The sequence below is a fragment of the Topomyia yanbarensis genome, chromosome 2, assembly GCF_030247195.1.
Source record: "Topomyia yanbarensis strain Yona2022 chromosome 2, ASM3024719v1, whole genome shotgun sequence".
Taxonomy (NCBI): Eukaryota; Metazoa; Arthropoda; class Insecta; order Diptera; family Culicidae; genus Topomyia; species Topomyia yanbarensis.
Genome location: NC_080671.1, coordinates 376,421,672 through 376,710,029, shown reverse-complemented (window position 1 = coordinate 376,710,029; position 288,358 = coordinate 376,421,672). Strand labels below are relative to the sequence as shown.

General features: G+C 38.0%; 13 protein-coding genes across 16 annotated transcripts; 6 read left to right on the top strand and 7 right to left on the bottom strand.

Annotated features, from left to right (window-relative positions):
- Positions 1-26,391: 26,391 nt before the first annotated feature.
- Positions 26,392-29,343, top strand: LOC131684639 (phosphoenolpyruvate carboxykinase [GTP]-like). Its single transcript, XM_058967664.1, has 3 exons — positions 26,392-26,607; positions 27,191-27,791; positions 27,853-29,343. The coding sequence occupies exons 1-3, from the start codon at positions 26,579-26,581 to the stop codon at positions 29,170-29,172; spliced, it is 1,950 nt and encodes a 649-aa protein (XP_058823647.1). The 5' UTR covers positions 26,392-26,578; the 3' UTR covers positions 29,173-29,343.
- Positions 29,344-45,682: 16,339 nt separating this feature from the next.
- LOC131684636 (bystin) lies at positions 45,683-47,505 on the top strand. Its single transcript, XM_058967662.1, has 3 exons — positions 45,683-46,248; positions 46,309-47,109; positions 47,169-47,505. Exons 1-3 carry the CDS (start codon positions 45,845-45,847, stop codon positions 47,428-47,430), a joined length of 1,467 nt encoding a protein of 488 aa, XP_058823645.1. The 5' UTR covers positions 45,683-45,844; the 3' UTR covers positions 47,431-47,505.
- Positions 47,506-49,194: 1,689 nt separating this feature from the next.
- LOC131684637 (secretory carrier-associated membrane protein 1) lies at positions 49,195-88,348 on the bottom strand. The gene is made up of 6 exons (XM_058967663.1): positions 87,929-88,348; positions 87,474-87,725; positions 65,894-66,231; positions 65,581-65,836; positions 65,363-65,520; positions 49,195-49,698 (listed from the first exon to the last, which is right to left on the bottom strand). Exons 1-6 carry the CDS (start codon positions 87,983-87,985, stop codon positions 49,689-49,691), a joined length of 1,071 nt encoding a protein of 356 aa, XP_058823646.1. The 5' UTR covers positions 87,986-88,348; the 3' UTR covers positions 49,195-49,688.
- Positions 88,349-97,410: 9,062 nt separating this feature from the next.
- On the bottom strand, positions 97,411-99,149 carry LOC131684635 (small ribosomal subunit protein eS6). The gene is made up of 3 exons (XM_058967661.1): positions 99,018-99,149; positions 98,445-98,649; positions 97,411-98,384 (listed from the first exon to the last, which is right to left on the bottom strand). Exons 1-3 carry the CDS (start codon positions 99,021-99,023, stop codon positions 97,489-97,491), a joined length of 1,107 nt encoding a protein of 368 aa, XP_058823644.1. The 5' UTR covers positions 99,024-99,149; the 3' UTR covers positions 97,411-97,488.
- A 3,879-nt stretch (positions 99,150-103,028) lies between these two features.
- LOC131681604 (large ribosomal subunit protein eL36) lies at positions 103,029-103,988 on the top strand. The gene is made up of 3 exons (XM_058962495.1): positions 103,029-103,082; positions 103,271-103,399; positions 103,663-103,988. Exons 2-3 carry the CDS (start codon positions 103,277-103,279, stop codon positions 103,879-103,881), a joined length of 342 nt encoding a protein of 113 aa, XP_058818478.1. The 5' UTR covers positions 103,029-103,082; positions 103,271-103,276; the 3' UTR covers positions 103,882-103,988.
- A 4,460-nt stretch (positions 103,989-108,448) lies between these two features.
- Positions 108,449-134,321, bottom strand: LOC131684634 (histone H4 transcription factor). Of its 2 annotated transcripts, none has more exons than XM_058967660.1 (6): positions 133,783-134,321; positions 133,549-133,720; positions 132,947-133,429; positions 132,696-132,894; positions 109,431-109,548; positions 108,449-109,363 (listed from the first exon to the last, which is right to left on the bottom strand). In XM_058967660.1, exons 1-6 carry the CDS (start codon positions 134,176-134,178, stop codon positions 108,722-108,724), a joined length of 2,010 nt encoding a protein of 669 aa, XP_058823643.1. In that variant the 5' UTR covers positions 134,179-134,321; the 3' UTR covers positions 108,449-108,721. The 2 variants fall into 2 exon arrangements, with proteins under 2 accessions (XP_058823643.1, XP_058823642.1); XM_058967659.1 differs by lacking the exons at positions 108,449-109,363; positions 109,431-109,548 and adding exons at positions 130,599-132,323; positions 132,386-132,503.
- An 8,395-nt stretch (positions 134,322-142,716) lies between these two features.
- Positions 142,717-144,373, top strand: LOC131684633 (zinc finger protein 184-like). Its single transcript, XM_058967658.1, has 3 exons — positions 142,717-142,965; positions 143,190-143,905; positions 143,968-144,373. The coding sequence occupies exons 1-3, from the start codon at positions 142,816-142,818 to the stop codon at positions 144,257-144,259; spliced, it is 1,158 nt and encodes a 385-aa protein (XP_058823641.1). The 5' UTR covers positions 142,717-142,815; the 3' UTR covers positions 144,260-144,373.
- Positions 144,374-145,754: 1,381 nt separating this feature from the next.
- LOC131684632 (glycosylated lysosomal membrane protein-like) lies at positions 145,755-147,804 on the top strand. Its single transcript, XM_058967657.1, has 5 exons — positions 145,755-146,138; positions 146,268-146,534; positions 146,594-146,755; positions 146,818-147,091; positions 147,195-147,804. The coding sequence occupies exons 1-5, from the start codon at positions 145,992-145,994 to the stop codon at positions 147,593-147,595; spliced, it is 1,251 nt and encodes a 416-aa protein (XP_058823640.1). The 5' UTR covers positions 145,755-145,991; the 3' UTR covers positions 147,596-147,804.
- A 400-nt stretch (positions 147,805-148,204) lies between these two features.
- LOC131680778 (uncharacterized) lies at positions 148,205-181,337 on the top strand. The gene is made up of 8 exons (XM_058961489.1): positions 148,205-148,319; positions 148,396-148,563; positions 163,164-163,275; positions 163,341-163,420; positions 180,560-180,761; positions 180,832-180,884; positions 180,952-180,987; positions 181,057-181,337. The coding sequence occupies exons 1-8, from the start codon at positions 148,248-148,250 to the stop codon at positions 181,249-181,251; spliced, it is 918 nt and encodes a 305-aa protein (XP_058817472.1). The 5' UTR covers positions 148,205-148,247; the 3' UTR covers positions 181,252-181,337.
- On the bottom strand, positions 163,545-173,935 carry LOC131684631 (general odorant-binding protein 72-like). Its single transcript, XM_058967655.1, has 5 exons — positions 173,637-173,935; positions 173,423-173,501; positions 173,265-173,353; positions 164,458-164,569; positions 163,545-163,800 (listed from the first exon to the last, which is right to left on the bottom strand). The coding sequence occupies exons 1-5, from the start codon at positions 173,709-173,711 to the stop codon at positions 163,715-163,717; spliced, it is 441 nt and encodes a 146-aa protein (XP_058823638.1). The 5' UTR covers positions 173,712-173,935; the 3' UTR covers positions 163,545-163,714.
- A 17,327-nt stretch (positions 181,338-198,664) lies between the features above and the next one.
- On the bottom strand, positions 198,665-272,760 carry LOC131680777 (uncharacterized). The gene is made up of 14 exons (XM_058961487.1): positions 272,176-272,760; positions 258,813-258,948; positions 240,960-241,068; positions 240,396-240,897; positions 240,044-240,337; positions 239,760-239,982; positions 212,967-213,190; positions 212,842-212,898; positions 200,533-201,111; positions 200,341-200,479; positions 200,171-200,279; positions 199,612-200,113; positions 199,255-199,548; positions 198,665-199,201 (listed from the first exon to the last, which is right to left on the bottom strand). Exons 1-14 carry the CDS (start codon positions 272,308-272,310, stop codon positions 198,992-198,994), a joined length of 3,513 nt encoding a protein of 1,170 aa, XP_058817470.1. The 5' UTR covers positions 272,311-272,760; the 3' UTR covers positions 198,665-198,991.
- LOC131684630 (uncharacterized) lies at positions 210,942-214,245 on the bottom strand. Of its 2 annotated transcripts, XM_058967653.1 has the most exons (7): positions 213,896-214,245; positions 212,967-213,190; positions 212,763-212,898; positions 212,562-212,670; positions 212,000-212,501; positions 211,650-211,941; positions 211,510-211,584 (listed from the first exon to the last, which is right to left on the bottom strand). In XM_058967653.1, the coding sequence occupies exons 1-7, from the start codon at positions 214,071-214,073 to the stop codon at positions 211,574-211,576; spliced, it is 1,452 nt and encodes a 483-aa protein (XP_058823636.1). In that variant the 5' UTR covers positions 214,074-214,245; the 3' UTR covers positions 211,510-211,573. The 2 variants fall into 2 exon arrangements, with proteins under 2 accessions (XP_058823637.1, XP_058823636.1); XM_058967654.1 differs by lacking the exon at positions 213,896-214,245 and having other exon boundaries at positions 210,942-211,584; positions 211,648-211,941; positions 212,763-212,987.
- A 3,494-nt stretch (positions 272,761-276,254) lies between the features above and the next one.
- Positions 276,255-279,504, bottom strand: LOC131684627 (uncharacterized). 2 transcript variants are annotated; one of them, XM_058967651.1, is made up of 7 exons: positions 279,391-279,504; positions 278,657-279,198; positions 278,445-278,583; positions 278,280-278,388; positions 277,716-278,217; positions 276,814-277,107; positions 276,255-276,758 (listed from the first exon to the last, which is right to left on the bottom strand). In XM_058967651.1, exons 2-7 carry the CDS (start codon positions 278,864-278,866, stop codon positions 276,504-276,506), a joined length of 1,509 nt encoding a protein of 502 aa, XP_058823634.1. In that variant the 5' UTR covers positions 278,867-279,198; positions 279,391-279,504; the 3' UTR covers positions 276,255-276,503. The 2 variants fall into 2 exon arrangements, with proteins under 2 accessions (XP_058823634.1, XP_058823633.1); XM_058967650.1 differs by lacking the exon at positions 279,391-279,504 and having other exon boundaries at positions 278,657-279,370.
- Positions 279,505-288,358: the final 8,854 nt, after the last annotated feature.

Sequence of the window (288,358 nt, the reverse complement as noted above, 5' to 3'; positions counted from 1 at the left end):
ATTCTGTCAGCATTGTTGCATTAGCTGAAGGTATTTCCTAAGCACTGACAAAAGAAGAAAAATCAATAACTCTGCGTCGCAAAGGGACCGCCGCGGGATGAAGCACACTGCTATCCGGAGTTGATTGATTAAGTTTCAATTGGGCAGCTAAGAAAGGGGAAAACTTTTCCCGCACCCGCTTCGTACGGGGTTATGTCGCTGTAAGAGTTAGAGCACCCGGTTACCATTGCGAATATGATGGCGGTTGAAACTGATGCGCGGACGAGCGACGAACAATGTAAAGTCCTACATACGTGATTCGGTATATTTACAAACAGATGCGTTGCCCAGAATGGAGTAAGTTTCTTGATCCATGGGATTAAGAGTTTTTTTCGCCGTCTACAAATGGCAGTAAGATGGACGATGCAGCGTAAACATAGCCGGGTTCAAAGTTTGTTTCCAAGTGGAAAATCGTTGATGACCCAGGATTTAGTTCTCAAGTGAGCAGCAGCACTATGTAGACATCATCCCGATTCCCATCATAGGAAAAACTTTTTACAAAAGCTGCTTATCGGTCCTTTCTTCACTTGAATTTAGCGCAATTTTATTTGTATAAGAAAAGTGGTAGCGAAAAACAAACACGAAACTTCCTAATTTCGGATTAATTGTTTTCCGTCGTTTGTTGATTCTGCAACGACAAAATATTATGATCAAGCTGGAAGGTCATTCTTTGGAAGATATTCCTTAAGTGCTTTAAATGGGACAATCCGATAATTTAGTAAATTACAATAGACTAACATCATTGGTCTGAACCAAAGTACACAATTTCAAGGCAAATTCATGGGCATTGCAAGAAAATTATTCAATGTCGATTGTCCGAGAAATTTAAATAAATCAATCGATTTATTCCACCTAACAGGGTGACGATATACTACTAAGAATATTTAAATATATACGATATATGCGTTCATAAATTTGTGAATTTTAACCTTCCAGCAGTCGCGCTAGTGCACTGAGTGCACGCTGCTGTGAAAATCTAGCGAAATCGTCTTAGGGCACCAGCGGCTGCTCGTTTGGTGGGCCATAAGCGCGACTTGCGGAGGGTTAATGATAGTTTCTGTATACCATTTCAATATCAACAATATCAATTCAGATTTTCAAGATCTCTCAATAAGATTGAAAATTAAATTTGAGCGCTCTATTTCAAATATTACATAGATACAGCGCTTGGTACAAAACAGACAGGATCCGAATCACGCGCTGAACAATATAGTTCAATAAGATAAGTATTTGTATTAAATTGTATTGTATATTGGGGCTTTAACCTCGATGGGTCATTCGTCTTAAGACAAGTATATGCCACTTCTTGTAAAAGTGGTTTTAATTCATTATCGTGTCTCTGTTCGCGTAAGAAGATATTTTAATACGTTGGGCTTGACGTTAAAAGTTCAATTGAGTTCATGTCGACCAGTCTCACGAACTCTAATGCAGTTTCCTGGTTGGAAATTATCCCAAATAATTAAAACAAGACAGCAATGTTTATTTATTTCCCGCCAAGTTTGGATGTAGTGTTTGTGTTATGTGACATGAAACGTAGAAAAGACTACACGGAGAACTAGCAGTAGGTAATCTGAAATCTGTACATCCTACTTCCTCCAACGAAAAACGAAAGAGAGAAAAGCCGATTAAACTTCATCCCATTAACTTTGAGTGAAAAAATCTTTCCCTCTCTCTTGTTTTACGCCAGCGAAATAAGGACAGCAGATCAAAATTACCTACTGGTAGGTAATGGAATTGTGTATAGATAATTCACAGACAAACAGACGTAACAGCTTGAAAAAAATTCTAAAAAAAATCATCGCCCACGGTATATTAGCGACATCTGTTGAACACATTGCACAAAATGGGTTTCTGGCAACCATGGCAAATAAATTTTTTTTAACCGAAATCCTGGCAACAATGTCCACACCACTTGTCAAATGCAAGATGATAAATGAAAGGTAAACATTGTTGCAGTTGTTAAATTTAAAGAATTGATTGGCAGATTTAAAGCAATGATTTTGAACAATACATGCCTTGGGCACTTTGACAGGAATACATTTTACGTTTCCGGATCATTTTGTTAGTTTTGGTTTGCATTAAAGATGCTAAACGCCTTTAGAGAAAGACTCGCCATCTCTATCGTTTGTTTATCTGTCAGTGTCATTCCAATCGAGCACGAGACCTGCCAGAAGCACTAAATCCTAAAAAAATCGCTTCCAATCCTTCTCGAACGAGGGCCATTGACAGGTCTCGTGCTCGATTGGAATCGATAGAGATGGCGAGTTGTTATCCAGAAGGATTCAGTGTCGATAGTTTGCAAAAGATGAAAATGGCGGTACCCAATGTTTCTATGTATAAGTACAGTTGTCATTTTTCTTCGAAAAAACCTAAGAGAAGAGAAAACAGGCTTCTTGCTCTTCTTAATTTTCTCGACGAGGCCATGCCGTAAATCCAAAGACAACAAGCGTTCATCGTTGCCAGATATATTTTGCATATTTTTCACAATTGCTGAAAATAATTTTACCTCAAAGATCGCACCTTAACAAAGAATTTACAATGCTAGCTGCATTTAAAAAATTATTTTTTTTACGTCTCTCTTAACAATACACGTACACTGAAAACCATTCGATGAAGAAAATAACAAAACAAATTCTTGTTTTCCTAATTAGTTGATTTTAACAGAAAAATGAAAAACGTAACTAAATTTTCTCTTAATTTTGCGAGATTCTCAAATAATAGTTATTGAAAATTATTATTGATTTTGATTCAAGACGCACATCATACGAAATGACAGCAAAGTAGCCAAGATGCACACCTTACTGGAATACAAGGTAGCGACAGTATATTCATACACGCTGGGCATAACGGTTATGCAGGTAGGTACTTGTCTCAGCTTGGAAAGCTTGTTTTAGCCCGGACGCAACTACCTGAACCAGTACACAAAAATCAGAAATTCAACTGACCTCATTTTGGTTTTGCCTAGTTTTTCTTTAAAAATATTTCAATACAGGAATGATTTTGATTGACATTTTTTTCAATACATGTATACTGAAAGTTGAAAGTATTGTCGAAGATTGTCAAAATCATTCTATTTCGGATTTAGTCGATTATATAGTAAAATTTCAATTATTAACAAATGTAATATGTAATATGCAATACGATAATTATTTTTCATCTTTTGAGATTCCAAACTAGATCTGGAATAAGTATGAAGTTTTTTTGTAGTGCTGGCTGACTAAATAGAAAAGAAATAAAAATTATTCCTTTCATCTAAAATTGAAATCATCAATCAATTACCAACAATCCTTAAATAGCTTTGGTTATTTCGTCGCATTTAAGAGTGCAGTTTATAAAAAGATAGCATTATGAGAAACATAACTCTATATTATATTTACGTGTGGATTACTGGCATACGGAGTATTTCAACAATTTAATTCCATACCTTCATCCGTCGGTCGGTGAAACAAAACGTTTGAAATATCGTATGTTGTATTTTACGATGAAGCAGTTTAATTCAACAGTGAGATTAGTTGAATTCCAATCGTTTGTGTCTTGGCTGAAAAGATAGTGTAACGGCATATGCAATTGTATTTGAACTAAAACAAGCGTTACAAGCTGAGACAAGCTTTTCAAGCTTTAGCTCAGGTAGGCTTTTTAAGTTTTGTGCTAGGCTGAAACGTTCATGTCCAGACTGAAACTGACAGCTTCAAACCAACAACGTTGGATTATTGTTTTCAACAAAAATTTAGTTCGCCCAAATATTAACTAGATGAAACCAAAAACTCAACTAATTTTTTAGTTGAAATTGTGATGAATCGGTTTTCCGTGTCTCTTAGGAAAAAACCGATAAAACAAAAATATTTGAAGAAAAACAAACAAATCATGTTTTAATTATTTTTATCGGTAGATTCGAGATAAAAAGTTTCCCTTAGTATTCGAATCGAAATATCCGAGGTGAAACTCGACCTTTTCTCATTCGGCTCTTTATTTTTATTTCCAGGGTCGCGGACGTCATGTTCAATTTTACATTATAAAAGTATTACACTTGAAAGTGACGAATGTTCTTACCTTTCTTTTCCTTCATCTTGATTTTCGAGTGGTGCGAAAGTGACGCATATTATGGCTATGCATCAAAATCGCTTAGCTAGCGCCGCGCTCGGTGAAATGGCGCATTTTTCATAATTTAACTCGACCGTTTTTTTTTTTCTATGGGCGATGAAAATTCATCTCGTGTTACGTCTGTTTGTCTGTGGGTAATTTTTTGCAATGTCCAGCCGCAGTTCACTATGCACATTAGTTCGAATAGACGTTAAACCGAATATGCATCAGGCAGAAATCCAATAAGCAGAATGGACATTAGACACAATGTTTAATAGAGATGGGAACAGAGAACGTTGAGCTTATCTAGCTCGATGAGTCGAATACTAGTAAACTATTTTCAGTAATAAATTTAGTTTTTTTCCGATTACAGGCTGCTAGGGCCGAGGGTGGAGTCTTCTGGTTTCCATACATTCTTAACCGAAAGGACAGAACAATGGTGTCTTATATGAGCATTGGCAACGCAGAACCAAAGCGATCATCATCATAACAAGTTCTACGTTTGAAATGTGATTCGTACCATTTGTAGCACTCTACGTCTTTGCATGAACGTTGTTTTGCTTGTGTGTGGTCGCATGTTTACATGCGTGGACGTTTCTTAACTGCATAAGTATGTTTTCTAATGTTTGTGTATGAACTTTGAACACGTACATATTAGACCACGATTGCATATTCGCGGTCATGACCAAGTTTGCTTGCGAAAGGCTCGAGTGTTTATGTGATTGTTAGTGTTTACTTAACACGCACAAACCGTTTGGAATTTGGAAATTTTGTGTAGACTTTCAAATGTGATACTAATGTTTAATTTTGAACTTGCGGTTCCGATGCTGGAAGACAGTGTATTTCTCCATTTCGCTAGAGTCTCCGACTATGGTGCCTTGAGGCTTGTTGTCTAGTTTCTGGGTTTTTGTGAGAATGATACAACTAAAGGATAGGGCCTAGGCGCTAAGATTGAAGGGGAATGAGCGCGATTTGATGTTCGTGTTTGTAACTAAGTTTGTATTATCGTGAAGATTGCGAGCGTTTGTATGATAATGTGTTTGATCGCCTCAGCGCTTGTATATCACGTCTGGAAGAGTAGATGCAGCTTCGTGGGCATAATTTTTGTTTGAATAGCTGTATTTTCAATGGTATATTCGCATTGGCTTTTGTATGTTCGCATGGCCATAATTCTAATATACATTTTTTTTCGTTATTATTTTTAGGGTGATCCAATTGAAGGTATGTACCGAGGCTGCGAAGACCGAGAACTGGGGCTTCCGGGCCCGCGCGACTCCCGATTCACCAATAAAAACAGTCATCCTGAATTATAAAAACGGACGCACCGAAAAAACCGACTACTCCGAGCACCCATGCAAAACCCGATCCCAATTGGGCACGAATAAGGAGCACCGCAAAGCGATCCAAGCCAGGAAATTGCACACACGCGAAAAATCACCAAAAACCTATTACGCACCCCCATGCCAAAAAGCTCTAAAATGGTGCCATCCGAAGAAAATCTTTCCCCTGAAAATCGGTCCTTCGGGACCTAGGTAATCTACGAGTCAAGATCGGAAATAATACCGTGTAATACCGTGAAACATTTTTGTCGATATTATGGAACATATCGACGTGTTTTATTGTACATTGTTAAATATTCTATGGATCAATGTCAGTTAATTTATGGCGCAAAATGTATCATTTTATGGAACATTTCCTATATTTTTATGGGGCATTGGTTGATTTTAATTGCTCTTTTATTACTATTTTAGTGCTCTTTTGCGACCATTTTATGGTTCAATTTTACATAATCCATGGATCAAATCACCCCTTTTTATGGATCATTCACATTGTTTTATGGATTTTCAGTTTTGTTTTATGGAACATGACCAACTTTTTTATGGATCGTTTTATAATTTTTTATGGATTATTTTAAATATTTTATATGCAAAAGTACATTTTCCCGTATTTAAACAAATGCGATCAACAAAAATGACAGATGCTGCTCTAACCGACGTCTTCAATTTATAGGGTGATACCAAAATAAGGCGAAAATAGACTCAATACACTAGGTGATACTTTTACTCTGAGGTAATCTGTAAACAGCCGTTAGTTTTATGGCATTCATCTACACGAGTCATCCACAAAAATATGGAATTACGTGGAAGCGTCAGTATATCTGAAAGAATTTTTCGCAAAACAACAAGGACATCAACCGCTGACGTCGGTCTAATTTGAATTGATATTGTCGTTATGCAATCTATTGAAAATATGTACACAGCTTTAAGTTTACGGTAAGTGTGTCACGCACTTCGAAAATCCCAGCACCAACCGACGAAACACGCAATCCTCTGCTGCGCTACGAAAAAGAAAAGAAAGCGACGGTAGACATAGAACACTAGATTAGGATTGTTGCTAGCAGGTATAGATATTATTCTATCCGTTTCGCTCACTCAAAACCACCGTTTGTCTGACTGAAATATAAACATAAATGAAAATAATTTTGAAATAAATTTAAGTACTACGCACTTATTATTTGTGGTCAAAACGAAACCTAGAGATTTGACTTGGTTGAGCCAACGACACGACCAGGCACTGCATGGAAAAGTCTGTTGAAAATGTGACCGAGCAATTGATCGCAAGTTACCCGTATATTGGCTCACCCCTCGGTAATACCAAAAAAATAATGTTTTGAGCAACACTGCTTGGATTTTCAGAATTTGATATTGGTTGAGCTTTTCCATTTAAAATAATATTTTGAGTTGTTTCAAGTCTACCCAAAATAAGATTAACTTAAATATGAGCATACTTAACTCGCGGTTATGTCACAGACTAACAGACATAACACTATGAGGAAATTCCCTCAAAAACATCGATCCGACAATTTTCCCAGAACACTAGCTCCACCTTTTATTCACGGTCACAAACACTCATTTGCTGGTAGGTCACCCCTTAGGTTTGGGAACAATTTTTCACTAGTGGTCTATCCCCCCTATGCTTTTTCATATGCCAGTGGCGCCATAATTGCAAATGAAGCCACAGTCCCAACAACAAATATATTTAAAATGATCGTTGAAGCGGGCGAAACATTGTTTTAGAGTGTTATGTCTGTTAGTCTGTGGTTATGTATAACAAATTGATTGCAGGTTGATGAAAGTAGCAATAATACCGTTTTCGTCGCTAACATGTCAATTTACTTCACCCATCCTAAGAAATTTAAACACTTTCGTTTCACGCTCACGGGACAGTCCGAACAAAACGTCATGATTTTTTTCTGTGTCACTGTCAGTTTACAAAACTGTACGCTGTGAAATTGAGGCTCCATTATATGGTCATTATACCACTATCGCCTCGCGGTGCCAGTTGGGATACGAGCAACCTTAGTGAAGGTTGAATGCTGAGAATACAATGGAAAATCGAAGAGCCGTAAGTTCTCGAACTTGCGAGCGGCACTAAACAGCGTCTACCCCGGAAGAGGAAGCTGAAGAAGAAATGCGATGCCTCAACAGCTATATCCAAGTGGACAATCCCATCACGTAGCAATTCGTAGCGGTCCTGGTAAAACGGAAACCGAGCAATAAGCCAAACAACTCCGAAAAACTGAAAATTGTCTTCATCGCGGTTACCTAGTCTTACTTTATTGGACGGTACCTCCATATTGAGATGAAAGAACTCGATTTTAGCAAGCTTTTTTATGTGTACAGAGTGTTTCGAAACTAGAGATGCCAAAGGCAATCTTGCTCTAGTGTTAGGTATCTACTGCAGTGACTGATGGAAATTTCCTCGCTTGTTGACGTCTTTTTGCAACTAGGGTAGAAAAGCCCATATTTATCTCAACCGCCCCATTCATTCTATCCATTTGAATTTTTTTAATTGAGCAGCACATACTATCATCGTTCAACGCATTGTATCAAACGCTAGGCGAGGTTTGATTTCGCTCAAACACTTAGCACCTGTTTTAAGCGAATATTTCCGTGGAACGAAATAAAGATATTGATTCTGAATTAAGCACAAAATGTAAATTTTTCAATGAATAGTCTGCTCCCCTTACTAAAAACAGAAATTATGGGCCATCTACCCTACGTTATGAGTAAGGGGCACAAAGTAGGCGACCCGGAACTAACAAGCGGTGCAATGAAGCTGGATTTTTGCGGGTTTTAATGAACCTCTACAGCTGATTGTTCTATAGCGAAAAATTGAATAATAAAATTATTAGGGTACACCGGGGCAAGTTGAAATGCGGAGTAAGTTGTAACAAAAGCCTAAACCTTCACAAGAAAAAAAACAATCGCATAGCAAAAAGTACACTTAAAGCTACTTTTTGAATGCCATGAGCGTACACACTAAAAATGTTAATATTACAGATGACGCACAGAGGAGTAATTGGGGTCGAATACTGGCCAAAATTATTTGCTGTTGAAATTGTTGTTATTATGCCTTAATATGAACTAAAAATAGCCAATTACTAGTTTTTGGAACAATTTGGCATCTACCCACCAACCAGTGCAGAGGCCAATTTTCTATACCCTTTCGAATACTAGTAATTTCTAGGTGATCTTTGTGAATACATTTGTTTTTCCAGCTGCATAAACATTTGATCAGTGAGAAAGGGAGAAGAAAAGGGACGCCTGTGCATATTTTCATAGAGATACATTTTGGCAAACATAATATTTGGCCCTACCGCATTTCGGTGTACCTCAAATTAGTAAAAATTTCAATATTTTCAAATCGCTTGGGATTGGTGGATCGGACAAGATCGGAAGAGATCGAATATTTTTTGTACAGCTGAAATCTGGTTTTGTAATACTGCTTCAGCAACTTTGCCGGATCTAGCCGTATAATGTAACTTTTTTATCATTCAAATTTGGAATAAAATGTTTAAAAAAGGTATTTGTTAAAGTTGGTGCAATGCACAGCAAGTCTACTTTTTTTTAGTTAGTTTTAAGCTGAAGTTAAACAAACGGTTGTGTTGAACTAGGTATGTAATAATATTGTCTTATTTAATACAGTCATCACCACTTGAAAGCGATTTTACTGAATATATAACGAAAACGATTAAAATATCCCTTAAAATATCACCATTGGGCATACATGCAAAAACTCTTTAACAATTTTCGATATATTCCCAATTCTGCCACGTTATACAGCAGGTTCTTAGTTATGTAAAAAAAATATAACGAAACAAAAAAATCGAAAAACACTGTACACACGTTTTCGAAGAACTCTCAAATATGTGACAGTCAGCACGAGCGGCAATTACGTTTGATTCATGTGAGTTATCTGCCTTCGCTATAAGCTCGTGTGTCACTCGCACTCTTGTCGGCTCGCTAGATATCAGCTCTAACGAAGAGTGGGTTCCCATGATGGGACTCCTCAGCTACGAGTTTTTGCTGCATGCCACCCACTCCCGTGTGCTAAGCACTCTTTACAGCTCTGAAGATGTTTATTAGAACAGCACGTATACACTCTTTTAGCAACTGGGAGCGCTCGTAAAGGAGCGAAGGGATCAGGTACGGCATTCTGATGAAATCCTAAAACAGCGCAAGCAAAAGCTAACTAAACTAACAGTACGCGCGTTCGCATAAAAACTGTTGTTTGCGTCAAGAAGAATCAGTATTACCGAAAATAATGTTGTACAGGCATGTTCAAATCTCCATTAGTACAAATTTATAAAACTTTTTCTATATATTTGTTGAAATGATCTAAATCCAAGATTATGTGTATGAATAAGAGAAGCAAGTGAATCACGATAGTAGGAATTAGTTCAGAGATATTTCGATTCTTTAGTCATTTTGATTTTCATTTAAATTCAGCATCTTCAAAATTTTAATTTTCAAAATTCCACCAAGACGCTCAAAGAGAAACGATTTTCATTTAAAGTTTGATTTTATTAATTACCTTAACTATTCTTTACAATTTGACTATTGATTCGATAATTTATCATCTCACATCCATGCTTTTCGTCAAATTTAAATATTGAATCATCCTTTATACTATTCAATTACCATTGAAAATAACTTTTTTTATACTTAATTCGGCAAATCAACCCATTCGGAAAAATACCAGTCGGCAAAACAAACCCGGACCCTAGTTAATTCGTTTTCTGGGAAAAACCAGCGTGAGAAGTTGACGAGCAAGTAAAAATTACTATTTCAATACTAGTATTGCTTGCGGCACAAAAACTCGATTCGAACCGTATTACGCACTTAACATTCTACTAATAAATTTATCTCATAGACTGGTTAGTTCGGCTGGCCTGTCTATCAGAGTATCATCTCTATAACTTCAAATACATGTGTTTTGGCAGCTCGCAGTTTTCAGTAGCAGCTTTATTACTCACACTTTTAAAGTGCAGCGTTCAGCTTAGTGGAAAGGCCGCAAAATCATTCACTGGAGATTTCTTCTAACATAGTCTATTGGCTGTATCAATTTAGGACTGTGAACGAATGCTTTAGAGTATATAACGCACGCTGTACTTTTCTTACAGCTGATAGATTTGCTCTGAGTCCGTCGTAATTTGGAGGACAGATAGCGTATGTTGGAATTGGTCACGAAATTTTCAACAACTTAAGTGCTTATGTTTAGAAATTCACTTCATGACGGTAGTCGATCTCCTACATACATATTCTAGAAGCCAATGTTTGTTAATGGATTTGAATTTTTGTAGTGAACCGCATTAAATGCGTTTATCTCGAAACAATGTATTTAATCCGAATATCAAGCACAGGTCTTGATCCGATTCATTTAATGCAAAATGTACAAGGAATGGTCATAGATGTATACTACCCATGATTGCATATTTGTTCCGTTTTCTATGGGATTTCCTATCTTTATGGGACTGACTTGCGATCATAGGCAATATAAGTCATAAAGAATTTTATAAATCTTGTGAAATGAAACAGGCCGCGGATTTGAAGTTCAAAGATGATGTCGTGCAGGGGTCGACGCGAGCCGCCATTTTGAATTTTGGAATGATAAAAAAATCAACCAATTCAGAAATTATACACTGAAAATATAAATTCGTAAATGGAAAAATGATCGTGCAATGCACGATTTCATTCGTCATTTTCTGCATCGAAGTATTTTTGTGCATTGTAAATAGTAGATTTCGGTCATTTCATTCACAAATTTTCATTTTTTTTTGCATTTTGCATATTAAGTGTACATTGTACGATATCGAAATTATTTTTCGTGAATGAAACGAAATGGTGTTATTTAAAAAAAGGTTTGTGTGTATTACTAACAATTTCGTTGTTTGCACGAATTTATTTTCGTTCATCTTAGAAAAGTTATCGTGTTCAATTATAAATAATTTCTTTTTATTCGATCTTTTTAGATCGATATTTGTATACCAATTTTTTTAATTAAAGGGATCGATCTGGCAAAATGAATTTTATTTCAAACAGCTCGCCACTAAAATTTTCAAATTTTTTTTATGAAAATTAGTTTCACTCTTGGAGCAGCTATTCAATTCGATATTTTACGAAAATTATCTGCACAAAACAAATTCTTAGCGATTTATGCATATATTCATTCAGTGACATAACGTGAAGGCACATAATTCCGCGCACCTAAGGCATGAGTAAAGCTAAATTCGTTATGAAAAATCAATCCAAATTGTTAGAGTTATGCAATAAGTCCCACTGGCTAGCAATTTTATTATGTTACTTTGGAAAATTATAACAACAGGAGAATTTAAGATTATTACAATTACAAAATTACAAAACTGAAAGATGTGTTGTTGCACCAAATTCCGCGCATCATATATTGCACTGATTGAAATTCCGCGCACAGGTGCTTCAAATTCCGCGCAGAACATTATTTAGTAGGATTCCAACAAAAGTGGAACCTCATCTAAATCTATAGGATTTTTATTAACGTAATGTAGAATACGAAAAACTACCTGAATAGAATTTTTACTCAATTTTAGGGTATCATTTGAATAAGGTTTACTTAGGTAACTGCGGTGAATATAATTTCCATTGAACCACGGTAAAGAATCTATCCTTTGAATTGTTTCTTTTTGCTATGTGTTCGAATTGTGGATTAATTCATTACATTTACATCATTAGTTTTAGATTGGATTGGTTTTTACACTGCAGTTCCCTTTCTTTCTGTTCTTCGTCAAAAGTTTTTTTACTTGCTCGTTTTTATCTGGTCTGTAGCTCTTTATTCAATCTCACTTCTCTTTTTCCTTTGTAAATTTATTTCAACATTTTTTTCTTCCTTGTAACCTCATCGAAATATTGCTGATAGACTAGTCGCAACAAACGATAATTATCCTTTCATATTGTATTGAAATTTACGTTTGCTGGTTTGTGACAAGTTTTATCAAATGATTTTGCGATGTTACCGGTTCAGCAGGTTCTGTAATCAAATTTCTTCCAGTAACCGTTGGAAGCAGAAGTTTTGGAAGATTCGTACTAAACTAAAAACATAAAAGAGTATGGGTCAGGTACATGTACTCTTTTATCTCCCTGGTTTAGTTCGAATCCTTCATAACTCCGGCTCAATGTTTGAAGACAGGTTTGGTACTCTTCCAGATATGTTTGAATGTCGCTGAAAGAAACCTTTTATCCATTACCTTCCCGGAGTTTTCGCAGCTCTTTAGATGAAATGGTCGGTGTTAAGCCAGACTGGACTATGTGACAAAATATTGATTTCGAGAAAAACGAGTTTAAATTTTGAATACGTTATACTTTATTTTTTGCCATGATTCTTGTTTATGGTTACATATTTCAAATCTGGCAAAAGTTGAATGTAGCTGAAGAAATTCTTTATCCAGTATTTTCATTAACTCATTTTTTGAAGTTTTGCGACCTAGTCCGGTCTGACTTAACACCGACCAAATGTCCTTGTCGGACCATAAGCAATGGTTTTTGACGTTTTCTAGAGTGTATTATATGTTTTTCTTGTTGGCTGAAACTACAATTTTTATGAGCGGAATTGGGTTCGCCTAAATTTAGTGCACCTTTTTCCGCGCACTGTAATTTCACTGATAATACCCTAGAAAATATCTATTTATAAATGTGCTGGCCATTTTGGTCTTATGAATTGTAATTCAACACACTCTTTTTATTTTGTTGTTTACAAGTTTGAAAATTAAAATCAACCGTTTCGCTTCAAATTAGTTATACTGTCTACATTATGGTCTTAACGAAATCGCTTAGGAAATATGCAAGCATGGCGGCCACAAGGACGAGCGATCTATTTTATTATTTTGCAGGTATATGAGCCACCAGAAAAAAATATTTTTTTCTCAGTCGGTATGGATAAACATAAGCAGCATATGTGTATGCCATGTTCAATTATTTTAACAAGCCTGCTTCTGCAATTTGGCAAATAGCTCAGTGATCGCGCCAGCGATTAGTTCCTACGTTGTGTTGTACGATAGTCGCGAGAGGGAACACCAGATATATATTCCACATTTTAAGCGCACAGATCGACGAAGAATACGTATGTACGCGGCGAATTTACTGGTCACTTCCAGATATGGATGAAAGACTGATTTCGGGGGAGAAATAAAAAAAATTATGGGATTGCCGGACCAACCGCCCGTGGCGGTGGTCTTTCTTGGACTGAATAGTTATTTTATTCTGAGAATCATTTACATTATATCCAATAACTTTCTTACTTCTACACTTACATTAGCTTCTGCTGGCTGTACCTAACAAGCTGAGATAGGTTAAAGAAGAATTGTAGTCGCAGGGTAAGGGAGCGTACAGTAACAACGTTGCGCCGCAACACTCAGAGTGCGCGGAATTCTAAACTGAGCGGAATTATGAGCCTTCATGGCATTTGACAATAAAATTTCATTATTCCACAAAAAATCTCAAACTTCAATATAGGTATTTTTGCATTTTAATACGACCGCATTTCATTCGGATGCGTTTATGATTTCATTGTACAACAAGTGAACCGATGAATCGAGAATTTCCCGCGCCATTTCCTTTTCCGATATACCAGTGTCATATCAACCTCAATCCATACGATATATCAGCTTCCATCAACGTTAATGTCCGTCAACGCCACGTCATCGTTCCATCAAGTTAAGTTGAATGCGTCTCTCGTTCACTCTTTCCGTACGTCAAAGCATTCCGTGCTGTTGATATTGTATGTGAATACCTCCATTTAACTGCATATAACTAATTTTGACGTTCCCTGACGTGCTGTACCGGTGACGAAAGCCAGACGTATTGTGCAATTCGATCTTCAAACAGCCGGACTTTGTACATAAAATATCCGAATAAATTCATTTGCAGCATTCTTGGTCTACCAACGAAGAACGAAATGCGAGACGGGACGAGAGCGCTGGCGACTGCAAGAGTGCGAGTGCAGGCGAACGCATGAGTGCGTGTGGATACGAGTGGGTTAAAGAACGCGAGTGGCTACGAGTGGGAGTACGGACGAGTGGGAGCATGGGCGAGTGGGAGCTTAGGCGAGTGAGAGCATGGACGAGTGGTAGCAGCAGTAGGAGTGAGCGCCAGTGGGTGGGTACGAACGAAAGAGTGGGTTTCAATATGTGCAATTTGAGTGGCTTTTGGCCGACTGGAACTCGCAGAAATTCTACCCGGCTGGGGAGCGAACGAAAGAAAAGCATGTATGGAGAACACTCGGATACGAGTGTTGGGCGCAATGAGAACACGCGAATGAGAAATATAAGAGTTATTTTTACGAGTTCAGCAACACTGAGTCCATGTAAACAGTACAAGCGAACTGTCAAAAATGAGCACTCAGTTCATTTGTACCGTCACCGTAAAGTATTCAATTGCTGTTTGAATTTACCGATACCAGCATATAGTTTCAACCCTCATTCATTCATTTTCAAACTGACAGTGCAGAGAAAATATAAATTCATTCACCAACAAAAGCATTCATTTGTTGCATGTGGACAAATTGAAGGCAGAATGTGACATTTTTTACATTTTCTAGCCCAAGTGAACTGTGTAATCCTTTTCTCTTTTGCTCGATAATCTATTGAAATTATTGAATCACATACATTTGTGGGACGTCTCGGAAGCGTACATTCGTAAAGTTTTACGTAGTTTTGAATAGCTGTGTCAAACAAATTAACAATAAACAATAAATAAAACATTTATTAACATATTTGTTAGGATTTTAGATCCCTTACGATTCATGCTCGACTCCATGTGTATTTTGCAGTAATTGGTACAAAAACCAAACTTTCAATTCATGAAATCATAATAGTTCAACTTACCCCACTGCGAGGAGCAAACCGAAACAAAGCGTTTGAAAATTGGAATGCAATAATCGCTATATTTCTTAATTTGAGGTAAGAATTTTCATATTATATCAATAATAGTTACAATGAGAAAATAATTGTAGCTAGCAGATTTGAAATTGTTTTTTAACAGTTTCATTAGAGAAGTTAAAATTTAAACTTTGAAAAATCCGACTCAACTTGCCCCGGTTTACCTTGTACGAGCTTTTATAATTGATTTGAATGCATGACACTGCTTCTGGTCGGTAAAATATTTATTTTCATTCTGGTTTCTTTCCAAAATATAATTTCATTTCATTATTTGTGATAAAACAACTACGATACAAATCAACGTGTTTAGGGTGGGGATAAATAATTTGTCTAATCTATTTAGCAAAGAGATTGTAGATCTTCCGATTCATATTGCTCAGGGAATTGCCAATAAAACTTAAAGAACTGTGCCTAGTAAGAAAAGTGTGGAAATAATACGATTTTTTTCTGAGTAGCTTGAAAAAATAAGACTAGGTATTGGCGAATATCGAGTTGCTAGAACATAAAACTATCATGAGCAAGACAACGAAATTTTCAAAGAACCACCTAAAATAATCGACAAGAAGTTAAACCAGTTATAGTATCCTTTTTTATGATTCTTATTCTTATTTGAAATTCTGATGAAATCGAAAGCACGCTAAAGATTCTCATCATACACGTTTTGTATAAGGCATCTTTCCCGTGGTTCATCAATGCTAAAATATTTGCGAACGCATTATCGTATCCTTTTCATTCCACCGATCCGATTCAATCCGGTTTGTAGCTCAGGATCTTAACCTTCGCCAGCTTTAGACAGTGAGAGAACGTAAGCAGCCGCATTTCATGCCATTTTACCGCACAGATGCTGATTTTAAATTCGTCTGAAGTTAATCAGTTTTTTTAGCGTGTGTTAGAAATATTTTCTTGTTCCCTACCTCCTCAGATGAACTTTCATTTTTTGTGGGTTGATGTAAATATTTCATTTTGAAAACTTTAGCGAAAGTAAACTTGAGAATTTTTTAAGCCAATTCCAATCTAGCAATACCGTTATTAATCCGTAAATATTAAACACTACCGGTACCATCTCGAAGCAATAAATAATCACTTTCATTGTTTTTGAGAATTCAAATAACTGATCTTCCGGCGAGACACTTCGCTATCAGTTACCCGCTTACCGGCAACGTTCACATTGTTTGCTATAGGTATATGACGCTTTCGAGTCAATCTACTAACTGTAAGCGTCACGGTCTACACCCGTAATTGCGCAAATGCGAATCTCGTTAGGTTGAATTTTTCTCTCGATTGATAATGTGCCCTTGTTTTTTGTGCTATCTTGATATAAAGAGCATGCCAGTAGGGGCAAATGCCGTCAAAAACCAACATTGCATATATGTTCTGATGTTTACGAGTAATTAAAAATTAATCGACTACGACAATGCGCTATCAGTTGACGTAGTTGTTGAACATATTAAAAAAAATTGGGAATGCGCGAGAGATTTACATCGCTAATTCAGCATATAGGTATTAATATATAGGGTAAAGATCCCATTTTGGCTCTATTAAAGAGGCACTATTTTATTAATAACACGGCCTACAATCGATGAATTGCGGAAAATTTGCATCACCATCTTTGCTTCGTTTCTAAGAACCAATATAATAACAAAAATTCCCTGAGAATGGCGAAATTTTCCTGTTTGTGTGCAAATCAACTCGAATCAATGGTCCCAATTAACGAATTACCATTTCAACTAATGCGTTGAACAAAGATAACAGACGCTGCTCTAAATAACGGCTTCAAATTGAAGGTAATTTCAAACGTGCACAACTAAAAAGTGTTTAAGAAAATTCATTTTTTTAACTATTTTTGGTAAAAAAAACGACAAAAAAATATTTTTTCTCGTTTTTTAGCCAAAACTAGTAAGAAAAAGATGGGTGGATAATATCAGAGACATAACCGGAGTGAAGTGAAATACATTTTAGGCTGTTAATACGAATGCTACAATTTCGACTATCTTCTGGTAGGTTAGATTAAAATTAGTTATTTCGTTATTTCTGATGGAAACACCGAAATATCAGTACACGTACATCGAAATCTAAAATATTCGAACATATGTATCCTCATATGTTAATTCTGAAAAGAACATTTAATGAGAGTGTTTGTCCAACAAGCTTTCTGTCCCGTTGTTGTAGTGCGTTTTGCTCTGCCAATTTTTCGAAGTGTAATTTTTATGATTTTAAAACATTGCATATTTTTCATGTTTTTTGAACATTTTACAAAGCGTTATGATTGCGATTACAAGGGAAAATGTTGTTTAAAAGATATAATTAATTAAATTCTCCTGATTAATGTTCTATAGCCAAGTTATGATTATATATTCTTAGGGGACGCGTTTTACCCCATCTTTTCCTAAATAATAATATGCTCAAACCTTAACCAAGCGGATTTCTTGGAGTGAAATTTTCGCAATAACCCTGCAATTGTCACGTATGACAATCGACAACGAATGCAGTACCAGGACATTACTTTTAATGGAGCTTTTCACTTGTTGAACCGCGATATTCGCCAACAAAATAAGTAAAATGCACATTGCGTCATTTAGCCGCATATAAAATAAGCCGTCCCTAATGTCGATGTAAAAATCCCGTCATGCATCAACCTGTTATATAATTAATCTGGTTTTACGGATAATTATTTAACAGTTTTTATAGCTGATATGTACAACTTTTTCCCAGTTTGCGCCGAGAGCCGAGTATTTTAAGTTTCCCTGGGTAGTGCAAAAATGCTCTATAAACTTTACGAAGTAACTCATTTCAAATCATCAACAGAAAATCATAATATCAGCATCCAATAAGTCAACACCGTCTCCTTTACACAACGAAACAACCAGTGCTTATCAAATCGTCAATCGCACTTGCACTACCGCTTGCCAGAGGGAAATGAACTAAACAGCACACGCCAGTTCATACTTTAAGGTTGGACAGAGAATGCGCAAAAATCGAAAACGAAAAAAGCAGTCTTTTCCACACCGTATGTTAGATCTTCATAAATGCTGATACAGTACTGCTGATTGATTTTTATGAAGATCTAACACACAGTGTGGATAATAACTGCTTTTTTCGTTTGCGATTTTTGCGCATTCTCTGTCCAACCTTAATTAAGATATTTGACGTACCCACACTGAGATCTCGCATTTTTATACTGCCACCCTCCCCTTAAGCCTAGAAACAGTTTGTTTTCCTCCAAAATCGCCGTGTAACCGATTTGTTTTTCTCCCAATTCAAAAGTCAAAACGGCATAATACAGCTGAATAAGTCTATGTATACAGCGCAGTGCATTCTGGAACGCGCGCCTTGGTGAATTTATCTGAACACGCACCTGACGCCACTTATATTTTAAAGAGCAAGAGAGCGCGGTTCTTTCGCACCAAACCACCCCATCGCCAATCCATTTATTTAGATCCGAAAGAAAAAACTTTCTCCTTTTTCCGTGGTGTGTCATCGTTGCATCTTCTGTCTATGCATGAAACTGGCACGCCACAACGCCAGTACATCATTGCAATGAAATGCTATTAGCGCCTGTCGGCAGTCATGGGATTTATTACTTAAGGCTCAAGTTACCTCAAGGCTTGGTAGTATGCGTAAGAAAAATTGTGTTCAGCTTTGCCACCAGATTATCCATTTATACCTTTTCAAAACTCTAAAAGAAGAATATCAGTCGATTTATTAGATCATCAGGATTCAATTCATGCAAAATACCTGCTGGAAAAACCATCGGCTTAGCTGGATGGTGCTTTTGAAAAAGTGGCTGTGATTTTTTGTCACACTACCACACCGAGCGGGGATACGCAACACAACTGCGCAATGAAAAAACCACAGCCACTTTTTCAAAAGCACCATCCAGCTAAGCCGATGGTTTTTCCAACAGGTATTTTGCATGAATTGAATCGTGATGATCTAATAAATCGACTGATATTCTTCTTTTAGAGTTTTAAAAAGGTTTATATGGATAATCCGGTGGCAAAGCTGAACACAAATTTTCCTACGCACACTACCAAGCGTTCAATTCTAACACATGCTTAAAAACGGTAACTTGAACCTTAAAACCGAAGATTGCGAGCTGACATGAAATGCAGCAGCTGCTGCGCTTACAACGTCAGAACACAAACTAACGAATTTTAATTATGCTCCTTTTTATACGTGTTGATGATGACAAAGGTGCAATCCTAGCAACGCGCGCTGCTTGGTCAAATTGTAGCGACCAATCATGAATCAGATAATTACTTCTTTCATAAAATCCATTATTTCCGTTATTTTGAGTAATTGTACATTCTACGGGATTGGATACAAAATTGTTGTACATATGTCCGATCAGATAGCGCAATGATCTTATTTTTTCTTTCAATACAACGGCAGATATTCACGTTCAAGAAATCGGGTAAAATTCCGGCAGAAAATTTTGAAACGGGACCCCTATATTGAAACGTTAGAAGTATTCTACTTCAAAACAATTTTTTCAAGTTTTGCACTCTGCCTCGCGATCCGTTTAAATTTAGTGATTATAACTCTTGCCACCCATCACGCTGCGGCAAACTAAAGGCGCTCGAATTTCCCATATAGTCTCTTATATCCAAACGAGTTGCCTTTTAGCTTTCCCATAGTCCTTGAAGTGATCAATTTAACGAATATGTACAAATTTTAAATAAAAATATTATAGTACTCATGTTGTAACATCGTTACAGATTGTGATATTGCCCACACGATTCAGATGTGCGGGCGTAAGGACTTCACGATCGCGTAGGAATGAGCGTTTATCTGGTCGCGCTTTGAGACCGCGTTGATCAGATTATAAGTGATATAGCGTTTGTGAGCTACATTTCACGCCAGATTTATTATTCTGTTTCTCTATGCTACTTCAACGCTCTAGAATTAATATTTTTGGAACATCCAGCTCAGAGCCGACACACGTATCGGCGCTACGAAGCACACGACACACAAAAAAGCCGAAACACGAACAGGTACGTGTGCTTCGTATTCGTGTTCTCGGCGGGCACCCGTTCATCTAACATTAACGAGAACACGTTCTTCGAGCACGCGGCACACTAGTCTTGGAAGAACAGGCACACGCAAGGTGCTTGTACAAAGAACAGCACACGTGTTTACTAGGAACCCAGAGAAGGTACTGTGCGGCTCACGTGGTGTTCTTGGACATCACTGCTCTAAGCTACACATATCCTAGTATCACATAAAAAGATATAGCAAGAATAAACCAACGTCAATCGAACAGTCTGGGACATAGTCGAGGAGTCTAAATTCAAGTGCTTGAATATTTACCTACAATGACACACCATGTATCGCTTCAAGCGAATAAAGTTTTCAAGTGAGCCTATTATAATATTGGTGAATATAACTTGTAAAAGAGGAAACTTTATTAATGAAAATATCTTAGCGGAGGTATTTTTTTATTTTACCCCGAACACGGCTACTTGTAGGTTCACGCTTGCGACCGCGCTTATAAATTTGAGTGCCAAAATTTTCACTTAATCGCCGGCATGTTATCATGTTTGTGAAATTGCTGGAAGATCGTAGGTGTGCGTGGATGATCGCAAAGGGCTCGAGCGTTTGTATGTTGGCGTGTTTGTTCGCGTGAGCGTTTGCATGTCACGTGTGCTAGCTTTACTTTGTATGTATATTTGTATAGTCGTGTTTTCGTTCACATATTTTTATGTTCGCACGACTTAGATTGTAATATACAATTTTTAGTTGTTTTTAGGATTACACCGAAGGTATGTACCGAATAGGGTTCGCAGTACCGACCCTTTTTGGCGAGAACCGGTACTACGGTACTGAAGCCCTCAGTACCGGTAAAGAACCGGTACTAGAAATTTTTTTAAAGAATTCGAAAAAAGCTTCAAACTGAAATTGAATGCTCAAACTGATTCGGAATGGCAAGACTAATTTCACAAAAGATATTTTTCGTATAGGGCACCTTTTTTTTCGAAATCTAGGCCACTTTGAAATCAACAACTGCTAAGTGTTGCGACTTTCGTCGACTTGAACAGATGGTAAATGTATGAAACCCTATTAACAACAGTAAATCAAAGCGAGAATGGCAGTAAATTAGAGCAGGTTAATCGCATTTACTCTCTTGCTTTTCTGAAAATTGGTTTCGATTTTTATGTCGTTTGCCTACTATTCTCTAATGCATATCAAGGCTCCTTGCGTTCCTGTAAACTATGGAGTTTTGCTGAATTTTCCGATCACCAATAATTACAAATCGCCCAATTTGAAGCAGTTCACCAAGTCTAAAACTGTTAGCTACTAAATCGCTGTTTGTTATTTTATAGATAAAGGTTTAAGAGCAAACCAAATACAGACATGACTTAGACCATAGTCTTATTACGAGCCACCCAGTGAATTATGGAAGCCAATCAGAATGTTGCCAATAAAACTTTAACTTCTAGAATTATTATGATGATGGCCCCACCTCATTCTCACACAAAGGAGTTATCTTAACGATTTATCTAGAAGGCAAATTAATATAATTAAACGTTATCTTGCAGACCAATCTTTTGAAACAGATCCCCCTGCAGAGTTAACATATTTGTCATAAAAATTGTATAGTACCGAAAATACCGGTACTGGCTTTTGTTCAGTACCGGTATTACGGTACCAAAAATGGGTCGGTATTCCCGGGATTTTCGGTACCGGTATTACCGGTACCACAACCCTAGTACCGAAGGTTGGGGGATTCGAACGCAGTCGATCCACAATCGTATGGGAAATGATGTTTGTATAATCGCAGGCGTGGGAACGTTTATAAATTCGTAGGTTCTAACAGGTTAACTTAATCATCGGAGCGTTTTTATATTGGCCAGATTGCGGGATGTACAGTAAGGCAATTAAAATAATTCTTCTGAAATTTCTAAACGTACTCATTGCACCCCGAGTCCCGTCGTGAAACCTGAGGTTGGGGTCACGATCAAGAGACAAAACAAACCTAAAGGCGATCAAAATCACCCACGAGAAATCTCCAGAAATCGAATACGCCAAATCGATCAGAAATTCATGAAACGTCAAAACCTGCGCCATATCTAAGAGAGTGCTTTCCCTTAAAGTTGCTCCTCCAGAGCCTAGGAAATCTCCGAAGAATGTTCAGGTATGCGGTTTCCAACCCCCCGAGGCAAAAGAAAAAAATGAACAACTGAACCTCCAACCCAAGTTCTATCCTGGCGCCCAAACCCCAAAAAGTCGACCAAAGAAAAAGAAATCAGCTTCGAAACGACACCGAATCCCAACGCACTACGCACACCAAAAATATTCAACATCAAAAATTAGAATTCGACTCCCCCTCCACGGATGAAACCCCTCGACCCCCGTTCGCCTTACGACCATTTCCGGCTGATCCCAAACTCCGTCCAGCCTCTTCCCCACCCACCGCATGGCATTGATCCGCAGCTTGGACCACCTCCCCTGTTCAACTAACCAGTTTCACTCGCTAGTTCAAGCGACTGACAAATGTTAGTAGTGTAAAGGACTTGTTCACCTGTTGTTAGTTTTAGGGCATTTTGTCATTCATATAAAATTTTATCACTTCCTCGTGCATATATCTCTATTATTCTTCAATCAATTTTTATTAAATGTACCTTGAAAGAAAATTTCAGAAATTTAAGAAAATTTCAGGAATAAAATGGAAATGGATTCGTTACCGGTAAAATTTAGATCAGATTTCTTCGACATTTAGCCTAGAAACCACATCTTTTCATCGAATGGCCTTATACCCAAACTTTCCAAATTTTTACTGAACATCTGAGCGTTTTCCACACTAGAAATAGTAATTTAAATAATCATTTATTGTTAAATGAAGTTGATAATTACTAGTCAATGAAAAAATGTGGGATCGAGACTAAATGTCAAAAATTCCAAAGACACCCTGTGATTATATTCGATGGTATCGTCTCTGGAAAATTAAGTTCACAGTTTTGGCATTTCCGACTACTGTGTTATATTATCTTACCGCCTGACGACCTGCATGCAGCAAGACGGATACAGGTGTGCACATTTTTTTCTGTGTGTGAGTGCGGTTGTCATTTTTCTTTGATGAAGCCGAAAAAACAAGAGGATATGAAGAAGAAAAGCACAAACAGTTGACGTAGCGGGCCCTTCTGTTACCATAAGTTTTGTTTCGGTTCGGTCATAGTTAATTTAATCGGTTTTTTAGGTAAAAAGTGTCCATAGGTGTTCTAATCGATAGATCCGAAGTGAAGCTCGGCCTTTTCTCACTTTTTATCGTGCGCCAAAGAATCAGGATGCTCGTTCGGATGTTGATGTTTACTTCAAGGGCCCCGGCCGCCATGCTTAATTTTGCTAGTATAATACTAATACACTCAAAAGTGTCAAATGTTCCCACCTTTCTCTCCATCTTGTGCATGCACCGCTTCGACCTCAATATTGTTCATAAACTGTCATTTGCATGGCAAAACTATCCGAGAATAATGGAGGGAAATGAAATATTCGGTGGGAAAATGCTGTGATATATTTCAATTAAAAATTTATGTAGAAAAATACAATTAGAAGACAAAATAGCATTTTGATTCTCTTGTCAACAAAGCCATAAAGAGGAAGGTGATGTTTTAAATATAAGCATTACGGAAAACTGTCAACAAAAATATGTTTTTGAAATTCTCACTATTTGTCAGATTTGTAAATAATTAAGTCGATCGCATGTCCCAAGATCATAGAAAACGTTATAATTTTTCATATTTCGTTGGGGGCCGTACACTAATTACGTAAGGCTTTTTAGAACTTTTCAACCTCCCCCTCACCTCCAGGTAAGAGTTCGTAAGATTTTGGTTAACTCCCCCACCCCCCTACATAAGATCTTATCATGATTTGTGTAATTAAAAAAATCATATTTCATAATTCATTAAATTATAACGAAAACAATACTTATATAACTATTAAAAGAAAATTCAGGACAACATTTAACTATAATCATCTGCAGTACTTTTATTTGCATCCTAATCTCGCCCAGTAGAAATTTTAGAATAACTTTTGGGAGATATTCAGAAGCTCCGATTTGGTCAACATAATTTTCTTCGCTTTATTCCTCTTCCTTTGAATCTATTTCCTTGTGACGTAGAACTCAAAAGAATTTATAACCTATTCTGGTGTGAATTTATTCTGAGTTCCAACTATAAGAGTATCAACACTTCTTTACTTGTAAGGCAGATTGTGACTCCAGATCCCGATCAGAACAATGTACCACCAAGAATCAAGAAATTGCTGTAACTGTTCCAAAACCATCGACAATTAAGCTGCTCCTCATGTTGGCAACAATCAACAAAATTCCATAACTAACTTAACAATCATATTCTGTCGCTGCAATATACTTTGCAATTTGAGGTCCGCCTTTCCATGATGTACAATATGTGCTCATATTGTTTCATATACAAAATGCTCATTGCACAAATTAGAAATAATTTCTTTTCTTATGAATAGAATATTTTTCTTATTGATTTCATTTTTCATGCAAGTTTTATGATATTACTTAAGAAAGGACGAACCCTCCCTCCCCCTCAGATAAGAATTTGTAAGATAATTTGATACTCCCCCTCCCACCCTATGCCCTTACGTAATTAGTGCATGACCCCTTGCTGTTGTGCTATCTTATGACAAGCGCCATTTAGCACATTTCGAGAAAAACGATTTTTAAGTTTGAGATTGAATATCTTTAAACGTATAAATGGTAAAAACAATTCAAAGAAGACTATTAATGCTTCTATCTTTTCTGTATTAAACTCTCAAATATAACGAAGATCGGTTGACTATATTGCGAGTTTTCACTATAAATGTAAACAAAAGTCGCACTCACACGTGTCGTAGGCGTGTATTGATGACAAAATTTGTATGGCGTGTCATAATTGTGCATGGAAAATTTTCCATAGAAAAAAAGCATCAATTATTAACTTTTATTGATATCTTCGGCTTTATTCGGCCTAGAAACAATCGGTGAGATGCATTTTGAAGGAAATTGAGCAAGCAATCTAGAAAAAATAGTAATTTTTAATTTCAGTGTTGCCAAACATGAAATATTGCCAATATAAAAGTAAAACTACATATTTCTCACTCTACATGTATTTTTATTTTGAAAATTATTATGCCATTGTATACCTCAGACATTACTTAAGCGAATCCCAAGATACAGTGATTTAAAGCAAAAAACTGACAATTTCTCATCACTTTTTTCGCTATATCTCAGTAACCCAGCAAAATTTCAAAATTCTGAAAACGCCATTTTGTAGAGAATTTTCAGATTAGTAATGTGGCATATCTAACTCAGTTTACCCAAAATGGCGTTTGTCATAAAATACACAGAAATAAAGATTTTGTGATTTTAAATTTATTTTCATGCACATATTTGGAGCATGAATATAAATGTAAAATTAAGCTCCATCACAAACACACACAACTTGTCGTGCTTTCTTCATTTAATTTAGCTATAATTTTACATATTGATTGAAAATTACAGCTTCATTAAAGGGGATATCAATGCACTTTATTGTATTTTAAATCAGATATTGCTGTAAAATAAATGACATGTAATATCACACGAACAAAAGTGTAAAATAACATGCTTTTTGATGCTCCCATTGAGTGCATCGAATTCATCTTAAATTTCAATTGAATGTTCGATTCAAGCTTTGTATGTTTACATTCGTATTGATTTACATGTCGTTTAAATTTCATTATTTTTTGGTGTGTAGCACAACAGGACAATTTTGCTTGATATTACTTCAATATTTAAATTTAATAACATCCTACAGTGTTGCGCAAGATGATGAAAATCCGCCTTCAAGAGGAAAACATTTGTGGCTAAAACCAAGGCGTATATGTTTTTCACAAGGTTTCCGCCAATCAGCGAGCGAGGTGATAAGGAAGATTCAAACACTAGCCTGTTGCTCTATGTGATTATTCTGACCTGTAGTTTAAGCTTTAATATAAAAGACACGTCTATCGGTCTCAGTCAAATCAAATACGAATCAACAGGTCACTCAAAAAGTCTCTCCAGTAACGTGCAATTGATAATTGTGGAAGTTGTTGATTTGTCTAGAGCTCTACAATATAGTGGAATCGGAAACCAAAATTTACAAATAATAACGAATCGTCTGAATGTTATCAAACAAGACGTGCGAATTTTAATCAACACGAATAAAATTAGATTTTCTACCAATGCCGACCCTCGTGGATCAATACAAACCGTAAGTATTTTTGATTATGCAAAAGAACGTCTCAAACTGCATGCGTCAAAACAACGCGCTGAAATAGCAACGAAAATTCGATAGAAGAAAAACAGATGCAAGGAGGCTTGTCTTGAAGCTTTTTATTTCACACTGACCTCTCAGAGCCAAGCAATAATAAAATGGGTGATAAGGTTGCCTTATCAATACACATTTCAGCAAACTCATCCATTCCTCCTTGCTTACGCAAACCAGATGCTTTCGCTCAGTCGTTCACTTCGGTATTGATATAAAAATACACAAAGCGACTATGCCCCCGGAGTTGACGGATTTGTATTCCAAAAAAAATATGAACTTTGTTATTCTCTACACAATCTTGCTCGGCACCAAGACTGATAACTGCCTCCGTCAGTTCCAGTGCATATATAGCCGATGCTGCGAGGCAGTGCTCTTATAACTGATACCGACAGGTTCGGAACAACATCCAAAGCAAACGAGCAAATTAAATCAAGTTTTCTGTCTGGTCCCTCACATTCTGTTAAAATTAAAACTAGTAAAGTGACCCACTAACGAAAAAAATGGTTCATTTATCCGCGCTGCTCAGGTTATCGGCTGCGATTGGCAGCCCTAAGCTGAAGACGGTCCCAAAAGCAATCTACGATCACCTGCGAGGATTCCCTGTCATCAATGGCGAGGTCACGCAACTATCAGCCAAAGTTCGTGAATTCGTCGAACAGTCAGCCAAGCTGTGCCAGCCCGAGAAAATTCACATCGTTGATGGAAGCGAACAGGAAAGCAACTCACTGCTGACGATGCTTCAAAGCCAAGGAACCATCCAAGCATTGCCAAAATACGACAACTGCTGGCTTGCTCGAACCAACCCGGCGGATGTGGCCCGAGTCGAGTCCAAAACGTTCATCTGCACCGAAAAGCGTGAACAAACCATTCCCACCCCAAAGGAAGGCGTCAGTGGCGCACTGGGTAATTGGATTGCACCCGACGCCTACGAGCAGGCCATTCAGGCTCGTTTCCCTGGATGTATGAACGGTCGTACCATGTACGTGGTTCCGTTCTCAATGGGACCGATTGGTTCTCCATTATCCAAGATCGGAATCGAAATTACCGACTCGGCCTACGTAGTCAACTCGATGCGTATCATGACCCGTATGGGGGACGAAGTGCTGGAAAAACTTTCTGATAATTCGGTAAGTAAACATTGCAATGAAAATGTCTTCATAATAAATTAACCCAACATCCCGTTCATAGGACTTTGTGAAATGTCTTCATTCGGTCGGTACACCTGCTAACGGCAAAATCTCCATGCCATCGTGGCCCTGCGATCCAGAGCGCACCATCATCTTGCACAAGCCGGCTACCAATGAAATCGTGTCGTACGGATCCGGTTATGGCGGTAACTCACTGCTAGGCAAAAAATGTCTCGCACTTCGCATCGGCAGCACTATCGCCCAGCACGAAGGTTGGCTCGCAGAACATATGCTCATTCTTGGAATCACCAACCCGAATGGTGATAAGAAGTACATTGCAGCCGCTTTTCCATCCGCTTGCGGTAAGACAAATCTGGCTATGATGAACCCGACGCTGCCCGGTTATAAAGTGGAATGTGTCGGTGACGACATTGCCTGGATGAAGTTCGATTCCAAAGGTCAGCTGAGAGCTATCAATCCGGAGAATGGATTTTTTGGCGTCGCCCCGGGTACTTCATCTGCCACGAATCCGAACGCTATGAACACAATCTACAAGAACACACTGTTTACGAATGTGGCATCCACTTCGGATGGTGGAGTTTTTTGGGAAGGTATGGAAAATGAGCTTGCTCCCGGAGTTCACATTACCGACTGGTTGGGTCAACCGTGGAGGCTGGGACAGTCGAAAACTCCAGCTGCTCATCCGAACTCTCGGTTCTGTGCACCCGCCAACCAATGTCCGATCATAGATCCAGCATGGGAAGATAACGAAGGTGTCCCAATTTCTGCCATTCTCTTTGGAGGTCGCCGCCCCGAAGGTGTCCCTCTAGTGTATGAAGCAAACTCCTGGTCTCACGGAGTTTTCATCGGATCGGCGATGCGTAGTGAATCAACGGCTGCCGCTGAACACAAGGGCAAAACGATCATGAACGATCCGTTCGCTATGCGACCATTCTTCGGTTATAATTTCGGGGATTACATGAAACACTGGCTAAGTATGGAACAGCGTGCGGCCACAGCGGGTGGTTCCGTACCGAAGATATTCCATGTCAACTGGTTCCGTAAGAACGAACAGGGAAAGTTCCTTTGGCCGGGTTTCGGAGAAAACAGCCGAGTGCTGGATTGGATCCTTCGACGTGTGGACGGTGAGGAATGTTATCAACAAACACCGATCGGACGGGTTCCAACTCCAGGAGCGATTAACATGGATGGTTTAGCTCAACGAGTTGACGAGAAGCAGTTGTTCTCGGTTTCGAAGAAATTCTGGTTAAAGGAAGTCGAGGAAATTAAACAGTACTACGATGCACAGCTACCGCTCGACCTACCCCAGCAGATCGGAAAAGAACTGCAGGAACTGAGGAGTCGAGTAGAAGAAATGTAATGACTGACTTATAGACTTCTATAAAAAAAAACTACTGTAAATAAACCTATGTAGATAGTTAGATTTACCAATTCTAGGATTAAAAAACTACTCAATGTAATGTATTATAAGTTTAAACAAGAATCCCGTGAAAAATACAGTTAATAATACAGTTTAATGATTTTAACGAAACTTGTCGGAAACTTTCATTCAGCTTTTCAAACCAAGGATCTGACGAATGATAACAATCTTTCGCCGAAAGAGACATTGCAATTACGGGGCAATTAGGGAAGACCGCATTCCAATGTCCCTCAAAAGAAAATTATAGCGGCAAGTGCTATGCCCCAACTTCGCCTCTAGAAAAACCAGGATAAATAATTCCATAAGTTCTGAGCAGCATCCACCGCTCACACACTCGGGCATTGGAATGTAGAAAAGAAGAATAAAATAAAAACTTTTACGTTTGGCTCATCTCCAGAACGAAAACGAAGTGTTAATTTTCGATATCTCCGGAAGCAGAGCCGGACGTCTTCCGTTGGAGTATTTACCCCCGATAAGTCCGATTTATAATTGAGACGTACTAAGTTAGAAAGAAAAACTTTTAATTTGATTTGATTTTATCCGCAGAGTCCTTTACACGTTCACACAGAACATCAAACGTGAACATTTTGAGAAAAACTTTGTTATATATTTGTTAAAATAAGTTTTGAATGGTTATATTATTTTTGAACCCCCTAAATAAAAACAGCACTCTCACGTCGTTTTTCATGCGGTTTTCTTTCATCAAAATTTTGGATTTGGGTAAATTTCGAAACAAAAAAAAACACTGCAAAACCGGCTCGAAAAAGTAAAATTAGTGGTGGAGTATGGAATTAAAATTTTCCATTTAAACAATGAATCATATTATGTGTAGCCAAATATGCAACTTTTACAGTTCAAAATTGAAAGTGCATTTTTCTCGCCATACATACGGTAGACGCTCCCTAATTCATTTCTGCCCCTCTATTCATCTCATTTCCTGATTACTCAACTTCAACCTTCCGGAAATCACGCTAGTGCACCAAGTGCACGCTGCTCTGACAATCTAGCGAAATCGTCTTAGCGCACCAGCGGCTGCTCGTTCAGTGGGCCATTTGCGCGACTTCTGGAGGGTTAAAAAAATGCAACAATACGACGTTACAAAATCAACTATTTCAATAACCAAAAAAAATCTCTGGAACTTACTTAATACTTTAGCATTTATCACTTTCTTAAAAAAGGTGTGGTAAACTTATAATAATATTTTTTCCGATTTCTTACCTAAAAAGTAGCGGTGTTTTGAAAACTTGCCTCATCTGCGGGCACGGTACAGGTCGCAATTCGTCGTTTACAAGCAGCAAACCAAAACGATCTTGATGATTACATTCCGTGGAGACGCCCCCAACCTAAAAAACCTGAAAAAACGATATACAGTTAACTCTCTCTATGTCGATATTGAAGGGACCATCGACATAGGGAGAGATTGACATATAGAACACAATGATTTTCTTTGAGACAACTTTTCCTTCAGGACATCATAATACATACCGGGAAATGAACATAGATGCTCGTATTGGGGGGAGTAGGGTAGTAGACGACGAGGTAAAGTGCACTCGCACTGTAAAATATCAAGTTTGCTGTTTGAGAAGGAATCCCTTATTTGCTGTTTATCATTCTGCCGCGCATGTAGGGGAACATGGGGAGACTTGACCAGGTTTTCAGATAAACCTGCATAAATCTCTAAAAAAGTTTTCAATCCTTCCAAAGTCATTGAGATATAATGTATAAAGGTATTATTCGTGTTCATAATTTTTTGCGGAATTTTTAACTTACTTTTTCAAAAGTTATAAAAGTTTGTCTGAGATCGTTTTTTTTTTGTAAAATCTCCCACTGTGGGGAGACTTGACCAAGGCCTGGGGAGACTTGACCAAGAGAATTTTGAAAAATCAGAACAAAAAATAATGACACAAATAATACTGTAATCCTTTTTTCCATATTGTCGAGGTCATTAGGTAGCAGTAAAAAATATAAAAGGGTTGCATTTCATAAATTTCGACTGTGTTGAATGCATTTCCTTTTAAGGATTAACTGTACTGCTTACATTGCATATTAACACGTCACGAAATCAGCCATATTACTACCTACTTTGTTTACTAGTACAAAAACATATAGACTGGATGTTTGATGTGGGATTTTTTGTGACGTGATTAACTATCAGTAGGTACGACAGCATAGTAAATATCAGATTTTTTTTATCTTTCTTCGGCTTATTGCCACTTGGTCATGTCTCCCCATAAAATCTTGGTCAAGTCTCCCCAACATTACAACAATTTCGTTCAATCTCGTGCAAATTTTAGTAATAACTATTTCAATGTTCCGATTTATGTAAAATCATTGCACTAGTTCATAAAGTATAAAATAATGTATGAGTACTTTAGAAGTAATTATTAGACGAGTAGTCCATGTCCATACAAAGTTTGATACAAAATTACATCATTTAACGCAAATTTATTAAATACGGAATCTTTTCTATAAGGAAAGCATTTTTCATTCCAAACTTTTAAAATTACTTTGACGGACCGAAACTAGTATAAAAATATTTTTGAAAATTTTTTAAGAACCTAATAGAACACGTCATAGCCAATAATAGAATTCTGCGCTTGGTCAAGTCTCTCCGTGTTACCCTAATTTAAAAATTGTTTTGACCACGAAAGAATGATTTCCGTGATACAGATGGCTGCATTTTGAATATTTTTATAGCACGTTAAAGTTAAAATTTTGAAACTAAAAATGCATAATTTCTAGAAAACCTCGATGGTTGCAGATTAAGATGACTTCGTTTTACAAAGTCTCGTAGGAAAACATTGAATATCCACTTCATCCCAAATCATGTCTTTACTGTCCCTACGTGCAGAATATTGATATAGGACTTAGCGCCCTGATCGCCAATTTTCATTTCATTATGTATATGTTTTGTGATGTCCTGAGAGAAAAAAAAACACATCGACATAGAGAGAGAATAATGCAGGCAAATATAAAGCTAGGTACATCGAGATAGGGAGATATCGAGATAGAGAAAATATCGACATAAAGGAGTTTTTATACGTGCGATCTGAAGGGACCTACGAAATAATCGAGATAGAGAAAGATATCGACATAGAGAATATCGACATAGAGAGAGTTAACTACAGTTAGTACAAACAAAATGGCGGCCACTTGAAAATTAAGTATCGTTTTATCGCATGCTTTTTCCACTTTGAGCGGCTGGAAAAAATTGTTAATATTCAAAATAATGCGATTTTGTAGGTTACAGCGCCCGAGAATGTTGTCTTCTTTTAGGCGGGCAAAACCCGAAGTTGATTGGTTGAATGGTTCAAAAACGAAAATGTCCGCAGATTCGAAACATCTTGTTCCGAGAAAGCCGCCATTTTGACACCTTATACTCGAAAATTTTTATTTTATAGATGAAACCTTAATTAACAGAATAGCGCACATGTCTAAGTCATTTTACTGCTTCAAAAAAAATATTAAACATTAGGTACTTTACTCACTGTAAGCCGAGCTACAATCGAAATAGTGTGACATCCTGATTCCTGACTAATGAGTTGAATAAAGACTCGTCTACCTTATTTGCTATTTCAAAAAGCATGTCGATAACTGATATAGTAATATGCATTCCAATTTTAATTTCATAGAAAATTTTGATTGATCCCGGATAGAAATGTAGGGGACGGTGGGAAGTTTGAAAATAGTGTTGTCTTCGGGGTATAACTATTTGTACAGGACACCTTAATACATCCACAAACTGTTTCAGTTTAAAATTATTGTAATCGTATTTGAGATATGGCAGATTGCATGAAATGTGTGAGATCGGAATTTTTATTTTGTGAACCTTCGCAAAAACGGGAGAAAATGGAATAGTCATCTAATTTTTTTTGTGCAAGAAAAGCCAATTGCCCAACGAATGTTTTACACTGATTTACTTTAAAATCGGCTGGGACGCTACAAACGACAAATACATATGAGTAAAAAAAACTTTTTACATTTTAAATTATGTTTAGTATTGAGGTATTCCATGAGAAACCGACCGACCGCAAAATATGAACATCGCCGATTTGAACGAAACTTTGCAGTTATGTTCGGTTAATGAATCTCCATGATTTTCTCTGACAATTGCAATATGTTGGTACAAAAGCAATGTTTCAAAAGGGCGTGGATGTGCATTAATTTCCAAATATGCTTTGGTTGATTAGCCTATTTTATACAGTAAAACCGATTTAATCCACCTAGCAGTGAGATGATACATTTCTTACACATATCACTGTTGGATAATTCATTAGTTTTCCGAACTCATGCGAAGAAGGCACCCAACTAGAGGTAGGAAGAAAACAGTTTCTAGTCCTGCACGAATAAAATCTCGAATAAACTGAATAAATTATAGAAAATCATTAAAATGAACTAAATAAAAAAATAATGCAAAAAATAAAATAAAAAGGTGTTCAAATTCATAAAATGAGTAGAATGATTAATATAAATCAAAATTATAAAATACACGAATCAAATTACATTAGCTCATTAAATGAAAATTCGAATAAAATGAATCAAATGAATCAAATTATTCAAACGAATCAAATAAATCAAATGATTAAAATGAATCAAATGAATCAAATGAATCAATTTAATTTAATGAATGCGGTGAATACAAAGAATGAAATGGATTAAATGAACAAAATGCATAAAATGAATATAATAAATAATAAAATAAATGAATAAATAAATCAAACGAATCAAATAAACAAAATAAACTGAATTGATAAAAAGAAGAAAATGAGCAGGATAAAATGCATTAATTGAAACGAAACACGAAAAATTAAACGATGTTAAAAGGTTAAATTAATCGAAAATTAATAGCGAAAATAAATTTCGTCAAATAAATTATTTGGATGAAATGAATAAAACTGATAAAATAGATTAATAAAATGATGAACTGTGAGTGTATCTAAAGAATGAAACGAATGAAATAGATAAAATGAACACAGATCAACTAAATGAATAAAAAAATGCTAAATGAAATAATTTATTAAAATTCAATGATCATATATTTAAAGTTTGGGAATATTTTTGAATAAAGAAAAAGAATAAACCGGATTGTACGAATTTGAGAACAATTGCATCAGAAAGTTATTAAATGTTTTTGAAAATCCATTCTTCTGAGAAAACGTTAATTAACCTTCCGGCAGTCGCGCTAGTGCACTGAGTGCACGCTGTTCTGAAAATCTAGCGAAATCGTCTTAAGGCATCAGCGGCTGCTCGTTCAGTGGGCTATAAGCGCGACTTCCGGAGGGTTAATATACCATTGTCTTTCTAGGGCTTCCATTTTTTTGTTTTAGTCTTTTCGTTTTCATTACTTGACGGCGTCGTTTTAAGATTATCAGGTTTTCCTACTTTATTGATGGACCCTAATTAGTTATCAGGAACCTGGAACGTTCAATTTGCTGTGGAATTCAAAGTTTACTTTTTGGTCACATATTCCCGAATTTTTTTTTGCACAGAATAGAATTTGCTGGTCCAGTATTTTAAGGCGCAATTGAATATAGTAAAGTGCGACAAGGTCACATGTGCTTTCAAGCCCCTTGGACAGAGAGCAACAGAGGGAGAATGCGATTCGTGAATGAGACAAGTAGAAATTTCAAAGTTTTCATAAATAGTGTGAAGTGTCTAGACTATGTCGATAGCATAAAAGGCGTTCAGTTGATTATAATCCAGTCTCTTTCCAGTCATCCTTATAGCTTACATATCGTTTGGTTCGGAATTCTCGTTGAGGAAATATGGATAAATAAGTCCTATACAAACCAATACTGTGAAAATAAAATGGTTCAAACTATCAGGATGGCAAAAATGTCGTCAGATCAACTATCTGTCAAACGCATAATCCTCGCTAATTTACTTGTACGATATGGAAAACTCGAACGAAACGTGTGCTGAATTATCCAATGACTCTCTACTAATTATGACTGCCATTAAAACATCAATTGAAGTGTCCTCAGTATAGAGACAATATGGGCGACGATAAGTTAGAAGACACATTGTACTTGCATCCCCCAATCGAGATTGGGGACTTTAGGAGACTTCTTTTCGCGGATCTAATTCGTGGATATTTTTGGTCTTTGATCCGTTATTTTTCACGAAAGTTCGTACCAATATAACGAATGTGCATTTTCAATAATATCATCACAAAAAGGTGTTCTTAGTTTCCACATGACATATTTGACGATATGTTTCACTCAAAATTCAATAGAGATACGAAGAGTTTATATATCGCACATGGAATGAAAATTTTGAAAATTTTTATCGTCAAACATCCATAATACCCAGTTAAACCAAACATTTTTCTAAGATAGCCATGAATTTCCTTAATTATAGTGTATATACAAGCTTTGAATAGAACTGAATTAAATTTGTGCTGATATAATTTTCGATGGTCACCTGTCTACCCATAGTGCAACGTTTCGAAGGGATACCTCTTTCATCTTGAAGGTGTGAATATTTGAAAATAGGTATAGTTTTCCCATAATGCAAATATTTTGCAAATTTTCTCAGAACTACAAATATTTTGTTTGCCATGTAGGATGTATTATTAAACTTGTTTCCGCGAGTAACTCTCTCCTACACTAAAATGCAAAAAACTATTTATAGGATAACAGCAGACAAAAAATAGTTTTGTTTTCTCAACCCTTCACAATTACATCGCACACATGAAATTACTAATTACTAGTAATTTTTGCGCCATAACCAGAATCTTGCAAAAGAGCTGAATTTTCGCTAGAGTTTTGAGATTCAAAAATACAGTTGCTTTCGGTGATGCCGCGGGTATAATTACATGAGAAATCTTTTATCTCACTACTAGGTGAATTACTTGATGATCTGTGTATTAATATACCATCAACCTTACGATTGAATGCAATTCCTAGCCCTAGGGATAAATACACGAAGTCTAGAAAAAATTTCACTTCGAACACATTATTTTGTCTTTGAAATTAACTTACATATTAATTGTTGAGAAATAGTTCATTATATTATGTATTAATTATAGAGGTAATTCACAAAATATTTTCAATATCGAACTCCTTGAATCATGAAAATGTGTTTTCATATTGCAATATTCAAAATCAGTTTAGTTTTCCGCTAACACACCAGTAAAGCAATACTCTGTATGAAACGGTCTCCTTTTTAGTTAGTGAAAATTGGTAAGCGAGGAATAAAGGAACGGATTTTGACAACCTATGGCTTGTTAGAAAGGTATTTTACACCCTTTGTGTTTTGACAAAATCATCCAGATCTCAGAAAGTAAACAACATACCGAAAAACAAAAATAATAGTGTCAAATTGCCGTTATGCCTTTCATTTGAAACTAATTTCGTTAAGATCGGTTCAGCGGTTGCTGAGATAATTACATGACATTAGTGCACATACATACATACCCACACACACACACATACATACAGACATTGTCCCCATTTGTCGAGCTGAGTCGATTGGTATATGGGACTCGGCCCTCCGGGCCTCGGAAAAAGTATTCAAAGTTTGAGCGAATCCTATACTTTTTTTTTGTAAGAAATGTAATAATCAGCACAATGATCAAAAAGTCTCAAAAATAATCATTTTAAAATTTTTTGTATCTTTATAAAACAACAAACAACTTAAAACACCAATTGTTTTACATAAAACATGAATTTCACACCATTATCAACTGATATGTATCATAAATGTTCAAATTAGTAGAGGTCAAACTTCCTAAATGATGGATTCTTAATACACCCAAAAAATAGTAATTTTCAGTCAAATTTTTTTGAGCGGTATATTTTCACTGTTGGTAATTTATAAACGTAATTTAGTGAAAAAACATGAAATTACTCGATTCAAAGCCGAATAAAAGGACAGTGGGTATTTTTTCCGCCATTTTATGCGTAAAAAACCTCTTAATTGAAAAATTATCTTAAAAACTCAACCCCTACGTTATTTTATACATAGAATCGATAACTGGAATAGCGACCACTTTGTTTTCAACAGATGGAGATGGCTTTTGGTCACGGTTTTAGCAAATATTATTTTATTTTGTCTATCGCCTATGTCCACCTCAAAAAAACCCTTTGAAGCACGGGAAATTACTTCCTAAATATGTCCTTTATAATGAATTCTATTTCATCCAAATGTGACATGAAGCTTTTAATGGCCACTGGGCAAATAATCAGATCAGATCAGATTTTGCAGCCGAGCTTTGTTTTCCTCACCGTCCATATATGAGGATCTTAATTATAGCAGCTTCATACAACCACGTGTTCCAAGTTGTTTTGCAAAATGACTAATTTTCCTTTGGTCAATTTGTTGAACACTATCAGCACTGAAAGCCTGACATGATAGAACTCGATAAAGGCGTCCATTTTCACCTTTAGTAAATGCCTTTTGCATCTTATACGAAAATGCCGGACAGAAGTAAAGTTGTTGGCTGGAGCACCACCTCTTACTTCTGCGACTCTCATCTCGACAGATCACCACAGCAAGAGTTGAAGTAACAGTTTCTTTTGTTCTTCCGGCGAGTTACACAATATGAAAGGGACTATTTTTGTCACACTCAACATTCAGAGTAAGTATCGTGACCGGTGTCTTTGGTATTTCATTGCTTTCGTTTCTCTTAGTTTTAATTTTGCCGAAAATAGCCAACAAAATCGATACAAAAAATACAAATTTGGTAAGTCACCGAAAAACACGTTTTTTCTTGAATTTAAATTAGAAAAATTTCGACTTTAGCACTCTAGACCCCCCCCCCCCTCGCCCTTTGGCTACGTGCCAACCCTTCAGTAAACTTTACTGTACACTTACCGCAGGGGATATCCGCATGTTGCTCCCCACATTTACTAAATCGTGTTTTATTGCTACAGTGGTCGGTCGTATGACCCAATAGTTGAGGCAGTTCATGACTTGCGTCCCAAACAAGCGGACAGGTAGACTAAACCTTCCTATCGTGGCGTCGATAGCCAGAATTAATCCAACGATGATTAAGCGAAAAGAGTACGACCTAATGTACTCCTTTTTGCCGGTCTTTATAGTTGCAGGTAGTTAGGTTTATAGTTTATAGTTTAGGTAGTTGCAGGGTAGTATTTTAATTGGCTGAAGTAAGACTCCCATCTTCTAGAAAGTGAGACCCGTCCCTGCAACGACGCCATTTACCTCCACGTCACGTGCTAGAACATATGCCCATTAATCCGACGTTAAGCGACCAGAGAAACTCTTCACGAACTCAACACGCCCTGCAAACAATAAAAACGAAAAAATAGTGAAAGTAGATGGGTATATGATATAGGAAGTTTTTTCACGGCTACTTTGCACAAAGGTTGACTTTCATTTTTAAACTGATCTGAACTTCGGCGAAATACCACATGTTATACTCTTATAAAATGTGTATCTAGTTTGAAACTATCACTGTAAATCAATTATGAAAAAATAGTGATTTGTATTTGTTTCCTCTAAGAACCCACCAAATTTTAAATTTGAAAAAAATTAAACACAATTAATTCATTTATCCATTATTTTTATGCCCACGCCGAAGAAAAGTCATGGGACCGTACCTGACATGTTGCCGAATTTTTCAAAGCATTCCAATTTTTGAAAGGATTGAAATTTTTACCAAAGCCGGTCCTGTCTGATAATGTCTATTAAATGCATAGCACTGAGTTCGCGGTTTTCGAAACAATTGGAATATGGTGTAAACGAGTGACTGCGTGGTTTGAAAATTTCGTTCAATTGTGTCGGTATTGTAAACCATTTTCCAGCCATAAGCTACAGCGGTACCGCTTTTCCAGCCTATTACGTATAGAACAGCTCTTTTCTCGGGTAGCACAGCCGGTCAGTCTGAGTGTAGTTGAAGGATTTCAGAAGTTTTAGACTTAAGACTTGAGTGTCGACATTCAACTTGCAGTAAACTTTGAGAAACAAGACACCGCACCGGTTGTTGGTAAGTCTCGTCCCAGAGGCAGCTGTGAGTAAGATGAATGGCGGGAGGATTGTCTCGTGTTCTTACCAACAGCTGCAGTTGTATACTTTCTATCTATCTACCTACAATAGGATAGTAACAAAATCAGCAAAAGTTTCGGCTGTATAACTGTGGATGCGGGCGAGTGAAAGATTTTCCGCGCTCCGTTAGTGGGAGGCTTGTCTGGTGGAATGGTCTCTGTTGGAGATTTATAGCTTAAGTTATAAATAGAAAGCACTTGAAGAGGTAATTATGTATTTGGCACTATCTACATAGGATTATTCGTAAAGCGGTACACAAATTCAAGTGGCACTTTGAAGAGACAAAGTCATATATTAGTCATAAACAATTCCTCACAACAAGATGCTTTCGTCGGTGGAATTGGCAGCTCGTTTACCCACCGATCTAATAAAATTTAAAGCTTATTTAACTTTTAAGATTCCATGAACTTAACGCGAAACGTTTACTTTAAAGTTTGGTAAGAATCAGTTGGTATTGTTTATATGGTGCTGATTTTGTGATAAATATGTATATTTATCGTAAAACAAAAAGAATGTCAAAACGCATGGTAGTTACCATGAAAACCCCTTCATAACACTAAATAGTGGGTGGGCAATGTGCCATCGGTACATTGTTTAGAGTCTCATAAAACATTCGAAACGACCGACGGGTTGTGTTTCACCAGCTGGCGTTTTGAAAGTGCAGCTGCTTAGCTGCTTTTTGAAAATGCAACAACTTCCAGAATACACTTCACTTTCCACTACTGTATCAGCATGACATAAGCAAGGACTTTGTGTTGATAATTGGAACTGCATATACTGTTACCGCAAATTTATTACATTCTCGCATGGAATGGGATGTTGAGAGAGGTCGGAAATTTGTAAATTCAGAATCTTTATTGCTTTTAGTTTTATAATAAAATTTTACAATTCATTTCCCACTGATTCTAATAAACAAACCCATGAACGTGATCGTCATATCAAGCTGAAAAACACAATCTGTAATCGCGCACATTGCTGATCTAGTGATAAGCAGGCACTCGGAGGTGCTTTTCTGCCGCGGTTAATCATAATCAATCATTTATTTACTTCGCTGGGGGTTGCAGTAGCGCTAAACCATCGGTGCCCGTACTTTCTAGATGGTGAGTTGAAAACAAATTTGTTTGTGGCGACTGTTTACACACACGTGCTCAGGCAACCAAACAACTAACCGGCCGCGCCGGGATACGTTCGCTCCATGGCGGGAGAACAAATGGCTAAATCGTGTTCAGCGAGGGAGTAAAACATCCTTATTGTTACTGGCGCTTGCCATTGGCGGTAAAGTCGATAGAGAAAAATAGCACCAAGCCCGGAACTTTTTATTTGAGATTGACGCTAGTCGATCATTCGAAAAGTTAGCTGGAACCTGAAACCTGAAACGGCGATGTTTGGTTTCTTCATTTATATTCCGCATAGAACTTGGTAGTTAGCCAACAACATGTGCTCTTGCAAATATCTGCAATCGAAAATCAAATTTCTACTGAAACCTTTTCATTGTTTCTCTGTTGCTCATGAACTATCAACAAAGCAACAAACTTCGAAGTTAACATCGCTGTTTCTGTTAGATGATAACTCTAACTTCTTTTAGATGAACTTTTCACATATCTACCAGAGCTTGAAGCAATACTTTCAACAAATTTCATATTACTTTTTTATTTAAATTCATTCGTCACGCATCAAACAAATTGTATCAAAATAACGAAGCTGCACCACTGTTTGGACGGTTACAACTCTGGTCTTCAATTCAATAATGGGTTTTCATCGTTTTACTACCAATTGTTTCAGAAACTCCAAACTAATAGATTAATTATAACATTGCTCTTGTGTTTCAATAGTACCGGTAAATTTAAAAGTGTCGGACAATGTTTGAAAACATGTGGCAATGGTACATGTAAAATACAAGCAATTTGATACCATTCTTTTGTTAAGGATTTCGAAAATTTCGATGCTCATGCCCATGTGTGAGATATACACAGAGTTGTTACGTCGAGAAATCGGCATAATCAATCAACATTTTTTTCTTTATCATTCAATTCGTTTATTTGATAAGGCATGTTTGCTTTAGCTTAAAAGTGCCAATTTTGTTTTGTTTGCACTTAAATTACTTAAAACTAGGGGATTACATATTGATTAATATTGAGATTAATTAGAGTTATTTTTTATATGGTAGAAAAGTTAGGCATTTTAGACGAGATTAAGTAATATAATAGTTAAAACTAGAAGAGACAGGAAGAGCTACAGCTATCCATTAGCCGAGACCTGGCCGAACTGTGCTCGGTGCACGCCCAGACAATGTGCTCGATGTCGTGATAACCATCGCCACAAGCGCAGATACCACTATCCACAAGCCCAATTTGCCTGAGATGTGCATCCAGCGTGTAATGGATTGCCATGAGTCTGGACATCACACGAATGAAGTCACGACCCACATCCATTCCCTTGAACCAAGATTTCGTCGATACCTTAGGAACTTTCGAATGTAGCATCCTTCCTAGTTCACCATTGCTCCACGAAGTTTGTCAACTTTCGAGGGTTCTCTGATGAGTAACACTGAAAAACTTGTAGAAGCAAATTGGTCTTTCATAAACGTCACCTTCTAGGGCACCCAACATAGCTAAGAAGTCTGCCTTCTCATTGCCCGGATTGGAGCAATGAGGCTGGACATAGGGTCACTGAGTTTGTAGGAGGCGGTGAACTTTCGATTGAAAATACCGAAGCCAGTGGACCCTTCGAAGTTTTATCCAACAGTATAAAACATCTTAGAGCAGTCGACTTCTCGGAATTTATTATAAAAAATGTTTGGAACCACTTGTATGTGGTCCAAAATTCCACAAATCTCGTCTTTCATGGATGTGTCGTAGAAAACAGTAGATTCAGAAGTGCACACGGTTGGGATTGCAAGAAGAAGGATTAATATTCTACGCCATGTAGTCAAAGTACAGGCTCATGAAATCGGTCTGAGAATTAAGCTCAACAAGCCTTTCAAAATTTTCAATAACCACCGGGTTTAAGATATCGCATCGAATGAGCAATCGATATGAGAGTTCCCAAAATCGATTTTTCAACGGGAGAACGCCCGACAGCACTTCGAGACTCATCGTATGGGTCGACTGCATGCACCCTAAGGCGATACGCAAACAACGATACTGAATTCTTTCGAGTTTGATGAAATGTATGTTCGCAGCGGAGCGAAAGCAGAAGCATCCGTATTCCATTACCGACAGTATCGTTGTTTGATACAACCTAATTAGGTCTCCTGGGTGGGTACCCCACCATGATCCGGTTATTGTACGAAGAAAGTTGAGCCTTTGTTGGCATTTCTGTTTCAGATACCTAATGTGGCATCCCCAAGTACCTTTCGAGTCGAACCAGACACCTAGAAATTTTACTGAGCGATAGTTTGATCCATTAATAGAAGCTATAGTTGTGCTGGTTCACGCTACTTAGAAAATACAACTAGCTCAGTTTTGTCCGTACCCAGCTTAATAGAACAAACAGACAAATTGTCCAAGGTATTCCGTAGTGTTTCTTGTAGATCGACAGCTTTGGGTCCTTTTCTTACGGTCAACATCACATAATTTCGAAACCGTCAACTTCGAAAGTTAATCGTCAAATGGTGAATACTTCCCAGTGTTCACAAGCTCCTATCACATGCTTCCTTGTACGATGATGAATAAACTGACCAAAATGACGAAAAAATCCGTACACGCTTAATTTTTTCTGCCGAGTCTCAGCTTTTTTTGCATCTTTCGCCGAAAACTCAACAGCTGAGATTTCAGTAAACAATTTTTTGGCTGAGATCTCAGTAAAAATGACATTTCGTAGCTGATCCGAAGTTTCTAAACTTACTGACTACACGGCTGTTGGGAAATTGCCGAGCCGAATTGAGTGTGTACGCTATGCGAACCGTGTGCCTAAACGTGGTGGACGAGTACGCCTCGTTGCTGAATAGTGTATAGATTTTTTCATAAAAGTTGATTAGCTTAATGAGGATAGGCTGGCATCGACTGGGTACTACCACCTTCTGTAGTAGTATCGAAATGACATTTTGCTTTCCTGGTGTGGAGTGAATCTTACACGATGAGTAGAAAACTCGTAACTTCGACCCCGCAGCATTGTAGGAACTTTGCTTGGCGGGGTGTGGAAAAACGGGCACCGAGCGATTACATTCTACTAGAGCGATGTGTGTGGATCAAAGGCCATTTCTTCAACTACAACATCATCAACGTGAACTGCCCTCACAAAGCGGGGCACGATAACGAGAAAGATGCATTTTGAGCACATTTGAAGCGTGTCTATAACAACTGCCCGCGGCAAAATGTAAAGCTCCTAATCGGCGACGTGAACACCATCCTTGAGATCACCTAATTAACAAACTGAGAACCAAATCGACCACGTTCTAATGAACAGAAATATTTTATCGCCTACAGAAAGACCGGGATAACGTGGCGATGGAGCATCTGTACCGTGTTACGAGTAATTCGCTCGAGTAAAGGCTTTGTGCCACAAGCCGACATATGACGAGACACTAACGGAGACCTTCTCACGACTGAGTATGAGGTGAACGAAAACTGTATTATGACGAAAATCTAAATAGCAGTAGATAACGAGAGTATCGAAAGAATCAGCCCAGGGTCCTCTACGGTTAAGAAACCTGGAGTATGCTGACGGGAAACCAACGCGATCTTAGTATTTTCGAATAGAACGTGTTGAAAACAATCTACGATGGGATGCATATGAAAGACGGAAGGTGGAGACGGTCTATGAACCATGAATTGAAATAGTTCACAAAGGTTTTTATAGCTAAAAACGCGCGAAAAATTATTCACGCAAAAACGGTAAAGCGTACAGCAATGATGGCTTCTAGAATGTTTTATGATAATCCAAGACCTTCGTTTTGCTGATATAGTTATAGTGATTAATCCTCCTTAAAGTCAGATATTTGCTACATTTTTTTCATAGTATGGACAACAAGATGCAGTCTTCAGAAATGTTATTGAACTGAAGACCAAAAACCTTCATGTATAGTACAAAGTACACAACAATATAAAATCGCACATATAATAATTAATGTATAAATCCATCAAAAAACCTGCGTTAACCCTCTTAGTGGTGCAATTGTACCTTTCTCATTCATCAAAGCCGTGATTTAATAGCTGGTTGCCTTCAATATGACATTGTGGGGAAATATCCATTACATTCTTATTACACTTGGTAAGTATATATGAGTGCACGACTGCCACGAACTTGATAAACAACATGTCCACGCTGACACACTTGAAACAAACAAAAATATTTTATTAGCTTAATCAGCGTGAGTTCGATCTTGTCTTCATGTTCACATATTTTGGAATGAGGGGAGGATTGGGGGATAATTAGTGGGAGGGGAGGTTGCGTTAGGAACAAGCTAACATATTTTGGTATACAGGTTGGTCAAGAGAATGCGAATGTGAGATTGGTCTGAGAGGAAGGAGACGGAGGGGTGGATGAGGGGTTCAACAGCCAACTTCATATTATACCATCCATTTGAGACTAGGCTAATGAAAATTGGTACAGTCATCACCGAAATGACTTTAGTTCTGGTATGTCCGGAAGCCGAGACTTCCGGAATTATCGATAGTGGACAACTTGGTCCAAGAATCTTCGATTCAATATTAGTAATCTAGGCCAGCGAATCGAAGTAATTTTGTGTTCATTTCAATAGATTTAAGATTGTACCTGTTTATATGAGAAATTCCTATGAGGCCGCAATAACCAACCTGTAACACCAAAACCAAAAGCACTGAATAAAATTTAATAGCAGTCAATGGAAATATTATATTTTTCATTTGAAATCAAATTTGTAAAAAACGGTTGAGTTCGCGGGAGAAGGGATGATATTAGCTTAGGAACTTGGCGAGTTCCCCTTGGGTATCAAGAACCGTCATAGATGGCTAATGTGGTCAAATCTAGTTTGACTGGTCATTAGTGATACGGACCAGAAAATCCAAGTAAAGTTGGAACTATTTGAATATGTATTACATCATTCGGACACCATGGTGTTACCAGTTTATAAGGGAATTTGATGAATGACCGTATTCTTCAACCCGTAACTCCGGAACTGGAAGTTGGATCAACTAAAAATTCAAAATCAGCATATATAAGAGACTCAGCCCTGCGGGCCTTGGTTAAAAAGTCGAAAAAGTGAGAAAGGCAAAAAGGATTGAGATATTAACTCACAGTAATAATCTGCACCAGAAAATGCCGTAACCCACATACCGCTAAAGATCTCTATATTAGCACAAACGAGTAGAGTAAAACGTCAAAATATTCAATTCGCCTAACAATGTTTGTTCACCTTTTGTTGACTGGGTTTCCTCCGTTTCCTACCACGATACCCCACCTAAATTTCATTGAAGCCGACGCCTATGACTGTTTCGTTAAAATTTTAGCTGTCAAAATTGATTCGGTCTGGTAAACACGGTAAGCACGCGGTGCTGTTTTGGTTGCATTTGAATACTCCGAAGGAATTTGATTCCAGTTTTATTCAACTCTGGACTAGATTTTCAACTATAACCTGATTTACAGTATATTAACCAGAGGAAGGTACCAAATAGATATAGCTAGAATGGGTAAGTCTAAAGCGCATCGAATAAAAAGTCTGATGGGTGCGAAAGCGCCCCTAGGCGATCAGATCAATGAAGGTCGAGTTGCAAAAAAACCAAAGCCCAGTAAAGTTCGTCTACGGGCGGAAGAGGAAGACTATGTCGATGCTAAGACGACCAAGAAAATTCTTAACCAGGCGCGAAAACAACAGGCCGAGCTCAATCTGCTGGGCGACTCATTTGGACCATCGCTAGTTGAGGCCGCTGCTGTCGCTAGCAAAAAGAAGCACCGACTTGGCGATCAAGGTTCCTCAGATGAATCAGACGAGGAGTACCGTGATGAAGCGGAGGTGGATGGGCAGGATTTTTTCGATAACATTAAAATTAATGAGGAGGATGAGCGGGCGTTGGAGATGTTCCAGAATAAGTATAGTTTAGATAATTCGCGTAAAGTTAAGCATTATTAATTTTATTTAAACTATTTCAGAGATGGCGTAAAAACAAGGACTTTGGCGGAAATCATCATGGACAAAATTACAGAGAAACAAACTGAAATCCAGACACAGTTTTCGGACACCGGTTCGTTGAAAATGGAAGAAGTTGATGCTCGCGTACGAGAGATGTACGAAGGAGTTCGTGACGTTCTAAAGCGGTACCGCAGTGGACGCGTGCCAAAAGCATTCAAAATAGTTCCGAAATTGAGAAACTGGGAACAGATCCTGTACATTACTGAACCACACAATTGGAGTGCGTCGGCAATGTTTCAAGCTACGAGATTGTTTTCATCGGGATTAACTCAGTACATGGCTCAGCGGTTCTACAATCTGGTCCTGTTGCCTCGAATCCGCGATGATTTGGCTGAGTATCACAAGCTAAATTTTTACTTGTATCGAGCACTGAAAAAGGCTCTGTTCAAACCGGCCGCCTTCATGAAGGGAATAATTCTGCCTCTGTTGGAATCGGGAGATTGTACATTGCGGGAAGCGATTATTTTCGGTAGTATCATCAGCAATACGACTATACCGGTACTACACACATCGGCATGTTTGCTTAAAATTTGTGAGATGGAATACTCGGGTGCCAATTCTGTTCTGATCCGAATTATTTTGGATAAGGGGTACGCTCTCCCGTACCGGGTGGTAGATGCTGCCGTGTTTCATTTTCTGCGCTTCGAGCAAGACAAACGTGAGCTGCCAACACTGTGGCATAGTGCTCTGCTTTCGTTTGCTCAACGGTATAAGAACGATATTTCTACCGAGCAACGCGAAGCGCTACTGCGTTTGTTGAAGTAAGTATTTCGTTTCTTATTAGGCGGCCTGCTAATTTGCGGTTCAAAATGTTTTACAGAAAAAAATCGCATCCTAAAATCACACCGGAGATTCGCCGGGAACTAATGGCTGCCAAGTGTCGCGATGCCGAAATGGGTGACAGCTTAGCTCACGAGGTTGATATGGAGTATAAGGAGGACAACGATTACGCGCCAATGGATGCCGATGAAACAGAGCACCCCAGCAGCGCTCCGGGAAGTAATGGTGCGAATAGACCCGAAGCAGGTGCTGAAGCAATGGACAGCGATGAAGATGAGGATGATAGTGAAGAAGAGCTGTGAATTAAGCAAATTAAATAGTTTTTGTTTTGTACAATTCATTGCTTTTTCATAATATATGCTAATACATAAAAGTTATTTAGGAAACTGTACTTCAATCGCAATAGGAGGCAGCTTGGAACTGTTAGGTTGGTGTAATGCCTTGATACGCGACTTGATGCTAGCGGAAGTGGAAGATAAATGCCTGCTCCCAGACGAGGAATGGTGAGGAATTTACTAGCGGTATCGATGGCAGTAAGCCATTTGGCATAACGGTCGTTTGACGTAATAGTTATTTGGTATAACGGTCATTTCCGTGACATAAGCACGGAAGGGAAGAGGTGCACTCACATAAAGCGGCGGCATTATTTGTTTAAAGCGTTGGATGTGGCGACACATCGGCGTTGTAATTCATTCGTTTGCCCGATTTACTCAAGCATTGGGGCTCTTAGTAGTTTAAGGTTGAACAGAGAAAGCGCTAAAATCGAAAACTAATAAAGCAGTTTTTTCCACACCGTGTGTTAGATCTTCATAAAAATCAATCAGCAGTACTGTAACAACATTCTACATGATCTGGTTAATTTTTAATGAAGATCTAACACACGGTGTGGAAAAAACTGCTTTTTTCGATTTTTGCGCATTTTCTGTCCAACCTTAAGACAGCACGGAAAAGAAAGCGATGCAGCGTGGCCACATTAGTAGTACTTTTTTGGACTAGGATGAGCTGAGAGTTTACGCAAGATTTTGAAAAGCCTTTAGTGAAATTATTGAAATGTTTGTGGGAAGGTCAGAATCAGAAGATTTCCTTGTTTTATATGATGAAGAAAATGAATTTTGGCTCTGCTCTGTGCGAAAGGTAGAGGGTAGACTAAGAATTTTTGGAATAGGATCTTGCTTCTATTTCAACAAATATTTTCATGAAGCCATTTCGGTTCGTGGCATGTATATTTTTGTTTTAGATCAATAGTCGAGACTTAATAGGCTGAGTTGTTCAAAAAATCTCCCTACATTTCAGTTAAGAAAAAATAAAGAAATAATTGTGCACCACATAGTGCCATAGAGATGTAATGATTCAGATTCTATCGAAAAAATAACATCATCCGCAAATGTAATACCCTGGAAAAGATGGATAGATTAAAAGAATTGTAAGTCAGTGGCTCACTACTGCCATCTACTCAACTGCTTGATATGCGTAGTTTGACAGTTGCATCACTGAGAACTGACATACAAGTAAAGATTTCAACTTGTGTAAGAAATTAAACTGTCGCTTTGAAATGACAACAGCAAGCAAGAAATCCGAACCAGTTCCAGAATGAGTTTAACTGGGTTGCCACTGGTCGGCGCTTCGGGACTTGTATGCAAACTTGGATACAATGGTGACTCACGCATGCAAACCTGTATGCGATTGTGATTTTCAACGTATTTTCATTTAAATGCTTACACAGGTTTTTCGGGAAAGTTTGTTCTAGCTTATATGTCTGTTCTCTGTGGTTGCACTCCAGTTGCATAGTATTAGTTGCATACTCATTACAGCGAAGAAATTAAACGAGCATGATTGTTTGGTGAGGTTATTTATATAGGAAAACCCGTACAAAGCTTATGCGATCTTCTGTGATGCCAGTTTGTATGTAGCCATTTTCACGGTTGCTAGTTTTACTGTTTTTGTCTCCGCCAGTCTGTGCATCGATTATCATGGCACTTAGATCGTTGGCTTTGAGATTGCTATTGCAGATATTTAAAGACATTTTAATACGGCCGTGATATTAACCACGATTCGAACAAACTAAATTTTTGAGAGCAGAAAAACGACTTTATTACAGGACAGAACAGAAACTCAACCCCTTTACAACGTTTAACACTTCTGTCCTATTACAGTTATATAGAAATACATTCTGCACACTTGCATGTAAAAAAGTTTGTTATCTAGTGTGACAAAACATGATTTAGACTTGAAATAAATAAACTGATCATCGATTATAATGGACTAATATAAATATACCTAGAATTAATGAAGTGTGAGATAGAAAAAAAAGTTGCGGCAAAGTAGCAACTCAATAATAAAGGAACAGATACATTGTGTAGATCTACCTATTTTAGTGATCGAATTTAACACTTAACATGAAGATATCATTCAAACATCAGATTCTGCTTAACATTTGCAAAGCTCTAGAGATATAATTTAATACGGCATATTTTTAGTGTATTACGCACAGTGTAGCGTACTTTTCCTGGGACATATCACGTGATTCAGATGTAGTATATACTGGTGCAGTTTGTTCTCTTTAGTAAATGCTAAAAATAATAGACAGATATGGAAAATGTTTGTATTATTCTAACAATTAAACTAGCGTGAAATAAATTATTTTACTAATTGAATAGAACGGTGTATATTAAAAAAGCGAATTCAGGAAAATAAAAGAAATTTAAATGTCAAAAACTTTCATGTAATAATTTGGAGTAACTTAGTGTAATGTCCAAATTACTCAAGTTAGAAGAGGTTTCACATTTTTATTCGCTATTTTACTAGCCTTTTTGGCATTCTTATTTCACTATGAAAATAATGAAATCGAGACGAACGCTTTTTATCTTAAGTTTAGCAAGTAAATTGCATTGTCACCTGCTGCGACTGTGAACCCGACTCTTACCAAAATATTTCAAGAGCGTAGACCGAAATGTGACCTATTTCAAGGTCTCTTCACAATAAGCCAATATAGACTATTCGGTGTTCTTCTTCTCCTTAAAATGAAAAAAAAACAAGCGCCTGTCAAACAAGCTATACACGTATATTTTTGTTCACAACTGCTCGAACGGGTTACCACAAGCAAGAGTTCTCATGTGATCGATTCGTGGTGCTGAAATCCGTTTGTTTCAACGAAGAACTGAACAGAAATTAATGGGACCATCCCGAGTTCGAACAAATAACATTCACGGCTATACTTTTTGTAATTAGTGTCCTAATGTATTTGCGCAGTTGCAGATACAATACCAAATATTGCGCCTTTCATTAGAAACATTTTGAGGCGACGAATTGATAATAAATGCTGAAAAACGTCGAAAAGTATGTATTACCCAAGTTTAATGCGTGCCAATCATTTACTTTAACCAAAGAGAATAGGGAAAGAGACGAAGAGTGAAAATCAGTCAAAACGGCAACACTCCCTTTATGATGATTTTAACACTAGAATTTTCGCAACCGCTTCCACAGGCAGCACTTTAAATGACTCCTATTATATTTTGAAAACAAACCGTATGTCGATCGTTGGATTTGTTTATCAAAATTGTGCATTTCGAAACAAACCTTACAATCACGATTGAACTAAATTCTGACGAAAACTCAAATTTCTTTTTTGATAGATGTACAATACTTATCTCCTCTAACTCAGGCATGAGCAATGTTTATTTACATTGCACGATTGGTCTGCTCAATAAGGTATTTTTGGCTTCACACTATTCGTCTCTTTCCCTATTCTCTTTGACTTTAATTACATTTGTCAATAAAACTGTGCTTCTAAAGTTACAGGTTTTTGTATGTTTTATTTACAATAAGGTTTTTACACAACATTGCACCACCTTTCATTAAAGTGTCATTCATCCCATAAGAAATACATTGCGCCGAATAGCGCTAGGAATCGCAGTGCAGAAAACTAGGCATGTTCCTCTTCTGCTCGAAAGTGCAAAACCAACGCACTCCACTACATCGGTGCACTGCCATCGAAAACGGTAAATGTGTTAGCATAACTGAATCATTATTATGCTTTTCGATATATGCGCATCGGTGGAGTAGAGTGCACCGTACGAGGCAAACGTCTCACTCCACTTCGTACCATAACGATGTTCTCCAACACATTATTTTTGACAGCCTGTGGCTATTAATACGATATCCGTAGTTCCAATTCAAAAAATAAATTTGAAGTCATGAGGTGTTGCACCTGTTTCGTACGAAAACACGTGCACGTGCCGGCACATCCGAACCCCATGTACATACACGGTGTGCGTATACATAGGTTTGACTCTTTTTGGATTGTGCGAATCGTTCTCGTGTACGTACCCGGTATACGTACACGAATGTTTGAACTAGAGTTTGCACATTGTTCACATGGGTTCGATTGTTCACTTGGGTTCGATGTTGCACATTGTTCACTTGGGTTCGATGCGGTATGCAAAATAGTTGGATATTCTGCCACTATGTGGCGCTAGTGAGTATGTCATATTTGGCATATTGTATCTCGAATTCCTGATTTGATAGCAGGACGGCGTCTTCAATATAACTGCAAAAGAGATAAAAACCTACGAAGCGATACACTGAATAGTTTAGAATTCTGCCACTAGATAACGCTGGCGAAAATTTACATTCTTGATTTCTGAATTTTGAAATCGTGACTATTTAGCAGTGACTTTGCCAGAGTTGATGATTAAAAAAAAATTAAATTCTGGCATCAGGCGCAACCTGGCACAGGACGTGTGATGCGAAAAAAGTAAATATCGCCGCGAACCGGATCTTTCTTGACAATTTTCATTAACTACGCAGTTCTAATATCCTAACTACATCCAAAGCGTCTTATGAAAATATTTTGAACATTTTATTCAGATGTATTTAACGACCATATAAGTAAAAGGAATAGATACAAGTAAAATAGTTTTTATTCTATTCAATAGTTATAATCAATATTGTCCTAGACAGTGGGGGTTATTCCGGACAGTCACTTTAGGTGAGGTGACACTTTATCTCACTCGCGCGATCACCGAAGTCACCTAAGGTGAGACGAGTCACTCACGTGACTCTCTGTCACGCTATTCTGGTGTGTCACCGCATTCTGTTAGTCGTTTCAGGTGACAGCAAAGTGAAGAAAAAAAAAATGAGAGATGACGACGGTGCAAAAAAAACATTAAATCCAATTGTTGTCTGTTTATATTACGATTGTCTGGTATTCGTCGTATTTGTTGCTTTTTCAAGCAATTGCATAACATATAACAACTATTTGTAGTAGTTTTGTTAATTTAAAAAACTAATACGGAAACGCTCACTAATAAGTTTGTATTTGTAAAAAGCACTGGCAGCATTATCAAAAGACGGCACGAATTGTTAAAAAGTATAAAGTTATACAAGCTTATTGTGTATTAAGACGGTTTGATTTTTCAAACGAATGCGGTTCGATCGAATCCGACTCGTGTCGTTATATTGAGAATGCAAATCACATTTGTTCGAAAAGTGATCCGTCGTAATTCAGAATAAGCTTAATAATAATGTTATGACTAATCTACTCTACTATGAAGTTCTTTTTCAGATGCCAGGTTTCGTAGTTACTGTTTCATTGGATACAGAAACTCGAAAACAGATTTTTCTGCATTCTTAAGTATATATAAATCTTATTTCATTCGCAGTTCCATGTACTAAAAGGTATCAATTCAACCCCTAATCAGTACTTTTTTGCTTTGTTGTTACTAATGTGGTCGTTAGCCTGACCTCCCGGATGATTTCTTCGACGATAGCTTGATCTCATCCAGCCCAAATTCTATTTGGTAGATTGATTGAACACGGGGTGCCATTGGATGGGTGCACACCCTAAAAACATCGTGTGATTTAAGAACCTAACGACCTGTTCAGGGTATCATCCAAACAATATGAGAAATGTATTGATTGGGGATCTATAATTCCGTCGGGAAAACACCGTCTGGTCTGTTAATGCGAACGACAGACCGATTTTTTTTTGGTGAGACCAAAAAAAAGTTTAGCTAGAACCGTATAATAATGTCATATTTTTATCAATTCTATATAAAGAACCACTCTAATCTAGGTCGTGATCTATGATTGTGAGCGATTGCTAATTTAAAGCAATTGGTTTTGAATTTGATCATACATTTAAATTTAGACCAACATTCTGGGGTCATTATTTTAGCCATATATTATACGTTGGCGCATCGTTTAACTTTTCCCTATTGAAAACAAATTTTAAATTTAGTGGAAACAGCAATGATTTTTATTAGATAAGGCGTTCCCAAATCATATTTTATGCTGATAATGTTGCGATGAAAGGAGAAAAATGAGACTAGTTATGTAAGCTATGCAAGCTAGGCTCAATGGAGATATCCAAGTCAGTTTTGGATCACATACATTTGGAGGAACACCAGATGTTGCTTCAAGCTGTCCTCAACTCCTATTTGACAGTTTTCACTTCGTTGTCTGACGTATTCTTGATGGTCACATCATTAGCGTTTCTGCATTAGAACATTAGACAGCCTTTGTTGATTATAAGATTTGGGAATGTGGAGAATAAAGTAATATATCATATCTTTTTTGCGTCAGTAAAGCTTCTTGAGAGTCTCATGTACGAGTTCCGAAGGAAATTGAGGTTTCGATGAAATGCCGGAAGAGATGAGGAGCAGTAAGCGAGTTTTACAAGAGGGACTGAGACACTTACTACTACTGAAATGAAATCTGTAAGTAGCACTAATACATATATAATTTCAGGAACGGTACGGGATAGCGCTGGACCTGTGGCGTTCGATTGGCATAGTCTATTCTCATTGGTTCGAAAGTCTTCTTGGCTAGTTTTGGTAGATGTGTGCAAGTGGATAGATCAATTCACTTGGGTGGGGGACATGTGGATCCTGCTAGTTGTCGACTCTTTTGACGTATGAAGCTAAATCAGGAAAGGTTATTTAGCTCGACCAAGTACAGCGGCTTCTAGAAATGCTGAGTAGCCTTTTCGGGTCGGTGTCGGTGTGATCTGTTCGAGCCGAACCAGATGGACATTCGGTTCGAGAAAATTTTATGGGGAATCGCGAGTAAATATTACCCAAATTCTTTATGGGCAGAGATTCTTTTTGTGAAACTTTGAAAAGTCTTCATCCGTTCAGTTAGTCAGAATAATGATAATAGGAAAAAATGAGTATTTTCCTGATCTATATCCTGACAATCACCACTATTGACTAGAACAGGGACATTCGAATTCTGGTTTAAGATGAAGGTGAAACAGCACAGTTGTGGGACAAAGTATAGACACTCATAGTAATAGACCAGCGAAGGTACTTTTATCGAGCCAAACGAACTGTCAAAATCCGGAGCCAAACGAGCATGACGTCATTCAATGCAAACAGGCAGAACAAGTATTGCGATTTTATTTAAAAATATATATTTTGTTATTCACAGTAGGCTTCATTTTTCGTGTTCGTATTAGTATTTCACAATGTTATTTAGAAAGATATTTATTTTGTTCCATATAACTACACAAGAAGTATTTTACTTATGCTCTTTTTCATCAACTTTGTGTTTCTGAAGAAATTGGATTTTTTTCTTTCTTTTCTCAATTTCTTGTTGCTCAGTATCAAACATATAACTTCTCTTTTGATTCATATATTGAGCCACTTGAAAAATTATTTTTCATAAAAACAGATGATCGAATACAGTCGAGCACGTTCGAGCTTGCACATTTTTGGGTGATGCCAGTTTAACATGCTTGTTTTTCTAGTTGCCAGTTTTGCGGTTTTTACATCCGCGAGTCTATTACTATGAGTGTTTATAGGACAAAGTATTCGCGAATAAGGACTAACACTGCTAGTATTTTTACCGCATCCATAAATCGTCGATTGATCCGTTTCGAACCAAGGAAACAAAAAGAAAATTAAGATGAGACGTAAGTGGATTCAATGCGATTTTCTCACTATTGTTTGTTTTGTTGTATTGGCTACACCGAAATGTGCAGTTAAGGACATCCTGAACAGAGTCACAAGGTGGCAGCTTAAATGGCTGCCGTCGTTTCTGCTTCTTTTTATTTCATCGTCAAAATCAAAACATTGCATTGGCTCGCAAGACAAAACCGTTTGAAACTTGAATTTCTTAGCTCAGATTGCTTAGAGATTTTATCACTGTATGTACACATGTTAGCATAAGCAGATGAATAGATTCTCTTCACGGAATTTTGATTCGTTCAGGAAATTTGTACCTTTTTGTTTTTCAAAACAAATGAAACACGCGGTAAAAAATCAGCCAGCGGATTACTGAACGATACACTTGTATGCATTCCATCTCCTACCGGTATAGCACGCTCTAGCTGCACACAGATGTTGTAACGTAAGCCGAACATAACCGAACCCTTGTTGTGATTTTGGCATCGCTTCGCCTTAAGTAAAATATGCAAACCGAAAAAGTTGTTGCCACTGATATATGTCAACAGTTATATACATACAGTACAGAGATTTGCGTTCCCACTAAGCAATTACATGTACTTTCTATCTCTATGGCAAGCACAGAACATAGCAATGAACCTAAGTAACCATAAGCATTGCACAATATTTTCTATACATTTGCACTAATGTTAATTAGTGCAATGTTATTTATCAGTGTGCAATCGGGCTGTCTCAATAACCTATTTTTGCAACCTATGTACACTAAATGTACACCTATCGGCTCACCGTTGCACATGTCAGTGTGTGCAATGCTCTGTGCATCTAGAACTGTGCACCAGCCTTCCCATGAGCGTTATGGCGGCTCAGAGTTTGTCCTTTCGTGTTGCTCAGGGATACATTGTTCCTATGCACATCCACACATAGGCACACATGCATACAGAATTTGATCATCCCTGTTGCAGTCAATATTTATATTTGTTACGATCCTCAATTTTTTCTATCGTCATTATGCTGAGTAGCCAGACGGGAAAAGTTCTTTTAGGGTTTCACAAAAAGAATCTCTGCCCATAAAGGACATGAGAAATATTTATCCACCATTCCACATAATTTTTTCTCGAAACGAATGTCGCTCTGGTTCGACTTAAACAGGCCGCATCGACCCGAAAGGGTTGCTTATCATTTCTAAGAGCCGTTGTGCTTGGTCGAGCTAAATGATCATAAAAAAAGTCCTGAATAATCGGCAATTTTTTAGGTACCACTCCTGTACTCCTTTCCTGAACTAACCCGTACTCAAGGACAAAGTCGATAACCAACAGGATTCACATATCCCTCCATCCAAGGGAAAAGATATATCCATTTGTAAGTAGAACCAATGAGAATGGACCATGCCAGTCGAAGGTCACAGGCCATCCTGTACAGTCCTTGAACTGTTTGAGCTGAAATAATAATGTATGTTAATGGTACTTACAGATTACATTTCAGGAGTAGTGTCTCACTTCCTCTTTTAACACTTACTAAGTTGCAGCTTACCACTGCTAATCCTCCATTTTCTTTGGAACTCTGGTGGCGTAAATATCAACTGTCTGAAGCAAAAAAGACATTATATGTCAATTCATACATATTCCCTAATTTTAAAATCAACAAAGGCCGTATGCCTATTTTAACGCAGAAACGGAAATGATCTGACCATCAAGAATACAGACTAGCTAGCATAGACTTAAGAGCAACTTAGAATTTACCTGGCTCGACCTAATCAGTCCTAGTTATGAACCTTGAAAGGGACAACAGGCCGTCGTCGCTAGAGCACTCTAGTTAGAGTGTGGCCAAGAGGCCATGACGTATCCAAACGAACATGAAATTTGACGTATTTCTATTGTGTATACGTCAAATTCCATGTTCGTTTGGATACGTCATGGCCTCTTGGCCACACTCTAACTAGAGTGCTCTAGTCGTCGCGGGCTACTTAGGTCGTGTGTAGAAAAACTCTAGAAAGAGAACTGCGGAGACTCCATTTTGGATCGATTGGATTCGCGTTTAGCTGTCAAAAAACGAATCCAATCGAACATTGAGTTCTACAAGATGACGACACGAATGAACTCATAATGAATGAAGTTCATGTTTGACAATTCTCGGTGGTTTGTTTACTTTGTCAGATGCGTGAGTGCGAGCGCAACGGTTGCTTATCTGTTACATTCGAACTCACGTAACTTCCATGTAAACAAACCACCGAGAATTGTCAAAAGAAGTTCATCCGGCTCGTTTTGTGGGGTTATGTCGGTTGGTGTAAAACCTAATTGCCTATCCTTATAACATTGGACGTGTTGCCATACAATGCCGGGGCATACGTTGCCAAAAATGCTGTTTTTCTCTCCGCAGTTCTCTTACTAGAGTTTTTCTAGTCGTGTGTCGGGCAATCTTAGCTTAACACACTAAACATAAAAGACAATCGCGCGCCTCGATGGCCCGCCGCAGCAGAATACGTAACGTCAATCTACTTCTATCACTACATAACACCACGTGAAAACAACCACTCATTAACAGAAGTAAGCGGATAAATCCAGAACTTTAGGTACGAACCTGAACCTTAAACCAGATCCGTAAGCCTTCTTCCAACAAATTACGTGGCCGATACCCGAAGACAAAAAAGAGGCTTTCCATTCCCACCCCATAATGTCAATACCAAGCGATGGGAATTAAGCAGGCCCCTTCTGGAATCGCAACGAGTATCCCCTGGGGATGAGAGTAGCCGCGAACCCACAAACAGTAACAACTTACATGTAACGATGAGTTTATTTTCCCCTGGAGCTACATACTCTTAAAAGTTGATCTATGCCGTAATAGAACATGCTTTTAGATCCCATCAAAACATCTCTTCAATTGACTTTCAATACCAAGTAGAGGCGCTTTTTCAATCATCTATATTGATTGATGGCCTAAATAAAATATATGTTGCAAAATGAAAAAGCTTCTATGTTTATTTGGTCTTATCCAACCACATTGTGTAAATTGAAATCATAAGTTTCATTTTTAACTGGAAAATATTATCCACAGACAAACAGGAGTGCAAACAAAGCTTATTATCTCCAACAACCATTTAATTGTAACGAACTATTTCTAGCGTATTCTGAAACTGCCACTTTCCTTATTTCCCCTTGTTTGTACCATCCTCCACATCCCAAAATGTTATCTAAAAACAAATTTGTCACACAAGTCATGCCTAATAAAAATGACTTTTTGTTTGATAATTATTGCTTCTAAAAAACCAACAGCTATGTTGTTGTCATCTTTTATTTCATCAGTGCTTTTATGGTCGTTATCGTAGCTCAGAATAATATGCGGAGGAGGATAACTCCAAACCTTTAACACATTCCCTCTGATGCAAATATTAATCAAAAAATCGCTGTGCAGCATATAGTTCCATTAGTCGCTCCAATCTCAAAAATATTTCATACACCACAGTCACAAAAAACTTATTAAATTAAATTAATTAAACTCACCTCAGTTGCATCGTTTTTTCTTATTCCAAAAGTCACCCCCATTAGTCACTTTCCATATTCCCTTAGTCGCCTAATGTGACAAAATTTGTCACCTTGGTGACATCTCTCACTTTAAGTGAGATGACTTGAAAATTTCCGATCACCTTAGTCACGTGAGATTTGTGTCACCTCACCGAAAGTGACCGTCAGAATAACCCCCAGTGATAGTATAATTAATGTCATAAGTGAGCTATACGATTCTCGAATTAAATCAATACCTGGAACAAATTGAGGAACAATTGTTTTTGTTTAGTATTACTCTGTGTTTAGGAATGGTTTGCCATTATTTCTGTGCGTGTTGTAAGCAGCCCCTTTTACCGATCACTTTGCGTGCATATTCCAAAATCATGAAAAAATATTATTTAATGAACATTCTATCAGTGTTAAAAAATTTATTTAGTAGTGTAAGAAAGAGAAACGTTATCTGACAATTTAGTGAGCTTATTTTCGGAATATTCTTTCACTTATTAACATTCACCATTTTCGGATTTATTCTTTCACTTAGTAACATTCACCATTTTCGGTTTTAGTTCGAAGGAAAATTAAAACAAAGACCTTCCAAAGGGTCAAGAATTTGAAATGCCCTGGTTCACTAGTACCTCCCAGTGGAAGAATCCCATTCTATTCGATATTCCACCTCGAAGGTTTTGATCTCGTGAGCAACTTTACCGAAAGCACTGACCCGCTAAAAATATCAGAAAATTCAGATACATTACATCAAACAACTGACATGCTCACTGGCACCGCCTAATTATAGTTTTCTGAAACCATCATTATACCCCCTAATAGATTTTGATTTTTTGATCTTCCATATGCTATTTCTTAATTCTCTGAACAAGTTTGCAGAAGAATGTAACCCTGTACATGATCCAGATCACGAGATATGCTGAACAGAATAACGTTTGGTCGAACTTTCCATATCGCGCGTTCTATTGGCCTGGTTTTAACAAACAATTTCAGATTTTTTGTTGCACTTAAGGTATATCAGTGCACAAAAATGATCATATCTTGCCTAGAACATGATTTCTGAGGAATACGTAGTGGTTTGGCATTGGTAAATATCTTTGCAACAAAATAATAACAAAAAATCCCATTTTTTGCCTAAAATATGCTTTAGGGTCTTAAAAATGGTATGTCGAAGTAGGGAAGGGGACAATAATATGGAATACCAGGATGCACCGCCACTTGTATTATGGAAGCCCTCGATCCCCCCGCCACAGTCCAGCCACTGCAGCCAATGTCAGTCGTCCTGCTCCTGTGTGTATGAGTGGAGAAAGGGTATTAAAAACTTCCTATTAAAGCAAGTATTTATTTGTTTTGAATAATTCAAGTGCTGAAATTTTCCTCGTTTCTAGTTCATCGTTAATTACCAGCACACTACCAATATCAGCACCAGATGCCGTATTTCCTGTCAGCAACCCGCGGTTGTTTACGAGAGGCACATAGTCCAGCTGCATTACACGAAATGTCGTCTCTTCGGTCACCGGGACGCACACTTGCCACCGGTCGTGAGGAAGTCCTTAGTCCCCCAACACAGTCGAGCCCTTCCTGCCAGCGATCAGCAGCCGTCCCGGTCCTGTGGTGGAGTTGGGACAAGGGATCTTCCATAAACCTACCTCAGGTAAGTATAATGCATCTGTGAGTTGTTCCTTGCCTCAAAGCTCTTCCATTTCCAGACTAGGTCAATGACGGGATAAGCTGCTGTTATACTACCAAAATGTCGGTGGAATCAACTCATCCGTTGAACAATATCGCCTTGCAGTTTGTGATAAGAGTTTTGACATCATTGTTCTCGTTGAAACGTGGTTGAACGATGACGCATTGTGCAGTAAGGTGTTCGGCACCGGCTACGAGTCGTTTCGTTGTGACCGGAGACCGCAGCCAGGTTTTTACGATCCTCGAAGATGCGAATGCAGTTGATGAGATCATGGTGGTAGGTAATTTTAACCTTTCTAGCATCTGGAAATCTTCTCGCAATGGATTTTTTATCCGGATTCCGACCATACCGTTTTCCACCAAGGTGCAGTTGACAGCTATAGCTCAGTCACGTTACTACAAATCAATCCTATCACCAATGAGAATAGCCGCCACCTCGAGTTTTGTTTTGTCAGCGATCAGGTTTCCGCTACATCAATAGTGATTGTTCCCTCTCCTCTAGTAAAACCAGTAGCGCATCATCCTCCATTGATTGATAGCATTGTGGTGCATGATTTCGATGTTTCGCCGCTCTCCGTCTCCTAGGATTTTCGTAAAGCTGATCATCACAGTATCACAGATCTTCTTTCCACCTTCGATTGGGACAGCATCCTGGACTCCGAAGATGTCGAAACCGCAGTTCAATTTTTTTCCAACGTCCTGGTGTACGTTATTGACAGGCACGTTTTGAAGACAGTTCGCCATCGACAAACCGATCCCCATGGGTAACGAGTACCCTGAAACGGCTCAAATCTCTCGAGAGAGCTGCCCTGCGGAGATTTACCAAGTTTCACACAATACCACTCAGAAACTATTACGGCAGTCTCATCCACGAATATAAACGAGACACTCTTTCGATATCAGCAAAATATTCAGCGCAATCTTAAGTTGCATTCTAAACGTGTCTGGAAATACGTGAACGAGCAGCGCAAGGAATCTGGACTGCCGTCGTGTATACGTTTCAATAGGAACACAGTTACCACATCTCAAGACATATGTGCACTTTTTTTTGAAAAAAAAAACGCGAATGTATTCACAGATGGGGCACTAACTGCTGAGCAAATCGAACTCGCTGATTAACAGAGCTTCCTCTCGGATTAAGTCATCTTTCAATCCGGGACTAGACGGGTTCCACTCCGTTATCCTGAAAAGGCATATCGAAGCTTTGATTACTCCACTTCTTCATATTTTTCGAGCATCTATTGCTAGAGGAGTTTTTACATCTTGCTGGAAATGTTCCCAGTCCATAAATAGGGTAAAGCGAGACGTCAATAATTACCGTGGAATAACCTCGTTGAGTGCTGTTCCGAAGTTCAGTATGAAACATCGTGCTCAAACCAACATTGTTTACACCGACTTATCTGCAGCTTTTGATAAGATAATTCATGATATCGCTATCGCAAAAATGGAGAGATTTGGAATAAATGGTTGTGTTTTGCAGTGGTCTCGATCCTACCGCACACACAGAGAGATAGCGGTTGTCATCGGAGATTGTCAGCCCCTCCGTCAGGCGTCAGGAATACCTCAAGGAAGCCACTTGGGACCGTTGATGTTTCTGCTATACTTCAATGATGTACATCTAGTTCTGAAGACTCCACGATTGTCCTTCGCGGATGATCTCAAGATTTTTTATCTAATTTGTTCCATTGAAGATTACAGATTTCTCCAACAGCAGCTTCATGTCTGTGCTGATTGGAATGAACGTGAACCCGAAGAAGTGTTAGGTAATATCATTTTCACGGATTCGATTCACCTACCGTCTACTAGAAACAGACATTGAACGTGTCAATCACGTTAAAGATCTTGGAGTGATTCTGGAGTCTCAACTTACGTATAAACAACTCGTCTCCTATGCAGTTGGTAAAGCGCCTCAAGCTTTTGGATGCATCTTCAGAATAGCCAAAAATCTTACGGATATTGTCTCAAATCGCTCTACTGCTCTTTATCGCGATCAATCCTAGAATATTGCTCTGAAGTGTGGAGTCCAAACTGCAATGACGTCGTTAAAGAAGAGTCCGTTCAGTGTCGCTTTTTGCGTTTCGTAGATTGCCGTGGAAAGATCCTGCCCGACTATCTCGCTATGAAAACCGGTGTCAGCTGATTCAACTAGAACCCCTACATGTTCGAACGAATTCCGCAAGAGCTTTGTTCATCGGTGACACTCTGCCAGGTTGTATAGATGCCCTAGCTATTTTGGAACAAATCAACATTAACGTCGCACCTCCAGCACCCAGCACGCAACAACATTATGTTCCGATTACCATTCTGACGCACTAATTATAGTATGTATGGAACCATCACTGGTCTGCCACGAATTTTTAGCCAGGTCGCCTCAGCATTCGATTTCAACGTTTTCCAAACTTTTTAATCAATTCGTTAACAACTCTAGACCTTTTTATTCTTTCTTTTTAATTATTGTATGATTATTGTTTTTGTGTACGACTTGAACTGCCCATATAAGCATAAGAGTCCCATATGGATTTTTGTCGAAAATTAAATATCTGTTGGATTGTATTCTGCATCACCGCTGAATCATAATGCACACATAAGATTACCAGGTTTGTTCAGAAAATATCGGAAAAATACCAAAACATGGTTGTCCCATCCATAAGGCTTAATGAAAAATGTAAATCTTGAACAGCGTTTTTCTCGGCTTGCTGTTTTTCATTATGGGACTCTTATGCATATATAGAAATAAGATTGTATAGTATTGAGGCGAACATCATTGGGGCTTTGATATGCTTGTTAATGTATTAAACAACTAAACAAATATATAAATGCTCAATTTTTTTATTCTGTGTCAACGAATTTTATGCATACCCTGAGCGTACTGAAAACTTTAACCGTGTTTTTCTCCAAACCACATTTTTGCACTGGTCGGAAACGTAACTGATTTTTGATTGTTCTGAAATTTTTCACATCGTGTTTAAAATTATTTTTTAATGAGCGATTTTGAGTCGATTTTTAACACATTTGCCACATGTGCTTGCTATTTCGCGAAATATTTAAATGTCGAAATGGTTTTTAGCCCTGGGTCAAAAATTACGGGAGATAGATTTTTGGCCGTGGACCTTTTCCAATAAAAAACTAGCAAGCGAAAAAATGCTGCACAGTCGCCAACTTGCGATGAAATTACTTGAAAACATATTTTGTACAACACAATTAGTATTTTGAATCCCCAAGATTCATCGTGCGCCAAGAAAAATTCCGAAAAATACTTTTTTTTTCGTGTTTTACAGTGGGTTAGCAAGGCCGACAAAGATTCTGTATCAACGGCTGGAAGAAATGGATGGAATTATGCTTCACCGAAATAGACGGATATACACCAGAAATCGATCCCACTGACTTCCGCTAGTACATTTCCGTACCTAGTTCAAACAGCCCTAGACCGAGAACTCATGTGAATAATTTATTTGTTCGGGTTCTTATCAATTGAAAGAAATTTAAATAACTCAAGTTTAATTTTTATTTGAGTATTTCACATTGTCAACAAATCAAACAAAATTTGAAACCAGTATAATAGTAAAATTTGAGATCTTCTCTGTAAAATTGAGAACAGATGAGTTGATTTCCCCTAGAGGCTCGTATCGCCGAGAAATTAGACAATATAGTGATGAAAATTCCTTCATAAGAGATTCAAGAGAAAGAAAAAAACAGATGCACAGTTCTTCGGGTGCTCTTGAAACGAATTGTGTCATGCTACAGAATAATTCCTGATTATAACTAAGCTGAAAATAACTCAAAATGATTGTGATAATCAGAAAGGAAACAAACTAAATTAATCATATTAAATATGTTTTGTTTATTGTAATCTGTTACATCTATCATTGTGTTCACAGAAAATTTCCGCCCGGTAAAAGAGCTGAATGCGTTTACCAAAACAAGAAGTTACATTGCATACCGGACATGAGAGGTGAATCGTCAAAAAAAAAATAACTAAATCTGTAGAAATAATAATTAGCTGCAAACAAAAGATTTAAAAAACCAATAGGTCAGTTAAGTGGTTATCGCTTCGTGCGAATGTACTTTCGCTACCATCAATCCTCTCTTTTTCATGCTATTTTCCCGGAAAACATTCGAAAGAGTCAGCCAAAGAAAATATAATTCAACGTTATCACGTCAGAACTATTCGGACAGTTCTGCTAAACTAACTTTATCTAATGGAATTTTGAAGTAAATACTTCGCTTTTCCGGAGAAGAAAAGGCCAGTGGGAGTTGTATACCGATTATCTTAGTAAATTGAGAATCTAATGCTATTAGGATGAAGGAAAAGTGAAAAAACAATAGTCGAAATCAGAAAACAAAATTCTGTGTGAAACAATGTTACCGATTTGTGTAATATATTTAATTAAACAGAACTTGTTAAGTTTGATTCGCGTGCATGTTCATGTCAATAATACGAAAATATTTGTTGGCTAATAACTAAAAAAGGACGATCAGCAAAGTTTGTTCTGTTACACTTAGTTAATAACAACAGTTTCTTATGTCTTCAACATTAATCTATCATTATTTGTAAGATTTCAATCTTCATTCCAACATAGCGGTTAACATTATATTTCTTTCTCTCTCATTTGTTTCTAACCTCTCCACAAATGTGCCAAGTTAGAGTTAAGTTTAATCATTTTCAATGATTTTAGTTTAGTTTTTCGTCACTTCTTTAGTTACTATGCTTACTTAATATAGTGCTTAAATTTTCCATTAGTTTGCAAGTTTTTGTCGTCACTAACACTAACAACTCATACACAAAATCATTGTTATAATATTAGTTTCACTGATCATCACTAGTCTGGACTGGTCAACTAAACTCAAAGTGAATGTGTAGTCGATTCTCAAAACAAAGCGTTTTCCGAAAGTAATAACAAAAATGTTTTCGAGCAAATTAAAAAGTGGAGTTTTCTAACAAAATGGAACAGAATATCAACAAGAAGAATAAACAGGGACAGAAGAGAACCTGCCTACGTTTTGTAGTAGACTACGCGATAGTAAGTAATTGGAATCGCATAAATAAACGGTAGCTTTCAAGAATGGTAGGATAATCATTTTGTAAATAGTATGTATGTTTTGCTGTTTGTTATATTTTTGGGATTGAATTTCAGTACCTGTTCTGGTTGAACTGCGACTGCACAGAGGCCCGAGCAGCGCCGGCGGCCGCATCTCGTACGATCTGATTGCCGAAGAAGCCGGACTGGAACTCCTGACGGGCTTTGTCCATTGTGATGCGGTTGGTTTCCGTTCCGCTGCGGTAGATTGCATGAATCTGCGTGGTAAACAAAACTTGGTCAAAGTCCAAAAAATGCGAATACTATATCACTGTTACCTTGCTTAGCATGAAAATGTTTCCTGCAGCACAAGCGCCATATCCGAAGGCAATAGCCAGAACGAAGAGACCGACTAGAATACCGATGCCACCGCCCCCGAACTGCGTAATTGCCATGATAACCCCGCACGTACCCGATCCTGGGAAACCGATAGTTTGAATAATGGTTACGAGCGTTTGAAAGAAGAATATGAAGAAGAACATCATAAAGTTGAAGCTGGAATCATTCTTAAACGCTTTGTATGCCGGACGATACCTGGAAATGATTTAAATTAGCTGTTTTTTTTTCGTTTGTTACCAACAATCAACCTACCAGCACAAAAACGATGCCGGTGTGAAAAGTATCGCGTAGAACATACCCAACCCGAAGGTTCGGAAATCACCGGAATGAATCAGTATCACCAGCCCGCCGAGAATATTGACGGTCATGACCAATGCGTAGAACATCCACAGATAGTAAAGATTCTGTACAATCTTCTGGAACTCAGTCGGGATGTCGATGTTGATATCATGATAGAAGCAGGGCTGCACCGGACAGAACGATGGCAATGGCGGCCAATTGTTGGGTCGGCTCGCATTGGCACTATTCATTAGCTCCGCCTCGCGTCGCTCCAGCTCCTGGGCTTTCTTCTCTAGCTCATCTTGGCGCCGCTGGGATTGATTGGAATGGGTGCAAATAAGAGAGCAGTTTAGTGATAGGGACTCATAATGCGTACGGATGGGGCGAATAAAATTTAATTTATCTGATCTTTCCTTTTTTAGAATAATCAACTAAAACTTCTTCAAAGAATAGAAACTAAACAAAAAACATTGCTGAGATGTTCTTAGAAATTAAAAGGCATTAAATATGCACGTTTAAAATATTGACATACTTTACGTGACTGTACCTGTCAAGCGGAATAAACTTTAAGGGAGTGATGGTAAGGGTTTTAGCGTGAAAAAATACTTTCATTGTGATTTTTTGAGAAACTTCGGTGAAGCGAATTGATCAAAACTTTTGTATATTATAATGTATCATTTCAACATTCTGTAATTTATTTTTACCATTTTTTTGTTAACCATTTTTGTTAACGACCTATTGAGTCAATTTGTCAACAGTTGTTACGGCATTTAATTAGCCAGGGGCTGGAAGGTGAAGTATATTTTTCAATATTTAGAGCCACAGTACTCAAGGGAGAGCAAGGAGTTGAAGGGAGAAAGTTTAGAAAGTCAGTCGGTTCCGACAGCATGAAGTAACAAGTTACTTTACGCTTGTCCGGACATGCCGTAGACTCAGGTGATTCGCATTTCTAATGCCAAAAGACCCTGACTCCTACGGTAGCAGACAAAAAGTTAAGTCGCCGGTGAGCTCTAAACTTGCATATATGATCCTTCCACGCTTTTCTAAACTTTCTCCCTTCAACTCCTTGCTCTCCCTTGAGTACTATGGCTCTAAATATTGAAAACTATACTTCACCTTCCAGTCCCTTGCTAATTAAATGTCGTAACAACTGTTGACATTCTGTAATTTTTCTATGGAAATATATCGACATGCAATTCGGTGACGAAGCTTTTTGTAGAACGTCTCTGGAAACAACACAATTTGCGGTTTGAACTGCCATTAAAAAACTACTTAACCGATTCATTTCAAACTATGCATGCACATTCTTTTTTTTTAGAGTTGTCCTACTGGAGCTCTAGAGCTAGGTTCTCGGAAGGGCTCCCCGTCAGAGTCACAAACTACAATTGCAGACGAGACAAGCTCTGTCGCCCAGTAAAGCTCTGCTTAAGGCCAATTGCAGCGGGCCGTGATTCTGAATGTGATATTCATTTTACGGTTCAGATATATGCCGGCGCAGATACTTCGCGATTGCGTGTATCATCGCAAAGGGCTCGAGCATTTGTACGTTAACGTGTTCGATCGCGCGTGTGTTTGTAAGTCGCATGTGTTAACGTGTATGTGACTTCGCGTGTTTAAATTCTATGTTATAACTGTGTGCCTTGCGCATATTCGCGTGCGTTCTGGAATGATCGTGCGCGGACCGTGAACCTTATACATAATTTTCGGTGTGCGGCTCAGATGATAGAAGAGTTTGAGCTCTTCCATATCACGGTCATGTTGGCATGGGACCGATTGTCTGGTGGACGGGTATAATTTTTTATTGGTCGAGCTGAATGCATGGACCTAGACTACAAGCGCCGAGCAGGGACTTCCGGACATAACCGACTAATGATTGCGCGAAAGCATCGTTTGTAGATTCACTCTTGAGACCACGGAGTGTTCTCATGTTTGCGAGATCGCGGACGGAGGTGTGCGGGGATGAGGAGCACGAGCGTTTGTATGTTAACGTGTTTGTCACGTGTGCTAAAGTGTATGTAACTTCGCGTGCATGAATTCGATGTTTAAACCATTCGCACATTCGAGTGAATTCTTGAATGATCGTGCTTAATGATGCTTAATTTTGGTGGATGCGAGAAGAGAGTAAGTTTCCCCATATCACTAGAGTTCCCGGTCATGTCGCCATGAAACGTGTAGTCTAGTGAATATAAGCGAGTTTTATTGGTCCAACTGTATGTATGGACTGCTAAGACCGAAGGAAGATATTTCTGGAGAGATTTTTTAATCATTGTGGTGTGTTCATGTTTGCGAGATGGCGGGTTTTGGTGTGCGTGGATAATCGCGAAGGTCTTAAGCGTGTATATGCTAAGCGCTAATTACTAGAAGAATGAGATCCCCCATTTCACTAAAGTTCCCGGTCATCTCGCCATAGAACGTTTTGTTAAGAGCACCTTTTTTGTAACACGGACCCCTTAGAAATTACCCTGGGTTGCTGCAGATCCCCTAGCATAAGCATCGATTTTGTATGTTATCAATACGTCTTTTTCAGTTTGTTAGGAAACAAGACTTGAGACAGACCCCCAGCAACGACTCCACGGCCGCCTAGGGATCCGCGGACCCCAGCTGTAGAATCACTGGTTTAGCGGATAAGAGCGTCATTTATTCAACTGGTCCAACTGAAGGCATGGATCTATGCTAATATGGCCGAGGGTAAGGAACTTTCGGACGTGACCGATTTATGATCGCGCGAACACATGTGGTTGCGGGTGCGCACATGAGACCACGTTTGGGTTTATAAGTGCTAAAACGTTCACTCAATCACCGGGGTATTTTCAAGTTTATGAGTGTACGGTTCAGATACTAGAAAAGAGTTCCCCCATATCACTAGAATTCCCAATCATGTCGTCATCATGGGCGCTTACCCAATTTTTTTCCTTAGGGGGAAATATAGGTAGGTTCTCAACATTGGGTTCAATGATTCAGCATGCGCGCTCATGCGTGTCCTATAAGGAGCTAAAATTTTGTCAAATATTCAAATTTCTTCAATCGGTTTTCAATATGTATTCCTAAAATCTCAATATTTTAAAATTTTCAAGCAGGAAGAACTTATTTTTTCAAGAATTTGCCCTCACCCTATTCAATAACCCACACCATAAACAAATGACAAATGATCAAACAATAACAAGATCCAACAAGGATCGCACTTAGTACCTCCAAAATAACAACCAGCATCGCCAACTTTTTCGACTGGTCCAACTGAAGGCATAGACCTAGGCTACTAAAGACGAGCGTAAGGAACTTTCGGACGTGACCGATTTATGATTGCGCGAACACATGTTGTTGCGGATCCGCGCTTGAGACCGCGGTTGAGATTATAAGTGCTAAAACGTTCACTCAATCACCGGGGTGTTTTCGTGTTTGCTAGCGTGTATGTAACTTCACGTGGATAAATTCGATTTCTCAAGCATGCGGCCGTTCGCATATTCGCGTGTATTCTTGAATGATCGCGCAGACCGTGTATCTAATGCTTAATTTTCGGTGTACTATTCAGATACTAGAAAAGAGTCCCCCATATCTCAAGGGTTCCCAATCATGTCACCATGGAACGTGTTGTCTAGTGGATCTTGCACAGAAGCTGCTAAGGAACTCCATCTCTTACAACCAAGACTGGTACACATTCGTAGTATGTTAAAACACAACCGGCTGCCAAACCAACGGCTACAGATCGGTCAGTCACAAACACTAACTCTAATACTACCGCACCCTGTACCACTAAACCAACTGCCATAACCAACAGCGAAGTAACAACGATTACGTCAAACGCCTCCAACTAATAACCAACACCACCAATGAAGAAGAAAATTCCGGTGAAGACGGATTTTCAACAGCGACCCGTAAGAACAAGATACAAATTAAACCTTGCGATCATGAACAGCATGGAAGCAGTATCGATGGCGTCATGGAAGCGAGCGACAACGCGAGATAAGGCAGACGGACTGACCCCCAAGTCGTGGAGGACAACGCAGCTAATGCATATCGTCGAGAAAAAGGAGCTCAACACGCAGCAGCAAGCTGCGTCAACAAGACCCGACGGACAGGAAGTAGCTTCATTTTTTTATTTTTACATCTTGTTAAAACATGAAAGATCCACGGCTCAGTAACGCTTTCTTATTAAACCGTGTCAAATAAATTAGAAGAAAAAAATTATATCAGTCCAACTTGTCTCGGCCAAGATTCAACGTATCCTTAGGAGGCATAAGAGTTTTATCATATTTTCTGGCACATTAAAAAAAATCTGGAAAACGGAATACAACATTTATTGCGGTTTTTTGCTTATTGCGAAACACACTTTTTCCCAACCATCTCCGACTCCTTACGGTCCATCCATAAATGACGTAGCATTGTATGGAAAAGGGGGGAATTTTGAATTTTGTGACGATGTGTGACGACAAGCAGGTAAGGGGTCATGTCATGCTACGTAACTTTTTTAAAGGGGAATAGGAATTGACCTGATGTCACGACAATCTTACCCGTGTCATCTAACTAACATCGTTTTTTATTTCATTAATTTTTTACGAGGACAAGGTGGAGGAGGGCTACCGGTTAGCTACGTAATTACCAGAGGGTATTTAGAGGCTTGTAACAAAATGCCTCGATGGGGGAGGGGGCGTTAAAAATCACTCAAAAAATGCTTCGTCATTTATGGATGTAGCCTTAACGTTACCAATGCAAAAAATAAAAGAAATGCGGTGAAAGGATTATCGCTCGTATATGCATCTGAAATAAGCAATTCGAATAGGGTCTTCAAGCATAAAAAAGTTGTAGTTATATGAAAAAAAAACCAATTTTTGCTTTAAAAAAATCGTCTTTAATTCCACCAAGGTATTCAAATTTTACAAAAAGAATAAGTGACTCGGCAATTCAAGATTTTGAAAATAAGTAAAAGAGGGGACGATTAGTCGGTTCTTTAGATATTCATGGTACCATCTTCAAAGACATGTTTTCAAGAAATGCGCATTTAAATTGTTGTGCTTGCAGATAAATAGTTCCGTTCAAAGTTATTTATCTCTATAAATAATCCGATTTGTCTGAAATTTTCAGAACACACTTCCGAAGTATTAAACTTTTAAATATTAGCTAGGTTCTCAACATTGGGTTCAATGATTCAGCATGCGCGCTCAGTCTAATGTCCTATAGGGAGCTTAACACCAACAGCTAAAATTTAGTCAATTGTTCCAATTTCCTTAATCGGTTTTGAATATGTATTCCTAATATCTTAATATTTCAGAATTTTCAAACAGGGAAAAACTGGTTTTTTTGAGAGTTGCTGGACAAATGACAAATGATCAAGCAATAACAAGATCCAACAAGGATCGCACTTAGTGCCTCCAAAATAACACCCAGCACCACCAATAAACACCGAAGAATACTGATTCGAGATAGCGACTCGTAAGAACAAAAAAACGAGTAAGAAGTTCCGTCCGTGGCTATTAAAAAGGCGATAACGTGAGGGAAGACGGAGTGATTTTGTCCCATGTTTATCTCAACACGCACATGCAAACCGCTTGAGCTTGAGCTTGTGCGACCACTCTCGACTGCTGCTCCGTTATCGATCTGAGCTACCTGAAGTTGCATAGGGAATCAGTGGATAATTATGTTTGGGAGTAACGAATCATCTTTCAATGTGCAACTCCTGGTAATCCTAAAGTGTTTATTGATCAATACCGGTGCCGGCAAAGCCCGAACGTAGATCGCGGAAGGAAAGAAAAGGAATGTTAGTCCGATATTTGCTTTTGCTGGAGGCCGTATATACTACTGCGCACTCCACAAGTATCACGGGAGGAGGATATTTGTTAGTAAGTATAGGATGGGGGGCGAAAGACAGACACCAGAGAGATAACTCTACTATCTGGACTAGATATTGACCCACCAACTTATGGACCGGGGACCAACGCCTTTACCCGAAGAGAGATGTGTCCACAAATTTTTTCATCTCAGAAAAATCTCAACGAAATCGGCTGGGATTGAACCCAGACCATCAGAGATTTAATAAATCGTGGCGGTCACGCTTACCACTCAAGCACCGGGACCGTCCAATTGAATGCATAAGTGCTTAGAATTTCTCAAAATAGCCATTCGACAGATATGTATAACAGTTATGTGTCCAACAAAAAAAAAAACCTTTAACAGGCCAACGAGGGTACCCGGGTACCCACAAATTGAAATGCTTATAACTATGGCTTCCTTTAACCGATTTGGACACTTTTAGATATTTTGGATTCAGGAAGTCGTCCACTTTTTGATTCTGTACAATAGAACTGGAATAATGGATCTGGTTTTTGGTAATCCGGATTTTCCGGAGTAATGTTCCAGTACTAGGATATGATTTGTTTATTTTTATAATGTACTAGCAATATGAGTATCAAAACTCTTCAAATTGTCTCGGAAGTCTGTTCTTTATTGTTACGGGACCCTATGGCAATTTGAAAAATGGAATTGGAATGGAATGGCCACTCACGGCCCCACGGGAACCTGCTCCGGAATGTCCGTTCCGGGGTCAAATCACCAAATGGTTCCAAAACCACAAGATACAGCCTACTGATGCAATTCCAAGAATAGTTTGATACCCATATTGCTAGTATTCCATTGATGTTCGCAAATAGTACCCCAGCACTGGAACCTGCTTCCGGAAACCCGGATTCCCGGAAACCGAATGAAGTAACCCGATTCATTTTTATCAAGTCCAAAAGTGGATGAGTTCCTGAATCCAAAACGGCCAAAAGTATCGAAATCGGTTGGATATTACCTGAGTTACGGGCATTTTAGTTTTGTGGGTACCCGGGTACCCACGTCGGCCTGTTACGTAGTAAAAAAATTCAGGAGCCCCTCCTCACTCCCACCCTTACTATATCAACAATATTATTAACCCAAAAGCTTGACTTAGTCAAGTTCTAAGATGTCACTAAGTTTCAATTTCCAGCTATGGATAAAACATAGGAATTTAATTAATTGAAACTTAAAAAGGTACCCGGGTACCGCGTCGGACACACAACGGATAATATGCGTTAAGTCGTATTATTTTCCGGGAGGAGAGGAGGAATGTGTTTAAATTCGAAATTCATTTTTGATGATTAATCATGGATAAAATAAGACGGTAGTCAACTATTGAGTTCTCAAACATAATTAGATGTCATCGTTTTCAAGGTAACATTTGACGCGATGGTATTTTTGTGTATGATCTTAAAATAGCGCTTGATTCTCTTTGGTTTAACACGCCACATTAATCGGAGATTTGTCCTTATTTTAAACATGAGCTGTGCTTTACATATATAGAATGCAATGGGACACTTAGAAGAAGCGATGCACTGAAAGTTTAAATTCTATTAGTTCTAATCAGGTTGTAACAGGAAAAGTTCTAAAGCATTCTAAAGGACGCTATCGATAGCAAAATATAAGAAAGGCATAAAACGTAATCGTTGCACCAAGCAAAATAGAAGGCATGCCTAAGAACGGCTTGTTTCATTTTCATTTTCATTTTGCAGCGTTTGGTGGGGCAATGAGAGCGCAAGTCAGTCCAAGGCCGATGATAGGAGGGATAATGGCAGAATAGTCTATGCGGACAACCAAAACGCCATGGGAGTGGAACAGGGTGTGGGTTGGGGTAGGGTTAATGGATTAATGTATACTTGACGAATAATTGCGCTGCAAAATGTGATGAAAAGATGCATTGAACAGCACTACTGTTGACTGTTCAGAAATGAATACAATATGTTTCTCCATAAGGTTTGATCGCTAATGTATGTATTTTGTGATTATGTGATGCCAATTAATAAGTGTTAAAAAGTTCATTTTATCCCGTGGTTTTATCAAGTTTGTGAGACCGCAACCGTAGATGTGCGTGGAAGATCGCGAAAAGCTCAAGCGCTTGCATGTTCACGTGTTTGTCGCGTATGCCAGAACGTATGTGATTTTGCGTGTATAAATTCGATTTTGTAACTGTGAGGCCATATGCATATTCGCGTGTGTTCTTGAATGATCGCGCGGAAGGTGAGTTTGTTGCTTGGTTTTTAGTGCACGGTTCAGATATTAGAAGATAATTCCCCCATAACACTAGAGTTCCCGGTCACGTTTCCATGGAATGTGTTGTCTAATGAATATGAGCCTCATTTTTTATTGGTCCAACTGAAGACATGCATCTAGGCTGTTAAGAACGAGGGTAGGGACTTCTTAACGTGACCGACTCATGATCGCGCGAGCGGTGGGTTGTTGGCGAGATCGCGAGTATGTGTGGATGATTACAATTGCATGTTCGCGCTTAAGACCCGGTTTGTGTTATCGCGAAGGCTAGCAGCGTTTGTACGTTTTGAATGAGATATTATGAGTGTATATGGGGGGCATATGTAATTGATTGTGTTAGTGAGTGTTATAATGAATCTAAATTAAGATATAGTGATAAACCGAAAAAGAACATGCCGAATTAAAAGAAAAAATGGAGACATTAAGTAAAAGCGTATAATTGACTGATTTTTTGGTTTACATGAGTAGTGGAAAAGAAAACTAATAGAAGTAAAACAAAAACAGACAAATGAAGTAGAATAAAAGATGGGTGGGTAATGTCGGAGACATAACCGGAGTGAAGTAGAATACACTTTAGGATGTTAATGCGAATGCTACAATTTTGACTATATTCTGATGTACACGTACATCGAAACCTAAAATATTCCAACATATTTATCCTCATATGGTAACCCTGCAAAGAGCATATAATGAGAGTGAATCAAATCATTTGGCAACAGTAGAGAGTCGTATATACTTGTACCGTTATTTCTCTATTTCCATTAGAAATACCGAAATAACTTATTTTAATAAAGCCTTTCAGAAATTAGTAATTGCAGCATTCGTATTAACAATTTAAAACGTATGCTACTTCATTTCGGTTTGTCGTTGACATTACCTACCCATCTTTCTAATCTAAAACAGAACAATTGTTTTGAAAACCTAATAATTGCATAACCTAAGACGATTTAAAGCTACACTTTTGTGAAATCTCAACAGAAAACAAAATTACGTGTTAGTCCAACGAGCTTTCTGTCCCGTTGTTGTTGTGAATCATTAAAATTTTGAACATTTTTCAAAGCGTTGTGATTGCGATTACAGGGGGAAATGTTGGTTGAATTATATGTATTAAATTCTCCCAATTAATGTTCTATAGCTAAACTATGATCATATTTCCTTAGGAGGCGCGTTTTACCCGTTTTTTTTTTTGGATACAATTAATCTGTTTTCCGGACCGTTATTTAGCTGAGTTTAAAACATGATGATACGTAAAACTTTTTCTCAGTTTGCTCCGAGGACCAAGTATTTTAAATATCCCCTGGTAGTGCAAAAATGCTCTATAAACTCGTAAATAAACTTTCCGAAGTAACTCGTATCAAATCATGAACAGAAAATCATATTATCAGTATCCAATAAGCCAACACCATCTCCTTTACACAACGAAACAACCAGTACGCATTACGGCTTGCCGGAGGAAACAAATACACAGATAAATTCACCACGGTGCACACTGGAATGCGCGTCGGGGTGAATTTATCTGTACAAGCACCTGACGCTACATATAATTTAAAGAACAAGAGAGCGCGGTTCTCGCACCAAACCACCCCATCGCCAATCCATTTATTCAGCTCTGAAAAAAAATAAGTGTTGTGTGCAAGACACGACCACGATGACATTGAAAATGCAGTCAGTTTTATGAGCAAGCAATATTATCCGTGGCCAAATTAAAAACCGTTAATGCCATTGACTGTTTCAGAACTACACACAGGCATGCTATTCTTCACTAGAGATAATTGTTGAATTTTTAAATTAAAATCGATAACCTGTAGTGTGATAAATTCAAGTTCTAAAAATGTTTTATTCAAATCCGTGAAATGGGAACATAAATTAATGATGCTCACAAACAAAACCTTACATCTACCTTTAAATACCTGCTATCAAATCAAATGTTTGCAAGCACGATAGAAAAATAACTGGTCATAAATCAAATGATTCGTAAACGAAGAAAGTATAACATATGTATCTTTATATATTCGGTGGTTTAATTAACATTAACTCTGAAATGTTTTATATTTGGATTACTAAAAAGAACTATTTTAAGGGAATCATTCAAATTAACTGCTTTGTATGTGGGGTCCTGAAAGGACCATTGGTGGAATCCTGAAAAGGACTATTTGTGGGATACACAAACACGCGTGCTATGGAATGAAAAATACTAAACTAACTAAGGGCTTTTGGTTTAACATAAATAACATGCAGAATGGAACAATTAGTCAGCTTCGAAAAAAGGTTTGCCATCTCTTCCACCCGCACGTTACTTACATCAGATAAATATTTCGAAATGAAAAGAAACAACCTTTCTCTTCAGTATCTAATATGAAATACTGATAACTTGAAACGTGACATTGGCTTTTATCACTTTCGCACTGATGATGGAAGGACTGCCTTCATGCAGAATAACGAAAAAATATTTGCGGATTCTTTTTGGTACGGCTTTCGCTAGCTGGCAGTGTTGCCACATCCTCCAATTTTCTGAAACATTGCAGAATTTTGGATTGTTTCCGAAAAACTATTTTTAATAAATCACAGGATCAACCTGGAAATGTATTTTAAGTAGCTGCACATTTTTGTATTGTTTCGGAAGGATAAATTTAAACAAATAACAGATTGTTGCAAATTTCAGATTGTCAATATACGCGCAAGCAACAAATAACGAATTTAAACTGCACAATTGGATTATCGCTATCATTGATTGGACATATTCCAATTTGTTCTTTATTGTTTGTTATTGTTGCCCTTAAAACATGCAGTCAGCTTCAACTGAGGTTTGCCAACTCTTCCAGTCGCGCGCTAGTTACACGGATCACCCCTAGCGGTAGCAGTGATCAAATGTAGCACTTATCGCAGCGCATTGTCAACATGCATGATTGCTACTGGTGTTCTTTACGGCCCGATGTTTGAGGGGAGAATGAAGTCGCTCGAGGAATGATATTCTTTAAATAGTCGATGATGACGTCATTCATAGAAGAATAATGTGCTGGGTGCTCAAATCTGTCGTACGAGACGCTATAGGCACGATGTTACTTGTCTGGCAAAAGAGCAACAACTGATTCAAACAGGCACGCGGCACATTTATTTATAACTTTCGTGTTCGTTTGAATTACCAAGCTGCTCCCTGTGGACGGCTCTGCCGGGGATAGATTGACTGATGTATGGGAGTTTTCACGTTTTCGAGATCTGTTCATTTTTGCTTGTCAATAGTGTGATATTGAAATACAAAAATTGTCACGTCAATTCATGATTAGAATCATCAGCGCCTGGCGGCAATCATGGTATCTATTAGCTACCACAGAAGAATGTGCTGATATGAAACGCAGCAGCTGCTACGCTTACAACGTCAGAACACAAACTAACGAATTTTTCTTGTGTGCTCTCTTTTTATACCCGTCACAGTTCTTTCGATGGAAAAGAGGCAGTCCCAGCAACGCTTGCTTTTTGTGCGAATTGTACCAACCAATCATGGATCAGATAATTACTACTTTCATACAATCCATTATTTCCGCTATTTTTAGTAATTGTACATACTACCGAATTGGATACAAAATTGTTGTACATATTTCCAATCAGAAAGCGTAATAATATTATTTTTTCATTCAGTACAAATGCAGATATTCACGTTTAAAAAATCGGGTAAAATTCTGGCAGAAAATTTTGAAATGGGGCCCCTATATTGAAACGTTAGAAGTATTCTACTTCAAAAGAAAGGGAGGGACGTATTCTAAGTTGCTTATATTTGGGAACATAGCCACTTTATTTGACGGTTTGGTTCGCGTGAATGATGGTTCTTCAACATTACTAGGCACATTTTGAACATTTGACTTGATATGGTCCCAATACTTTAGAGAGTTCACTTAAATTTTAAATTCAATACATTGCGCAATTGAATGATATTTACTTTAGATTTGGGTTTGAATTGGTATGATCCGAGTACTTTGGCTAATTGCTTTAAGTTTTAATGTATTGTGCAAATTGAATGATATTTAATTTAGATTATATGTAATGAACTACTAACCATAGGATACTGCATCGGTCTGGATCTAGGTGAATTGATAGCAAAAATAATTCAATCTGCTAGTCGTCAGGGTATCCCTTCACTTCTAGGGACCAATAGAATCCAAGGTCTCCAAGCTACAAATCCTTAAGCATAAAAATTTGCCGTCTGGAGTCCACCGCCAAGCCCACGGAAAGGCATGCCTAAGAACTGCTTGTTGAATGAAAAATTACACAATGTTCCATTTTGTATTTTATGAGCTGTTCATTACTACAAACTTTACTCATTGCTAATAAAAACGACCAGTTTGATGAAATACAATCAATCATTTATATACGCATTTAAAACTGTAGAACTGATACAATGCAAATTACATATCAGCGGCACATTTTATGATTTCTAGCTAAGAACCAAGTCAAATTTTTAAACAGCTTCTAGCGAAATTCTGCACAACCAAAAAAACGTGCAAACTTCGACGTTATTATCAGCGGACGCAATGTCTACAAGAGTAGACCTGCGCACTGCTTCAAAAGTCGCCAACGAAAACTGGGAAGAACAGCTCATGTTTCAAAGAAGATAAAAACTATTCACTCCAAAAAGTATTCGATATCAGGTGATAAGAACTGCCGTATTCCGATTCGCATCATTGTTGAAGATTATAAGCATTAGTGGTTATACGTATCTGTAGTTCAGTGAAGATCCATTTTTATCAACCCCGTGGTGTATTTTAGGCTGACAAAATCTTTCATTTTTCTAAACCGAAGCTTTTGCAATATTCCTAGCCATAGCATTATAACCCATTCTGATCATTTAGTAATAATTTCCCTTACGGATATTTTTGTATTTGCATATTTTGCATTTTTAAGGGGAAAAGTTAGGGCCAAGAAATAATTTATTCGAACTTGACTTGATTCGTCTGCTAGAGGTCATCAAACAGATTTGTATGTGGAGCTAACAAAATCGGGTCTTCACTGTAGTAGAACAGTGGTTCGCAGATTTGAAATTATGCATTTCATAAGGTCGCTCAAAATAGTTTTAAAGAAGCCAGTAACAATAAACAACCCATTATATACATCTTCTTCAATTTAAAAAAAGAAAAAACTTTATATTCCCTTAATGAATAATGTTTGGTTTAAATGGGTATGCTTAGACCAAGTTAAATAGCAAATGGCACTATGCCAAATGGGATAGAGCCTTGAAATAATTGCTACATAATTTTTGACAGCCTGCGATCTCTGGATCTCCAGTAATCCTAGCAGAACACATGAATACCGCGTCAACAGAACACATGAATACAGCAGAACACATGAATACGGCGACAACAACAATATTCGTCAACTTCTTCAGCGAGCGCCTCCCAAAATTCATAAATAAAAATATTGGTACTTTCGTCGAAACTTACCAAATAAATTGATTTATAATTTGAATAGCTGTTCGATTTAGAACGTTTCCACCTCGTTCAATCTTGTAGTAAATATAATCAGCATAACGTGAATTACTAGGTGCAAATTATAATGCAAAAAACTTATTTTTACCCAAGCCAAAGCGAAGCAAACGAGTGGAACAGTTATTTTAGTTCTGTGTGCATTATCTAATTTCATACCGTGGTGACCTGTCGAGATGAGTGAAACCCATAAGCCAAATGGTGAGGTTGACTTTAGGTCTCTTCGTATTAGACCGAATATTCGAGACGTGTAAAGGCAAATAGAGCACAAGCTCGAGGAAGTCGCCTTTATTCAGTTCCATCAAATTCACCAGAGAGCACTTTCAACAACTTGCCCCAAATAAAAAGAAGTATTACGCAAAACAACTTGAAACAAGTGGTTGAATCAAGATCCCGGCGTTGTAATCGCGCCGGAGAAACGAAAAAATACTGCCAAAGCGATAATCGTGCGTTTTTCCTGGGACTTCATAGCCCAAGGGTGATATTGGGAATTTGCAATTGAATATATTTTCGGACAGATGAACTGAAAACGGTAAAATTGAGGAGGTTGATATCGCGAATATCTGCTAGTTAAATGTGGATGGTTCCTAATCAAAAACGTCTCGTGGGTGCACTAGCTAAAAAGGATTGTTCGGCTTTTTAATAATGATAAAAAGAAATTAATTATAATTTTCAGTAAAAATTCTTTCAAACGATGTAATACTACTACTGTATTATCGGTGCCACGGAGTACACTCGTAATGTATTTCTGATTAGTAACAAGAACACGAATGAATTTGAGACAACGATAATAATTCATTTAGAACGATCGGGCTCTTTTCTTTTCAGCTCTGTATCTTTAAAAATACTTAGAACTGACTTTTCGAATTCAAGTGGTATATTTTTCTTCTTTAAGTATCATTCTCATTGCAAGAAATCTCCCACCACTTGCAAAATCTGAATGTGAACGGATTTTAGATTAGGCTTTATGCTCCGACAGAATTACACATGAAATGGCGACCTCGAGCCGGCGCTATCTGAACACAAATAATACTTCTCTGATCATTTTAATATGTAGTTTGGTATTGTCACATTCCGTGATCAGGGTTGCTGCATGGTTCTATATTTTTTGTATTACAGTTATGATTATGGTTTTGTCAGTTCTATGGAGTATGTTAGGTTGCCAATTTCGGGAAACTGACAAAATTTAAACATTTTCCCTCGCATTAAAAACAGAACTGTTAAAGGGTTCTTCCCAATTTTCTAGGTTGAACCTCAAACATTTCTTGGAAAGGTGAAAATTCCCAAATTATCATAGAATTTGCAACTAATTAATTTGTTAGCGGATTCTTTGTAATCAAATATCTAACCATACGGAGTGAGAAAACTTTGCTCTATTTTTGGTATATTAGTCTAAATACTAGCTGTTTAACTCAGCAATACTAATATCTAATAGAAGCTTGTTTTCTAAAAATATCTGCGAGTTTGAGAACACGCACTTGCAAACTGCGTCAACAAACAGGAATTAAATATGTTTTAGTTTTATGCATTGTAAAAACATGAAGAATCCCCAGTTCAGTCGAAAAACAGTTTAGTGGCGTTGCGAGCATAATCTTTTATTTTTCAGGATTTTTGAATTAAAGACAAATGATATTGATCAGTATCGAATGCCACCGCGCTACGAACAATTCGTTGATGCACATATGGAATAACATAGAACATGAAACAGTTTTGTGTATAGCGATAGTATGAAGGTGATTAGCCATTTCATGTCCAACTTTTTTCTAGCGCCTATGGGGTTCCAAAAATATTTTTCTTTAAAACTGTTGTGGTCAAGAAACACGAAAAACCTGCGTTGATCAAGAAAGGTTGCATTGTTAGAAGCTGCTCAATTTAAACTTCTGATATGCAATACAGGCGGTTGTACGACTTTCCCCCGAAAACCATTCCCCAGAAACTAAAACACCGAAGATTTTTCCCCAGAAAGAACCATTCTCCAGAAAACCATTCCGTCGAAAGTACCAATTACCAGAAAACCTTTTCCCAGAAAGTATTTTTGCCCAGAAAACCGTTACCCAGAATGAACAAATACCCAGAAGTTCATACCCTAGAAAAAACCATTTCCCAGAAATTGAGGTATTTTAACTGAAGATGACTTATTTATTAGTATTAATATTCAGGTTTGGTTTTTATAATATAAGAGCTATTGATAAAATGGTATATTTTAATGTTGTACCATCTTCCTGGTCGACAATTAAAACGTCTTTTAATTTTTTATCTCTTCTGCCTGTTTTTACAGCGACGCCGGTTTATCATGTCTTCTTGCAGATATCGCATATATTCCGCCGACGTGGACTGCTCTTTCTCTTTGAATGCTTTCACAACCGCATAAAGTTTAAGGTCACTGGTACCTTTTAATTGTGCATTTAATTGGTTGTGATACCCTTCTATTGCGTTTGAGGTTCTGGGTATGTCATTGAGGGTATTGTATCGCATGGTCCATAATTCAGGGAAAAATCTGGTCTGTGCCTGTGCGCAGTGTTTTCCAACCCTTCGCTTTCCCAAAACGTATTTTTTATGTAATCGAAGTACGGGGACATTTGTTCCGGAGCTGAAGCACGGACAATACCCAAGCCTTCAGGCACATCTTGAGGCTTCAAAAAGTCCAAGGCCTGGGTTTGTCTGAAAGAGATCTGCATTTGCACGCTTTTCAAATAAATTCCAGATAATCCCAATTTTTAAATCCGTTTCCACCAATTTTTCGTTAGGTGGAAAAAGCAACCATATCGCACAGAATTGGGAACAATCCTTGCTATAGTGTTTATCTAAGCGGTTTCAAAATCTGTCAATACAATCGACGGATTAATTATAATATTGTTGTTGGCTGCTATGGTTTTTATCAGTTCTAGAGCTTTTTTTGTAGTTGGATTCTGATTTATCTGGAAGGAGAATGTGTAATAAGGGCAGGAACGTTCGTTCAACGCTCAATGTTCTGATTGACCCGTGGATGGCAATTTATGTAGCAGATGAATCAATAAGGACATGACCTGTGATTAGCTCGTATGCTCGGTTTATTCGAACATAGGAATTGACTCCTTCTTTTAAACATGAGCAACTCTTTGAATATGTATGTCAAATAGCCCTCGGCTGACCGGTTTTCTCAAACATAGGGGTTGATTCATTCTTTCCAGCACACTATGGAATAGCTGGAGCAAAAAGTTGGCTAAAATAGGAAAAACATATTCGAACTATCATATTAAAGATTTTTTATAACATTCTTCGATGTTTGTTGCATCATGTACCATCGAAATTTCCCTCTACTCTCGAGGCCTAAAATTGAGGTGTTTTTGGGAATAATTTGCGAAAGATCTACTGAATGGATCTTGATTTTTTTTATTTTGAGGATACATGTTTCGGCTTTTCAATTTAACTTTTAACGACGAAAACAAATATCTCTGCGGCCTTGAAACGTCATTTGTGACATCGATGTTTAAATTACATGGGCCCCGCTTAAGTAAAGTTTCGACTAATAGGGTTTTCGTCTTCAAAAGTGAAATTCGAAAGCCATTACCAAAAAAATGTTTCATTTCTTCTAAAAACTGTCCGTATGCAACAGATTTTATTCAATTGAAACTATGCAATCAATGAAGTAATATTAAGTTAGAAAACGTTGTTATTGACCTATGCTAAGTACTCTGTTGTTGAAAATATCGAGTTATTACTAGAATTTTCAAAAAATCGAAAAAAAATTCAATGGCTGAAAATGTGCTTAAATAGTTTTGAAAATATGTTGCCGAAGCGCCTCTTATGTATACCCCGAGCGTAACTTTAAAACTTTAAGCGCGATTTTTTTCGAAACCGCTTTTTAGCTGGTCGGAAATGTAAGTCAAACAACTCTTTTTGGATCGTTTTGAAATTGGCACAGTGTATTCAGGGGGGAAGACCATTTGGCATAAAGTCATTTGACATAACATCGTTTGGCATAGTCATTTGGCATAAAGCCACTTGGCATAACCATAGCGCGATTCAAGTGGTCTTTTGGCATAAAGCCATTTGACATAAACGTCATTTAGCATAATCGATTAAAACAAAATTTCGCATAATGCCCATTTGGCATAATAGACATTAAACATAATTTCCCAGGTCTATTTGATTTACATGTAATCGAAATAATAGGATACAAAATCGGTAACTTTCTGGTATGCAGTTTACCATTGCACGATATGGACTACAGTCGTGATTCACTGGTTGGTCAATTTTTAACTGGACCGCTTTTTATTTGGACCTCCGCTAGTTGGATCTGAATGTCAAAATCTCATGTCAAATTCACTTTGCCAATCAAACTGACATTAATTAGAGATTTGACAAGATGCATTTTCGGTCCAACTAGCGAATCAAATTCGTTAGTTGGACGACTGTACACAAATTGCCTGAATTTTCCGGAAATACAAGAAAACTACAGTAAACACTGAACTTGTCCTAGAAGACCTGCTAGGCAGCCAACTGCGCTTTAGCTTTCCACATTCTATTGAAAATTTGTTTGAATTTTATTCATTTTAAATGCAACTATGAATTTCTAAGAGTTTACATTATTCTGTATATTGTCAATTCTTCGAAAGTTTTTGATTTCGATAATAACTTAAAGCGTCTGAGATTTTGCCTTCTTTTACATATATGTAGTAAATTTCTTTTAACTTTTAATTTTATTGCTTTGAGCTTTTTTCTTCTTGTGACTATGAACTAGTCGAGATTTTTCCCTCTTTTCAATTTAGACTGCAAACAAAAGTAAACGTCAGAAGAACAAACATTCGCAAAGCAAGATACTATATATCTCGAATTAGATTTCATATTGTATAAAAAGTAGTTGGGTTAAAAAAATGTAGCAATCCAAATATTCGTAAATAGAATGGTTAATACAATGGTTCTTCTTCGCTCGTTCCCTCTAATTGATTTGACATGAGATCTGTAGTTTTAAAATAGCCTATCATTAGCAGATTACAATTACCGATTTTTTGTTGCATGACATTTCACAAATTTTTTAACTTTCATGCAAGATGACCAACATAGTTCTAAATGCAAATAATCTCAATGCACAAATTCCATACTTACTTTAGTTTGCTATGTAATCAATCTGACACAGAAATATTCTTCGTCTCACTGAAGTTGATTCCTTCTTTCAAACATGAGCTGTTCTTGGAATCGTACTTTCAGTGAATCAAAATGCCATAAACATTTGAACGGGTATTTTCATACTTTATGCCACATGGCTCTTATTCCAAACGACTTTTATGCCAAAAGACCATTATGCCAAACGACCGCAATAGCATTCAATATCCTGTATATTTTATGCCAAACGACCATTGTGCCAAATGGCTATTATGCCAAATGGCCTACTATCATTTTTTTCTTATGCCAAACGGGCATTATGCCAAACGACGTTATGCCGAATGATTTATGCCAAACAGGTTAGCCCCGTATTCAAAATTGCTATCTCCAGCGACGTACGTAGGATTTTATATTTTTATCACATAGTTGTTTTAAATTTGCGTCGATTTTAATGACTTTCAGCGCTTTTTCATTAACAAGTGCACCATTTCACAAAATCCTACGTCGCTTGCCATTGTACCAAGAAATCGAAAAAAAAAACAATTTTAGTTTTTAGCTCTAGGCAGCCAAAGCTTTGTGCTCAATCATTAACCGTCAATGGCACGCAAAGCGATAGAGATTTGAGATGTCCTATTAGGTATTTAACCTATTGGAGCTCTTTTTATGTTTCTAGATCTTCAGGTAATATTACATGTCTTTGCAACTCAAATGTATTATAGAGTTTTGGGATATTTCCGCGGCGTGATGCCGCAAATATCGAAAATCGACGGTTGTTGAATATTTAACAAACAATAGGGTTGGTGCTGCAATAGCCGCGGTGTACTACTAGTTGCAGTAGTAGGCTAAACGCTTGATTAAAATGCCAACCGTCGCTAATTATTTTTTGCTTTGTAGTTCGCACTAAACTCGCAAGGCAACACAAGTTTTACCATAGAAATTTGCTCAAAAAACAACTGAAATAGTGAGTTTTCCTTGATTTTTGAGCTCCTTTGCAGCTATAGTGGACCAAATGTACCTAGAGTTGCAAGCGGTTATAAATGCAAAAAATGGTTTAAAACCAATTATAATATTTTTTCTATCAAATAGGAATCGAAAGCTTTCATTTAACATATAATCATCGCCCGTAGATCTTTCCATATTTTTTAATGCGTTTAAATTTAATCACAATGCGTAAATATTAAAAAAAATATTGTGGATAGCAAACTTATAACAAGTATTTAAGTACACATTATCTAAATGTAACGAATTGTTTATTGAAAAAATAGAAGAAAAAAATTCGGTAAAATAATTTTCTGAGTTTTGGTACTTTTTGCGGAACAGTTTTCTGGGTTATGGTTCTTTCTGGGTGAAAGTTTTCTGGGCTTTGGTACTTTCTGGGAATCAGTTTTCTGGGAATTAGTACTTTCTGGTATATGTGTTTCTGGGGAAAAAGCTTCGGTATTTTTTCTTCTGGGGAATGGTTACAATCTCCACATCTGATAACATGAAAAAGGTAGTCGACTGCAGTGCCAACACTAGAAGTTATAGCTATCTAAAAAGTTGTTGTTTATAAACATTATGGACATGAAGTGGTTAAAGTAGGATTTATTCAACATTAGTCTACGCGCAGTAATAATAAGGGACCATTCATAAATTACGTAACGCTTTTAGGGGGGGGAGGGGGTACGGCAAGTTGTGACAAGTTGTTACATTGGGGGGAGGGGGTGTTAACTAGATCGTTACGTAACATGTTTTCGCCGAAGAAAAAAAATTTTTTCTTGGAATTTGTTACGTAACAGGGGAGGGGGGGATGGAAAAATTTGTGACGATTTGTTACATAGGGGGAGGGGGGGGTCAATTTTGGGCAATTTTTGCGTTACGTAATTTATGAATGGTCCCTAAACTGTTCTGTTTAAAAAGGTAACCCAAAATTCAGCGGTTAAAAATTAACAGTATTAACTTTCTTGCAAAAATATGTAATTTGTAAATAAATAGTTCTTATTGGGATAAACCTGTACATATGGCAACACTGTATATTGGTGAAATGATTAAAAGCGTTGAATGACCTCCAGTTAAGTGTTATCAACATGTAGCATATAGTGGCTTAACGACAGACTGTTGACACTATGTAGCACGAGAACGAAAACGACTGCCACAAGGGTCACATAGGTGACATGATAATTACAGATTATATTTAATGAACAAATCCAAGGAACATCGTTAGTTCAACTAATGAGACATTTTAGTCTCAAGTTGTTGAAAAACGAGTAACATATTATTTCAATCAACTGATGCTCATACTAGAAACCAAAAGTTCAAAATTGTACAGCTGTTCATAATAAAGACGAGTCCGACGCTGTATCACAAGACGTTGAATTGATTTATTAAGTGCATCAACAATTGACGCTCACACTTTGTTAATCAGCGCATGTGTTGCTAAACAGGCATTCGAACGAAACAATAAATGTATCGTATTTGCTACCGATTGCTTCGCAATGATTGCTACGCAAAAAATGCTACTTAATTGCTTCAACAGCAATCGCACCGACAACTGATAAGGCAAAAACGTTTCTATCGGTAACAATGGTGGGAGCAGATATTTGCCGTTATAAGCAAAATTTGACCGATAAATGAAAACAACTGAACTATTTCCAAAAGAACAAACTAAACAGTAAAATGGAAAATTGATAAGCAATACACTCAGGCACACACAGGATACAGTATAATATTTAAATATGTGTAAATGTAGCAAAGAAAGCTACTAAAGCCTACCCGTAGTTCCTATATCCAGATGGAAGTAAGCGTATCAGTGATAGAATTGTTATGACAACAAGAACAATGATGCATCCGAAACATACAATCGACCCATGGTCCGTGGCAATGTTTTGACATTTTGCGTGAAAAGCAACAAAGAGACACGTGAATAAAATGGTGTCACAATTTCCCGAGGGACTACTAACCTGTAGTTCTGCGGTGGAGATCTGTGTCATAGCGGCAGCACTACTCGCTCCAGGAACTGCTGCATTGTTGTTGTATTGAGCCCCACTCGAACTGTAGGCTGGTACCGTTTGTGGTGAGGACAGCAGCGTCGCAGGCTGGCCAAAATTGTTCTGTGTTCGCTGTGGAACGGGTTCGTCGGAAAAGGGGTCATATTCAACCAGGGTCTGCTGCGTATTACGACTGTTTCTGGTTGCTTCTCGAATCGACGGATCCTAATAAAAAGAGAATTAACCTTATCAGCTACAATGACTACTCATTTATAATCAAATAATCTGGACATTGTATGGCTCAGCCACTCAATTTCAGGCAACTCTAGCGTTCTGTCAACACTGGTACGTCGTTCTTCCCCAGCGATGAATCACTAATGGAATTTCGAGCACACCATACACTAAAAATCTGATCAATCAGTACTTACCGCGAACGGATTGTCCACTATCGGTTCACCGAAAGGATTGTCATCGAATCCGGACATTGTTATATTTCTTAGCACTTCTCACACCGTTATCAAATTCGGTTTGTCACAACCTGCCAGCGACGAGCGAGCTAAACGAAAACTGATGACACTACCAGCAATAATTTTCAAGCCCCTAAAAATTAACCAGTTTCCTCGGTTCACTTCTGATGGTCCTTTTCGGCAATACACTCAAGGGCGGCACACTTTCCCTATGCGAGTACAATATTTCCAACGCTCACAGCACTTAATTCATGGCCGAAATTTGATACCAGCTTTTCTTCAAAAAAATTTCACGTCTTCGCGACTCGCACGGTAAAAGCACTTTTTTTCTTTTCTCCTACCTGTCCTTATTTTCTCCTTTGCACTGACTGACAAAACTATCGCGTAATGACACGTAAATTCACCAAATAATGACAGCCGTCAAATGACTAAAAAACTTAACGAAATCAATTTGTGGTGAATACAAATACGGCATGCATAGGCGTTTGTTTGAAGAGATTTACTACTAGAGGGGGCAAAACGCTAGTATCTAAGGGCATGTTCAGGAGCGTTTTATTTTGTATAGGAGTTTCAAAGTAGAACTGGAACTGAAACATTCAGGGCATGCCCAGGAGCGTTTTATTTTGTATAGGAGTTTCAAAGTAGAACTGGAACTGAAACATTCACATCCCCAGCAGAGCGTTTTGTTTTATTATTTCGAACAGTTTTGTTTCAAACTTTAAAACTGTTATACGACGCCGTTCTATTTGTTGCTGATTTTAAAACCCGTTTAGAACTATGTTTTAAATACATGCAAAGTTTTCAGCACAGACACTTAGACCCGATAGACTGGGGAAAAATAAATTTGAATGCAGTGACGCTGAAAGCACGGCGTGACATGAATTTTAAACTGAATAGAACATCCGCTAAAACTGCTGCTGGGGACAGCAAGTTCTAGTTTTAAAATTTTCAGTTTTATATAATAGAACTGTCAAAATTTTGAATCTAAAACTGAAACACTCCTGAACATGCTCTAATGTAGTTTTCGCTTGAGGCAGAAACTAACTCAGTTTCGGACCCAACTATTGTCAAACCGTTTGTTTGAAGCCAGTTTCGAACCTAGGTTATGCGCCACTGAACTGAAAACCGGCCGGGTTGGGTTTTAACCTAAAAAATATTTCGGGTTAGCTCCTAGGGGCAGATCACTCTAGAAATGTATAACAAATTTGCATCAAATTAGAAAAATGCATTTAATTTCCATTTTTGCATCAACTTTGCACTCCCTCGCTGAAAAGTTTGTTTAACAAACGCCCTACGTTGATTTACTTTGTTCGACGTTTTTTTGAATGTAGGGCTAGTTTTTTGTAAGGTTTTGACGTCTTACACGCAACGCAAAATACATTGCACGCAACGCAAAATACATTATGAATTTCTATTTTGATGGAAAGAAATGAATTTAATTTATCACAAGTGATCTGCACCTAGGTTCGCTCACACCACCACTGTTTGGCGAGAACCCAACTCAGTTTCATTTAAAACGTTCGTTTGAAGCAACTAACCTGGGTTAGTTTCCAGGTTCTCAATCGAAAACGATATAACCTACACGCAGTTTTATTTATGCATCGATCGATTTGTTTCTCAGTGTAGTATTAATCGGTCGATTATTATGGGAGTTTAATGGACGTCTACCGACACGAAAGCGATTAAATATGGCCGATGAGCACTATTCGAAGATATAAATGCCGAGGGGCAGTTCACTCCCCATTCAAAGTGAATTAAAAATACCCAATTGAAAAAATACACGAGAAATGTTTCAATACACCTTAATACATTTAATACGCCGAAAATACACTAATGCACTAAAATACGTTACTTCCGAAAGAATTTTTCAATACGTCGATAATACGTCGAAAATACGCTAATACACAAAAATACGTTAGTACTGGAAATATTTTTCAATGCGTCGATTACAATCCAATTCGTCAAGTAATACACTGTTGATACAAGCCATACAAATATTACATTAATTTCATGCCAAATGAAACTAATTCAGTATATGTCTTATTATGACATAGCGTATGTTTTTTTCAAGCTAGATTGTTTCCTTTTCTCGGAATTGGGACTCCCAGCAAACGGATTCAGAATCGGTGAATCATTAGAATGACAAGTAGACAGAAATCAATCAGAATTCTTGTTAGTTTGATTCAAAGGAACAATCCCATAATCTTTAAAGAAAACAAACATCCCGTACATTTGAAAATACTCCCAGGGGACGTGAACATAGGTAAATCCGAAACTTCCTGCCAGCATCAGTAGGAAATTTTTGATCAAGAATTTGCTCGTTTTATCGACATAAACAATGGTTTAATGTTTACCCTAAATAGTGAAGCTCTAAAATCTTGCAAGTTCGAAGTTTCCATTGCGATTAATCATTTTGTTTAGATATATAGGTTGCATTATAAATCAACACTCGTTGGGGGAATAGAATCGAAACCAACGCTCGATGGATTGAGAATGCAAAACAAAAGATTGTAGGCAGCTCACCTGGGTTTGATTCCCAACCCCGCATAGGGTTAGAGATTTTTCCACAAGAGATTACTCCCCAGTCAAAAAGGGCAAGTTGCTGGCAATCGGGGGGCTATTTGCCAACTCGGATGCGCTAATTGCCCTTCATTTTGCCAACAAATTGCTGGCAATTAGGGGGCTATTTCCAATACAACATTTGGGCGACTTGCCGCCGTCATTTTTAGCCGCTCTACCCGCCCTTAAATCGCCCCCAAATCGCCCAGGGAACGCGCCATTTAATCGCCCTTAATTGCCTAATATGAAAATTACAAATATTACTTATTTTCGGATTCATTATCTACTCACATAAACTTATCACTACACTAGGTAATCACCACCAAACTATAGGAATGGTGAAATTGGCATTGCACACCAAAACTTACCACAATATGACTTTTATTTAGAGTTTAGGTCAGATATCTTGTTCCACTATATTCACGCACGATTCCACAATTTCCCACATTCGTTGGCTAAATGAACACACCAAAAAATAATGAAATTTAAACGACATGTAAATGTAAACGAATGTAAACATACAACGATTGAATCAAAAATTTGATTGAAAATTACGTTGAAAACAATTGGAGCATCAAAACAGCATACAATTTTACAGCAGTGTTCGAGTAAAAATACATTGAAGTGCATTGGTTTTCCGTTTAAAGAAACTGTAATTTTCAATCCACGTGTAAAATTATAATAAAATTAGATGAAGAAAGCACGACAAGTCGTGTGTATTTGTGGTGGAACTTAATTTTACATTTATATTCATGCTCCAAATATGTGCATGAAAATAAACTTAAAATTACAAAATATTTTTTTCTGTGAAGTGCACTAGACAAACAACATACAAGCGAGAACACCCCAATCGTTAAAAAAAAACTATTTTAAGCTTAAGCCAAACATGAAACGCCATGTTTGAAAAACGCAAAAACAACCAAGTCCTTTTCAGCCGCCAGAGAATTTGTCTAAGTAATGAAATTGCCTTTAAATCGCATTCGCAAATTGCATTTGTTCCTAGGGACAATTAGCACAGGCGAGTTGAGTTAAACGTCACACTGTTTAAATCGCCTGACCATGTTCGTCCGCATTTTTTTTTGACCGGGAACCAGAAAAGAGGCGAATGACCCTAAGCTTAAAACCTCTATAATCAAAATAATAAAAAATTATATAAAACACAAGAATCCGAATTACGAGCAGTGTTACGAAATTTCAAAATCAGTTACCTATTTCTGCTTGCATTTACCGAAACCGACATTCAGATTCAACGCCTCTCTCATTCATTCACTTTCCAACTGATTGAAATTTCATGCAGAATCGAATGCTACTCAGAGGAAATATAAATTCATTCACCAACCAAAGCATTCATTTGTTATTATGTCGACAGTTTGAAGGCAGAAGTTAGCATCTTTTACATTTTCGAGCATAAGTGAACAGCGTAATCTATATCTGGTGCACTTTTAATCGATAACCCCTCTCAGAACCAGCATAGAAATAAAATTCACTTTGCTTCTGAAACCGAACATGTCCGTACTTTCAATTTTACTGATAAGCATCTCAATTTTTTTAATTAATTTAGATAATACAGCAGTGATTAAATATAATACCGCGTTGCTCAAAAATTACCATCGGGTAAGCCTAATTAAAATTCAACAAGCCTAATTAGTTTTCACCAAACTAAAGATAAAGGTTACTTCAATTACATGTTCATCAGCCTTGGTTAAACAATAGCAGAATATCTGGTAAATCTCCCCGCTTCCTGCTTCTCACCAGTAGAAGCAAACTGAAGAAGTCACTAATTCTCTAAATAATAAAATTTGGCATAATGCTGAATTGTTCGTTAATCTTGAAAAATCACTGGTAATTCCATTTGTACTAATTTTATTATTTGCGTTTATGAAATTATTCTACTTGCATTCTACAATAACATTTAAACGTCAAAATTCAGTAACATTCGGTTTCAATTGATTATTCAACAAAAATACAGTGCGTGCATACATTTGTACGTTTTAGCACAGAGAACAGACATATAAGCCAGAACAAACTTTCCCGAAAAACCTGTGTAAACATTTAAATCAAAATACGGTGAAAATCACCATCACATACAGGTTTGCACGCGTGAGTCACCATTGTATCCAAGTTTGCACACAAGTCCCGTATAGCGTTTGCTGGACGATCGAAGCGCCGACTAGTGGCAAGTTGCTACTTGCTGTTATCATTTCAAAGCGACAGTTTTATTTCTTACACAAGTTGAAAACTTTACTTGTATGTCAGTTCTCAGTGGTTTTAGTACACTAATCCATAAGAATTATGAAATAATTCACCAATACGCATAATACATTGCATTTCGTGAACAATACACAAATACGTTTTTAATGCGTTAATACGTAAGAATTATTAAAGAAATAATCAATACTTATCAATACACAAAATACATGCCATTTCGTGAAAAATACACAAATACCCCAAGCAACCAAAAGTTCGTATAAGGGAGCTGCATAAGCTTCTCGTTTTAAGTAATTTTTCAGTGCGTTTTATGTTCTAATAGCGGCTTAAGCAGCTTTATAGTTCCATTAAAGCTTAAGCAGCTTGGAAGTTCGCTAAGAACTTTATGTGAACTTTAAAGTGTGCTTTTTAAGTATTATTCGAACTTCTGGTTGCTTGGGACGTCTCTCAATACGTTTGCCTGAATCGAAAATACTAGAGTGAGTTGCCCCTCGATAAATGCACAACAAATTGCACGTGCATTTTAATGCAATTTTTTGTTGAAAGTGACGAAGGTGAACTTTGACCACAGACTAACAGACATAATACTATGAAGGAATTCCCTCAAAAAATATCGATCCAGCAATTTTCGCAGAACACTATCTGATCCTTTTATTGGCCCTATCCCCCATATGCTTGTTGATATGTCAGTGGCGCCATAATTACAAATGTGGCCACAGTCCCAACTACAAATATATTTAAAATAACCGTTAAAGCGGGCGAACCTATGTGCTATGACCATCATTTGAATTGGGTCATTAAAAGAGAAAAAATGTCGTTTTTTATTACTTACATCGATAAAGCTGATTTTCGTGATTGCAACAATGTTTTTTTCCAACTCACACAGAAAAAAAAATACTAGTAAAAGTAAGAGTGTTCCGCTCTTAGCAAAAAACAACCAACGCCAACTATTAGGTTGAAAGTAAAACTTTTAAATTAATCAAGAATAATAATCAAAGTAAAAGTTTTCCTTTTAAGCAAATGAAGAATAGTATTCAAAACAAAAATTTTATTTTTAAACTAAGAGTATGCGTTGGTTGTTTTTTGCTAAGAGTGAAAAACTCTTATGTTTACCAACATTTTTTTTCTGTGTGCAGGAAACGTGAAAATAATATTCAAATTTAAAAAAAAAGAAATATGTTGACAGTCTGGATTTGACAGTATAGGAAAGATTTGACATATCGAATTTCACGACAAATGATGCCCTGGGACGGGACCTGCGGAAAGAAAAAAAACGCGTGTCAAATTGATCCAGCACGCAAATGTCAGATTGAACCGGCTGTCCTCAGAGTGATTAATATGGGGAGTATTCTATTTGAAATTAAGTAAATGCTAACTTTTTTTCAAATATTTCAATAAATTAATCATTAGATCAATAATGATAGTGGAGATGATAGTGCTTTCATTAATTTCGAGATCGTTAATTCTTGTGAACTTCTCCCACTGTTCTCACAAATCGGGATTCACCGGAAAATGGTGAAAAGTCATCTCCGGATTTTTCGCTTTACTACGACCGCAATTTTTGACCTTGCCCTTCATGATAATGGATTCACAAAAAAATTGAAAGTTCAATTCTTGTTTGTTCTTTAAAAAAGTCATGTCATTTCTTGAACTACACCAAGTATTAGTGTGTGTGAATCGAAAAAGTAAGATATAACAAACAAAAAGAAAGAATAAGAAAACACGAATCCGTCCCAGATGATGCCCTGTCAGAAAAAATTAGGGCATGTTTTCTCGGATTTCCCGGAGGGTTATTTTTATTTCACATAAACACCATCCATTGCATATAGTTTTTTTTTCATTTTGGATGTTGTCCTGATAGGCCAGATGTAAACAACCGCAGTTTTCCTATGTATGGTTGCCAAGTTTACATAAGATTTATTTTAAAAAACAAAAAATCGTTTTTACGTATTACAACGAATTTTTTTTGAAATAATATTATATTATGTATATTGGACCTAAAATTTATTAAATGGAACGGAAAACTATATATATAGCTTAATGACCCAATTCTACAATTTGCGAACTAACAAAGTTGAAGTATGCTGCCAAAAATCAATTCTTGGCTGCATACCACAACTCACCGGGGGTCACACGGCCTCCAGATTGATTTAGTCGAGAAAAAAATTAACTTATATATAGTCGACCACAACCATCAACATAACAGCTTACTATCCTGTACATTTTTGAAGCAGAACTCTTCTAAATACTGGGATCTCGTTTCAAAAATTTCTGCTAAGCTATTTTCTCAGTCTTGCGGAAATGTGAATCATTTCCGTTGTGCTGAAGGAAATCACGATATTTTTGCGCTATCTGATCGGAAATATTTGCACGCGTTTTGTATTCAGTTTCGCACTACTATAAATAGTACAAAAACGAATTTTAAGAAAAGCTTTCGAGAACAACGAGGAAAATGCGAAATTTGCAAGTCTTCTTCAGGCAGACCCGTCAAAAGGAAACATCTACGCTACTAATCACACACGGGAAGGTTGTTTATACAGGTCCTGCATGTTCGTTTTACAACAGCCGATACTCACATGCCAAACGAGCAACATGTTTACGGTACTGTCCGGGCGGTACAATAAGCGGTAGGTTGGCATTTGCACACTCGCACCTAAGTGATTTAATCAAATAGGAGTAGTTTAATAACAGAGGTGCCGCGTGTTCGTCACGGTTGCCACATTCACAGGATTTTTATGAACGTGTCCACTGGAAAACAGACACAGAAAGAATGACCGGAACGGTGAGAATGAAGAAACGGTGAAAATTCACCTTTTTATTAGAAACACCGAGAAAAGATATGCCCTCAAACAGGAATCGAACCTGCGATCTCCCAGTCTCTAGTTGGGTGTGTTAACCACTCCGCCATCGAGGAACTGTGATGATGTCATCACATATTCCCAATAGTATTGTGATCACCGCTGCAGCCTCCAACTAGAGACTGGGGGATCGCAGGTTCAATTCCTGCTTGAGGACATATTTTCTCGGTGTTTCTAATAAAAAGGTGAATTTTTACCGTTTCTTAATTCTCACCGTTCCGGTTATTCTTTTTCTGTTTTCCAGTGGACACGTTCATAAAAATCCTTAAGAAAGGAAAAAAAGACTCACGTCAAAACAAGGAATGTACACATTCCCAGCTTTTTCTGTAATGTCACATTTATTTAACAATTTGGGTCACAAATTCTTTTTCGCGGATGGTATTTTTATGAATAGTTCAAAGATTTTTGGTTATATTCCGATTTTTCCCAAAGGTTTTGGGAAATTGGATTCCAACAGATGTTTTTTTCTGCTTTAAGCATCACAAATGGTAAAGATTGAAACACAGAATTCAATGTAGTATCCCTTATGTCCGTTTCAATCATTCACCGCTCGCATTTCAAACGAGCATCATCATGAATGCATACACCCGTGTTCTTGTATACGACGAATACGAGATTCGTTCGAAAGCAGTTCGAACAAAAAAATCCTGACTAACTGTGAAGGCATTTCAAAGTTTTACAAAGAGAATTTCTGCCCATAAAGAATTTGAGTAATATTTATTCGCGATTCCCCATAAAGTTTTCTCGAGCCGAACATCAATCTGATTCGACTCGAACAGATCACACCGATCCAAAAAAGCTACCAAGCATATTTAGAAGCTCGTGTGCTTTTCTGATTTAAATAATCAGAAACTTAGTGATGATCTATCATTTCGGTGTCAGTCCATTTCTTTCTTGAACTAGCTTCATACCCAAGGTCAAGAGTAGACAACTAGCAGAATCCACATGTCCCCCACCCCAGCGAATTGATCTCTCCAATTGCAAGTAGGAGCACACATCTATCAACAAGCCAAGAACACCAAAGAGAATGGACCATGCCAATCGAAGACTACAGGCTCAGCGCCATCCCATACAGTTCCTGAAATTAGATGTGTGTTAATGCTACTTACAGATTTCATTTCAGTGGCAGTAAAGAAGTGTCTCATTCCCTCGTGTAAAACTCGCTTACCACTGCTCATCTCTTCCGGCATTTCGATGCCGGAGCTCTACTGGCGCTACTCAACTATCTCAAGCGAAAGACATTATATATCACTTTTTACATATTCCCTGATCTTACAATCAACAAAGACTGTCTGTCTATTCTAAAGCAGAAACACTAATGATGTGAATACGTCAGACAACCTAAATTGACCGCCTTCGACAACAGTTTGGCCTTACCAAGCTGTAACGTGAGTGAAAACTGCCGAAACTGAAAACTCCAAATGTATGATCCATGACTGACTTGGGTAGTCCCATCGAGCCTAGCTTACATACCTTACGTAACTACTCACTGTTCTCCATGCACCCACTTTTAAAACTATGTTTTGAATATATAAAAAATATTCAGTACAACACTCAGGTTCGATAGATTGGTGACAATAATTTAGTCAAGTAAGAACACTTTCTAAAGTGGTTCAATTTTAGACTCATAGTATTGACAATTCTATAACAAAAAACTGAAAATTTTAAAACTAGAACTTACTCTCGCAGCAGTAGCATGACCGTTGCTGTTAAATTTTCCATAACTTTTACAGTACAACCAAAGAACCATGATCCGTTCAACCTTTCAGGTCGAACATTATCAAAATTCCAAAATTGAAACCCAATGAAATACCGATGCATTTTTCTTAACTGTATTCTCTTGTTTATCATACCATTAAGATTAAATTATAAAACGCATCCTAGAATAACAGCAGCTCACTTCTTCTTCTGCTTCTTTTCCTTTTTGGCCGCACTTGCGTCACCCTTGCTAGCTTCGGGTTTCCTCTTGGGTGCCTCCTTCTTGGCGACCGCCGGTGCGTCCTTCTTCACCACTTTCTTTTCCTTCTTGTCTCCGGCGGGTTTCTTTCCGGCATCGGATTTCTTAGAATCAACCTTCTTGGTATCGGCCTTCTTGGCCTCTACCTTCTTTGCATCGGGTTTCTTTCCTTCGGCCTTCTTCTCAGGTTTCTTGGCATCAGGCTTGGCCTTCGAATCCGGAGTCTTTTTAGCGGCCTCAGTGACCTTCTTCACTTCTTTCTTGGCCTCCTTTTTGGCCACCTTCTTGGCAACCTTAGCGGCGGCCTTCTCCTTCTCCTTATCGGAACCAATCGAGCTGCGTGAGTCACGCATCGAAGACAGACGCGAACGGCGACGGATGCGCTCGGCACGACGACGAACAGCCAGAATCTTGACGTACTCAGCCTCGGCTTCCTTGCGCGATTCGACACGGCGTTTCTTGATTGCCAGGCGATGCCTCTTGCGCTGTAAAACTACCGGAGTAATTAAGCGCTGAATCTTCGGAGCCTTTGTGCGAGGCTTTTTGCCATCCTTCTCCGGCAGGGGACGCTTAACAACAAACTGACGAACGTCATCGTCCTTGGTCAGATTATACAGCTTGCGAATATTGCTGGCTCGCTTCGGACCCAGACGGCGAGGAACAGTGGTGTCGGTCAGTCCGGGAATGTCCTTTTCTCCCTTCTTCAAGATAATCAGCGCCAGCGCCGACAGGTTCTGGTCCACAATGCAACCTCGAACCGATTTACGCTTGCGCTCGCCGGTACGACGTGGACGATAACAAGAGTGGCCCTTCTTCAACAGCAGACGGACACGGGCTGCAAAATAAAGATTATTTAATAAAACATTTGTATCGACTACCCATATTCAATACTCACTGTTGGTTAGAACGCCCTGCTTCATTGGAAAACCCTGCTTGTCGTTTCCTCCGGCGATCTTGAACACATACCCTTTCCATTCGTCGCCCAGATGATCAGCAGTGATTTCAGCTCCCATACGCTTATCGTAGAAGTGACGCAGCTTATGGTCGTCCATGACCTCGAAGGTCTTTTGGGCCCCGGTAGCGGGAAAAGAAACGTTCAACTGCAGAAAAATATACAGATTGCATTAGTTAAACAAAAACAGATGACTAATATTCAAAACTACTGAAATCCTGCACGGAAAAAACTCGATTTGTTTACATTCCCAGTTTTAAATCCAAATCCAAAAACATCTCCATTTCACCCCAACCATCACACCGGCCACATATCGCCAGACCACAACTGTCAACTCTTCCTGCAGAGCTGGAAGCATGCGTTAACATTTTCAAAATACTTTTTCACTACTATTTTCAACGTTCCGAGCAATGTCATTTGAAAAAATCTACTGTACAACACAAGATTTCAATTTTATAACATCTTCGGTTGAATTTTTTAGCAGAAAACACGATAAATTAGTCAAAATCACACTACCTTCATTTCACACGTCTATTTCCATACACTCGCCTAGAGTAAAAAGGCTGTCAAAATGAAGCTCTGTACCGATGGTAGTACTAGAATACGACTGGTCAACTTCCGCTTTCCGTCTGTCAAAGCAGCGCTGTGTGTTCGAAATGGTTTGAAATCGCTGCGGCAAACATTTATGACCACGGATTATTGTACAGGCCACCGAAAAACTACCTAAAATTCAGTACTTTTGACTCAATCTCGTGGTATCGTGCAGGAAGGTAAAATTAGGTAAACCGCGTTGAAGGTAGTTTCCATTTAACTACGGCAAAAATAATAACTCAACCTTGAGTTTAATTTACTTAAATTTAAGTTGAATTTACCTAATTATGAGTATACCCCAAACAACTTAAAAGTACATTCCTGCACGGAAGACCTCGACTGAGTCGAATCTCTTGTTTAGTTTTTGACAACACTAATAAGTGCGAAAGCCACGCACAGCTCAAAAGTACCTAAATTTAAGTTAAAAGAACTTATTCTGTAGGTTATTTTATGGTTGCGTGTAGGAATCAAGCACCGTGTCTGGCAGCAGATGGCGCAATGGTAAGTCATTTGACATACCGTTCTGAATTTGCGACGAATTTCAATTTTTTTTCACGAAAATGATATTGTTCTAAAAGGGAAAAACTTAGATATATGGGATGGGATATATGGGAAAGAAAACATCGAAAACTCGTAGTGTCATTAAATTTATACTCGAAAACTTATCATATCAATCACCACAATTTTCAAATACCTTTAAAAAAATTCAAAAAGAAATTAGCATTCGGAAAAGCAAAAAAACCTGTTTTATCATTGTTTTATTTAAATTTTAATGAGAAGTCATCATTTAAGGTGTGATTTTTAATTATCCGGAAACTGCACTCAATCCAAGACTCGAAACTTAATTTCTTCAGCAAAGTTTTCGAGCGTGGTATCACAAACAATTTTGTTGAAGACATGAATACTTCGTGTATTCAGTGTGCCGAAATATATTAGCTATTTGTGAAAGAAAACATTTTAAATAAGTTATTCTAATATTACTGTATAATCTCTTCTATTCACAAACTATAAACCTAGCTATAAACTAAGAAATACATTTTGTCCAAGGCACAAGTTTTTGAAGTTTACAAATAAAAAGTTATTTTGAAGAAAACTGGATTTAGGAAAATTGCGTGAAACTCGTTTTATAGTCTGATATGCTCCGGACATGTAGCATTCATACCTTTAAATTGCTTTGCTTTAAAAGACATACTCAAGAGCTTCGCTAAAGACACAGACTAAAAGACAAAACACTCGAAAACAAAGGTTCGCCCGCTTTAACGGTCATTTTAAATATATTTGTAGTTGGGACTACGGCCACATTTGCAATTATGGCGCCACTGACATATGAACAAGCATATGGAGGATAGACCACTATTGAAAAATTGTTACCGAACCTGAGGGGTAACCCACCAGAAAATGAATGTTTGGGACCGTGAGTAAAAGGTGGAGCTAGTGTTCTGGGTACATTGTCGGATCTATATTTTTTGAGGGAATTCCCTCATAGTGTTATGCACACAGAAAAAAAATGTTGGTAAAAATAAGAGTTTTTCGCTCTTAGCAAAAAACAATCAACGCATACTCTTAGTTTGAAAACAAAGCTTTTATTTTGATTACTTTTGTTCATTAGCTTAAAAGGAAAACTTTTATTTTGATTATGATTCATGATTAATTTAAAAGTTTTATTTTCAACCTAATAGTAGGCGTTGGTTATTTTTTGCTAAAAGCGGAGCACTCTTACATTTTCCAATATTTTTTTCTGTGTGTGTCTGTTAGTCTGTGCTAAAGACGTGTATATATTTTACTTCATTAACATATTATAAAAGAAACTTTTCTGTGGAGTTTTGAAAGCTGTTCTTGTTTGTAGACTCAATATTTTATCAAATTTACATCAAATTCTAACATTTTTGAAAAATTACCGATTTTTATCAAAACCCCCACCAAACCAAATTTTTAGCTGCGCCGCTGTAACATTTAAAGATTGATTTTTTCCACACTAAAATTTAATGTGAATTGACTGTATCATTACTACTCAGCGAGTAGTAAAATCAATAGGGATATTTAGGGGTATGCGAGTTAAGTCATTTTGTGATGCAGATTGGTGCCGTGAGTTAATATCTCAATATGAAAATCCCATTTGATTTCTATATCATCAATATTTTCAAGAGGCCCTTACACCATCAATATATTGATCAATAATTGATTTATTGACAATATTTCTGCTCGTGAAGGGTCCACTTTATAGGTTCAATATTTTCGTCAAAACACTTTATAGGTTCAATATTTTCGTCAATACACAGTGACGATATTGTTTCAACACGCCAATCCCATTTGAAATGCACAATACTTTTGTCGATACTCTCAAGTTTTGAAGAAAATATTGAAAATGTAAGGCCGCTTTCTTTAACTTCATGTGATGTTTTATTGTTAATCTACTGTGAGAACACTGTATCAAACAATGTTCAAACCGCAATGACCATAATATCTATTTATTTTATTTTATGGTTGTTTGTAGGGTTAATACTATTGGAAATTTCTATCCGGGTTAGTAACCATGCAGCCAAATCGATTATCTCTCCGTGTTGCCGCGCAAACGAGTTAATTATTCATTGCCAGCGGTGTGTAAGAAATGCATCGCTGCATCACGTAGCGAAGGTTGATGTTGATCTTGAAATCCCGCGAATGGAATGAAAAGAACACAGAAAAACGGATCAGGATAGTAATAAAATCTTAGAAAGCGGTACAAATGTAACCCCAACTTTGTGAGTCCTTACGGGACTGGACTAGGATTGTATAGCAAGAATCCGTATTGTGGTTAAATACGTCAGTCTTGAAGAGAGAGGGCTAAATATATAAGTAAATAAATAAGAAATTGCGCCCTTCCAAGGCCATAGAAAATCTACGCTGTATAACAGGAGAACAGGAAAAAGCTTAAAGACTAAAAGGGACAAATTTTCCCGTAGCGATATATGGTTCGCGCGGGCAACATGTAGCTTTAAGATAACCTTTGTAAATATTTTTCGAAAAAATTAAGTTTCAAAGTGATATTCTGGTTGCAGTTGAAAATCGAAATAGTGAACTTGCGCCTTTCGATTTTTTTCCTATTTTCAGCGTGTGGAACTAAAGGGCAACTAGTGTAGATGAAGCGCAAGTTGGTTGTCTAACATGTACACAAGATGCGCTTTAGTTTTGCACTCTGCAAATAGTGAGAAAAAACAAAAGGCGCAAGTCAATTCTTCGATTTTCAACTGCAACCAGAATAGCAACTCCAGAGTGCTTAATCAACAAAAGAAAACCACGCCAAGGACAGTCAACGGTCGACTAAGCTACAAAGGCTAGTTTACAGTCCGGAAAACGTGTCATTGGATTTGGGTCTCTGTGTATTTTAAATGGAGCTCGGGATTTCATATCCCGTGACGGGAAATGAGTCTACACAAAAATGACAGTTTTCATGAAGTGTAAACTCAACCGCGGGACACATTACGGGATTTTTAAATTCTCCACGCAGAAATTCGGCCATGAACAATTCAACACAAATTGTTTCCGACGGGGAAAATTGTGTTTTATTTGGTTTAAAATTCAATGCTATTTTGATACTGTTGGTGTTTTTAGAAGCAGCAGAACTTTTGTTTTGACAGCTTGGAGAGATCTCGGCGGAAAATTTTCTCTGATCAAATCCCGACACAAATCCCTTACAAAATCCTGTGACCTATTCCCCGAACTGTAAACTAGCTTTAACTCCCATTAATAAGTCCACAGCACAGCAGATCTGCTTCGAGATCGTTTCGCATCATCGTCGTGGAAGTGTTGTCCCGTGCCGTGCTAAAATCGTCTCGTCGTCGTCGTGATTTCTCGTCGTCGTTTCACTCCGCGTGTCTTTCTATTCAAAACATCGTCTTTGGTTTTCGAAAACTGTTTTGACATGTGACACTTCCATTTCCGTCATGACTACTCTAGTACTGCAATGTTTCGTATTTACAGCTTTCCTTTCCGGCTGTCATTTACAATCAGGTAAGACGTGATTCTGTGCAGTCCCGTTTTTAAATTGCCATTTTTTCGCTTAATTTCTTGAATTCTAAGACTAAATAAAGTAGAACTATTCTTGAAATGGGTACGCTACAGAAATTGTTTATGTGATAGACAAATTCTGTTGAAAATACGACGAAATGTATTCATTGCTTGTTTCTTTTGTCTTGCAGGGGAACATGGCTCCGCGATACGAAATCTGCGTCGGTCTGAACAAGGGCCACAAGACGACCAAGATAAAGCAGCTGCAGTACCGTGGCGATCGCAAGGTTAAGGGAATCCGCCCATCTAGAACCAAGGGAGTAAGTATTTTGAATCAATTCTCATCAACATTTTAGAGTGTAGCTTTTAACAATGATGAAACCTCCTAATCCATTCACAGACAGTACGCATTTTCCTGGCATCTGCCAGGCGCCCAACATTCTGTTGGTTTGCTTCGGTAGATTGCCTTGTAAAATCGTACAAAATGGTTAAATTTTGGTTCTGATAGTTTTGTTGCGATCAGAGGTTTGAATTTGTGTAGACCTGTGCGTCTAATTGATGTAATTTTTTTTCTTATTTGCAGATTCAGACCAAACACACCAAGTTCGTTCGAGATCTGGTTCGTGAGGTCGTTGGTCATGCACCATACGAGAAGCGAGGCATGGAATTGCTGAAGGTGTCCAAGGACAAGCGGGCGTTGAAATTCCTGAAGCGTCGTCTCGGCACGCACATTCGTGCCAAGAGGAAGCGTGAAGAGCTGTCCAACATTCTGGCCCATATGCGTAAGGCTGCCCACAAGTAAGCGGTCTAATAGGACGCAACGGGTCTTTAGTTTACTTTGAAACTATATTAAAGAATAAAACATTTGCATAAAGATCGTAAATATAATGTACGTTTAAAAACTGAAAATTTATGTTGCCGCTGTAGAAATCCGAATTGCTCTCCAGTAACAGTAACATACAACGACGTACTTTTGGTTTTATGAGCTCAAAGCATCCGATCCGTTTCAGTACCGGTGCAGTCTCGTGCACAAACGCTAATATTCTTTCATACAAGTCAAATGCGAGCATTCACACTAATCCGACATGGCACCGTCCCGGACAAGTGTGAATGCTCTCATTTGAATTGTGTGAAAGAATATTGGCGTCCGTGCACGCTACTGAATTAGACCGGAAAGGTGTAAATTTGGCTTTAAGCTGATAAAAAATATTTACGAATCGCACAATACATAGTACCCTTCGCATGAAAAGCGACTTGATTGCATCGAAGTGCTGGGAACGAATTAATGTGAGGTAAAAGTACCTACTTCTAAGCTTGTGCACTTTTCTGTACTCCTAAGTAAATAGCACCTAAAACTCAGCAGTAGGTCAACAGAAGCAACGCGCAAATCGAATCCTGTACACTTGTACAGGCATCTATAAGTGAAAAGAACATGTTGAGTTATTATTGAACACACAAGTAGAAAAAGCACAGAGTAAGGATTGAAGATGGTGCACTAATTGTGGATCCACCCACGCAAGTTGCAGTTTGAGAAGCCATTGGAAAGGGCGGAGTCCTGACCAAAATTTTAAAAGTCGGGAGTGATCGCAAGTACGAAACAATCCACTGCGTGATCTGGGTGAAAGAAAAGAAGCCCCCCGTCACAAATGGCGGTCTCTGTGCAGCCTGCATCACTGCCATGAAAATCATAACAATAAGTTTGGATCTAACCATTAAAAGCAGTTTTTGGTTACTAAGTGTCGATTTTCTGACTGATATATTACAATTATTGCTTGTCTCCAACCTCTCAGGTGCCCGATACTCGCCAGGTTCTGCTCCACTTGATCCAGCCACCGGGAACGCTGCACTCCTCTCCGTCTTGTACCTGCCGGGTTGGAGGTGAAAACCAACTTGGTGGGGTTGTCGTCCGGCATCCTCACAACATGCACCGCCCACCGTACCCTGCCAGCTTGAGCTACTTTCCGGATTCTTGGCTCACCATAGAGTCGCGCAAGTTCGTGGTTCATCCTTCTCCTCCACACGCCATCCTCCTGCACACCACCGAAGATCGTTCTCAGCACCTTTCTTTCGAAAACTTCGAGTGCTTGCAGATCCTCCTCGAGTATTGTTCACGTTTCGTGCCCGTAGAGAACCACCGGTCCAATCAGTGTGTTGTACATGGCGCATTTCGTGCGGTGGTGAAGCTTCCTGGATCTCAAAGTTTTGTGGAGCCCATAGTTAGCACGACTTCCAGAGATAATACGCCGTCTGATCTCCCGGCTGGTGTTATTGTCCGCAGTCACCAATGAGCCTAGATAGATGAACTCGTCAACCACCTCGAACTCATCGCCGTCGATCGTAATACTATTGCTCAAGCGTTCCCTATTGCGATCGGTTCCGCCAGCCAGCATGTACTTCGTCTTAGACACTTTTATCTTCAGTCCTACTCGTGCCGATTCGCGCTTCAGTTGGGTATACAGATCTGCTACCGTCTCCTAGTTTCTACCGATTATGTCCACGTCGTCAGCGAAGCATACGAACTGTCCGGACCTCGTGAAAATCGTGCCCCGCATGTTGAACCCCGCTCTTCGCATTACACCTTCCAGCGCTATATTAAACAGCAGGCAGGACAACCCATCGCCTTATCTTAGTCCCCTGCGTGTTTCAAACGGACCCGAGAGGCCGCCCGAAATTTTGACTTAATCAGTCTTGTCAGCTTCCCAGGGAAGCCGTTCGCGTCCATCACTTTCCATAGCTCCACACGGTCCACCGTGTCATATGCGGCTTTAAAGTCGATGAACAGGTGATGTGTCGGGACCTGGTATTCACGGCATTTTTGGAGGATTTGCCGTATAGTAAAAATTTGGTCGTTTGTTGATCTGCCGTTGATGAAACTGGCCTGATAACTCCCGACAAATCCATTTACCAGCGGTGATAGGCGCCGGAACAGAATCTGGGATAGCACTTTGTAAGCGGCATTTGTCACTGTGATCGCTCTGTAGTTTTCACTGTCCAATTTGTCGCTTTTCTTGTTTATCGGGGTGATGACCCCTTCCTTCCATTCCTGCGGTAGCTGTTCCCTGTCCCTGATTCTTTCGATTATTCGATGCATGCATTATCCGTCAGTTTCTCCGGACCTACCTTGAAGAGTTCCGCTCCCAGACCATCCTTACCAGGTGCCTTGTTCTTGAGCTGTTGAATAGCCTCATTAACCGCATTCATAGTGGGCGCCGGTACATCCCCGTCGGCTGCGACACTGACATAATCGTCCTCCTCGAACGCTCGATTGTCCGCCTGCGCACCATTCAGATGTTCATTGTAGTACTCCACCTTTCGACCACCTCACGTTCGTCCGTCAAGATGCCACCTTCCTTGTTTCTACACATTTCGGCCCGCGGCACAAAACCGTTGCGAGAGTCATTCAGCTTCTTGAAGAACGCCCGCGTTTCCTGAGAGCGATACAGCAGCTCCATCTCCTCTCTCTCAGACTCTTCCAGGCGGCGCTTTTTGTCCCTAAAAAGACGAGTCTGCTGTTTTCGCTTCCGTCGATATGACTCCACGTTCTGACCAGTGGATTGAAACAATATCGCTGCGCGTGCTTCACTCTTCTCGTCCAATATCTCTTGGCACTCGCCAATCGTTCCGTCTATAAACTCATTCGCTCATTCTCCGGCGGTTTTATTTATCCGGAGAAATAACACGTTGTATTTATCCGGAGAAGTTGTGTGAGTGCCAATAACTTTTCGTGTGAAAATGTGAGTTTTTATTGTCGCAGTAGCAAATTATCCGGACGCATTTACTCATATGAGCGATAAATGCAATGCCTGCATCGACTCCTCTGTGCTGCTTATGGCTGCTTTAGTCCTGGTCCAGCAGTCCTCAAAGGGAGCATCGATGAGCTCCTCCTCCGGTGGCAGCACTGCTTCAAGATGCTGCGCGTACGTTGTCGCGACGTTGGTTTCCCTCAGCCGGTCCAGGTTATACCGCGGCAGGCGCCGGTATCTTACACTGTTCACTACGGATAGTTTTGGACGCAGTTTAACCATCACCAGATAGTGGTCCGATTCGATGTTAGCGCCCCGATAGATCCTTACGTCGATAATGTCCGAGAAGTGCCGACCATCAATCAGAAAATGATCAATTTGCGTCTCTGTTTGTTGCGGTGATCTCCAGGTGTATCGGTGCAGGAGACGGTGCTGGAAGAAGGTGTTCCTTATGGCCATGTTCTTGGAGGTGGCGAAATCGATTAGTCTTAGGCCGGTCTCGTTCGTCTGCAGGTGGGGCGCTAAACCTTCCAATTACCGATCTGTATTCCACCTCCTGGCCAACCTGGGCAGCGATCGTATTCACGCTCTAGCTGCGCGTAGAATTCGTCCTTGTCGTCATCGCTACTTCCGAGGTGGGGACTATGCACGTTAATTATGCTGATTTTGAGGAACCGGCCCTTGATCCTCAACCTGCACATTCTGTCACTGACCGGCCACCATCCGATCACACCTCTTGCAGCGCCACAATGTCGAACTTGCGGTCTTTCATTATATCGGCAAGTATGTGAGTGCTCCCGATAAAGTTAAGCGATCTGCAGTTCCATGTCCCAAGTTTCCAGTCTCTTGTCCGTTTTCGTTGCGTACGTCTGTGCCAATTTTGTGCATCCGAAATTTCTTGTTGAACTTCCTGAGCATGCTATTTTTATGGGCGGCTAGCTAGGCCTGTGCCAACCTTGCAGTAACGCTGAAGAATCACAGGAAGAGAGAGATTTGGGCTAAGCGCTTATTTAAAGGCGGCGCTGGCTCGCCTTGTCTAGGGCTACTTTAGGGCATGAGGTATTTAGGCCTAGAACGTGTAGAGCCCACTACCACGTCCTACCACACCCGCAGTCAACCCCCGCTACAGGTTCAAGTCGCGCATCACAACTAGTTGCCTTCGCGACTAAGCATTATCCACCACCTATGACCCTCCCGGTTGCTTGCAGCTCAGCTTCCCACATAGCGTTCCTCCACCACCACGGGGCCCGGGATATGGTATTTAATCATCCCGCATGATGCAAACGGAATACTTGAATATTGTACATAGCGCCGAACACAATTCTTTGTTTGGGGCTTTATAGCACTGAGAACTGACATACAAACAGTGATACAAGTAAAATTTTAAACGCAACGCAAATTCCATACCTAATTTGATATCCGCGACCTAATTCACGCCTATGGAGAATTCACCCTCGGTTGAAAACCATAGATCGCAGATGATTAATGGAGTCTTCATGTTCTGGGTTGCTGATAACGTTATAGACCTAGTAGACTGAAGTGTACTTGCTACAGCAAAGAACATGACGGATAGGACTGAATAGAACGGTTGGTACTTCTTCAATTTCAAACAAAGACGGTGATGAGTTTGGATGTTTTATCTTTATATTAAAAAAACGAATACATTGAAAAGAATCCTCCGATTTCTAAAACATAATTTAACATATGACATAATACATGGCGAAGAGGCGCTTCCATCGCATTAAAAGCTAGTTGTGTCGTCAGTTTTGCTTCGCCCAAATCTGAACTCAGCGCATGAGTAGGTCATAATTTCACCGCGTCAAATAAATAAAATCCATATTGTCTGCATGCAGAAAGATGAACAATCAACAGTATCCCTCGACATAGCTTTCTTAGCGCCTACAGACCGCTGGACAGTAGCTTATCCGGTGTGAGTTCAGTAGTCTGCACCGTTTCGCTTCGTATAACACTTCCAGCCGAGTCGGTTTCCTCAAATGAAATGACCACCGTTTTCTCTTCCTTGATGTATCGTTTCATCACGGTGTAGTCATCGACACTTTTCGAGCCTTTCGTCGACGTAGAAGCTTCACTTTTTGTCACTGGCAGTATTGGTTGCGTGCTGGAATGCTTCCTGGATGGGGGATGAGCCGGGGGAGATGCCTTCGGTAAAACTTCATTGGCTTTCAGCTCAATGGAGATCGTGTTACGAGTCATTGCCTCAAGTTTTTCGATAGAGAAGCTCGTCCATGTAGGGGTTTCTTCTTTCTTATCCTCCTTGGTCGGCATTGAGTCCTGCGATAGTGGTTCGGATTTGCACTCATCGTCCGAGTGATCCACTTTTTCACCGGTAACGAACGTCGACAACCGAAACACGCCATCCCGGTCCGCTTGGTATGTGAAGCGGTTGTATCCCGGAGGTTTCTGATACCGATGAATTTTCGTGAGATGCTTGGACAGGTTGGCACCCGACTTGTACTGATTTAGACACAGGTGGCACGCGTACATCATCGGACCCATGCCGTAGTGAACGGAGTCAACGTGCTGAAAAATGGATGAAGCGATAGAGAAACAGGACAGTTGGAATGTTCATTTACGCAATGGATGTTACCTTTTTCAGAGATTTTTGGCATTTGTACGCGGCGTCGCAGCCAAACTCTTCACACCGAAACATTCGCCTTTCGTCGTGGGTTAGCACGTGTTCGTTAAGGTCCGACTTGGTCACGCATCTGGAAGGAAAAGGGAAAGATAGAAATACAGCCGCGAAAACCTTAGGAAGTCTGATTATGTTTCAGCCCATAAAAGCATATCAGTCCCATGTCTTTTTTGATCGATTTCCAAAAAAGTGTACCAACCATCTAGTTTATACACGCTCTACCAAAAATAGATGTGTTCAGTTACATGAGAGCGCGTATAGGCGCTTAAATATTGGCTAATTAACCAGGGCAAGATGCAAATAGCTCTGCCGCATCGCAATTTAAATTAAAACTGTCGGTACGGTTGTCCTCGTTTCTTCCCCCTCAAGGTTAAAAAAGATTCGGCGGTTAAGTAATTTATTATATGAATAATTCGATTGTGGTATGATATTGAATCATCTTATAACCCTTAAACTTTCCACACTGGGCCTGTCCGTTTTGATGTCTATCATATAAAAATGTGCTGCAAATATTAATGTTGACAAGAAAGCGAGATTTAGATTAAAGAGTACACTGCCGTGATCCGCATAACAGTCGCATTTGCTATGGGTTCCTATGCAGGTGGGACTGTTATGCGTATCACGGCAGTACAGGTGAGTATGAATCGTCGAAGGGACTACTAAGAGTGTTCTCGTTATTTCGCGTGAATGAGAAAGGCTTTTTACGCGCGAACGAACGAGAATAGCATTACAGTCTGTAGGTGACCCAAGGCGGAGCACCTCACGACGGACTTCTGATCATAGCAAGCTTGCAGCGGTGGCAGCCCGTCTCATGAGCTATACATAAAAGCACCCTATCGTATGCGACTCACGAACTGATACACAAGGAGAGGATCGAAAAACTCCTGTATGCAAAGGTGCGCAAATGGTAAAGGCCAAGACGGATACAGGTGTGAGTGCGGTTGTCATTTTTCTTTGATGAGGCCGAAAAAACAAGAGGATATGAAGAAGAAAAGCACAAACAAATCCAAATTAAATTTGCAAAAGGGCGAATAAGATTTGTAAATAAACTTTTGTTTTGATGGTTTCTCTTAATTTACTATAATTTCAAAGCAGAAAACTATTGAAATTACTTCTACGAAGGGTAAAAATTTACATTAACTCATATTTTTCATAAAATTCCACTCTGCAGCGGACTAATGAGCGAAACATGTTTGTTCACAAAAAACACTTTCGCCCTTTTGACGAATTAATATTGAAATGAGGTAGTGGGCCTTTTTCTCTCTCTTTTTGTGGCACAGACCTGTTGGTCCATATTTATAGTGGGCCTTTCTGTTGCCATAAGTTTTGTTTCGGTTCGGTCATAGTTAATTTAATCGGTTTTTTTTCGAGGTAAAACGCATCTATAAGTGTTCAAATCGGTAGATCCGAGGTGAAGCTCGGCCTTTTCTCACTTTTCATCGAGCGCCGCTCGTTCGGATGTTGATGTTTACTTCAAGGGCCCCGGCCGCCATGCTTAATTTTGCAAGTATAATACTAATACACTCAAAAGTGTCAAATGTTCCCACCTTTCTCTCCATCTTGGGTAAAAGCCCGAACAGAATGACAGTGGCATTGTGGCAAAGCGGCAAACGCGAATTGTACTAAAATCGCCGAATTTATTGATATTCAATCCTAATTTTAACACTTCCCCTCAATAATTCATTCCTAGAAACTCAATCATCTGTTGAAACTTTTGTTTGTTCACAGCTTTTGTAAATACGTCAGCAAGTTGTTTATCACTAGATATGTATTTAATTACAAGCTTGTTATCTTTTATCAATTCCCTTACATACATGTATTTCACGTCGATGTGTTTCGACCTCTGGTGTTCTCGAGGCTCTTCTGCGATTTTAATGCAAGGAATATTGTCTTCATATATTGTGAATGGAACGGCGTTTATTCCAATCTCACACAATAAATTTGACAACCAAATTCCTTCTTTCGATGCGGCGCACAACGATATCAACTCAGCTTCTGTAGTTGACAGACTAACGGTTTGTTGTCGTTTCGTTGACCATGACACAATGTTCCCAAAGACAGTAAATGTGCATCCAGAAAGTGACCGCCTTTCATCCTCGTCGTTTGCAAAATCAACATCGGCGTAACCAAGGGACCATTCATAAATTACGTAACGCTTTTAGGGGGGGGGGGGTGTACGACAAGTTGTGACATAGGGGGGAGGGGGTGTTAACTAGATCGTTACGTAACATGTTTTCATCGAAGAAAACAATTTTTTTTCTTGGAATTTGTTACGTAACAGGGGAGGGGGGGATGGAAAAATTTGTGACAATTTGTTACATAGGGGGAGGGGGGGGGTCAATTTTGGGCAATTTTTGCGTTACGTAATTTATGAATGGTCCCCAATAAGCGGACTACTGTTTTTCATCTTCTTGAAGATAAGCTTGATCTTCTTTGTACCCTGCAGATATCTAAGTATCCTTTTTAGTCCGGTCCAATGTGTATCCGTAGGGCAACTCTGAAATTTACTCAAAATTCCAACAGGAAAACATATATCAGGTCGTAATGCTAATGCCAAATATTGGAGACAACCCAACAATGCCTTATATGGGGAGCAGGTCTGTTGTTCATTGCTTTTAACCCACTTCATATTTGGATCCATAGGAGTGTTTACAGGTTTGCATTCATTCATCCTAAATTTAGCCAAAATTTTATCAATATATGTTTCTTGTGAAATTTCTAAGGTGCCTATGGGCTCCAGGCCAAGAAAATTTCTCACTTCATTTAAATCCTTCATTTTAAAGTATTTCGAGAGATTATTTTTAATCCAATTAATTTGACTAATATCCTTCCCAAATATAAGAATGTCATCAACATAAAGAACGATAATTAAATTTTTGCAAGTAGAATGGTATACACACGCCTCGTACCCAAGTCTCACAAATCCGAATTTTGTTATAATTTCGTCAAACCGGCAATTCCAGCTTCGGCTTGATTGTTTTAAACCATATAGACTTTTCATGAGTTTACATAGTTTAGAAATCCCATCCTTCCCAGAAGGTAAAATCATATAAACTTCTTCATTCAATATTCCGTTGAGAAAAGCCGTTTTTACATCCATTTGATGTATCAATAAGGATTTTGTTACCGCAATCGATAAAAGTGTCCTGATAGTTGTTATTTTGGCAACAGGGGCAAAGGTTTCAGTATAGTCCAATCCCGGACGTTGAGAGCAACCTTTTGCTACTAATCTAGCCTTATATCGATTAGAGTTCTTATCATCTTTAATTGTAAATACCCACATAGAGCTAATAGCTTTTCTTCCTTCCGGAAGCTTGCTCACTCCCACGTGTTATTCTCATTTAAAAGGTCCAACTCCTCATCAATAGCAGCACTCCATTTTGCCCAATCGTCACGTTTCTTTAGCTCTTCTATAGTCTGTGGTATTTCTTCAAAATTTTGTGATGCTATAAAAATTGAGTCCAGATTGGTTTCATAATCTCCTAACCAGATTGGTGCTCTGACTGTTCTTTGAGCGGGTCGTAGAGTGTTAGGAGTAATTTCCTCGGATTCGTTATTTGCATCTACAAACACATCAGGGGTGGGCGTAGCGTAGTTGGTAAATCGATTGCCTTGTACGCAGCGCTCCTGGGTTCGAGTCCCGACCCCGCACATAGGGTTGGAAATTTTTCATAAGAGATTTTTCTAACCCGGAGAGGCGAATGACCTTAAGGTTAAAACCTCTATAATCGAAATAAAAAAAAATACAAACACATTCCCGTCATTTAAGTTATCGTCATTTTCTGTTTCTGGTATGGAATTGTTGGGTGAACGAGTTAACGGCTCAGGTGTCACTATTGCTGGCAAATCTGTCACGCAATAATCACTTGACCTCCTTCGACCCACCATTTCATTGGCCATAGAGAAATAAAATTTCGATCCGTCGAAAATGACATCCCTAGAGATAATTATTTTCTTTCGCTCAGCATCCCATAGCCGATATCCGTTCGGTGCATATCCCATAAAACATAAAGTTTCACTGCGATTTTCTAATTTATTGCGAAGCTCTTTGTTCACATGAACATGAGCAATGCAACCAAAGATTTTTAACTTTTTCGCATCAGGTTTTACCCCAAACCACATTTCATATGGCGTTTTCAATGTTCTTAATGAATTTGTTGGGCTTCTATTGGTTAAATATGCTGAAACATAAATCGCTTCTCCCCAAAATTCAGATGGAACCTGGCTCGTATGCAGCATGGCTCTTGCTTTTTCCATTAATGTCCGATTGATGCGTTCACTCACATCATTTTGCTGTGGCGTGTAAGGAGCGGTAGGTATCATTTGGATCCCTTTTGATGCACAAAAGGCCCTAAATTCTTTACCATAGTACTCGCCTCCGTTGTCTGACCTCAATTTCGAAACTCTTAATGAAAAATGACCCCCTGCTAATGCTTCAAATTCCTTGAATCTTTGAAGTACCTCGCTTTTACGTTCAATCAAATAAACAATAACAAAATGAGTGTAGTCATCTATGAAGGTGACGAAATATTTAGAGCCATTATAGCTCGTTTCTGGTAATTGCCCACATACATCGGAGTGAATAAGTTCCAATGGCCTATTAGAACGAACTTTATCACTATTAAATGGTTTTCTTGTCTGTTTACTAGCTATGCAAGAATCACAGAGACCTAAGCCTCCATTAGAAGTTGATGGCTGATAATTCCACCCCTCAACCATGCCATTTGCCAATAGCTTCTTTAAACTAGACTCCCCCAAATGACCAAACCTTTTATGCCACAGTTCGAAGTTAGTATTCAATTTTCCAATATGCGCTTCCTCTGTTGCGCAATCCAAAAAACACATCCAATTCATAAAGACCACCAACTCGTTTTCCAGTAACGATAATTTCACCTCTTTCGTCTAAAATGAAAACTCCACCATTTCGGAATAAAACACACTTACCCGATGACTCGATGCGAGAAACTGATAGAAGGTTGCAGTGAAGTTCCGGAATTAAAAGACCATTGTACACTCCCAATCTTACCTTTTTATTGCCAACTTTTGAATTTAAATACATATTACCAGCACGTCTACACTCAATGCTTGTTCCGTCCTTCGCTGTAGCAATTTTAGCTGCCTCAATGTCCCACAGCTCCTGGAACGCTGCCACATCGCGAATCATGTGTTGACTGGCACCTGAGTCCAAATAGCACGGAAACTTCACGGGAATATCCTGAAGTAGCTCTCGAACTTCCGCATCCCAAGCATAATTATCAAGATTTTCCTTTGATGTCCTGCTAATCGGCTTTCTTTGCATTTTCGATATAGCGATGATTTTCTTATGGTCGACCTTCTCCAATGGAACGCGAACCATAAATGCTCCTTTTTGTCTGGCGATCAGAGCCATGTTCACCGACGAATTTCTTTCGTTCTTCTGTTCCATTCGTTTCTTTTTGTGAAACACAAAAAAGTTGCGACGTTTGTGTCCTGATTTTCCGCACTCAAAGCACACGATACTGTTTTTCTGGCCTTTACCTACCATAGCAACCGGATCATCCTTGTCACGCTTTTTGTCAGTTTCCACTGCGTCCAAGAAGATTCTCTTCACCTGTTCCAGAGACATTTGTTCTAACTCTTCTTTCCTGACAACTGAAAGAGCACCTAGTAAAGGCTTGTAACGCTCCGGGATAGCCACTAGCAACGTATTCAGCTTTTCTGCTTTAGCGATTGCCTCTCCCATAGACTCTAATTGTCGGACAAGCTCTTCGTGAGCACCGAACAATTCCTTCAGCGATTTAAAATGCACATTTCCAAGTGTGTACAGCTTAGAACGAAGTCCCAGCAACTGCCCCCTTCGGTTGGAAGATCTGCTGCAGCCGATCTAAAATTTCTTTGGCGTACTGACATTGTAACACATGGCCCATTGCCTCGTCATCCAATGCCAGCCAAAATTCGTTGACCGCTGCGTCATCTTCCTTAAGGCGAGCCTCCAATACAACCTTTCTGGCGGCTTCCTGTTCAGCTGTCGCACCTTCCGCTGGAAGATAAAATTCCTCCTCTGGCGGTGTTCGTACTAACGTGTGCGCTAATCCTTCCTGCTTCAGATGCTGTTCCATCCTCTTTTTCCAAAACGGGAACGATTTTTCGTCCCTATTGACAAGAGGCACAGCTACTCTTCGAAGCCGATTTTCCATTCTTCCTATGAAGAAATTTGCTATTGCACCAGACTGAATCAAATCCTAACGTATATGTCCGACGGAAAACTATCCGAACAGGTTAATCAGATTCTGGGCCCATAACCTGTTGAAAGACAATATTTGATCGCTTACAATCCCGCGAACAAGCTTCGCCTATGATTAAGCACAAAAATTGTCAGGACTTCTGAATTCTCAAAGCTGTACAAAAATAAGATCCAAAATAATATTCAGATTCTTTTATTACTTCGAGAAAAGTCGAGATACATTGCATATGTTTTGTCTGCCCTAACCATAATCGCACTCCATGGTGTTTTATCGATGCCTAACATTAAGTGACAGTTCTACAGTCTTCTACACGCTAAAATGAATTTATTGATATTCAATCCTAATTTTAACAAAATCCACAAAAATATAACGGCAAGCAAAAGGGACGGTGGTGGGTGAGACCCTCCAACCAGGTGCGGGAAAGTGAAGGTAACTTTCTTCTTTATTATTTCCTGAAGCCTTTCTTAAACGAATAGTAGGGGAACTGGGGGTAAGCCCGACACCCTGGGTAAGCCCGACACCCCACGACTTTTCCCAGATATCAAATTTTAAATCATACAATAATGACAGGATATTATTAGTACGATTATTTTAGGCATTTCGATACACATCGATGCCATATGGATTCATTAAACGTCAACGAAAAAAACAAAACAAGCGAAAGCAAAGTTGATGCGCTTTTGGATGTTATTTTTAGTTGATACATTTTAAGGTTTCAATAACACAAAAGCTTTGAAAATTACCAGTTTTTGTGTCACACATTCTATTCTACTCTCCATATCGTTATTTGTGTGTATTGAAGATAAGTTTGAGTATTTCAATACTGTTAATTGAGCATTTAACAAAATGTGCGCTGTTGGGGTAAGACCGACAGTTTTTGGGTGGGGTAAGACCGACACGGTGTTTAGATGAATGGGTTCGTTTTTGATTCAATACAAACGACTGGGTATATTTGTTGTGTTCAATTATACTATAATTACGTCATGTTAATAATTGAAATACACGGAAACTATGTTTTTTTTTGCATTTATTTATCAGTATTATCTCAAGCCGACCAAAAAAATTAAGAATTAAATTGAACGTGATTCATAGTTATATTACAAAAAGAAATGAAAAGTATAATCTAATATGAGATTTTGAAATAATATTGATGAAAAATTTTCATTGACCGTCGGATTATTGATCAACAGTGTTCCGAAAAATCACAACATATTATTGATCAACAGTGTGCCGAAAAATCACAACACGAACCGGATAGCTTACTACGAAGCGTGCGTCACATCTAAGTGAATGAGTCCTAGTAACAGCGTATATAATCTGCTTGCAAAACAGCTCTTCTTCGTTATAATGGCTATACAAGTGGCAATAAAACTCGAAAGAATTACTTGAGAAAACCCGTACCATAATATAAACCATGCGTTAAACAATATTTATTCATAACACCACGCATTCGAATGTTCTTCCTCTTGTTACGCGATTAAACAACAGAAAGCGTGCGTTTGCATCACACATACTCATATACACATAATTGCACTTTATCACACATACACAATACATTTTTAATGGAACAAATTGGACAAAAGAAAGTTCAAAAGGGGGTCGCTCTTGCCCCTTTGGCGTGTCGGACTTACCCGCAGCGTTTTTAAAATGTCAATTTTCTCCATTTTTTGGCAACCAATAACTTTTAATGAATTCAATTTTTTGAAACGCTGAAAAAATTATATTTTGTTAAGAACCACCTAAACAAGGATTATGCACAGAATATACAATTTTAGGAGCTTTGTGGAATTTTAGAAAAATTATTGCGCTTAAGGTGTCGGACTTGCCCCGCGGTCCCCTAAATTTGTTTGAAAAGATTTGTACGAGACTGCTTTCGAGTTGATGAGGAATGAAGACCCTGAATATTTTATTCGGACTGTCCGAATGGATCCGGAAATATTCGCCAAGCTGTTGAGCATGATAAAACCACGTTTGGAGAAATTTTCAATCAGGAAACCGATAAATCCGGAATGTCGCTTATTTCTAATATTAATGTAAGCTATTACATTACTTTTACATTGTGAATATCAATATTGCTAGTGTCAGTGACAGTAATGAAAAATTAAATCCACTACAATCGTGATTCGCTGGTTGGACGCTTTTTAACTGGGCCGCTTTTTAGTTGGACCTCCGCTAGTTGGAGCATCTGAATGTCAAAATCTTATGTCAAATTCACTTTGACGATCAATCCAAAGAGAATAGGAAAAGAGACGAATAGTGTGAAGCCAAAAATACCTTATTGAGCAGACCAATCGTGCAATGTAAATAAACATTACTCATGCCTGAGTTGGAGGAGATAAGTATTGTAAATCTATCAAAAAAAAATTTGAATTTTCGTCAGAATTTAGTGCAATCGTGATTGTAAGGTGCATTCTAGAGTCTATGTATGAGTAAAAACAAGTTTTAGAATTATTTCATCTCTTTGTTTCGAAATGCACATCGTTTGATAAACAAATCCAACGATCGACAAAAGGTTTGTTTTCAAAATATAATAGGAGTCATTTAAAGTGCTGCCTTTGGAAACGGTTGCCAAATTCTAGTGTTGAAATCATCGTAAAGGGAGTGTTGCCGTTTTGACTGATTTTCACTCTGCGTCTCTTTCACTATTCTCTTTGGATCAATCTAACAATTATTAGAGATGTGAATAGACGCAATTACACCAATAACGTCTCATTTGGAGAGTTTTTGATATCTGTCAGTCTGTCCAACTAACGAATCAAATTCGTTAGTTGGACAAAGGTGTGGCCCAACCAACGAATCACGACTGTATTGTAGTTCTACTATTTAATGTCTTGCGACTGCACCTTGCTAGCATTGACCTATTCAGTTCATGTCTTGGACATCTTGATGGCTGGTGTCCTACTTACTAACGGACGGACGAGGGGTGGGATCGGTAGAGCAGAACCTTATTTCAAATTTATTGGAACTACCTAGCTGGGGATTTCGAGTATGGAGCTCATGTTGAAGTCCTTTAAAAAATTTTATCCTCCCACAACAGGCGTTATTCTTTTGACATATCTTAACCTGTTTTAACAGGTGAACATAGTTAATCGCAACAGAAAATTTGTTAATTGGATTTTTATGTGGTAAAGTGTATCAAAACCAAGAAAAAATACTACTAATTTTCCTTGGTTTTGATATTTTCTATTGCAATTAAGGTTATGTTTACCTGTTAAAACATGTTAAGATGCGTCTAAGGAACAACATTGATGATTTGTGGACATGTACGGCCTATTAAACTAGAGTGTAAGTGATATTACTATGGAAACATAGCAAAACATTATTTTTGATTGGAGACACCTCTTAATCATGTCCAAAATAAGTCATTTTTGGCTGACCCATGTATACTTCCAAACTTTTTAACCCTTGTGAAGGCAAGCTAAAATCCTAACATTAAAGAGCAAGCCGGGCCTCTCAGGCCCGTCTAAATTCAAACTCCTTTTTGCCGTTCTCATATAAAAAGGTTATGCAATCGGTCGAAATTTAGACTTTTTAACCGAGACCCGCAGGGCCAAATCTCTTATACCATTCGAAGCAGGTCGTCGAGATCGTAAAATGTCTGTATGTGTGTGTGTATGTATGTGGAAGTATGTGTGTGGCAAACAATCTCACCAATTTTTCTCAGTGGTGGTTGGACCGATTTGTACAAATTTAGTCTCAAATAAAAGGTACAGCCTTCCCATCGGTCGCTATTGATTTTTTTTTATTGATCCGACTTTCGGTTCTGGAGTTACGTGTTGAAGAGTACAATCACAATCACACAGCAAGTTTCCATAGAAACTGATACCACCATGATGTCCAAATGATGCAATATATATTAAAATATGTGCAACATTACTTGGCTTTGCATGTCTAGATCATTAATGACCCACCGAAGGCACTTCGACCACATTGGCCAGCTATGGCGGTTCTTGATGCCCCAGGGGAACTTACCAAGTTCCTAAGATAAACTCATACCTATTTCTCAGCGAATGCTTTACTGATTTTTACAAACTTGGTTTCAAATGAAAGGTACAGCATTCCCATCGGTTGCTGTTGAATTTCCAAATGATCCTACTTCCGGATCCGGAATTACAGGATGATGAGTACGAACACGCAGCAAATCCCGATTTCAGCGTATAAGGCGGATGGATGTAAAAAGGTCAATTTTTCCAAAAGGTGAGTACTCGGAAGATCACGTTGACTGTCGATTGGTTCTGAGCTCCATTTCGTTTGAACACGACCAATAAATGTTTCTGAGTTGCTATTAATTTCTTCTGATGCATAACCGGAGTACATATTCAGATTTTTCTCCCGAGTCTGCATCAGATTCATCGTCGGAAGCAATATCATTCACATCTTCTTCCTCGCTTTGTAAATCAGTTTCGGAATCGTCTGCTGTTGAATTTGCTCGAATTTCTTCCATTATTTCAGATTCTTTGAGACGATTGAAAACATGGGCATATCGTCTTATAGCCATTTCAATTTTTTGTTGCTTTTAGATCCTACAATTTGAATAATTACGACAACTATAACACAAAGAATAGACAACAACAATAGACAATAACGACAGAGTTAGGTAGACCACAGTGGGTGAAATAAAAGTATTTACCCAAAACTATATGACACACGTAATTATCGTATGCTACTTTTACATTTCTTATAAAAGAAATGTATAGAATTCGCTCAAACTTTCAAGATTTTTGACATTAAAAATGTCTTACTCCACTATCTGGGGCTAGGTGTCATTCTAAAATCTAAACTATCTCCCATGTAACGAAACTATGTAAGGTTTGCACGCTTATAACTCCGATATTACTAGATGGATTTTAATCATTCATACACCAACCGATTCAGTAACACCTAACTTAAATATTGGTAATAATTTAATATCTCCCCAATAAAAGTAGACTTTTGGAAATTGGTAAAATTAAAAAGTTCACAAAAAACGGGAAAAATACCATTCGTGAGGCAGATTTCTCAGACACAGCCGTCAAAAGAGGGCAGCTTAGTTGCTCAATGAAACACGAAAAGTCATAAATAGAAGCAACGCATGTCCATTTAAATCAGTTGTTGCTCTTATCCCACACGAGCAACGTCGTCTCCGGGCGATGCAATAAGCGCTATCGATTTTCGGTAACGTTGGCATTTGCACACACTCGCACCTAAGTGACTAAACCATATACGGTTAGTTTATAAATAGAGGTGACGCGTACCCGTTTGAATCAGTTTTTGTTCTTATGTCGAACGGGTAAGATGGCTGCAGTGTCTGGGCACTACAATAAGCGGTAGACGCTATGCATTTTCGGCAGCGGTGGCCGTGTGCGGATTTGTCGGGTACCAGCATGGTGTCACAGAATGATTTGCAAAGTGGGTGGGCGGGGTGGTTTGGATTTAATTCAATACGGTGTGTGCTGCTTAAGGCTCAAGTTACCTCAAGGCTTGGTAGTATGCGTAAGAAAAATTGTGTTCAGCTTTGCCACCAGATTATCCATTTATACCTTTTCAAAACTCTAAAAGAAGAATATCAGTCGATTTATTAGATCATCAGGATTCAATTCATGCAAAATACCTGCTGGAAAAACCATCGGCTTAGCTGGATGGTGCTTTTGAAAAAGTGGCTGTGATTTTTTATCACACTACCACACCGAGCGGGGGTACGCAACACAACTGCGCAATGAAAAAACCACAGCCACGTTTTCAAAAGCACCATCCAGCTAAGCCGATGGTTTTTCCAACAGGTATTTTGCATGAATTGAATCGTGATAATCTAATAAATCGACTGATATTCTTCTTTTAGAGTTTTAAAAAGGTTTATATGGATAATCCGGTGGCAAAGCTGAACACAAATTTTCCTACGCACACTACCAAGCGTTCAATTCTAACACATGCTTAAAAACGGTAACTTGAACCTTAAGAGTGTTGCGTTTGAAAAAAATGTATTTATTTTTATGCATGCGTGTGCGTTGTAACTTGTTAATCCATGTTTACGGCGCTTTGTAGCTGCGTAGGGTAAAGAGCCTATTAACCATTCATGTTTCATATTTCGGTTATATGTTTTTTATCAGTAAGGCATCTGACAACGTGCTTCTGTAGTTATTGCACTGTTCAGCAGCGTAGTATTTTATATAGGAGAGTACACTCAGGTTTTTTACGCGGATTTTGAAATTTACTCGGTTTTCATTAACGCGTTTTTTTAAATTTACGCGGTTTTCATTTACACGGCCTGTATCCCCTGCGTGAAAAATCTGAGTGTAATTGCATCGGAAACAATCACATTCTCAGCAGAACTTTTTGTTTTCTAATTTCAAACACTTTTGTTTCGTACTGCACACAACGGAAAATTTTAAAACAGAACTTACCGTCCCAGCAGCAGTTGAAGCGGGTGTTCTTTTTCGATTCAAATTCAAGCCATGTCTTAAGCGTTACTGGACTTAAAATTGTTTTCCCAGTTTAACCAGTCAGAATATCTGTCCTACCCTATGTATTTAAAACACAGTTCTAATTGCGTTTTAACGTATACAACAAATACGGTTGGGTATACTAATTTAAATTTTAAAATAAATCTGTTTTAAATTATGAAACAAACCGCTGTACTGAAGATATAATTATGTCAGTCCTATTACCACATAAAACACCTATATAACATAAAACGCTGCAGAATTGGTTTAATAATACAATGTTTACACTACAGAGTTATAACACGTTTTAATAATTAGCAACAAGAAAAATGTCACCAAGATAGCATAAAAACCCGTTTTAACTGGTAGTGCGAATGTTGCATAACAATGTAATTTATCAAATAATTTCATTTTTCCACCACTAATCGATCAAGAAATACTTACATTTAAAATTGTTTACTTAAGTTCATTAGTACATTATTGAAAATTTAAATGGAAAATGAAATTTCATATTTTATGGAGAATCTGTATATTTCCGTTGGCGGGCGTGGGTTTCCTCATCACAGCTCTCAATATGGAACTTTTCTTTTGAATATATTTTCTGGACAGACCAGCCTATTTTTACTAGATGGATCAGCCAAATAATGCCAATCACCTAGTGAGATACTTGATTAATTAATAGATTACCGTTAAAAGACCTTCAATAAATTATGTTTTAATGGGGAGGGTATATAGCAAATTGTAACATATGAAAACAGGCGAGTGAACAAGAACGTGTGTCGATATGTGTGATAGATAAAAAAGCTATATTTTTAATGTCACCGTGGTCGTGTCCTGTACACAACCCTTTAATTTTTTTCTTATAAGAAAAGGTAAAAAGACAAAATCAATCAAAACATGAAAAAAATTCCTGCTAATATGAAGATGAACTCATCAAAATGTTTTTTTCAGATAAATATTAATGTATAAAACTCGTGGTATTCCTCACTCAAAAAATAAATCACTTTGATTTCATGTGATTATTCACATAAATCCAAATGTTTTCATTTTCGACATAGATTACGTGATTCATATAAATCACATCTAACAACTATGTAGCGGCTATGTGAATAGCATATAAGTTTTAAATGACGTCAATCTTTGATAATCCAGCTTATGTGAATTTCATGTACGAAAAAATCAACCGTGAACCGACAACTTGCTGGGTTGGTGTTGTGTTCTTCGAAAGCTTTGTATTGTTGAATTTATTTGCATGATAGATAAATCTGATATTCCATTTACTTTAATTTCAGGGATCCATTGGACGAATAGCCAAATTCTCGGTCCAAAGTTACGGATCAATTACTTTTTAGTGCGGTATGTGCCATGGAATGTGTTTAAGTTCTAGTTTAAATGCATGCCTTATAATAAATTGTAAAATAATCAAAGAAATACATATAAACATCTTAGTGTTTAAAAATTAAAAATACTTTTATTGTTATATATTAATACCATGCAAATTAAACTATCTGTTTCAAAGATAAAATTTATCTGGCTCATCAAATAGAAGTTACATGTTTTCTGTATACTGCGCAACGGAGATTCACATAATAATTACTAAAACACAAACATGCATAATATGTTTGACTTCATGTAATTAATACGTGAATTTCCTTTCCCAGGTATATGAAAAACACGTAACTTTGACCTGGTAAGCTAGATAAATATTATTTGATGAGCCAGATACTGATCTATCGGTCTATCCTATAAAATGTACGTGAAAAGTTTGGTGGATGAGATTCACATATCTTTTCATGTAAAAGCGAAGTGATTTATTTGTTGAGTGATAGTAAATATTGCATGCACACCGGGCCTACCAGGCCCGGCTTGCCTTTTTGTGCATGTAAAAAATTCAAACATAGCTGCGCTTCACTCCATAGATGAAAATTTCACAATTCTTTATTTTTGTTATAGATTTCAAAGCTACTTATCAAAATTTCCACGCCCTAGCTTATACTGCCCAGTCAAAAAGGGCTAGTTGCTGGCTAACGAGGGGCTATTTGCCAACTCGGATGCGCAAATTGTCCTTCAATTTGCCAGCAAATTGCTGGCAATTTGGGGGCTATTTCAAATGCAACATTTGGGCGATTTGCCGCCGTCATTTTTCTGCCGCCCTACTCGCCTTTAAATCGCCCACGGAACGCGCTTTTTAATCGCTTTTAGTTGCCTTATTTGAAAATAATAAATATTACTTATTTTCGGATTCATTATCTACTCACATAAACACCACCGAACTATATGAAGAATTAATGGTGAATATGATATTGCACACCAAGATCCAACATGATTCCACAATTTCCCACATTCGTTGGCTTAATGAAGTGCACGAAACAAACAAAATTCATGCGAGAACATGTCAATTGTTAAAAAAACAATTTTAAGCTTAAGACAAACATGAACCGCCATGCTTGAAAAACGCGAAAAACAACCAAGTCCATTTCAGCCGCCAGTAAATTTGTCTAAGTATTGAAATTGCCTTTGAATCGCATTCGCAAATTGCATTTGTTCCTAGGGGCAATTAGCACAGGCGAGTTGAGTCAAATGTCAAACTTTTTAAATCGCCTGACCATGTTCGTCCGCATTTTTTTCGACCGGGCATACACATTTTTTTTGTAACTAAAAAATTGTAACGTGCCGGGCCTCTGAGACCCGCTTGCCTTTTTGAGGGTTAAAAATGTGGAGACGGTTATAAACTATAATTTATCAAAAACCTCAAAAAAAAATTCCCAAAATATGTTCCTCTATCACCCTTCGAGAGATACCTTATCATGAACCAAACACTCTAGATATAGTGTTAACACCCATGACGGATGTATAATTCCTTTGAAAGCTCTTAACTTCTAAAACTTAAACTTCTAAAAGTGTTTGTTCAATTCTTCGAAACTGTCACTCAATAGGGATCTTTAGGAGTGTGCGGGTTAAGGCATTTTCTGATGCAGATTAGTACCGTAAGTTAATATCTCGGTCCTTTTTCAATTTTTTGGCCCAAAAGTATTGAAAAAAACATTTTTTAGTTTGTTTCCTTTTAGAGCAATAACACATCCAAACCCATGAGACTTGCACGACTCCATAGGTTGCCTTATCAGATCTACCATAGTTTGCAGATTAATCTTGGGATGGCAGCCCGAATAGAAATGTACAGTAACAAAACCATGATTTTCACTGTGACAGTACAGTAATTTTACAATAATTTACAGTAAGTTTTAGTGTTATGCCACAATACAAAAACAATAAACTTTAACGTTTTTACAGTAAATTTCAATGTAAAATAGGGGGTGGTTATGTATCTTAACATTAAAAAATCTATTTTTCTCCATACATTTTTTTCTCGAAAACAGCAAAATTTAATGTGAATGCGCTGTAACAGTTTTTTGCCGAACAGTGAAATTTATTGTTACATGAAATTTTATTGTAAATCTACTGTGAGAACGTGGCATCGAACAATGTTGAAACAGTAATAACTATAATATTTATTGTTTTATGATTGTTTGTAGGGTAAATGCTATTGTAAAATTCTATCCGGGAGGCTACTAGCGGATTGACAAAGTACCAGATCTTGTTGTGTGGGGTGCTGTCCCTGTTAACAATGAGGCGAACGAGATATTAGCAGATACGTCATTTAGTAGGACAACTGTCAGTTTGTTGGTTGAATTTAATTTGGTTTGTTTAAATTTAAAAATCATTAAAGAATAATTAAGGTTTAAGAATGATATGAGTGTACTCGTAAGGACACCCGCTACCAATGCATATGAAAAACTGGCACAATTTTTTCAAATTTCTTTATTCTAGATGTGTCATCAATCCAAATGATGATAGTGGTTCGTAAAGTATTGGGATTTTTGACACTTAACAAACAAAGACGGCGCTGATTTTTCTTCATGTTACGGTTAAATTTTCTTTGAACGAGCCGGATCCCGTGGAAGAAGTTTCGGAGCAGGAATTGTTTTTTTATAAGTGCAATTAAAAAGAATCCAGTAAAAGTTATCAGAATACTATTACTAAAGCTGATAAAAGTTATCAGAATACTATTACATACATGGGTGCGTTTCGACTTCGTCTCATCAGAAACCGACACTAATTTTTTGTCGGAATAGATTAGCGCCGGCTTGACGCAAATCCCTAAAAACTAAAACACACTTTGTGTTTCAATCGAACGACTGGTCAAACGTGATTTTACCAAAAATTTTCGTCCTTGTGAGAAATTTTGGTGTTTAGCCAATTTTGCTCCTTAGGGTGAAATATAGCATAGTATCAGAATACTACCAAAAAGAACCCGATTGTATTAGTTGTTTCATATTACACAAAACAATTTTGTATTATATTTCATTAAACGAATAAAAAAATGGAAAAACTTGAGAGACCGTTATTTGAAAGAATCAACAAAGGTCGAACAAACGGCGACTTCCGCCGGCGCAGGCAGCTTGCAGGTTCATGAGCCGAAATGGGGCCTGTATCAGGAACTGTTATTCCTCTCGAGCCACTGCAAGCGCCGAAGGTAATATCACTATATTTATTACTGTACAAAAAACTATTTCCGATTTCATATATCAGCACCACCAGCTACTACATTTCCAAGTCCGTAGAAGATGAGTCGAAACCAGAGACGCAGGAGACCGTTCCAGAGTATGAAAATGTGGAACTATTGGACATACCAGAACTCCCGTCGGTGCCGCCATCGAGGAAAAAAATCTAATGGAGTGGTTCACCTACGGAAATTTTAAACGTGTTTGTAGACGTTTGTACCTCCATAAAAAACGAACAATCTAATCGTCATAAAGAGTTCAGCAACTACCTTGGGCAACGTATGTCCTCGTTAGTGGCTCGCGGTTTAGAGGTAGAATTTACAGCTTGCGTTATTGGATCTTTATGAAGATGAATAAAAGCTAAAATAAAATATGCACGCCTTGCATTTTGATGATTTACTCACTTCTTCAACTTCAAATACTTAAAATTCATTACCTCCAGATGTCACTTTTGAAGAAGAATGCTTCAAATGTTTCATTAAACGGGAACCGTTCCAAAAAAATTTACCGCGATAGTTTCTTAGCTTTTAATTGCAATTTTCTTTTGTTGTACTGTCCGAAATGACTATATTTTTGCACTGTCTGATCTCTCTTATAAATAACTTGCGACTCTCTTATAAATATAGAAAATAATGGATTTTGTGAAAGCAATAATTATCTGGTGCATGCTATTCGACTAGCATGCGAGCATATTTTAAGCGTTGTTAGCAACACCCCATTTTATATAAACGAACCGTGTCTCAAATATAAAAATCACGACAAACATATGATTACGGTTTAACAGGCAACTGTCAAAATTCCCATTGAAAGGAAATTCCGGACAAACCGTTATTGGCTAAGCATAGTTCATAGAAGTTAATGAAAGAGAAATTTTTTCTCTTTTGTTTACTCTCAACATCTGCGATTGGCGATATATGTGCATTTCGCAACCATATTTGAGAAACAGCTGACGTACGAATTGGCGCATGGAATTTTTAATTTTTTCATTTTTATCGTGCAAATTTCCTTTCAATTTAGCATTTTTCAAATATCCATTTTTATATTACAATTATCTTTTGACCCTTTTTCACACTTTTTAAATTCCCATTTTTCCTACTTTTCATTTTCCTATTTCCCATTATTCAATTTTTTCTTTTTCAGGTTTTTTAACTTTAATCATGTTTTTAAATTTCCCATTTTTCAGTTTTCCATTTAAAATGGCAATTTGTATATTCATAGTCGATTGCGAATAGAAATTCGCATATGTTGTAATTGTAAAGTGGTAATGTAACTTTCACAACTTATATCCGAATTAGTTTATTTTGATTTAAGTTCATTTTAAAATACCAATTTACTTTTATTGAAATTGATACAATTGCAATGCAATTGCAATTCGTGTCATACTTTTTATCCAAAAATAGCCCTTTGATGATGATTTTATTTGTATCAAATAATTATTAATACCAATTGCAATTAAAATTTATTTTTTATTGCCTACATTATGGAGCAGTGCGCCATTTTTCTAAAAAAGAACTCCAAGGTAATAAAAAACTTCTACAAACTCATAAACAACACAAAAATCTTGCTTTGTTGCCTCGCCGCGTCGCGATTTTCCAAAATTTAAAAAAAAAATGCGTTTTAGTCTAGGGGCAGATCACTTGTGATGCATTTTTAAAAATCAGCTAAATTAGCTAAAGAAATGTCTTTCCATCAAAATAGAAATTCGTAATGTATTTTGCGTTGCGTGCAATGTATTTTGCGTTGCGTGTAAGACGTCAAAACCCTACAAAAAATTAGCCCTACATTCAACAAAACGTCGAACAAAGTGAATCAGCGTAGGACGCAGGGCCAGACCTACCGATTTATCGGTAGTCCTACCGATTTTGGTCTTTCCTACCGATTCACAGACGACCAAGGCAAAACTACCGATATTTTGTTATTCCTACCGAAAACTACCGATTTTTATTGATTTTGGACACATCCTACTCAACATTCATTTTTTGGGGGTGGATTTGGTCTGAGATCTGTGTTGTATTTTACAATTCTATGTCAATACTACGTTTTTGGGACAACAACCCGGCCTACCGATAACTACCGATAAAATTTTAGTGACCCTACCGATATTAAGGAATTCTATCTGGCCACCCTGGTAGGACGTTTGTTAAACAAACTTTTCTGCGAGGGAGTGCAAAGTTGATGCAAAAATGGAAATTAAATGCATTTTTTCTAATTTGATGCAAATTTGTTATACATTTCTAGAGTGATCCGCCTCTAGGTTTTAGTACAATACCGATTTTGTCGCAACGCATTCATTGTGGGTTGCCAAACGTATTCCCCTACATTGAAAAAATGCGCATGCCGCTTTGCCGCCGTCATTCTGTTCCGACCTTAAAAGGAAATACTGGGCCAAAAAAGGCCACTGGAACGTCGAACAGCGCACAGCCTGTGATTAGTCGTCGGTGAAATAAACGGGACGAAACATTGGCCGCAAAAATCGACGGTAAAGAAACACCGAAAAAATGAGCAGCAATCGCTGCATTCAAGTGAACCTCCACCTTGCAAAGGGTGCCACAAGCATCCTTGCCCGGAGCTTCACCAAAGAGCGCCAAGACATCGCTCTTCTACAGGAGCCGTGGTCCAATAAGAACGAAATCTTTGGCTTAAATTCCTCGCAATATTGTATTGGCTTCCTCCTCGCAATATTCTAACGACCAGCCAACTCCAAGGGTTGCAGTTTTTTTAAATAGAGCAATAAAATTTTCTCCAAATACAGAAAGTTGTTTCGTGATAAAACACAACTGCAGTTGTTTTTTCGGTATTTTCTTCATCGTCGTCCTATTCCCGCTTGGAGCCACGAGCTACGAAATCTTACTACAGGCAGACGAAAACATTATTCTTATTTCTAGTAGGGCAGGAACAAAAATAAAGAAGAAATGGGCAGAGAGACGAATAAAAACGCTCTTTGCACTTTTCATGCGAACCACCGCTCTTTTCTTTTACAATAAACCTCTTCACTTCGATGTGTGTTGCTCCCATGTGTACATTCTACTCCCCGGCTGCACACATAAAAAAGTTGAAATAAAGAGGCTCTTTAGGGTGCATCCTCGTCTAACGCGGGAGGAAGTAGGGAAGGCGACCAAAAACCATATTAAAAACGTTCTTCCGATCAAACTTTACCTGAATTATAGATTGATTCACTTTCCTCCTTTTTTCCAGTGAGGGGAGGCATAAAAAAGTGGCTCTTGAAGGTGACTCTTTGTGCGAAATTGTACATCTCTTGATACACAGATCTTTCGCTTTTCCGTTTTCAAGTTCCTTTTTGTGCGGGTGATCTGTATATCGCTGTGTTTCTGTGCTGCTCTATTTTTGATCGGCGCATTTCGCTCATTGTGCTCTTTGCCTGTCTCTCAGTTGTTCCAACTAGCGAATCAAATTGGTTAGTTGGTGATCAAACCAACGAGTACGACTGTAACACGTATACTATCCCTAGGATATGAAGTCCCTGGAAGAACACATGATTATCGCATTTCCACATCCCATTTATTTGGAGGTTCTTATTAGTTACTGCGGTTTCAAGTTGTTGTATTATCGTCTGATTCCTGATTTAGATGCACGGGACTAACAAGTGTAACCTGCGAATCATGCGGTATCTTTGTTGTGTTTTTCTCCTGAACTATCTTTAAACTGTGATTTAAATCATTAACAGAGCAAGAGATTTTAAAACCGAACTTTGTAATACTCGAGTTAAAAATAATTTGTAATTTAGAGTGATTATGATATGATGTTTTGGATTTTTCAATCCTATTATGGGTAAAAATAACAAACAAGGAGACTAAATTTCACCATCCCTCAGCGATGTAGTTGTTCAACAGCACGATTGCGACTTGCCTTAACAGGGGTTCACCGAATTGTAGAAATTTTTGCATAAAAAGTCGAAAATTGTCATGTCGACGGTGGAAGTCGCTTCCTGCAATTCATTTTATTGGAAATTTTCAAGGTTCATCAAACAATTCAATTTTGTCAGAATCATTTACAATCCAACTTTACGAATATTCCGAAATATAGTAGATAAGAATCAACATTAAAATTGGTTAAATAAACGGTCCTTGCTTAAAATTAACGTGGATTCCCACTAAAACTCGGGTCGTTTTTGCAACTATATGCAATCGAGTCAATCGTTGTGTTTGAAAGAACATTTCCCGCATGGTCGGTTTCGTCAATAGAAATAATCACCGAACGGTCCACTTCCAAATACGGTTTGATCAGCTCCATATCGCCCAGCGATACGATCTTGCCTTGTGTCGGCGTTTTAGATTTCATTTTGTTTTTCCTGTTTTTCATTGGCGTACTGGCTGTTATTTCATTATCAGTTCTGCTCATAGTAATGGTGTATTCTCCGACTGTCTCCGTAATCAGGTCGTTGCAATCCTGCGTTGCTGCTTCGTTACTGCTCATGCTAAGTTCGCTGGAATCATATTCTACTTTTGGAATGACTCGATCATTGTTGATTGTGGTTTGCGCATTATCGTGTCCCATAACGTTGTTTGTCAAATCGGATCGGCCCGCAGCTGAAGACGATGAGTCTTGAATATTGCATGGCGTAATTTCTTCGTTTAAAAACGGATAATTTTGAAGATTTGTAGTTGTGTTTTCTTCAAGTACTGTCTGCCGTGATGTGTTAGGGCTTAGGTATAATGTGGTCATCCTATCATCGTCTGCAAGCGGCGGAAGTGTATTTTTGGTATTTGGATGTTCTCGGCGAGTTTTGGGCGTGGCTTTCGGATAAACCTTGCGAGGAAATATCTTAAAATTAATTTGTTCGGCGTCAGATGTCTCTTCTAAATCCGACGCATCGGTTGCACCTTCAAATGCAGTCTGTTTTGTTGCATTTTGCTCAGTAAAGGTGAAATTGTCCACGATTTCTATTTTTTCTCGGCGTACTTCAAACGGCTGCTCCATATACATCTCTTCGGGAGTCGTTCTAATAGCAATTCTGTCAACGTTTGACGTCTCACCCGACCTTACAACACCAATTTCACCTTCGTATTCGAACTGTTCCGTTGCTGTTTCGCCGAAAAGCGAAACATTTTCGACGATTTCCGACTTTGTTCGGCCAGCTTTGGGTGTTGCCTTCGCATAGACCTTACGGGGATTCTTTTCAATACTTGTTTCACTTGTAAATGTGGCCTGTTTCCTTAATAGTTCATCATTAAGCGAAAAATCTCCTAAAACTTCAGACTTTGTAATATGCGCTTTGGGTGGCTCTTTTGGATGGACCTTGTCGGGAACCATTTTAATCGCAATTTTATCTACATCAAGGGATTTGCAAGATTGAATCGAGTAACTGGTCCACGTTGTTTGATCAAGGAAATCCGATGATCCGGACTCGGCCGTTGTTGAAAGCTGCGATTGTTCACTGGAAGAACCGACCACTACTATGTCAGTCTTGGATTGGGCAATTTTGCTGTCTAGGTAGGCAGCCAGTTTATATTTCTCATCCAGATGATCTTGGCGATATTGGAAACGAACGTGGCCCGGCGGTCGTTCGCATTGGTGCAGATTCAGCAGGTGTTTGGACAGTGATGTTCCACATTTATATTCCTTGGGGCACAGATGACACGCGTAGATGTCCGGGGAGAGACCCTTGTGTGCCGTCAATATATGCTGTAAGAAAATTATTTGGTAGTTCTCATTGTTTTGTACAGCTCAAGAAAAAGGAGTTATACTTTTCGTAGCGATATTTCGGATTTGTAAGCCACATTGCAGCCTTCCTCAGAGCACATCCACCGAAATAAATTCGCATGAATGTTTCTATGAATGAATAAATCACGAGCGGTTACAGCCCTGTAAGGGAACCGAAGAAATTGGGTTATAATTGAAATTTCGGATCGATACGGCTTAATGCGATTGCGTGTTCTTTCAAATATTTGTTGAACTCTTGTTGGCATTGAACTGATGCTAATTTTGAGCTTCTATTGATAAATATGTCATCAGTGGCTGAGAATTACTACAGGAAATACTGAAACTAGAACTTACCGATGATGGCAGACGTGACATTCGAATGGTTTTTCTTCTACGTGTCTATATCGTATGTGGTACGATAACGCTTTCCTCGAAGGCCACTTCATCGGGCAGAGCGTACACGGATATTTCTTATTGTGAATATTCTTATGATCCACCATTAGCTGCTTCGTAGCAAACAGTTTGTTGCATTGCGTGCAGGGATACTCGCGATCTGAAAAATACTCATTAGTATAGGTTTGAATATACAAATTCAGTTTACGTACTGTGATATTCGACCTGACGCTTGCAATGGTCTATATATTTGAGCCGCGATACAAACAATGCTCCGCAAGTGTAGCATCCAATTGTGCGCTCGGTAGAGTGTCTTCTAACATGCTCGAGTGCAATACTGCACCGTTTGTAGGTTTGCTTACAGGCAGCCCACTGACACATCATAGGTTCCTTAGTAGACCTTTTGTCTATCGGGAACTGATCCTGGATGTGATTGTTCACGTGGGTGAAAAACTCTTGTGCCTTGCCGTAAACTTCGTCACAGTCGTCCCACTCGCACTGGAACGTTATCCGATACATATCGATACTGTTTCTTCGACGGCTATCACTGTTGCATTTTGGAATGCTAATGATGTTGCTCAGACTGGCACCATGCGTTTTCATCCGATTGTGATACACATGAAAGTGTACATGACTTTCCAAATCACGTTTGTTTGGTGTCTTAAAATCACACAGATCCCACAGGCAGGGAAGGTCTGTAACGAGATAAGAAATGCAATGAACCATCCAATAATTTTTAGAAAGAAAAATCTACTGTTTTGTGTTTCTACAAGGATATACTCTAGCAAAGCTATAGGTCACCCGATCAACCTACCACGAACATCCCGTTTTCCTTGCATATAGCCAACCAAATGACTCTCGACGTGCGTTAGATATTCTATATCCTCTGTCGTTTCGAATCCACATTTGAGCCACTCGCACTCATACATCACCGAGTTGGTGATCTGTTTTTCGCTGTAATCTTTCAACCGATATCGCAGTGGGACCTAAAACAGTAAAAATATATCAATCAATCACGTTACGAATTTGTTGGACCAGGCGCAACTACCTCCGATACTACAGTCGATTGTGCTCCATCTTCCGGCAGTGGGTAGCGTTCCTCTATCAAAGGTTCTTCAGCTGAATTTTCGTCCAATTCAGCTATCGAATTGGATTCGTTGACTTGCTGCTGCTGCTGTTGATCAATCATCCACTGGCGGACCCTGTCCAGCGGTTTGACATCCGAAGCCTCGTTTTGTTCCGTCATATCATCGAGCGGCACCGGTGCCGATAATTCTGGAGATGGCGGCTTCGTTGGTGGAAACTTATCCGTAACTATCGCATCCGAACTATCATCGGTGCCAATCGCATCTTGATCTTGTTTTACTGGCGTCATACTCTGTTTTGCTTGTTTCGGCGAACGGGTGATCTTAACTGGAGCTCGTGATTTTCGCTTGCGACCCATCGTGGGAGACTGTCCGAACAAGCGGAGATTTATTCCGTAGAGGATAAAAAAAGGAACCGAACCTGTAACCGTGCGGAAAACGCGAAATTCCGGAACGGGCGAAAATTTGTGAACGCAGTTGTAAATAAGCTGTTGGATGACAGATGAAGTGAATCAGAAAAATGTCACCTAGGGTTGTACCGATTTGCCATAATGCCGGCTAACATCCTAATCGGAACACAGCAAAAAAAATTTAAAATAATACCCGGTCAGCGTGGCAAGCAGAAAGTTAGCAAAAGTTGAGCAAAGCGAAGTTGATGCTGGCAGAGTTTCTGCGAGCATTTTGCGCGATTTGTGCGAGAATTCTGGCAACGAATTCGCTCAAATGCAACAACCGTTTCTGACACAGAGATGCCAGGTACTTTTTTCAAATGGCTGCAATAATAATTTTAAAAGTCTGGGAAGAACAAAAAATCTCGACAAACATATGATTACGGCCTAAAAGCCAACTGTCAAAATCCACTTTGAATGGAAATTCCGGACAAACCGTTACTAGCCGAACACAGTTCACAACAGTTTATGAAAGAAAAAAAAATTTTTTTTCGGTTACTATAAACATCTCTGATTGGCGCGTAACGGTTTGTCCGGAATTTCCATTTAAAGTGGATTTTGACAGTTGGCTTTTAGGCCGTAATCATATGTTTGTCGAGAAATGTCAGGAAAGCTAGTGTAACCAAAAGCCTTTATATTCAAAAATCTATAAATATCTGCAACCAAACTGAAAAATCTGCAACCAAACTAAAAAATCGGCAAATATCTGCGTCATCGAAAAAATTTGCAGTTTAAATTAAAAGTCTGCGAATTTGCAGACTTGTCTGCAAATCTGGCATCTCTGTTCTGACAGAAGCGGTTAAACCAACCGATGCTGCTCACTTTTATCCAGAATCCAGCCAGAAATGTACAGCCAAGATCTCTGCACGCTTCCTGCCACATCTTTGTCAGATGTTTTGCTCGATTCGTGCTAAATTCTACCAGGTAGGAATTGCCAGGATCTATGCACAGTTTATGTCCGAGTTATGCCAGGGTTTTGCTCGGTTCCTGTCAAAAACGCGAGCGAAACCGAGTTCGCTTTAGCTCAACTAACCCGACAGGATACGCGCAGAAATAGTGATGTCTTTTCTTACTCGATTAACGCAAATAATCGATTTATTTCTAAAATAATCGAAAATCAATAATCGATTACAAGCTTTCGGGATAATCGAGAAAATCGAGTAGCTGCTATCAATTAATCGAGAGCATATGTAATGAAGGGTATGCGATGAAAATGAAAGTCGCAGTACAAAAAATATGACAAGACTTCTCCAAATTTTTCAAAATGTTTCTAGCGACCTTTTTTTTTGGTTGGCAAACTAACTTGGGTGTAATCAGTCTATCTTTTTCTTTGCACTACACCGGTGTAGCACCAAGAAAAAACGAAAACGCCATAAGATTTAATAATCAGTCTATTCTCACCCACCAAAGGCATCAGTCACAATACCAGTGTGCTCTCTGCTGCTACCCAAGCCAGCGCAAGCAGCTGCTTTTTCTTGTGCGCTTTGTCTGAAGAACAAAGGGAACCGTTACTATTATTCTATCAAGATGACTGAGTCTCGACAACAAAATGGCCATTGATTTCCGGTCTTTCCGCATAAGACCGAGTATTGGGGATGTGGAACATTTGCTGAAGGAGAAAATACAGCTTCGGTTTTCAGACGTCCGTTTCATCCAGTTGGAGCACGTCAGACACGCGGTGCTGATAACGTTCAACAAATTCGCCCAAGCAAAAAGATTCATTACGCAAAACAACTTGAAACACGTTCTGGATTGTGACACCGCAAAAATCAAGATCCCTGTGTATATGGATAACGGAAACGTGGAAGTTAAATTACATCATTTGGCACCACGATGTCGTATTTCGGGGAAGTGGAATCCATTACGGAGGATACGTGGAGGAACTACTTTCCAGGTATTTCAAATGGTGTTTTTATGGTGAGAATGCGGGTAGACCAACCCATTCCCTCCTACCTTACCCTGCAGTACACAACAGAAGGGGGTGATACCATTATACAGCGAACTCTATGTACATATCAAGGACAAACTAACACGTGCCTGTTCTGTAAACAAACGGCACATTACGGACAACCCTGCCCAGGAATCGCTAAGAAAAGCTCATCTGCAGAAAGAAAAAGCAACACTCAGTCTCCAGTATCATTCCCTGAGCCACAAACGGTTACCAAATTTGTGGCTGCTGTTCAACGAACATCAAGGCAGTAACCTCGATGATGACCCGGACATGTGCGAAGACGACAGAGATACAAATAACCCCCATGATAGAGTTGTGGAAGCACGACACGAAAACGGATCTCCGCGCGCAATGGCAAGTCGCGCGTACGGGATCGATCTTGGCATTAATTGTTTATTATTTTTATTGTTTACATCATGTAAATATATAAAAGACTCACGGCTCCGTGAAGCTAACGCCTTGAGCCGTGCCAAATAAACGAATTAAAAAAAAAATTTACTAAGTAATCGATTATTGATTCAAATCGATTATCTTGGTCGATTAATCGAACGAATTAATCAAGCTCTCAAAAATAATTCGATTAACGGATAATCGATTATTTGTGAAAATCAGACATCACAGAAATCTGACAGGGCTGTCAACCCAAGGCTTACAGAAATCTAGCAGAGCGGTCTCTGACAGAAAATTTGCTCACTGGGTATGACGTCGTATAGTATACACGGTAAAAACTGGTCACGTCTAATTTAAAGGCTTTTGCTTTTCAGTCAGATCGTTATGGCGCACTACCAATTGAAGTGATTTAGCTTTGATTTTACAGTTATTTACAATTTACCTCAAAGTGGTGTAATTACCTTTGAAATAAAAAGTAAATCTGTTGAATTAGCACCACTGTTCACATCTATTGAATTATAATTGCTTTTTCCTTGGTTACAAATGTCGAAAAACGCATGGGCTCAAAAGTATGAAGATGCCAAACCGACAACAAGCAGACTCTGCAATCGGAGGAAGATAGTCGCAATCCAAGCTGTGATCCGACATTTCCTTCCTATATTAAAGTCGTGATTCGCTGGTTGGACACTTTTTAACTGGACCGCTTTTTAGTTGGACCTCCACTAGTTGGATTATTGTCCAACTACAAAGCTCAGATGTCAAAATTTTATGTCAAATTTACTTTGACAATCAATCTGACAATTGTTAGAGATGTGATTAGATGCAATTCCACTACTAACGTCTTCTTTGGAGAGCTTTTGGCATCTGTCAGTCGGTCCAACTAACGAATCAAATTCGTTAGTTGGACAGAGGTGTGGCCCAACCAGCGAATCACGACTGAATACTTCTATAGATCGTGAGTATTATGAAGATATTGACAAAATCTTCATAATACTCACAATCTATAGAAGTATTCAGCCGTGATTCGCTGGTTGGGCCACCTCTCTGTCCAATTAACGAATTTGATTCGTTAGTTGGACCGACTGACAGATGCCAAAAGCTCTCCAAAGAAGACGTTAGTAGTGTAATTGCATCTAATCACATCTCTAAAGCTTATAAATTTTTATACTATTAATTGAAGTGATTTTCTCTTGATTCGACCATTGTTTCATATGGTTTCTTTCAATAGATTTGCACTTCACATTGCAATGCTTGACAAGTACAGTCGTGATTCGCTGGTTGGACATTTTTTAACTGGACTGATTTTTAGTTGGACCTCCGCTAGTTGGACCATTGTCCAACTAAAAAGCATCTGAATGTCAAAATCTTATGTCAAATTTACTTTGACAATCAATCTGACAATTATTAGAGATGTGAATAGATGCAATTAAACTACTAACGTCTCCTTTGGGGAGTTTTTGACATCTGTCAGTCGGTCCAACTAACGAATCAAATTCAACCAACCAACGAATCACGAATGTAGTGCGAATGCAACTGCGAATCAGTCTTCATTAACGTGATGATTTTTTTACCGTGTATGCACATATTTTGAAAAACGGTGAACAAAATTCAGTTCTCGCGTGTTTTTTGAGAAGGGCCAATAAGCATGCTGTCAAAATTCACTTTGAGAGAAATTTCCGGACAAACCGTAACTCGGCGAGAATGGATGGAAATATTTTATGAAAGAGAAAAGTTTTCTCTTTCGTCTGTTGCTGTGATTTATAATCGACGATTAATGATTTGTCCAGAATAACCTGTAACAGTATGCTTCTTGGCCCTTCTTAAAAAACACGCGAGAGTTCAATCAACGTTGGTTCAATTGAGTTCTTGTTGGCCAGTCTCACGAACACTAATGCAGCTTACTGGTCGAAAACAATCCCATTTCCTTTGGCCGTCTTTGTTTATTATTGTTCACCAGCTAGTGATGTAGTATTCGTGTCATGTGATGTGCACGTACATGAGCCGTAGAAAAGTCTATTGACGCTACACGAAAACGAAGTACAGTCGTGATTCGCTAGTTGGACCGACTGACAAATGTCAAAAACTCTCCAAAGGAGATATTGGCCGTGTAAATGTATCTGTTCACATCTCTAACTATTGTCAGATTGATTGTCAAAGTAAATTTGACATGAGATTTTGGCGTACAGATGCTTTTTAGTTGGACAATGGTCCAACTAGCGGAGGTCCAATTAAAAAGCGGTCCAGTTAAAAAGTGTCCAACCAGCGAATAACGATTGTACACAGAGAACTTTATTTAGTCACCAATAGCATATTTTTCTGTCTGCCTTTCTTTTCTTCTACTGTAAATTGCACGTCCCAGTAAGTCCAGCCGGAAACTGACCCGAAATTATGGCTAGTTATCGTTAGTAATAAAAACGATGTAATGATCCGTATGTGCGTATAGCAGAATGTAGAACGATGTAATAATATGAAAGCTCAAATTTCTCTTAAAAATAAACAAATTTTTATTAGTATTGTACATAGAAAATAGTCAATAGTTCCCCGAGTAGTACTCTAAGAATGCCCCATATACATATTTTGATTCTCAAGTGGCGAAAAAAACATCCTATTCAATTTCATTATTTTAACAATGGTTCATTTGTAACTATTTTAACGTATTTCGGAACCGAACTAGTCGTGATTCGCTGGTTGGACCACAGCTAGGGGCAGATCACTTGTGATGCATTTTTAAAAATCAGCGAAATTAAATGCATTTATTTCCATCAAAATAGAAATGCGTTGCGTGTAAGACGTCAAAACCCTACAGAAAACTAGCCCTACATTTAACAAAACATCGAATAAAGTGGATTAGCGTAGGACGTTTGTTAAACAAACTTTTCTGCGGGGCAGTGCAAAGCTGATGCAAAAATGGAAATTAAATGCATTTTTTTTCAATTTGATGCAAATTTGTTATACATTCTTAGAGTGATCTGCCCCTAGGGCCACAGGCTCTGTCCAACTAACGAATTTGATTCGTTAGTTGGACCGACTGACAAACGTCAGAAACTCTCCAAAGGAGAAATTAGCGGTGCAATTAGGCAATCCAAGAGACGTTTTTTGACAATTCAGCGGAGGGTTTTGTCAAAAAAAATCTACTCCTGCGAAAAGAAAAACTCGTCCGACATTCATCTTTCGATAGTCCGATATGTATGAGGTTGTATCGAATCAACGATATTGTCGGACGCTCCCACCGAAGTAACGGTAAAAGAAACAAACATGAAATAATCAGCTGATCTGCAACGTCTCGTGGAATGCTTAATTGCATCAGTTCACATACTTAATTATTATCAGTTAGATTGTCAAAGTGAATTTGACATCCGAATTTGATATTTAGATGCTTTTTAGTTGGACCAAATACAAATTTGTATTTGGTTGGACTATGGTCCATCTAGCGGAGGTCTAACTAAAAAGCGGTCCAGTTAAAAAGTGACCAACCAGCGAATCACGACTGTAAATGTCTAAAAATTCGCCATTTTCAAACTAAACCTTGTTTAATCATTTTATGACTTTCCCCAGTTTTAGTTAAAACTTGGTGTGTGTGTGTGTGTGTGTGTGTGTGTGTGTGTGTGTGTGTGTGCGTGTGTGCGTGTGTGGAAATGAGAGGCGATAACTTTACTGTACATCCAACGACCCATTTCAAGAATGCCTGTTCATACACGTAAAATCTGAGGTAGTATTCTTATACAGTCGTGATTCGCTGGTTGGTCCGAGTTGGTCACTGGCCCGCTTTTAATGGGACCTTCGCTAGTTGGACAATTGACTAATCCATGTGCAGTAATGTTAGTGTGAGAATGAGGTTAAATCGGGTGGAATTTTTGCCAAATGAGGTTAAATCAGATGGCGAATTGAAACCATTGCGTTATATGTATGTTATCTATACACATTACAATTGTGTTGGTGTCCTAGACGTCAAATAAGTCAATTGTCCAACTGAAAAGCATCTGCATGTTAAAATCTCGCGTCAAATTCATTTTGACAATTAAACTGACAATAATTAGAGATGCGAGGAGACGCTTTTTCGGTGCCACGAGCGAATCGAATTCGTTAGTTGGATAAAGTGGTCGCTGGCTGTGAATCACTACTGTATAATAGGCCTCGCTCGAATCCACGTATCAATTGGATATTTGAAATATATTCGCACTTCCAGAATGGAAAATAATATTTTTGATTCTGGTACGTATTTAAAATAAGACAAAATATTTCGATAAAGTATATATATGTTGAAAAAAATAACCTAAAACGATCTCGCCAGCATTTTGCTCTGAATTAATTAGGATGCAAAAATTCTACTCCAGCATTATCAGTAAAGTCGTTGCATCAGCTAGTCAATTTCAGATGACGCCACGCGGAACGAACGAGTATATTTTTGGCGGTTAGATACACGCACGTGCATGGCAAAGTTATTAGAATGACGATAAAATCACTACAGTCATGATTCGCTGGTTGGACACTTTTTAACTGGACCGCTTTTTAGTTGGACCTCCGGTAGTTGGACCATTGTCCAACTAAAAAGCATCTGAACATCAAAATCTCGTGTCAAATTTACTTTGACAATCAATCTGACAATATTTAGAGATATGAACAGATGCATTTACGCTGCCAACATCTCCTTTGGAGAGTTTTTGACATTTGTCAGTCGGTCCAACTAACGAATCAAATTCGTTAGTTGGACAAGCCTGTGGCCCAACCAGCGAATCACGACTGTACTATATTTCTCCTTGGTGGAGAAAATTTTTTGGGTAAAAACTATTTTTTCACTACTAAGGAGAAAATTCTTTTAAACGCCTCCAATAACTCCTTAACGCGCAAAGTGGTTTAAAACAATTTTCTCCTTAATGGAGAAAAAATAGTTTTTTACCCAAAAATGTTTCTCCACCAAGGAGAAATATAGCATAGTGCATTGGCCTGCTAAGCCAAGCCAAGTTTCGGTTCATTAATTCTCATCAGCTTAAACAAAATTTCTTTTCTTACGGGACATCACGTAGGACTAGTTTCGCTCAGAATCATAAATCGTGTTTTCGTTATTTTTTTGGAGCTAACGTCAATCCGGCGCTAGCTTAGTCAGTTAACTAAGTTAGTGTCATATTCTGATGAGAGGAACTCGAACCGCCTCGGACGAACACGAAAACAAAAACACGTAGAAAACAAAGACGTGTGGGCCCATGGCAAATAAATCGATCGTGAACCGACAAATGGACCTAAATAACAAATGTACACAAACGGAGATTTGATTAATATTTTAAAGAGGAGTAGAAATACTTCATAATAAATATAATGAAAATCAATAAAAAACAAAACGGAGGATCCAACTATCAACTGCAAAAAAAAAACCGCTAGGCGGGTTACGCCTCTGCATTTCTAAGTTAGTGTATACGGGCGAAATTGACAGCATCATTGTTTACAAGGTTCGTAAACAGAATCGCCCTAAACAAAAACCAAATGCTTGTTAAACCTCGGGAGAATAACAAATTTTCCCCTCCGTCGAGCACGACCACATTTGATTTTTGTTTTCTGGCGATACTGCAGGGCGAAATTGAAAGTCGTCAAAACAAGAGGGCGACTCGAAAATGACTTAATCAACATTTCCTAGGAACACGCGGCGAAATAATTTTTTTTTTTCAATTTTATCAACGAAAACGTTATTATATAAAAATCTTGAGTTTGAGCGAATTTTATACATTTCTTTTATAAGAAATGTAAAACATTTTAGTTATGGTTCCGAAAACTAGTATTGTTTTAAAGTGTTGCAATACATTTGAAAGCGCAGTATGCAAACACTGTTAAAATACGATTTAATTTTCTGAAGCGAATTTTCAAAGCTATTTTTCTCGATCCGATATCATTGCGACTTCGGCCCTTTGGTCGATTCATGATCGAAATAACTGGATGCACCTTGGGATACACTCAAGCGCAACAAATGTTCACACCTTTCTATTTTTCTTGGAACTAGTGGATGCTGGTCGTCATTATGGCTCGAGGATCTATGAAAACTGCTCGCATCCATATTGGTGTAATATTTTTTCCAGCTCGCATCTTTCTTTCAATTTAACAACAAAATCTGTTGTCAATATCGTTATTGATGTTTTCATTCGTGTTTTATATTGTAAAGATTTTACTTCAATATTGTACCTTTTAATTAATTTTTCACTTTTATTTAATCAATCAGCATGTCTATAAACGTAGGAAATTATATGCTCTGTTGTCGAGTGTGTTTGGAAACAGAGAAAAGTGAATTGTTCTTGAGTATGTACGACACCCATCCGCAGGGATTCGATGTAAATTTGCAAACTGCTTTTCAAAAAATTACTGGAATAGAGGTAAAGTTTTACCAACTAGAATTTCATTCGAACAATTATGAGAACCAAAAATTGTATATGTTATTTCAAATCTCATTTGTTCAGGTCAACATCATTGAATCTAAAACAGTTGTTTCATTGTAATTGTAATTCATTGATCTCTCGGTAACCTGTTGGTTTTACCATTACTCAGGTCAAGGATAGTTAGGATTGTTATGCTAATTTTTATTATTTAATCTTCCCAGTGCATCGAGGATGAGTATCTACCTTCTAAAATCTGCCAAAGTTGCCATCTTCGGCTACAGGACGCCTATAATTTTATCCTAGAATGCTGTAACAACAATTCATTGTTGCATGCTCTCAAAGAAGACGCCCTACGAAACGAGCAGCTCGACGAAGAGAGTTTAGACGTACAGGTTGTTTATCAGAATGAGCAACATCCAGAAGAAACAATCATAGTCCGTGAAAGCAAGAGCCAGGATACATTCCAGATTGACTGCTTTGACGAAAAAAGTTTTCAGAATGTGCCAGCAGCATGCAAGCATTTAGTAGTGGAGTCGGATGTGGATCTAGCGGAGCATCAAAGTGTAGCAGTTGGTGATTCTCAATCATCTGGTGCAGAAGAGGAACGATTAGAGGATGCGACCGATGCTGTGGATTTTATCTTGAAAAACTTTCAGAAGCCAAATCCAACTCGGAAAAGAATTAGGCAGCAGCAAACAGCGCGGAGGCATAAATGTGAAGTTTGCAACAAGTCATTTCAACGGAAGTCAAATTTAGTTGATCATCTTAGATTGCACGCGAACGTTAAGCTCTTCTCATGCAATTACTGCGATGCGGCTTTCGTACAAGCTGGTAATCTCAAAAGTCATATCCGAAAGCATACACTGGAGAAACCCTATGAATGTGATACTTGTGGCAAAAGCTACAGCCAATCCAGTGCCCTTAAGACACATATTAGGTCACATTTAAATGATCTTACCTTGGCGAATGTAAAAACTATTTTTTTTATTTTTTGTATAGATCCCATACAAACACCCGCAATTACATCTGTGATGTGTGCCAGAAAGGATTCACAAATAGTTCCGATTTGGGCAAGCATAAAGTAACGCACACGGATCTTCGTTTTTTCCAGTGTGTCCTGTGCCACCAGCGATATTTCACGCAGAAGATACACCTCAAGAAACATTTAACTTCCTACCACGCAAGCGAGGATCAGAACGAGCTGCTGCGCAGAGGTATCCTGAAAGAAGGTGTTCGCATCGGTAGAATGCACATAGCTAGTAGAAGTACTGAGCTATCGAGTGACGAATAGCTGGGAAAGATAGATTCGAGCTGTAAAGTATTTTAAGGGGAACAATTTTTAATATATTCCTGAAAATATATCAATACCAAAATCATGATAATCTGTATTAAAGTTGTGAACTGCTGTAGGAAAATAAGAAGCAACCTTTCACGATTTTCCAGGGAAAGAAAAGGCCTAGCCATTCATAAATTACGTAACGCAAAAATTGCCCAAAATTGACTCCCCCTACCATGTAACAAATTTCTTCACCCGCCCCTCCCCTATTACGTAACAAATTCCTTGAAAAAAAAATTTTCTTCGGTGAATATATGTTAGGTAACAATCTAGCTTGCTCCCCCTTCCCCCCTGTAACAACTTGTCGACCCCCCCCCCCCCCCCCCCTTATGCGTTACGTAATTTATGATGGTCCCAAATCTGCTCTCTTGCAACATGAATGGACGAACATTCGATTCGGCAATGACACGCACGTGTTCGAACTGATTGTGCCTATACTCAACGTAGACCCTCACCATAAGAATTAAGTGTAATCTATAATATAATCTATCGGAGACAAAATACTAAATTAAATTAAATCTGTAGTTGCCTGGATCTGAAAGCATGTCTAAGAAACTGCATATCAAAAAGTGTGTAAAAGACAGCGCCGGTGGTTAATTCTAGAGCTTTTATTCAAAACGACATATCTACAATGAGTGACGGTTTACTTTCTCTATCGATTTTTACGGAGTCACTACAGCACTTTTCACTTATTTTACAATACAGATCGAAGAATGGTGGTTTTGACTAGCATATTATCGAAGACTCCTTATCAAGAAGACTGGCAACTCTGTCCAGAATCCGGAGACAGTAACAACAACTCCACTTGCGGGTAAAGGTGGTACTTTCCATAGTGATGCACACACACATATACATTTTTACATAAAGCTTCCTCCCTTCTTCCAATAGAGGCGCTGTAACCTTTGTCGCTTCTCGTTTGTATGGGGGAAGGAAAGAGATATCAGTCTTCTTGATTTGGAGTCTTCGATATTATGCAAAGTGTTGAGGGATAAATGTTAAAGATTATTAACAGAATAGAAAGTAAACAAAGAGAGTCACTCATTGCAGATGTCGTTTTAAATAAAAGGTCTAGAAATCTTGAACGTTTTTTTCAGACATTACAATGAGTGACTCTCATTGTTTACTTTCTCTTCTGTTAATAATTCGGTCGCTGTAACATTTATCCCTCAACTCTGCTAGTCAAAACCACCATCTTTTGATCTGTGCTATAAAATAAGTGAAAAAAGTTATAGTGACACCGTAAAAATCGAAAGAGAAAGTAAACAGAGTCACTCATTGTAGATATGTCGATTATTGAATAAAAGCTCTAGAAATGCGAAAAATGTGTACAATTCATACACCTTTGCAAATCTGGCATCACTACACTGAGAATAGAGATGCTAGCCAGTTTTCTGACGTTTATTGAAATTGTTTTGTGCTGTTTTGTGTTTCCTTTCAAGCATTTTGCGATTGTAGTGGTGTATAATCAATCAAAACCGAACCAAAACTGCGCCGAGCCGAACAAAATCAATGCATCAGGACTTTTGAATCGAGACGAGAGAGCATGCATGATTCACACGTCGTACAGTACGGAGTACGCGTCTGCAATCAACAAAGGAAACCCAGAAAGAGTGATATGTGATAAGCGGTTTGTTGTGTATTTTGAATCGTAGTTTTTTTTGTCTTATCTTCAGCCGAATACGGGTGAATGAATGTGTATTGGGGGTGGGTGGAATCCGAAAGCATAATCACAATGTTTACGTTAAAGAAACTCCCCTTACTGATGCTACTCCTTGTAGTAGCTTTCGCGGCCGTGGGAATTTGCTTGCCGCAGTCGGACTGGGTGGAGCGAAAGGTTAGTATGTGGATCGCCGTATGAGTAATATGATTTCGTAATCATCTTTCTAGTTAGACATCAAGCATATAAATCGTAGACAAAGAAATGATGATTAAATAATTTAGCGTATAAATTTACTTATTACAGCTAACAGCAAAGTTGAATCCCGGTTGTCCAGATAGTATATGTCCTACGAACAGTACCGGGTTGACGTTGATTTATATTCGAGCGGAATCTCCGACCGATACGATTCACTACTTGTGGGATTTCACCCAAAAACCAACGATTTTGGTGGCCTTGACCGAGAAAAATGTCACGTTAAACATCTCGTGGGAACATTTTCGGGATCGTAAATCCGAATCAGTTTCGTTTAGTAAACAGCCCAAGTATGTTTTCATGACCGTCATCAATAGAGTGAGTAGTTTTGCGACATAATGTCCCCTCCAGCAATTAACCTACTCATATCTTTTCAGATATTTCTATTCGACGACCCGAAAGATACAGGAGTTATTGCCAATGATTCAACCGCAGTTGTTTATGACCCGCATTCGTTTGCCTGGAATCGCACCCTCTATTGGAATAATGAGAAAGATGTAATATTGGCTGTGAATGCCGATAATAATTTTCTATTCAAGGTAAAGCAATATAAATAGGGTTTGATCCGTCGGCTGTTACTAATGATGCTCGCTCATTTCAGCTGAATGCCTATTCGACCCGTAGTCACGGAATGGAATACCCACATCTGTTGCACACGTCTAATTCGACGCAGATCGACATTGTGTTTAATAATGTCAGTTCTAAGTTTGATCGGCCAAGGTTTGCAATCGAGCTGCTGTTTGTGATGTCAGAGCAAGCTGTTGCTGGATCGAGCTTAATAGCGTCTAAGCGAAAAAGTTTGGATGATGAGCATACGCCAGGGATTTTTGAAATCATTGATGTGTTGTCGCCCGGAGCATTTAAATATTCCATTGGTAAGTACTTGGGTAGTCATCTAGCTTCCTCTAGTGCCTTCTTCACCAAACACACTTCGCTTTGAACCGCGTAGTTAAATATGAATAAAATGAATCTCCATAGGTGGCTACCTCGAGTACCGCCCCGTTTCCTACACCCACTCGGAGCGGGATGTGTCCACGTCAACCGAAACCCATCAAAGTGAAACAAAGACTGTCGAATCGCCTTCAGAGGAGCTACAAGCAACACTTGCCTACGCTATTTTCGGAAAGCAACTGGACTCACTATTAGTGCAGGGCATGAATATTTCGTTCGGCCTTAGCGGAGATGGATTCTACTCGAAAACAAACTACACCACGATGACATTCCAGGTGGGTTATGGTTCACCTCCCTTAGAACAATTTTCCGCTTTCGTGCTCGTCGTCGCTGGAATCGGGATTGGTGTACCGCTGGCGCTAATCGTGATCGGCGGTTTGTACGTATGTGTGAAGAAGCTGAGGACACGTTCGGAAACTAACGTTTGACTGAATTATGGGGGAAAATTGTTAGAAAAATAATTCATAGTAGGAAAAGTTCTGTCTTAAGGTGACATTAAATATAGTGAAGCATTTCTCATTTAGTTATTAAGGCTTAATAAAAGTATTGCTTATTAGGGGATCAGTGATATAAAATCAATCAGAGGCGAAACAATTAGAATTTGATAAAGCAACAAAATTTAGAAAATAATAAAATTTGCTTTTGTAGAAAAAAAAATCATATCTGAATCTGATGACAAAACGCTCGATCATTTTAACCGGCAGTGGATTTTTTTCTCTTGTTGAATTTGCTGTTTCATCAATTAGCATAAACTCGACCTCATCATCGATTATGCATTTCCTCCGTGGTAACAATATGTGGGCTGATTTCGGTGCACTGCGCTAGTAATTGTTAGCGAGTAATAAAAACGCCTCGAAACCCATCAATCATTGGTAGCTCACAAATGCTTGCGATTGAATCAGCTTCCTGTCGTACATTTTTATGAGAATGGTAATTTAAATCCCGGGAAATGTGTCGTCATAAGCAAATTTCCGTTTTTGTATGAAACAGCTATATAAAACCTCTATGGTAGTAGCAGAAAAATAGTTCTACCAAATCATTACAAACACTCGCATCGAACCAGAAAAAAACGCCAGGATAATGAGCCTACGGTGGATCGCCTTGCTGGCAGCCTTAGCAACGGCACATTTATCGCTCAACATAGTTGAAAGTGTAAATATTGGTGAAAGCACATTGTGTTCTCGCTAAGATATTGATTTCGTATTACTTATTATTTGAACACGAACAGAAATCTACGATGGAGCAAATGGCTAAAGCTAGTGAAATGATGCGGAATGTTTGCATAGGTAAATTCAAAGCTACGGTTGAGCAAGTTGATGCACTAGGCCGTGGGGAGTTTGCTGACACTAAGGAAATCAAGTGCTATGTAAACTGTGTACTGGAAATGATGCAGGCGGTGAGTACCTATCGGAGGAGCACAAGAAACAATCATCATTCTCACCCCCTGGTTTGTTCCCATCTTTTCTGACATATATAAAGCTTCAGTGAGTTTTTGTTTGGTAGCTTTGCTCTGTGTAACAATAGATAGATCGAAGCATAACGATCCTCAATGCCGCCAATAAGGTACTCTCCCGTGTTCTGTTTAGCAGACTGTGTTCGTTGGATGAATTTCTTGTCAGCGAATACCAGGGTTAGGTTTCGAGATGGTCGATCAACAACGGACCAGATGTTTACCTTACGATAAATCCTGCATATAGTCTTGGAATACAACTTGCAGATTCTCAATTTGTTTGTGAATTTCGAGGCTGTGTTTGATTCAATGAAATTGAACGAACTGTGGCAGATAATGCTTGAACATAGCTTTCGACAAATTTGAATGGAAGAATCATTGTTCGATTCGTTTGAGACGTTAGATGGATTGAAGCAGTGTGTATTTATTCAACAAAGCGCTCGATGGTCCGATACGCAGATCTGATGTGTAAAGAAATGGAATCAGGAATCAGAAAAAATTGGCTAAAATTGTGTAGTAGGATTTGCGCCGTGTCTTCCCATCACAAATCTGATTGGAAAGAAAAGAGCGACGGGAGTAGGTAAATTGGGGAAATAATGGCATAAAAAACATCAGGTAATTCAAACTAAAGAGTAATTCGAATCGCATGCGAGAAAGCCTAAAGCTCTTCATCACACGGGATTAGAAACTTTAGTATGTCACCAAGTTTTGGTCTCTTCTATGTCTGTAAGGATAATCGAAAGTTCGCAATTCCATGACTGCTGGGTATATCAGATGATATGATGTTCAATTATCTGATCCTGGCCCTTCGATTTTCAAAAATGTTAATTATATGAAAATATGTTGACTATTCAAGTTTCGCAAACAGAATGGGTCAAAGCATTTAAACTCAAAAGAATGTAGGTGATTGGCGATTTGCGGCAAAACCAAAATTAGTCATGCGACACCTATGATTCAGTTCATGAACTGGTAAAGTGATACAGTTTGCTTTTTTTCACCCGCAAGTGAGTCGTAGCTTACAACAAAAACTTCATTATCTTCTCGGAAAAAGCTTACAACTGCCAAAATATGAATGAAACGAGTAAGAAATTTAGTTTTATTTGCAATTATTCTGAAATTACAGCCATTTGCAACTATTTGGCTCATACATTTCTTCGAAATGTATTCGGGGTATTATTGTGGTTATCAAAAATCGTTCCATAAATAAAGTTCCAACTTGAAACCGAGACCCAATCATTACCAATGTCAAACTCCTTCATATTTTGGACTACGTAGGAGATTCAGTGAAGACTATCAGAGAGAAGGATCGGCTGTGTATGATACAAAGCTGACACTTTCCTATTAACCAGATATATTCTTTCCTCGCGTGATCCGGAGAGTTGCATGAATTTACACCATCTCATGAAGGTTTAGCTTAACTTAGGAGGAACTGGAAATGATGTTGCGGCGGCTACGATGCTCAATAAATTACATTTTGGAACAGCACACATATAGCTCTGCAAATAATATTAGAAACCACTATGTTTTACAACCTTTTCGCAAGATGTTTACTCATCATCTTATGAAATGATGGTTTTCCATCATTTTCATAAACAATTATCAACAAATTGATCGGTGATTTGGTGTTTAAAAGTTATTTTTTTACCAATGTTTACAGAAAATATATGCACTATGACAGAACAGAATCAAATCAGCAACACTTTGCTTCCAGCGCTATCTGTGAGCGGTTTCAACGTAGAATCGCTAATAGCTAAAATGGTTCTCGAGATATACATGGTACCGATGTCGAAGACATGGTTTCGAGAAAAAACGCCTGTGAAGTTTTGAATACGATTTGCAGATAAAAACGATTTCAAAGTTATTTATCTCCATACAAAAAAGTCCGATTTAACTGAAATTTTCAGAGAATAATATTGAAAATAAATGTTTTAAGAATTTTCCCCACCTCTAGGTTGACGGGTTTGACGGTATTGCAAACATGATCATGCATATTCCGCGCATCAGATTTAAAGAGCCTCTGACAGACAATTGCTTTGAGATGGTTATTGCATTACCCTTCGATAGTGGTGCATCGAAGAGGCAAAGAGGGCTTATGGGCCTATTTTATGTTTCGTATGTTCTCATGCTGTGCACCAGCCCAGACTAACGGTTAACCATTAACCATTAAATAGATGTAAAAATAGAAACCTATTAGTGTTAGTGTAATAATAATTGTAGTTTTTTTTACTAGTGTACAATTGTTATGTGCTAGTCGTATGTCTATTTGTGAATGTGTTCGTCTGAGTATCTGTGACAGCTGGGTCAGCGAAAGAATGCAGAACTGGCTGTAATATTCTCGTCTGACCGGGAGGTAGACCAGGAGATGCAGCTTCAGTTAGTAAAAGAGCTGGAACGTCTACTTCCTAAACACTATCACTTGTGGAGGACCGAGAAAAGGAATTCTTTTCTTAAGTTAAAATAAACACTTCTAACTTAGCTTGATCGTGCACTGGAATGAGAGACTGACGTCTCAAATCCAGTTGTTTTTATTTACCTTTCTGCAAAGGTAGGTACGCCAAAAGAGCGTAACGTAGTTTAGGGTATAATTTAGTGTTGTACTAAATTATACCTATTTTGGTACACAACACTGACATATATGATAGAATAGTGTGTAATTTATTGCATCGCGTCCAATTGTTTCCTTCCTAGGATTTGTTGGTCACTTTTTTCGGTGTTCAATTCCAGCATACGATTCGATTCATTCGGGAAGATCGGATTGGATAAATCAAGCTACGATCAATTTACCGACAAACGTGAATAATCCATTCCCGGGTCAGCGAACTATGACAATTTTCTAACGGAATGAGTACAGATGAGTACAAGTAGTTTGATTGCATGTAACATGTGTTCTTTTCTTGTCCTTCATTAGTCTGCTTTTATTGTACTTCTATTAGTTGTATACCAAAAATGATATCGGTGAATTGTTATATTTCTATTTAATCTCTTTGTATCTTTTTATCTTGATTTTGCATGTTATTTTTTACTACAGTCGCGATTCGCTGGTTGGGCCACACCTCTGTCCAACTAACGAATTGGATTCGTTAGTTGGACCGAGTGACATATGTCAAAAACTCTCCAAAGGAGACGTTAGTAGTCTAATTGCATCTATTCACATCTCTAATATTTGTCAGATTGATTGTCCAAGTAAATTTGACATAAGATTTTGACATTCAGATGCTTTTTAATTGGACAATGGTCCAACTAAAAAGCGGTCCAGTTAAAAAATGTCCAACCAGCTAATCACGACTGTATATCTTAAATTAGATTTACACTAACGCTCACAAACACCATCAATTTCATATTCTCTCATATACACTAACAATCTCTCTCTCTCTCAATCCAAACGTACAAACGTTCGTGGCCTTCGCGATAACACGGCCTGATCACAAACGCGAACATGCTATTGTAATCATCCACGCATACTTACTTACTCCTAGCAGCCTAGCATCATGCCTTCAGCTGGACCAATAAAAAATGAGCGTCACAAGACAACACTTTCCAAGGCGACAGAACCGGGAACTCTAGTGATATGGGGGAAGTCTTTTCTAGTATCTGAACCGTGCACTGAAAATTAATCATCAGAGTCGCAGTCCGCGTGATCATTCAAGAAAACATGTGAATGTTATAAAATCGAATTTGTCCACGCGAAGTCACCTACACGCTATAAGATGCGACAAACACGTTAACATACAAACGCTTGAGCTTCGTCCACGCATAACTACGATCTCGCAAGCATGAAAACACCCCGGTGATTAAGTAGACGTTTTAGCACTTATAAACTCATAAACGCGGTCTCAAGCGCGGACCTACAAACACAAGTGTTCGCGCGATCATGAATCGGCCACGTCCGAAAGTCCTTACGCTCGACATTAGTAGCATAGGTCGATCCCAAGTAGCAATTCTAGTTTTATAGCACACTACAAGTGCAGTATAGGTTTCAAGAAAGGCTTCAAGAGCGTCATGAAACCTCAATTGTTACTAGGGATGCCTTCAGTAGGATCAATAGAAAAATGACGCTCATATCCACTAGACAACATGTTCTATGGTGAATGTGTTAGCACTAATTAACTGATAAACGCGGTCGCAAGGCCCTAGTAACTTAGGTCCGTGCCTTTAGTTGGACCAATAAAAAATTACGCTTATAACTTACTTCTAGCATCTGAACCGGAAACCGAAAATGAACTATCAGATTCACGGTCCGCTCGTGAACATCCAAAACCACACGCGAATATGCGAATGAACACGCGGTTATAAAATAGAATTTTTACACGCCAGTACATGCGACATACAAATAACACCCATGCGATCGAACGCGTTTCCGTACAGACGCGAACGTGAAGTTCCTTCGCCTGCACAGCTTGGAAAAGCGACAGTCTTGGAAAACGAAAAAAAAACACCGTTGAAAAAATCTTCGTGAAAATGAATCAGTAATACTCTACTAATGCTCCGAATACATTGATTCATTTTCATGTAGATTTTCCCAACGATGTTAGAAAAAAACTGCTTTTGTTAGTTTTCCTGGATGACCGCGTATCGAAGTGTTCTCAGTCGAACCTTAAACAGTGCTTTAGTGGGTTACATTTCCCGTCTTGTCTGCACATGTAGTGAGTGATTCTGATGGTGAGCCCTTCCAAGACCCTAACTCTACAGCTCCAGTAGGACAACTCTCGAAAAAAAAGAAAAAGATTTTTTTTAAATGTTCTTGGGTCCTTGGGCCTCTTTGATTCTGCCTGCGGTCTTAGTCAAATTTGCCTGTACTTTGATAGCGAGTTGTCTAGAAAATGTTCGTATTTCAGTGGCAAATTTTTTGTATCAACACGAGCATTATTATAAAAATTGTTTAAAATGGAGAACGAGAAAAGAACATTTACTCTACAAGTTCCACGCCGAAAACCCAACGTGTTCGAAAATAGCCGAAAAAGTTGAATTGCCGTTTTTGCAGGCTCCCGGACAAACGTTTTATTTGGCCACAGCACGGGGTGAAGTCCCCAGAAAATCCAAATTTGTTTTCGACGATGAATTCGCCCGGAAACTAATGATCTGGCAAGGAATTACCAATAGCGGACTCAAAGCGAAGGTTCTAATAACCAGCAAATCTATACATTTGAAGCGGTATTAACTAAAAGGCATAGAAAAATGTAAAACTATTCTTCATTAAAAAGGTACAGTGACCCTTTAGTGATTACTTTGGCTTTCTTTTTCAATTCGACTTTCAAACCACGTGTGTGCAACGAAATGGTGCGCTTATCCTTATACTCAATTAGTTTAAAGAGTAGATCAAGATTTCAACGCTCTTCTGAGGCTGACGTCCTTGGCAGTGACCTAAATTTTGCAGGAAAACCTAAATTTTGCAGAACACAATAGTTTTGTGAAATTTTTCTTTTGTGGAATTAGTTGAAATGTTCCTTTCTCGTATCTGAAGGCGACGGACGAGGGATTTTTCCGAGAGACTGTACGTGTAGATTGATTTACTGAGCAGACTTTTTATTAAGGGATTCAATCCACCTCCTTCATGCAAAAATTATGTTTTTTTACCGATAGTTGGCAAATTGTAAAAATACCGAAAAACCCAAAGTTTCGACTGAAATTCATTCGTGTTTGACTGCGCTTAAGGTCACGACAAAACCTAACTTAGAAAAGTTGGATTTGAATGTTTAGTGTTCCATTCGTCAGTAACTGACACCAATATGGCGTCAATTTTTTTAATATTTCGTTAATTTGACACGGCTCATAGCGGTAGCTTAACGGAGCCGTGGATCTTTCATTTGTTTACAATATGTAAAAAATAAAAATAACAACAAATATTATTGATTGTCCGTTAAAAGTGCCTTGTATTTTGGCATTATCTTGTATTTTGGCAATGGAGCTGCTTGTCAGTATGCAATCATTTTTCCTAATGGAAAAAATTGGATACACCAAATTGCGCTTAAAGTCACAAAACCTAACTTAGAAAAGTTGAATTTGAATGTTTCGTGTTCCACTCGTCAGTCAGAATCACTCGGTGCCAGCCAGTTGCTTTAGGCGTTCACACATGGTGTGTTAATTGTTTGGATTTAATGTATAATTGATGCCAATTTAGTGTAAGCTTGGGTACATTATCTAACTGGTCTAACATGTTGGTTTCAGTTACTGACGAATGGAACACGAAACATTTAATTCTAACTCGCATATCAATTGCAGTAGAAGTTTGTAAGTGTCGGAGGAGACTGTATATTAAGGTGCCAATGGCATGTATGGGAAAAACAATTATCGAATCTCACACACCTTCAAAGCATTAGCACCATGAAAAAAGTCTCTGAAAAATTTGAGCTCAATCGGACTTGGTGAAAAGGTTGCGCAAAATGATCGAAGTGCAAAAATTGTTTTCCCTTTGAATATTCAAAAATCGAGTACGCATATTTTATTCCAAATCTTATCTTATTCTTATCAATCTATCTATCTATATATATATATATATATATATATATATATATATATATATATATATATATATATATATATATATATATATATATATATATATATATATATATATATATATATATATATATATATATATATATATATATATATATATATATATATATATATATATATATATATATATATATATATATATATATATATATATATATATATAAAAGTCAAAGTTTGTATGTATATGATTTATAGACTCGCAAACGGCTTAACCGATTTCCGTAAAAATTTATACATGGTAGACATTTGTTATGGAGCGTGTTTATGTGCTATTGGTTGGGGATTATCTGCCCGCTAGATGGCGCTTCGAAACAAATTATTTTACTCCTATTTCGTAGAAAGTCGCAGCAACGCGCGTTGGGTATTAGCTAGTGTTTTATAAATGTTCGGGCGATAATGTCCATGTCGTCCGCGAAGCATACAAATTGGCCGGATTTCGTGAAGATCTTGCCCCGGCTGTTGAGCCCGGCTCGTCGCAAGTTCACCCGAAATCCTTACGCTGTTGTCGACCAGTTATCGATGAAGCCGACTTGATAACTTCCCACGAACTCATTTACTTTAGGTGATAGATGACGGAAGATGATCTGATGCTATCGCACTTTGTAGGCGGCATTCGAAATGGTGATCGCTCGGAAGCTCTCACACTCCAAATGGTCGCCTTTCTTGTGAATGGGGCAGATCACCCCTTCTTTCCACTCCTCCGGTAGCTGCTCGGTTTCTCAGATCCTGACTACTAACCGGTGAGACAAGTGGCCAACTTTTCCGGGCCCAATTTGATAAGTTCTGCTGCGATACCATCTTTGCCAGCTGCTTTGTTGTTCTTGAGCTGTTGGATGGCATACTTAACTTCCCTTAACGTGGGAGTTGGTTCATTCCCGTCCACAACTGCACTGACGTAGTCAAATCCTCCGTTGCCTTGGTCATCTGTACCTACATTCTCCTCTCCGTTCAGGTGCTCGTCGAAGTGCTGCTTCCACCATTCGATCACCTCACGGTTGTCCGTCAGCAAGCTCCCGTCCTTATCCCTGCATATTTCGGATTGCGGCATGAAGCCTTTGCGGGATGCGTTGAGCTTCTGGTAAAACTTGCGTGTATCTTGAGAACGATACAGCAGTTCCATTTCCTCGCACTCCGCTTCTTTCAGGCGGCGTTTTTTCTCCCGGAAGAGGCGTGTCTGCTGCCTCCGCTTCTGTTTGTATCGTTTCACATTCTGTCGGGTCCCATGCTGCAGCATGACCGCTCGCGCATTCTTCTCCTCCAAAACCGCTCTGCACTTCTCGTCGAACCAATCGTTCCGTCGTCTTCGTTCCTCGTACCCGAGATACGTTGTTGATGGCTGCTTTTACTGTTCTCCAGCAGTCCTCTAGAGTTGATGTTAGCGCCACGATAGATCCTGACGTCGATAATGTCGGAGAAGTGCCATCCATCGATCAGGACGTGGTCGATTTGCGATTCCGTCTGTAGCGGTGATCTCCAGGTGTAACGATAAGGGAGGCTGTGCTGGAAGAAGGTGCTACGAATGGCCATGTTCTTGGAGGCGGCGAAATCAATGAGTCGAAGGCCGTTCTCATTCGTCAGCTGGTGAGCGCTTCTATTTGTATCGTTCCACATTCTGTCAGTTTCCATGCTGCAGCATGACCGCTCGCGCTGCATTCTTCTCCTCCAAAACCGCTCTGCACTTCTCGTCGAACCAATCGTTCCGTCATCTCCGTTCCTCGTAGCCGACAATGTCCTCAGCTACGTTGTTGATGGCTGCTTTTACTGTTCTCCAGCAGTCCTCTAGAGGGGCCACGTCGAGCTCTCCCTCGTCCGGCAACGCTGCCTAGGGGTGCTGCGTGTAGGCAGTGGCAACATCTGGTTGCTTCAGTCACTCCAGATCGTACCGAGGCAGTCGTCGGTACCGTACATAATTAATGACGGATAGTTTTGGGTGCAATTTAACCATCACCAGGTATTGGTCAGAGTCGATGTTAGCGCCACGATAGATCCTGATGTCGATAATGTCGGAGAAGTGCCGTCCATCGTCAGGACGTGGTCGATTTGCGATTCCGTCTGTAGCAGTGATCTCCAGGTGTAACGATAAGGGAGGCTGTGCTGAAAGAAGGTGCTACGAATGGCCATGTTCTTGGAGGCGGCGAAATCAATGAGTCGAAGGCCGTTTTCATTCGTCAGCTGGTGAGTGCTGAACTTTCCAATCGTCGGTCTTAATTCCTCCTCCTGGCCTACCTGAGCGTTGAAGTCCCCAATGATGATCTTGACGTCGTGACTTGGGCAGCGGTCGTATTCTCGTTCGAGCTGAGCGTAGAAAGCGTCTTTGTCATCATTGGTGCTTCCGGAGTGAGGGCTGTGCACATTTATTATGCTGATGTTGAAGAAACGGCCCTTGATCCTCAACCTGCACATTCTTTCGTCGATTGGCCACCAACCGATCACGCGCCTTTGTATATCGCCCATCACCAGAAAAGCTGTCCCTAGATCATGTGTGTTGCCGCAGCTGGTAGATGGTATGATTACCTCTAAACGTTCGCGCCATGGATCCTGTCCAACACATCTCCTGCAGCGCTACGATTCCGAACCCGCGATCCCTGAGAACATCGACGAGTACGCGGGTGCTCCCGATGGAGTTGAGAGATCTGCAGTTCCACGTTCCGAGCTTCCAATCGCTAGTCCCTTTTCGTCGCAGTGGTCGTCACCATTGGTATCGGTTCGCATTCTTATCTTGTTGACTTTTCGCTGCAATTGGTTTTTACGGCCGGCTCGCAGGGCCTGACACCAACCTCCTAACCTTCCGGAGGACTATAGTGCACAGTTGAGCTTAGAGTTCTTCATTGGCACTCGGACGATGATCAGCCGCCCCTAACATGGGGAACAGACGCTGTTTTGAGCCGCTCCTCCTGGAGATCAGACGCTCAGGCGCTCAGGATTGCAGCAGCAAACCCCCCCCACCCTTCCCTGTCAGCCTACGACCAAAGTTCCCACCGGGGTTGGTTACCCGATCTTCCCTAAGCCCAAGTAGCACACTTTGTTGGTATGCAGTATTCTTATCTGGATGTGGAACAAAGAATTTTATTTTGAATACTTAAATCACTACCTACTGTACGACCTAAAAAGCGCACGTTGAGATGCAATATAGAACAAGTTTTCTTTTCAATATGCTCTTATGCAGTAATATAGTACTCGATTAAACACTTTTCCAGGATGTTTGACAAGCAGTATTATTTACAATCCAAAAGTTGCTAAATAGAATATGTTAACACGGCAATGCTAGAAAGTTTACTGCAAAAACAAATTGAACACGATTTCATGGAAACATGTTCTAGCTAAGTTTATTTCCAAATGATAGTCGAATTAAAAAAATATTGATCCCACAAGGAATCCATATTGAATACATAAACTCAAGAAAATATATTTCATATTATGCAATCAGCATGGTTTCAGTAGAGGGAAAACACTAAACGAAGTGTATATTTACTGTAAAATATAGTAACTTACTTTCAGTATTTTAATGCGCCTCTGAATATAGCTGTTTTTTGCATAAGTGAAAAATTTAATCCAAGAATTCAAATTTAATAACGCATCCGTGCATTCACCAAAATGTAAAAAACGTGATTAAATTACTATTCTTAAAACATACAGCAAAAATTCATGCAGAAAATACAATATACTTCTGAATTGAAAATAATCATAAATGCTTCGATAGCTTTTTCTCAAATTGTTAGACAAGGCCTGGGAGGCATTTGTGAAAATGGCACTTGTTGGGTATGTATCACTGTAGAACATCGTAGCAACTTGACGCACTATTTTGTTAATTACAGAATATATAGATAATTATCAGTGCATCAATTGATATCAATAGTTTTGCTAAATCCTTGTGATACATACCCATAATTAAACTCGGATGAAAACGAAAAAATATGCGCGATTGTGCAAAGCAAAATATCGAATCGAGCGATGTTGTTTTCATACACAAGTTTTAGATTACGTATGTAGAACATAAGTGGTTCTTATGTTGTTCAATATGTTCTTATTAGGAATTCCATGAAATGTTTTTGATTAGAAGATTTTTTGTTTATTTTTTTTGACGTTTCTCAGTGGGACTTGTCCCAGCTCGGCATCCGGCAAAATTATCATTTCGGCCAAACATTAAATGAATAAGACCAACAAATTACATTCGTAGGACAGATTTTTCTGTTTGCGTAATCCAACAAAAATCACGGGGAAAACAGTAGAGCAAAACAAATGGGTTGTCAAACCCCTTTGTGAAATGTCAAACACCCGGCTCGTGAAATGCCCGATTGTGGTATCGCTGTAGACCGTCGTTGGGACTTGTAAGAGCGATGCACTATATTATTTTGTTTATTACTTATCATACAATAGCTTACCAGTATGTTAATTGGTATTTAAAGTTTTGCTACATCTTTGTGAAGCAATACAAAAATAAAACTAGGGCTAAATACGAAAAAAATTCGTATTTAGGCGAATCAATGTTTCGAATCGAGCGTTCTAGTTTTGATACACAAGTTTTTGCTTTCTTAGATAGAACATGTAGTTGTTCTTATGATGTTCAATATGTTCTTAGGCAGAAGTAAGAGTATTCTGATATTGCAGTAGAACATCGCAGGAACTTGCAAGAACGACGCTCTATTTTGTTTATTACTCGACCTCCAGCAGGGATGCCAGGTAATATTTTGTGAAATTTGGCACCGCCTATGTAAAAATCTGTGTTAAGGAAAGCGTAGAATTTGGTCTTAAAACAAGAAGTAGCGATTTTTTTAGTTTTCGCGCGAGGTAAAAATTGAGAAATGCCTATGCATTATAACAGAGAACTATGAATTTGTGCGTTAAAGCAGAAAACTATAGAAGTCTCTTCAGTTTTAGAAATTTGAACAGCATATTGAAAATCTGTGTACCTGGCATCCCTAGCCTCCAGTCGATTAGCAGCGCAATAAATGGCAAATAAAATTAATAAAATTAAATTAAAATGTAAAATACTCGCATATGAAACGAGATCTCGAATCAAGCGCAACAGTTTTCAATCACAAGTTACAGATTACTTGGCTGTAATATGTGTTCAATATGTTCTTATGTAGTATCGTTGAACGAAATCACTTGATCCGTATGTTCTACAAGCAGTAAAATAAACTCTTATAAAAACTTATGAGTCAAATGAAAAAAAATGGTACCAGCGCAACTTGTTTTTTAAAGATTATTGTGGTATCTCTGTGGAACATAATATTGATTTGTTTCAGGTTCCTTGACACATACCGCAGTAGGACAAATACATGTTGTATCTTATTTGACTGAAACAATTCGAACTTGTTAAACATAAAAACCGCATACAAGCCCTCTACAAAACATCTTTCGCTAATTTTAATTTCTTCACATGTTTTAATTGCTACTTGGGAGGTCGCTCGTAGTTCCCGGCCAGTACCACGGGGAGTTAGGGATAGGATTTGCTGGGAAGAGGCTCTGTCTTACACATTACCCAGCCTTTACCGACCATGAATTGTTGATTACGACGCATATTATTAGATTTGCATTACTAGTCTAATTGCTGTCACTACATTCCGGTTATTTCCCTGACAGTACACACCCATCGTCTGCACATGCTTTTATGATCTATTCTGATTAAGGTTTTTACACATTCTTCGGGCCAGTTGCTAAGAACCTCGGTTGCATCCAGTCAAACATCGAGTGTAGATAGGTGACCAGTGACCACATTATTGATTTACTATCTTCGGACTTGTCTTTCAATTTATTATATCTTCCATAATTTCTCTTCCTTTGTATCCCTTCAGTGCTTCAGGTTTGCGCCGGTAAAGTGACGCAGAAATATTCAGCTGTGATTGATGTCTTGAATGTTCACCCAGTTAAACTCAGAATTGTGATATTCTGCCTGTAGCAATCAAGTGACATAACTGGCGATAAGTCTTTTATGGCGAAATATCGCGTCTACATACTCGATAACAAAGTTGAGATCGATGGTGTAGTCTTCGATTTAAACTTGTCATGTGTGGATCGACTGAAGCACGGGGTTAGCTGTTTCAAGAACCCCTTGCTCCAGTGAGCGAATATTTTGAAAGACAATAGTAGTGGACGGGACGAAATGGTGTGTCCCTTCCAACGTGTGTCGGGTGACCTTTGACGGGACTGCTACTTTTATAGTTTGAAGTATTTTCAGTTGGAATTTTCGTATCGTGCAATTCAAACATGTTCGTTGTTTATTCTTTAATTCACTTTACATTTGAGTACATTACTATTTATTGGGAATAAATATGAATGAGACTGATAGGATCGTAGCGTGGTTTTCTGGCATCTTTAGAGGAGTTTCAGTTTCGCGCCTCTTCGATGGCTTTCTTTTTCAAATCGGCTTTCGAACAATAATTTAGCGTGTACCTGGATACGGTGCATTTATCTTTATTATCCTTATTTGGCGACTTATCCTCTAGCATTTTATAAAGCAGATCAAAACTTCAGCACCCAACGGTTGCCAAGGGCCGGGCAACCGAACGCTACGAGCCTGTTTATTAGGACTCCACCTGACCATGATTTTGCATTTACAGGCCCGTCAGCCTCGAATTCCTTTCCTGCAAGTCGTTTGCTTATTGACGAAATTGCCTTACATGAGGTTCAGAATGTATTGGCTCTATTGGCACGTTCCCCATGTTATTCGGAGATTTGTGCATAGTTTTCGTAACCGAAAGAGCATTAGCATGAATGTTCTGTTGTAGAGGTGCTCGACGTTCTAGTACCCCTTGTCAATCACTCTGTTCTCTTTATTATGAGGACGAACCGGCTACCTTCTCCTCTCGTCCAGAGCAGTTCTGATGTAGCTATCGGTAAAGCTATCAATTCTATCTACCACACAAACAGTACGACAATAGGATAATGGGCCTATTTTGGATCCTATTAGGGAGAAGACCGCCCTATTTTTTGAAAAAACTTTTAAATGAAGCTATATTATCAATAATCAATATATACAATCGTATTTCTGAATCACATATTATAGCACTAGGTCTATTCTAGCGTTTAACGAGTGCTAAATGGATTAACTAGCTAAAACAAAGGTACACAATGTTTAACATAGTTGTGGCGGATTAATGAGATATGAGGCGGTAATTGTGCTCTCATAAAATTGTGGTGTTGCTAAGCGCCGTTGTTTTTTGTTTTGGTTCACTATGAGGCGAATTAGCCGATATTTCAAAAAGATATATGTGCATGTATAACTTAATGAAGAATAACTGGTCGGTGTTAAGTCAGACCGGACTAAGTGACAAAATATTGATTTCGAGAAAAACGAGTTTAAAGTTTGAATCGCAGCATCCTTTACATTATGATTGGAAATTAATTTTTGCCGTAATTCTTGTTTATTGTTACATATTTCAAATCTGGCAAGAGTAGAATGTAGCTGACGAAATTCTGTATCCATTGCTATAATTTTCTCATTTTTTGATGTTTTGCGACTTAGTCCGGTCTGACTGAACACCGACCAACTTGAACTTATTTTCGCACGCCATTTTAACCAAATAGATATAGTCATTATCTCATATGTAAAAAAAAAACAAACCAAAACTAAAAGGTACGAACTATGGTCCCAATAGGCTTTACTGCCATAATAATAATACTGAAAAAATGATTCATTACCCTATTATCCACTATGTGAAAGGAGTGTTGTAAATGTGAAGGATTTCTAATGACAAGATAACATCCAGTACACTACAGACACAAAAAGCAACAATAAGATCATCGATATATTGATCCTAGTTCATAAACCTTTGCATATCATTGTTCTACACTGATCTAATGTCAATGTCTACTCAATAACTGAATTATATACATAATCCAGAGAATTGCAGTTCGTTACGAATGGTTGCATTAATAATGGACAAGACACGCATACGAACCGCACTTCTCTGATTACTTCTCATTCTAATGAGTGATATTCCCAACGACTTGCAATCAATAAAACATTGATTGTGATCCCATTATTGAAAGTATTCTGATAGCCGTTCCATTGTGTTTTCAACTAGATTCGCAAAGGTAAGGTGAATGCCGACGCCGCAATCAAACAGATAGATATGCTCATTCCCCCGGAAATTGGCGAGCCAACCAAGGTGGCCTTTGACTCTTGCCGCAATTCGGGTAAGTTTTGATTTGAATCCCTCATATTGATCGTTTCAACTTCCTTGGTGTTTTATTTTTCGTAGCTGACGGAATAAAGAACAACTGTGATGCCGCGTTTGCCTTGGTGAAATGTCTGCACCAAAATAATCCCAAATTCTTCTTCGCCTAATGGGCGGCTCGTGTAGTTTGTTGTGGTTTTCCTGTACGTACCTGTTTTTGTAGTTAGTTGTGAGTAGCCTTTTAATTATAAGCAAAAGTGCAGCAAGTATGAGTGAAAAGGATTGTTTTATTTTTCTACACTAGATCTTTATTTGGTTCAGGTGCATTTTCTAAGTAGCACATAAAACATGTAAGTGGGCCAACTTCATCAAAAAACAATATCACATTGAACTTATAGAATATTTGTAAGAAAGAGTAATCAGTAGTCGATGGCGTGGTGTGGTATCCTGTGCATGTTTTAGGGGAAAATAAACATGGGATTGTTCGCGTAGAAACAGACGAGTAGAGCATACGCTGATTCACAGTGATCTCTCAATCCCTGGGCTGGAAGAGATAGTTAACATATATGAAAATGCGTAAATATTCTAAATACACATCATAAAAAGTATCAGACGTAAGAGAAAATCTGCAGAAGTGAAAAGTTGAACTGGAATCATTCTTTTATATATAAATAAATATTTTTGTGGTCGAACCTATAATGACCTATCCTCATCAATCATCATCAATCCTAAATTACTATCAATCCAAATTCGCATGGTACGACGATAAAGAATACATCCTGCGTACAAGTCTTCTGTTACGTTTTCATGCTATTTAGCCATGATAGCGAACCTAACAATTGTGGATAATAAGGGATTTAGCATTGGTTACAAAATGGTTTCAACCTTTTTCGTTCCATGTATCCCTTTCCGAATATAGATCCCGATGATGTACTCCTTTCCGAAAATTACATACCATCATTACCCATCTCAATTCTTGACACACTGAAACAATACATGAAGACAAATATTCGACGGAAATGTTAGGATAACAAGTTAAAATTAATCCCGAGTAATTCACCCCCTACAATAGTCTCATTTACCCCCGGGGGTGAATTCACCCCCGGTTGAAAACCACTGCTATAGAGCATCTCTAGTTTCGTCTATACTTTTTGTGTTGAATAATAAGAAAATTATAAATTTCATCTATTTTTGTTCTCACCTGCATCCTTACACGCATCCAATCCCTTTCTGTAAGACGGTTTGTAGTCATCCGGGAGAAGTTGATCAATTTGCTTCAGTGATCTTTCGTAACTGATTTTCCCTTTCTTGGTCTGAAATGACGAAACATGTTGAAATTTCGCTATTTAGAGTCATTAAGACACGCTATTTTCCGATGTAGCTGATGTTAAAGCTATGTAGTCAAACTTTTTTTGTCGTGACTAACGACTTACCTTTCAATATAGAGCCCCCTTTTCAAAATTTCGGAAGAAAAATGACGTAAGATTTTGAACGCTTATACCTTTTGTTGTACAGAATGGATTTAATCAATTTCTTCGGCATTTTGTCGAAAATATTTGGACCAATGTTGTATTAAATTTTGGAATATGTAGAACATTCATTATCAACGGAAAAATAGTGTTTTGAAAATTTTTTCGAAAACGACTCGGAAAAGTAAAAAATTTTCAGCCCATCCCGCACAGAGCCGTCAATATGGTGCACCAACCGAGCAATAAAAAAATGAAAAGTATTAAATATAGGTCCACTACATGTTTGTTCCTATTGGGGTTTTCGATTGATTGACACCGGTGCACCGATATGATTTATTGGTCTAAAATCTTGATGCGAAACATATTCGGTGAACTAAAGAGATAATGGTGAACTATCTTCGGCAAAGTTTTGGGAAATGTTTCCACAAGAAACATTGTCGAAGACTGCAATCTTCTATCTTGGCTGGTTTTTTAGATACAGTGCATTGTTCGGTGGTACAGAGAATATAATGCGCTGTCTTATGAGCCATATGATTGAATCCTAACCAGGAACGATTTTAAGTATAAGTATCAATATTAGCGAACCATTTACGCTTGCTATGAACGACTTGACGGTTGAATTTGCATTGTTATATGAAAGGATAACCATATAAAAAATTGTTTATTGGCCACCAGCGCCATTACTGCAAATACAAATCATTCGAACTAACAAACTAGTTTTGTTGCCTATGAGGTCTGACGTAACACCATACAGTGACAATGCTAAACAAGTAATCATAGCATGCGCAATTACTAAATGAATCGCTTTTAGTAGGTTTTCCATAAATATTGCACCGTATCTAAGAAACTAGTCTTTGGCAATGTTTCTAAGAAGAGCATTCCCTAGCACTTTGCCGAAGAAACCACCACTTTATTTCAGCAGCTTGACCGAATATGTTTCGTAAATGATATTCTTTAAATCCACCTACCAGAGCCATGGATACAACCGGATACAAGTGATTCATACAGAAGCTTTAAGCATCTTTCTTGTACTTTCAAATGCATACTGAGTGGTCTGCCCGTTTTTGCCCGTTCATGAGTTATCTGAGTGCAAAGTAGGTCAATTTTCGAACAAAAATCGTAAATATCTCAGAAACTGCTCAACATATTAAGTTGCTTTCATCAACAAAATATTGTATTTCATTAATTGTAACAGTTTTGTAGAACACTTTGAAATTCCAAAAAATCTTGGAAAGAAGTTATAATGAAAAAAATAATTTTTCCGGTATTTTCTCTAACAGTGCTCTATATCTCAAAGATTATTAAAGATAAACTATTACCACCTTCAGTAAAGTTTCTTGTACAGGAATTTACTACAACTTTGCAGAATACACCAACTCTCTATCTCTAATTATACGAGAAATAAATTTTGAATCTCACTTATAGGAGGATTAATTATCAAACTTTTGACTTAAAAAGATTAGGCATCTCATTGTCACAAATTCATCCGAAGGAAGTATATCGCTGCAACTAACCATTTCGGAGTTATTCAAAACGATCACGTTTTTCGCGTTTTAAACCACTGTGCGGTGTAGGGGAGTGCACTGAAACTGCACCGTTTTTGCACTTTCTAGCAGAAGGGCAGAAAACTGGGTATGTTCCATTGACACTTCTGCTAGAAAGTGCAAAACCAGTGCAATCCACACCGGTGTCAATCAATCGAAAATCCTATATGATTATTCGTATTGGGTTGCTTGACGAGAGCAGTTGGTGGGGGAAAGCCGGCACATGCTATTAGAAGCCGGACGGAAAGGAAAGGCTCATGCACGCCACGAGAACGAGCGAGAAGGCGATAGTAGTGCATATTAGCGAAAGCGTTACGTACATTTTGAACCTTAATAACTTTTCTTCTACTAAACGGATTGCCAATCTTGTTTCATAAATCGGAAGGAAAACGTTCAACGATTGCTACCGCCACCAAACCTGCCAAGAAAGCTGCGCGAAGAAGATAAGTAAATTCACGCGTCTCTAATGTTGCCAACAGTCCTTTTCAGGACTAACAAAATACTTGTAAAGAATTAGTGGTGCTTATTTTTCGTTAGCGCTGTTAATTGTAGATGGATTTGTGTCATAGTTATATGCAAACCATTCTTAGGATGAATATATAATGGATTAAAGAATTTTATTAGGAAGTTCCTTTTATTAATTTGTATAATTAAAAATAATTATATAAGAAAATATTTTTCAAATAAATCTACAATCCCGAAGATTTTTGCAATTCCCTCCAAGAAAATCAGTGAATGTGGCAACTCTGCCACTAAGCGAAAGCTACACCAAAACGAATGATGAAAATATTTTCATTTATCGCACAAAAGGATGGCCTTCCATTCTTCTGCAACGAAAAGTTAATAAATAGGAACGCCTTGATGTAAAGCGTACAAGCGGTGTGAGCTGCGAATGTTTATATGTATGTACGCAGTAGAAACCATTCGTCGACAAGGTTTGAGTCGTTTCAAAAGATTCTCGTCTTGTATCACCATAGTTACCTACAAGCAGGGTTGCCACTATTTTTCAAATAATTTCTGGCTGATCAACTAAAAATGTCTGGTAAAATCTGTCACTTAACAGCGACCTCAAAGTCATCAAAATTCATCAATCGATTTTTGATAAATTTGGCAAAATATGCCCTTCTTTCTTTAATTTAAAAATCTGGCAGAATGAGAAGTTTGTCTTTTTGTCTGGAAGCTGCAAAAAACTCTGGCTGAGCCAGATAAAAGGCATCCCTGCTTATTAGGACGAATGCAAAATGGAAAAAGAATTTAATTAGAAAGTTTCTTTTATTAACTAGTATTAAGTTTGCGCTTGTTAATTCTGTACTTTTACCAGTGAATTATAAGAAAATATTTTTCTAATCTACAAACCTGAAGATTTATGCAAATCCTTCCAAGAAAATCAGTGATTGTGGCAACTCTGCCACTAAGCGAAAGCTCCCGGTAAAAAAAACGGACGAGCATGCCCGGTCGAAAAAATGCGGACGAACATGGTCGGGGGATTTAAACAGTTTGACGTTTGACTCAACTCGCCTGTGCTAATTGCCCCTAGGAACAAATGCAATTTGCGAATGCGATTTAAAGGCAATTTCAATGCTTAGAAAATTTTCTGCCGGCTGAAATGGACTTAGTTGTTTTTCGCGTTTTTCCAACATGGCTTGAGCTTAAAATTGTTTTTTAACAATTGCAAAATTGTTTTTTAACAATTGCACTTCATTAAGCCAACGAATGTGGGAAATTGTGGAATCGTGTGTAAGTATAGTAGAACAAGATCTCTGACCCAAAATCTTAATGAAAGTCAAATTGTGGTAAGTTTTGGTGTGCAATATAAATTTCACCATTGATTCTTCGAATAGTTTGGTGGTGTTTATGTGAGTAGATAATGAATCCGAAAATAAGTATTATTTGTAATTTTCATATTAGGCAACTAAGGGCGATTAAATGGCACGTTCCGTGGGCGTTTTGGGGGTGATTTAAAGGCTACCCGCCTGCCTTGCCCCTCGTTAGCCAGCAACTTGCCCTTTTTGACTGGGCTACACCAAAATGAATGATGAAAATATTTTCATTTATCGCACAAAAGGATGGCCTTCCATCTGCAACGAAAAGTTAATAAATAGAAACGCCTTGATGCAAAGCGCACTCATTCGGTGTGAGCTGCGAAAGGGGAACCCAGTCAAAAAGGGCAAGTTGCTGGCTAACGGGGGGCTATTGGGCGATTCGCCGCCGTTATTTTTTTGCCGCACTACCCGGCATTAAATCGCCCAGGGAACGCGCCATTTAAGCGCCCTTAATTGCTTAATATGACAATTACAAATAATACTTATTTTCGGATTCATCATCTACTCACATAAACTTATCAGTATACTAGGTAACCACCACCAAACTATAGGAAGAATCAATGGTGAAATTAGTATTGCACACCAAAACTTACAACAATCTGACTTTCATTAAGACTTTAGGTCAGAGATCTTGTTCCACTATATTTACACACGATTTCACAATTTTCCACATTCGTTGGCAAAATGAAGTGCACTAGACAAACAAAATACAAACGAGAACACGTCAATTGTTTAAAAAACATTTAGGGCATGTTCAGGAGTGTTTCAGCTCTAGATTCAAAATCTTGACAGTTCTATAATATAAAACTGAAAAATTTGTAACTAGATCTTGCTGTCCCCAGCAGCAGTTTTAGCGGGTGTTGTATTCAGTTTAAAATTCATGTCTTGCCATGCCTTCAGCGTTACTGCATTCAAATTTATTTTTCCCCAGTCTATCGGGTTTAGGTGTTTGTGCTAAATACTTTCCATGTATTTAAAACACAGTTCTAACCGTGTTTTAAAATTAGCAACAAATAGAACGGCGTCGTATAACAGTTCTAAATTATAAAACAAAACTGCTCGAAATTATAAAACAAAACGCTCTGCTGGGGATGTAATTGTTTCAGTTTCAGTTCTACTTTGAAACTCCTATACAAAATAAAATGCTCCTGAACATGCCCTAAGCAAGCCAAACATGAACCGCCATGTTTGAAAAACGCAAAAAACAAACAAGTCCATTTCAGCTGGCAGAAAATTTGTCTAAGTATTGAAATTGCCTTTAAATCGCATTCGTAAATTGCATTTGTTCCTAGGGGCAATTAGCACAGGCGAGTTGAGTCAAATCATGTTCGTCCGCATTTGGTTTGACCGGAAATGTTCATATGTATGTACGCAGTAGAAACAAATCGTCGACAAGGTTTGAATGGTTTCAAAAGATTCTCGTCTTGTATCACCATAGGTATCTACAAACCGTCCTTATTGGGACGAATGCAAAATGGAAAAAGAATTTGATTAGAAAGTTTCTTTTATTAACTAGTATTAAGTTTGCGCTTATTAATTCTGTACCTTTACCAGTGAATCATAAGAAAATATTTTTCAAATCTACAAACCTAAAGATTTATGCAAATCCTTCCAAGAAAATCAGTGAATGTGGACACTCTGCCACTAAGTGAAAGCTACACCAAAACGAATGTTGAAAATATTTTCATTTATCGCACAAAAGGATGGTCTTCCATCTGCACCGAAAAGTTAATAAATAGGAACGCCAAATCAAACCTAAAGATTTATGCAAATCCTTCCAAGAAAATCAGTGAATGTGGACACTCTGCCACTAAGTGAAAGCTACACCAAAACGAATGATGAAAATATTCCCATTTATCGCACAAAAGGATGGTCTTCCATCTGCACCGAAAAGTTAATAAATAGGAACGCCTTGAAGCAAAGCGTACTCATTCGGTGTGAGCTGCGAAAGGGGAATGTTTATATGTATGTACGCAGTAGAAACAAATCGTCGGTAAGGTTTGAATCGTTTCAAAAAACTCTCGTCTTGTATCACCTTAGTTATCTACAAACCGTCCTTATTAGGACGAATGCAAAATGGAAAAAAGATGGGTTGGTAATGTATATGGCATAACAGGGGTGTCGTGACCACACCAAGTTATTTCAAATCTTGCAAAGCATAAATTAACATAATTTCAAAGTTACTTCCTATATGAATGAAATGACAAATTTCAGGTTAACACGGCAATAACTTTGCAATTTATAGAATAATTTTATATTTTTAGTTATCATATAATAACTGTCATCTCTTCCAGACAACTTAACGCTCTGCTGCCAACCCCGTGGTTTTGCGGGGTTGAGGAGAATCATTGTAAAATGTCCAATACATGATTTTATGTTGTTACCTCCACTAAAACCACTTCAAAACACTCCCACCTGTCTACAAGTACATTGTTTGCTTGTTGAAATCATATGAAATTATTGACCTGTATTCAATGCGAAAAACTCGGTAATAAAATTGTTTTACTGAATAGATTAACGAACGGGATCCCCAGGAAAATTTCGCCGAGCCCGGTGAATGGAACTTATGCGTAAAATTTAGCCATTTGAAAGAAATACAAGCAGAATTTTAAGAATATGATCATCGCGGTTATGTCCCGGACATTACACGCCCCTAGTTTTTCGCTAAGCGTACGCTAGGAAAAAGATTCCGATGGTTGTTTCGAGAGATTTTATCATTGATATTTCAAAGCAAGAAAATATGAAATTTGTTTATTTCATGAATGTCTCAACGAGCTTAGAATCCAGCGCATCCCCTATCAACGCAGACGCCAACAACAAAGGTTTTTCAGAATCACCATAATTATTGTAAAGAATAACTTGAAACATTCCCACATATTTCATTGAGTATCATTCGATTTGAATTACAAGTCAAACGAGTAGTCACGACACTCCGGTTATGTCCTAGACATTACCCACCCATCTTTTTGTTAGTGAAAATAATCAATTAAACGTACGGACAGTCGGGGAGAGTGAGTACGCTTGATCCCACTTTTGTTTTTTCTCACAACTTTTCAATGAAATAAAAATTTCAATTGCAAAACTCGCCATCTTGTAGTCAATTCAAATTGTAAGAGCTATGAATAATGTGTAGGGGAAGATGGGGTAAAACGCACCCCCTAAGGAAATATGATCATAACTCAACTATTGAACATCAATTGGGGGAATTTAATTAACGATATCGTCTAGCCAACATTTTCCTCTGTAATCGCAATCATAACGCTTTGCAAAGTATTCAAAAACATGAAAAATATTCTATTTTTCAAAATCATGGTAAATTACCTTTTGAAAAATAAGCGGAGCAAAACGCACCTGTGCAGGGGCAAAATGTACCACAACAACGGAGCAGGATGCACCGCAACAACGGGGCAGAATGCTCGGTGAACAAGCAAGTAGTTTTGTTTTCTGACGGGATTTCACAAAAGTGTGCCATTAAATAGTCCTAGGTTATGCAATTAGCATGATTCCAGAACGATTTTTCAATTCAATCAGCAAAATCAAAGAAGAGGGTATTTTGCCCCTGATGGAGCAGAGATGTAAATTTAGCAAAAAGTGAACTATTTAGTAGATTGTTCATATATAACTGGAATGTACTGATAAAATAGTAAAACAGTATTTATAAGTGCTGAAAATCCTTGTTGCACGAGCCACAATAATTACACGAGAAGAGCATGTTATTGTTTTTTGTTTATTTCTCGAGTTGCTATTAATTTACGGTTATCAAACTTTGACAGTGTAAGTTAACTATGACAAACTTCCGACAGGTGTTACCTTTTTCTAGAAATTTTCAGAAGTTTTCGATATAAATAAGGGGTGTATTTTGCCCCGGGGGTGCGTTTTACCCCATCTTCCCCTAAATCCTAATACTATGTCCTGTCAATTGTTGATTTCTACTCATACCCTACCTATTTTTAGTGCAATCGTGTATATTTTTTTACATATTTCCTATGTATGTTTCAGAGAATAATTTATTATATTTCTCTCTAAATAGAAAAGTTTGAGTGGAAATCAATTTTTCTTCACTAAGGCAAAAATGGAGTAAAATTTTGAAAGGTGAAGAGCACAAAACCTATATTAGTCATGGAAATTGCTTTTCGATTTTGTCTTGTCAGAACCTGGTTCATTCGTTCAAAGAGCGAACATAGGTGCTTAATCCTAGGTTCATATAGGAAACATGGTGTGAATATCTTTGTCCTGCTCCGGGAGTAAAGAAGCGACAGTAATCTAATTAGTAATGTCACTTCAAATAATTTACCAAATCTCCATATGGTTGTTCTTTTAAGGGGCGATTATCATATAAACGGTCAAAATAATACTTAACCTTTGCGCGTGGTTAAAAAAACTTTTTTTTTTATTTTGAAGACTTTATCATAAATATGTACATTTTTTTCTTTTTCGTTAAAATATATTTGTTCATTTGGGAGATAGTATTGCGCAAAGTCGACATATTTTTTCAGTTGGCGTCTCTGATAACGAGAAAACGGTTTGATCGATATTCATAATTTTTATATCAAATTAAAGGTAATTTCAAGCTTTTCAATGTGAATCTACAAAATTAAAAAAAATTGTTTTTTCTAGCTATTATTGGCTATAAAACAAAAAAATCATTATTAGCCAGATATAGAAAAAAGGTAAAAGAAATGTTTTAGGTTTACATTGAAGATATAACAATTTGATAACGACAGCATAAAAATCGAGCAAATCATTCTCTGGGACGGGACGCCAACTGAAAATACATGTCGACTTTGCGTGTCAATATCACCCGACTGAGAAAATACGTTTTACGAAAAAACATATTTATGATAGTCTTTAAAATTTACTCGAGTTTAAGCCTTTAACAAAGAAACTTTTTTTTAGATCACGCGCAAAGATTCAGTATGATTTTGACCGTTTATACGATAATCGCCCCTTAATTGCAATATAATTTTCAATCAATCTCAAATTAAACTCTGTGCAGTGGGTCTGTCGGTTTTAATAATTGTATCTTATTACAAATTATATTCCTTGACTTTGGATTCAAAGTCAAAAGGTAAGCTCGAAACAATATTACATTTTGGTCCAATGAAATTTCTATGAACTATTACACAACTAGTTAAGTCGATGGTCGGCCATACAGCCATTTACATTTCTTACCACTTGCATCATATCCATGAGACAGCTAACGTAACACTTGAAATTTTTCGTTTCTGGAAAGATTCCATTTTTCCCATTTTCCAAAATATCTAGAAGAGACATTAAAAAGGCAAAACAGGAATAACTATTATCATGCAAAACGAATCCGAATCTCCTACCATCCGGAATTTTGTGCTTTGGCTGGCACACCTGTCTGAACATTTTAGCCGTTTTCTCCATTTGCTCCTTGGTAACACCCTGAAAGAGATAAACGAGTAACAAGTACAGCAATCAATCCCGACTCCCGTTTGGTTTCCGTTGTAAGCATAATCCAATCAAAACATCGCTCTAACAAACTACCCCACTTTATTTACGCGGCCACTAAACACCTACGCAGTCATGGTCGCTGATTTTGTTGCACAGTATTAGGGTTGTCAGCAGCACAACGTAGCGGCGGTTAAATTTCATCGTCACTCTGTCACGCGATAATTCAAGGGGCTCTTCATTTTTGCTTCCGATTGTAGGGGAGGAGTTCAATCGCTGTTCGTTTCGATGGAATCTTTTAACAAGTCATCACACCGAAGAGGGTGAATCCCTCATTTGGCTGTTGGCAGTTTTACAAGCACTATTAGTTTATCACTGTAATTGGATTCACTTTAGATTAAGTTGTTCCACTTGAGATTGAGGCTTCAAATCGCACTAAGTGATCGGTTGGAGAGCGGGCTCAGTTTTATACAGTTGCTGAAAGCTCAATGACTGCTGGCAATCTCGATATGAAACTGATAATTGATGGATGTGATACTATGCAATTAAATGCGAACTGCGAGTATCAATCAACAAGCTTTCAGCAATGGTACCAAATTAATTAGCACCCATTTAGATGTTTTGTTTGTATTTAAAAAACTGGGAAATACTTCAAATAGAAAAAGGAAAGCAATAAATTATTTTTATTACATTACTGACCGTAGCCATTTTATTATAGTGAATCGAACAAATAGATTTTTCAATTTATTTTTTTTATTACACATTCTCAACAGAATTCCTATTTTCGTGATTATGGTAATATTTCACGTATTTTTTGGAAAATTTATCACGTTTAAACGTAGATGACAGCAGTGTAAAAAATGAAAACATAAAAAAAAATTTAAAAAAAATGATATAAATGAATAAATCGCCATACACCGTGTGAAATTCATTACAATACACTAAACAAAAGATATTGCTTCGAATTTGTTCAAAGAATGTTCTTTTCATGCTTCACCCATTATTGATGAAATTATATAAAACTTTCAACATCGATTGATGAAATTGTTTGAATGACGTGATACTGGTTTTATTTTAACTAAAACTGTCAAGAAATTAACATATATTGTGGCTAAACTGGCTGAAAAGTATTTTTTTCAATTTCATGGGTTAAATATGTTAAGGTTCGGGTAAATAGGAAATAGTTTGAATTTTTGTAAAGATGGTATGAAGCTATATTTTAATTAAATTTTTGTTATATGTAGTAGTCTAGTTTGAAAAAACTGTAAATTTCAGTCCAGCAGCTCAACTGAAAGCTTAAAACCAAAAAAACTTCATTAGTATAGGGACTTGTGGCGTCCTTATTTCTTTTTTCGCTTTCTCTTTTGATTATTACTGCAAAATCATAAAACTGTTTAAACATTTATCAGTATGTTTCGAAAGATCATGATTTTTACTAGCTTATTATGCAAACAGTTGAAGAGAAATCAGAAAGGTGACCGAGTAATTAGCGGAATAGAAAGAATACAAGAGAGGCTCTCTTTTGTAGATTGGACCTATTGGAAAAAGGCTTCATATCCTCTATAAACTAAGTGATAATAAGTCAGGATAAGTGTGCCATTTCCAGGTACACACTTTATTTTTGCTCGAAAGCCGAACTGAAAAAGAAAGCCATTGTAATCATCAAAGGGGTGTAAAACTGAAATTACACCAAGAACGTCAGAAAAGCATGGATGGAAGCATAAATAACGTGTTCGAGATGCATGGCAGTAAAATTTAAATTTCAAAGACTTCAAATAAAAAAAGCGAAAATTGTTACAAACTTTATCGCTCGGTTTCAGTTCTATAACAAAAGAAGGGTAGTCATGGGTGAAATATTCAGCCACTGGGGAATTTTGGTGTTCTTGGAAGCGCTTGAGACACCTTAGTTGATTGCAAATTTTTACTACCAGGAGCTGTATGCTTCAGCTTTGCGGTATTAACAAGAATGTAAAAATATAATAGAATAAACAAGAATGTAAAAATATAATAGAAAATCAACAAATTAAAATACAGATTGAAATGCCGTCAGTAGTTATCTACCAAATCAAAGACTCCTCTATAGCCGGTTCTTAAAGGTAGTGGATGACACGCTGAAAACTAAATCTGCAAAAACTTTGTTGAATGAGGCAGATATTTGACGTTAACGTGTTTCAACAAATGTCTAGAACCGAATTGTTAGTAATATTATAGATGCATCTAGATGAGAATTAAAATCTGAAGAAAACAAACCTAGATTTGTTCCAACTTTTTTGTCACGTCAATTTCGAAAGAATCCTTAAAGCGAAATTAGAAATATACGCGAAAAAACCGAGTTGCCCAGTGAGTGGCATTCGGCACGACCTCATTATTCGTCTATATCTTCGAAAAGGATTTGCATTGAGTTCGGAAATTGTGATATATTCTTCGACAGTTTATCTATTAACATAAGCAATACAAACACGATTATTTCAATTTTCTAATGGATTTTATATTGATGATTCTCTGCGCACCTGCCACACCGGTACCTTATTGTTATAATGGGGTCCATTTTCTTGTTTTTATTGCAAAGCATGACGCGCAGTACACACAGCCGAGCAGACAGATGAACCTTATCGAAGAATATGTAATTTGGCAAAGCAGTCCCCCACCAAAGGTCAGTTGATACAAGTTTGAAGAGACATACAATCCCGTCCATTTAAAATCTTCGCCCACTGGGAAGTACTTGAAACAGCCAATCCGTTCATTCCACGCACGACCAACTGGAATCGGTGACCACATCGTCGATCTCAACAATGTGAATGGGCACGTAGACTCGGTAGTCTAGATAGTATATCATCATTCTGAGCTTATTTGGGCGAACGTTCGAGCTAACTGTTACGGCTGAATATTTCTGTGTCAGTTCATTAGAAATTTTAAAATACTTAGGAATTAACTTGAAATAAAAAGCGAATGTTTCCCTTTCAATTACTTCTGGCGATATTTATTAAATTGAAAACATGTGTTTTTTGTCAACTCGTTGCCGACTTCTTTAGTTCACAATAATTTCGATCCGAAAGAAGGTAAGATCTGGTCGGACTGAGTTCAATATGTATGATTTCGAACGGGAACCGGAGCCTTCCAGTTCCAGTTTACCATTTTCAGAAAATTTCAGAAAAAAATCAGAAATTACGGGACATTTCAAAAATAAATGACAATAACAGATCATAAAGGATGGGCGATGTCTGGAATGTAACCGGAGTATCGTGACGTCATTTGAGCTGGTATTTCAAATTGAATACTATGCACCGTTATCTACAATCCACCGGCCAGATCACAACTCCTCAAAATCATCTCCTCAGTATACTAGTCTTGATATACAGTCTTTTGGATATATGCTCTGTCCGTCACCTGCAAACACCTAGCGTCAACTGATTTTACGAATATATCGGTCTAGATTTGTGAAATGATTTTACATTAAATGACCAACAGTCAAATACGAACTAGCTACGGTTGCATCTTTTGGAAATCGAGATTTTCCGTGGCTTTTAGTTTCCAACAATCGAAAATAGACGGGTGGTGAAGGAACAATTATCAAAAAAAATCCACTTGTTATATTATAGAGAAAGGTTTAATTCTCTAATAAGTCGTCGGCTCAGTTACCGATCTGCACGTACACTGTACAGTATCCTGAAAAAAAGAGTCGCAACAAGAAGGATTAGAATGAAAAAGTAGCAATGGGGAAAATATGAACGATTAACACAAAATAAAAAGAGCGGGAGACCAATCTATCTTGAAGTAATACCTAACGATGGACCCGAGGGGTATGAGGATTAGGATAAACAAGAGGTTTAGGTTTAGTCGGTAGGCTTAACTAAAGGGCGAACACGAAATTATTGCGACACCGAAAATGTCGTGCCAATTTTCTTAAAATTTTACCAAAATCAAACCAAAATTTTAGGGTAGTTTTATACATATATTTACTTCAAAAATCAAAAGAAAAGTTAATCGATGGAGCCTTGAGTGTAAAATTGAACGCATTTTCGCTTGATGCCCTCCATCAAAGTCTTTAAAATGTCATCCGGTACCAGTTTCTCAGTTTTTTTTTCATTTTCTTAACATGTCCTTCTTGTCTTTGACTGTCTTCTTGCTCTTCCGAAGTTCCCGCATCATCATTGCCCAGTACTGCTCCACCGGGCGCAGCTCCGGACAGTTTGGGGGATTCATGTCCTTTGGAACAAAATGGACAGAATTGGCCTCATACCACTCCAGGACACTTTTAGAATAGTGGCATGATGCCAAATCTGGCCAAAATAGCGGAGCTTCGTCGTGCTGCTTCAAGAACGGCAAAAGGCGCTTCTCGAGGCACTCAGATTTGCAGATCTCACCATTTACTGTGCCCTTTGTCACGAAAGGCTCACTCCTCAGTCCGCAAGAGCAGATGGCCTGCCAAATGAGATATTTGGAGGCAAACTTCGACATTTTCTTCTTCTTAAATTTGTCGTCCACATAGAACTTACTCTTGCTGGTGAAAAACTACAACCCCGGAATTAGTTTAAAATCGGCTTTTATATACGTTTCGTCGTCCATCGCACAGCAGCCATATTTTATCAGCATCTTCTCGTAGAGCTTCCGTGCCCGAGTTTTAGCCGCCGATTGTTGCCGCTCATCGCGGTTTGGGAAGTATTGTACCTTGTATGTATGTAGTCCAGCTCTCTTCTTGGCGTTCTGGACGTAGCTCTGCGACATGCCGATCTTTTTAGCCAAATCACGGCTTGAGACGTTGGGATTTGCTTTAATCATCCGCTTCACCTTTCCCTCCGTCTTTTTGTTCTCCGGTCCCGGTTTTCTTCCAGCTCCTTTGCCGTGGTCCAACGCCAACCGCTCCTGGAACCGCTTCAACACTCTGGAGACGGTTGAATGGTGAATGTTCAACATTTTTCCCAACTGCCAGTGCGACAGCTCAGAAATTCCAGGTGTTTGGAATGAATTTGTTCTCTCGACTCGCGTTGGTTCACCTCCATTTTCGTTGAATCGAAAATACGACTTCGAGTTTGACAGCATGTAAACAATACAAATCAATGAGAAAGTGTGCAAAATTTGGTTGATTTTTACCCAATGGTAAAAAAGTTATGCTTTGTTGAATGTGTCGCAATAATTTCGTATTCGCCTTTTACTACAACCCACTGCAGTAAGAAGCCGATACTACCACTAGCCAGCAGGTAGCGGTTTTTGTTGAAGAATCCTTCCCGATAACAGACATTGACTCAACGCCTCGGAAATAATCTTCAGAATTTGAAGATTTCTTGTCTTTCTTTTATAAGAAACGTATAAAAATCAAAACACTGCCCTTGCGCACGGGCCTTATAGCACGTCCTTGCTGTTATGGCAGCTGATTAGATTTGGTCAACACGTAACTGGACCATCGTAAAAATTATTGAAGCGCAAAATTCGTTTATTGAAGCACTCCCTTTTGAATACTTCCATATTCATAGTCTAATCCGTCATAAAAAAAGCTGAAGGAACAGATCCCTCGCCAAATAATATTTTTTTTGTAAACTTACCCACGAAAACAAACTTGAATCTTCTAGGAACCTTGCCGTGAGCAGGAGCCTTGTAGTGTTTGAACCCCAGGATTTGCTTGAAATTCCCATAGATTTCATCGCCGATAAAGACACATCCATCGAGTCAGTACCTCATCGTACAGGTTTTTTCCCCAAATCATAATCCAAGATATTGGGATCAGGTTTGATTTTCCGAATGATCCTCAATAGCAGTTGACGAGAATGGCTGGCAGTAGTGAGTCCTTGTACTTGATATCACTCGAGCCGCAGTACTTTCAGGATAATAATCGATTCGACGCAGAATGTTTTTCGAGTAATAGGGTTGCCACCTCTGTGGAGGCTTCCACGCAGAGATTCAAGAGAAGCATGAGTATATGCTGAAATCAGACAGAAAATTGAATCAAATCGATTGCTGACATTTTAAAACATTTTAGAGTTTTTTTATTTGTTAAAAAGTAAAAAAAAGAAAATTTGACTACATAAATCGAAATAAAAAATGAAAAAAAGAAAAAGGAATTGATGAGAATCTATGGGCAGCTGTGAGTAGCCGCTGTAGGTACCGCCACCAACTTACACGTAGTAGTAGACCCGCTACCACTGTAAGAGCAATGGAAATACTACCGTGATCCGCATAACAGTCCCATTTGCTATGGGTTTCCTATGCAGGTGGGACTGTTATGCTTATCACGGTAGAATAGCCTAATAAAAATCTGCTCCGACATTTGAAAGGCATACAGAGAGGAACAGCAGCATTTTCATTGATGGTGTGAAACGAATGTGGCTTATGGTGAGAATGCGGGTCGAAAGACCCCTTACACCGCATTGAGCCGTATCGAATAAAGGAATAATAAAAAATAGTGATTTAATTCAAGGATGATGTTTGATTCACTATTCGCCAATGGTTTTGAATTTTTTTTCAAAAGTTCAGTTTTCAAAGTCGTAAGTGTATTTATTTTCTAAATTGTCTATAAGAAATCTTTTGTCAGAAAAGCGCTTCTGTATTGTATATTATTTATTAAAGTTTTAAAGTTTATGTATATAACACACACGATTTTAATAATGGCATATACATTTAGGAAATTTTATCTAATCAACAGTTCTTTTTGAACGAGAGTTCAGCAGTCACCCAGTAGCACCGATAAAATGTTTTGCTGAATCCAAGAATAATGACTTTTAGTTTTCCATCAACTATGATTAGATTTTAATTATTACTCATCGAACGTTTCGTTATTCTCTTGGGATTACAGTTCCATTTGGAACTTGACCATCGCGGCTGAAAATTTTGTATATACATCATTTCAAAAATTAATTGTGAAGACACAGCCGGCATAGATTTGAGTCTGCACTGCCGTGAAAAAAAAGTGCCGAAAAGCTTCTCAATCGAACTCCATACCCTTCAATGTCAAGCAAGCACAACGAGACACTTCATTCTCATTTTCACTGAATTTTCCAACCAACCAATAAATTGTGACTTCGTTATCTCCCAAACGTTATAAATACAACCGTTTCTAGTTTCTCGAGATTCAGTTTGCTTCACCCAGATCAGAGTCGGAAAGACGTTTCAGCATGAGACATATACTATTGTTAATTGCATTGTGCATGTGCATAGCTGGATATATCAGCGGCGTTTCGGGCGCTATGACACAAGAAGAGATGAACCAGATCGCAACAATCATGCGGAACACCTGTCAGCCGAAGTACGGTATTACCGACGGTAAGATACGTACTTGGAAGTTAATTCAAGCGAGAGTTTGACCTTGAATACAATATCGTTCTATTTATAGATATTGCGTCCAGTCCGTCTAGGGGGGAATTTCCAGACACACGTGAGTTCAAGGTAGCTTGCTTACATATATGAAATAAATCTATTACGGATGAATAAAAAACGCAATTCACCATTACAGTGCTACGTGTCATGCTTGATGGATCTCACGCAAACGGTAAGCAAGCATTTTGGTATGGACTTGACATTATTCCGAATGGTACAAGTTAGCTTTTTTCTGTTGTAGTCTAAACGAGGAAAACTTAATTATGAAGCTGCAGTCAAACAGATTGAGCTGCTGCCTGATGAGTACAAGGAGCCGTTTCGCCAGGGATTGGATACTTGCCGCCAAGCAGCGGATGAGATAGAAGACCATTGTGAGGTGGCTTACGCGTTGCTAAAATGCTTTTTCAGCGCGAGTCCTAAGTTTTATTTTCCATAATCAACGCGCCCTTGTAAGACGATTACTCGGCAAAAGGATTGGAATTAAGTACAATAAACTACTGGATCTTTACTGAGTTTTTCCAATCAATGAAGATTTCTTTTTTGAAGACAATCTTCACAATAGCCCAGTAACATTCGAAGGATGGCCCGAATCTGAGGGCAATTTTGTGGACATATTTCCTTCTCAACGACAATGATAATCGCTTCCGTAAACCAATTGAGCCAATTGAAAATTATGCTTCTCATTCTCTGTCTATTGCTTGCCATACCAGTTCTTTTCGACCAAATTTATCCATTTGAATCCTGTTCACATCGCTTATATTCCCCTCTGCGACAGCAGTATAATGTTTTGGATCTAGAAGGGTCTTTGACTTCTCTTTCACATAGGTTTCGTTTTCCACCAAAATGCATGCATCCGGTCGCTGCAAAACTCACCAATGCAACTTTTGGGCCCTTGTTGCAACACGTTGCTTTTCTTCTGCACTTAGTTTATATAGCTTTTTATAGGTCTTCAGTTTGTTCCGTTGGATCATGGCGACGCTCATTTCCGCTGCATTGGCCAAATTACCCATTAATATAAATTTATTCTCCCTAACTAGAGATATTGCTATTTGGTTCAGTTCCAGGTTGGAAGATCCGGCTTTTTGTCTTTCCCTGGCAACCCATGTAAAAAAATAGTACTTCCCAAACTTCAGGTTTACTGTTCTTCGCGACACCGTTCATTTACTTGCTGTTCTAATGCTTCAATATGAACTAAAAAATAGACAATAGCTGTGTTTGGACCAATTTAACATCTATCCAGTGTAGAAGTCAATTCTATATATCCTTTCGAATGCTAGTCATTTTGAGGTGATCTGTGTGAATAAATTATTTTACCCAGTTGCATAGACAGATGACCAGTGAAAAATGGAGAAGGGAGGGGACGCGTGTGTTCTTTTTCATAGAGAAACATTTTTTCAAATATTTTATTTGGCCCTACAGCATTTCGATGTGCCTCAAATTGCCGAAAATTGCAATATATAAATACAAATCTCTTGGAATTTGTGGACCGGACAAAATCGGATGGGATTGAATATTATTGGGATAGCAGACACCTTGTTTTGTAATACTAAACGCAATGCTTAGTAACCGCATACTTTGCTCGTCACTGCGACAGGCTGAGATACGGAAGTTGAGTATTTGCGGTTGTCCTCAGGGCGGCGTTCTGTCACCTTTGTTATGGAACTTGGTAGCTGACGGCTTGTTGAAGAAACTCAATGAGCTTGGATTTCCAACCTGCGGGTTTGCTGCCGATTACCAAATACTAATTACTGGATTTTGCATCGGAACAATCTTTGACTAAATGCAACAGGCATTAAGAGCTGTCGAACAGTGGTGTCGACAAGTTAAACTATCAGTTAACCCAAGCAAAACTTCAATGGTTCTTTTCACGAAGAAGCGAATAACAACTGGGGTTCATCCCTTGTAGTTCTTTGATTCTGAGCTACTGTGTGCAGATCAAGTCAAATACGTTGGAGTCATATTGGATTCCAAACTGAATTGGTCTGCTCACATTGAGTTCAGAGTCAAGAAAGCGTGCATGGCCTTCGGGCAGTGCAGACGAACTTCCCGAGCAAATGTTCATGGTTCAAGGCCCCATGTACGACCATAAAAGGACCATAGTGTGGTCCACAAAAAACATTGAACCCCATGATGCACCATGAATACACCATAATATGGTCCCTTCAGAAAATCATACATGTGCTATACCATAAATCACCCAAAGCATGGTCTCATTAAGGATGTAGAATAAGAATTTGGTTTGTATCTGCTGTGACCATCTCATAATATGAAATATCCTATTGGCTATATTATTTTAAACCCACCTCTGTACTCTTAGTGTAGTCTTGTTTTTTATATAATTTATTCAGAAAAATATCTAAATATAATAAGTATATCACAATTATACTGCGCAGCTTGTGGAGAAAAGAATACTTCACTATTGTTCTAATCATGATCTATAGAATTCTCTATATACATGGAAAACTATACGTTGATCAGCGAGGAAGTATAAGCGTAAATATGATATATTTCTTCCAAACAAGTAATACTAGATTGCCAAGAAAACAATTTATTTAAGCACACAGAAACGAACAGACATGTTTACTTAAAATATTGCTATCGAATTATTGTTAATTTATTAAAAACTTGTTATGAGCTTGGTTTATCGTGCTAAACATATACATACTTCAAACCTAGTCCGCATGCAAATACGTTTTTGGAAATGCAATGTAAAACGATGTAAACATCAGCATCTTTAATTGTAACTAGTAAACATTTTTTAGGATTTTTAACCTCGCGCAAACCTGTTTCCCAGTGGCAGTATATTTGAATACATTTTCAGTTACGCATTCTGTATTAAGTTCTTTGCCAATTATGCATATTTTACTTTGTTCGTTAACAAGAATTTTCACGATGACATAAAAATGTTCAATGAAAATAGCAGAGTCATGATATCTCAAATGCTTACAATATTCTTGCGTACAATAGTTATCGCCTTCATGTGAGAATTTGGCATGCTCATCTTCCAAAACTACAACATTTTGGTTGAACGTCATGTTCCTGAATCAAATGAATTGTATCTTCTGAATACTTTTTCTATTTAATATTTTATCATAAAAACTCTCAGCTTTGGGATATGTTGTTAACTTATACAAATGTAGTAATTTAGATAACGTGCATCGTGTAACTATTTGATGAGCTGGGTCGGTTGCCCATGCACGTAACTCAGAAGAACTCCATTCATGTTCTCGTACGGATATCCTTGAATTTAGGTATCACAGATTCATACCTAAATTCAAGGTCAGCTGGCTTGAAATTCTGCGAACACACATGGTATGTACCGGAGGGATCTCGGGTGTTACAGAACTGAAACCATTTCTTCCAAGGTGGCGCGTTTCCTCATGTGGTGTTGCATATAGTCCTATTTATAATCCATTTTTCCTGATCGCGTACGAACATACAGTCGGGTCTCCTACTACGCGGATTCCTACAACGCGGCTTCCTACTGCGCGGATTCCTACTGCGCGGTACCCGCGTTGTAGGATACCCGTATCTTATGGGATTTCGACTAATTGGGGCTGTGGCCGATTATTTCGTCCGTGTCAACATGTAGCGCCATACTTTCTTCGGCAAAGTTGTTGTACTCACTTGGGCCTACAACTTAGAGTAATTGGGTATCCAATTAGTTGAGAACTATGCCGCCAGGGGTGCTATGAAGAAAGAGTAAATAAATCGAAATTCTCGTCGTAAACTATACTATCATCAAATGGATTCAATGTCAAATATATCAAGACCCTGATTATTTTGAAAGGTAGTGTCTTCGGGAAATTTATAAAAAAGTCCAGAGCTTCTGGATGGTAGAAAGTATAACTCGCAATTACCCCACCAGGCGGCGGTAGTGCTAATGCAAATATTCAACACATGTTAAAATAATTCTATATCTCAACATCGTGATTAGATAGAGTAGTACTGTCTTCAGCAAAGTTGCTCGAGAGGTCGAGGACTACCCAACGGTAACAGATTAGTTTGGAATACTCTCACTATGCGGCGCTAGTGAGCGTAGAAGCTTTCAACATTTGGTAGATTATAATATATCTCAAAACTCTAATAACTTGGAAAAATGGTGTTTTCGGCAAAGTTCTCGAGGAGGTCAAAAGGTACTAGAATATGGATAGATTGAACTGGAATGGACCCACCAGGCGGCGCTAGTGAGCATTTTCTTTCAAAGCATGTATCTCGAGATCATGATCATTTGGAAGGGTGGTGTCTTTGGCAATATTTATAGGCAGGTCGACCTCTGTCGTACGGCGAACAAATTAGTTCAGAACTCGCCCACTAGATGGCGCTAATGAGAATAAAACTTTCTTAACATTATAGATATATTTCTAAAGTCTGATAATTTAGGAAAACGCTGTTTTTGGTAAAGTTCTCCAGGGGGACAAGTGCTGTTTGACAATGTATAGAAAAATTTCGATTTTACCCACTAGGTGACGCTTGTGAGCACGAATTTTTCCTTTAAATTTCTGCATCTCAATATAAAGGCAGTTTAGAAGGGTGGTGTCTTCAGCAAAGTTTCTCGAGATGTCGAGGACTACCCGACGGTAACAGATTAGTTTAGAATACTCTCACTATATGGCGCTAGTGAGCGTAGATGCTTTTAGCATGTGGTAGATTGTGATATATCTCAAAAGTCTAATAACTTAGAAAGATGGTGTTTTCGGCAAAGTTCTTTAGGAGATCAAAGGCTACTCGATTATGGATAGGTTAAGGTTGAATGGACCCGCCAGTTGGCGCTAGTGAGCATTTTCTTTCATACTCTGTATCTCGAGATCATGATTATTTGGAACGGTGGTGTCCTTTGGCAATATTCATAGACAGGTCGAGCTCTGTCTTAAGGCGAATAAATTAGTTCTAAACTTGGCCACTAGGCGTCGCTAATAAGAATGCAATTTCTCAACATTATAGATATATTTCTAAAGTCCGATAATTTAGGAAAACGCTGTTTTTGATAAAGTTCTCCAGGGGGACAAGTGCTATATTTTGGATTAACCCGGTAGGTGACACTAGTGAGCACGAATTTTTTCTTTCAATTTTTGCATCTCAACATAAAGGCAGTTTAGAAGGGTGGTATCTTCCACAAAGTTGGTCGAGAACTACCCAACGATTAATTTAGAATACTCTCACTACGCGGCACTAGTGAGCGCAGAAACTTTTAAGACCTGATAAATTATGGTACATCTCAAGAGTGTCACTTAGAAAGATGGTGTTTTCGGCAAAGTTCTTGAGGAAATCAAGGGATGCTCGATTATAGACCGACTGAATTGGAATGGACCCGCCAAGCGGCGCTAGTGAGCAAGCTTTTCATATTTTATTTCTCGGGATAAGGATAATTTGAATGAGTGGTATCTTTGGCAACATTCATCGACAGGTTGAGTTTTATCTTACTGTTCAAAACTTCTCATTGCTAGGGAGAATATAACTTCTAGTACGTAGTAGCTTAAGTCAAAAGTTTGATAATTCATGAAAATGGTATTATCAGATTAACGTGGATTTCAGTTACTATGTGGCATTAGAGAGAAAAAAATGTTTACGAATTTTAGCACCTCAAAATCATGACAGTTTAAAAGAAGGCTTTCTTCAGTGAAATTCATCGGTAGTTCTAGAGCTGTCTGAAGATGGCAGATTGGTTTTGAATACTCTCATAATGCGCCAGAGAATGGGTTGATGAATTTATCTTCTTATCCGTTTTGAGGCTACTTCAGAAATTTAAATCAAATTAACAAAAATCAGAGCAGTAAATAATCTATTCATAATCGAGTAGCCCTTATTCTTCCTCAAAAACTTTTCCGAAAACACCATCTTTCTAATTTATTAGACTTCTGAGATAATTCATAATCAATCATATGCTGAAAGCTTCAACGCTCACTAACACCGCATAGTGAGAGTATATCAATCTAATCGGTTACCATTGGGTAGTTCTTGACCTGTCAAATAATTTTGTTGAAGACACCACCTTTCTAAACTGCCTTAATATTGAAATGATGAAATTGAAAAAATGCGTGCTTACTAGTGTCACCCAGAACACGTGCTTACTCGCGTAACCTAGTATTTACCAGACTTTTAAAAAAGATCTACAATATTCTGAAAGTTTAATCCTCCTTAGCGCCGCCTAATTAGTGAGTTCTAAACTAATCTGTTCACCGTAAGGCAGAACTCGACCTGCCTATGAATATTACCAAAGACATCACCATTGCCAATTATTATGATCTCGAGATACAGAATATAATATATACTTGCTCACCATCGTAACCTTGCGGGTCCATCCCAATTTAATCTATCCATGATCGAGTAGTCCTAGAACTCTTCAAGAACTTTGCCGAAAGCGCAATCATTAGACATTTGAGATATATCACAATCTACCACATGCTAAAAGCATCTACTAGCGCCACATAGTGAGAGTATTCAAAACTAATCTGTTACCGTCGGGAAGTCCTCGACCTCTCGAGAAACTTTGTTGAAGACACCGCCCTTCTAAACTGCCTTTATATTGAGATGCAGAAATTTAAAGAAAAAATTCATGCTCACTAGCGTCACCTAGTGGATAAAATCGAAATTTTTCTATACATTGTCAAACAGCACTTGTCCCCCTGGAGAACTTTACCAAAAACAGCGTTTTCCTAAATTATCAGACTTTAGAAATATATCTATAATATTAAGAAAGTTTCATTCTCATTAGCGCCATCTAGTGGGCGAGTTCTGAACTAATTTGTTCGCCGTAGGACAGGGCTCGACCTGCCTATAAATATTGCCAAAGACACCACCCTTCCAAATGATCATGATCTCGAGATACATGCTTTGAAAGAAAATGCTCACTAGCGCCGCCTGGTGGGTCCATTCCAGTTCAATCTATCCATATTCTAGTACCTTTTGACCTCCTCGAGAACTTTGCCGAAAACACCATTTTTCCAAGTTATTAGAGTTTTGAGATATATTATAATCTACCAAATGTTGAAAGCTTCTACGCTCACTAGCGCCGCATAGTGAGAGTATTCCAAACTAATCTGTTACCGTTGGGTAGTCCTCGACCTCTCGAGCAACTTTGCTGAAGACATTACTACTCTATCTAATCACGATGTTGAGATATAGAATTATTTTAACATGTGTTGAATATTTGCATTATCACTAGCGCCGCCTGGTGGGGTAATTGCGAGTTATACTTTCTACCATCCAGAAGCTCTGGACTTTTTTTATAAATTTCCCGAAGACACTACCTTTCAAAATAATAAGGGTCTTGATATATTTGACATTGAATCCATTTGATGATAGTCGAGTTTACGACGAGAATTTCGATTTATTTACTCTTTCTTCATAGCACCCCTGGTGGCATAGTTCTCAACTAATTGGATACCCAATTACTCTAAGTTGTAGGCCCAAGTGAGTACAACAACTTTGCCGAAGAAAGTATGGCGCTACATGTTGACACGGACGAAATAATCGGCCACAGCCCCAATTAGTCGAAATCCCATAAGCTATGGGTATCCTACAACGCGGATTCCTTTTTCACGCCCCCAGTTAATCGCGTAGTAGGAGACCCGACTGTATTGTATACGATTGTACCGAACACGACGGGATTTTGCTAATTGTCTTTTAAGCACACTTGTTTCTTCCAATAGTTAACAATCAGTAGGCGAAAAATTAATCACAACACAGTGTGACGTCATCACCTTCCACTTCTGCTATCGGTAATGTAAACAAACGGAAAAATCACATACACTATTGAACATTCCTTATGTGTATTAGTGATATGTACAATCATCTGCTAGAGCTTTTGATTTTAGACATGGCATGAGCCGTAGAAAAGTCTATGGATTAGTTTAAGCGTTGAAAGTACCAGGTTGAATATAGTCTGTGGAAGAGACGCTTACTTATGTGGTATCGAATTTTCTAAAATGGCGCGGGTCACCAAAAAAGGGTCGAGATTGCAGGTGAACAATATTAGAATTGTCCTCGAGCGGCTAAAGACCGAACAATTACAGGTAAATAAAAAGTAGACTGTTTTCCAAACCATTAAAATGTTATTGTTCCATCCATTGCGGAAAAAATGTTCCAAATAAGGTTAGTATTCGATCTACCATGTGTGATTTATGTACCCTGTATTCGAAAAGCAGTCATTTTTAGAATTAAAAGCAGAATTTTCACTGCATTTGACTAAATATTGAAATTCAAAGCCTATTCTAAACATTTTATAGTGTTGCTGATTGCTGAAAGATGGCCATCTTTCGAATTTAAGGTTATGCTTCATCCCGATTCTTTTGATTAATTTTGTTGCATTCAACAGCTTCCAATGGAGAGTACAAGCAAAACGAGGTCAGCCTCTGACTCTTTCTCGGATGATGAATTGGTCGAGGTAAGAAACACTACAGAAATCAAATTTACTGCTGTAGCAAATATTTCTTCATGCCCTTTGCCAAGCAATACCAGTATTTCGCTACCTTTTTACCATGTGAACTGAAAGTTAACTTTTCCAAAACGAGCGGCAAGCAAATTTTATTGATAACTTAATTTATTGTATAATATGAAGATGGAGTAGTTGAAAATAGTTTATATTAATGAAGTGTGCTTAGTTCGGGTGTTCGTATTGATGAAGTATTAACAATAGCTCGATTGTCCAAGTTTTCTCGAATAAAGCAGATTCTATATGAGTCAAGATTATTGCCAATAAAAATATTGACAAGATCGCTTCAATATAATACATTGATTATTGTGCTCATGAAGAGTTCACTCAATGCAAGGTCATGCCGGACAACAGAATTCTTGAGCGTTTTTTCAAAACGTCATATCTGCAATGAGTTACTCTCTTTGTTTACTTTCTCTTTCGATTTTTACGGCGTTACTATAACACTTTTCACTTATTTTACAGTACAGATCGAAAGACGGTGGTTTTAACTAGCATATTATGCAAAGAGCTGAGGGATAAATGTTAAAATGACCGAACTATTAACAGAAGAGAAAGTAAACAAAGAGAGTAACTCATTGCAGATATGACGTTTTGAAAAAACGCTCAAGAATTGTCAGTACTGTTTCAATCATGGATGCCAGGTGTGCAGATTAATCTGTGTTTCACAGATTTTCAATATGCTGCGCAGATTTCCAGTGTTTTCTATTATAATGCACAGACTAGCACCGATTTCTCAATTTTTGTCTCGTACAAGAACCAAAAAAAGGTCGCCACTTCCTGTTTGGGAGACAAACTTGTACGTTTTCCTCAACCCGGTGACAACTTGACAGATAGTGCTTGTTTCATATATGTACCACCGTTTTGATGGTGGCGCTAGTATGCCTTCTCTGTACGAGTACCATGAACAACGAAACGAAAAAGTTTCAAGAGAAAAGCGTGTTTCGTTACGTGTGTTATGAACGCCGTCAATGCGGCTAGAACAACATTTTGAAAAAGCGTATTCCAAAATGTGGATAAAGAAAACTATTATTAGAGAATAAATTTATCTCTAATTGGAAACCGTCAGCAATGTTACATAAATCTTATTATAAATTTGGCTGGAATTCGTTGTTTTTTTGCAAGCGGCTCACCTCCTTCCTAACAATGTTTTAGTTTTCTTGTTGTGTGAAGTTTGTAGTTGGTAAATCATTGGTGCTTTTTTCTCGAGAAATATAAATGAAAAACATTTTGGCCAATGAAAGCACATCACCAAGCTTAACAATTCGCGAACCTACGACACCTTGTTTCAAATTCATTAAGAACGTCAAGAATTCTAGTATTTTGATCGGGAAAATAAACAATATATGTAGGATTTTCTAACTATTTAGCAAAATTAGTTTTAAATAGAATTTGTGTACATTTATCAGAATTCTGGTAGCAAACCGGTAGTGCTCGGTTTCAGCAAGAATGCTGCCAGGAATGTACAATTTTCTTCCACTCCTGCCAGAGTTTTGTTCGACTTTTGCAATTATTCTGTCCGGTAGAGATTGCGATGGTTTTGGTACGGATCCCTTATTCTGGCAATTTACTCCAGTCTGAAAGAAACTTAACGGAACGGCATCTACTGGAGGATTTCATGCCTGGGGAAATGTTGATTCGATCCGGAAGATTTTCGGGAATTCCAATATAAGTGGAAGTGGCTTGATTTTGAATGTCATTTTCTTGTATTTCCGAAAATCGAAGTTATTTTATTTTGAATTTTTTAAATTCACAATGGAATCTGTGTTTCTGTATAAGTATAACGGAATAAGAACACCTTCTAATTTGAACAGCAAAATAAATTTGATGATAGAAATGCTTAAATTGTTTATTTTTTATAGATATGGAAAATAATATATGGGTTGCGTCTTTTTCAAATTTTTCTCCATTCGAGCCGCCATGACATCACCAAATCACCACAAAATTTGCTTATGAGTTCAATATATGGGAGCTGTCAAGTTGTCCCAGGGCTGGTTTTCCTTAACACAGATTTGCAAAGATTTTTACATAGGCTGCGCGTTGATTGCATAAAATATTACCTGGCATCCCTGGTTTCAATACGTCAGATTTAGCTAAACACATCATCAATCTATTTTTTTCCTTTACATTGTTAATTTAGTGATCTATTCATAATCGAGGCAGTGGAAATCTTAGTGCTCACGTAAGTTTTTCATAAAAGATGCTTACTTACAAAGTTAACTTCGCGGAATGTTCTAAGTAGTAGGCATTTCACAAGTTGATTGTTTGACAAATCAGCGGTGGGTTTTATCATCAAATGTGTTTTGCTTTGTTCCGTAACGTAATAATAACGGTAAGTGACAACACGTTTGTATATTATGTGGATTTGGTGGTAAAAGTTTATTATCATCATCGCTTGTAATGATTTTTTTTTTGTTGAAATGAGATTTTTTTATTAGGCGGACCCCACACGAGAATATTGTCACACTAATATATACGTATATATTGACAAGACTGCTTCAATGCGTCAATTATATTTGTGTTCAACAGATTGAATATTTTCAAGACGCCTTTACACTTTTAGTATATTGATCAATAATGGTTTAATGTTAATATTTCTGCTCGTTTCGATTGATTAGCACCGTGGTAGTGATGTATACTTTCTAGTTTAAACTCGTAAAACAAATGTTTCTTCTCGAAATGACAACCAGTGTACTGGATCACGATGGTTCATAATCATTGGAAATTGAAAAGTTATCGAATTAACGAAACAATTTAAAATTTTTAGTTCTGTAAATAAATTATATGCCATCCGCAAATGTGCGCATTTGATACTATGTGAAAGGACCCATATGCCAAATGGAAGCATATGAAACTCACTGTTCTGATATACGAAAACTATGCCTAAACATGTGTTCTCAACAAAAGGATTTGATTAGTGATCATATCACTAATTTATATTTTATAGATCGCCAATGAAAAAGAAATGGTCGAAAATGAAAAAACTGTATAATAGCAAAACTGAAGAAAAAACCCGTTTTAATCCACCGTTTATCCAAACTACGATTCCATGGCTGGGTATGTTTAATATAATGGTGGAAATGTCTGTTACATATTCAGTGCGATTTACACATACGTACAATGAATCGACAGCTTCAAACTTGAGTTGCTATGTGTCGATGCTGAAACATTTAAAATCAGCGGCGGATCCAGGAGGAGGGCTCGGGAGTTTGGACCCCACCAAAATTTTTCAACTTGTTAAGAAATTTTAAATTAGTTTCTTAACTCAAAATTTTGGTTTTTCAGACCCACTAGGAAAATTTATTCTGGAGGAACTAGAAAATTTTATTCGGGTAGGGAGGTACATGATGAGGGAAGGGCGGTTTAGGAAAAGGTGGTGTGTGATGTGGGGGAGAGAGGGTACCCCACATCGTATTCCCCCGGGATTAAGCTGACGGAATTAAGTTGACGATGTTCAGAGTGATTGCATAACCTTTCTATAGGAGAAAGGCAAAAATGTGAATTTGCTGTGTGTCCGCACTCTCCAACCCGTAACTCCGGAACCGGAAGTCGGAATTAATTGAAATTCAATAGCAACCTATGGGAACGTTGTACCTTTCATTTGAGAGTGTGGAAAAATCGGTTGAGACATTTCTGAGTAACCGATGTGCTTATTTTTGGTCACATACATACATACATACATACACACACGTACGCACACACGCACAGACATTTGCCGAATTCGACGAACTGAGTCGAATGGTATATGACAGACGGCCCTCTGGGCCGGGATTACTTTGACGATGTTCAAAGTGATTGCATAACCTTTCTATAGGAGAAAGGCAAAAATAAAAATACGGGGGGAAGAAAACCGTAATTTACTACGGCGGAACATGGCGCTGCAAGACCAGCGTCGTTCATTTTCTCTCCAGAATACAGTAGCTTTCAAAACTTTTCGTAAATACCCAGCTGGGGACAAAGTGATGGAAATGTACCAATCAGCGTTGCAAAAGGATACCACATTCGCTAGGCTTTTACTGGAAGCTCTCTACCCGGAAGGTCTAAGGCATTTGAGTGTTAGTGGGCTACCGTCAAGAAACCCAGGCGGAACAAAGAAACAATAAAACGAAGCACCGCCTCTTGTCCCAAATCAGCAATTACGCGCTAGCGATAAAAAATGGATTTATGGTAAATTTTCATATCTCGATCTATTCTGCATTTACTTGTTATTTTATTTTCAGAAATGTTTTATGAACCGTTTTTGATCCTTAGAGAGTTCGTAGCGAGAGCCAACAGCAATCCATTCAGAATCAATGATATACTGAGAGCAGTATTCAAAAATGAGAGGAGGTGCAAAATTCCGCACTAAAGTATATCTAGGAAACTTATTGGATAGGTTCTATGTGCACATGAGAGCCTCTCTTTGCTTACTTTCCCTTCCACTAATAACTCGGTCGAATTTATTTTTGCTACTTAACTTTTTGCATACTATGCTAGTCGAGTCTTCCGGTGCATTCGAGAATTACTGATAGAAAGATTCTCATTTGAAAAAAGGACCATTTCAATAAGTATGCTAGATTTAATATACTTTCCATTTTAACTCCCATTAACAACTAAATGAACGTCAATTGATCCTTTGGATCTTCGAAGATATATGTTGCAACCAATGAACTTTAACATTTGAAATGCATCATTATTCAAAAACCGATCACTGATTATAACTGTTCGAACTTTTATTTAGATTTTATAACTTGCATTTATTAATAAGTGAAAGATATGCCCTAATGCGAGTTCATTAGAATTATATTAATTGTCAAAGCCGTATACACGAGAGAAAGTTGTGTTGAAAATCTATGAAAGAAACTATGGGCGATATTATTAAGATAAACGAAAGCTTTTTGCCTTTCTCATATAAAGAAAGGCTATGCAATCACTGTAAAAATCGACTTTTTAACCGAGGCCCGGAGGGCCGAGTGTCATACACCATTCGATTCAGTTCGTCGAGATCGGCAAATGTCTGTGTGTGTATGTATGTGTGTGTGTGTGTGTATGTGTGTGTGTCATTTAAACTCACACAATTTTCTCAGAGATGGCTGAACCGATTTTCGCAAACTTAGTTTCATCTGAAAGGTATAACGCTCCCATAAGCTGCTATTGAATTTTTAGTTGATCCGACTTCCGGTTCCGGAGTTACGGGTTGAAGAGTGCGGTCACACAGCAAGTTCCCATATAAACTGGTACCACCATGATGATTAAATGGTGTAAAACATATTAAAATTGATGTAACATTACTCTAGTTTGCGGGTCTGGAGCACTAATGATCAATCAAAGCAGCTTTGACCACATTGGCCACCTATGACGGTTCATGACGCCCCCGGGGAACCCGCCAAGTTCCTAAGCTAATATCACACCCATTCCACAACGAATTCTCTACCGATTTTTATAAACTTAATTTCAAATGAAAGATACAGTAATGCCATTGACTGCTGCTGAATTTCATTCGGTTCTGACTCTTGCTTCCGGAGTTACAGGGGTGTTAGTAAGGATACACTGGAATTTCCCATATAAATCGGTGCAATCGTAATACCTCAGAGGCTAAAAACTATTAATATGGTCACCAAATTACTTCTAATCGCAGATCTAGATCACTGATTGCCAATCAAACATTCTTTGAATATATTGTCCACTATCGACGATTCCGGAAGTCTGGAATTCCGGGTATATTCCACAATTAAAGTCACATCGGTTCATCGGTGATGACTGAACCGATTTTCTCAAACCAAGTCTCAAATGGAAGGCAAAATATGCAGTTGAGTATTGCGTCGCCGCAACTCCCCCCCACCTTGCCCTTACACCTCCCTCCTTCATCACTCCCCTCCTCTTGGACCACCCTCACGCCCGCATTTCCTTCATCCACCCCGTATACCAAAATAAGATGAAGGATTTCTGACGCATCCTCCACTCCCACTCTACTAACCCCCCATTCCCTACACGTTCAAACCCATTCCACCAACCTTTCCAAATTATAATCACATGAAGATAACATTGAACTCATGCTTATTAAGCTAATTAAATATTATTCTTTTGCCTTTCTTATATAGAAAGGTTATGCAATTGCTCCAAAAACCGACTTTCTAACCGAGGCTCGGAGGGCCGAGTCTCATATAACATTCGACTCAGTTCGCCGAGATCGCAAAATATGTGTGTATGTATGTGTGTATGTATGCATGTATGTATGTATGTATGTGTGTGTATGTGCGGATTTGTTAACAAAATGTACACATCGGTTTCTCGGAGATGGCTGAACCGATTTTTACAAACTAAGATTCAAATGAAAGGTATAATATTCCCATAGGTTGCTATTGAATTTCATTTTCAACCGACATCTTGTTCCGGATTACGAGTTGAAGAGTATGGTTACAAAACAAAATTTGTTGATTTGTCCACATCGGTCTCTCGGAATTTTCTGAACCGATTTTGACAAACTTAATTTTAAATGAAAGGTCCATCAGCTGCTGTTAAATTTTGTGTGGATCCGAGTTCTGGTTCCTGAATTACAGGGTCATACGTACGATCACGCAGCAAATCCCGATTCTAACGAATTCTGCGATGAATGTAAAAAGGTGATTTTTTTCCAAAATGTAAACACAACTGTTGAATTTGTAGATCTAGGTCACCAACTGTCATTCAAAGTCTCTTTGGCCACACTGGCCACCATCGACGGATCCGGAAGCATCCAAATTCAGAATAACGGTTATATTGGTTTCTCGTAAATGGCTAGACCGATTTGATCAACTTAGTCTCAAATGAAAGGTGTTGCGTCCCCGGAAACTGATATTAAATTCCATCTCCATCCGACTTCCGGCTCCGGAGTTACGGGTTGTGGAGTGCGATCACATAGAAAACTCCGATTCAAACCGATACCGCGATGAATGCAAAAAGGTACCAAGTGTAATAAGAATGAAAGACATTTCCATAATGTTATATTGTACGAACCAGCTATTAAATCATAGTTTGGAGAAATGAGAAAGGCACAATTGCACCTCTAGGTGGATTAAAACAGGTTTTTTTAAATTCATTTCGTTTATTTGATAGGCACAAATGCGTTAGCTTGGCGGTGCCAAATTCTTTTGTTTTTACATTTTGGATATCTTAAAACTAGGAGGTTACAATGTTGAAATATTTTTTTTTACAAAAGAAAAGAAAGTTTACAGCTATCTTAAGACTAGAAATAAGATTCAATATACAAGAGAGGACCAAAAGATTTTTTTATGAAAAATTTTAAAACAAGGGATTCAGTTTGATATACAAGAGGGGGAGTAATAGTATTTTACGAAATATTTTATAGTTATCTTAAAACTAACAGTATAGTTTAGTACACAAAAGGGGGAACAAATATTTTTGAGAAATTTCACAGATATCTTAAAACTAGGGATACAATTCTATTTACAAGATGGAGGATAAGAGTATCAATAAAGAGTAAAAATTATAGCTATCTTAAAACTAGGAATGCACAATACTAATTTGATATTTTTAACGAAAACTTATGCTTGGTCAAGATATTCAGAGGGTGGCTAATTTCCACATCAGTGTAGCAGCAGTTGTATCAAGGACAGGGGAGAGAAGGCGTATGGTGACAGGGAAAGAAGAGCAATACTTGCAACTTTCGCTCAAACGGGGGGGGGGAAGGGGAGGGGATCAGCGAAACAAATTTACGCCTCAGTCTAGTAAGTCGTCGAGTACCGGATTGGCGGATGATATTCTTCGGACCCGCGGGGAATCCTTCAAAAGTCATCGGACCTCGAGTCGCTCTCGCTTCAGTTTCCTTCTATGCAGGCGTAGTGGTAAGGACGACGGCGGTTACATAGTGGCACTCTGGAGCTAATTGGTTCCACAAGGCAGGAGGAAACTCTAAAAACGAGAAATAAAAAGAGAGGGGCTAAATTGGGATATTTATCGTTTTTATGAAAGTATAAATAAGGGACATATAGGGGAAATTACGAGTTGCCAGCATATCTCGGACTGGTACATTGGGTGGTCTACCTCGGGCCCGATGGGAATCCTTTAACTGAGACCTGGCGTCACAATACCCGGCGCATACCCAGACAACGTGCTCGATGTCATGATAGCCCTCGTCACAAGCGCACAGACTACTTTCCGCAAGCCCAATACGCCGCAAATGCGCATCCATGGTGTAGTGATTGGACATAAGTCGGGACATTACGCGAATAAAATCCTGACCCACATCCATCCCCCTGAACCAAGGCTTCGTTGATACCTTTGGGATAATCGAATGTAGCCATCGTCCAAGTTCCCCATTGCTCCACGAGGTTTGCCAACTGTTGAGCGTCCTCTGACGACAAATACTAAAAAATTCGTTGAAGCAGATTGGTCTTTCGTATATGTCACCAATTAATGCGCCCACCTTTGCTAATGAGTCGGCCTTTTCATTGCCCGGGATAGAACAATGAGAGGGGACCCAATCAAACGTAATCTGATAAGATTTTTCAGATAACGTACACAAGGACTCCTGTATCTTCCCCAGAAAATACGGGAATTGCTTTTTAGGCTTCACCGCACGAAGAGCCTCGATAGAGCTGAGGCTGTCCGAAACGATGAAGTAGTGATCTGTGGGCAGAGTGTCGATGATCCCAAGGGTGTACTGAATTGCAGCTAACTCTGCGACGTAAACTGAAGCAGGATCATTGAGCTTGAATGAAGCGGTGATAGTATTACTGAAGATACCGAAGCCAGTGGACCCATCGAGATTTGACCCGTCAGTGTAAAACATTTTGTCGCAGTCGACTTCTCGGAATTTATTATAAAATATATTGGGGATCACTTGCGGGCGTATATGGTCCGGGATTCCATGAATCTCTTCCTTCATGGATGTGTCATCATCACAGTTCCTCGATGGCGGAGTGGTTAACGCACCCAACTAGCGACTGGGAGATCGCAGGTTTAATTGTTGCTTGAGGACATATCATTTCTCAATGTTTCCAATAAAAAGGTGAATTGTTGTCACCGTTTCTTCACTCTCACCGTTCCGGTCATTCTTTCTCTGCCTGTTTTCCAGTGGACACGTTTATAAAAATTCTTGAAAAAGGAAAAAAAGACTCACCTCAAAACAAGGAATATACCAGCATAGACCTTTTATGTTACATTCGTGTCTATTTTTGGCAAAATATTATATAATGGCTTGATGTTCATAGTTGCTAGAGATGCGAACGATTGAAAATAAATTATTTGTCATCATTTAGAAATATCTTACCTATTTACCGTATATGTTTTACTTGAATTTAAACGATTTCATTCGTTACGCATTAAAATCGTCCGTTGGAGCTGAAATGCGTTCATCGAAACCGTTATTGCATGAAAAAATGAAATAAAATCTTTTTTGCAACCTTTTCATGCGGATTTTCCAAGCTAAGCTGTTTTTATTGTGCAGATTTCGTAAGTTAGTGTAGAATTTGTGCGAAGCTCAAAAGTTTCATGGTTTTTATGCGGACAACAGTTTTTATGGGTCCATGCATATATACAACATGCATATATACAACACATCAGTATATGTGCATGATGTTAAGCTCGTCTTGCCTTTTCGTGTTTGTAAAATTATTAAATAAAGATTTCATGATACCTTCTTTATGTGTGGACAAGTCCTTCCTCAATATATTACTCTTAACTAAAAAAATTGCATTTGGCTTTTTGATGGTTATTCGTAAAGAGTATGAGAAAAATAATACTTTTGCTGTTGTTACAAAATCTAAGCTTTACTTCGTTTGCCATTCTTAACACGAAAACGACAAACTTCCACAGCAAATGTCAGTGCCCCCAAACCAAGACCAATCGCTAGTATCAGGTATGCTCCTAAGAAGTGCGAAATGGTTAGCTTGATCACCTCGTCTCCAGAACCAGCTGAGCGAGCATTCCAAATATTAAGTTGGACAGTCGTTCGTAGGTAACGGTTAGCCGACTGAAACAGATAATGTTAATTTGCCAAACTTAGCCCGATCATAAATAGCTTACCCTCAGCTCCCAAAAATGTTGGATACCGGATTGCTTCACCTGCATCAGAAGATTATTGAACTCTTGGCGAAAGGGACTCGTTTTGGTCACCAACGCTACAACAGTCTCCCAGTATAAATCATCTTTGAGAAGTTGCAACATAGTGGATGCCTCATTATCGACGAAATCCGATGGAACAAAATGGTTGAATTCGGTACGCTCCCCAACAAATCCCAGATCGTGTGTTTTGGTGTGCCGATATAGGTATTCTTCTTCGACAACCCGATAATTTTTCACTAGCTTTTTCATATATGGCTATGGAATTTTAAAAATAGTGTTAGTAAACTTTATATACTACATTGCCTGAAAGTGACCAACCTGCGGTGCAGGTATTATTGAGAAAATCCATGATAGGGCACCACCTGCATACAGCATTCCACTGTCGGCCAAATCTACGGCTGTATCGATGGGTTTTTCGTACTGAGGTATCGTCATCACTCCGGCTAAACCTCCCCCGTAGCTATTACCTACCATGAAACCAGCGAACAGCAATGATGTAAACAGAAATACACACGATACCATATCCGTACGCATACGAGCACTTTGCTCCATGTAGAAGCCAATCATTGTCAACATAGCATCGCTAATCGTTATCGGCATCTCATTTGGAGGCTGAAGTAGCTTGTAGCGACCAATTTCGATCAACCACACAGCTATGGCCCCTACGCAGAACGCTACAAATACCGCTAGCCATAGATAGCCGGTAAACGAAAGGAAAGGAGTTCTCCAGGGTGGTAGCATGCGTGGTTTAGGCACAAGAACAGTAATACCGGAACGGCTGACCGGTTGTGTGTAAGTTCCGAACTTATACGGTTGACGCCTGTTGAATAAGTCTGTATCATAAATTTTCTCCCTCGAGTACTAGAATAGGACTCACCAATAATAGATGGCAGCCACCGCAATATCTGCTCGTCGTTCAATGACGGCTCCTAGCAGCCCAGTACCGGTATGATTATCGAAAACTTCACCCCAAACGTTTACTTCATCTATATAGTGGTGCTTCCGTTAGAACTATGGTCAAAGTAATCAAAACATCTAGTAACTCACCAAATGAAGCTTCAATTGTACAGTTATGTCTAATGCAAAATTCCAGTATCAATGTAGCCTCGGTTCCATCAAAAAACAGTGGAATATCCTCCTTCTTGAATGCAGGGTCATATCGGGCATTCGCTTCACTCGCTTCCTTCTATTATTCGTATTCTGTCAACGTTAGAAACTACTTTTCATTGATCGACTTACCACTTCTTTGTAGTACACGTACGGCGGGTACATTAACGTACACAGTCGAATTGGTATTCCTCTCATATCAAGAAATTTATTCGGAAAATAATCCGGCGGATGGATGGGTCGAATGATCACCTCAACGGTACCCCGTGTTCCGTTGTTCGAGAGCTCCGTTGTGTAAAGCTCAAACGATCCATCTTCAACATTCGGCATGATAAACATCACATCGGGTAGCTCCACAATATTGGGGTGATCTTTCACAGGAGTCAGCGTTGACAAATTGTTTGAATTCATTACAGTGATCAACAGCTTGTTGGATGACCGTTGATCGGCAGCATCGTGTACTGTGATGAACACATCCAGAAACGATAGAAGTGCATCATCGGACACCAGGTATGCCTGACAGCCGGCCTCGATTGCTCTTAGAAATGTTTCGTTGAATTCCTGATCGACGTTTATGATCATCGTTGGAACAGCGGTACTGAACGCAATGTAATCGGGTGTAGTTTTGATGAGACATATAGCGTAGTAATCGGACAAATAGGTGAGCGCGATATAGTTGAGTAATGTTACCACGGGCGAAACAGATGGAGCCTGGAACGAGTTTATAGCTGATAACGTCATATTTCACGACCAACATGACAATGCTGTTTAATGGGTGAATTAAGGGTTTTATATGTGAAATGTTGGCTACGGGCACCAGACGCTGCTGTAAGGCTCACGCTTGAAATGCTATGTGCACTTTAGATTAATTGCCATCATTATTGACCTAACTAGTTTGTCAACAGTTTTCAGATGTCTCAATTCGATGTTAATCAATTGGTAATCATGTTAAATTAATTTAATTATGATGAATATCATTAATCAGTAATAATAATTTTCAATATATTTTTAATCATGTTCGTATACGTTTGGATTTTCTTGCTTAATAATCGGTGTATCGAAGCTTATTCTGTATATATGGCTCTAGACTGGGCGCAGGACAGTATTCTTGGCATATTAGTCGGATAGATATAGCAGAACATATACGTTTCGCGTACAGCTATTAATCCACGAAAAATCTTGAACAAATTCACATAGACAGAGCCAGCGCTATACTTTTAGCCCCAGTGGATAGTAAAATAAGCATAGGATGTGGGTCTATTACTAGAGACTTGTCGCCTATTCGTACATTGAACATAGTACATAGATAATTTCAAACCTGTGCATTGTTTTCGAACTTTTAGGGAAAAAATAAACCATGTTATTGAATTTTTCCCGTGCTAGTTTTATTCAATTTCACATAAGAAAAAAATCCGTCCATAAATTCATAAAACAATCATCACGATTTCGTTAACTGGACGATTTACAAAAACCGTGATCAAGTTCCTGAAATTATGTATAGTAAACCTCGTATTCATGAAGCTATTTGTGTTTTCAAAAAACTAGTTCGCCTCGAATATGTACATAGCGTTTCATTCGAATGTTTGGTTGAATCACTGTGGTTGTTCCATGGACACGTTTAGTTTTTCTTGTAATTCTGGTTCATAATTTGGAGATACATAGCCGGCAGTTAAACGAAGTTCATGATTCCAGGAGCTCATTCGCAATTTTCGTGATTTCTCATAACGTTGCCGTCATGAGTTTGCTTTCGGATTTTTGACATTAAAAATGTCTTACTCCACTATCTGGGGCTAGGTGTCATTCTAAAATCTAAACTATCTCCCATGTAACGAAACTATGTAAGGTTTGCACGCTTATAACTCCAATATTACTAGATGGATTTTAATCATTCATACACCAACCGATTCAGAAACACCTAACTTAAATATTGGTAATAATTTAATATCTCCCCAATAAAAGTAGACTTTTGGAAATTGGTAAAATTAAAAAGTTCACAAAAAACGGGAAAAATACCATTCGTGAGGCAGATTTCTCAGACACAGCCGTCAAAAGAGGGCAGCTTAGTTGCTCAATGAAACACGAAAAGTCATAAATAGAAGCAACGCATGTCCGTTTAAATCAGTTGTTGCTCTTATCCCACACGAGCAACGTCGTCTCCGGGCGATGCAATAAGCGCTATCGATTTTCGGTAACGTTGGCATTTGCACACACTCGCACCTAAGTGACTAAACCATATACCATATACCATATTAGTTTATAAATAGAGGTGACGTGTACCCGTTTGAATCAGTTTTTGTTCTTATGTCGAACGGGTAAGATCATGGCTGCAGCGTCTGGGCACTACAATAAGCGGTAGACGCTATGCATTTTCGGCAGTGGTGGCCGTGTGCGGATTTGTCGGGTACCAGCATGGTGTCACAGAATGATTTGCAAAGTGGGTGGTTTGAATTTAATTCAATACGGTGTGTGCTGCTTAAGAGTGTTGCGTTTGAAAAAAATATATTTATTTTTATGCATGCGTAGGGTAAAGAGCCAATTGGTTTTCATGTTTCATATTTCGGTTATATGTTTTTTATCAGTAAGGCATCTGACAACGTGCTTCTGTAGTTATTGCACTGTTCAGCAGCGTAGTATTTTATATAGGAGAGTACACTCAGGTTTTTTACGCGGATTTTGAAATTTACGCGGTTTTCATCCACGCTTTTTTTTAAATTTACGCGGTTTTCATTTACACGGCCTGTATCCCCTGCGTGAAAAATCTGAGTGTAATTGCATCGGAAACAATCACATTCCCAGCAGAACTTTTTGTTTTCTAATTTCAAACACTTTTGTTTCGTACTGCACACAACGGAAAATTTTAAAACAGAACTTACCGTCCCAGCAGCAGTTGAAGCGGGTGTTCTTTTTCGATTCAAATTCAAGCCATGTCTTAAGCGTTACTGGACTTAAAATTGTTTTCCCAGTTAAACCAGTCAGAATATCTGTCCTACCCTATGTATTTAAAACACAGTTCTAATTGCGTTTTAAGGTATACAACAAATACGGTTGGGTATACTAATTTAAATTTTAAAATAAATCTGTTTTAAATTATGAAACAAACCGCTGTACTGAAGATATAATTATGTCAGTCCTATTACCACATAAAACACCTATATAACATAAAACGCTGCAGAATTGGTTTAATAATACAATGTTTACACTACAGAGTTATAACACGTTTTAATAATTAGCAACAAGAAAAATGTCACCAAGATAGCATAAAAACCCGTTTTAACTGGTAGTGCGAACGTTGCATAACAATGTAATTTATCAAATAATTTCATTTTTCCACCACTAATCGATCAAGAAATACTTACACTTAAGATTGTTTACTTAAGTTCATTAGTACATTATTGAAAATTTAAATGGAAAATGAAATTTCATATTTTATGGAGAATCTGTATATTTCCGTTGGCGGGCGTGGGTTTCCTCATCACAGCTCTCAATATGGAACTTTTCTTTTGAATATATTTTCTGGACAGACCAGCCTATTTTTACTAGATGGATCAGCCAAATAATGCCAATCACCTAGTGAGATACTTTATTAATTAATAGATTACCGTTAAAAGACCTTCAATAAATTATGTTTTAATGGGGAGGGTATATAGCATATTGTAACATATGAAAACAGGCGAGTGAACAAGAACGTGTGTCGATATGTGTGATAGATAAAAAACCTATATTTTTAATGTCACCGTGGTCGTGTCCTGTACACAACCCTTTAATATTTTTTTCATGATATTCGTAATTTCACTTCGTCTTATCGCGATATGTCATTTTTTGGTTGCTATTGGATTTGACGTGACAACTGGATCATAAAAGTGTATCTTGTTCTGTGAACTATATCACGATTTGTAACTCTATAATGTTTTTGCTGCTCAGCGTAGTTTCCGTTTTCTGTCGAGACATCATACTGGACCTTGTCAAATGAATATCGATGTTGGAGGTCGACATAGTTTTCTTGTATCTACTGCTTGCACCTATTACTGGCCGCAATCGGCATATAATGATTTCACGAAATATGTTCCAAATTTTGTGCAATAGTTCACATAGAAATTTCATGATCATGTTAGATGAAATTGAACATGATTTGAAATCACAAGCACGCAAGATAAATCATAAATTATGTACTAGGCATCATGAACCAGTTCAGGAGTACATGAATAATATTTTATTGCAAATGAAGATTTCGACTGTTACGGTGTATATAAGATTTCTTTTAACGGCTTTGTCAGTCTTTTGATAAATAATGGAACGAATTTTAATATTTGTCCGACGTTTCGATGCTTTTTGGCATCATCTTCAGGGGAAACTAGTTTATAATGTCATGATTAGTCTGGTTTTGGGTACAATTAAAATTCGTTCCATTATTTATCAAAAGACTGACAAAGCCGTTAAAAGAAATCTTATATAATATTTTATGGTAACGTGAACTATTTCACGAGCACGAATAAGAAGTCGTGATTATTAAACCAGGAATCATGAACCAGTTCTCATATACATTAATAATATTTTACGATTTAGCGAACTATTTCACGAGCACAAATGGGAAGTCTTGACTATTGTACTGATAATCATGAACCAGTTCACTAATACATGAATATTATTCTCTGATTTTGTGAACTATTTCACGTACACGAATGGGAAGGCGTGACTATTGTACTAGTGATCAAAAACCAGTTCACGAATACATGAATAATATTTTATAATTTCGTGAATTATTTCGCTAGAACGAATGGTAAGTCGTGACTATTTTACTGGGAATCATGAACCAGTTCACGAATACATGGATAACATTTGAAAATTTTGTGAATAATTTCACGAGCATAGATATTTTATCGCGACAAATATATTGGGAATCATTGGGAATTGTTTCACGAGGATTTAATGGATTCATGAATCATATTTTGAGTTTCGTGAAATATTTCACGAGGAAATATCCACACTGTTTTGATTTTGTGAACTAATGTTCCTAAATCTATGAATAAAAGGATCAGTCGACTTTTGGTTATATGAATAAGGTTCATAAAGTTGGGAACTAGTTCCCATACAGAAAATCAATTTGGTGATAACATGGAGGAAATCGTGACTGAAGTTCTCAAAACAAAAACAAATTTTTCCACTAATAAATGTGTTATGCGGGCATTACTGAAGGGAATTTGAACATATTTATGAAACTTGATTTTTGTTTATGGTTCTGTTTCTGTAATGTTAAAACGTGATGGTTCCAGAACTCGTAGCACTTTATTAACGATTTTGGGAACAACTTTTTTTCCCGTATAGCAATGTCCAAATGCACGTACCTTCCTCTTAGCGCTGCTCCTAAGGTCTTGTACAAAGTTTTTATGTACAGATCCACTTTTCCTCATTTCTGCCTTTGATTTCGCTTCCATAGAATGCTTCTGGAGTGCCAGTTTCATTATTGCCCAGTATTTTTCAATTGGCAGCAATTCCGGTGTGTTGAGGGATTAGGATCCTTTCCATAGCATCTTTCGTGTAGTGGCACGAAGTTAAATTCGTTCAGAAAAACGTAGAGCCATCGTGAGATCTTAAAAGTGGAAGTAGACGCTTTTGGAGAAGTTTTTTTTTTCCAGCACACCTGCCCAGTGACCGTTTCGGTTATCACGAATGGGGTGCTCCGCTTTCCACACAAGCAAATTGCTTGCCAAATCATGCATTTTTTAGCAAACGTAGAAAAGGAAGTTGCCGGAAAAGCTTTCACAAAAATCTCATTATCCGTGAAGAGCTGGTATGGTTTCATCAACAGTGTATCGCGATTTGGCACCTTTTGAATATTGTAGTGTGTAGTCCTGCGCGTTTTTTGCATCTTGTTCAAAAGCTTTGGTCAAAGCCAGTTTTTGCAGCACATTTTATACTGAACTCTATTTCGACCACCTTTTTCTTCGTTTCGGTCAAACCTTCATTATACCGGGATTAGATCGACGATTTTCATAATGATTGCATAACCTTTCTATATGAGAAAGGCAAAAATGTGCCAAAATCCAAAAAAGTCAATATGTGTCAATTTTTTTTCGGGATTGCATCAAATATCTTAATAATATTTGATTTTGCATCAATTTTAAAAAGTTTTGCATCATTTTGATAACAGTTTATATGGGAAATTTCTGTGTGGTCCCACTCTTAAACCCGTAACTCAGAAACCGGAATTCAGATCGACACAAAATTCAATAGCAGGCGATGAGAAAATTGTACCTTTCATTTGAGACTAAGTTTGGATAAATCGTTTCAGCCATCTCTGAGAAAAATGAGTGGAATTTTTTGACGCATACGCATATACATACGTACTCACATTCACACACATACAAACTTTTCCGATCTCGACGAACTGAGTCGAATGGGATACGTCTCTACGCCCTTCTGGCCGGGATTAGGTTGATGATTTTCAGTGATTGCATAACCTTTCTATTTGATAAAGAATATCTTATTTGACATTTTTGGTGATATATACTATAAAGCATGCTACTTCATGACAGCCACGGTATTCAATGCTAAGTGCCCTAAGCGAAGATAATGCGAAGATAATTTGAAAAAGTTATATTTTTTATATAAAAGTTCTCATAACTTTGAAGCGAAAAAATTTTAGCAGTTGATGTTTAAAGCAAATTATGTCCCAAAATAATTTTCAAGTTGTCCAAAGGGTAAATTAGTGTAAAATAAAAATTTCATAAGTTATGAGAATAAAACCGTTTTTAAGAAACACCCTACCTTACATCAAAATTTCTTGTATAATCGAAAGGATAAAAGATATAGGTTGCGTATCTTCAGCTAATTTGTCTAAAATGTGATGTTCTACAACTTCATCGAAGACAGTCAAGTAGAGATGGTCGGGTTTCAATTTTTCGAACCCGAACCTGACCCTAACCAAAGAGCTTGAAAATTGAAAAACCCGGACCCGACCCGAACACGAAATATTAAAATGTGAAAAACCCGACCCGAGCCAGAAAATTTTAAAATTGCAAAACCCGAACCCGACCTGAACCCGAAAACGAAAATTTTGTAAAACCCGAGCACGATCCGAATAATTTCAAAATTTAAAAACCCGACCCGAACCAGAAAATTTACAATTTGAGAAACCCGATCTGAACCGGTCTTGATAATTTTTAAATTTAGGCACTCGAGCTGGATCCATGGCTCATCTAAATGAATCATCCAAGGTTCATCCAAAATTATTATAGAATCACTCGAACCTGAAGTCCCACCATAAGTGTCCAATTATATCTGCTCATGGCAAAACGAATTATTGGCGAGAGGAATTGGCATTTACAATTACTATTATTAAACGTCGCATTTGTAATTTTCGGAGAAAATTATAAATCGTCGATATCTTAACCGCAAGGTAGGATAAATCGGTGGCTAACGCATGGGGAAACAAAAGGCATAATGATGACAGATTCAAACAATCTTGCCCGTCGTACTTAACCAAAATTTCTATATTTGTTATCGAAATCCATTCCTGAAAGAGTAGTATTGTATAATTTATTACATGTTTATTAAATTAAGCACTGTCTATTGGCGAGTGGTATTCGACAGTTTACACGACGTCACCCGCGTTACTGGTTGGTACGGTCAAACTTAAACTTGTGTCGGAGGGTGTCAATCAATATTATCTGACGCGTTCTTGGTGTCACATCATTAGCTAGAACGGTATGCGCGCCAGTAGAGATGCTTCTCGGAACGACTACAAACATCTACAAAGCCGCCCAAGGCTTGAACAAACCACACAATATCTTTAAGATTAATTCCTTAAAGTAGTGGAAATTCATGTATTATCATGAAGGAATCCGGATCATGTAACGGCCTAGTCTGGGGGCTAAATATGATAGAAAGTACTTGTTTCATATACCACTGATTTGATAGTGGCGCTAGCATATCATTACCATATGAGTGCCATCGTTGATAGATTGTCTCTACTTCCCGTAGATTTCTACTTGCTTGAACCAATATATTTTGCGATAAATTTACTTTGACTTGGTTTATTGATGATTATAATAAAAAATAAATCGCACAGAGATTTTAGACGCGAAACACTTATTGTTAAATGCTCTCTCAGTACTCGTTTAAAAAACAAAATAATGCAGACAGTTTGCGAATCTGAAGAGAAGAAATGTTTTACATGTCATCATTTCGTATCACGAAGTAAAATAAAGTTAATACTACAAAAAGAGGCTGGGTGTTGTATGTGGACACAAACAGCATCAAGAAATTGCTGTTCAAAACCCGAACCCGACCCGAATCCGAAAATTCCAAATTCGAAAAACCCGGACCCGAAAGTTTAAAATTTAAAGAACCCGGATCGGACCTGAACCGGAGAAATTCAAATTTGAAAACACTGAACCCGACCCGAGCCCGGGAAATTTAAATTTACAAAACCCGAACGCGACCCGAAACCCGCCGGGATGGGGTCGGGTCCGGGTTTCGGGTCTGAAAACCCGAACCCGACCATCTCTACAACACACATCGGGAGTGAAGAGGAATATTATATAAGAGTAGAGCGGTAGCTCGCATGAAAGGTGCAAAAGGCGTTCTCATTCTTCTCTTTATTTGCTTTGAGGTGCCTTCCATCCCTGTTCAAGGCAGGTTTTCATTCGCCTCCGAATGTCGCACTAAGCGGACGTGCAACAACCCGTGGGCCCTGGCACAATGTAAACAGTGTTAATTATTGTTCTATATGCTTTACCATCAATTGAACACATTTTCATAGATATGAATAGATAAATTGAATGAATAACATGAACTTTTAAATGAATATTTTTTCGTTTCATCACGAGTCGCATCAGGTTCAGGGCTTCTATTATTTTTAAATCTGGTTCAATCTTTCAACTGCGAATACTATAACAGATATATCAAAAAAATTTGGTATTCTTCGATGTGACTTCACGTAAAAAACGCAAATATTAGGAAAACAAAAAAATCGAAAATTTGGTTTAATGGGGTCTGCTACTCTCAAGGTTTCAAAAAATCAATGTTTTTTCATTGTTTAATTTCAATCTATACGCCACAGAAAGGATTTGGTGAAAATCATATTCCTTGGCATGTTTCTGGGAACAGAAAGGTACCCATCTGGCCATCTCCCGCCGTATCTGAGATACCAAGCGCGGCGCATCACGATGGCGCTTGTCTATGGAAAAATCATTGTTCAAAAAATTCACCGGTCCATTCTTGACGGTTTATGTATGTGAGCGTCTGTGAATGGTTTCTTGTTTTTTTTTTGGGGTCGAGATAATCGGTCGGACGAAACAATGCGTCAGACTTGTTGAAAAGCGTATTGGAACGAGACTACGAAAACTGAAGAAAGAACAATGGTATCAGTGGAAACGAAAAGAGAAAGTTGACGGACAATTCAAGCGGCGAGCTAACAAAATTTTATGGGCTGGCGATTCGGAGAAACCCAAATTCTGTAGAACATATGCGACATGCAATCCCTCGAACACCGCTCGTCTTCGAATGAAAATTCCCAACACCCAAAGTGTCCACCCGGCGAGGACAGTTGGTGCAAGTGGCGTCAGGTCGAAGCAAAAGGAACATTAGAAACATTCGAACATGTCAGGATCCCCATCGCTCCTTCCATCGTAGAATTATTGAAACCCATCTATGAAATGTTTTGTTAGAATTCGAATTAGGTTTTTCAGAAAGATGCTTATATTCCCCCACCAAAATAAATAGCGGAATCAGGGCCTTAGCGCCAAAACACTTGTACAAATTCTGGCATGCAGGTAGTCGATGTTGCGTTTTATATGGCAGTCCAAGGATTTTCATCGATATTACAAGCTATGCAGGTGAGGGAATGTCTCGGGGACTGATGCTGAAAGATGTGCTACTCGACTCGACGGTGAACGGATAACTCGTTCTGCATGCAAAGTGGATGTCGCGGCAAAGCAGGTCAGAATTCAACAAAAGAACTAAAGTGTGGAAAACCAAGAACATTTTGCGTGATGAGGAAGGTGAGCTATACGGCTCCGGTATAGCAGATTAACTTGTAAGGTACTACAAACTAGTTATACACCGTACTTTTTCTTTAAATGCGTTTTCCCGAAAGTAGTGTTTTTTTATGTGGCCCAGTAAGACTTTTCATAGAAGCACTGGTCCGATTTCAATAATTTTGTCTCCAGATGTTCAGAAAACATACCGCTGTGTTTTCCCTAGAGTGTTTTGCAAAATGTCAATTTGTTCCATTGTTATAGCCCCTAATAGGCCAAATATTACGCAAATATTGGAAATTTTCACAAATCGTTACATAACTTACATAAGCAAACATAGCCAACGTGGCTATGATTATAAAAATTTGAGTTTTCTGATTACAGATTTCCAAATTTGCCGCTACTTTGCTTAAGCGGGACCCATGCAGTTTCAACATTAATGTCATCAATGAAGTTTCAAGGTCGCGAGATATTTTTCTTTTCGTCTTCAAAAGTAAAATTGAAAAGTCAAAACATGTATCTAAAAAAAAGATTAAAAAACTATTGAGTAGATGCTTCATAATTTATTCCCAAAAAAGTGCTCAAGTGTATTAGCAAATAGACTGTCATCTGTGTAATGTAACGAACATTCAAAGTTTACCGTTAGCGTTCAAAGATTATTGTGAACAAGTATATATAACTTACCATAACCTTATCGTTATATGCGTACATTAATATCATATAATCTAATGATATCACCAGAAAATATAAGTTTGATGTAACTTTGCTTGTATTGCTGATTGGGAAATCACAAAGATAACACAGTGAGTAATAAATATCAACATGAGATATAAATTTGATAGCTTTCTGTTATTACGTGCTGATCGGGATGTGCAAATGCTGGGAAAATGCTAAAGAAAAAGAGCAGACTGTTTTTTACCAGTAGTCTCAAAATTTACGAAAAGTTATGTGATAATCAGTTTCTAGTTCGTGATTTAAACATTTTGCGAAACGAATTGCCTTCCTTAAATAATGGTTTTCGTGCTGTCCTTCCAGAAATGTACTCCAAAGCAAAAACGATAGAAGCCAACAAAAAACCGAGCGCCAAAATGATAAATGCTCCTAACAAGTGCAAAATCGTGAGAACCACTGCCTCTTGCTCCGAGTTTTTCTGTCTGCTGCTTTCTAAGCTCTTTTGCACCTTCCGATCCATGAATTTAATTGACACCTGTTAAGAAAAGAAACTTCTATGAAAATTGTGTGGACCACCATATGTTGATTATTCACAAACACGGTATTCAATCAAATGTTGGATTCCCGACTGTCTCACATTCATCACAAGATCGCTGAAACTTTGCCTAAATGGGCAGGTTTTGGTCATAAGAATTGTAGTACTCTGCCAAGCTAGGTCATCTTTTAGTATTCGAAGCATTGACGCCGATTCCGCATCTAGGAAGTCAACTGGTGTAAAATGGCCAAATTCTGTAAACTCGCCGACGAATCCCATGTCACGTGTCTTACTATGTTTCATAAGGTGTTCGGTGTCGAGGACTCGATAATTATCGCCTAATGTAATTAAATGCGGCTTGCATGGAAAAGGAAGAGTCATTCTTCGGACTGTTGGATGGTTAATATTTACCTACCTCTGTTGATTCCAATATGCAATAAATCCAATTTATAACAGTTCCAGCAAATAACAATCCACTGTTAGCCAGATCAACCGTGGTATCAATGGGACGTTCGTATTGAGGAATTGTCATGACACCAGCCAGACCAGCCCCGTACATGTTGCCTATCATAAAGCCTGCTATTATGAGTGACGTAAAGAGGAAAATGCAGCACACCAAATCGGTTCGTGTACTTGAGCTTTGCTCCATGTAGAAACCGATGAGAGTTAGAACCGAATCGCTAAAAGATTTCGCTTGTGCCTTAGGTAAATTCAATATTCGAGCTCGGCCATTCTCAACCAACCACACGGCAAATACTCCGACCGTGAACGCTACACCGACTGCTATCCAGAGCACACCAGTAAATGAAAGAAACGGCGTTTTCCAAGGAGCCAGTTGTAAAGGGCGTGGTACGAGCACTGTCACGGCTGCTCTTGTGATCTGAGTTGTGTATGAAGTCCAGTGGCAAGGTCCCAACCTACAACGTGTCAATGGAAAATTGTTCCGTCTACGAGGAAATATTCACCATACGAATTACCAATAATATATAGCTGCTGCAGCGAAATGTGCGTTGCGACTAGCGACGGCGCCCATTATCCCAGTACCCGTCCGGTTTTCAAAGACATCTCCCCATGTTTCGATCTCATCTGTAAGTAGACGATAAAATTGGATGCCGTAAAGTTGACTGTTCGGCCAGCATCTGCAGGTTATCCATGAATTAAACTAATATCACGCTTACCATCAAAGAGTTCGAGAGAACAGTTTCGTAAGCGACAAAATTCAACCACTACACATGCATCGGTTCCATCTATCAGTACCGGAGCATCTTGTACTTTGTAGGCCGAATCGTACCGGGCGTTCGCCATATCCGGTGTCTGTGAATAATCGTTATACCGGAACATTTTGAATTTGATCAGTAGAAATATCAAGATAGCTAGATTACCGTTTCTTCGAATGAAATGTATGGAGGATACCACATTGTACTGAACTTAAGAGGAATCTGTTGTAGATTTTTGGATTTATCCGGGAAATAATCTGAACCCGTGATCGGTCGAATTTGCACCACAGTCACCCCTCTAGAACCGTTCCCGAAGATGTTCGTTGTGTACAGTTCAAAGGGTTCTTCGTATTCTTCGTTTAGTATTATTATCAGAATTTCCTGCAGGTCTATGAATAGATAATATAAGGTCATTCCAGGTTGCATTTACAAACAAATTTTTAATTTTCGTAAAATATTTTAACAGCAATCGATCCATAGTTTGTTTTTGGCCGAATGTGGTTTTATTTTTCAAGTTATGATATTTGAAACTATTGAAGTTTATACAATAGAGCATTTCTCAATCACTGATGACTCTGGATTTTTTGAAATTTTTCCTATTTTTTTATTTAATTTCTGCATTTTTTGCGAATTCTTTGTTCTTCTCCCTAAATATCAAGAATTATGTTGGGAAGGTTGTGTGAAACTTCTAGCGTTGATCTCAAAATACTATTAGGAATATAACAATAAAGCAAGGCAACATTTTACTAAATGTCTTAATTCAAATATCTTGTAAAGTATTCCGAGATCCATTCTGTTATTTCTTCATGATCTTCCTAATATATAAACAACGGTTGGTCCAACTTTTAAAAATGTTAATTCGTTTCTCTCAATACATAATTGAAATAACGAAAAAATATTACTAACATTTTCCGGTGAGTTCATGCGAAAAAGCAACCTTTGTTATTTAAGTTTTCTCATACATCGAATAGTTTCCGAGTTCTCAGTGACTGATGTTTTTTTTCTTGAGCTTTCTAATACATGTTTCGCTAACATAACGCAAAAAATTGGATTGTATATCTGACATTGGCTTAGAATGCATTAAACCTGATTACCTCTGATGGCTGGATGTTCACATATCTTCTGTTTGCTGTCGGGATCTAATGTTTTCAAAACTACGATAAACTTTTTGTTGAAGGATCGTTGATTTGATAAATCGTGGACTTCCATGAAAAGATCTAGAAATGACCACAGAGCTTGCTCATGCAGTACAATGAATGCTTGGCATCCCATGTCCACACCATTTTGAAAGTTTTCATTGAATGTGTCGTCCGTGGTGATGATTGCGGTTGGAGTTGGCAAGGAAAAACTAATATCATTGTGAGGATCTCTTATAACGCAGACACAATAGTATTCCGACAAGTAGCTCAGCGCAAGATGATGAACAAAGTTTACTAATGGTGTGTTGGCGGTTGAGAAAAACATGTTTTTTGTTGAAAAATAAAAGTTACTTTGAGAGGCTCTTTACTGGATCTATTCGATTAATATATATTTTTGCAAGTAGGAATCTATTGATGCTTATGGCGATGGAAGATTAATAGCTTTCAATTCGCTTTGTACACATCTCCTTCAAATATGTAATTGAGCACTTGTTTACTTATTTGCCCTGCGATGTACATAAAGTAGTGGATAAAGGCTACCCTTCGACGCAGAGAGGAACAATGGTTCAAACACTGCATAGTGGTCACGAGCGAAACTTTTACTGGGCAAAAGTTCTTAGGAAAGTAGAGGCCACTTCAGAGAGTTTCTATAATAGTATATATGGAAAATCGAAAATAAAAACGAGTTTAATCCACCTAACAGTGTGATGAGACATTTCTTATAACACTTATCACTCTCTTCGGATATTATATCGGTTGAGAACATTTACAACATGATATTTCGTGTTGTTTTTGATAATACATACTACATGGGAAAGTGGCAGGCCTCCGAGAAACGCTCAAATCAACATCTTTGGATATTACATAGATCAAATTAGCATGGGACAACATCTTTGCGATTGGATGCACATATCATATGCTAATTATGAACTTTTTCCAATAGCTCTAGTTTACCCACAAGAGGTTTCAAGTTTCTATAGCAGTATATGGGAACTCTGAAATAAAAATTTAAAATCCAATAAAAAATTCCACAGTAACTCTGCATACCGCAAAACTTATGATCGCGTATCTTATTTTATTACGAACAGCTTCGTTGGAGATTGCATATTGATTGGAGGTTCCCCGATTAAGTTATTTAACTTTGAAGACCAGCCGATTAGTTTTGAAATTTCCTATTCTAAGCATGTGCGAGAAAGAGAGGCAACACATAGATTTATATGACAATATCTTTTTACTGCAAAATCGGATCAACTTGCAGTCTTCGGCAATGTTGATCCTTACATCTTAAGCTATATATCTGCAGATTTTGGAATGCACAAGATGACACTGGTATTTTGTACTGAATTTATTGTTTCTATTGCCAAACAAACTTCAAAACTGAGTGAACTAGAGTTTTCGGAAAAAGCTCATATTTGATACATGCTTTGTGAAGCCAATTACCGTTTGATTTAACAGTCTTCCGAAAAAAAGTCAAAATTGTTGCCGGTCTAATGCCTATGTTTTTGTGCTCTACAGTGGTGTATCCCCTTAATAAATTTTGCAATCTTGATTAGAGAAAATAATGAAAATTTCTAATCTTTGTCGATTCGCTACATATATAAACCCTTAAGGTCACCGCCGCAAGCAAAAAAAAAACTAGAAAAAAATCTTTTTTTTTGCCTACGGCGATAGATAAATCGAAGAATATATCGCAACAATAGGGGAAAGTGGTCGGTTGTTGGCACCCCTATGTGAATTTATACAGAAAGCAGTTATGGTCATACTGACAATTCTTTTTGTGTGTTATATTCGCACGTTATTTGTGATTTTTGAAGGAAGAAAAGCCGTAAAAAATATTTTCATGGCATAGCAATAATGGAGCGGTCTATTGTGCCAAAAGCGGTTTTTTAAAAAGCACTTTTCATGCTTATTGGTTACTTGGGTATAGACTTTTAATAAATTAACTAATTCAACTCTGTGTGGTATAAGTTGGTCACCATGTAAATATGAAGCCTCTTTTTTGTCTACTGAAGCAATCAACCCCCTTAAGCGTACTTATTAATTTAGGACACTTTTTAAACATAAACTACCCAAACAAATTAACGGTAAGAAGAAGGTTCGTCATATTTTGAAAGAAACCGTTAAATTAATCCTTCAACAAACTACCAAAAATGGTGTAAATGATGTAGTTCAATGCAATAGAAAAAAGATATTCGCAAAAATAATCCTCAAGTTGGCAGTATTCTGTGGGTGAGTTTGTAGTGAATTTGTTTCCACTTACTTGAAGTCATTTATTTCATTTCTCGTTATCCGAGATATGTTCTAGACCGATCAAAAGCTCATAAGTTAGAAAATAAGCTGTCAGAAGTTAATGGCAAATGAAAGTTTGCAACGTGAAAAGTGATCAAAACACAATTACTCAACTTGAAATTGATTAATAATTATTTTTTAGCGGTGGTAGATAGAAAATGAATTACAAAATATGTGCTGATATTATCCTTTTCCGCTTTATCGAAATAAAATTCGGCTGGTATATTCATTACTATATTTAACAATAAATAACATGCTATAACTTTTAAAGCATACAAAATAGACACTCAGTGTCTTCAGCAAAGTTGTTTGCAAACGAAAGAGCTATAAATTTGCTGAAGACATCATCTTAATATAATCACTTAAAAGAAAATTAATGAAGATATGCCACTTATAGGAGGATGTGAACACATAATATCAAAAGAAAGAGCATATTACATCCAATAAATACTTCGAAGATACTATTGACCTCAACTTAGTCGTTTTTGCGTTAATAGTCAATTAAATGTGTTTGGTCTTATTCCTAGGTATTGGTAATCGGTGATAATTAAATATCTCTTTTGATAATTTCAGCAAACTATAACTTGTTAGAAAGGTATTTGAAACAGCTATCTAAGTATATATAAATTGTTTGTCTATGTTGTCAATTTTGATAGATAATTTCAAAAAAACTGCAAAAAACACCATTTTTACACTTTGAAGCATTCATATCTTGGAAACTAAACATCACAATCAAAAACAAATTAATAGCGTTCTGTCTGAGTGATAGGCCTTTCATTTGCAATTGGTTTGGATAAGATTGGTTCAGCCGTTGCTGAGAAACACGAATGAGAGTTTGTCCGTTACATACACACACAGACATTGTCGCCTCTCCCCGATCAGAAACACATAACAAAAATATTTTAAAACTATATCTCGCATTGTTACTTGTTATAAATTTCTGTTATTTTAACTACTAACGAGACCTAATTTATAATACAACATGTTACAAAAATTGTGTTCTGTTATAATCTTGTTATTTCATTCTGATCGGGTCCGAAGTAATACTCAACGGAAGGAGGAGGAAGGAAGAGGATACGGAGATTGAGGTTTAGTCGGTAGGCTTTCTGGAGAAAGGGCTGCAGTAAGAATCCGACAGTACCACGGCCAAGTCAGTAGTGCTCTTTGTTGAAGATTCCCCCTCGATAAAAAAAAACAGAGACATTGTCCCACATTGTCGAGTTGAATCGATTGGTATATAAGACTCGGCCCTCCGGGTCTCGGAAAAAATCTTGAAAGTTTGAGCGAATTCTATACATTTCTTTTATAAGAAGTGTAAAAATACAGTTGCTCTCGGTGATGCAACGAGTATAATATGAATATGAATTATATTAGAAATCTATTTTCTCACTACTAGGTGGATTACTTGGTGATGTGTGTACTCATATACCAACTGACGTCCCGAGCAACACCAGTTGTTGACTAACAGTTTCAGCAACATAATTCGTTACATAAAGGAATATGGCAACCATTATTGCGCTGGTTTAGCAACCCAAAAAGCGCACGTGTAAAAGCCTTTGCTTATGCAACTAATCACTGTCGGTGCTTGTTACAAGTGCTGCTTGGGGTGTATCTCACGACTGGACGCAATGCATAATCTAACGGCTAAATACATCAACTCTGAAGAAATTCTCACTTTGAAGTGAATTTACACATTGTTTTGCCTTTAAAGTGAACTTGCGTATTAATTTTTGAGAAATAGTTAATTAATTATTAGGTAAATTCACAAAATGCTGTTAATTAATTATTAATTATTAGCTTAATTAATTATTAGCTTGAGCTTGAGCTTGTGCGACCACCCCTGGCTGCTACTCCGTTATCGATCTGGACTAGCTGAAGTTGCACAGAGAGTAAGTAGATAATTTATGCTTGGGAGTAGCGAAACATCGTTCAATGTAACGAATCCATTTTTGTTTTGTTCCCAAGGATTTTCCACATTCAACAAGGTACAATTTACTAAAATTGATTGAAGAATAATAGAGATACATGCACGAGAAAATGGTAAAATTTAATATGAATCACAAAAGGCCCTATAACCCCAACTTCTCGTATTCGGACAAAGGTCAAAAAGATTCCGTTCGATTTCTGAGATTTTCTCACATTAGAAAAACTGCAAAATATGTATGATTTGCATCACGGAGCAGAAATATTATTGAAAATTGGGGATTTTGGGGCCAAAATTACTCAGTACCCACCTTTCCCGTATTTTTATAGAAACAGAAATATCTACATTAAAATGCTAAGGTTATTTACTTTAAAAAGAGGTATAAATTGTATTTTTTTATTTCTACTTCAAAAGTTATAGCATTTAATATATTTTTCCTCAAGATTTTCCCATAGTACCGCAATTTCAAATGATATGAAATTTGGCATCTGAGCTTACTTTGGCATTTGTCACACTATGGGAGGGGGGGCCTTTGAGAATCAAAAATCTACACTATAGTACCCCTCATCTCCAGTGTTCATGGCATCTAGTTGTCTGTACTGAGAACTGAGATTTCTTCGTTAAATATACACCATCTGAGACAAGATTCGGATCGGCGGGAGAATTGTTAATGATATCCAACGAGCACCATATACTATCAGTTTTTCCCTCATCTATCAAGACGAAAGATGACGATGATTTGACAGACGGACACACTATCTAGACGCACGATTCATCTCAAGCTAATAATGCTTAGCTGAGTTATATGCGATCCATCTATGCATTACATCAGATACCCCAGCTCATTATCACCGAAATGCTTCTGAGGCTGAATTAACTGAATATTAAGGAATATGCAAACAATGTTGATCAACAAAAGCCCATGGCGGATTTGTTGCATTGTAGAATCTTTAATAAACTTAAAAAAAAATCTTGGATTGAAAAATTTAGAAACAGAATAATTTCCAAACATTGGCACACATGTTAGGAGAATGGTTTATGAGACAATTTGGTCAAATAAATATTATAAAAAAATCTGGTATACCATGGTCAATGAACATGGTATACTACATTTTTACATTTCTTATAAAAGAAATGTATAGAATTCGCTCAAACTTTCAAGATTCTTTCCGAGGCCCGGAGGGCCGAGTCTTATATACCAATCGACTCAGCTCGACGATTTGGGACAATGTCTGTGTGTGTGTGTGTCTGTGTGTGTGTGTATGTAACGGACAAATTCTCATTCGTGTTTCTCAGCAATGGCTGAACCGATCTTATCCAAACCAATTTTAAATGAAAGAACTAAAAAACAGTATGAACGCTATTAATTTGTTTTTGATTCTGATGTTTAGTTTCCAAGATATGAATGTTTGAATACGTAAAAATGGCGTTTTTTGCAGTTTTTTTAAATTATCTGCCGAAATTGACAATATAGATTAACAATTTATATGTTTTTAGATAATCTTAACGAATACCTTTCGAACAAGCTATAGATTGTTGAAATCGGACTATTATCAAAAGAGATATTATACATTAAATGCGGACGAAAGATTTTTATCATTTCCCATTGCCAGAAATATGACCAAAAACATGTAATCTATTATTAACGCCAAAACGGCTAATTTTAGGTCAATAGTATCTTCGGAGAATATAATGGAGGAAATATGCCCTTTCTTTTGGTATTGTGCTTTTGCTGATTAATCACCCTATGAGTGAGATATTTTCACAAATTTTCTTGGGAGTGATTATATCGAAATGATGTCTTCGGCAAATTTGTAGCTCTTACTTTTGCGAATAACTTTACTGAAGACTTCAAATATCTATTTTGAATACTTTAAAAGCTATGGCTTGTTGTTTGTGGATTACTCTTTGTCGCCTATTTATTGTTCAATATAGTAATAATCCATTGAAATAAGCCAAGCAGTATTTCGATAAAACGAATTTTGTATTTCATTTTTGTATCTACAACCGCTAGAAATAATCACCGAACACTTCCAAGTTGTCTGGAAGGAACTTGATAACTGATCAGTACAAAAATGTTCATTTGTGCGAACTTTCTGACTGCAATTTTTCTAACTTATAACCATCGGATCGATCTGAAACATATCGGAAAATGAGAAGCGAAATAAATAACTCCAAGCAACGGCGTAGCCAAGAGAAGGTTTTGGGGTTGACCACCATACAACCATCGGAAAATGTCTGTGTGTGTATGTGTGTATGTGGAAAAAATGTGACCTCCGTTTCTCAGAGATGGCTGGACCGATTTGCACAAAGTTAGTCTCAAATGAAAGGTACAACCTTCCCATCGGCTTTTTCAAAATCAAATTTGTATTTTTGATGCCAAATGACTTTAAAATGCATGAAACATTGAGATGTTTGACAAAAATTGAATTCTTTGGACTTTTGTACATTTTTGCCTTTCTCATATAGAAAGGTTATGCAATCACTCTAAAAGTCTTCAATTATACCGGCCCGAGGGGGGTATGCAGTGAGGGGTTGCTACTTTAAAATTAAAACTAGTTTAAAATTTCTTAACAAGTTGAAAAATTTCGGCTGGACCTGGACCTCCCGGATCTTTCTCCATGATCTGCCGCTGGTTTCAAGCGATGTTTCAGTATCACATAGTATCTCAAGATCGTGGCTGTCGATCCATGAATGTATGTGCAAATCGTACTGAACATGTAATATTCATTTCCACCATTGTATTGAACATAACCAGCGATGGAATCGTAGTCTGAACAAATGAGAAAAGCACAATTGCACCACTAGGTGGATTAAAACAGGTTTTTATTTTGGGAATGCGTCGAGTTGAGACGAAAACGTAATATGATTAATAACGAGGATAACACTTTCCGAATGTAGGAGAAATTTATGAAAAATGACGATTTCCATTCGACTCTAGCAGTTCCTGATCGATTTTGATGAGCATTTAATTTTTGTTATATGACCAATTATATGTATAGGTCAAATGTTTAAAAACAGTAATTTAAGGTCAAGATAGCATCATTTTGAAACCACCAATTTCGGAGGTTTAGTATCTTCGATGAGTTTTACAAACGTTAAACAGCGCATCATTTGATAAAATCATTTTGACGGTATATCGTCCAAGAAGTATTTATGGTGAATTTTCTCAGGTTAATATTCATGACTACAATAAAGTCTCAAAAATTTCGCTAAAGACACGAACTCTGTCACTATTTTCTGAAAAAATAATTCTGCATAATTTTAAAACTTCAAAAATTACGGTTTCGGAATTATGCCGTTTGGACAGTATGATCGATTTTCACCAAACCCCCACCAAACCGAATTTCTGGCTACGCCGCTGACTTCAAGTAAGTAGAAACAAAGTCGTTCTACACTCGTTCACAAGAAACTTCTTCGAACGCTGAATATCTATTATAATACATTGAAACCGCGATTTTATCAGGCAAATATGAACATATGTTTGATGGGCTCTAGCAGACGAACAAGACTGAATTCGAGTAAATCCTTTCTTGAGCATGTTTTCCTTATCATGAAGATGGAAATATGCAAAAATAAAAAATTCATCATAATCAGAAATAGTTATCAGACTACATCAAGGGACGGGAAGATGATTTTAACAGCTTCAGTTTATTATAAAGAAAAAAAATTGCCCGATTTAGTCAATGTCATCATTTTGTCAGCTTAAAATACACCATGAGATTGATAAAAATGGGTCTTTATTGTATGTATTATTCACTGTGTTTCACATTAATAGATACATTTAATTTTTGGGGATTTTTTATTGCATCGAACTACAACAATTTTTAGGTAGCTTTCAAGGGGTTATTTTATAGACTTCTTCCAAAATTTGGCGAACCTATTCCAACTCGTATACCAATTAATTGGTATACTTGAGGGTTTGTATGTTGTAGGTAGAGAAAATGCTGAAATTTTCAGCTTTTTTCCTACACAATATTACGAAAGCTTATTAATACATTTTTCCTAATAAGTTTGTGAAAATTATAAACTATTTGAAATTTTTTAATAGTTTAATTTTTTATTTAACCGTGATTTTTAATAAATAGTGACCATCGCTTCACAACGTAGTCTATTTTTCATGGCTTGCGGTGAGCACGATCTCTCGAATTGCTGAACTGAAAATTATGGGATAGAAATTAATTTTTAGTATTCTTTAAAGATTTAACTCGCCGCGCAGATAGCTCTGAATTAGACCCGCTGGTGCCCTAAGACGATTTCGCTAGATTTTCAGAGCACTGTGCACCCAGTGCATTTACGCAAGTGACGGAAGGTTATCGAAAAGTTTCGTGAAAATGAAAATTCCAGTAATGATGATGATTTTCCCAAACGGTTCGTTTTCGAGAGGTTTTTATTTGTTCTTTGACATTAGGATTAACGATAATAATTCAAATCAAGGATACTACTGGGAAGTCACCTTTAGAAAAAGTCGATGTCAAAGTAAAATTTGGAACTATGCACGCATGCACTTCAGAGATAGCGTGATATCAGAAGCTGCGATTTCATTTCAATGCTTTTTTGTGAAAAGGGCGATACTTACAAATGTAAACATATGGCTTTTTTCATACATGCGAATGAGAGCTTTGAAACGCAACAAATTAACCTAAAAATTTTGATTCTACGATATTGCTTTCTTAAACTAAAGCAAAAAATACAACGGGCGAAACTGTATTTTTGTTTGTTTATTTAAAGTTTCGCCCTCCACGCTCCATGCAAATAAACAGGGCGATACTTTTTTTGCTAGCAGTTTAGAGGCGAAACTGTTATTTTCGTATTTTTTTTAGGATTATCAAGCTGATACCAGCTGTAAATAGTAACAATGATCGCTATTGAAAAAATACGGACGAAATCGGTGGTATAGAACGGTAATTATTGTAAAAAACCGTAAGGGCGATACTTCAATGCTGATAGGTGGGACCGAAAAAGTAAACAATCGCCAAAGGGGCGATACTATCATTTTGTCAATTTCAATGGAAAAAACAAATTTCAATTTAATAATTTTAAATACTTTATGAAGTTTTAGGTTTCGATCACTGAATCATGTAATCTAGGATGTAAAAACATAATAGTTCTTAAATATGATTTAAAACCAAGTCTAGAAATATTCACTGTTGATTTTCTTTGAATGGTATCACTGCTAGTATCGCCCTTTTCAAGAAAAAGCGTTGATTTCTTAGTTCTCAGTCGCGTTGGAAATTTGAGTAAAGTATAAACTTCAAATCGATTAAAAAAAATCGATTTTTTTGGCTCAGTACAATATATAACCCCTTTAGGAAAATTCAGTATTCCCATCACAATTTAGATATTTATTAACAGAGCATTAACAATAATTCGTTGGTATGTCTATTTTATGGGCCATTTTTTCGCTTTCCCATTGATTTGGTTTGAGATTTCTAGCACTGATGTTGTCCTATGCTGATTTGAGCGATTCTCTGAGTCCTGCCACTATCCCATGTAGTATGTGTTATCAAAAACATCGCGAAGTTCTAAATGTTCTCAAACGATATAATATCCGAAGAGAGTGATAAGAGTTATAAGAAATGTCTCATCACACTGTTAGGTGGATTAAAAGCGTTTTTACAATCTAAAATCTCGTATCTAAATTCAGTAACTCCAATACTCGATGATTGAATTGATCAGATGATCAGATCAGATGTAGAATACAGGTTGCGGTATCGCGATTTTTCCGCCCTTAAATCCGCAAGTTTGTGATAAGTGACTGTTATAACTTTGAATTCCATTAAAATAATGTCAACTTGCTCTTTGCTCGTTTCGCATTGAACCTGTTTTTTATATTTTCCAACATTTCGGTTCTAATCAAAAGCTTGTGTAATAAAATTTTCGGCATAACCCTTCAAATAAAATTGTGTTCAGTCGTTTAAATACAAACTGACAAGAAAATAGTGAATACAGCATTTTATTACGAATTAAAATGAAAACCCGAAGATCGAGAATAATAATATAATTTGTAATCAACATACCAATTGAATTAAATTAGTTTTAAATTTCGCGCAAATTTTGGTCATTTGGTTTGTCTGTTTTCGATTCCTTGATTCATTTTTTAACCAGCGATGAATAAATTTTCAACATCGCCGAAATAGCCCGACGTGCCGTAAAACGGGGTATCTTTGATCGCCGGGGTAAGTTAGATCAAATGAGACTTTTTTCAGCACCGTGCGATAAGATGATTCCCTCTAATAAAAAACAAACCATACTCTCAACATGTTCAGCATCTATCTGTAACGATAATTTCGTCTTTTCATGTACTATTTATGAGCACAAAAAATGGAACAACTCTCATGCATCATTTCAATCTGTTCGAACAATACCTTGTATATTAATGAAATCAGTCAACTTCAACTAAACTGATAATTTTTTTTAGAAACCGTAAATATTTTTGTCCAAAAATTCATTTCAAAATTTCGAGATTTTTCTTGTTATCTATTTCATTTCGAATATTTTCTTAAAAAAGTTCGATTAAAGCCAACTGTATCCTTCTAGGCAATTTTGTTCTCGTTCGAGGCGTCACAATATTGGGCCATGAAATTGCCTACAGATATACAATTTACACAACATTTCAAGCGTTATCTCTCATTTTGATAGACATAATTTGTTAATTATAGTTACTTCAAAAGCATTGAATGAAAATTTACGACGGCGCCGATGGTTGGGTGGTAAGCGTGACCGCCACCCACCCCAGTTGGTCTGGGTTCAATCCCAGTCGAGGTCGTTGAGATTTTTCAGAGGTGAGAAAAATCTGAGGTCACGCCTTCCTTCGGAAGGGAAGTAAAGCCGTTGGTCCCCGGTCCATGAGTTGATGGGTCGATATCCAATCCAGATAGTGGGAGTGTCACCTCTCTGGCGTCGGTGTTTGGCCTCGTAGCGGAAATAGGCCGACGGAAAATAAACAGAATTGGAATGAAAATTTACAACAACATAATTTTATTTTTATAGTAAAAGACAATAAAATACCCAACTATTTAAACATTTTCAATCTATGATTACCACTACTTGTTTTAAAAATGCTAACAGTTACATCTACATGAAGTGAAGATAGTTATTTGAAAAAGTGATGAATGTTCCCCCGTTTCACGGTATTATTATTATTCATAAATAATTGCACAACTAGCTGTCGACTCTTTAAACATGTCAGGTCGAAAATGATCTGGGATTATCTTCTTGTGTGGTGGCCCAAAATTAAGCGAAAGACCGCCCAAGCTAAACTAACTAAAGTTCAGAGGCTAGCCTGCCTCTCTATCATAGGCGCTATGAAATCAACACCCACTACATCTATGGAAGCCATGCTTCATCTACCTTCATTGCACAAACATGTTATGAGGGAGGCGAGACTTGGCTCTCTGAGAGTGCTAAAGAGTAAACCACTATTTGATGGGGATTTAAATGGTCACCTGAGTATAATAAAGGAACTCAAACTAAACCCTGTCTTGACAACAGCTCAAGATAAAATGGAGGCTAAACCGAACTTCGATATCTCATATGAGGTCCACATAGTGGATCGTCAGATGTGGGATGTAGGGGGTCCTATACTGCCTCAAGGTACAATATCATTCTATACGGATGGTTCTAAAATGGGTGAGCTGATTGGCTCGGGAGTCTACGGACCAAGAATTAAAGAAGCGATATCAATGGGAAAGTGGCCTACAGTTTTCCAGGCAGAGGTATATGCAATATACACCTGCTCGGAGGTCTGTAGGAAACGAAACTACAGACATGCAAAAATCGCAATCTTCTCGGACAGCCAAGCAGCACTGTTGGCATTAAGGTCGTCGAAATGTGAGTCCAAACTGGTTTGGGAGTGCATCACATCTTTACAACCACTGGCAACTCGGAATAAAGTAATGAGATTCTGGGTACCTGGCCACCAAGGAATCGATGGTAACGAAGTGGCCGAAGAATTAGCCAGGCGTGGTTCATCAAACATGTTTGTTGGACCAGAACCATTTCTAGGTATATTTATCTGTGCCATTAAACTAGAACTTTCGGCTTGGGCAAGAGACCAACTACTAAAGGACTGGCGTAACGTAGAAGGCGCTCGACAAGCTAAGAAATTCATACATCCAGATACAACGAGAGCCAAAAAACTAAAGGATCTAAAACGTAAAGACTTACGTATAATCACAGGTTTATTTACAGGACATTGTCCTGCTATGTATCATCTGAAAAAAATGGCAAAAGTCAAGATGACATTTGTCGATTTTGTAACTACGAGCCCGAGAGCTCGGAACATATTCTCTGCCAGTGTGCAGTACTATTTCTTCGAAAGGAGCGATACTTCGGAAGGCATCTTATGACGCCTCACGAAATATGGCATACCTGTCCCAAACGAATCCTCAGCTACATTAATAATGTACTACCCGGTTGGGACGACACATGTGGACAAACAAACAACTCACTTCCAACTACATTGGATTCGGGCAATTTGTAACATGTAGAGCAAACAGGGGCAGCCACAAAAGATAACCTGAATAGTGGTCGCAGTGGCAAGGTTTCCCCTAACAAAAAAAATCTTCAGATTCGGTAGTTTCTGTCCCAGCATACTTTATACCTCTTCACCAGCTCTAATGACCGACAAATTTGCATCTATTGAATACATCTGGTCAGATTTGATACATCGAGCGAGGCATTTAATTTAGTAACACCCAACTATGTGTTACTACTTTTAAATGTTTCCACTGTCATAACGTCACTTTCTCATTAGCAAGTGTTTCATTAACTCATGTTCTTCGTGTTCAGGTAACTAAATACACCAAACTTGAAGTTTTTTCACTCAATTGTATTTATGGTATGTGGAGTCCCGTTATGTAGCTGATTTCAAAGTAAATTAGTGCAAATCATTCCTTGGGCAATTGGCTTTCATTGACAAAAAAATTTGGTTAAAACTTTAGTATGTCGATGGAGATGGAGAGTTTTTTTTCAAACATGAACAGTATCATAATTCGAAAATCAGGGATGACTCAAACATATTATGATATAAAAAGGTTAAATTTTATGTGAAGAACAGGATCCTACCACAATTTTAATCTCCCCGTGCCGCAACCGCGAATTCAGGAATCTTGGCGCGAATCATTTTGTCACCTACGCATTGCGAGTTAGATCACTTTTCCTTCTCATCTTTAGTTTAAAAATATCTTAAAATTTATGATTTCAGATTGACCAATTTGCCTTTCTTATATAGAAAGGTTATACAATCGCTCCAAACATCTACTTTTCAACCGAGGCTCGGAGAACTGAGTCTTATATACTATTCGACTCAGTTCGACAAGATCGGGAAATGTTTGTGTGTATATGTGTCTATGTGGCAAATAATATTGCCTCTGTTTCTGGGAGATAACTGGTCCGATTTGCACAAACTTACTCTTGAATGAAAGGTACAACCTTTCCATCGGCTGCTATCGATTTCGGTTCGATTGGGACTCCGGTTCCGAAATTACGGGTTAAAAAGTGCGGTCACACATAAATTTTTCATTTAAACTAGTACCACTACCACCACTATTAAAATGATGCAAAACTTATTAAAATGGGTGCAAAATCAAGGTTATATTTTTTAATTAAAGTGTTTCACTGTCGACACGTAGCTCATCAAGTTCGTGGCTGGCGAGGCACTGCGTATAAGTGCACAGTGTACTAAGAAGGTAATAGTTATTTTCACAATTATATTGAACATAACCAGCCATGGAGTCATAGTTTGAAGAAATGAGAAAGGCACAATTGCATCACTAGGTGGATTAAAGCCGGTTTTTGAATTTCATACCAATTAACGTACAAAACTGTAATTTTATTATAGAATATGATTCTAAGTATCATTTTAAATCAGAATACTTTTAACAAAAATCTTTCAAAATGCGATAGTTGACGAGATATTTGGAATTTTGCTCCAGCAAAAGCAATTAATTCGTGTAATTATATCCTTTTTAAAGGTTATTCGCGTTTCCCCATCAAAAAATGTCAACAATCCAATGTTTATTGTTTAAAAGTCGTACCGTAAAACGGGGGACCATTGATCAATATTTCTACATTTTTTCGAATAACTTTCTTCAAATCCGGTAGATGTAACTGTTTGCATTTTTAAAACAAGTACTGGTACCCATAGATTGAAAACGTCCAAATTGTTTGGTAATTTATTACGTTTTACTATAAAAATTAAATAAATTTGTTGTAAATTTTCATTCGCTGTTTGTAAATTGCCTATCTGCAGGCGATTTTATGGCCCGATATTGTGTCGTCTCATAAGAAAACAAAATTTCCTGGAAGGATACGGCCAACTTTTATAGAAATTTTTCGGAAAAATAGTCGAAATAAAATAGTTAGCAATAAAAATCTCGGATTTTTTAAAATAAATTATTGGACAAAAATATTTACGGTTTCTAAAAAAGTGATCAGTTCAGTTGAAGTAGGTTGAATTCGTTTATATACAAGGAATTGTTTGAACAGATCGAAACTATGCATGAAAGTTGTACCATTTTCAATTTGAATTTGTGTTCATAAAAGGTACATTAAATGACAAAATAATCGTTGCCGGTAGAAGCTGAACATGTTTGTATTTTGTTTCGATGATTTGGTTAGAGGAAATCATCTTACCGTACGTTACTGAAAAAAGTCTCATTTGATCAAACTTATCCCGGTGATCAAAGATACCCCGTTTTACGGTAAAAGAAACTTTTTCAGAGTACTCGGATCATAGAGAATTTCCTTATAAAACCTTTGACATTTTTTTTAATTCATGTTATTTGCAGTCAAAAATACAATTTTTCTTTTTGAATTCTAAATGCCATTTTAAATAGAAAAAGCTCACAATGAAAATTGTTCTGAAATGTAGTAGTTCTCGAGATATTTTACGAAAGGTCCATAAAATTTTCTGTAACTTTTCCCTGATATCAAGGCGAAATTGTCATAGCTTAAAATTATTGTATTTAAATTCATGACCGACCATTTTAGATTCCGATGAAACTTTATACGTTTCACCGGCGTGGAAGACTAAACATGTCTACAAGATTATTTTGATTCTAGAGCAATTTTTCAAAAGGGCGTAGCATTTTTGAAAAAAAAAATCGATTACCGTACTTTATTCAACAAAACTATTTGAGAACGAGTTATGGGGAATGCATATTTCTGTTCGAAAAAATATTTGCTGTAAAAAAGTGTCATTTATCACAAAAACAAAAATTTGTGTTTAAAAATTTAAATTGCGAAAAAACCATTTTTAATTTTTTTAAAATATTTTTCAACACAAACCTAAAGAGAAAAAACACGTTGTGAATGTAATTACATTAAGGAGAATTTATCGGCATAAAAGGTTTTCTAACAATAACTTTATACATGTTTTTAATTTTCATATAATCGACATACAAAACTGTAATTTTATTACTGAATTTCATTCTAAGTATCGTTTTAAATCAAAATGCATTTAACAAAAATCTTCCAAAATGCGATAGTTGTCAGGATATTTGGAATTTTGCTCCAACAAAAACAATTAATTCCTGTAATTTCGAGCCATGAAGAGAACTAAAAATGACCATAGAGCTTGCTCATGAAAAACAACGAATGCTTGGCATCCAGTGTCCACACCATGCTGAGAGTTTTCATTGAAAGCATCGTTCATTATTATGATTCTGTTTGGAGTGGGTAAGCTAAAATTAATTTCATTATCAGGATTTTGTATAACGCAGACACGATAGTAATTCGATAAGCGCGAGATGATGAATGAAATTTACTAATGTGTTGATGATAGGCATAACTGACAATAGCATGTTTTACGTTGGAATGTAATAGGGAGTTACTATGAGATACCCCTCAGAGTTTCTATTTGTTTAATACACATTTTTCTTGTACACATAAATGCTGTTGCAATGAGGAATGTATGTTTAAGACTTTTCTTTTTGTACATACCTTATTCAAATATATAATTGACGATGAGTGCATTTATTTGTTAAACAGTGTAAAGGAGTGCACATATATCGACTTCTTACAGCAGTAAGGAAATATACTGGAAGAATTTGCACAGTGGTCCGGATTGATGTCCATGAATGTACCTGGAGTGGTGAAAAATAGTTTTTCGTGCGATATTACCCCAACCGGATTTTGAAAATATACGCAAAAATTACATTTAAACTGTTTCTTCCGTTAAAATACGAACCGGAATCGCTTGAACAAGTCATTTGAAAATTGAATTTGCAAAATTTTATTTTGATAAAATGTATTAAAAAAGTTATATATATATGTCGTTTATTGCATTTAGTTTCATTTATCTTAATTTGTTCTATGCTAACATAGATTGTAATACAGTGAAGACCCGATTTAATCTACCCCCGATTTTATCAGCTTTTTGACCCGATTTTATCAGATTCATATGAAAATTGATAGTTGGTAGTTTGACGGGCTCTAGCAGCCGAACCAAATTGAATTCGAGCAAATCCTTTCTTGAGCATATTTTTCTTATCTTAGAGATCCGAAACATGCAAAACATTTTAATTTTTTTTAATGTTAACATTTTTATTTTTTTTAATGTTGGTTTGTCAGACCCCCCTAAGGGAAGTTTAAGCCAAATGATCAGGAAAGGTTATGAGGCTATATCTAGGGACCAAAGAAGAATGTTTGAAGAGCTTCGGTTTCTTAAAAAGAAAGAAAAATGTATGTCGCGATTTTATCAATGTCCTGGTTTTATCAGCCTAAAATTCACCAAGGTGCTGATAAAAACTGGCCCAAAAGTGCCAGCAGCAAAATGGCCCAAAAGTGCCAAAATGGTTATTTTTATACTATTATTGAGCTTTTATCACAACAAATTTCTAAAATGAAAACATTCATTGTTTTGCATAAAAACATGAACTTCACATCAATATCAATGTAGGGGAATGTGTTCGGTTGTCGGCACACTTTTGTTTTTGGCTCACAACATTACTCCAATTGAACAATATATGAGAATAAGCATACCAATGGAAAGCTAGATGCCTTAGCTAATAACTTATGAAAGAAATTAATTTATTCTGTCAACATGAAAAAAAAATATTAACAATTTAGTAAAATGATGATTTTTTACCATTTTGAAAAATGTGGTCGGTTGTCGGCACCCTAAGAAAATTTACTAAAATGGAAAAATATGAATGATAATCATTTGGTCGGTGTTAAGTCAGACCGGACTAAGTCGCAAAACATCAAAAAATAAGATAATGATAGGACTAGATAAAGAATTTCTTCAGCTACATTATACTCTTGCCAGATTTGAAATATGCAACAATGAACAAAAATTATGGCAAAAATTAATTTCCAATTATAACGTAAAGGATGCTGAGATTTGAACTTTAAATGCGTTTTTTTCGAAATCAATATATTGTCACTTAGTCCGGTCTGACTTAACACCGACCATTTCGTATTTCAAGATCGGCTCACACTCGGCATACTTCAAAGCACAGTCAGAAAACAACAACTCGGTATAGTGGTGGGCTATTTCGTCCATTGAAATTTCTTTTCTATCATGGTAGAGACTGCACGAAACATGAACAGCCCTTCCCGTTATGTACGGGAAGCAAGACCTAAGCACCGTATCTAAGCACCAAATCTGGACCTGGCTCAGGTCCGACTTGGTAAGGGGAAAAGGGGATGGGCTAGATCATGGTACTAGTCCGGATCCGGGTACTGGTCAATTTCCGGGTACTTGTCCAGATTCGGGAATCGGTCCCGGATCTGAGTACTGGTCCGAATCCAGGAGGTCCGGATCCGGGAACTGGTCCGGATCGGGAACTGTTCCAGATCAGAAAACTGCTTAAAATTTTTATTTCACTGTCCAACCTAAGCAGTAAAAAATCCGCGATTCCGGCTGGTTTCTGCCAATATTGGAGCAGATTTCATCCTGAAATTGAGCAGAAATCCGCCAGGATTTCGGTTAGTTTGACTTAATACTAATACTATCATAGAAATCAACCGATTTATCCCACATACAAACAGAGCCGAGGTTGACACATACTGAAAAGTGTTTGATTGTGTGATGCACATACATAAATAGCAACCGAAATTCGTCATTCCACCATTTACTACAGTGATTTTCAACCTTTCTCGTTCCATGTACCCCTTTCCGAATATTGACACCCATGATGTACCCCTTTCTGAACATTGTTTACTATCATTACCCTATAGGGTTGCTAACCCTCCGGGTTTGACCCGGAGACTCCAGTTTTCGGAGATGATCTCATTGCCTCCGGGTTTTGCATCTGTTTCTCCGAGTATAATGACAAGATGAATAATTTTAACTCAATATGTTCAAATGAGTTCCTTCGGTGTTAATGTTGACTGCTCCAGAAGCGGACCTTAACTGTTGGCCAGGTAGAAAAGATTTGCTACTTTGTTGGAACCTTCCTAGCGACAGTGATGACGAATAACCGAATGTTTTGTGCCCAGCAAAAATTTCGGAAGACACCGCAGTGTGCTTCACAGATGCTATCGCTTTCCTGCCTGCTTCACGGTACTTAGCTGTGGCAGAGAGCAATGGTTGTTCGGCTGCTCCTCCACAGCGTGAGTGGCCGGTGCTTTTAGATTTTTGTCGTTAGCGAGGGAAGTGAAATTTCACACTAAGTGGACAATACGGTTTACAAACGCGATAAATTTACAGCTAATAAGAAAAGCTCAAAGTAGTGGTGTGCATCATGCTTTGCCAAAACAAAACAACAAACGGTCAATGTGTGTCAATTTTGGAGATTGATACTTCGACGAGTTACAAAAAATTAAAGAGTTTATACTTGTCAAATTTAAACTCAGCAGATAGATCAGATAGGTTCAAAGTGATTCTATAAAAACCTATCCCAATTCAGTAAAAATTTTCGGGTGAAAACCTTACCAAAGGTGATAATTCTATTACCCTATAAAAAAGATTTTCAATTGGATGAATGCCACAATTTTACAATAAGAAACCCCTTCCAGGGCACTCTCAGTAAGCATCTCAATTCTTGTCATACTGAAACAATATATAAAGACAAATACCCGACGGGAATGTTTGGATAACAAGTTAAAATTTGTCCCGCATAATTCACCCCATCAATCGTCCAATTTACCCCTGGGGGTGAATTCACCCCCGGTTGAAAACCACTGGTTTACTACCTTTGCAGGAATATAAGTTTAATACCGCAATGCGCAATTGCTTGATCTGTTACCGAAAAGACAATAGAATCCAAAAGTAATAGAAACAGGCGAATATGGGCGATAATCAGTATACACACTCAATTCAGTTCGGTAGTTTCCGCACAGCTGAACAATCAGTAAATTTGTTCAACTGATAGTTCAGCAAAGTTGCGTTAATTTATTGATTTTCAGCAATCTGTTTTCCGAGTTTCAGCAAATTAAACGTCACTTCTACTGTCATCTCGGTAGAAGCTTTGTTAACTGAGTGCTCGGCTGGGCAAAACTCGGTAAAAGTTGCGAAAAAAGCTGGGATTCGGTAGACCAAAATTAAGTGTGTAGGAAGCAGCAAATTCATCATTCTTTCTTTCATGAACTGTGCTTCAAGACATATATTTTCTTCTTGTCAATTGCACATTAGGGTGTCCCAAAATGACATCATGTTAAAAAAGTCATCGGGCTCACATCTTAAATGAAAGGTTAGGGTATCAGGACCACTTTCTTCTTCGGAGTGATTTTGTTAAAACGCTCCCTACTACTGGCGAATTTTGATTTTTTGTAAAATGGGCCGATTTTGGGAAAAAATTCAAATTCATGCTTGTTGAAGTGCACCTGAACTGTCTTAGATTTGTTCAGTATTTTTTTATTTTTCTGGCGATCCAAATGGAGACGTTTGGCTAGTTAGTTTGTACAAATTGTGTATTATAAGAGTGACAGAGCCTTTAAAACTTGGTAAAAAGTGTAATTTTTTCATTAGTTTTTCTTCAAAACTGGGTACCTACAAAATTTTAAAAGTGTAGGAAATACTTCAAATAGTTGAACCAAATATAGAGGCGTAGTTTTGCTGAAGAAAGTGTATAGCTACGGCTAATGGGTTATGAGTTATATAAGTTTTTGTTATATAACCTTCTACATTTTTGGCAATTCATCAAAAATAATAATGTTCAAAAAAATAAAGCAACCACATATTGTTTTTTGGAATATAGAAGGAAAATGATTTAAAACGGCGTTTTCTGTTTGTCTTTAGTGCGTCAGAATCGGGTTTAATGAGAATTTGATGAATTGTTGTACCATCAATTATAAAAATAATGAAAACTTTACTAATGATGCCTAAACTTTAATTATTTTCTGAAAAGTTAATTCTCCATAATTACTTCTTGGAGGCTTATTCACCAAAATTATTGTACAGGAAGCTGCACTGTATTCTGTTGTAAAACTTTTTCGAAAATACAAAGCCCTTCAAAATTGACTGTTTCGGAATTGCGTGATCTAAAACGTAAAGATCAGTTTTTTACCATTCATTTTTTTCACTCTAAGGTACTTAACACGGAAATGAGACTTTATATACAAAATCTGAATACGTTAACCAATTCGGCATACAAATATACGCCATAACATGCCACTAACTTGACATATTTGTTTAATTTTCATGATTTTCAACCCCACTAGTTGGATATTAATAGACCAAATGATTTTAAAAAAACATCGTCAAATGCTCATAAAAACCGATTCTGATGTAGTAGAGACAAGCAGAAAACGCCATTTTTCATTATTTTCCTCCTATTGCGTTGCGTTGCGTTGTGACGATGATTTTGGCGGATTGCACACTGACTTCATCATGTTTGACTGCTGATTATCTAATAAGAGTTGCTTAGGAAATGGTAAGTAGGAATTCATACCAATCCGACCCATATTAAAACCTCAACAGCATGATAGCCAGCATTGCCGGCCGCCCCCATCTTCATTGTTCACGGGGAAGGATAAAGGATAAGGTAGACAGGAAGTGTTGATGCTCCACCTACTTAACGAAAGGACGACGATTCATCAGACTCTTCCATAGGTGTCGCGGAGTTGGTAGTTTGGAAGGGTATCAGGTCTAGGATTCGCTCCAAGCAAGCGATGCGACCTGTAAAGCATATTTTATTAGGTAGTTGTTTAGTTAGTCTTCGAGTGCACGATCACTCGAAAAAGAGAAGATCTTGTTTATTTTTTGGTTCTTTTTAAACTCTGGGCAGCCGGCTACTGAGAGTATCCTATGTTCCCTAGACAAAAGCAATTTGAACTCCACACAGCCGACCGTGGGAGTATTGCCTAGGTAAGCTAATCTTATCTGCATAATGGGCCGGATCACTATTTATTGAAACAGTATTTAGACGGAATTTGTTACTTCTTCTCTACGATATATTTATTGGCTTGAAAACTACCGAGTGATAACACATTATACAGGCAAAGATAGCGCGAGATGTTATAAATCATGGAAAGTATTTCTTATTTTCCATATCGGATTGTTTTTGGAATACAAGTAGTTTTTTCATCATTTTCCTCCTATTTTGCGAAAAACAAAACGCGGACTAAGCATACTGAAATTGTTTTATTTTGTAAAACAGTGTTATTTTTTTATGAATAGCACAAAATGTCAAAAGGTTATCTAGCAAAAACTTGAATAACTCATACCCCACTAGCCATAGCTATACACTTTCTTCAGCAAAAATACGCCCCTATAGTTGGCTCAACTACTTGAAGTGTTTCCAATACTTTTAAAATTTTGTGGATACCCAGTTTTGAAGAAAAACTAATGAAAAACACCAAAAAATACACTTTTTATTGTTTTCAAGGCTCTGTCGCTCTTATAATCCACAATTTGTACATACTATCTAACCAAACTTCTCCATTTGGAACTCTAGAAAAATAAAAAAAAATGCTGAACAAAATCTAAGACAGTTCAGGAGCACTTTAACATACATAAATTTGAAGTTTTACCCAAATCGGCCCATTTTTCGAAAAATCAAAATTCGCCACCAGTAGGGAGCGTTTTAACAAATTCACTCCGAAGAAGAAAGTGGTCCTGATACCCTAACCTTTCATTTAAGAAGTGAGCCCGATGACTTTCTTAACATGATGTCATTTTGGGACACCCTACCCCTGAAGCTAGGTTTAATTCCAAACCTTATCTCCAACAGGCATAAAACCTCCTCTTTTTAACAAACAGGTTAAATCCATTTTAGTTAGATGCAATTTATCGGTTGTGCGTCGAGTAATAAATGCAGGCTGAATTTCCGCATGTCAAGCATTCGGTCTGCTTCGTTTATTTGAACAAAGATTTCTTCAAGTATATACAGTAGAATAAAATGTTGATCAGTTTTATCAGTTTCCAGAGAAATTCTACAACATCAAACAAAGTTCAAACATCCACGCTCTTACCACCTGAGACGAACACCACCAAAAAATAAATTCCTTTAAGTGATGCTACAATATAGTAATCTATGCTTAACGTCCATTATGCAAATCGTCCATTATGCCTAACGTATATTATGCCTAACTTCTATTATGCCTAACGTACGTAGACCAACCGTCCGTATGCCTAACGTACTGATGCCTAGTGGGGTACAGGTACACCCATCTAAAACCAATGGTTTGGGCGCAAACAGTTGTGTCTTCCTATATACGGCTTCGGGACCATAAAGCAGTGCACAGTGGAAGAAATCCGAGCAAAAAGGCAATCAATTGGAAGCCGCTGAAAAAGTATGACAATATATACACCAAAAGTTGCGAAACTTTTTATAAAATAAAATGCAATCAAATTTGTTCACCGCACGCACTTGTGACCGGAGATATGGGGCTTTGAAAATCCGGAACATTACTGGTATTCATCAAATCTGAGGTCTAATTAAGAAGCCGCTGAAAAAGTTCAATGAATTATACCCTCAAAGTTGCGAAAAACTCCAACGATCAAGATGCAATCAAATTTGTTCACTGCACGCACTTGTGTCCGGAGATATGGTGCTTTAATATCCGGAACATTCCCGGTTTTTATCAAATCTTAGGCCTAATTCAGAAGGCGCTGTAAAAGTGCAAAGAATTGTATCCTCAAAGTTGAGGAAAACTCTAACGATCAAATATGCAATCAAATGTGTTCACCGCACGCGCTTTTGACCGGAGATATAGGGCTTCGAAGATCCGGGACATTACCGGTATTCATCAAATCTGAGGCCTAATTAAGAAGCTGCTGAAAAAGTTCAATGAATTATACCCTCAAAGTTGCGAAAAACTCCAGCGATCAAGATGCAATCAAATTTGTTCCATGCACGCACTTGTGTCCGGAGATATGGGGCTTTAATATCCGGAACATCACCGGTTTTTATCAAATCTGAGGCCTAATTCAGAAGGCGCTGTAAAAGTGCAAAGAATTATATCCTCAAAGTTGAGCAAAACTCTAACGATCAAGATGCAATCAAATTTGTTCACCGCTCGCACTTGTGTCCGGAGATATGGGGCTTTGAATATCCGGAACATTACCGGTTTTTATCAAATCTGAGGTCTAATTAAGGAACCGCTGTAAAAGTACGAAGAATTATATCCTTAAAGTTGAGGAAAATTCTAAAGATCAAGATACAATCAAATTTGTTCACCGCACGCACTTTTGACCGGAGATATAAGGCTTTGAAGATCCAGAACATTACCGGTTTTCATCAAATCAGAGGCCTAATTCAAAAGCCGCAGTAAAAGTACAAAGAATTGTGCTCTATTGTATTAGAGATTGGCGCGTACGAGTAATTTTACCCTATACCTGACCCGAACCTGTACCAGTAGGAATTTAGGTTTTATTGTCTTCTGGTACGGGTCGGGTTGGGTACTTTGAAAAAATATTTATTCCAGCTGCGGGTCGGGGCATGTTTTTCCGAAATATTTCGAATTTACCTGACACAAGTGCGAGCGGTGAACAAATTTGATTGCATCTTAATCGCTAGAATTTTCTGCAACTTTGAGGTTATAATTCTTTGTACTTTTACTGCGGCTTCCGAATTAGGCCTCAGATTTGAAGAAAACCGGTAATGTTCCGGATTTTCAAAGCCCCATATCTCCGGTCATAGTTGCGTGCGGGGTACAAATTTAATTGCATTTTATTTCCTAAAAAATTCCTCAACTTTTGGTGTATATATTGTCGTACTTTTTCGGCGGCTTCCAATTAATTGCCTTCTTGGTCGGGTTTCTTCCTCTTTGCAGTGGCTTCAAGTGGAAGGGGATAGTAGAAGTATGGTGAATATAGGCTCATTACGCTATGTGTATGATATTTGATATAGGCTGCGAGTAAATGCAAATGTAAGCATATTCGTGGTACGATTTTCTTATATGTATAGGGTAATAGCCAGGCTTTCGTCCTGTTTCTGCTGTCGACCCGCTAATTTTGGGGCCGCTGGTTGGAGCAACGCCTGCCATCTTTGTATATCGTACTGGCTCGGATGGTGTGGTGATGGTTGGGGCGTACGAAGCGAGTTTTCGCAGGGAATTGATTTTCGAAGTCAATGGGATACATTGTTTTTCTCGTGTCTAATTGTATCCAATTCCTTATGCAATTCGATGAGAAATATTATAACATCGCGCGCGCATACTTGAGCCAATAGAGTCGGCATTTTATTCTTTCGTTTCCGGAGAAAGTATAAGTAAGTACATGATTATAATACTTACACTATTTAATCAAGGTAACTGTTAATTATATGAAAGTTTAATTAAGTGTCAACTTTTTTACTACGAGAAATAGCTTGAAGCAGTGAACATAATCGTATCAGATCTGTCTCATTATTCTAGGATTATTGAGTTCCACGGAACAAAGACACACGAAAAAAAACTTTTTAACTTGTCGATTGAAAAAATTCTATTAAATATAAACAAAACTCCCGGAGTTTAAGTAGCATATTTTACGCACCAAGAATTTCCGAATTAAAACAACAAATGATGAATCTAATCTAAATTCTCGGCAGCAGGCTGCTCAGAGTAATAAATACATGGTAATGCTTCCGAGAGTTGCATAGATTGTACCGCTTATCAAGGTGAATCCTGATCTAGGAAACTTATTGACCGGGGAGATGCAGAGGTATACATAGTCTTTTTAACAACGGTTGTCACACTAACATTCCCTTCCTTCGCCAATGACTGTGCGGACGTTGCCGGTGCCGTTTTTGGCACCTTAAAATTTAGAGCCCTCGAAACGTGTACATTGAGAATGGAAAACTATTCTCAGGCTCCATTCGTTGATTCTCTGTGCAATTTCGCTTATTCTGGACAATCGCGGACTAGCAACTGCGAAGTGTGTGGTCATCATGCTCATGCTCATTGTTCATCTTCCTCAGATAATCGAAATAAGAAAAGAACTCAGCGAATTTTTTTCCATAATGCGTCCAAAAATTGGAGTCACGGTCGTATCTGTGGCGTATGTGGCGACGGTTATCATGACATCGAAGTAACTTTTTTGTTTTGTGTTCTATTATATGGCACATTTGTCCCTATCGCCGATCTCAGCGACTATCCTAATCAAGTGCTTTGTATCTACATCATAAATTAACATTGATTGACTTGAATGCGTAAAGCTTAATTAGTGCATATACACAAAATTGTGGTACAATTTTTGCATTAGTTACTTCTTATTTGGTCATTCAAACCTCCTACCAGCTATGTTGTTTGCCGTGAATAACGACCATATCCGTGCGATCGGTTCAAAAAGACATTCCGCAGCGAAGGCGACAGAAGCCAATGAAAATCCGAGTGCCAACATAAGAAAAGCTCCTAGAAAGTGTGACACTGTAAGAACAACGGATTCTTTCTCCGAGCTCGTCTGTCTGCTGTGTCGTATATTCTCTTGCACGTTTAGATCCATATATTTAGCTGCCACCTGTAAGAACAGAAACATTTTTAGACTCGTTTCGACTGTTATATGATAATCGTTCACAAACACGATTCTCCACAAAATGTTGGATTCCCGACTGCCTCACATTCATCACCAGATCGTTGAAACTTTGCAAAAATGGGCTAGTTTTCGTAACAATAGCTGTAGTACTCTCCCAGAACTGATCATCGTTTAGTATCCGCAGCATCGACGACGATTCCGTATCAAGGTAGTCGGTTGGCGTGAAATGTCCAAATTCCGTAAATTCGCCGATGAATCCCAAATCACGAGTCTTGCTATGTTTAATTAATTGTTCATTATCGAGGACTCGAAAATTATGGGTTAGTGTGATCAAATGCGGCTAGAATAGAAAATGAAGAGTTAATCTTTAGGCAGTAGGAAGACTGATCTATACTTACCTCGGTAGATTCTAAGAAAGAATAAATCCAATTGATAGCAGTTGCGGCGAATAACATTCCACTATTCGCTAGGTCAACCGTAGTATCGATGGGTCGTTCGTATTGAGGGATCGTCATTACACCAGCCAGACCGGCCCCGTACAAGTTACCTACCATAAAGCCCGCCAGTAGTAGAGATGTGAAGAGAAAGATGCAGCACATCAGATCGTTTCGCATATTTGTACTTTGTTCCATGTAGAATCCCATGAGGGTTAGAAGAGAATCGCTTAATGTTTTTGCTTGCGCATTTGGTGAATTTAATATTCGAACTCGGCCATTCTCAATCAACCACACGGCAAATGCTCCGACCATGAACGCCACACCAACCGCTATCCAGAGAAATCCTGTAAATGGAAGAAACGGTGTCTTCCAAGGGGCGAGTTGTAACGGTTTCGGCACAAGAACCGTCACTTCCGCTCTGGTGAGCTGAGCCGTGTAAGAACCCCACCGGTACGGACCTATCCTAGAATGTGTCAAAAAGGGGATTCATTCATCCTATAAGATAGAACTCACTATAAAACTTACCAGTAGTACAGTCCAGATAGAACAATATCTGTTTGACGCGTAGCGATGGCATACATTATTCCAGAACCCGTGCGATTCTCGTAGATATCTCCCCATAATTCGATTTCATCTGTAGTTGACGATAGAATTCCGTTTATTATCAATGCCAACCGTTTCCAATTAGCTAGTGATCAAATATATTTATGTATAATATTTTATTTGGAGCAGGAAAAAACCCTCTGGAGTTAGGTATCATTTTTTGTACCAACAGATTACAAATGATCGTTAAACACACTTTATCAAAAAATTTAAGTCATTCAGGTAGAGTTAAAATAAAAAAGGTCAAGATGGCTGCCTTGAGTTACTCCAGAGCTGGCAGGAAATGGAGAGGTCTTGCAGTCTCTGATTTTCACGTCCAGAAAGGAATGTGTGAATCCAGTACAGATACGTGCTACAAAATCCAAGTCAAATGTTACGTCGTTTCAGCGCAATGTTTTAAAAAACGACGGCTTTATGTTGAAAATATTGATGTGCAACGGAGGGTGATGGCGATAGACTTTTACGGGTTGCTGTTATAATTCTCATACAATTGAACAAAACCAGTTGTGTTGTAGAGCATGTTGCATCAGGATATAGGTAATGGGATGAGAAGCGGATCCATTTAATACCGGGAATATTGAAATCTTGTGAATGATTTCGACAGCTATGATCTCATCTTTCGCGAAACCGGTTAATCAGAGCTTTATACGAAATTTCATAAATAATTGAGAATTCAGAACTCGAAAACGCATTCATAAAAATATTCTGAAGAATTTATCACGTTCGTTGGATCAAGGCTCATCCGAAAGCTATAATACTATCTTATTATGAAAGAACTTTGATATATAATAGGGGACAGTGGGGAGTTGTGAACCATGGGAGTGGTGAACACTGTCAATATCCGCTAAGCTATAAATGATAAAAATGTGCTCACTACTGTGAAATGTTTCTACTGTCATGACGTCACTTTCTCATTGGCAAATGTTGCATTAACAGGATTCTACCACACTTTTAATTGCCCCGTACCGCAACCGCGAATTAAGATGGCATGGCGCGAATTATGTTCTCACCTATTCATTGTCAGTCAGATCACTTTTCCATCTAATCTTTAGCTTGAAACATTAAAAAAATAAACCACAGAAATATTCCATTTCTCCTAATTTTTGCAATGGTGCACAAATAACGGGAAAATTCATGTTTTTAAGGATCGTAATGTTTTCGAAACCAGCATAGGGTAAAATCCAGAAACAAATCTGATTTGAAATTTGATCCATGTCTCGCTATTTTATTTTAATTTCGAATGGATTTTTTTAAAAAATTTGTTTACATTTCATTGATATATTTTTATAATTTGAGGAATTTTATTGTGTTTCTACAATTTTGTATTCTGCGTGTTTACCTGTTTCCATCGTTACTATATTTCTATTTTATCCATCTTTTCACTTTCTTGATTATTGCATTTTCCCATTTTTATTACTACTACTTATTTCAATTTATAGTCGTTTCTCTGTTATTGTTTTTCGAAGAAATTCTACATTATTTGTTTTACTTTTCCATTGTTTCATATTTTAATACCTTACTGTTTTGATTGTTTCTTTTGCCATATCATCTAATTTTTAAAATTTGTATATTTGCTTAATTAATTCATACAATTCTCTTCTTCCTTTTTTTCTTTACTTTATTTTATCGAATTTTAACAAGTATGTTGACTTTTTTTAAAAAATTCATCTTAAGTTGTTTTATTGTCCCATTATTTACCTTTCTCTCGTATATTTTTTTTTTATTCATTTCGTTTATTTGATAGGCACAAATGCGTTAGCTTGGCGGTGCCAAATTCTTTTGTTTTTACATTTTGGATATTTTAAAACTAGGAGGTTACAATGTTGAAATATTTTTTTTTATAAAATAGAAAAAAATTACAGCTATCTCAAGACTAGAAATAAGATTCTATATACAAGAGAGGGGACAAAAGATTTTTTTTATGAAAAATTTTAAAACAAGGAATTCAATAGTAATAGTTTTTTAGGAAATATTTACAGTTATCTTAACCCTTTCATGCCCAACTTTTTTCTAGTGCATGTAGGGTTTCAAAACTATTTTTCCTTGAAAACGGTTGGACCAAGAAACACGAAAAGCCTATTTTCATAAAGATAGGTGCTTCCATGGCAGTGCTAGAGGCTGGTCAATTTTTACCTTCTAATGCTCAATATAATTCTCCTAGAATAATTTCAATAGTCCAATTACGTGGAAAACGTAACCAACGGCAGTCTAAATTGATAAGTTTTATCAGTTTTCAATAATATTGCACCATAACGAAGATATATGAAAAAATCATTTTCCGTCGTCAACGTAAACTGTCCCTGGCAGCACTGCTCCATAGAAATCCAGTCAGACTAATTGTAATAACTTCAGTTCTAGAGCTGATCCTTGTAAGTGTTAATACTCAAATGAAAGGCAATAATCACATTAATAAGCCTTACTTATTTTCGTGATCAAATCTCGCCTCAATCAAAAGTTATAGCTGTTTAAAAACGTTGTTGTCCACAAACAACAGGGGCATGAATGGGTTAAAACTAACAATATAGTTTGGTACACAAAAGGGGGAACAAATATTTATGTAAAATTTGACCGGTATTTTAAAACTAGGAATACAATTCTATTTACAAGATGGGGCACAATAGTTTTAACTAAGAGGTAAAATTACAACTATCTTAAAACTAGGAATACGGAATATAAATTTGATTTTTTATCGGAAAATTATGCTTGGTCAAGATATTCAGAGGGGGACTTATTTCCAAAATCGGTGTAGAAGCAGTTGTATCAAGGACATGGGAGAGAAGGCGTAGATGGTGACCGGGAGAAAAGAGCAAAACTTGCAACTTTCGGACAAACGGGAGATCAGCGAAACAAATTAGCGCCTCAGTCTAGTAGGTCGGATTGGCGGATGGTATTTTTCGGACCCGCAGGAAATCCTTCAAAAGTCATCGGACCTCGAGTCGCTCTCGCTTCAGTTTCCGTAGTGGTAAGGGCGACGGCGGTTACATAGTGGCAGTCTGGAGCTGATCGGTTCCACAAGGCAGGAGGCAGCTTCTAAAAACGAGAAATAAAAAGAGAGGGGCTAAATTGGGATATTTATCGTTTTTAGGAAAGTATAAATAAGGGACATATAGGGGAAATCACGAGTTGCCAACATATCTCGGACTGGTACATTGGGTGGTCTACCTCGGGCCCGAAGGGTATCCTTTAACTGAGACCTGGCGTCCAAATACCCGGCGCATACCCAGACAACGTGCTCGATGTCGTGATAGCCCTCGTCACAAGCGCACAGACTACTCTCCGCAAGCCCAATACGCCGCAAATGCGCATCTAAGGTATAGTGGTTGGACATAAGTCGGGACATTACACGAATAAAATCCCGACCCACATCCATCCCCCTGACCCAAGGCTTCGTTGATACCTTCGGGATAATGGAATGTAGCCATCGTCCAAGTTCACCATTGCTCCACGAGGTTTGCCAACTGTTGAGTGTCCTCTGTGGGCAGAGTGTCGATGATCCCAAGGGTGTACTGAATTGCAGCTAACTCTGTGACGTAAACTGAAGCGAGATTATTGAGCTTGAATGAAGCGGTGATAGTATTGTTGAATATAATCCAGTGGACCCATCGAGATTTGATCCGTCAGTTTAGAACATTTTGTCACAGTCGACTTCTCGAAATTTATTATAAAATATATTAGAGATCACTTGCGGGCGTATATGGTCCGGGATTCCATGAATCTCTTCCTTTATGGATGTGTCGAAGAATACAGTAGAATCAGAAGTATTTAGGAAACGAACACGGTTGGGAGTATATGAAGAAGGATTAATGCTCTGTGCCATGTAGTCGAAGTACAAGGACATAAATCGGGTTTGAGAATTAAGCTCGACGAGCCTCTCGAAGTTTTCAATCACCAACGTTATGAGAGTTCCCAAAATCGATTTTTTAGCGGAAGAACGCCCGCCAGCACTTCGAGACTCATCGTATGGGTCGAGTGCATGCAACCCAAGGCAATGCGCAAGCAACGATACTGGATTCTCTCCAGTTTAATGAAGAGTATGTTCGCAGCGGAGCGGAAACAGAAACACCCGTATTCCATCACCGACAGTATCGTTGTTTGATACAACCTGATCAGGTCTCCTGGGTAGGCACCCCACCATGTTCCAGTTATTGTTCGGAGAAAATTGATCCTTTGTTGGCATTTCTGTTTCAGATACCTAATGTGACATCTCCATGTACCTTTAGAGTCGAACTAGACCCCGAGATATTTAAATGTGAAAACCTGATTGATCGTTGCACCCATTAATAGAAGCTGGAGTTGCGCCGGCTCACGCTTCCTAGAAAAAACAACCAACTCAGTTTTCTCCATGGAGAACTCGATACCCAGCTGAAGAGCCCAAGCAGACAAATTGTCCAAGGTATCTTGTAATGGTCTTTGCAAGTCGGCAGCTTTGGGCCCTGTAACAGAGACCACCCCTTCGTCTGCAAGTTACCTTAGCGTGCATGAATTGGCAAGACAATCGTCAATGTCATTCACGTAAAAATTGTAGAGTAGGGGACTTAGACATGAGGCCTGGGGAAGACCCATGTTGCTAAATCGCAATGTTGTTAAATCGCCATGCGTAAAGTACATGTGCTTTACAGACAACAGGTTTAGCAAAAAGTTATTTAAAATTGGTGAAAGACCATGCTGGTGCAGCTTCTCTGAAAGAATGTTGATAGAAACTGAGTCAAAAGCCCCCTTAATATCCAAGAAGACTGATGCCATCTGCTCTTTGTTAGCATAGGCCATTTGGATTTCTGTAGAAAGCAACGCAAGGCAATCGTTCGTCTTTTTGCCTTTGCGGAAGCCAAATTGGGTATCTGACAGTAAGCCATTTGATTCAACCCAATTGTCGAGGCGAAACAAGATCATTTTCTCGAACAACTTCCGAATACAGAACAGCATTGCAATCGGCCGATACGAGTTGTGGTCGGAGGTTGGTTTTCCTGGTTTTTGGATGGCGATGACCTTCACTTGCCTCCAGTCATGAGGGACAATGTTACCCTCAAGAAACTTGTTAAATACATTCAACAAGCGCCTTTTTGCAGTGTCAGGCAGATTCTTCAGCAAGTTGAATTTGATTCTGTCTAACCCTGAGGCGTTATTGTTGCATGACAAGAGAGCAAGTGAGAACTCCACCATCGAAAACGGTGTTTCGTTCGCGGTATCGTTAGGAGACGCGGCGCGGTACGTTTTCTGTACCGGGACAGAGTCCGGACAGATCTTCTTGGCGAAAGCGAATATCCAGAATTTTTGAATATTCCACGTTCTCGTTGGTACAGTTTCGATTACGCATACGTCAAGCCGTACCCCAAAGAGTGCTCATCGCTGTTTCTCTCGTTAACCCGTCGACGAACCGGCGCAAATAACTGCGTTTTTTGACTTTCATTAGACTCTTCATTCGCCTTTCTAACGACGCGTACTGTTGATAGCTAGCGGGTAACCCGTCTTCCCGGAAGGCCTTATATGCAGTGGACTTTTCCGCGCACAGCTCTGAGCACTCTTTATCCAACCACAGGGTGGGAGACCGTCCATGGTTATTCGCGCTGGGTACAGGTTTAGTATGAGATTGATTCGCACTGTCAAGAATCAAGCCAGCCAAAAACCTGTACTCTTCCTCCGGAGGAAGTTCTTGAGTGGATTCGATTTTAACGGATATCGCGGTCGCGTAACTCTTCCAATCAATGTTCCGTGTGAGGTCATACGAGGCATTGATTGTTTCCGATGGCCTTGAACCGTTAGCAATTGAAATTACGATAGGCAAATGATCGCTACCGTGGGGATCAGGAATCACCTTCCACATGCAATCTAACTGTAACGATGTCGAGCAAATCGATAAATCCAACGCGCTTGCGCGTGCTGGTGGTGTAGGAATCCGCGTCATGTCTCCCGTGTTTAAGATGGTCATGTTGAAATTGTCGCAAAGATCTTGGATTAATGTTGATCTATTGTCATCATGAAGACAGCCCCATACCGTACCGTGCGAGTTAAAGTCTCCCAGAACTAGCCGCGGTGCCGGTAAGGATTCCGTGATATTCCAAAGCGTTCGGTGCCCTACCGAGGCTCTAGGAGGAATGTAGATGGAAGCAATGCAAAGGTCTTTACCTTTGATTAGAACTTGATAAGCGACAATTTCAATGCCTGGTGTCGAAGGGAGGTTAATTCGGTTGAAAGAATAGCACTTTTTGATCCCCAAAAGTACTCCTCCATAGGGGTTTTCTCGATCCAGACGAATTATATTAATGTCGTGGAAGTTATCGGAAGTCGTGGAATATCGAAAGTTAACCAAGTTTCACATAATGCAAAAGCATCACATTTTAAATTATTTAGTAAAAATTTAAAGGAATCGATTTTCGGGAGGATACTTCTGCTGTTCCACTGTAGAACAGTGATTGAATCGGTGACCTCGTTCGATGACTTAGCCATCGAAGGATACGATCGCTGTAAGGAGGGGCCATTTAGTAGTTTTTTTTTTTATTCAAATCGTTTATTTGATAAGGCACGTTGCGTTAGCTTAAAGGTGCCAATTTTGTTTTGTTTTACATTTTAAATTGCTTAAAACTAGGGGATTACATATTGATTTTTTAAAAATGAAACTAATGCGATTTTATAGCTATCTTATATATCTACACAAGGGGATAATATTGTTTTCGTAAGATTAGGGGGGTCATTTAGTTTTTGTGGCAATATGGTTTGACATTTTTATCAGTGAGATTATCGGAGCAAATAATGTTTAATTAAGGGGGACAATTTTTTACGACTAACTTAAAACTAGGAATAACTAGAGGGCATGATTGAATTTTGTAAAGATTCGTAATTATAGTTATTTTTGTGGGTAGTAGAGTTGGGCAATTTCAACGAGATTATATAATATAATAGTTAAAACTAGAAGAGACAAGAAGAGCTAAATGCTTCGTGATGATATTGGGGGGGGGGGGGGGGGGGGGGGTAGGGGTGTTACTTCTGGGTATAAGAGTCAGGGGAGGGAGGGTAGACAAAGATGGCAGGGAGAGAAAATTATTTCAGTTTCAGGCATCGTGAGATCAACGGATGGATTACAAACTCGGGTGGCCTTCATCAGGGGAATCATGTACTGGGACGCCGGGTGGTCCTCCTCAAGATGGCAGGGGTTTTTCCAGACGATTTCGTAGTACGGCTCAGATGTGGATCGGCTACATTTCGAGTTAAGCGTGTTATGTTCGTGCCGTAGGTCCCGTGTTTGTTGGCTCATTCGATACAGATGGTTTGATACAGGTGGAAGAGCGTTCTGAGAATGATAAGGAGATAACAAGGGGCAGTTAGACTTGTATATTGATGGTTTTCACAAAGGTGTATATAAGGGACATATAGAGAACATCGCGGCTTGCCAGCACATCTCGAACCGGGACGTTGGTTGGTCTTCCTCGGGCCCGCAGGGTATCCATTAGCCGAGACCTAGCGGAACTGTACTCGGTGCACGCCCAGACAATGTGCTCGATGTCGTGATAGCCGTCGCCACAAGCGCAGATACCACTATCCACGAGCCCAATACGCCGGAGATGTGCATCCAGCGTGTAATGGTTTGCCATGAGTCGGGACATCACACGAATGAAGTCACGACCCACATCCATCCCCTTGAACCAAGGTTTCGTCGATACCTTAGGGATTATCGAATGTAGCCACCTTCCCAGCTCTCCACTGCTCCACGAAGTTTGCCAACTTTCGAGGGTTCTCTGATGAGTAATACTGAAAAATTCGCTGAAGCAAATTGGTCTTTCGTAAACGTCTCCTTCTAAGGCACCCACCTTAGCTAAGGAGTCTGCCTTCTCATTGCCCGGAATGGAGCAATGAGAAGGGACCCATACCAAGGTAATCTGGAAAGAGTTGTCAGATAAAGCACTCAGTAGCTCCCGTATTTTCCCCAAAAAATACGAGGAGTGCTTGCCTTGTTTCATCGAGCGAATAGCGTCAATGGAACTGAGGCTATCCGAAACGATGAAGTAATGGTCTGCGGGTAATGTTTCAATGACTCCAAGGGTATACTGAATGGCAGCTAGTTCTGCGGCGTAAACTGAAGCAGGGTCACTGAGTTTGTAGGAGGCGGTGAACTTTTGATTGAAAATACCGAAGCCAGTGGATCCTTCGAGGTTTGATCCGTCAGTATAAAACATCTTAGAACAGTCGACTTCTCGGAATTTATTATAAAAAATGTTTGGAACCACTAGTGGGCGTATGTGGTCCGGAATTCCACTAATCTCGTCTTTCATGGATGTGTCGAAGAAAACAGTAGATTCAGAAGTATTTATGAAATGCACACGGTTGGGATTGTAAGAAGAAGGGTTAATATTCTGCGCCATGTAGTCAAAGTACAGGGACATGAAACGGGTCTGAGAATTGAGCTCAACAAGCCTTTCGAAATTTTCAATCACGACCGGGTTCAAGATATCGCATCGAATGAGCAATCGATATGAGAGTTCCCAAAATCGATTTTTCAACGGGAGAACGCCCGACAGCACTTCGAGACTCATCGTATGGGTCGACTGCATGCACCCTAAGGCGATACGCAAACAACGATACTGAATTCTTTCGAGTTTGATGAAATGTATGTTCGCGGCGGAGCGAAAGCAGAAGCATCCGTATTCCATTACCGACAGTATCGTTGTTTGATACAACCTAATTAGGTCTCCTGGGTGGGCACCCCACCATGTTCCGGTTATTGTACGAAGAAAGTTGATCCTTTGTTGGCATTTCTGTTTCAGATACCGAATATGGCATCCCCAAGTACCTTTCGAGTCGAACCAGACCCCTAGATATTTTACTGTGAAGACCTGAGCGATAGTTTGACCCATTAATAGAAGCTGTAGTTGTGCTGGTTCACGCTTCCTTGAAAATACAACTAGCTCAGTTTTCTCCGTGGAGAATTCGATACCCAGCTTAATAGCCCAAGCAGACAAATTGTCCAGGGTATTCTGTAATGGTCCTTGTAGATCGACAGCTTTGGGTCCCGTAACAGACACCACGCCATCGTCTGCAAGTTGCCTTAACGTGCAGGAATTGTCAAGACATTCATCAATGTCGTTGACATAGAAATTGTATAAAAGGGGGCTTAGACATGAGCCCTGGGGAAGGCCCATGTAGCTAAATCGTGATGTCGATAAGTCACCATGCGAAAAATGCATGTGCTTTTCCGACAACAAGTTTAGTAAAAAGTTGTTTAAAGTCGCTGAAAGACCATGCTGGTGCAGCTTCTCTGAAAGAATGTTGATCGAAACTGAATCAAAAGCCCCCTTAATATCTAGGAACACTGATGCCATCTGCTCTTTGCTAGCATAGGCCATTTGAATTTCAGTTGAGAGCAACGCAAGACAATCGTTCGTCCCTTTGCCTTTGCGAAAGCCAAATTGTGTATCTGACAGTAAGCCATTTGCTTCGACCCAATTGTCGAGGCGGGATAGGATCATTTTCTCGAACAACTTCCGGATACAGGATAGCATTGCGATCGGACGGTACGAATTGTGGTCGGAGGCTGGTTTTCCTGGTTTTTGGATGGCGATGACCTTCACTTGTCTCCAATTGTGTGGGACAATGTTAGCCTCAAGAAACTTATTAAATAAGTTCAACAAGCGTCTCTTGGCAGAGTCTGGCAGATTCTTCAACAAGTTGAATTTGATTCTGTCTGGCCCCGGAGCTTTATTGTTACACGACAAGAGAGCAAGTGAGAACTCCACCATCGAAAAAGGTGTTTCGTTCGCGCTATCGTGAGGAGACGCGGCGCGGTAAATCTTCTGTGCCGGGGCGGAATCCGGACAAACCTTCTTGGCGAAATCGAATATCCAACGGTTTGAATATTCCACGCTCTCATTAGTACTGTTTCGATTTCGCATACGTCGGGCTGTTCCCCAAAGAGTGCTCATCGATGTTTCTCTCGTTAATCCGTCGACGAACCGGCGCCAATAATCGCGTTTTTTGGCTTTCATCAAACTCTTCATTCGCTTGTCTAACGTCGCGTACTGTCGAAAACTGGCGGGTAACCCGTCGTTCCGGAAGGTCTTAAACGCGGCGGCCTTCTCTGCGTACACGTCTGAGCACTCTTTATCCCACCAGGGATTGGGAGAACGTTTTTGTATGTTCGCGCCGGGTACTGGCCTAGTCTGAGCTTGATTCGCGCTGTCGAGAATCAAGCCAGCCAAAAAGCTGTACTCTTCCTCCGGAGGAAGTTCTTGAGTAGATTCGATGTTGTCGGATATCGCGGCAGCATAGCTCTTCCAATCGATATTTCGTGTGAGGTCATACGAAATATTGATTGATTTCAATGGCCTTGAACCGTTATTGATTGAGACTACAATCGGCAGATGGTCGCTGCCGTGGGGATCAGGAATTACCTTCCACGTGCAATTTAACCGCAGCGATGTTGAGCAAAGGGACAAGTCTAAGGCGCTCGGGCGCGCTGGAGGAGCAGGAATCCGTGTCATTTCACCCGTGTTTAAAATTGTCAAATTGAAGTTATCGCAAAGATCCTGAATTAAGGAAGACCGGTTATCATCATAGAGGCAACCCCATGCTGTACCGTGAGAGTTAAAGTCTCCTAAAACTAGTCGCGGTGCTGGCAGGGATTCTAAGATGTCTTGTAGCCGTCGGTGCCCAACCGCGGTGTTGGGGGGAATATATATGGAAGCTATGCAAAGGCTTTTACCTTTGGTTGTTACTTGACAAGCGACAACTTCAATACCTGTTATCGAGGGAAGGTTAATTCTGTAGAAGGAATAGCACTTTTTGATCCCCAAAAGCACTCCTCCATAGGGGGTGTCTCGATCCAGGCGAATAATATTAAAGTCGTGGAAGTTGAGTTCTATGTCGGAAGTTAACCAAGTTTCACATAATGCAAATGCATCGCAACTCAAATTATTTATTAAAATTTTGAAGGAATCGATTTTCGGGATGATACTTCTGCAATTCCACTGTAGAACAGTGATCAAATCCGTGACCTCGTTCGATGAGTTAGCCATCGAAGGATACAATCGCTGAGAGGAGGGGCCATTTAGCAGTCAACTGCTTCAAAAATGTTCTCACTGTAGGGAGAAAAGCTAACATAAGACTTTTAATAGGATCAGTAATATTGAAAGTTTTTATTATCCAGTCCACTATGTCCGAGAGTTTTATAATTCCAGCGCTGTGATTACTCTCGAACTGAAACAAAGGAACACTTGGGATTTTTGATGTTCCTGGAAGTGCTGGGAACTCCTTCTCTGAGCTTAATCCTCCGAGACCAGGAGCTAATTGCTTCCGTTTAGTTGCAACACTTCCAATAGATGTGACTTTCGGAGCCCCCTCAAGGGACACCTTCTGGCCTTTACAAGGAACTTTACGAGAGGAAGTGTTCCTCCTCTTCCTATAAATTCTAGGCACCCTAGTAGATGTTCCCTCTTGTGGGTTATCAGCCTCGCCCTCGTCAGGAGGCAAGTGAGTATAGATGTTTGCTGAGGATGGTGGCGTAGCATTCTTTAACATTTCTGCGAAAGAATGTTTGGATCGTCCCGCAAGGGAACGTTTCAGTTTATCCCCGCGTAGTTTGTACGCGGGACATGCCGAGATATCATGCAGACTCTCCGCACAGTAAGGACACTTTTCGGCTTGCTTACTGCACGAATCATCTAGATGATTCTCCCCGCATTTTCCACAGCGGGCCTTGTTGCTACAATGGGTGGCTGTGTGACCCAGTTGTTTACACTTTGTGCAATTCATGACCCGCGGCACAAACAGACGCACAGGCAGACGAACCTTGTGCAAGAGGACGAAATTTGGCAAAGCGGTACCAGCGAAGGTCACCCGATAAGAGTTTGATTGGGGGTACGTTTTTGAACCATCCCCCGCAACTACTACTGAGTGCAAACGTTTGCACTCAAGTATTTTAACTGGCTGAAGTAAGCGGTCTCTGAATCGGCCAACCCCGTACTTCAGCAGATCCTCGCACGTCAAACTCTCATCGGTTACGACGCCTTCGGATTGTACTCTTACAGCCGGAATATACACGTTATAATCCCGCGTAAAGTGCTCACAGCAAGCAATATCGTTTGCCTGCTTTGAGTTGGCTAGCAACACCCTTATCTTGTCCGAGCGGACCTTTGAAATTTCGGTCACAGCCGAGAACCGTTCCGTCAGGTCTCTAGAAATCTGAAGAAGATTCAGTGATTTAGTCTTGGGCCGAAAGAAGACCACAAATGGACCAGTTGAGAGTTCTGGATAGCATTTGGGCCGGGGGGGAGCCTTAGAAGTTGAACCCGATTCAACTTCCATTTGACCATCCGGAGAGGGAACCATAGAAAACGTCAACGCACGGGGTCAGCGCCCGCGCAGACGGAAGAAAGCAATAAATGTGTTACAAAAGACAAAAACCACTTAGCTTTAAACTGGTGTCCAACGACGAACCGATCCAGCTTATACAGCTGGCTATTGTTTAATCCTCACACGCGAACAAAAGACTGAGGACCGTACCGAACTGGCAAAATAACCTTGAATGCGGATTAAAACTATTCTTTATCGCCTCACACAGCACTACGGACTAGAAAAAACAACCTCTGTCTCGATGGAGAGCTCGAAAACGAATGATGGCCATTTAGTAGTCAACTGCTTCAAAAATGTTTGCACTATAGGGAGAAAACGTATCAGAAGGCTTTTAAGAGGATCAGTAACATTGAAAGCTGTGAAAATTAAGTCCACTATGTCAGAAAATTTCATTAGTCCGCTACTGGACTGAGTATCTATTTGAAAAAAGGGGACACATGGGGTTTTTGGTGTCCCTGGAAGTGGTGGATACTCCTTGTTAGAATTAAAATTTCCAAGTCCAAAATTGCTTCGGCTTTAGTAATAACTTCCGTTGGATTTATTGATTGTAGTTGGCGCACTCTGAGTGGACGACACCTTGGCACCCTTACAAGGCAATCTAGGGGAGGCTAGATTTCTCCTCTTCCTGGATTCCCCTGGGTTAACCAATGGTCGTTAGATTCTTGCTCAACGCCAGCCAAAAAAGCAAAGGAATTTTCGGAAGGGACAGATGGCGAAGCATTCTTTAGCATTTCTGCATAAGAGTGCCTCGAGCGATCCTTAAGGAAGCGCCCAATTTTATCCCACTGTGGTCTCTTTGCTGGGAACCAGGTTCCCGGAATACCCTGGACTGTGACCGATTCGCCCAAAAACTCAAAACGACGTCCAGTGTACTTGTTTTGAAAAATCGTAAAGTTTGAGATGCCGCAAGATGGGTTTTGTAATCTGTCGAAAATTGCCCTCTTTGCCGGAGGGACCAGGTTTCCGGAATACCCCTAAGTGTGCCTATCAGACAAAAAACACTCAACATGTCTTTTAGCGTACTTGATTCGCAAATTGATGCAGTTTGACATGCCGCAAGACAGGGTTTCATAAGGGTCCAAAAGTGTCCACTTTGCCGGAAGAACACGGTTGCCGAAATACCCCGGAGTGTGGCCACTTCGCCTAAATGCACTCAAAATGTCTTTCAGTGTGCTTGTTTAGCAAAATCATGAAGTAAGACGAGTTTTGCAACCGGTCGAAGATCGTTTCTTCTTACTGGAAGAACCAGGTTCCCGGAAGATCCCGGGGTGTGTCCTATTTGACCAAAAACCCTCAAAATGCAAAATTACACCTTACCCTTTGACATCTCGCAAGACGGGTTTTATAATCGGTCGAAAAGTGTCCTCTTTACCAGTGGAATCAGGCTCCTGGAATACCCCGGGTTGTGGCCAATTCGACCAAAAGTACTCAAAGCAAGACTCAAAGCGTTTGTTTTCAAAATCATAAAGTTTTATGCGTCGCAAGACTGGTTTGAAAACCGCTATGAAAGTTTTTCGCTTTTCGGAAAAGGGGGTAACCCCAGTACTCCCAACAATATATCCGGAACTACAATCAGTTCTAGAAAGGTGGCCTCGGTTTCTAAAACTGGACAAATTTTGTGATCATTTCCATTCCATTGATTTATATTTTTTTGCCATTATGCACACTTTTATGTAGGGTGCACTTTTTCTTCACTTTACGTTTAGTCTGTTGTTTCTATTTATTTTAAATTTCATTTCTTATGTTTTTTCACTTTTTAAATAATTTAATCCATTGATTTTTTCTTTTTCTTTTCTCCATTTTCTTTGTTTCTGTGGTATACTAGTTTGGTTTCTCTCCCTAGTAACAATTGAGGTTTTATGGTACTCTTGAAGACCTTCTTAAAACTTAGAATGCACTTGTAATGTGCTATAAAACTAGAATTGCTACTTGAGCTACCATATTTTGTTTTCCGCTTTGTCTCTTTAGTTCTGTTTTTCGTTCAATTCGTACCTTCCAAATTATGCCACATTCATCTTTTCTTGCAAGATTTTCGGTTTGATCTTTTTTTTTAATTTTCTCATATTAATTTTATTTTTATCTTTTATATCTATTTCTCAAATCTCATGCATTCTTAACATTTGATTCACTTTTTCTATTGCTTTAAATATTTTTTGTTCCATGGTAAAATACATTTTATTAATTTAAATTTATCGATTTTTTCAGTTTTATCCATTTTTTATATGGATGTTTGTATCTTTTTATTGTTTTTCTTTAATTTTTAAAATTCTCAATATTTTCCCACTTTTACCGATTTTTCATTATTTTCACCATTCGATCAATAATTTTCGATTTCTTCAATCTTTGCAAATTGTTTGTCTAGTTTCCTGTTTTCTTTTATATTTTTTTTGTAGTTTCTGTTTTGGTTTTTCTCGATTATACATTTTTGCCTTTCTCATATCATGCAATCACTGTGAAAATCATCAACGTAATCCCGGCCTGAAGGGCCGAATTTCATATGCCGTTCGACTCAGTTCGTCGAGATCGGAAAATGTCTGTGTGTATGTATGTGTGTGTGCGCATGTGTGTATTTGGAAAAAAATGTCACCTCTGTTTCTCAGAGATGGCTGGACCGATTTGCACAAACTCAAATGAAAGGTACAATTGAATTTTTTATTGATTGGACTTCCGGTTCCAGAGTTACGGGTCGATTTTTTTTGACTTATTTGGGCGCGGTAGGAGTATGCAATGAGGGGTTGCTACTTTAAAATTGAAACTAGTTTAAAATTTCTTAACAAGTTGAAAATTTTCGGCAGGGTCTGGACCCCCCGGATCCTCTTCCTTGATCCGCCGCTGGTTTCAAGCGATGTTTCAGTGTCGACACATAGTATCTCAAGCTCGTGGCTGTCGATGCATTGTATGTATATGCAAATCGTACTGAAGATGTAATATTCATTTCAACCGTTGTATTGAACATAACCAGCCATGGAATCGTAGTTTGGACAAATGAGAAAGGCACAATTGCACCACTAGGTGGATTAAAACAGGTTTTTGACATTTGACTTTAATTTGTTTATTTGGTTGATTTTGTTATTTCTGTTTTTTGAACGGTTGATCGTGCCTAATATATGATGAACTAGTTCACGAATACATAAATAATATTTTTTAGATTTTGTGAACTATTTGACGAGCACGGATATTGAATCGTGACTTATATATTAGGAATAACGAACTTGCCAAGTAACCATTAGGCATTATCACGTAGCCCAATATCTGCTTGAGATCTGCATATAGGGCAGCCTAAAAGAGCTAAGCCATATATACTGATACAATGTCAGTATTATGCCAGAAAAGGCGAAATATAGTGCTATTACTGCGCGGAGATTGGCAGCTCGTTTTTGCGGTACTAATGCTATATAGCACCAGTACACAAATGTCATGCTATTGGAAAGCCTGCGTTGCAACGATATTTTATGTTTCCTCTTCGGTATGACGAACAAGACGGCAAAATATAAAAATACTGATTTGAACCGTAATTGACTCCTTTCTAATGCATTGTAGTCTGTGTCGGAATTCCGTTCTCACACGATATGAATCATGTTTTACGAAAATTAACTTTAGTAAGTCTCGAACAGAGTTACCTTGTCTCGTCAATCGCGGCAAGTGCGCAGGGCTATATTGCATATGATCGAATAAAATGAAATATCTAAACATTATCTTCAAACGGAGTTGTATAAACCCACAGCATTATCATAGCATTATATCGGCTTTATATTTGTTATATTATGGCACTAAATGCACATGTAAAGCATACTTGCTTTAAAGATGCTTGAAGCATGTACGCCTTATATCAGCATTATATACGTATACAAAGCATGCGATAATGCTATATTTCGGCTGTGCATGTATGTGATTATGATGCTAATATAGAGCTTGATTGCATTGTTAACGCTACAATTGAGTTTCTAAGTAACGTTAGAGCAAATGTATTACCAATATCGTGCAATGGCTTAATGCTTATGGTTACTTGGATAGTTCAAGATGATTGAAAGTGTTTATGAATAATATTCCGAGTTTCGTGAAATAGTTCTCGAGAAAATATTGTTTGATTTTGTGAACTATTTCACAACCACGCAAATTATGTTAAAGATGTAATAATCCCAAAAAGAGTGCACTTCTTATAGTCGGACTCTAAATATAGTTCCAAAACCTATAAATAAAATCACGAGTCCACCTTTGGTTTTAGGAATAATATTCATAAAGTCGGGAACTAGTTCACGTACAGAAAATCGATTTGGTAATGACACGGTGGAAATCGTTACTGAAGCTCACAAAATGAAAACAAATGTCTCCACCAATAAAAACGTTATGCGTAACTAATTTACTTCACTTTCAATATTTCAGTTAACAAATGCGAATAATTTCCGTTGTACTGATCAAAATCGCTATATTTCGGAATAGGAAATATGTTCACGTATACTGTATTTGCTTCCGTAAAATGTGCGACTACTATAAATAACGAAAATAATATTTTTAAAAATATTTTGTGAAAGTAGTAACTTCCTGCTCTCCGATTGGCCTGTATAATTCGATGAAGCAGCGAGCGTTGCTTGCTAGGATTGCCCCTTTGTCATCAGATGAACTGCGACACACGTTTAAAAATAGAACATAAGAAACAATCATCTAAAAGAATCTAGAATTCGTCCAAAAGTTTTTGTTTAGGGGTCATATTCGGCTTCCAGTCTTTCGAATATTTAACAAACGAAATATTTACTTTTCGTCCGACGTTTCGGCGGCATGTATTGCGCCTTTTTCAAGGAATCGTTACACTTAGTCGCAATAGATTCCGTTGTAACGTCGGATGCAAAGTAAATATTCCTTTTGTTAAATATTTGAAAGCCTGGAAGCCGGACATAATCCCTAAAGAAAAATCCCACCAACAGTCATTAGTTTCCCTCATAAAGTAGTCTAAAGGTGCAAAATAAAAACTAAAAGGGAATATAAATAAAATTGTTTAGACACACCCTGGAGCTTACCTTTGGATGTTTCATTGATTGGAAAGTATGCAAAATAGAGCAAGCGGATCTTTAGAAAAGATGTCCAAAATGTGTGGTTCTACAACTTCGTTGAGAACAGTCGAGCTCTATCTCGAACCGTTGAAAAATTCAATTTAGATTTTGACCTAGCTGTTTAATAAACGGAAAAAAGGGGGCTTGCAAGTACAAACTTTTTGAAACATAAAATATTATTTAGTTTTTGTAAAAAGTGATAATTCCTGCCAAATTCACATTCTGGACCACTAGTGCAATGGTATTAATTCTGTTTATTGCCGTAGCATAAACATCTAGTTTGGATTATTTTAGCAACACAGTTTTAGTACCCACAATTTTTATGGATTTCTGAGTGGGTTCTGTCAAACTAGTCGAAATTCGGCTATAGCTACAATACCTCACTTACCAATGTAGAGCTCGAGTGAACAGTTGCGTACTCGACAAAATTCGGTCACTAAAAACCCTTCGGTTCCATCTACCCACACAGGGACATCATCCTGGTTGCATTCCGGGTCGTAGTGGGCGTTTTCCGTATTCGGGATCTGTAAGCAATCGTTATGTAATACCTGACCATTGAAGCTTTTGTCAGACACATTCATATAGTTCTTACTGTTTTTTCGTAGGTAGCATATGGAGGATACATAACGGTGCGGAACCTGAGAGGAATCTGCCGCAGATTATTAGATTTATCAGGGAAATAATCTGTCCCTGTAACTTCTCGAATCTGTACTATTGTTACCCCTCTAGAACCGTTTCCAAAGATGTCCGTTGTATATAATTCAAAGGTATCGTTTTCGTTGTTCGGTATTATCATCAGCATATCACGCAGATCTACGGTAAGTTAATTTATTGTACATTTAGTTAGCATAGAAGCTGCTGACCTCTGGTGATTGGATGTTCACAAATCTTCTGCTTGCTTTCAGAATCAATCGATTGCATAATTACAATTAACTTTTTGTTTAAGGATCGTTGATCTGAATCGTCGTGGATCACCGGAAAGAGGTCTAGAAAAGACCACAGCGCTTGCTCATGGAGAACAATGAATGCTTGGCATCCAGTGTCCACAGCATGTTGAAAGTTTTCACTGAAAGCATCGTTCGTGATTATGATTCTGTTTGGAGTGGGTAAGCTAAAACTAATGTCATAATCAGGATTTTTTATAACGCAGACACAATAGTATTCCGATAAGTAGGTCAGCGCTAGATGATTGATGAAGTTCACTATTGCCGTTTTAGAGACAATCATGTTCGAGAATAGCATGTTGCTTGATGGCTTGAAAAACTAGGTATGAGAGACTGCTCATAGGATTTATTAGTTTAATATGCATTATATTGTCCATCAACAAAAAAGGTAATTATTGATTCTTACATTAATTTCACATTAATTATTAATCTGTCGTGCATACTTTCTACGTGTATGGCGTACATTGGACTACCGATGCACTTACTTGCCAACATGGCGGAATGTACCAATAGAAAAGAATACAAACCGACTATTATTACCACGGTAAGGATATATGATAAACATGATTCTAATACAAACATTGTCTTGATTAGTCAAGGTGTATTTAATTCATAAGTGAATTCAAAACTTATTGAGCAACGTTCTTAGAGGATTTTTATCCATATTCATAATCTTTGGTATTGGGCTATTTGATCGCTGCTGCTGTTTTATATACGGCATTCCACGCAAAATTTACCACCGTAATTTTATTGATTATTAAGAAAGACCTAATCCACCTAGTGGTTTCATTAACATTAGGATTCCATGGGTTGCCACATTTGATATAAATAAAATATTTATTTGTTGCCTAATTGAATCGCTAGGTCAAATCAGAGAGTAAAAATTCTGCTGTTTGTCGAAATAGTGTGTTTCAAAATATCCGCCTACCACAGATGAATTGCAAACCTAACAAAAGAAATTTTGTCTCTGAAGGTGACTTCCGCTCAAATACTTGCTATTTATGTGCATTCTCTGTCTAATTTCCATTTTATTTAGCGTACTTTCAGAAAATTCCAGTGAAAGTGTCATTGAAAATTAGCCAAGAAATAAGCGATAAACGATACGCAATGGTCGGAAAACGAAATACCGTTGGAGGATTCCATGAGGAACCAGCCGATCACAAAATATGACCAATGCCGATTCGAACAAAAATTTGTAGTTGTGTTTGGTTGATGAATCTCGGCGATTATCTCTGGCAATTACAACTTTTTGATACAAGTGCAATTTTTCAAACAATTTTTACGTTCAAACAATATTTGTTCGATTAGGGTAGACAAGCCCTTAATCATCTCATTAGTCAGGTTGTTACACTATTTCGATTGTAATTCGGCTTACAGTGTTTGGCTTTTGCTCAAATAGGTATCAGCTTCGTTCCTAAGAAGCAGTAACATAAAATATCCTGTTTGAAAAATGTAAAATACTTGTATTTTTTTCATACGTTTTTTTGACACGGCATTTGCAAAGCTTTTTACGCCAGTTTCTTTTTTTACACAGCACGTTACAAAAATCCTTAAGACTAATTTTAACTATACTAGTAATTTGTCTAAAACTAACACTGAAATCACTTTATTGTTTGCTTTTTTCCTTACATTGTTGTATTTCATAATGATCTAGTATTTTCGGGTGTATTTATTTACTTTTTTCTGTTATTGTCTAAACTTAAAAACTGAATATTCTAGGACACTTTAAGTGGTGAATGATTAGCCTTGGATGAGAGTATGAGGAGATGAATTTAATTAAATTTTGACAGACGCTGTTTTTAGAAAATGATAGATAAGTTCCATGTATAGAGGATCGCGATACGCCAGGATGTCTCTAACAGGAACATGGATTGGTCTTCCTCAGACTTGTAAAGAATCTACTAATTGTGATCTGGCTTCACGATATTCAGTGCAGGACCAAACAACATGCTCAATGTCGTGGTAAAAATACTTGTATTTGAGCGAAACCAAAAGTTGAGCACAATATACTCTTATTCATTCTACCATTTGACCTAATGCGTTGAATAGATATCGTCGCTGTTGTACTATCTTATGACAAACGCCATTTTGGGGTAAACTGAGTTAGATATACCATCACTTGTCTAAAAAATCTCTACAAAGTGGCGTTTTTGCAGAATTTTGACATTCTACTTGGGTATTGAAATATAGTGAGAAACGTGCTGAGAAATTTTTAATTTTTTGCTTCAAATAACTGTGTCTGGGGATATATAATATGATTTTATGTGTAAAACGACCTGAGAAACGCAATGGCATAATCATTTTCAAAACAAAAAGAAACACGAATTATGAAAAAAATGCAGTTTAAGTTTTAAACTGGAAATATAACATATTTGGCAACACTGTAATCACAAATAATTATTTTTCTAGATTCCCTGACTCATTTCCTTCCAAATGCATCTCTCCGATTATTATAGACCAAATGAGACCAAAAGTTAATAATTGATTATTTTTTTCCATGGAAAATTTTATGACGTTTATATTGCCCCTTTCGTCTGTAGATAGACTTTCGGGCACATTTTGAAAGCAGCACAATAAATATTCTCACGTTAAACAGCACGGGAAACAGCAAATAAACAAACCGAATATCTTATACACAATCCTCGAGAGGGCGTTAAATGTTGTTTTGTAAGCCACCGCAACAACCAAACTATGGTAGATGCTATGTGAGAATATTTTCGTGTGACAAAATTACTTTGCTGTGAGTCTATTTTGGGGTACAATTCGCAATAACATGCCACACAAGTTTTGTCATCAATTCACACCTACGACACGTGTGAGTGCGACTTCTATTCTATTCTATATGTTCATATGTCGCAAATATTAAAACTGCCAGGCCTACTGTGCAGAGTTGGGTTTAAAGATGTTTCAAAATTAAACGGCAATCAAATTATTCAATTAATGAATAATTTGATTAACGAATCATTTCGAATCTTGAAGGATGAAGAAACGAGGACAACCGTACCAACCGTTTCAGTTGGGAGTGACTTTGCCAAGAAGGTTTATGAGGGATTCCATGAGAAATCGCCCGACCGCAAAACTTTACATTTGTGTTCGGTTTATTAATCTCCATGATTTTCTCCGGCGATTGCAATATTCTGATACAAGAGCAATTTTTCAAAAGGGCGTATACGTTTCTACGTGCAATAATTTCATTTTTTTTGTTCGATTGCGCTTCTGCAAAAAATATACAATGAAAAAAAATGTGTCATTTTTCACAAAAACAAAAATTTATGATAAAAATTCAAATTGCAATTTTTTCTGTTTTTTTATATTTTTTCAATAAAAACCTAAAGAGAAAACAAACATTTTGAATGTGATTTCGTGATAAAGAAATCATCAGCAAAAAAGTTTTTCTAACAATAACTTTATACATGTTTTTAAATTTCAAACTAATTGACATACAAAACTGTAATTTTATTACAGAATATAATTTTAAGTATCATTTCAAATCAAAATACCTTTAACAAATATCTTCCAAAATGCGATAGTTTTCGGGATATTTGGAATTTTGCTCCAACAAAATCAAATAATTCATGTAATTATGTCCATTTTAAAAGTTATTCGCGTTACCCCATCATAAATTGTCAAAAGTCTGATGTTTATCGTTTAAAGACATAAAAGAAGCTTTTTAAGAGTATTTGTATGATAGAGAAGCTTTTAATAAAAAAGTTTTCCTAATAACAACTTTTAACAAATTTTTATAATTCATACTGTTTGCATTCAAAAGTAGAATGTTATTTTTGAATATGATTCTAAATGCCATTTTAAATCAAAATGCATATATCAAAAAAATTCTGAAATGCTGTAGTTCTCGAGATATTTTAAATTTTGTTTTAACAACACAATTATTTTGTTTTAATACGACCTTTTCAGAAGTTATTCGTGTTTCTCCATCAACAACAATTGGTTTTTCGTAAGGCCCAAAACATTTCCTGTAACTATCCCATTGACATCTAGCCGATATTGTAAACCGTTCGAAAGCTATACAAAAACAATCAAAATATAGGCATAATCGATCAAGTATGGTCTAAGCCTGGCCTGTTTTAGCCAAAAAAAAAACAATCAAAATATTATTCAACCATAGGATCTGATGATAAAACTATATAGTATAACTATACTATATAATTATATTTTGGTTGTTTTCATGTAGCTTTCAAATGGTTTACAAATTTGGCCTTGATATCAATGGGAAAGTAATTGGAAATGTTATGGGCCCTACGAAAAACTAATTGTTGTTGATGGAGAAACGCGAATAACTTCTGAAAAGTTCGTAATAAAGCAAAGTTATGGTGTTGTTAAAACAAAATTTAAAATATGTCGACAACTACTACATTTCTGAAATTTTTTGTCATGAGCATTTTGATTTAAAATGGCATTTAGAGTCATATTCAAAAATAAAATTCTACTTTTGACTACAAATAGTAACAATTATAAAAATTTGTCACAAATTGCTAGGAAAACTTTTTTATTAAAAGCTTCTCCATAATGTAAATACTCTGAAAAGGCTTCTTTTATGTCTTTAAACGATAAACATTAGATTTTTGTCAATTTATGATGGGGTAGCGCGAATAACTTTTAAAAAGGACACACAGGTATACCTCGATTTAACATACATTTTCCGTTCAAAACATGTAGGTTAAATCGAATTTTATGTTAAATCGAAACATTAAAGAAATATATGTTTTCGAACAGAATTATTACTTTATTCATCGCTTTCTCTTCCAAACATAAAAAAATATTACATATACCAATTCTAACAGATATTCGTTTTCAAAAGTTTGTCGTTATTATTTAAAATTTTCTTAGAATTCAGGGTAATTTATAGGAATTAATTGTGTTATGTGCAGTACAGTATTTGTTGAAAAATATTTTCATCAGTTCCTTTCTAACATCAACAAATTTGGATTGCACCATTTTGTGCGTGAAGAATGCCTAGTTTTAGTAAGATAGGGAATTTGTATTTCTATTTCGTCTCACCTTGCCTTGATACAGATATACAGATCAGTTTGATTAAAAAGGAAAACACTATTTGAGTTCACGAGCAAACGACTAGTCACGAATGAATTCTCGCACTGCTGAAAACATAGCGATATCGAACAATGGTAGCGCAACATTTCGCTTTAAGGAAAAAGTAAGATTAAAATATTTTGTGCACAAAGAACACAATACCTCAGTTTCGAAGTCGAAGAATTTACGTCAATTCGTCAGAATCAATAAGGCAATAAGACATCGTTACAGTTTAATGAAATATTTAAAAAATAAATTTAACACACACCCTTACATACAACGAGAATATAGATAGGTTTTTAAATAACTGTTACACATTTAATTTTTTCTCCCGAATCTTAGCTTTTGTGCACTTTTTCCGAAATCTCAGCAGCTGAGATCTCAGCCAACATATTTTTTGCTGAAATCTTAGTGAAAGTGACATTTGACTGCTGAGACTCGGAAAATATTTCGCTGTAAACAGATGTCATTTTGCTGAAATAAAAAGCCAAAAATTGATCCACAGCCCTCCGGCGGCAAAAACGGTAGTCTTCTTTTCATTTTTTGGAAGTATCACCCAGATTTCTATCTAAACATGAAGATTTATTAAGGTAAATTATATAACTCCTGGGGGCCTAGTACCCAGAGTCTTTGAACATCTTGAATCGCACGCAAATGCCAGTACAATTTTTTTAAACCCCTATGTCTTCTCCATTTGTTGAGTACGCAGTAATATATACAGAATCTAATCACATTTTGTGTCGGACTAACATCGCTTCTGTGTCCTTCGTCTATCTACATTAAGTCACGACCGGCTCCTAGTAAGCTCGCAATGTTTGTTTAACAATACTGATAAATAAACACCGTGAACTTACCAGGAGTCGTACATTGAAGGATGATTTGTGTCTTTCATCGCTATCGTCTATTAAATTTCTATACAATTCCAGGAGGTGTCGATCCACAACGAAGTATTTTTTCTGCAAAGCTCGAGTTCGGTGCGTTCACCACTCCACCATCGATAAATTATCATGATTATGAATTATTTCGTAATCACCACTATAGCCCCAATACCTATTAGTGGGACTCACCGAGCGTCAATGTCTCGTCACCGCCCTATTTCTTCGATTAGTCATATCTTTCCAGTTATCTATTTTTAGCTTACACGTAAAAACTTATAAAATTATTATCAGAAATTAACTTGTACCACGAAAATAATTCGTTTATTCACTTTGTTGTGCGTACCAAAATAAACATGAGAAAGTTTAGTAACATTGATAATGAAAAAAATTTAAAAAATTTAACATGTTTGTTAATTCGAGGTAAAAATTATGTTAAATCGAAGTATTAATGTACGAGGGTATGTTAAATCGTGAGTATCTTAAATCGAGGTACACCTGTAATTACATGAACTAATTGTTTTTGTTGGAGCAAAACTCCAAATATCTCGAAAACTATCGCATTTTGGATGATACTTGTTAAATGAATTTTGATTTAGAATGATACTTAGAATTATATTCTGTAATAAAATTACAGTTTTGTATGTCAATTAGTATGTATTTTTTTCAGTGTATATTTTTTGGGGCAGAAGTATTCATTCCTTGTAACTTGTTCTCAGATAGTTTTACTGTATAAAAAAGAGTAATAAAACAAAAAACAATTTCAAATTATTGCTTTGAATATTAATAACTATGTTGACTTTTAGATCTTAAATTGAAATTGTTGTCGATAGAGTTGTTGTCGATAGGAAAGTGAATTTGAATACTAAAATATAAAATTTAAACCAAAATGAAATAAAAAATTTACTACTTACAGCTTTGAGCTGACTCAATTGTTAAAGCTGAGTTTGCTATCCAGGACTCCGAAAGGCTATTGGAAACATTGTGTTTGTCATAAGATAGTACAACACCGACGATATAGCAGACACTGCTCTAACTAATGTATTCAAATGGTGGGATGAATACAGCTAAAATGAATTACGGCACATTTACCTCACTATATTTTATGCAGCACAACTATCTAAGAAAGAGTTACAGAGAATGAATACTTCGGTAAGAAAAAAAAATATACGCTGAACGAAATGTTGTGTCATTTTTCATAAAAACAAAAATTTATACTAGCAATTTAAATGATAAATAACCCATTTTTTAAATTTATTATTTTATTATTAACCTTAAGAGAAAAGAAATATTTTAGATATGTTTGCATGATGGAGATCTTATCAGTAAAAAGTTTTTATAACGATAACTAGATTTATTTTTTTTTTCTTTCTATTTGACAGACAAACTGTAATATTATTACAGAATATGACTCTAAGTGTTATTTCAAATATAAATAAATTTTACAAAAATATTTCATCTTATTCGCGTTGCTCCATCTTGAACTATTTACTAAGCAAATGTATATTATTTTAAAGATATAAAAAACTTTTCTTAGCGTATCAATATAAAAATGATTCTTAACAACAGCTTTCAACATACTTCTGTAATTTAAACTATTTGCAGTTAAAAATGCAATTTTCCTATTGAATAGTGATTCTAAACGCCATTTGAAATCAAAATGATCACAACTAAAAAAATCGATGTAGATTTCGGGATTCTTTTAAAAATCGCGCACTTTCAAAACATGACACTTCTAAATCGTCTGAAATTTTTTGTTTAAAAAAAATATTTTCCGAAATATCGACTTTTTAATTTTTGATGATTCAGTGAATTCTTCCAAAACTATTCTTAATTACAATGCACCATCTCCTGTTTTATTGATCCGATTAATGTCTTTTTTTTGTGTTTTGCTCGTTGTTGGTAAGCTTTAAGACTTTATTTTTTACAATTTTTTTACCTAGTTACCATAGTCCAGTTTTTTGAAATCTGCAGTCTTTGTTGAGTCGTAAGAAATTGAATATTCTCGAGCGCAAGTCATGCCGCCGAATTCGTGGCGCGCGCTTCGTGGCCAGTCAAGACGTGTTGAACCAGCGAACACACTGCTGAGTGATTCTCGAAAATACGTATTTTTGTTCTATCGTTGCGAAGCGTAGCGTATGTAGTTTGTTAGAGCTTCAGTTGCCAACTAACGGCAGGCAATTTAATAAACAAATAAAATCGAGCAGCATTGCGAATGATCAAGAACAGTTCCGCTTTATATAATTAGTATAGCTTTGATAATACGTCGAAATAGATCAAATCTGAAATTGTTCCTAATATTCTAAAAGATCGATGTTTCAATTCTTTTGTAAACGAATGACCCAAAGGGACTAATGATGATTAGGGGAACCTGGGGCTATTCGGACCTACCCAAGCCAATCGCCCTTTCAGGTGGATAGATGTGAAAGAATTTATCGGTCAAATGTCGTAATTGTTAATTTCAAACCTCAGCTACATTTTGGTGCCATAAAAGCTCATTTGCACCACTCCAGGGCAGAGCTAGGCGACAATTTGCAAAACGCTACGGTTTTCAATCCTTTTACAATGTAGGGGTAATTCGGACCTCCTTACGAGGCAATTCAGATCACCAATATGTTTTACAATGAAATTATGTTTACCTATGATATATTTATTGCAGAAACACCTTAAGAAGCAAAAAAATAAATTGAGTTGCAAAAACTTAATCTGGTTAGGCTCAGCTGTCGATTGGCGAATCACGTATTTTCTTTGCTGGACGTGTGCAATCGTGTGCGTAACCGAAAGGCGCTGAACGGTGGATGATGGAATATGGGGTCCGAATAGTCCCGTACGTTCATTTCGCACAAAAGTGGAGAGCGTCTTGAAAATCATTATCAAAAATATCAGCCTTAAGATTTCTAAAACACTTACTTGTTATTTTTTTCGGGGTTCGCCATAAACGATTATAAACCAACGTGTTTGGTATCCTCTAACTTCTGTACAACAAATGCTGTAGTGCTGTGAAATTAATCTTCTGCATAAACGTACAGCAACTATTAATCTATCCCACCTTGTGCAGGAAGGGAAACCTTCTATAGCTTTGGTCCAGGAACCGTATTTCCGTAACGGAAACTTCTATGTGGAAAGTCACTTAACCTCGTCTTCGTAGCTTTCAACATAAATGGCATGACAAATCCACGTGAAATGCCTCGTGAATGTATACTTGCGAATAGTGCTATTGCCGCATGTGTTATATCGGTCCTCACAACTCGCAATATTTGTGCTGTCACAGTCAATATAACTGGGTTTCCCTCATAATCAGCAGTGATGCAAATGCCCACAACAAAATTTTGGGCAGCTCAGATATCATTTTGAGAGGCACCGAATTGATGGAATATTTAAGCAGTACAAATCTGCACACACTTAATGTAGGAAATCGCCCAACATTTGCATAAGCTGGCAGAGAAGAGGTGTTAGATGTAACTCTCTGCTCTAACAGTCTTACGCATGAGTTGGCAAACTGGCTCCTATCGAATGAGCTCGAACCGTTTTTATCTGATCATAAGTACATCGTTTTTGATAGTTTTATCGTCTCGCTAGATATCATCATATATCGTAATACCAATTCTATGAACTGGGACCTGTACGATGTGGGCTTGGCGACTAGGTTTCAAGGGTATCTTCCAACGATTGAATATCAACGTGACTTGGATGAAGTCGTGGATAAAATAAACTCACTCATAGTAGCAGCACACCAAGAGGCATGCCCGCTTCGAGTTATGCGTGCTCCTAGAGGAACACCTCGGTGTAATGTCGAACTTGTTCGACTCAAGGGTGTGAGTCTGAAAATGTCAAAGAATTTACTGCATTTTTCCAAGCACAATTGCAGTATTCTAGTCAGGGCACTGATTGGACATTGCAAACTCAGTTGTCACATGGCTACTATTTAGCGTGCTTATTATTATTCGTGTGATTCTTTGTGAATCCGATTACGGAACATCATATCATTTGATATGCAACTGCCTTGTAGTAATGCAATTGCGTATTTTTGGTTCTCCATACATAGATGAACCTATGTACAGAGAGCTGAAACTTAAGGATATGCTATTGTTCCTAACCCAGTGTGGTGAAGAGCTATATATCAAGTAATATTTGAAAGACAGTATATCTTCGCATCCCCTCACTGTTTAAAAAAATCTGAATCCATCAGGGGATTGGAAGTTTTGTTTCTGCTATTGTAGCACCTGCAGATCGTTCATCATCCATCCGCGGACGCAGAATGCTGTTTTAATTGTTATGTGTCGTTATTATCCTTACCCATAACCTTACCACTTCCCCAATCCTTCTCAACGTGGGGAACGTGCCATTTGAGCCAGTCGCTACTGATTCCTGATTCCTGTTTTCCTTTCTAAAAAAACTAAAGAATTAGATTCAACTGTGAAAATTAAATTTTTAAAATAGCGGTTCCACGAATATGTACAACATTTAGAAAATCTTACGATTTGCAGAGAAACCCGGGGGGTGAGGCGAATTACCCCCACTGTCTTAATAGCTTCGGGTTCCCCTACTTTATAGTTGAATCAGATTTTTCCTGTTTTCATGTAGTTTTTAAATGGATTACAATATTGTCTTGATGTCACTAGGAAAGTCACAGGAAATTTTATGAGCCTTTTGAAAAACCTATTGTTCTTGAGGAATAACTCATTATGACATTGCAAATGTCTCACTCGAATATCTGGGGCTAGGTGTCATACTAAAATGTAAAATATCGCGTATATAACGAAACTGTGTAAGGTTTGGGCACTTGTAACTCCGCTACTGCTAGATGGATTTTAATCATTTATACACCATAACGACTCAGAAGCGTCTCACTTAATTATTAGTAATTAAATTTGATACATTGACCGTAGTGGCGTGATTGTACATAGGTCATTCAATACAAATCTTGTCTAAGTTCAACAGATTTACTGCTGTAATTTTCATGAACTGAGCGACAGCCAAAAACGAACGAACTTTGGTCGCCCGTTGTGAAAATGTGACACATGCATTTTGTCATTTCTAGATTTTGGTTTTATTAAATTGTAACATAATTATAATTATGTAACCGATTAAGCTTTGGTATTTTTTGGTGCATAGAAAAGATAAATAAAACTATGTCCAAAATAATTTAAAATGCAATTATAACTATTACAATCGATTATGAGTTGACATTTTTCTTCAAAATAAAGTTACGTTATATCGAGGTAAAAAATCCGCAAGATTACTTTATATGGAGGTTGATTTAGAGCGAGGTATTACTGTATCTGGGCAAAAAAGTAGTCTTTTAAAAATCAGTAGAATTGAAAAGTTCACGAAAAAGTGAAAATTCGCATCAACGAGGAAGCTATTTCAGGCAGTGCCGTCAATAGGAATCAGTTTTTGAACTTTTGCGTACGAATTTTCCGGGTGCCAGCACGATGTCACAGAATGCTTTGCAAAGCTGGTGGTTTTGGATTGAGTTGTATACTGCAGTGTGATGCTTGAGAGTTTGCCTTTGATAAAGACAATTATTTGCAATTTCCTTTCAAAGGAAAAAAAAATGGATTAACCAAATTTGCGCATAGGGACACAAGCCCTAACTTAGAAAAGTTGGAATTTAATGTTTCGTGTTCAACTCTTCAGTAACTAACACATACTTGCTATTAGTTAGACGACGATGTATCGACGATGTATTAGGCGTTCACACATGTTGTGTGAACTGTTTGGATTTAGTGTCTAACTGACGGTAATTTGGAGTTAGATTTGATACATCGTGTAACTAATTGCAAGTTGGTGTTAGTTACTGACGAGTGGAACACGAAACATTAAATTCCAATTTTTCAAAGTTAAGTCTTGTGTCCTTATGCGCAAATTTGTTTAATCAATTTTTTTTCCTTTGGAAAGACAAATTGCATACTAGCAAGCGTTTGGCTCTCATGCCATGACTCGCTATACTCGTCAGCGACGACCCAGAGGAAGTGCTTGGCAAACCGAGACATCACTCGGTACCCCAATTAGTTGCATTAGGCGTTCACATGTTGTGTGAACTGTTTGGATTTAGTGTCTAACTGACGCCAATTTGGTGTTAGTTTTGCTACATCGTCTAACTAATCCCAAGTAGCAATTGCAACTTGTTGAAAGTTTTAAATGTTGCACAACTGCTACACAATATTTTAATGTAGAATACATTTAAGCTTTCAATATAGGGGTCCCGTTTCAAAATATCGGCTGCGGCACCGCGTCAGATTTTGAACGTTAATAACTTTTATCATACTTAACAGAATGATTTGATTTTTAGGCCAATTTGTTGAAAATATGTTCCTCTATGCTGTATTAAAATTTTAAGTATGTATAACATGCACTAATAACAAAAAATTGTGTTTTGAAAAATCTTTCGAAAACGACTCGGAAAAGTGAAAATTTTCAGCCCATCCCGCACAGAGTCGTCAAAATGGTGGACCAACCGAACAATAAAATAATGAAAAGTTTATATATAGGTCCACTACATGTTTGTTTTATGATTATTCGTATTTGGTTGCTTGACGAGAGCAGTTAGTGGGGGAAAGACGGCATACTCCTTTGGTTAGGCCATTAGAAGCCGGACGGAAAGGAAAGGCTCACGCACGGCACGAGAACGAGCGAGAAAGCGATAGTAGTGCATATTAGCGCGATTATATAAATATCTGTCGGTCGGTTTTTCTCATTCGTATTCGTTCAAGTACTAGCAAGCAGCCAGTCCACCGAAGTAAAGCAGTTGGCAATGACGACGGTCCGAAAAAGTGCCCCAGCTACTGGTGACTCATCGGAACTGTCGCCCTGCAAGAATTTCGCCCCAACTAAAGGGCAACTAATCTGTAGGCTATCGTTCCAGCGTCTATATAAGAAATACGATGTGTGGAACGAAAGAAAGAGAATTTAAATTATCCTCTCTCGCTCGTTTTCGTGCACTGCTTTTCCATTCCTTTCTGCTGCTAATACCATCATAACTTAAACGAATGTGCATGTTCCCCCACCATCTCATGGCCAGTGTTGCCACAATTGCATGTTGCTATTACACTTTGAATTATTTTATCGATCCTCTCTAGTATTGATAAAATATAGAACGTGCAAAGTACACTAGTCGCATGCTTTTATTCGAACTTTTTGGCAGCCTCCGTTGATTAACTGCATAAATCGATTTGTTTGTGCAGCTCCTTGCTAGTAGCAAACTAAATAGCCTTTATCAGCGCTAACAAATAACACAAAAGAATTTAAATTTGTGAAAATATTTTCCTTCCTTCTTTTCAAATCTGTAACATTCTTTGAAAATATTGTTTGAATGTTGTTATTGAAAAACTGAACATGCAAGTTTGCTAGCACTGGCCACTACATTGAAGGCGATGGAAAGACAGAATATTCGTTTTGGTTATGCTAGTATTGGTAGCCGAACGGAAAGGAAAGGCGCAGGAATGGAACGAAAACGAGCGAGAGAGCGATAGTAGTGCTTTCTCGTGTGTTTATATATGAATATTGGTCAGTCGGTTTTTCTCATCATTCGTATTCGTTCAAGCACTAGCAAGCAGCCAGTCCACCGAAGGAAAGCAGTTGGCAATGGCGATGGACGGAAACAGTGCCCCAGCTACTGGTGACTCATCGGAACTGTCGCCCTGCAAGAATTTCGCCCCAACTAAAGGGCAACTAATCTGTAGGCTATCGTTCCAGCGTCTGGTTCGTGAGATTGTACAGGACTGCAAAGTCGAGCTACGCTTACAAACCTCAGTCGTAATGATGCCCCGAGAAGCCAACGATGCCTACTGGTTCGAGAATGCAAAATAGTGCGCCTGGTTTGTTCGAGAATGCAAAATACTGCACCAAACGCATAACTTTCAGGCCAAATATATTAAACTGGCTCACCGTGTCGCGGGGAGTGCGTCTGAATTATGCTCCCGCAATAAAACAATAAACGGTTCTTTTCAGGACCAATTAATTGTGTTCTAATAAGAGTTAAACTGAAATATCCATTTGAGGTGTTTAACAATTTTCAGCAAGTAGGTTAGAAATACGATATGTGGATAGAAAGAGAATTTAAATTATCCTCGCTCGTTTTCGCGCACTGCTTTTCCATTCCTTTCTGCTGCTAATACATCATAAATTAAACGAATGTGCGTGTTCCCCACCATCCCATGGCCAGTGTTGCCACAATTGCATGTTGCTATTACACTTTGAATTATTTTTTCGATTCTCTCTAGTGTTGATAAAATATAGAACGTGCAAAGTACACTAGTCGCGTGCTTTTATTCGAACTTTTTGGCAGCCTCCTTTGATTAACTGCATAAATCATTAGATTTAAATTAACGTCTCGAAGTGAAGTCACGATGCTCCGGTTATGTCACAGACATTACCCACCCATCTTTTTTTAGTTTAGTAGAGCGAATACGAATTACTATCGCTCTCTCGCTTGCTCGTTTTCGGGCTATGTTCCTTTTCATTCTTTCCTGCTACTAATACTAGCATAATCACCTTCCCACCATCCATTTAGTGAGCAGTGTTGCCAAACGCATTTTCAGTTTTTCATCAATAACATTTCAACAATATTTTCAAAGAATGCTGTAGATTCGAAAAAAAGAAAAATAGTTGGTGATGGAAAAGAATTCCCAATTAGAATTTTTAACCATAATTATAACGAATCATTTGAAAATTTCACATGCAAACGTAATTTCGTTGCATATCATTAGATTTGGATTAACGTCACAAGTGTAGTTACGACACTCCAGTTATGTCGCAGACATTACCCACCCATCTTTTAATGTAGAATATTTAGTCTAGAAATCAGAATGTTCCAATGGTCGTTTCAGGCGACTTCAACATAGATGTTTCAAAACAAGAGAATTTGAAATTTGTTTATTTTATGAATGAATGTTTCAAGCTTCGTTTGATCTCTGATCCATCACAAGCAACTACACTTGCAGGCACATGCATTGATCTTGTATTTGTCAAAAACGTCAATGCAGAAACCCGAAGATATATTTCGTACTTTTCATATCACAGACCAATACTTTTTTTAATTGATCCAGTGGTTTAATTTCAAATGTAAACAACGCTTGAAAAATTATAACCGGTTGACGACCTACACCTACACCAATCATGTCAGAATCACCTCCTGGACAACAGCTAAGCCCGGAAATAGTAAGAAGTCAGAAGCATCCAACGAAAATCGAAGCCAGCGCATCTCCCCACCAAGGCCAACAACGCCAACAAAAACGGTCCTTGTCAGGACCACCATCATTTTTGTAAAGAATAATTTGAAATATTCCTCGCCCAAATCACCTTTTGTCCGAAAATTCCAATGAATATCAACATATTTGAAGAACGTGTTCCTTATGTATTCTACATCTCTCCGGTTATGTCGCAGACATTACCCACCCATCTTTTTTATTGCTGGATATATTTGAAAAGAATTTCCACGGGTTTTTAAACTGATTGTGCAACTATGTAACTATAGAGCTGGCCAATAGTGTTAAGTATGCAAACATCAATAACAGTTGTGAAACTAATCAGAAACTTTGTTAACTTGCACAAACAGTCTAACAAGTTGCAAATGCCTTTTTGTTTGCCATTCCACCCTAAAACAGAACTGTCCAACTTCCCAGTGCTCGACAAATGGCACAGCTATTGTTTTCATTATTTTGCTGCAATTAGGAACATGTTGCACAACATACAAACAAAGTGCGCTTTTTCCATAACATAGTTGTTACCAAGAAAGTTACAAATACTATACAGTAACAAAGCGTGCTACTTGGGATGGCAAGTTGGTGTTAGTTACTGACGAGTGGAACACGAAACATTAAACTCTAACTTTTCAAAATTAATATATTTGTATGCTTGTGTGTACGATGCGACAATCCATGTTTTCAGTCGTTTGTAAGTACGTAGGGTAATGAGCCTTTTGGCACACATGTTTCACATTTGGACTATGTGTTATAAGTTTTTTATCGCTAGGGTATCTGACAACATGCTCCTATAGTTATTTCTAAAGCGCGGACGGACTCGACCGCATTTGCACTTACAGAAACGCGGGGGTTAGTTGGAGATTTTGCTGGGCGAGGGGACTGAGTTATGTTAGAGCAGTTTTACTTTCAATTTGTTCTCAAAAAGTTGTGAGATAGTTTATAGCGATTCTTGGCAATAAACCCAAAAGTAATGCTATCTGACTGAGAAAGCACTGGTTGGTTAGGGAAGGGAAAGGGAAAGGGAGGTTGCTTCTATAATCTAAAGATGTGACACAAAGTGCTAAAAGTGCACTAAAATCCAGTTAATCCTATTTTTTATTGGTTGGTCTCTTCTAAATATATCACCAAGAGGCCGTACTTAAATGATGTCGTGCATTGACAGTTGATAAAGTGCGGGACGTACCTAAAATAAATTATCGAGATAAAAACTGAAAATGAATTTGCAATATGCTTGGAGGGGAAGTGTATTTTAGTCCATTTTTTTCTTTTCTGCCAGACATGTCTTATAAATGGCCCCAAAAAAACAATATTCCATAACGAATATTAAGTAAAATCGATGATAGAGTAGTGGGATTAAGGCTAAGTTCCCTCTGGGTCGTGCAACATCAGCAACATCAATTTAGGCGCAGAGTACAGGCGTTCATTTCAAGCGTAAAAGTTGAGTTAAAAATTTACGGCGCATCCAATGGCAACTCTGACATTACCACCGGAGGTGATTTCGTCGTTATTGCGTTTAGTGCGTGAGTTTTTCTAAATTGACAGTGGATCATATAATTGATGTCCAAGTGACCGTCATGATTATATTCAGATATACCAGTATGGTATCCGTAGTGTTCTAGCGGATATTGATTTAAATGACAAAACAAGCATTTTAAACTTGTATGTTCGAACCTGGATGTCTGTTTTTTGGAATTTTGTTGTAACATATCAAAAGTTTAAATTGATTAAAGCAGGTAGTATAGCTGAGGAGAGCGGCATTTCCAAGGTTGTAATAAATGGTGAAGAAGAGGAGAGGATGCCAGTTGGAGAGGATCATATCTAATAATTTCCACTATATTAATTATTTTATTCGTTATCCCTACGTGAATGAATGAATCTTTCGCGATTAATAAATAATGGTTCAATAAATAATCCTCGAGTCTATAACAAATAGTATGTGTGGCAATTTTTTGATCTGATAGCTGTACGTATGATGCAAATAACACTACATATCAAAAATGCTTTTTCACTTGTCACCTTTCATCTCTATATTCATCATCTCAGACACCGCTTGGTTATGATACGGTTCCTTTTTAGATAATTTCACGTAAACATTCTCAAATAACAATAAAATTCCGGCGACGAAGCATCCCAATCCAAGAATCATGAAGGCACCCATGAAGTGCAGCAAGGTAAGTACCGTTGCATCACTATCCGTATTCGCATGTCGACCATTCAGTATGTTCTGCTCATTGGTCAAATTCATATAATCATTCACCACCTGGAAAAGAGGACAATCAACCATAATAAGAGTACTTTAAACCCAATTTACTAACCTCAATTTCCCAGTAATGCTGGATTCCTGACTGTTTGATGTTCAGGAGCAGATTGTCGAAAGCTTCTCTGACAGGCCACGTTTTGGGGACGGCCGCCGTACAACTTTGCCAAAACAGATCATCTTTCAGCAATCGTAGCATCTTCGAGGATTCCTCATCCACGTAATCGATTGGGGCGAAGTGACCGAACTCGGTGCGCTCACCAACGAAACCCATATCTCGAGTGTTGCGGTGTTTTGCTAAATACTCTAATTCGACGACTCGGTAGTTCTTCAGTAGTGTTTTCAGATGAGGCTAGGAAAGGAATCGATATCAACACAGTGCACAATCCTTTATGAAACGTGTATACGTATATTTTTAAACGTGTTGGTTAAACGCTTCGATTGGTTGAGTATAACTAGTTGAAAGTACACTCTGTATTTCTAATAAGTAGCAACAGGAATATATACTTTTTCGGTCTTGTTGTTGGAAAGTCATTCGTGAGCACGTACTATGAATACCCAGAAGCTTTCCATCGATATAGTCAAGAAACTTGAAATCGCGAATACTATCGTGTCTTGGTGAATGATATCATTCAAGGATCATCTGATTGCAGAATAGAAGTTTTTGAACATATCAATTCAGGATGTCGCTTAATATCTTTGGTATCAGTTTGTTACAAATTGAAGAAGGCATTAAACTAGAAAAAGGGCGAATAACCGATCGAGGTTAAAGCCCCCGATAAACAAGAACAAGCCGGAATGAGAAGCAAAATATCGTGAATAAAATATAATTTGTAAGGAGAGTCCCTCCTAACTTTTTTCCCATTGTCTGGAGCCGCCTATGACAACAGGCAAAATTTTGGTGAATTATTATGAGAGTACCATTATTTACGAATACACCCCTTATATGTAGATTCTTACCTCCGGGGCATTCAAGATTGCAAACATCCAGTTCATGCAGGTACCACCCCACATCATTCCACTGTCTGCCAGATCGTACGTGGTGTCGATCGGGTGTTCGTATTGTGGAATCGTCATGATTCCCGCCAACCCAGCTCCGTACATGTTTCCAATCATGAAACCAGCAAACAGGAGCGATGTGAACAGAAACACACAAGATATCAGATCATTGCGCATGTAGGCACTCTGTTCCATGTAGAATCCGATAAGTGTCAGAACCGCATCACTGAAGGTCTTCGGCTGCTCCACACCGATGTCAATTATACGGGAACGGCCTTTCTCCACAATCCAAACGGCCATCACTCCGAACATGAAAGCAATGCCAACGGCAATCCAGAGTTCCTTGGTGAACGATAGAAAAGGTGTTCGCCAAGGGGAGAGTGCTTGCGGTTTCGGAACGAGAGCCGTCACTCCTGATCGGCTGATAGGAGCGGTATACGATGCATAGCGGTAAGGGCCGATCCTACAAACATATGTTCGTCTAGTCTCAAATAATTTCCATTGAAATGCTCGCATTTGACTCACCAATAGTAAATAGCAGACACTGCAAAGTCGGCTTTTCGTGTGGCAACGGCACCGAGTGCACCGTTACCGGTATGATTCGCGAAGACTTCTCCCCATGCTTCAACCTCATCTGCAACGGCATACAGGAAGTAATCAACATTACCAAGAAAAAAACACAAAACTTACCGAAATAGGCAACTATACTACAGTTGTACCTTCGACAGAACTCCACCAGTAAACGTGGTTCTGTTCCATCGAGCAGAACAGGAGTATCGTCGGTATCGTTGTACTGTGGGTCATATCTGGCGTTCGATTTTTCGAGGGTCTGCAAAATCGGTCGGTTGTTTTCCGGAAATAACATCGTTGAATTGAAGAGTGTTGAATTCGGGGCTACTTACAGTTTCCTCGTAGTAGCTGAATGGAGGGTACCAGGCAGTTCGGAATCGAACCGGAAATCCGTTCAAATTCATTGATTTATTTGGAAAATAATCCGGAGGCGTAACTGGACGAAGCTCTACGCTGATTGAACCTCTGAATCCGTTGTTGAATATTTTCGTCGTGTAGAGTTCCAGGTCGTCGCTATTATTCCGTGAGACTATCAGCAGCATGTCTGGAAGTTCTATACGAGGTATGTTCTTCAGAAATCGTCAAATTGTTCATGCCCTTATACTTGCCTCGAATGGTGAGATGATCACATAGTTGTCTAATTGTGTTGGCATCAAGTGATTCCATTAAAATAACTAATTTTTTGCTCAGTGATCTTTGATCGGAATCATCGTGAACTGCTATGAAATTATCCATGAATGGCCACAGCGCAGCTCCTTGTACGATGAACGATTGACATCCATTGTCTACGCCCTTTTGGAAAGTGTCGTTGAATTTTTCATCTACAGTGATCACCATCCTTGGCACTTCTATGTCAAGTTTAATTATATCATCACTAGTTTTGATAATGCAAACACAAAAATATTTAGATAAGTAAGTTAACGTGATAAAATTTATCAGCGACATTAACGGCGATTCGAGTGGGTCCAAGAGATTGTCTCGTTGTAGAAATTCCATAGTTCAAACAAATGATGCACAACTTCTGATAAATTTTCTCTGACCCATTGGCTATTTATTGGAGACTTACGGAGATTATGTGATTACTGCCACGAGAATAAATTTTGTATGAAACGATAATATAATGGGACCAAAGTCACTTTCATGAATAAAACTCATTGTGGGACGAAGTAGCATGATTGACCGTTTGAGTAGTAAAAGGATGAACCTAAATGAAATAATTGAGTCCCTTCTGTCTAGAAGAAAAAAATCACATTAAATCAGATAACCACCACATTTATCATCGTCCATCTATTTTAAATGAGGTTGTTTAAAATACGTTGAATGGTACTTATGACCACTTAGCTGAGATCGTACAAGTGCGGTAGGCAGATGATGGGGGAACGATTGAGTATAATGAAGAAATCAAACTTCTGCTGAACAATCATAATAAATACTATAAATATTATGGAGTGATATGCCTATCTATGCACTATTATTGAGAGTCCCGCACTATTTCATTAATTACATTAGGTATCGATAAACGCTGTTCTATAGGGTTTTCCAAGAGTATTCCCTGATATATATATTTTCAAAACCTATTGAGAGTGCATTAGTTCCATTTCATCCTTCATTCGTCGATCAAGGTTCTTTAAAATTTGTCTTCTCAAATCCATTGCTCATTCTTTATTTTATTGCGATTATTATTACTAACAGATGTTCAATAAACAATGAGAATGATTTTAATACCTTTCTGTAATTAAAGTAAAGAGCATAATTTTTTTTCTCTCCAAGAGAATTGATCTCTGGACTCCCTAGAAATGGATCGCATGTTTCTGTTCGCTCGGATGCTGCCAGTTCAATCGAAGATGGCGTCGATACAACTAGCACTCCGCGAGCGTGTTATATGGTTTTACGAAAAACCTGGTCATCCACCACTTTCGAGATGAAAACGTGCCCGTGAGTACAGTTTACTGGATTCTGGCATTCCTGAGCGTGTAGCGGAAGGTCGGTAGCGGCCGTCCTGGCGAAGATAATGACGAAGAAGAAGAAGGAAGCGTTGAAAAAGCTTTTCGACAACAAGGACGGAACAAGTATACGTGACGTCGGCCGAAAATATCATCGATCCCATACCTTGATTCACCAAGCCCTAAAGATGGAGGACATCATCTGTCGGAAGAAGGCTCGGTCCTCCGAGTACACGGACGAGCAGATAGCAATGCGAGTGGATGACGAAGAACTACCGCGGTACACGATTGGAGACAAGTTAAGGTCATCGCCATCCAAAAACCAGGAAAACCAGTCTCCGATCACAATTCGTATCGACCGATCGCAATGCTGTCCTGTATCCGGAAGTTGTTCGAGAAAATGATCCTATTCCGCCTCGACAATTGGGTCGAAACAAATGGCTTACTGTCAGATACACAATTTGGCTTTCGCAAAGGCAAAGGGACGAACGATTGTCTTGCGTTGCTCTCAACCGAAATTCAAACGGCCTATGCTAGCAAAGAGCAGATGGCATCAGTGTTCCTAGATATAAAGGGGGCTTTTGATTCAGTTTCTATCAACATTCTTTCAGAGAAGCTGCACCAGCATGGTCTTTCAGCAACTTTAAACAACTTTTTACTAAACTTGTTGTCGGAAAAGCACATGCATTTTTCGCATGGTGACTTATCGACATCACGATTTAGTTACATGGGCCTTCCCCAGGGCTCATGTATAAGCCCTCTGTTATACAATTTCTATGTCAACGACATTGATGAATGTCTTGACAATTCCTGCACGTTAAGGCAACTTGCAGACGATGGCGTGGTTTCTGTAACGAGACCCAAAGCTGTCGATCTACAAGGACCATTACAGAATACCTTGGACAATTTTTCTCCTTGGGCTATTAAGCTGGGTATCGAATTCTCCATGGAGAAAACGGAGCTAGTTATATTTTCTAGGAAGCGTGTACCAGCACAATTACAGCTTCTACTAATGGGTCAAACTATAGCTCATGTCTTAACAGTAAAATATCTAGGGGTCTGGTTCGACTCGAAAGGTACTTGGGGATGCCACATTAGGTATTTGAAACAGAAATGCCAACAAAGGATCATCTTTCTTCGTACAATAACCGGAACGTGGTGGGGTGCCCACCTAGGAGACCTAATTAAGTTGTATCAAACAACGATACTGTCGGTAATGGAATACGGATGCATCTGCTTTCGCTCCGCCGCGAACATACATTTCATCAAACTCGAAAGAATTCATTATCGTTGTTTGCGTATCGCCTTAGGGTGCATGCAGTCGACCCATACGATGAGTCTCGAAGTGCTGTCGGGCGTTCTCCCGCTGAAAAATCGATTTTGGGAACTCTCATATCGATTGCTCATTCGATGCGATATCTTGAACCCGGTGGTGATTGAAAATTTCGAAAGGCTTGTTGAGCTCAATTCTCAGACCCGTTTCATGTCCCTGTACTTTGACTACATGGCGCAGAATATTAATCCTTCTTCTTACAATCCAAACCGTGTCCATTTCATAAATAATTCTGAATCTACTGTTTTCTTCGACACATCCATGAAAGACGAGATCTGTGGAATTCCGAATCACATACGCCTTCAAGTGGTTCCAAACATTTTTTATAATAAATTCCGAGAAGTCGACTGTTCTAAGATGTTTTATATTGACGGATCAAACCTCGAAGGGTCCACTGGCTTCGGTATTTTCAATCAAAAGTTCACCGCCTCCTACAAACTCAGTGACCCCGCTTCAGTTTACGCCGCAGAACTAGCTGCTATTCAGTATACCCTTGGAGTCATTGACACATTACCCGCAGACCATTACTTCATCGTCTCGGATAGTATGAGTTCTATTGACGCTATTCGCTCGATGAAACATGGAAAGCATTCCCCGTATTTTTTGGGGAAAATACGGGAGCTACTGAGTGCTTTATCTGACAAATCTTTCCAGATTACCTTGGTATGGGTCCCTTCTCATTGCTCCATTCCGGGTAATGAGAAGGTGGACTCCTTAGCTGAGGTGGGTGCCCTTGAAGGTGACGTTTTGCCTTTCTCAATAGAAAGGTATTGCAATTGCTCTGAAAACCGACTTTTTAACGGAGGCCCGGAGGGCCGAGTGACATATACCATTCGATTCAGTTCGTCGAGTTCGGCAAATGTCTGTGTGTGTATGTATGTGTGTATGTATGTATGTGTGTGTGTATGTGCGTGTGTATGTGACCAAAAATGTCACTCATTGTTCTCAGAGATGGCTGAACCGATTTTGACAAACTTACTCCCAAATGAAAGGTGCAACGTTCCCATAGGCTGCTATTGAATTTCTAATGGATCCGACTTCCGGTTCCGGAATTACAAGGTGATGAGTACGAACACGCAGAAAATGTCGATTTTAAGAAATTCTGCAATGAATGTATAAAGGTGAAAATTTTTCCAAAATATGACCACAACTGCTTCGATTTGTAGTATTAGGTCACTAACATCCATTCAAAGTCTATTTGGCCACATTGGCCACCATCATCGGTTCCGGAAGCCCCGGCGGAAGTATCTAAATTCAGAATGACAGTCACATCGGTTTCTCGGAGATGGCTAGACCGATTCGACTAAACTTGGCCTCAAATGAAAGGTATTACGTCCCCGTAAATGGCTATTTAATTTCATCCCGATCCGACTTCCGGTTCCGGAGTTACAGGTTGTGGCGTGCGATCACATAGAAAATCGTGATTCAAACCGATACTCCGATGAAAGCAAAAAAGGTAAAAATTTCGCTAAAATGTCTCTAAAACAACTTAAATTTGCTGTTCTAGGTCACCGACGGCCAACCAACTTTCGTTGACTACATTGACCACCATAGACGGTTCCGGAAGTGCCCGGGAAAAGCGGCCATCTTTCAAAATTTACGAACTCACATCAGTTTCCCGGAAATGGCTGGGCCGATTTTCACAAACTTAGTCCCAAATGATAGCTATAATATCCCCATAGATGTCTATAAAATTTCGTACGGATCGCTTATATGGGTCCGGAAATATAGACTAAATCGTCCGGTCACATATGAAATTTCCTTATAAGCCGGAGGGCATGAAATTTCAGAAATCGAATTCGTATTTTTGATGCCAAACATCTTTAAAATGCATGAAACGTCGAGATTTTATGTTATCTCGAAAATTTTTTTTTATAAAAATCGGCTTTTTGGGACTTTGCCGATTTTGCACCTTTTTTCAGTTCAATATTACCGTGACTGTTTTTTCTTTTTCAAAATTTTGGAACTCGAATAATGATGTATTTTCCTGTATATAGTTGTCATGTGATGTATAATAATAAAATGTAATATATGCATTTAAAAGCTTTTAATGAATATAAACAACGCACACATTCTCGTGATTCATGATTGAGAAAGGCACAATCGTACCGCTAGGTGGATTAAAATAGGTTTTTCAGTTCAATATTACCGTGGCTGTTTTTTCTTTTCCAAAATTTTGGAACTCGAATAATGATGTATTTTCCTGTATATAGTTGTCATGTGATGTATAATAATAAAATGTAATATATGCATTTAAAAGCTTTTAATGAATATAAACAACGCACACATTCTCGTGATTCAGGTGGATTAAAATAGGTTTTTGAAAGACCAATATGCTTCCACGAATTGTTCAGTATTACTCATCAGAGAACCCTCGAAAGTTAGCAAACCTCTTGGAGCAATGGGGAGCTAGGAAGGTGGCTACATTCGACAGTCTTTAAGGTATCGACGAAACCTTGGTTTAAGGGGATGGATGTGGGTCGTGACTTCATTCGTGTGATGTCGCGACTCATGGCAAACCATTACACGCTGGATGGACATCTCCGACGTATTGGGCTCGTGGAGAGTGATATCCGCTTGTGGCGACGGCTATCACGACATCGAGCACATTGTCTGGGCGTGCACCGAGTACAGTTCCGCCAGGTCTCGGCTTATGGATACCCTCCGGGCCCGAGGAATACCACCCAACGTCCCGGTTTGAGATGTGCTGGCAAGCCGCGATGTCCTCTATATGTCCCTTATATACACCTTCGTAAAAACCATCAATATGCAACTTTAACTGCCCCTTTTTCCTTATCATTCTCAGAAGCCCTCTCTTCCACCTGTACCATACACCCACGATGGTTTGATGCGACTCCAAGGCGACACAAACATCCCTGTCGAATGAGCCAACAAATACGGGACCTACAGCACGAACATCACACGCACAACTCGAAATGTAGCCGATCAACATTTGAGCCGCACTACGAAATCGTCTGGAAAAACCCCTGCCATCTTGAGGAGGACCATGCGGCGTCCCAGTACATGATTCTTCCTGATGAAGGCCACCCTGATTCTGTAATCCATCCGTTGATCTCCCGAAGCCTGAAACTGAAATAATGTTCTCCCCCTGCCATCTTTGTCCACTCTACTTCCCCTGACTCTTATACACAGAAGTAACACCCCTTCCCCCCAAATATCTTCACGAAGCATTTAGCTCTTCCTGTCTTTTCTAGTTTTAACTATTATACAGGGTGTTTGGTTCATGGTTAAGAACCTCTCGAGAGATTGTTGACTATCATATTTGGAGAAAAAAATCGTTCTACACATACCATGAAATCTCAACCGTTACTAAGTTATTGAACTTTTTGTGTTAAAAACTTAGTTGTCTTAAAATAGCTCTAACTCAAAAAATATACTTTGTATTTCAAGTCTTTTAGATCCATTGGATAGGTGAGAAAATTTTCCACTGAAAAATGTCTTCAAATGTTTCAGCTAATGAAGTTAAGTAATCTTTTCACAGTAATTTATTTAAAATTTAACAATTTTGATCGATTTTTCGTGCACTTCGCGATAATCTTAATAGTTAACATCACTATTTTAATAATTCAAATTGTTAGTCTTGAAAAGTTGTATAATTTGTTCTTTGACATGATACACTTATCTTGTCTTGTTTTTATGTGTTTGGGTTATTGAACTTGGATATTTTTATCTCATGTTCACTAATACTAGCTCTTATTGAAAAAGTATGGCACTTATTGTACCTTTGCTTATTTTTATTCGAAATCCAGGAAAATTTTGCAGAGAAAAATGTATTAATACTTTTCAGTTAAGCGAATTTAGTATTCTTTTAGAAGTTAATTAGTTTAAAGTTAGCATTTTCATTATTTTCTTAAAATAGTAAATAATAAACTTCACCATTATTATCATGGAATTAATGCATCTCAGCAAGTTCTACAATTCTTCCTTTGACTCCATTCAATTATCTCTTTTAGTTTCGAAGCAATATCATTATTATCTTCTCGTTTCATATGCAAAAACAACGATTTCGAACCCACTGCATTTGTGATGAGGCCATCCTGTGTTAACTATTAAATTGCAGCGAAATGAAAAGCGATAGGGATAAAGTGTCAAATAACAAGTTGTAGAGAATATTAAGGGGCACCAAATGAACAATAGTGACGATAAATTTAGTTGATTAATATTAATTAGAATAATTACAAAAATCTCCAAAAAACGCAAATTTTGAGTTATTTTACTAGTAAAAGTCATGTAGTACTAAAAGATATCTGTACATACATCGAATGGAAATTTTCTCAGCTTTCCAATGAAGCCCTGATAATAGCGATATAAAGCATCTTTTTTAGATTAGAGTCTTTTAAGAACTTGCAAGTCAATTACAGGAAAAGTTTAGAAGTCAAATTACAAGGAAACAAGAAGAGATAGGAATATTATGTTGAAGAACAAATTATGAATCGTCCTCAAACCCAACTTTTGGATAATAGATATTAACAAAATTAACAAACAACAATTAACAAAAACCTCATCAAAACACTAACTTTTAACTACTTTACAACTAAAAGGTAATTAAAACTAATTATCTGAAAGATATGAGAACATTATTCAATAGAAAATTTTCTCACCTTTCCAATGGCACTAAAAGATTTAAAATACGAGGTATACTTTTTGAGTTAGAGGTGTTTTAAGATAAACAAGTTTTTTACACAAAAAGTTCAATAACTCTGTAACGGTTGAGATTTGATGAAATTTTACGCAGCAGAATGTGAAGCTTCTCATCAACGACATAAACGCCACCCTTGAGATCACCTGATTAACAAACTGTGCCACAGGCCGACATATAAAGAGATACTAATGGAGACCTTCTCACGACCGAGTGTGAGCTGATAGATAAGTGTATTATGAAGAACATCGAAATAGCAGAAGACGAAGAGAGAGATTGCTGCAACTAGTTACCGAGCAACCACGTTGCTGAAGGTGTTCTCCCAAATTCTTTGTCGCCGCCAATCACCGTTAGCAAGCGAGTTCGTTGAGAAAATTGGTATATAGGGGAATTATGGTTAAAACCGACACCTTAAGCTTAACACTTTTTCTAAGTTGCCACAAAACCAATAAAATTATAATGTTTATGCAGAATTCATCTTCAGAAAATTCTTAACAAGACTTAATTTTTTCAGCGCTTCAAAAAATTAATTTCATTAAAAATTATTGGTTGTAAAACTTGGAAAACAAAGTGACTTTCTGTAGGCACTGCGGGTAAAACCGGCACCCTATAGGGGTAAGATCGACACCCCCTTTAATTTATGTTCTCTCCACTTTATTAAAATCTTTATCTTTATTAAAAATGAGATATATGCGTGATTAATAAAGTGTAAGTATGTATGATGCAAATATGTGCTTTTTATTGCTTCATCATGTAGTGAGGGGAAGAAAGTTCGAAAGCGTAGTACTATAAATAGGAGTATTTTATGCTATAGGATTATTTATTGATATGAGTATTTCCAAATAATCCTTGCGCACATCATTGCAACCTCCAGTGTCATTTTATTTCGTAAGAGAAGATTTGCAAGCGTTCTACGTTCTGCTAATTGGATTCATTCACTTATAAGTGACACACACTTCTTAGTAAAACTATTTTTTTCAGATTTGATTTTTCGGACTCTCATCATCAACGATCTATTGGGGTATACATAAGATCATTGTCTCATTGTGATAAAGTTCGTCTATGACAAACCAAGGGAACACTAGAAATTCGGTTTGATGAACTTTATGCAGAAATAGCAAAAGCTTCGATAGAATCAGATAAGCAAAAATTACAATTTTTAATTTTTAAAGAGACTTACAAGAAATAAACACAATTAAAGTATTTCTGTGTATTTCTGCTAATACTATAGTGTTCTAATAGGCTAATTGAAGTGTCACAAAGATCCCCAGTATTTTAAAAAGAGGCGCAAGTATACACAACCATCTTAACAGCGCGTCGGTTTTACCCTAACCATAGGGTGTCGGTTTTACCCCAACAGCGCACATTTTTTTATAAAAGCAATTAAAAATATTGAATTTCTCAAACTCGTCTTCAATGCACCTAGTTGATCATAGGAAAGGCCGATAATAATAGGAACTGAAAAATGGGGTGATTTGAAAAGCTTTTGTTCGGTTAAAACCTTAAGATCTACCATCGAAATTTAACATCCAGACGAGTTTGAACGCTGCTGTAGTATGTTTTGTTTATTTTTATGACTTTCGGCGCACTAATGTCAATCCAATTATGCTTCAAATGCTCTAAATAAACGTGCTAATAATAATGTATCATTATGAAATGAATAAAAAATTGATTTCTTGGAAAAGTTGTGGGGTGTCGGTTTTACCCACAGTGTCGGTTTTTCCCACAATTCCCCTAATGCCGCAATACAGATTACGGGACAAACGGCAATGGATCGATTGATGTGTGGTGAGATAAAGAGATACTTTCGAGTTCTTTTGAAACTCAGAAAGGGCTACGGCGAGAATTGGCACGAGTGGTACGGTTTTCCGGAAGTCTATTCAGCTTCTTAGCTTCGCCAGTAAGATCAATACTGTAGCACACAATCTTGAGAGATGCTGGGGACGTATATCCGACTGACGGTTAAAGCAAAGCGAATTGAACTCGTCGCTGTTGTGCTATCTTATGACAAACGCCATTTTGGGGTAAACTGAGTTAGATATGCCACATTACTTGTCTAAACAATCTCTACAAAGTGGCGTTTACAGAATTTCGACTT

What these genes read in the sequence shown, in the direction of transcription:
- LOC131684639 (XM_058967664.1), top strand. Translation starts at nt 26,579, where the DNA reads ATGCCGACCCTCGTGGATCAATACAAACC. An exon ending in CTCGTGGATCAATACAAACC is followed by an intron (nt 26,608 to 27,190) that starts GTAAGTATTTTT and finishes CGCGCTGCTCAG; the next exon opens with GTTATCGGCTGCGATTGGCA. An exon ending in AAAAACTTTCTGATAATTCG is followed by an intron (nt 27,792 to 27,852) that starts GTAAGTAAACAT and finishes TCCCGTTCATAG; the next exon opens with GACTTTGTGAAATGTCTTCA.
- LOC131684636 (XM_058967662.1), top strand. Translation starts at nt 45,845, where the DNA reads ATGGGTAAGTCTAAAGCGCATCGAATAAAAAGTCTGATGGGTGCGAAA. An exon ending in TTGGAGATGTTCCAGAATAA is followed by an intron (nt 46,249 to 46,308) that starts GTATAGTTTAGA and finishes AAACTATTTCAG; the next exon opens with AGATGGCGTAAAAACAAGGA. An exon ending in GCGCTACTGCGTTTGTTGAA is followed by an intron (nt 47,110 to 47,168) that starts GTAAGTATTTCG and finishes AATGTTTTACAG; the next exon opens with AAAAAAATCGCATCCTAAAA.
- LOC131684637 (XM_058967663.1), bottom strand. Translation starts at nt 87,985, where the DNA reads ATGTCCGGATTCGATGACAATCCTTTCGGTGAACCGATAGTGGACAAT. An exon ending in TCTCCACCGCAGAACTACAG is followed by an intron (nt 66,232 to 87,473) that starts GTTAGTAGTCCC and finishes AATCAATCCCAG; the next exon opens with CGGCGCCAAGATGAGCTAGA. An exon ending in ACATTTTCATGCTAAGCAAG is followed by an intron (nt 65,521 to 65,580) that starts GTAACAGTGATA and finishes TTTACCACGCAG; the next exon opens with ATTCATGCAATCTACCGCAG.
- LOC131684635 (XM_058967661.1), bottom strand. An exon ending in GCAGGGCGTTCTAACCAACA is followed by an intron (nt 98,385 to 98,444) that starts GTGAGTATTGAA and finishes TTTATTTTGCAG; the next exon opens with CCCGTGTCCGTCTGCTGTTG.
- LOC131681604 (XM_058962495.1), top strand. Translation starts at nt 103,277, where the DNA reads ATGGCTCCGCGATACGAAATCTGCGTCGGTCTGAACAAGGGCCACAAG. An exon ending in GCCCATCTAGAACCAAGGGA is followed by an intron (nt 103,400 to 103,662) that starts GTAAGTATTTTG and finishes TCTTATTTGCAG; the next exon opens with ATTCAGACCAAACACACCAA.
- LOC131684634 (XM_058967659.1), bottom strand. Translation starts at nt 134,178, where the DNA reads ATGGGTCGCAAGCGAAAATCACGAGCTCCAGTTAAGATCACCCGTTCG. An exon ending in AATCGACTGTAGTATCGGAG is followed by an intron (nt 133,721 to 133,782) that starts GTAGTTGCGCCT and finishes TTACTGTTTTAG; the next exon opens with GTCCCACTGCGATATCGGTT. An exon ending in AGGAAAACGGGATGTTCGTG is followed by an intron (nt 133,430 to 133,548) that starts GTAGGTTGATCG and finishes ATCTCGTTACAG; the next exon opens with ACCTTCCCTGCCTGTGGGAT.
- LOC131684633 (XM_058967658.1), top strand. Translation starts at nt 142,816, where the DNA reads ATGTCTATAAACGTAGGAAATTATATGCTCTGTTGTCGAGTGTGTTTG. An exon ending in AAAAAATTACTGGAATAGAG is followed by an intron (nt 142,966 to 143,189) that starts GTAAAGTTTTAC and finishes TAATCTTCCCAG; the next exon opens with TGCATCGAGGATGAGTATCT. An exon ending in GCCCTTAAGACACATATTAG is followed by an intron (nt 143,906 to 143,967) that starts GTCACATTTAAA and finishes TTTTTTGTATAG; the next exon opens with ATCCCATACAAACACCCGCA.
- LOC131684632 (XM_058967657.1), top strand. Translation starts at nt 145,992, where the DNA reads ATGAATGTGTATTGGGGGTGGGTGGAATCCGAAAGCATAATCACAATG. An exon ending in ATAATAATTTTCTATTCAAG is followed by an intron (nt 146,756 to 146,817) that starts GTAAAGCAATAT and finishes CGCTCATTTCAG; the next exon opens with CTGAATGCCTATTCGACCCG. An exon ending in AGCATTTAAATATTCCATTG is followed by an intron (nt 147,092 to 147,194) that starts GTAAGTACTTGG and finishes GAATCTCCATAG; the next exon opens with GTGGCTACCTCGAGTACCGC.
- LOC131680778 (XM_058961489.1), top strand. Translation starts at nt 148,248, where the DNA reads ATGAGCCTACGGTGGATCGCCTTGCTGGCAGCCTTAGCAACGGCACAT. An exon ending in ATAATCCCAAATTCTTCTTC is followed by an intron (nt 163,421 to 180,559) that starts GCCTAATGGGCG and finishes AACCGTTTCTAG; the next exon opens with TTTCTCGAGATTCAGTTTGC. An exon ending in GAAGTACGGTATTACCGACG is followed by an intron (nt 180,762 to 180,831) that starts GTAAGATACGTA and finishes TTCTATTTATAG; the next exon opens with ATATTGCGTCCAGTCCGTCT.
- LOC131684631 (XM_058967655.1), bottom strand. Translation starts at nt 173,711, where the DNA reads ATGAAATTTAACCGCCGCTACGTTGTGCTGCTGACAACCCTAATACTG. An exon ending in AAATCAGCGACCATGACTGC is followed by an intron (nt 173,502 to 173,636) that starts GTAGGTGTTTAG and finishes TATCTCTTTCAG; the next exon opens with GGTGTTACCAAGGAGCAAAT. An exon ending in TCATGGATATGATGCAAGTG is followed by an intron (nt 164,570 to 173,264) that starts GTAAGAAATGTA and finishes TCGTCATTTCAG; the next exon opens with ACCAAGAAAGGGAAAATCAG.
- LOC131684630 (XM_058967653.1), bottom strand. Translation starts at nt 214,073, where the DNA reads ATGGGATGCCAAGCATTCATTGTACTGCATGAGCAAGCTCTGTGGTCA. An exon ending in TGAACATCCAGCCATCAGAG is followed by an intron (nt 213,191 to 213,895) that starts GTAATCAGGTTT and finishes ATCTATTCATAG; the next exon opens with ACCTGCAGGAAATTCTGATA. An exon ending in GCAGCAGCTATATATTATTG is followed by an intron (nt 212,502 to 212,561) that starts GTAATTCGTATG and finishes GACACGTTGTAG; the next exon opens with GTTGGGACCTTGCCACTGGA.
- LOC131680777 (XM_058961487.1), bottom strand. Translation starts at nt 272,310, where the DNA reads ATGAGATGGTGGGGGAACATGCACATTCGTTTAAGTTATGATGGTATT. An exon ending in TTCACTCGAGCTCTACATTG is followed by an intron (nt 241,069 to 258,812) that starts GTAAGTGAGGTA and finishes CGTCAACTACAG; the next exon opens with ATGAAATCGAATTATGGGGA. An exon ending in ACAAAGTACAAGATGCTCCG is followed by an intron (nt 201,112 to 212,841) that starts GTACTGATAGAT and finishes AACTCGTTCCAG; the next exon opens with GCTCCATCTGTTTCGCCCGT.
- LOC131684627 (XM_058967651.1), bottom strand. Translation starts at nt 278,866, where the DNA reads ATGCTGCTGATAGTCTCACGGAATAATAGCGACGACCTGGAACTCTAC. An exon ending in CAATCTTGAATGCCCCGGAG is followed by an intron (nt 277,108 to 277,715) that starts GTAAGAATCTAC and finishes TTCCTTTCCTAG; the next exon opens with CCTCATCTGAAAACACTACT. An exon ending in AGCATTACTGGGAAATTGAG is followed by an intron (nt 276,759 to 276,813) that starts GTTAGTAAATTG and finishes CCTCTTTTCCAG; the next exon opens with GTGGTGAATGATTATATGAA.